The sequence below is a fragment of the Pteronotus mesoamericanus genome, unplaced genomic scaffold (genome assembly GCF_021234165.1).
Source record: "Pteronotus mesoamericanus isolate MK-2021 breed Mesoamerican mustached bat unplaced genomic scaffold, CSHL_Meso_final contig_68, whole genome shotgun sequence".
Taxonomy (NCBI): domain Eukaryota; kingdom Metazoa; phylum Chordata; class Mammalia; order Chiroptera; family Mormoopidae; genus Pteronotus; species Pteronotus mesoamericanus.
Genome location: NW_026555234.1, coordinates 26,243,728 through 26,532,085, shown reverse-complemented (window position 1 = coordinate 26,532,085; position 288,358 = coordinate 26,243,728). Strand labels below are relative to the sequence as shown.

The following is a 288,358-nucleotide window of genomic DNA, read 5'->3' as shown; positions in this document are numbered from 1 at the left end:
AGCCTAAAAGAAAAATAATAAATAGAGCCATGTAAAACAAAAGAGAGAATTCGCAAAAGAAATGCATTGTCAAAAATTCCAAATGTCACAGAGAAGTAAAGGTAAATGGAGGTTAAATATGCATAAAATCTCCATTTATACAAATCCACGCAAAGAAAAAGAGTACATTGCATCTACTTCTAAATAAAATCTACCAGTAATACTCATCAGCTCTAATGACCCTTCCACGTGCTCAACAGTCAGTCAGTTACCAGGATCGTGAGGTTCTCTAGAGCCCAGGCGTCAACCCCTTTTTCGAGCCTGGAGCCAGAGGAGATCTTCTTTTGATTACTTGCCCATTGTAAGGGGATTAAACCCAGATGGCCTGCTCAGTTAGATTAGGTAGCATTTGAACTCCTGACCCTGATACCTAATTAAATCTTTTAGGATCAAATCAAACCACATTTAAATTCATACAATAATATCTATGCAGCAGGCTAAGTGCCTCTAACTATCAAGTTTTTTTTTATGTAATTTGTAATTTAGAAACCTTCGATATAGAGTACTCTGTTTGCTACAATCTTATAGCCCATGTTATAAAATTTCAATTATAAAAGTTGTTTCTAACAGGCTCAAAGATTTGAAATGCAATTTCAATGTACTGTTACTAGGAGGTGCTGATATATTGATACCATGCTTTGAATCAGTAAATCACTGCTTTGTGTAAGATTAAGACAATCAATCTGGGTTTTTTTATTGTTATTTAGTAACAGTTTTCCCCATTTTCCCCCCTTACTCTCCCCTGCCCTACCCACCCCCCACCCCTCCCCATTGTCTTTGTCCATGTGTCCTTTATACTTGTTTCTTGACTTGACCCTTCCCCTTCTTTCCCCCCATTATCATCCTCCCCACTCCCTTCTGGTCACTGTCAGTTTGCTCTTTATTTCCATGTCTCTGGTTCTCTTTTGCTCCCTTGTTTGTTTTGATGATTAGGTTCCACCTATAGGTGAGATCATATGGTATTTTTCTTTCACTGCCTGCCTTCTGTCACTTAGCATAATGCTCTCCCGTTCCATCCATGCTGTTTCAAAAGGCAGGAGTGCCTTCTTCCTTTCTGTTGCATAGTATTCCACTGCGTAAACGTACCACAGTTTTTGATCCACTCGTTTACTGATGGACACTTAGGCTGTTTCCAATACTTGGCTATTGTCAATTGTGCTTCTATAAACACTGGGGTGCATAGGTTCTTTTGAATTGGTGTTTCAGGATTCTTAGGATTTAATCCCAGCAGTGGAATTGCTTGGTCAAAAGGCAATTCCATTTTTAGATTTTTAGGGAACTCCAAACTGTTTTCCACAGTGGCTGCACCAGTCTGCATTCCCACCAGCAGTGGACTAGTGTTCCCTCTCTTCACAACCTCGCCAGCACTTGTTTGTTGATTTGTTTATTATGGCCATTCTGACTGGTGTGAAGTGGTATCTCATTGCAGTTTTAATTTGCATCTCTCTGATGGCTAGTGATGCTGAGCATCCTTTCATGTCTCTGGGCCTTTTGTATGTCCTCCTTGAAGAAGTGTCTGTTCAGGTTCTTTGCCCATTTTTTAATTGGGTTGTTTGTCTTCCTGGTGTGGATTCTTGTGAGTTCTTTATATATTTTGGAGATCAAACCCTGGTCTGAGATATCATTGGCAAATATATTTTCCCATATGGTTGGTTCTTTTTATATTTTGCTGATGGTTTCTTTAGCCATGCCAAAGATTTTTAATTTGATGTAGTCCCATTTGTTTATTCTTTCCTTTATGTCTTTTGCTCCAGGGAATATATCAGTAAAAATATTGCTACATGGTATACCTAAGATTTTCATGCCTGTGTTCTCCTCTAGGACTTTTATGGTGTCATGACTTACATTTAAGTCTTTTATCCATCTTCAGTTTATTTTTGTGTGTGGTATAAGTTGGTGGTCAAGCTTCATTTTTTTACATGTAACTGTCCAGATCTTCCAACACCATTTGTTGAACAGGCTATTTTACTCCATGTAATGCTCCTGTCCTTTTTGTCGAATATTAGTTAACCATAGAGACACGGGTTTATTTCTGGGCTCTCTATTCTGTTCCATTGATCTATCTGCCTGTTCTTATGCCAATACCATAGAGACCAAAAGAACAATTCAAAGGATCAATAAATCCAGGAGCTTGTTCTTTGAAAAGATTAAGACAATCACTCTTATCGAGTGCTAACATAGATTTCCAGTCATGAATTCTCAACCTTTTATGTCAGTCATAAATTATTTGCCTCTCAACTCCAAATTCTTCCTTTTTACCTGCTCTGTGAAAATGGATCAGGGCCCTTTAAATATTTTCTCCTGTCAAGTGTACAATATCAAACTCCATCAGTAGAGGTTGCTACAGAGACACTGCAAGAAGAGAGGGCTTTTCTTCCTTGTCCTGATGTGCTCATGTGTCGGACTCCTATAGTGCATGCCCAGTGTCCCCTTTCTACAGGGTCAATAAAGAATAAACTAAACAAATAATAGTAACTCTATATACTTCAAAGATGGTGACATCCCAACTTGTAAAGAAATAAATGATTCAAATTATACCTTTCTCACTAAATCTTAACCTTGTCAGTTCACCGTATTTCCCAAGATGGAGACCTTTCTGGTGGATTTTCTTTAACCTTTAAATTGCCTCAACAGGAAAGGGAGAAAGAAAGACAACTGAAACACAATTGAAAGATGACTGAGAACCTACCACATGCTAGAGGTCTATGTGTCTCACCTTGTGACTCTCACAGTGACTCAAAGAGATAAATAGTAGTATTCCCATTTTACCTGTGGGGGAACAGAGACTGAGAGAGGTTAAATAATGCACCCAGTTGATGGCAGAGACAGTATTCAAGGCCAGATATGCCTGACTCCAAACCCCTTCCACTTCACCACAAGTGGCTTCCCAAGATGGCTTTTGTTTTAGTATAACAATCGAGAAGTTATAACGTTTAGTAGTTTCTCTTGTTCTGTTGGTAACAGCTATAAATGATCATTTCCTAGATCAACTATATCACTAAGCCTTCACAAAATGTTGATGCTACTCACACCTACTAGTCTGTCTTTGTTTATTGACCATAATAATTTTATTGAGAGAAACTGACCTTCATTCAGTATGTTATTACCCTGAAGTACAGTTCATATAAGAAAAGGAGATTAAATATTGATTCTTTCAACAAGAAGAGAATTTTTTAAAATAATTTCTCAGGTAAGAGCTCTGATAACAAACTGCCACTAACAGAGAGGTTTGCTGTACCCACTCTCCCTTGAAAACGAGTTAGAGTAGCTTCAGTGGAACTACTTGGAGAGTTCAACATGTGAACTCTCAGTATGGGAAACCCAGTAGACTGGACCTGACTCCCACCTAACAATTATAAAGAGCTACAGGCAAGGTGATTAGCTGTTGGCGAATGAACCCAAGGACTATGCTGTCTACCTCCACTTCAGAGCTGATTGGGTCAAAGGCCACATGAAGGACTGCAGCACAATAGACATAGGTCATGCTCAAAAGAGAGAATGTAAGTTTGTGGTATATTATGTCCCACCCAATAGGACCTACTGAGAAGGCCCATGAGACTTACACATATGACCTGTTAAAGTCCTAGTAACTGAGGAGAGAGTAAGTGATGAGCTAGAGGAGAATGCATCCCTACAAGTGAGAAGCTTCAAAATATGTAATGGTGTCTCTGAAAACCCCGTGAGAGAAAAATTCATCCTTAAACACCTGCTGGACCCAGAGAGTGTAAAGCCGTATTAAGTCACTTCAGGTCTAATAACAACTTCCTACGTCTAATGCTTAAGTACAAAGCGAGTTTGTTGGAAGAATTTACCTCAGTATAATCCAAGGAAGAGTTGGGCAATTAAACTGTGGGAAGGATAAGAATGCAACTGGCCCTTAAGTGTGATTGCACATAAAAACTGGAATGCCACAGAATTTCCCACTCCATCTCTTGTTTCTGCTTAGTGTTAAGGGTGTGTCTCCTCCCTTATTTGTCTTGGAACTGCTTTTTCTATTCTCCAATCCATAGCCTGCCTTATTTGACAGCATGCCAAGAATTATAAAGGTTTACCTATCACAGCGTTTTCCTCTGGAGAGTGTCTATCATCACTCTCTTTGTCTCAAGAGATGAATGGACTGCATAGCCATGAGTTGAGAACAATTTGTAATATGGCACCTTCAGAGTCACCTTACAGAATGATGAAAGGGACACTGTGACTAAAAGATGCCCACCACAGCATCTCAGCACAATGACTGTGAGTGCCAGCTCTGCCACCTAATACCTATGAGCCTAAGGGTAAATCACCAAGCACTCTAATACTGAACTTCCACGCATGTCGAATATGGAGAACAGTGTTCCTGTTTTTCATCCAAGGATTCTGTGAGAAACAATGGAATGTAAATTCTAATAATGTTTGTAAATAAAAAAGCAAGTCGTATTTGCAAAGGAAGATCATGGTGATGATGATATAACACCCCAGCATCATAAGAGATTTATCTTTCTCTGTATACTTATGGCCATAGAAATAGTACCATATAATCTACCAGGACATTGTTTCTTGCCAAATATTCCTTCTCATATGCAAATGTCTTGTCTGCTTCCCCAACCATACAGTACATGCTCTAAGGATACAAGCTGTAATCTAAGCAGGGATTGCAAACAGGGGGCCATGGACATCTTTGTCTTTTATGCCCCAGACCATCATGCTTTCCCTTGATCACACAATCAAACTGCTCCATGTTAATTTGGCTGTATCTTCAAACCTGCCTAACCACAGTCATTTGAATTTGTGACCCTTCCAAACAAGAAAGTGCATAGACAAGAGAGAAGGGAAAACTGTTAGTTTAAATGCTGGGGGCAACAATTTTTAGAAAATGATTTTTGGTTAACAAATCAGATGCCCATTATGATTATGCATTTTTTCCTCCTCTATGGTATAGAGGGTGGGGCAAAAGTAGGGTTACAGTTGTGAATATGCAAAACACGCTTATTCTTATATTGTTGTTTATTCATTATTGTAGTAGTTTCCCTATGAACAATTGTAAACCTACTGTGGTCCCACCCTGTATAATCATCTGTATACACCAAAATGTTAACTGTGATCGCAGCTGGCTAGTAGGATCTTTTTTCTACTGAAATAGTAGAACACTTTTCTCCCAAAAGTTCTTCTATTTTTATAAGAGCAAAAATTAAAAGTTTTAGAGATTCATTGCTTCAGAAATGAATAGCATGTCCAGGCAACTAATGGTCTCTGGCTTGGTTTACAGTCATCTCTGTATTGACTTCCCTTGTCCTCAATCCACTCTACCCTCGTCTATTTGAAAAGCTGGCGCGAAAACCCATCCTCTGCGTTACCCGTTTCCTGCCCAGTAGTTTTATTCTGCAGGAAAATTCTTGCTGCCTTCCTTAATGAGCTTCTGGGAATGATAGAGCAACTGCAATACAAGTACAGTGACAGGACCAAGCCATTAGCCAGCTCTAAGCTTGTCCTAGATTCCTAGACATATTATGTTAGCATAGCCTCTCTTGTCTATAATATATTCTTATGTATAAGACTTTCATTTATCAAATGTTTTTTCTGCATCATTTAAATAGTCATATTTTTTTCTCTCCCTTTTTTTGTATGTCTGTTAATATGGTCAATTTTCTAAGCATTCCCCAGATAAACTTGATCTGAATAATGAATTAATGTTTAATAACCAAGTGTTTGATTAGCAGTATTTAATTTAGAATATTGAAACATACATTCACAAGTGACATTGTCTTATAATTTTTATCACTTTTATCTGATATTGGAATCAAGATTGCAGTAAGCTCAATAAATAAGCTAATAGTGCTTTTTTTCTGGAAAAAAAATTTAAGGTCAATTTTTTTCTTGAAAATTTAGTAGAAACTTCCTATCAAATGGACTTTGGGTTACAAAGTTCTGGTAGCAGAGAGGGCTCTTGTGACCATTTTAAAGTCTCTACTTCTTATTGACCTGTTTAATTTTTCTTATTTGGGCACTTTGTATTTTTTCTTAGTTTATAATTCCTAATAGGTTATGCATTCTAAAGCAGGGCTATAGTATTATCATCTGTGTGTGTGATAACCAGACACTACTCCCCCTTGAAAGCCAAGCCCAAAAAAGCAAAGAATGTCCTTCCCCAACAGGACTACAGCCGAAAGGAAGGCAGTCAGGGACTCCACGGTGGACCTGCCTCCATTTCTGTGGGCCCTTGCAAGTACACGCTACGTCTTCTCATGTGCGACATAATGAACAATGTGGAGCATGCTCTGCACACCCAGCATTTTATAAGCCAGGAACCCTTCTTTCCTTTCCAAATGGAAGGTCACAATCTCTGTGCCTTAGTAGTGAGGCAGCGAAGAAAGAGCAGGGATTAGGAGCCAAGGAATCTGGGTCCCAAAATTCCAGCTCTGCCATGAAATTTTAGACAAGCAATTTAACTTCTCTGTAAAATGGAGATAGTAATACTTTACCCCAAATACTTCTTAGGATTACTTTAAAGGCTGGTAAAAGATCACATAAACTCTCAAAGAACAGAAGGTCTATCAAGGAATATTGTATAGTTCTATAAATATACTATGGTATAAAGTGGAATGTGTAATATTCCCTTATTAAATGATGAAGAAATATTAAAGCATCATTTTTTTCAAATGCCTGGTTGAAAGAAGGTAAAGGGATTAGTCAAAGAACGTCTATGAATAACCCATGGACATGGACATCTGTATGGGGATTGATTATGGGAATGAGGGGGCTGGGTGGAGGGGAGCAAATGGGAAAATTTGGGAAAACTGAAATAGCATAAACAATAACATATTTTTTTAAAAATAAAACAAACAAAAAATAATAACAATGAGCATTGCTCATCAATGTTTATTAACATCACATCAAAAAAGAAAAATACAGAGACAAACAGACATTATCTTTGATGTATTCCTAAATGGGGGGGGAAGCCCTTAATCAAATCAACCATCAAGCCAGGGCTCTATCAGGGGTGTCCAATGTGGCCCAGGATGGCTGTGAATGTGGCCCAAGGCATACTCGTAAATTTACTTAAAACATTATGAGATTTTTTTTGTGATTATGTGTTGCAATGTATTTAATGTGTGACCCAAGACAACTCTTCTTCTTCCAGTGTGGCTCAGAGACGCCAAAAGATTGGACACCCCTCCTGGATCTAATTGCCAATTTTCAGGAAGTACAAGAGGCAAAAGTACATGTTAAATCACACTACGAGGAAGCAGTTAGCAAAACCCAGAATTCAAGAAACTCAACAAGATAAATTGCTTGCTTTCTTCAACAAATTGCTAAGGGAAAAAAAGAGATGAGGGAATCTATAGATCAAAAGAGACTTAAGAGACCAGTGAGAGCCAAATGTATGTGAGAACGTTGTTTAGAAACTGATTCAAACAAACCAAGATTAAAAAACATTTTGGAAACCATCAAGGAAATGAACATTGACTGGATAGTTGTTAATTTTAAGGGGTTATAGTCAATATTTTAGGTGTGACAGTATATTGTGGCTATGTTTTTAAGCAATTTGTTATATTTTATATATCACAAACTAAAATATTCATACGTGAAATGCTATAATGTCTGGGATTCTTCTCAAAGTAACCAGAGGGTATAGGGGAGAGGGATGTAGATAGAAATGGGTGGGGACAGATATGAGCCTCCTAGTAAACATACCTAGATAATAAATTAAAATTTTAAAAAGTACAAGTGTAGTACTTAAAGTGTACAGTGAAATGCATCATGTAGAAAATCCTGAACATGCCAGGCACCTTGCAGGGTGAATTAATACCCAGCAAGCATAATTTACACTATCAAAAGTTCTAATGAAAGCTCCAGAGTCAAAAATCACAATGCATGAACACATTATTTTTTAATACTAAACACTGAGGTTTTGAACACACATCAAGAAGAGGAGCATCTGTTTATTTCCACTACAAACTAGACATTTCCTGGGATACCAAAGTGTCTTCATTTACGTATTCTTCTCTTATTTTCAAAATATAATTAGAAAGGTAGGTTTTATTTTTTCAATCTCGGAAGAAACCTTAGGAACTCCTGTGAGATCTATGCTGACTATTCATAACCCTCAAAAGTACCAGATGTTCCCAGGGTACTTTTAAAAACTGGTTTGTGGTGTACTATTTGTTCTTTGGGCTCCCCAGACCTTTGATCATGCATGCTAAAAATACATTTCAGATGCAAATTATTGGCACTGTTAAACATTACAGTCCATAAAATTATTCATGCTGGTAAACAATTTGAAATACTATATTTCCAGGAAGAAATATTAAGGAAAATTACCAGCCAACATTCTTACTTTTAGCAGATTACTCAGAACTTATATTACCAAGATTTCAAAGTATCTAGGCTTTATACACACTTCCTAAAAAACATATAATGCTAGAACATTTTGGAATAACTGTACATAGAAAATAAAAATGTATTGTTAAATACTCAACCTCAAAACTTCACTCAATAGCACCCAGTCCACCTAAGTATATACACCACGTTTTGCTTCAATTTTTAAAACCCACGGCTCTTTGAGAGTAGTGCTATAATCATATGATGTCCCAGACAAAATAAAGAGAAAATCTCAGAGGCACCATCTCAACTGCATGAATCTATCCTCTTTTCATTGAATTATGGAAATTATATTCAGTGTTAGGGCTGCAGAAAGAAAGTACCACAAACTTCTTGGCCTGGACTACAGAAATGTGCTATTTCACATTTCTGGAGGCAAGAAGTACAATGTCAAGGTGTCATCAGGGTGGGTTCTTTCTTTTGGCTGTAAAAAAGAATCTGTTCCTTTCCTCTCCCTTAGCTTCTGGTGGTTTACTAACAATCGGTGGCTTTCATTGGCTTGTAGAAGCAGTACCCTGATCTCTGTTTTGTCTTCCCATGGAGGTCACATGTGTGCATGACTGTATCCAAATTCTCCCTTTTTATAAGGACACCAGTCACACAGGATTGGGACCCTCCCTATTCCAAAAGACCCTCATCTTAGTTAATTACAATATATCTACAAGAGCCCTGATCCAAACATGCTCGCATTTTGTGGTACAGGAGGTTAGGATTTCAGTATATGAATTTGGGGAATAAGTAACCCATAACAGGAATTAAGATCATTTTCTTAGGTGACATACACAATCAATTACCCAGGGAAAACATAGGCAGGAAAAAAATCAAATTAGAGAAACGTTTCATATCAAATTTGTATAGATTTATTTCATTTCAATGATTCCTGTATGTACACATTCAAGAAAACTTACTGAATAATACCAACGATGGGTTCACATGCCATTAAGGACACCTGACATGTGCTTTGTACCCTGCACAGACTACGTATTTTTAAAATGCTGTTCAACATTTATTTAATGGCAGTGTAGAGAAACGTATCCTATAAAAAAAATATTCTTTATTTCAAAATCATGCATGAAGCCTATAGTTAACATTTATTTGGGAGATTCTTCTTGTTCATAGTTTTCTGTCATTCATAATTAAATAATGTTAATAATTCATATTCATTAAGGATCAAGGTGGATTACATGACTAGAGTTACAGCTAATTGTTCAACAAATATTTGAAAAGTTTGGGGTTTTGGGGTTTGTTTTTTGTTTGTTTCTCACTGTCATGTTGGCAAAATAGTTTCTACTTTTCTGTACTTCTTAATCTCTGTTCAGTCTTCTTGTGCAATTTTCAAACTAGGTGAATTCTTGGGAGGCCTACTTAAGGGTTCACTACTTAGATAATAAGATGAATCCCTCGCTGTCATCAAAGAGCACTGCACCATTCTGAGCTTCAGCTGTTACTGCAGACTTCAGGGAACCACATCCTGGAGGGAGCAGAAAAGGGAGAGGAATGGGATCACAGTTTAGGAAGACTCTCCAGAAGAAGCATGTAAAGTGGACCTTGAAGACTGTGTAACAATAATGTGCCCTAAGAGAGGTAGGAGTAGACCCATCACTTACATTAAAAATAGCTCACAGTAGCAGTGACAATAAGGGAATTGGGCATAATAGGGAGAGAGGGGCATTGATGGCTTGAAAACAAATTCATCCCCTTGTCACTCACTGATCCCTGCACACTCATCTTCTACAGAATGGCTAATGAAAGAGAAAGAGACCGTGGAAAGGACACACACATATTCTTTATGTCATTGGACATGAGCACAGAATTAGAGACTGCATGGTCAGGACTTAAAGATGAAAATTTATATCATGAAAATTTTCAAACATACAATGGCCTATCTTTCACAGCTTTACATTGCATACCTTTAATTTGCCACTTATTTCCATTGTGATCTTGCACCATCTACTGTAATTAAGTTCCTCTTTTGTATCCCTTCACCAGTTAATGTGATCTGTAGTGCCCAGAGGTATAGTAGCACAGCTATGAAGAAGGAAACGGTTACTCCCAACTTTCGACATCAGCAGATAGTTAAGAGTGGAGTTATTGCCCGTTTCCACATGGGTTGTGCATGTGGTTAGGGAGGAGTACAATTAATTCTCAATTACTCATGCATTTTGTTATGTGTGCAGCAATGGGATAGAAGCTGCTGAAGATACAAGAGAAAGGTAACGTGTGCTGCCTACTCCCATGCCTCTTGCTTGGAAGATTAAAATCTAATTGAGATGATAAGACATGTCCTTATGAAAGAATAAGTTAGTCTCTGTGCAGGCTGGTCAACAAGCCAATGTCAAATTGAATGTTAGAAGCCATAGAACCACAGAGGGAAACCTCGTGGGCATGGACAGAGTAGACTTTGCCACAGGAGGAGGAGCTTGGACTAGAACTTAAAGAATGGATGCTATTTAGCTTTAAAAATTAATATGCAGACAGAGAATACAATTGAGAAAAGCCAAGTCAGGAGACTTGACTCTATAAATTAAGAGATAAAGAGAGCAAGGGAGAAGTCAAAGATAAGGGACTGATCAAATTACTGGATGGGTTTAAAAGCCAAGATCAGGAATTTGTAAGTTTTCTATAGTCAAGAAAGAGTTGCTGACACCTTCTAAGGCAAAGTAGAGTAGGGAGAATTTGGTTTGGATTGGTATGGTTTGTTTTGGTTTAATTTGATTTAGTTTGAGACAGACTTTCCTGTTGTAATGGAATATAGATAATACCAAACATCAAATAAACCAAAAGTCATGTAAATTTGCCTCTGGATGGCATTACACATGTTAGATTCTTTCTTGAGAGAGAATTTTCACAATGTCGGCTGTAAGGAATTTGAAAATTAGAAGAAAAAGCTTCCCTCCCACTTTGCGTCCTTACCCTTTGTAAGACCCACTTACCTCAGGAATTTGATAGGATTAACCATCTTTTGCACTAGGAAAAAAAAGCAACAAGCCTTTGCTTTGAAAACTTAGGTACAAAGGTCTGATTATCTGAGAAGGAAGGGCTTCCATAGTCCTGTAGAAAGAAAGGGTCCATTCTAGAGAGGGCTGATTACCTCAAGAGTGAAGGGTTTGAGAGGAAGTTTCACTCTGTGAACAGCATAGGCTTCGACCCCCTTCCCCAGTTTCACCAATGCTCCAGGGTGTGGCAGGACCTCCTAGAGTCACGTGCACAGATACTTCAGACCCTGACCAAGAGGACACTGGCTAAGACTGGAGCAGAGCAAGAATAGACTTTGGAACTATGGGTAATGAATCTTCTGACCCTCAAGGGGATAAAGAACAGCTCAGCAGGGACTATGAAGAACGCTGAGGATGGCTTGTGCTTCAAATATATTCTGAAAGAGAACTGGTCAGCCTTGAAGTTGGATGAAGAGACAGAACTGTCCATGAATCAGAAGGATGCAAGATGGGTGAGGGGCCAGAACTCCATTACTGAAAATGTTATCAGACGGCAAAGTTAGTACAAAAGTATCAGGCCCATGCAAACATATAACAAGTCATCTGTGTTGAGTATCACTCATTCATCAAGGAAAAATTAGTTCCATCATCATTATGCCAAATGACAAACTCTCTGGCATAAATATTTTTCCAGCTTCATTGAGGAATAATTGACAAATAAAATTGTATATATGTAAAGTATACAGCACGATGATTTGATATACAAGGTGAAATGATTACCACAATCAAGTTAATGAATACATCTACGACTTCACATAGTTAACTCTTTAGTGTGCGTGTGTGAGTGATGAGAACGCTTAGGATCTAGTCTCGAGAAATTTCAAGTATGTAATACAGTATTGTTAACTACAGTTGCCATGCTGTGCATTGATGCCCAGAACTTACTTATCTTACAGCTGAAAGATTGTGCACTTTGACCTACATCTCTCTATTTCCCCTACTCTCTCAGCCCCTGGCAACCACCATTCTCCTTTCTGTTTCTATAACATTGGAACTTTTTTCTTTTCTTCCTCTTCTTTTCTTTTTTAGGTTCCACATAGAAGTAGACCATCATACAGTGTTTGTCTTTCTCTGGCATATTTCACCTAGTATAATATCCTCCAGGTTCATCTATGCCTTCACACATGACAAGATTTTAAAGTAAAGTAATTTTAAAGTAAATTGCAGACTACAAAACAGTCGGTGTTATTTTCTGTGCGTTCTTTGCCAGTAATCATGAATGGGTGCAAAATTGCTAAGTTTTGAGTAGGATAAATACCTATTTTTAAAGATGAGAAAACTGAAGCACAGAAAACTATTTACTACTGTACTTTTGTGGCCAGTCTAAGCCTCAGGTTTTTCCCTTGTATAATATGGTCATTGTGATAAATACATATGATAATGGATGTAAAGTTTTTTTCTCAGTGCCAGGCATTCATGACGGAGTTAATCGATTGTTATTTCAGCATTCCAAATGAAATATAAATTAATCCAAGAATGTTTTAGCCCTCATGTTAATATCTGAAAGTATTGCCTCTAAACAGCAATGGAATTTTACCCTTAGATAAAAGTTTAGAGATAATTTTAGACCAATTTCTCCAAGAAACTGAAGCTTAAAAAAGTTTTTGACTTGCCTGATTTAGCAGAAAAAATCTCATTATAGCTAAAGCCTGACAAGGGTCTAATAACAGCCAATAAAACAGAACTGGCACATTTATGAATTAAATGCTCTTCATGTTTTTAGTTAGTGTAACTATACTCCATGTACCACATTCCAGAATGTTCCATCCCAGACACCTGTGTTTCTTAGAAGCCATCTCAAGTGTCTCATTATGTCAGCTTGTCCATATGTCCCAGGCTTTTTTCATTATCCTCCTTTTGGGCTTATGTCAAAAGATAAATGACATCATTCTAATGGCTAGCCTGGTGGCTCTATGGCTTATTTGGCCACTTTCAGTCCTGGCCCAATCCCAAGATAGTATACACTGAATCACCAGTTGGCAAGAAACTAAAGTCTTTCTAGCGCTGGAAGCTACAAAAGACAAAATGAAATTGTGATGGCAGTGTAGGAGCCCAAAGTCAAAGGCTCCCTTCCAACCCTCAGCCAAAGACTCAATTTAGGAAGAGTATGTGCGATAAGAGATTGGGAATTTTACAGAGTGTGCTGAGTAATTTTTGGCCTTCCCACAATTTCTGCCATGAACAATGCATTAAAAGAATATCAAATCATCAATAAGTTTTTCCAATTTCTAAAATTCTAACATTTAAAATTCTTCTCTGTGAAGTCTTAGACTTCAAATGGGAACTAAAGGTTTTAATTCAGTCTCCCACACAACACCAGCCTTCATAAGGCTCACCTCATGTGGCAATGAGATACATTTATTTGACAAATCCAGTTATTTGAGAGTTCTTAGTTACATTTAACTGAAATCCAGCTGTAACTTCCAGGTGCTGCTCAAAAAATCAATCCCAAACCACAGCATTTCAAAGTTGGCAAGAATCTCAAGACCATTCTGCTCTCTGAAACTGCCACACAAAAATTAAATCTTCTTTCCATCTTATAGCTCATATTAGTTACTGTTTGCTGGAGAACAATTCATCCCAAACATCCTAAATAGCAAGCATTTATTATTTCTAATAAGTTTGTGGGTCAGCTGGGTAATTCTTCCAATATGGTTAGCTTGTGTGTGGCTGGATGATCTAGAATGGTCTAACCGACATGTCTGGCAGTTGTCAGGCTAGGGATCAGCTGGGACAGTTTGTCTTTGATCTATATGGTCTTTCTTCCTCCAGTAAGCCAGCCTGGCCTTCTTTACATGGTGGTCTCAAGGTGCCGGAGAGTAGTACTTTTTCCATCCTCTAATGTTTGCTAATATCCTTTTGGCCACAGCAAGTCACATGGGTGTGCTGGGTTAGACAGTGCCTCCCCCTCTTCCAAGTCCAAGTCCATCCCAGAACCCAAAATGTGATCTTATTTGGAAATAAGGTTATTGCAGATATAATTATGTAAGTTAAAGTGAGACCATAATGAAGAAAGGTGGCCTTAAATTCAATATGATTTTTATCCTTCTAAGAAGAAAAAGAGACACAAAAACACAGAGGGAGTGTGATGACTGAAGACCAAGGAGTCCCAGCAACATCAGAAGCTAGGAAAAAGGCACAGAACAGCTTTTCTCTTGGAGACTTGAGAAAGAGCATGCGCCTGACAACATTTTTTTTTTTTTTATCCTGACTCGAGGACATTCTTCTTATTGCTTTCAGAGAGAGAAGAAGGGAGAGATTAAGAGAAAGAAACATCAATGTGAGAAAGAAACATCGATTAGTTGCCTTCTCATACACACCGCAACTGTGGGTTGAACCTGCAACCAGGGTATGTGCCCTGACCAGGGATCAAACCACTTGACCCTTTGATCTATGGGATGACATGCCAACCAACTGAGCCACACTGGCTAGAGCAGGCCTTTCCAACATCTTGATTTTAAACTTCTAGTGCCCAGAACTATGAGAGAATAACTTTCTTTTGTTTTAAGCCACCCATTTTTTGGTAGTCTCTTATGGCAGCCCTAGGAAACTACCACAGATGGTCAAGCAGAGATTTAAGGGATGGAGAAAAAAACTTCACCACTAAACAGGAGGAAGTGAAAGACCGCCCACATTACGAAGTGATGTGCACACAGGAGGGGAAGAATTTGTGGCCAAGTTTTTAACTTACCAGAAAGCTCTTCAAGTATATGACACTTGTTATAATAACGCCCCTTCATCATCCTTTCCAGAATAATTCCTCCTGGTTTCTGTAACAAGATCTTAAAACCCCTTGCAATGAAGCTGTTGTCTCATTGTATTACAATTTACCCACATCCTGCTGAAAAAGCAGGGTAGGGATTTTATTACACACTCCAGATGTTTTCTCTGGAGTAGTACTATTGAGTCCTGTGTTTGGTGATGCTGTATCTGGCTACAAGCAATAGAAAACATGACTAACAAGGGCTTTAAATATAATACAGTTTATTGTTTTGCTTAACAAGAAGTCTGGAGATGGTCAAGGTTTGGCAACTCCACAATGCCAGGTGTGGTGTCAAAATCTCTAAAATTCCCTTAGCTTCTCCTTTGTGGTTACAAGAGGTCTTCCCTAGCTCAGAATATCCTATTTTTATGCTGCCATGTCCCAAGTAGGAAAAGGAGTAGACAGAGAAGCAAGAGAAGTGTTTCTTACCTTGCCTTTCCCATGTCATCAAGAAAAAACATTTCCCCGGAAATGCCTCAGAAAATTTTCCCACAGTCTCTTTGGCCAGAACTGAGCCATATAGGTACTCCTAGCTCCACAGTGCTATAAAAGCACATCTGTGTGCTGTCCACTCTATTGTGCGCACCGGGAAGGAAAATAGGAGGTGGGAATTGTTGTTGGGTATAATTCTTGGGCACTCAACCAAGAGTGTCAGACACGTCTTCTCAGAAACACATAACTTTTTGAGGGAGACCTATTGATGTGATCACTTTTATATAAGGGATTTTAGAGATGACTGAGGAATTTTAACCCGTTCTTTAAATTAGCAAGTAATGTGATCATCACATAGGATAGAGAATAGTAATTAAGACTACAGGGATCTAAAGACACACAGGCTGGGTTCATATCTCAGCTTATAATTTAGCAGGTGGGTGACCACAGGTAAATTACCTACTCATAGGGCAGTGAATATTAAACGCATCACACTTATTACAAAGTCAGCACATAATAAATATTCAATAAATATTACTAAATATGTGTCTGCTCCCACTATAGAACAGGTAAAGGGCAGAGATGAGAACAGTGATGTTATTGCCCATATATTTACGTAAAAGGCCACGAAGAACACATAAGAAACTACCAAAAGTGACTACCTAGGGTAGGGAGACAAAGTCATTTAAAGTCCCTATTATGTATTTAAGTCAACTAGATTTATGATTTGATAAAATAATAAGGCAAACCATTTTCCAAATGTTAATAGTAGTTACCTTTGGGTAGCTGGGTTAAGGATGTTTATTTACATATTTTTACTCTTTTGGAACTCTTCTGCGGTAGGCAGCATAACGTTCCCCCAAAGAGGTCTGTATCCTCATCTCTAGAATTCATATGTTAGTTACATGCAAAGAATAACTACAATTGCAGATGAAATTAAGTGGCTACTAGTAGACTTTGATAGGGAGACTCTCCTGAACGGAATGTAATCAATCACAAGAGTCCTTAAATGTGCAAAAGGGAGGCAGAAGAGTCAGAGTGATGGCATGCGAGGAAGACTCGGCTGGCCCTTGCTGGCTGGGGACGGTGGAAAAGGGGACGGGCCCAGGAAGGCAGCCTACAGAAGCTGGACAAGGCACAAAAACCGATTCCACCCCAGAATCTCCAGAAAGGAACATAGCTCCGCCAGCTCGTTGAGTTTAGCCCAGTAGGCCCCATCTGGGACCTTCAATATCCAGAATTTAAGGTAAGTTTGTGTTCAGTCACTAAGTTTATGGTAATGTGTTATAGCAGCACTAGAAAACTAATATATCCCCTATGTTTTCAACAGTGAGATTGCATTATTTAAAAATCAGAAAACAATGAGATTTAAAAAATTATATATATACACATATATATATATACACACACGCACACACGCACATTTTATACACACACACACACACACACACACACACACAAACTGGAGATGTAACCAGAGTACTAAATTGTATTTGCTTAATGTTTATATGAAATGATATACACCATTAGCTTGGAATTACTCCAAGATATGACCCCAAGACACCTGAACAACCTTCAAAATGCACAGAGACCAGGTGTGCCCCCATCCTTCTGGTCTTGATGGTTTTCATCCTGCCCACTCTCTAGCCCTTCATCTGCTGCTCCACAGGCGACAGGCATCCTAGAGTGATCTCCCCCTTACCTGCAGGGCATATGTCCCAAGCCCCTCGTGGCTGCCTAAAACTACCAGTAGTACTAAACCCTATATGTACTATGTTTTTCCTCTACAGACACACCGATGATAAAGTTTATTTATGCACAGTAAGAGGTTAACAATAATAACTAATAGTAAAAATACAATTATAATAAAATAATATAACAAAAGTAATAGGAATTATATCTCCCTTTCTCTAACTCTAGCTCTATCTTTATCTCCTTCTCTATTTCCATCCCTCTTCCTCTCTCTCTGATAAACAATATGACCGTCAGTAAGGCTTAGACTAAGTGACCGATGGGCTGGGCGAGTGGTGTAGACTGTGTGGAGACACCACTGGACAAAGGGGTGATTCACACCCTGGGCAGGTCGGAACTGGGCAGCGTGCGATTCATCACACTCTTCAAAACAGCACACATTTAAAATAAAACTTAGGGATTGTTTAATTCTGGAATTTCCCAACTAATATTTTCAGGCTACAGTTGACCACAGGTCACTGAAATGGCGTATGGAAGACAAAACCACACATACGGGGAGACTACGATATCCAGCCTTCAGCAGAAATGCAGATTTTATGAGAAATAAGAAAATCAAACTGTAGAAAAAAAGGAAAGACACATTTCGAGAAGATATGTGCCAAAACAACACCGCCACCATCATCTGAACAGCAGGAAATGTTCTGAGACACTAGGCAGGACTTTCTAATGTGATGTACCTACTTTTCCAGAGAACAGAATATTGCCATTAAAAATGCATTGTCATAATGACAACTGGAAAAGGAACTGAAGTTGCATCAAATTCCTTTATATTCATTATACCCTTGAAACCTAGAGGTCTAAAAAAGCTTTACATTGTAGTGGCTTCAGGTTTTCTAAAGATGAAAAATAAAAGCAGTTGGAAAAATCATCTTCAAAAAATAGAAGCTAAGTAGTTCTTATAAGAGAAGTGTCTAATTTTTACTTAAATTGTTGATTTCCTTACTGACTATGAAAGTAACACATATTCATCATAGACAATTTACAAAATACAGAAAAGTACATAGAAAAAAACAGTAATCATTTATATTCAAAGGAAACCATTACTAAAATCTTTGCTATATTTTCTCCAATTTTCTAAGCTTTTTTCATGGTAAAGATAATATATAGTATATACAATTTTAATTAATTTTTTCTGTTAACATTAAAATAATAGCCTTTAATTTGGAATTTAAAATTATATAACCATAATTTCTATATTGCATAATTTTCATATTTGCCTCCACTGCATGAATATTACTAAAACATATTTACACTTTCCTTAGTGTTGAATAATCAGGTTGCTCGTAACTATTTACTATTTATAAATAATGCTGCAACAAACAGTATTATACGTAAGTATTTTTCTATTTAAGGATCAATAGAAGTGAAATAGATAGCTTAGAAGTGGAACACCTCAGCTAAAATGCTAAGAATATTTTTAAGAATTTAATACATATTGCTACAATTTTTCCTAAATATGTATGTATTTAGGAAATTTAATACATATTGCTGCAATTTTTCCTAAATATGTATGTATCTTCAAGCAATACTTGAGGTAGTCTTATTACCAAGTCTCTAGAGCACTGAGTGTTATTACTTTTAAATATTTGTCAGTTTGATAAACAGAAAATGTTTCCTTATATTTATTTCTATTTATTTTTAGTTTGGTTAAACTATTTACTTTCTATTTATATGTCCTCTGTTATAGATTTTTATAAATCTAGTCACATCATTTGTCAATTTGTTTTTTTAGGGTTTGTTTATTTAAGTTTATAGCAGCAGGATGGACATACTGAGCAAATAAACCAAAACAACTAGTTCATTATACAGTTTGTTTCAGATCAGATCAAAGAGCATCTTCTATGATGAGCAAGACCACATGCTGTCAAGACACTGCGCTCTGCCTCCAGAAAAATCCCATCCAAACGTCATCTCTACCCAAGCATTTGTGCTCCTAAAAAATGCCCAGTGAATAGCAAGAAATAAGTCACTTGCTGGTGCTTTCCTAAAAATTCTTACTTTCAGGAGCAAGTTGGTCACTCTCAGGAAGTCCAGACACACTTTATCTAACAGAAGAGAATGAAGGTAGGCAGAGGAGAACCATTAACACCCCACAAAAATGAGAGGTTTCCCCAGCGGTTGGATGTCTGTGGAGATGATTCTCTTTAAAAGAGAGAGGGCCCCTAAGAGCTACCATCCTGGGAAGAAGAGCTGATCACTAAGTTTCACCACTTGTCAAGAATGCAAATCACAATGGATTTGCACTGGTGATATTTTTAGAATAGCTTTGTATAATTTTCATTAAATACTTTGTAAAATTGATTCTTTACCCTGTTAACAGCTTGCTTTGACTTTAGAATAATGTAACAAGCACACTGGGTTTGGGGGACATGGGTTTTTTGTTTTTGTTTTTGTTTCACTTAGAAGTAGTTAAATAAATAAAGGTAAATGATGGCTTCATAGAAATAAAACTTAACATGGAATTACAGCTTTGGCAGGGAGGGGAGGCATGTTGAAAGTTCCAGGTGGCTTTCCCAGGTCAAAAATCTCACCTATTTTGGAGTTAAAAGAAAAAAACATGTATGTCATGAAAAAAATTTTGTATGTCACATATGGCCCTACTGAGCAAGATACCTTGCTAGTAGTTCTACATATCTACTCCCTGAGAGTCTACTTGCCTGATTAAAACGATATTGTGCCACAAAATACTACTCCTTTTTAGAACACTTTCAAAAAATAAATATTTGTGTAAGATAGAGACCATATATATTATTTTGGATTACTGTGGTTTCATCTAAAAATGACTTAAGCAATAAGGATATTGCTATCTCAAAAAAAAAAAAAAAGCCACACCAGATCAAATTAGGCTGGTCCAGAGTGACAAATTCAATGGGCCAATGATGACTGGACTCCAGTTGGCATTTCTATGATCTTTGGAGCTGTTCTCCTAGGTTTTCAAGTAGCTGCCATAACTCCAAATATAGCGCCCTCAAACAACAATGTCCAACAGAACATGTTGTCAAAGAAGAATATTTCCCAGAAGCCCACAGCAGAATCCACCGCACAATGAATTGGTCAGAATTGGTCACAAACCCCACTCTAAACCAATAGCAATGGGAAACAGTACTACTATCATTTATCTGAGGCCAATTACGATCTGCTCCTGGGTTGGATTTATTGCTCCCCAACACCTGGGCAAAATCCTGGTTCTGCTGGCAAGGAAAGTGTGCAGGAATAGCTAAGATGGTAGCAACCAAGCGTCTACCACATCACATCTTACTCAATTTACATTTTCCCAGAATCGAGTGAAGTACAAAGCAAATATTTGCAGATGAATAAATGAAAGCAAATATTGAAATACCTTTGTAAAATATCACTGGCACATTACTTGCACCAAGATGATTCAAGAAGTATGGAATGTCCTATTTTGTCGAACACTAAAAGATAATATTCAATAAAGTAAATTTATAATTATTTCCTTGAGTGAATATGCTAAATTTGATAGCATCAGAATTCTTTGAAATCAAACATACATAAATAAACACGAAGACTCTGTGCTGGTTTGACAAATTTGGAGAGATGAAGTTGGCGAGAATATTTACATATAAGGAAAATATACAGAACTATACCATGCAACTTTCACCCATCACCTCTACACTGGCATAAACATTGGTGCTGTTTTTCTATTTTCATATAATTAAGCTACCCAAATAGCACTTAATTAATGAGGGAAAGAGTATTAGGTTCACTACCTATTTGGTTCACTCCTCTCTCTATGTGCCCATGGTACTATGATCATAATTGTGTTGGGACACCTATCACATGATACTGTAATTCATCCTATTAATTAGCCTCCTTCCCTCCTCCTTGAGGACAGAGACAAGTCCTATTCACAAGTCCTATACTTAAGAGATAGGGACTGAGCAAAAAGGACAAAGGACTCATGGACATGGACAACAGTGTGGTGATTGCCAGGGGAAGGGGGAGGTATAAGGGGACTAAATGGTAATGGAAAAAATACAATAAAATTAAATTTAAAAAATAGAATAAGAAAGAGGATCTGGGGATAGGCCCATTGCTCCTTATACATATGCTCAAACAATCCTATGTTCATATTTTCAGTTCTATCTCATTCCTGCAGATACAGTGGCCTGAAGCATCTAATTCCTGAGTCTTTCAGAAATTAAATACAAGGAATTTCTTTTTAAATGAGAGAGAGAGAGAGAGAGAGAAAGAGAGAGAGAGAGAGAGAGAAACTCTGCAAAATATTTGCCCAAGGCTCAGTCACCAATATCTACTAAGGAGCTTGTCCTGTGTTTCACAATATTTATGTCCATGTTATTAAGTAACTCTGTCTCATTAAGTGACCCACTCTTCGTATATTCTGCTTTGCCATCTGGGGCTTGTCAGCTTGCTCCTGTTGGCCTCTGCCAAGTCCAACACTAGAGATGAGCTGCACGGCCGCAGGAGGACAGAGGCTTCCTACCCCAGTGAGCGTCATCCAGCCACGTTTCTTCACCCCAGGCCAGCAGTTCCTTCTTGTAGCAGCGGCTGAACCCAGCTGGCAGTTTTTCCAACACTTGAACCAGCTTCAAGTCGCACCCCACTTTCAGACTCCAGGGACAGCCCCGCCAGCGCCCCTTGGCCAGGCCCCTCCTTGGAGCTCAGAGACACCAGTACGAGCGTGGCAGCCGCGTCCCCGCTCGGACGTCTGGGTTTCAGCTCCACAACCCCTTGATCCCCGGGCCCTCGCTACTCCCTGCAATTGCTGCCTCCAGGACACCCTGGGGCTCTCTTTTGGCCCTTTCAGACACCTAGTTAACTGTATACCTAGTTAACAATTTCTTTACATTGAATTTCTTTGTTCACATCATGTGGTTCCTGACTGATAAAATATACAAGTTCCCCCAAGTTACTAATCCATGGCATTAAATTGCAAGCATGTACACCTGAAACTAATACAAACTAATAAGAAATGTAAAAATATATATACTTTTGATTACTTTTTTTTAAATTCCAGGGATGTTTTCCCATCCCTTAAGAGTTTAACACCCAAAACTCAGCTTCTCTGTTCCCCTGATGCAGCTCTGGAAATAGGCATATGAGATATATGGCTGTATAGATAGTAGAAACTTAACTTTTTATATTTCTGAAGACTTTTTCCAAAAATGAACTTGTAAAAAACAGGAATACTGAATCATAATAAACAACACTGAGTGTTAGGCACTGATGCAAGCAATAAAATACGGTAATGAGGCCCTGTTTTTATGCCCGCTTTTCATGTCAGAAAACTGAGGCACATAGAGCTTGCATAAAATCTGCTTATTTTCTTTACACCAGGATCTAACGCTAGGCGGTCTGGCTGTTAATCTCTCTACTACCAGATTTTGACAGCGAGCAGCTCCAATGTAGTGTCCTCAGAATTCTCTGGAGAGCAAATGCAATCTGGGCCTTTTATTTCTGTAATTATTTTGGTTTAGAACACTAAATAGGTGTGAACGTGAAATGTTTTCATGGCATGTGAACACCAAATAAGTGTGAACATGAAATGCTTTCAAGAAAACCTTGTTCAGCAACAACGTAAGAGTGGACTTTTAAGCTAGACCCACACAGTACGGCTTTAGCTAGCAAGCTTCTTAGGGAATTTACAACAGACAATTCTTAGGGAGACTGACATTCAGAGTTAGACAAATAAAACAGTTGCACAAGGCAGTAACAGAAAATAAGTGCAATAGATTCAATGATGGAGGCCTCCTCGAGCACAACAAAAAATTGAGAATTTGGGGAAAAATCTAATGCTGCCAGGAAGAAGTCTGGAAATCTATTATCTAGGAATATTGCCGATGGTGTTTGCCAGAATTTTTAGGGTATCGAGTAGTATATTGATTTTTAACTTTCTTCAATTTACTTCCTTAGATAGTATCTCTACACAGCATTAAAATCACGCTATCTCAAAGAATATTTTGATCTACATAGTTCGAAGAGTTCAGAAGCAGAGTAGTATAGAACAGAAGAGATGCGTAAACGTGCACGTCTCCAAGTGCAGGCGTACGCAGGCTCGCATATCTACTCCCCGCCCTTTCCTCTCCGCTCTGCAGAGCAATAGGGCTGTTTCCCAGGCTCCCCTGTCGAGGGGCTCGCTGCTTGCTGAGGTCAGCCAATGAAAGGCACTAGAAAGAGATCTGAGATCAGAGGGCAGGAGAACGGAGCGAGCATCTCATTCTGCAGGGCGCGCAGAGGCCAGCCTCTTCCCTTGAGTCGGAGTCGGCCGCCCCCTGCCAGTGTGTGCTTTGCGCTGCCCTGCACTCAGCTGCAAACTAAGAGGGCCCAGCCCTGAAGAAGATGCGTGCAGGTTTCCAGGGCTGCCTGTAGCTGGGTAAATCTGCCTCATTTTAAGTTTATGGATTAGGAAGCCCACTTACTACAGATGCAAGCACATTTTGCTATATCAGCATTACCAGTAGTAAAAGTAATACTTTGACTCCCTCATGTCTATCCCTCTTATTTCTTATATCTCAATTGGTTCAGAACTTGAACGGGGAAGAGGATCTTTACAGAGACCCTCTCAGAAACCCAGTGTACATAATATTTATATGTATTATGTTCTAACTATTTCTATTCTTAAGGCACTGGATCACTTAGAGATTATAGCTAACCTTATAGCTTATAGTGTGCCAAGAATTATTTTAAGTGTTTTACCTGTAATTCATTTATTCCTCACACCAATGTGATATATATTATTAAAATTTGCAGCCAAGAATACTGAAACTCAAAGATATTGTATAACTTGCCCAGAGACACAGAAAATAGGTGGTAGAATCTATAATCAAATTTCAAAAGTTGGCCTATAGAATTTATACTCTGAAGCACCACACCATGCTGCCTATATTTAGATTTTACCAAATGATTCTGTACTTCATTTAATGTGATTTCATTTTCAGTTTTAGATATATTATTTTCAAATACCTTGTGTAACCCAACAGTGTCAATTTTTGCCTTGCTCCAACTTTGATATATGAACTCCATATTATTTCCCTCACCAAAAAGAATCCCTTCCCACAAAAGACAGTACTAAGCAATGTAGATGTTACTAAAGTTTTCCTAAAAGAAATGGAAAGAAGGATTTGATACAAATACCCCGCCAAACCAAAGTATTCATGCAATACACGCATTCCTGAATATTCAATCATTCCACTCTGGCAACTTGAAAGATAGCTACCCATAGAAACAGGTGTAAAGTCAGGTAATAATATTTAAAATTTTTTATTACATAAAGGGTTATATTTCTCTGTAACATTTTCAAATTTAAGTAGTCCAAATTTGTATGTATACACAGTGCATTTACCTTCCGTATGGCTTTCTCATGCAGGATAGAGAAGTAGGTATTCTCCATTTGTCTACAGAGCAAGCTAACTGTCCTCCACACTTCCGTCATCTTAGCACCCACCCACTCCACACACAAAAACCTTTATCCTTCGTTACACTCTGCAATTTACGTCTGCTTCTGCCTCCAGACCTGCTTACTTAAAACTCCACCACAAAGTTCGACAAACAAACATCTCCCCAGCCACAGGGGCCCATTCTTTCCAGAAAAGGGGAAGAAGTGGGAGGAAGTAAATAGCAATAGGTTAATACAGCGTTGTGTTGGAGCCAGTATATACCAGCTTACAAGAGCCAACTGCTAAATCTTTAGAAATTTGCAAGCAGTTCTCAAACATGGCCATTATTAAAAACTAAATTACATAAACTTACAGTAAAATAGATTTCATTAAAACAAAGATAATACATACTCAAAACTCATCACTTTGTAGTTATTTTGCTATATTTTACTATAATTTATACTCTTGAAATGATTGCATCTATTGTTTCTGCAATAATGAAAATACTATATAAAAATGGCATTATATTAGCAGCTTGAAATGAGCCATGGTAAGAGTATTTACACCATGGAAATTAGCCAAAGTTCCAAACTAGAAGTGTTTTTTCCCCTGGACAGCCTATTGTTAAACATTTACTGGCACACCACTCACTAGTTAGTAGATGACAGAGAGATACATAGATAGATGCATGCCTGTATTCATGCCTATCTACCTACATATATATCAATATATAGACAGAGCCACAGTATTTTCCTTATAGAAATCTATACTTTTAACAAAAATTTTTGTCAATTTCAGCTAAACTACTGCATATTATGTGTATTTCTCATTGGAATACAGAGCACATGGCTTCATACAGGGCATGAAAATTTAAACTCAGATAATCCATTGAACCTCCTTTCACATAAACAGATGACAAAATGGAAGGGAACTAACAATACAAACCATGTAGAACTGGCACAAAAGTCTTTCTGAAGAGTTGAGGGGAAAATGCTGAGTCAGCCCAACTCCCAGGGAGCACATTTATATATTCCAAATTATAGGTGGTCAGCATAAACAGTCTCCAGTGGTAAGATGTACTTAGAAACATCCTCTCTAAACAAGAAAAATGATATTTTAAATCACAATGGAGGGTAACCAACTTTTACACAAGAGAGCAAGACCAAGTAAATTTGCAAAACTTGGCAACCAGAGAACTGGAGGCCGATTTTGTGGGGCAGTCTTCTCCTGTGCCAATCTAAGCAGACAAATTAGTTTTTTAAAAATGTAATGACACTGCATATCTCTGGGTTTTCTTGTAACGCTAACGACAATAAACAGTAGTAACGGCAGTTTTAGGCCCCAAAGAGCAGAAGTAACACTGCATGATATTCCACAGGAGTATTGGCAAATGCAAAATACCTCTTTATACAAAACTTTAAAATGTTGCATGCTCTACCATTGTAGTTATAAACATTAAAATAAACAAAGGGTAAAAGTAATTCAATTCAAGTATTTACAATGTTCAAATCACTGTTCTCATCACCAAGGAGATAAGATCATTCCACAAGAGCCCCACTTTGCAGATAGTTACAATGTCATTGTGGGGACAAAACTAAGTGTAACCCGGATAACCTGCCTAGCCAGCCTGCAGTACAAATACGGTCACACATTGAATAACCCTGTTGTCGGTGACTGAACTCTCTAAACTCTTTCTCCGGCAGACATCTGACAGGGAGAGGCGCTTACTCCATTCAAGAAGGACCATTTATTTGTAGCTGATAAGATAAAGCTGAAAAGTTTGATCAGGGCACTGTGAGCCTCAGTTTATAATTGTCATTACTTCTGTTGCTACCACCTGGTGACACTGCTGGAAATGGGTCCTCACCTTTGACTGTTAAGTCATCCTTGCTGGGTCAGCTCCTTACAGAGGCTACCGTATACCTCATGCTTAGGCTCCCAAAGTTTGACCCTTGTTTGCTTGCACCCACAAGCCCACCGTGCCAGGCTACCAGGTTACGTCACTAGTCAGATTCACCTGCCTTCGCAGTGAGCTCCCCTTCAGGTCCTTCATGAGCTTTAGTGATGGAGACACGTCAGAACCCTCTCAGACCATCAGAAAAGTTACACGATTGAACTTCAGAAGGAAAGAGGATGGCACCTCAATATGTCTTTTAATATTCTTTGGTCTCTCTGAAAACATTCCTGAATCTTCCCCAGGGATTAGTCCTGCATATTGAGGGATCCTAGATGCGGGAAGAGGGGAAGGGGGACTGGTAGATACAGGATGGTACGCACAACTTCACATTTCAGTTATACCACTAGGAGAGAATGTTTAAGTTATTCTCCCAGAACTAAGAAAATCTGCTATGAGGTCATATTCTGTGCCTACAAAGACGGATGGCCACTTGGGTCCCCTTAAAATGTAATCTTACCAAATATACTTCATCTTAAATAATTTAGAAAGGAATCTGGACTGTGATGAATGTGGGCGCAAATTCAGTAAGAGCACAGAGGGTAGGGCAATTAAGTTTTACCGAATAGATAAGGAGAGCATTCCAGAGCCAATGATACTTGATCTGGGACTTAAAGTGTGGAGTACAAAAACAGAGAGAAAGATGTTCATTGGCAAAATAGAGAAGAGGATTTTTAAAATATGAAAGTAAAGAGGAGCCATCTACCTGGTTGTCAGGGGCACAGGATTCATGGGGGACCCGGTATGAAGGGAGTGGAAAAAGAGAAAATTAGATGGAGACCCATCTTTTGTTCAGCTGTGAGTATCATGTTAATGAGCTTAAACTCTATTCCGAAGACAATGGGAAGCCACCTAAGCATTGCGAGGAGTAACAAGTTTGATCTGTAATTTATAGAAGTAATTGAACCTAAACAGAGAGTGGACAGGTAGAAGGATGGAGGGAGGAACCTAAGCTGTTCTCAATGTCCAGGTGAGAGATGGCACAGCTGAGCCTAGAGCAATGTTTTCTCAACTAACAGGGGAGAACTGATTCTAGTAATATTTCAGGACAGAGTGAGAAAACACTAGGGGATAGCTTATACAGAAGGAGAAATGTTGAGGAAAAGTCAGAAATGCTGCTGAGGTTTGCAGCAAGGAGACTGGACGCAGGCTAAGCCATTAACGACGAGAGGAAACACTAGAAGAGGAGAGTTGTAATGAAGCTGCAGATAATGAGTTTCTTCTGGACAGCCTGAGTTTGAAATGCCCGCAGGACATTCATGGAGAAAAGCCCTTTCTAAATTCACATTCTGAAAAAAAAAAGGAATGCTTTATTTTTTTCTAGGCTCAAAATGGTAATGACTGTGCTGTAAGAACATCCACTTCCTAAAACAAAATTTCTCACCACATACAAATATTCTCTTACAAAAGCATGTCTTGCACCAATAAGACAGAATAGGCAGGCTGAAAATATATATTATTTTTTGTGTGTTTATTTATATAATAAATAAGACATTACAGATTAATGTAAAAGAAAAAGACTACTTAAGGAATAGAAGGTATTCACAATTGGCTATTTGGGAAAAAATATACAGATTTACAGGCTTACTTCATATCATACACCAAGTTAAATTAAGGAAAAAATAAGATAGAAGAAAATGAAGGTGGACATTTATACAATTTCTAGATCTCAGGATGGGAAATATCTTGTATACTTAAAAACAACATAAAAATACACAATGTTTTTAATTAATAAATTTGACTATGTAAGCATTTTATATCTTTCTCCTTCCATAAGAAACACTAACTGAATTTCAAAGACAGAACATATTAAAATTTATAAGTAACCAGTGTGACAGAAAAATAGTGTTATTTATATATAAATATCTAATATGATTTATTTAAAAAATCAGTAAAAAAACAAAATGGAAAAAGCTAGGGATAGACAATAAAAATTTATCTTCACTTAGAATGAAAAAAATATATATAGTTAAAACTTAATGAGAAAAACCTAATTCTAGTAAATTTGTAATAAACAGACACTCAATTAGCTGGTAAGAGTGTAAATTTTTAATGTTTTTGAAACAGACATTCAAGCAAATTGGTAATATTTATCAAATCTATCCCAATCCTGATAACGCAATCTAAAGAAACAATTGAAAATGCAGACAATAGTTTATACTGTTAAACACTTAAATATTTATCTTTAAATACATTGAAATATTTATATATTTCAAAATGTATATGCTGCTGTTTATCATCACGAAAACAACAAACATGAAAGTTGGAGAGACTGATTTAGATGTAATTATCTTAGATGTAATCAAGTAAAATCTGAGTGTAAGAGATGATTCTATTCAAAAAAAAAGACGATGGAAAAAAGGTCGACGTGTGTAGTGTGTGTGAACCCAGCTCTTCTCCCCTTCTTGCTGACTATAATTGGGGAGTGATGGTGGAAGATGGAAATCCCATGTTGATAATGGCAAGTCCAGAAGATAGCAACTGGCTCCCCAACACAGAAATCTCCTCTTTACTTCATCTCATGCAGGGTGGACCTGCCGTATGCAGTCTCTAGGGACCTGCTCAGTTCAGTGCTTTTGAATAACACTGCATAACTATATGCATAATGAGTTACAAAAATTAATACGTTTTGTTCACAAATCAAAATTTGGAAACACACCTGTGAAGATTTGGGTACCTCCGTGTACCAGAACAAATGAATGAGAAACAGCATACAGTTTTATGCCCCGTTCTTCTCATATCAGTTGAGGAAGATCAGAGTCTCCCTTTCTTATAATTTAAAATAGTGTCATTAACAAAAGGCATTGGACTATTCCAGAAAACAGATTAAGTTCTTAAGGAGAATTTGTCAACTGTTAAAAGAGTGTACAAGTTGACAATGGCCCCCTGGAAAATATTGATAAATAAAGCCCCTCGAGCAATCTATGGGCTTTAAAAGTTATGGCAGAGATTGTTAACAGTGCCCAATACTCATCTTCCACCAACTGCTTCAGTAAAACAATCACTAATTTTTAGCTGAGAGGCGGGTTTCTCGGAATAAAACTTATAATCTCCCTTTTAGCTAGACATGGCCGTTTGACTAAATTCTCACCAAAAATATATAAGCAGAAGTGGTCTGTGCAAACTCCAGGGAGTGTCCTTTCTTAGAGAGTGGGGTATACCCTCCTCCTGCCTGCTGGCTGACAGCAGATGTGAGAGTTGCACCTGCAGCAGCCACCTTGGACCTTGACTGGGAAGCTACGCATCAAGACGACGGTGAGACCTGAAAGAAGGAAACTCAGTCCCTCACAGTTATGGAGTCTCCTTATTAGTTATGGATCATCTGCTTATGAGAAAGGGAAATAAATCTCTGCCTTCTTTAGGTCACTCTTTGCAGTTCCTGTCAACCCTAAATGTTATAACGATCAAAAGCATATCATTGTTCTATAGTCTCAAAAGTATCAGGACTGCAGGCAATATGAAACCTACTATGATGGAAAAAGTAAATGCATCATTAGAGGACGTTAGCATGAAAGTCAGTGTCACGGATCAGCAACATTCACAGCGCCTCAAAAATATGTCAGTTGTTTCTCTCCATTTTGAGGCCTCCAAATTGTAAATCCTGTGATCCGTGTAAGTTTGCCAGTCATGAGCTCTCTGCTGACTCATTACAAAAGCAGTGAAATCACTGCTTTGCTATTTTATATTGTACTTTGGAGAATTAACTTAGAAAAAATTTAAAATATACCATTTTCAAAAATCAATTGTAAAGCGTTACAGCGCTATAATGAACCTGGCAATTGGCCCAGATTGAAATGTATTGAATATTTCGCTCTAACCTGAAAAACATGACCCAGCTGGGCAGGGTGAGATGAGGAGCTTTGTAGACATTTCTCCGCCTCTCTATACTTGAGAACTAGAGAGAAATCGCCTGATGAAAAATGAGTTTCAAAAGGTTACTATTAATTACTCTAACACTTGCCTCAGATAGATGATCCACTGAAAAATATAGCCCATGGTAGAAGTTAGGCATAGCTTCGGAACAGCATGTTAGGGCTGGAAGAGAACAAGCCATCGGGCCCACCTGGAATGGTCATGAGGCATTAGGTGGAGGTGAGTGTGGAAATAAAACATGCACAGCTACTTGAGAGTGCAAATTCTTCAGGTGGTTGAAGTTAGCTATGCATGAGCTATACCTAAAAATATTGGCACTCAGGTATACATAAGCAAAAAAAAAAAAATTAGTTCAACAGGCATATCTCAAAAAAAGAAGAATAGTTACCAAACAAAAAATGGGGTTCGGCTGTCCACCACCTCCAAAAGGCAAACTCTAGGGGCAGAGGCTGTGCAAAAGGAAAGACGTCTTTATTTGAATGCCAAACAATCTGGGAAAGTGCTGAACTCCTCATCTCAAAGCCCATTGCCCTGCAAAGCCCAGAAAAAAAACCCAGCAGTCCTCAGCAGCATCAAAACAAAAGGCGGTGCCCAAAGTTGCTGCTTCATTTTAAAAGACCATCCTCTGGAGCCTGAGGCAGCTGCTATGTGGTCATCCAGGTAGCTTAGCTGGTTCCCAACAGCTGTCTCCAGGCTTCCTCCTGGAGGCTGCTTGTGTAGCCTTCACTACCATTGGCCATGAGGGTTCTAGGGCCATGAGATCCCATGGTCCTGGGCTGGAGAGCACCTGAAACACCCGCCTGGTTGACAAGAAAGAGAGAGACTCCATCCCAGAAGCCATGGGCTCCATGACTGTGAAGGTCACGTGGCCCATGGAAAGGACAGGCCAGTATACCATCCAAATACAGGTCCCAAGCAGTGAATGGCAAGCAAGAGAGAGTTTCTTGGTTCTCCTGGGTTTATATGAGTTTCAGATGTGGGATAGACCAGCCACTTTCTCAGAATGACTAATTTTCTAAACTTTTATGTACTTTAGATGGGTCCACCTCCCAACCAATCCCTTCTTTCCTCAGGCTACAGACAGGTCTTTTTGGTCCAGCATCTCCCTCTGCTGTCATTTTAACGTCTAGTGAGCATGCGCCTGCCTTCCCCTAGTCCTACCCCCAATCTGGTACCAGAAGGGACTAGGAGGGCTTTTTCCCTCTTATCCAATTTTCTTGCTAGCCTTACTCATACTCAGTGTAAGAACTTCCTCTTGCCACCATCTTGCTCAGGGGCAGGGGAGACTCCCAGGCATCCCATCCACTCCCTGCCTCCAGATACCCCCAAGCCCCCCATGTCCCCCATGCCCCCCACGCCCTAGTCCCTATAGGAAGTAAGTTGTCCTCATTCAGGGCTCACCGGCAGAAAACAGCCCGAACCAAAAGCTGAAGTAAAGGGACCCCAAAAACCCCGCCCAGCCTCTCAGGCCGCTCTGAGGATGGTCTCAGTGGGAGGGGTGAGGAATATGCAATTAGAAGCAGGACCTCTGTGCTGGGGGGTAGAGTGTCCAGAGGGCACAGCAGGTTCAACGGGGCCTTACAGTCCTGCCGAAGTGCTGCAAAACTCAATGTCCTTGCCACGGGCCAAGGTGGCTTGCAAAGGTGTTGTCTGGCTGCATGCCAAGCCCTCAGTGCCCCAAGGAGCATGGCTCCTGGGTTCTAGTCCCATGGCCTAGCTCCATCTTCCCAGGTAGCCTCTCCTATTCCCCACCCGCAGGTCACTCCCCAGGCATCCAGACAGACCGTCTATCGGTATCAGAATGACTGTTCGGTATCAGAATGACTATTTTCAATGAATCACCATCATTTCCAATATTTTTCCTTAAGGGACAATTAACTTCAGTACAATAATAAAAATTAATGAACATATCAGCAATCACACTAAGCAGAACAATAATGGCAATATAAAGTTACATAAAAATTGCTTGATTGTTAAAATATTCAAGTCTGATAAAGAAATAAGCTACTTAACTGTTGCTCTGCCAAAGGGCATAGTTCTCAAAAGCTCTCAGCAAAAAATTAAAAAGTAACAATGAGAATTAGCCACATTATTAACAGCATTTGAATGAGAAAAAACAGAAATAAATGTCGCTATTAAGGTCTTTTTATTTGATCCTGTAAACATTTTTGATTAAGTTTTTATGGTCCCACAAAACCATTACTACAAGAGATCCTAACATGATTTCAGAGAGCAAATATAAAGAATAAGAAATATTAAGGTAATTAAGATATTTTAATAATTTTCTTTTATAATTCTAATGTTTAAGAACTAAAAATCAAAGTAGAAATTCCCCAAACTAAGATTCCACTGATAATGTGTTCCTCACTTTGAACATTAGAAATATTTCTTTAAACATAAGTGCTATTTTTCATCACGAAGGAATTTGAAAGATTACTTTCCTCTTCTGGAAGAATCAGAGAAGATTTAAAAATTATAATCAGTAGCTATCACCTGAATCAAGAAACGTAGCCTTTAGACTTTCACCTGGCCCTTCCCACCTCCCCTCCTGACTCAGACATGTGGGAACAGCGCTCGAAGGAGGATATTTCCAAATTTCAGCAACACCGCGGTCAGGGTTGACCTGGCCCGCGTGTGTCCTTTGTGCAAGTTACAGAAAGGCGTTCTTTCTTCCGGAGTAAAGCCTTCTGATCCTGGTCACGGTGCACGGCTCAGCAATCAGAGCCTGGCCCCCGCTTTCCTCTGGGCCGGGAGCCCCAAGGCGGGGCTCAACGTGCCCAACAGTCCATGGTGGCCCTGCCTGTACCTAAAAGAACAAGACGGTTTGCCTCAAATTCTTCTGAAGGAAAAGTGCTGAGAAATACCTTCTCCTCGGTAAACTGCACAGAACAGGTTATCCTGTACAGGCAGGCCCTTTAATGGGAGAATTGGAAGGGCAGTTGAAGAAATAAACTCTTGGAAGCTTTATTTAAAGGAACGGGTTTGTTTTAAACTTTTGCAGCCACACTTCTAATACCCAAACCACTTATCCAACACTGATTTTGTATTTTTTCTGCGATTTCTCGGCAGTAAGCATGAGCTAGGTTAGATTTTAAAAATTACGATGATGATGAAGAGGATAATAACTGATAGGGGAGGGCAAAGAAGAAAACCATCCCTATTGGCAACCGTTTTTGGTGATTACCTGCCCGCTTCTGCCCTCCATGTATCCCTCTTACTTAAACTTCCACCATGCCTCACAGCCCAGCAATAGGACTTTTTGAAAACTAAATTTTAAAATCTTTCTAGTGGGTTAACATCTTAAATCCTAGGTCTGTGAAGGCGCATTCTGTTCTTCCAGTGGTAAAAAAAAAAGTCTTTTAAAGAGTAGCAGGGACAATTATTACACTTCATGGAATTTCTTCCTGGTGGAGAGGATCCCAAGGACCCTCTCTTTACCTACAGCCATGAATCTGGAGGTTAGCAACATTGCCCCTGAGAAAGCCAGACCACATGGGGTTTTATTTGCAATTTCATGACATGGGATCCTTAGTGAGAGACAAATGCAGTATATGAAAGAACAACAGACTAGAAGTTGGGAATGCTGGGTTTCAATCATGATCTCTCGCTATAAGTCGATTAATAAGTAGTTGTATGGCCTTGGGCATTATTTTGGAGACCTCACCATCCTCACATATAAGAAGATATAGACTGACTCTGAAGACACTCTTCTACCTTTCATAAATTATTAATTTGGTCCTGGATTATTGTTCCGATTTGGAAGAAGAACCGTATGATTGACATATAGGTTTGTCAACTTCACAGTTGAATTCATGAAATTCCTGACATTTACCCACTAGCTGGTATCAAGAACTATATCATCATAATGAACCACCGTGAATAAAAAACAGAAGAAATTAATGTGGTAGGTAGTCAAAAATCTCACGAATATACAGTATTGTACTGAAACAATATACAGAAATTGGCATTTCTATAGCTCTGTTTACACCCTAAAGGACAAAAATAAATGCTTTTAACTTTTAAAAAAGCCTTAATCAGGCAACAAAACAGGTGTTACAACATGATTTGATTTTGAAAAAAAATATATAGAGTGGTGCACACCAAGGTAATGATGGTATTTATTCTCAGTGACAGTTATATATTTACATTTTTTTCTTTATCAGTATCTTCTCATTTTCTACCTTATGAATATATTGCTTTGTAATAATAAATAAAACACAGTATTCTGAATTCTGAATTATGCTTCACTGTCTTACAGCCTTTTACAGTTTCTCAGCCTGAAAAATAACTCAGGACACTACATGTCTACCCTTTTTATGGATAAAAAGGAGGAAACCCTATCTAGTTCCCTAGCATGTCTTCCAAGCAGAACATTTTTTTCCATCAAACTATCCCAGTCTTTAAAAACTCCCTTACTGAGATGTTCTTAGATAACTGTCCTTAATTGTGACTATTTCTAAAAAGCAAGATAGGGTCAGCCTGGCATTAAAAAAAAAAAAAAAAAGGTTGAGCTTTGGCTGGTATGGCTCAATGGATTGAGTGCCAGCCTGAAAACCAAAGGGTCACTAGTTTGATTCCCAGTCAGAGTACATGCCTGGGTTGCAGGCTAGGTCCCCAGTAGGGGACACACGAGAGGCAACCACATATTGATATTTCTCTCCCTCTTTCTCCTACCCTTCCCCGCTCTCTAAAATTAAAATCAAACAAATAAAATCTTTAAAAAAAAATAGGTTAAGACGTCAGAGCTCAGATTTACCGACTCTTCCCAAGACCAGTTTTGGAAGCTTTCACAGAGTCCCCCTAAGAACAGAAAAACAGAATTAATTCCAATGGATTCGAATCCTTCTCTATTTTAAACCATACACTCTGCTTTCCTCAAGTTGTTCAACCTTGAGCCCTTCACTCAACCTCTCGTTGTACCTGTTTTCTCATCTGCAAAATGAATGTACAATGTTGTTAGGACTCAATGGAGATCCTACTTGTAAAGAGGCACAGTTCAGTGCATTGGGAAATAGTAATTGCTTATTGGAGCATCTGATGGCTCAATGGATTTAACTGTAATTAGTTCTAAAATAAAATTTAAGCCTATTCCCAAACAATTTTAGAAACTTAGCTTTGTCAGTCCAGCACAAAATCCCATCCCATCCTTATCAGCCTTCTCCTATTGTGAGAGAAGCAGATCTACTTGAAGAATATTTTAGGTACTTGCACTGCTTTGATTTTATTATATCAAAACTCTACCTACACAATTTCTCAATTTGAACATATTTTAAATGCTCAAATGAGCAATTTCTATTTCTTAATAAAAAAGATTATTATTTCTTAAAGTAGAATTATCTTCTAATCAATCTATACAAACACAGAAATGTTTGAGTCGGAAGGAAATTTAGAAGTAGCAATGTCTTTTCTATTCAGACAGATGCCTTTTAATGTAAACTCATATTTACAAATTCAAAAAATTCATTTGTAAGTTCCTAACACTGAAACAAAAAGAAACATTGTTAAATGTTATATTCAAAGGGGATGGTACAGGGTCTTTTAGCACATAAGATTGATCATTCTTAACTAAATTATCTAACTATTTGATAGCAACTCAGTAGAGCAGTCCACTCTAAGATGAGAGTAGAAGGATGTTGAAAGGATCTTCCACATTACCTTAAATGTTTTATTGATTTATTTAATAATTTGTTGTTCTCAGAAAGTAAATGATTCTAATGGTCAATCTTACTAGCAATGGACTAGGTCTGCTATGTGAGTAGGGAAAGTACTTGGCTTGCCTTTGAATATGGTTTATAATATTACCTATTTCATATAGATGTTACGAGAATTAGATGAGAAAATGCATAAGTCATTTGGCAGAATCTGAATATAATATCTGCTTATTATATTTTATGCAATGTTATCATTATATTTTTATTTCTGAGAAAACATGAGCATTGGAGAAGTAAGCCTTCTCTTTAAAGAATATATCAGAATAGATTATGTTCCCGAGAGCAATTGATCCTGGTCTAAATTCATTCCTTGACAAATTAATTCCTTTGGCTACACCCTAGACTTGCTTGGGAGAAAAACCTCTTCAACTCCCTGCTTAGGAAAAAAACTTTTTGATTCCTTACTTCAATTTTACCCTCATGGGGAACTCAGCTCTTCACAGTGGGTGATTTGAAATTTTTTTCTTTTTAACTATGAAACCATTTAAACACAAAAGAGTACAAAAGAACATGTGAAAGACACGTTGTAAATGAGACAATGCAAAAATACAAAGATTAAGCATATGTTAACATGTTGCTTTCTTGACTTCAGTGTTCCCAGTCTATTTTCTAAAAAATCAAATGTTACAGGTACATGCTCAGCCTGCTATCTTTTTTCCCAGGACTGCCCATTATCTTAATGCTGGCATGTGTTATATTTGTGATGTTTTTCAACTATATTATGTATGGAGCATCCATAAATAGTAATATTTTAAATTTTACATGACTGCATTATACTTTAAGTATCCTTTGCAACTTCCTTTTTCACTCAGCAATACATTTTTAAAAGTAATATTTATTCTTGTAGACCTGGACCATTCATTAGAAATCTTACATAGAAATTGTTTGAATAAACCATAGTTTATATATTCATTTACTGTTAAATGAATTATTTCCCTTGCTACAGACTTGCTCAAGAAACCCCGTGTGAAGAGCCTGAGTTTTTCTAAGGTAGAGAAGTGAAATAGCGGGATGGTGAGGTAGGAGCATCTTCAACTTCACGTATTTCCAAATTGCTCTCCAAGGTCATCAAATCAATTCGCACCCCAACCAATGTATACGTGATTTGATGTTTCCGTACATCCTCGCTAACGCATGGTATCATTATATATTGAATTTTCCCAATGTGTTACTGATATGGTGGATGAAAAGGGAGCCACACACTAAACCTGACAAGCTCAGGAGAGGCCTGCATGGCGGGCCTCACAGACTCAGAGGTCCAAGGGGTGGGACCCCTCTCCCACCTCGGTTCTTGTCTCACTCACACGACACCAATTCAAGCGAGAGACAAACAGGTAGAGTGGAAATGAGACAGCAAATTTATTTATGACAAACCTAAGCACAAAGCTGGAAGCAGGCACCCAGCTAGTCTAAATGGCCTGTGTATAGAGGAAATAAAGTTGTTAGTAAGTCTGTTAGGAAGTTAGTGAGTTTGTCCCATACGTTTAAGCAGGGGCTACAAGTGGGTACCTAGCTAACCTAAGCTCGCCAGCTATTGGGGTTCAGGGGTTATACACCTAAGTCAGCTTCTAGGTTCCCCCTCCTTCTTCCCATTGGGAATAATGTACAGCTACAAAGGCTTTCTTTCTCAGTTAGAAAAGGCTCTTTGCCTTAGTTAGTGAGATTGTTACAGAGGTCCCCCTTTTCTCAGCACAGTCTCAAGGACTCCCCTTCTCCTGCACTATTTTGCTTGTGATGCTCAGGACACCCGGCAACCTTACCAAACCGAGGTCAGCCTGCTGAGTTAATCGGTGAGAAATGTCCCCCACGCTGACGCCAGCCTCCTGTATTCAGTTCTTTGTTAGATTGAAAAGGCAGGGGCTCCGCCCTCGTCTCCCCCTCCCCCGCCCCCACCTCTCGTTCCTAGCTGCTACCTGACAAAACTGCCATTTTCTGGAGCACTTTTTCAATTCACTGAGATTTTGCTTCCCAGCAATTGTCATCAGTTAGACTCAAATAAACTCATTAAAATTCTCTACATGTTTGGACATTTCTTACACTGATAATATACATTGTCACATCTGCCTGGATTATTTGCCAATTCAATCATTTCCCAGTTATCTTGTAATATCATTTGCTGGAAAAAGTGTAATACTGGGAGAAAGAGTAAATGAGTTACTCTTAACAATTCAACCCTTCATGAAGAATACTTTCTTAAATAAAAAGACAAAATCAATGAATGAAGGGGATGAGTCAACATCTGAAAGTATAAACGCAAACAAAAAAAATCATGTTCTTATGAAGTAACCAGAAGTAGACCAACACAAAACAAATCTTAGTTCAACTCCTGCTTTGAAGTTTAGGGTCAACTGGATTATATTCATTCCTTAATGAATGACAAAAGCTGCAATTTCCTCTTTTTATCTTTCAGCAGTAGGGTAAAAATATATGAAGCCCTCACAGAAATTAATAAATATTGCCTGCTGAGATATCATATTCTATTTGGCTGGCAAATCAAGATTAGTTCAATAATTTATACATCAATTGAGGATAAATTAATGAGCTCTGTGTATGAGAGCTTTTATGTCAAGAAAATCAAACCCAAGTCTGTCATGTTACAAATGTGTTTGCAATTGGGTTTTCATAAAAATAAAAACCACAGGGCTCTTCCGAATATGAATGTCAATATTGTTTTACAAAAAGGAGTATTAAACATAACAATAAACCATTTCTCATTTTTGTTTACCAATATTGTGCTCCTCTTCAGATAAAACTATAAGAATAAGGCTTGCCATGATAAATATAATTTTTAAGATGTAAAATTTGTGTTTTCTGTTGTTTCTGTTATTTTGTTTTTTTATTCTTATTTATACTTTCTACCATTGAAAAATAAGAATATTCACCTGAGTAAACTATGCCTTTATAATATAGGTCTGATCATTGGGATATAGCCTAGGTAATCTTACACAAAGAACATGAACCCTTCTAGAAATAATATCTATACAGATACACAGTAAAACAAAACTGGTGCCTGATATTAGCACATTATATTCTATGGCAGCCCTAAAACTGTTTTGATCTTGATCTCAGTAAGACTCTGTAGAATATTAAAAATAATTTTCTAGAGATTTATTTCATATGTAATAAAAACATTGCATGTCCTTTCATTTTCAGAACTTGTTTCTAAAGAGAGTAAGAGAAAACTGTTTTGATTTAAGTGACTTTAAAAATTGACAATGCTTGATCACTTGGTGTTCAATAGAGTCAATGATGTGACCAACATTATATTTGTAAGTAATAGTTTACTAAGAAATAATTTTTTAATAAGCCAAATGTGTGTATCATTAATAAAGCAATGCAGTAACTTCAAGTATTCATATTTTAAATGTGCTAATTACATTTTTTTATAAATGCTGTTTATGAAAATATTTACACAAAATAGCCATAAGTTTGTTTTAGATGAAATCATATAACTAGTGAAATAAAATGGAATTAACACCATAGATTATATTCCTGGGTGCATACAGCTCATGTAATAACTAAACAGCATGGTGTCCTTTATGTTGCTATTGAACACATTATGCGTTTAAATAAAGAAAATCAGTAAGTACTAAAATTTTTCATTGTTTTGTATTTTATTCTGAAATTATTCTATGTTTGAATCTTTTTAAAAATTAAATCATTCATTGGAATTCTAAATTCCTTTTGGCATCCCTGGAATAAACCGCACTTCGTCATGGAGTGTAATTCTTTTTATATATTGATTAATTTGATTTTTTAACATTTGTTAAGGCTTTTTGCGTATATATTAATGAGAAACACTACACTTTTTTGATACTATCTTTGTCTGGTTTTGGTATCAGGGTAATACTAGCTTCATAAAATGAATTGAGAAGTATTTCTTCTCTTCTTTATTATAAAAGAGATGGTAAAGAATTAGTATTAATTCTTTTGTAAATGGTTAGTAGAATTCTTCAGTGAAACCATCTGGGCTTGGAGATTTCTTTTGGGGGACTTTTTTCATTACAAATTCAACATATTTAATAGTCATAGGGTTATTCAAATTATTTCATATTGGACGATCTGTAATTTGTGTTTTTTGAGGAACTGGTTTATTTCAACTAAGTTGTCAAATCTCTGTGTGTAGAATTATTTGTAGTATTCCCTTATTATCATTTTGTGTCTGCGTTGGTTTTAGTGATATCCCCTATTTTTTCCGGATATTGGTTATTTGTGTCCTCTCTCTTTTTTCCTTTGATAGCCCTCCTAGAAGATGGTCAATTTTATTGATTTTTTCAAAGATCTAGTTCTTTATTTCATTGATTTTCTTTTTTGTCTTTTTATTGTCAATTTCATTGCCTTCTACTTTTTATTATTTATCTCCTTCTGTTTGTTTTGGGTTGATTTTACTCTTCTTTTTCATAGGTTCTTGAGGTGGGAGCTTAGATTATTGACTTGAGACTTTTCCTCTTTTACAATGTATGTATTTAGTACTACAAATTTTCTTCTAAGTGCTCTGTGTCCCACAAATTTTGATATCTTGCACTTTTATTTTCACTCAGTTTAATGCATTTTTTATTTCCTTTGAGGCTTTCCTCTGTGATTATTTAGAATGTGTTGTTTGTTTATAGTGTTGTTTAGTGTCCAAGTGTTTTGAGATTTTCCTGTGTAAATTTCTTCCTTTTTATAATGATACCAGTCATGTTGTATTACACTATACTATACTATAATCTAGTATAAACTATACTATAATCTATTATAAACGTCTCTTAATTTAATTAGATTTGCAAAGACCATATTTCCAAATAAGGTTACATTCTCAGGAATCAAGGATTAGGCCGTTTCTCAATCTACTACGTGGACTCTGTTTTAACTCTAGAGAAAAGTATTGGGAAAAGAATAAACCTTTTTTTTTTAATGAATCACAAAGAAAACATGCAGTACCTTTTATTCACAATTGTATACAGGATTATGAGTGAAGTTGGAGATTAGAGGCAATAAATTGATAACAGGCAAAGAACTGTTTTTAACACTAAGGCGTTCAGTAAATTTGATGATAAGTATAGAAAATTCCAGATACACATAATTATAACTAGTTTTCTTCTGTAGCAAGATAAAATTTTGTAATAATATATATGTCTGACTAAGTATTATTTTAAATTATCTCTTTTTCACTAGAGATAAATCTTGAGAGCAGGGATCTTGTCCTGCACTGCTGAATTGTCAGTGCTTACCCTGGGGCTTAGTGAAGATTAGATACTCAGTAAATAAGTGTGTAATAGATTGAATAAATGAAAGCATACAGTGTGATGATAGTATTTGCATGAATTCTTTTTATAAGGCCAGTGGTGAAATCCTCAGCCAGGAATGACGATGGCGATGCTTTAGAGATCATTGGACGATGCTTGGACGTCTCGGTCCAAGCCCAGACCCTCTGCTCTAATTCTCTAGCTGTCCACTTTTATGGCGGCCACTCCGAAGCTGGACTAGCCTTTTCTGTTCTAAATGCTGATGTGATATGGGCAGAGCATTCCAAATCTTTTTATGTAAAAGTCCCCCAAAATACAGTCCTAAAAATAAGAAAAATTTGTTCTTCAATTAGTTTTCTTATTTGCCATTTATTACATTCTTTATTTTGAGAAATTATGAAAACACAAAAATGTAATGCCTGATATAGCAACATCCATATTCCAGCTACTCATAGTTGTTTCCAGTCTTTTTAAAAAGGAAATCAACATAGATATAACTACAGTCCAGCTTAACTTCTCCAGCTCCATTTTTCTCTCTCACCCACCACAATCTCCTCATTATCATGACTTTGGGCTGTACAATTGCAGTTCTTAAAATGTTTACATGTACACCTGGTATCTTTATTCTTTCTTATACAGTTTGAGGAGAGAAATACTTTAATTTTTAAATGTGGATATCCAATTATCCCTACAGTATTTATTTATCCTTCATCCACTGCTTTGTAATGTTACATTTTTTTAAAATAAAATTTTCTACTTATATTGTGTCTCCTGAATCATCTTTACAATTCCATGGACTCTTTTTGTTTGTTTGTTTGTTCCCTTATTTCTGGCCAATAGCACACTGTTTTAATTAATACAGTTTTATAATGGGCACTGGATCCCAGTGAGGCCCTTCCTCCCATCTTGTCCTTTGTTTTACTTATTCCTGGATCTTTAATCTTCCATATGAATTTTGCATCAGCTCATCAAATTTTATGGCAAATAAAAAAAACTCTAATTGGTGTTTTGTCTGGAAATTCATTTAATTATAATTTAATTTAGGGAATTGGATATCCTTATGATGTATCATTCTTTGAATCTATGAACATAACATCTCTCCACTTTCAAGTTTTATGTTTAACATTTTATGTTTCACACATATAAAATATCTGACATAAAATATTTGAAGGCTTCATAATTTTCTCCACAAAGATCTTTTTATAATTTTTAAAAATATTATTTATTGATTTGAGATAGAGAGAGAGAAACATCAATTTGTTATTCCACTTATTTATACATTCATTGGTTGATTCTTGTATGCACCCTGACCAGGGATCGAAGCTACGACCTTGGTATATTGGAACGATGACCTAACCAACCGAGCTACCCAGCCAGGGCCTCCATTAAGATCTTTAACAGTCTCCAACCATCTTTTAGCTTTTGCCAGTATTAAGAATCATATTATTTTTTATGTTTTCTATATAATGTTTGGAATAATATAGGCTAATGCTTATTGAGTTCTTATTTGGCCAGACATTGTTCTAAGGACTTTACCTATGTTAACTAATTTAATCTTCATAACAACTCTAAGAGATAAGTAATATTATTGGCTCCCATTGTATAGATGAGGAAACTGCAACACAGGGACTAAATATCTTAACACAGGTCACACATCTACTAAGTGGCAGAGCTTGAAATTGAGCCTGGGATTCAGGTATAGTTACATGTAGAAATTAGATTAGATTCGAAAAAAGGCTGGTGCCCATGGCATTAGTTGCTACAGCACAGATTATGCTGTCCTGGCATTAGATCAGATTCGGAGGGACTGGCAGTGTCCTGGCATTAGGGTGCGAGGCAGCTGGATGCCTGGTAAGCACGTCTTCAGTGGAACTGGATACTTAAAGTAGCTGTGGCCGTCACGGGACCAAACGAGAGCTCCTTTTCTTGCCCAAATATTCCATGATGACATCCAGTTTGATTTGCTTTTTCTGTGCTATTGGTTAAAATTATAAAGTCATACTAAAATTTTAAAAATAAAAGTATTCAATGTGAAGTGATAATAAGGTAAATACTGCTTTAAGAGTTGTGTGGTTCTAGAAGATTAAAGATTTTGCAGCTGCTTGGCTATTTAGCAAGAACTGAAGTATTGAAAAATAATGTTTGAAAAGGGCAAAACATCCCTAAATGTTTTTCCATACCTATAAATTCCATCAGTATATACTAAGGGAAGGTATAAATTTCATAGGTATATATTAAGGGAAAGGGCACATCTCATATTAAACATGCCAGTGCAGATCTTTAACGATGTTTTACAGACTGCTACTATGAACAACTACCAATGGGGGAGGGGGAGGGTCATCTTTATGAGGCAAAAGTTAATTATTGTTAAATCTGCCTTGAGGGAGAGCAGTATTCAGTCTGCCCATCTTTTAAGGTTGATGTCTCCAAAATAAACATACATAGGTCACTGTTGTCTCTTTCATAATTTTGCTCAGAGAGGACGATCTGATTTTTTCCTGTTATAGTCACATAGTTCTACTCACTTGCAAATATAAAAAATTATCTTCTAATAATAGCCCTCACGGTTCTGAGGACACCAGACTCCTCAGGCGTCATCGGGAGCCACCCAAGCTCAGAAGCTCCTGCCGGAACACATCTAAAGACTAGAGTCAGATTTCCCAGCAAGGCTCTGCCCAGCTTAATTAAGAACCACCTCAAGCCTCCACCTCAAAAATGAACTATTGATGGGAAGTCACACCATCTCACTTTCTTCTCATTCCTTGCAGCCTCTCATTTTTCAGGTATTTGTATGAATGTACCTGCCCTATCATTGAATTATTCTCCAAAATCCTAAGCTGATTACAAAGGTAAAGTAAAAGTAAGTCTTCAGAATAGGCTGTTTTGTAGGATATATTTACTTTTAATTGTTATTTTTATGATTAATTAAGTTTGAGAAACACGGGTGTAGGGAAAAAGAGTTCTAGCCACCGAGCAGCGTGGTGAAGTGACCAAGAGCACCAGCTCTGAAGTCACATAACCCTAAGTTTGCATCTCAAATCTTCTGCTGCCAGCTGCGTGAAGTTGGGCAGTACTTAAATCCTCTAAACCTGTTTAGAAGTATACCTATCTCAGAAATTCATTGTAAGGATTACCAACAACATTCATGACACTTGCTCAATATACAATATTCACACTGCGTATTCTCCTATTACAGTAGAACCTCAGTTCTCAAACTTAATTCATTCTGGAAAGCAGTTTGAGAAGCAGTTTTTTAAAAAACCAAATCATTTTTTTTCCATTTAAAATATTGTATCAGCATAAAAGAACTTGTCAGGTCAAGAACTGAAATGTTGTTCAACAACCAAGACGTTTTTCCCATGAATAACTTGGCGGAGAACTGAATTGTTCCAGAACCGAGGTTTAACTATTTCATCACAAACATCTTCACAGCACCTCCTGAAGTCACGACTTTGTTATTTCTCTGTATGTGAAGGTGCCAAACACTCAATGTTCAATGTGGCCCATAAAATAAGAAAAAGGTAGGTAACATTTTATAGCAAAATTTGTACATAAATGGCTGATTAGTAAGAAAAATAACTCTCCTATGACTCAATATATCTAGCATTGTTCTAAATGCTTTACATATATTAACTCATTTAATCCTATTTAATCCTCACAAAAACTGTATAAGGCAGAGTGTGTCATTACCTTTACTTTACAAATGAGAAAACTGAGGCAAGAGAGGTTACGCGCAGTGCCCAAAGTTTCAAAGCTGGGAAGCAGTAGAGTCAGAATTAAAATACAGACAATCCACCTCAGGGTGTGTATACTTAACCACTAGGCTATACAAAGTTTGATGTTTAAGGCAGAAGTGTCAGCTGTCTAGAAAAGTACCGTTACATAAAATATTTCATTCTCCAAGGGATGAGAAAAATGTAACTTCCTATCCTTATTTCTGCTACCTGCTCTGTAATTACCTCTTCTGCATACATTCAATGCACCCAAGTGATTCTGTTGATAAGCTGGAATCCTGAAAAGTGGGACGGCCATTCCCTGTAAAAGAGGAGAAAGAAATATATGCAAGAAGAGCTAGTGAGAAATGTACACAGTGGGAAAATTCATTGAGTTCCCCAGCTTCCCGTTTTCTGAGTCCAAGGGCGTTCCAGGATAACAGAACAAACCATTATTCTCCAGCAGCAACAGTATCGCTGCTATGTCTGAGGCAGATGCTCAGACAGTGGAACGTATTATGAGTAGGTCAGAGAATGGAACTCAAGGGGAACAGGCTGCATTGCTCCCAGTTGCACTCCAAGCGCCTGAGCAAGCCGCCTGGATGCTTACATCCCACTCGGAGGGAGCGGGTCCCTCGACCTTGCTTGATAGGTTTTATTGGTGCCAGTCAGGGCTTTCAAAATACCTCAGCGTTCAAAACATGAGAGTTCAGACTCCAAAGCTTCTACAAAAGGAGGCTGTCTTTTGGACAGAAAGCCGCAAAACAGATCAGTTTTACCCTTACCTTGTTCAATCTCTGTGTTTGAAGGGCTGCCAAATTTTTTCAGTTTCTTCAAGGTGACCAAAGCAAGTAACTCACTCACCGTTTCGGCACTGCCAGTCATCAGTTTCCCTTCCAGGCCATACTATGTTGTAACGAGAAAAATACAAGAACCAATCTCGTTATTTACTCTCAATCTAAAATGAAATTGAGAAAATGTAACATTAGCTTTTCCTCCTATTATAGAGGATGAAATATTCATCGGACCAGGTTTATGGCAGAATGAAAACTTCAATAAGCATGCTGCTCTTTTCATTACCTCTCAGTGAAAATGGCATCTTATTTCTCAGGTACCTATTCCTAAACATTCTATAATACATTATGGGAATAGACACTGAAAATGACACACCTATGTTCTACTCTATAAATATTTCTACTCTATAAAGAGAAAAACTAGGAGCAACAAGATTTCTTATAGGTCAGAGTAAAATGTTTCCTTTCACTATTACTCTTCATTTATGCCAATATAAAGAAATTTTCTACACTGAGAAAGTTTCCCAGCTTTACAACCAGCTTATCTGCAAAGAATTGCTAAAAGTGAACACACCTTGAGCTTTTACCAGACATACAATAATATTAAATAATTAATATTAACTTTAGGTGTAATAATAATGTTTTTGTTAGGCTTAGTGACATAATAGGCTTAGTGATAATGTTTCTTCTCACACAGGAGCTAAGCTCCCTGCATAACAAAAATATGTAAGGTCTACAGTACAAATTGGCCTCAGTGCCTTTTCGAACAAAGGTATTAGGTAAATTATTCAGCAGGAAAAACTTCCTTAAGTGTCATAAATTGAAAAAAGAAACATCCTCTTATTCTCCATTTTATATAATTCCTTTATATTCAGTAACCCCAAAACACTCAATGGAGCGCATTTCAGGTAGTCTGTACAGCCGCGTTCTGGGAATTGGAGAGACGGGGAAGTGAGTAATAGGAATTGCGGGTCCTTTCCTCACTGCTAAGGTCGGTGTGGACAGGTCTAGACCAGAGAGATGAGGCGTGGGTTCCAGTGGCAGAGCTGAGAGTAGGCAAGTGGAAGAGTAAGGAGTAAATCTGGGAGAAATCAGAAAAAAGAAAAAGAAACGACAAAACTTTTCCAAACGTACAGAGTAGAATTACACCGAATGACAATTGAAAATGTACAATAAAACTAGTGTCCCCATACTACTACTGATTAATTACAAAAGGGAAACCTGGCAATCACCGCCTTAACCAAGTGATCCAAGTTAACACCAACAGTAGTGGGATGTCCACATCTTGTCGCTCCTGGTAGGATGCCCTGGGAAGATGACAAAGTCACTTCTGTAGTGTGCCTGTCCCAACCCCAAGGAGACATCAGTGACACTAGACTAACGGATAGTCTACAAAACAACTGGCCTGAGCTCTTCATGTCAATGTTGTGAAATACGAAGAAAGACAGAAGAACTGGACCAGATTAAAGGAGATTAAAGGGATCTGACAACTGACTGCCACGCGTGACATGGAGCACATTATTGGGATAAATGATAGAATCTGAATAAGGTCTGCAGATTAGATACTAGCATCATTTTAATATTAAGTTCTTGATCTTAATTATTGTGTTGTGCTTGTCATAATGAAATACGCAGGGAAGTATTTAAGAGCAAGGGGCGTCATGGCAGCAGCTCACTCCAATGGCTTAGGAAAACCACATCGAAGAGGAAAAGAGAGAATGATAAAGCAAAGAAAGTAAAATGCTCTAACTTTTCGGTATGTCTGAAATATGTCAAAGATTTTTTTTTTAATTTAGTGTAAAACTTTAAGATAAATGTACAGTTCCCATAGTAAGAGGAAAGGGGAAAAATAGCTGTCCGCCCTCACAGGGAGTCTGTCTCCTCAAGGGCAAACCCCGCTCCCTGGGCTTGATTCCATGCTGCTGTCCATTCCCCTTTTCTTCCCCCTCCCCCACCCCCAATGCTTAAACCTGCAACGCCAACTTCCATTTCTCCTTAAGGAAATATTCTTCCTCTTCAAATCAATGTCATGTATTGGACTGAGTAACCTATTTCCTGAAGACTGAATCACTTGGTATTGAGTGAAATAAACAGGGAGGGTTGTGGAACGGATAAATAGCGGTCCTTGAAGGCCCGCCTAGTATGCCATCCTTCCACTGGTGGGAGGCAATACATGCCTCCTCGTTCTTCCTGCTCAGTTAAAGAATACCAACCGTATTAAATTTGGCACGTCTCTCTTTTTTTAACAAACAAAGAAAAAGCGTGATTTTCAAAGACAACACACAATAGATTCGAACTAACAAGTAATTCTCACAGTCCCCCCTTCAGCAACAAGACAGTACTTTTCATTATTAATGCACATTCCCACTCTACTGTCAAATTCATCCTCCAGTTTCAAAACACAGGGAGTGGCCTGTTGGTGAGTAAAGAAAAATCCACCATTTCAAACAGCAGATCTGTCTGTCCTTGCTTGCCAAATTCTGGCCACCCAAAGACCTAAGGGAAGCTCTAAAATTACAGCTTTTCTATACCTTAGTCTAGATAAATCTTGTAGGTTGCATGCTCCCATAAGGGTCAATAAGAGAGCATAACATCCTCCACCTAGAAGATAGACTGGCGAGTTGTGGAAGGAAAGGGACAGGGAGTGAGGATTTGGTACCTCCCCAGCCTTAGGATCCCCTCTCTATTCTCAATGTATTTAAGAGAATTTGATCTACTACAAAAATATTTCATCCTTGTGATTCCAAATTAAATTGGCAGGACTGAAAAAATGGTTTTATATTAAAGATTTTATGTTGAAATCTATCAGTATTAGAGAATTTAAGAAAGCCTAGTACTTGTTTTTATAAGTTAAATTTATCCTATTATAATGGTTAAAGTACTTGGAAGGCACTTTCAAATGATTAAAGGACTTTAAAATTTTTATCAGCTTCCTAAGTGTAGTTTAAAATGTTTAAGGGCATTTCAGTTTACGAGTGGACTCAAACATTAATCAACTATCTCCTTAAAAGGAAGTCTTAAAATTTGCTAGATTTTTAAGTACAATAAGATGAATTTCTATGCTTAGGGGAGAAATAAATTTTTAACATATAATAAATTTAATGTTAATTTTTAAAAATAAAGTTTGCTTTGGATAATCTTTTCAGGCACCAAGAGCCATCCGTCCTCAAGAACAGAAAACTTCCTTCTACTAGACAGCCACAGTAGCTTCCGAATGTGGTACACACTTTTCCCCTCACAGGACAGTCTGCGCGTAGCTGAGAGAATGATGTTCCCAAAATGCTATTATTCAAAAATCTCTAATTCTTTTTCCCCCTTTTCTGATTTAAGCAGAGAAAACATGCAATAGAAAATCTTCCTGTTTTTTAGTTCATCCATTGTTTTGTGAGTCTTATTCACCCTACAATTCTGTTTGTTGTAACAAGGAGTCACCTTAATAACTAAGTTACTACCTAATTACATTAGTTTCCCCCCTCTATTTTCTACTGTGCTCAATTCAATAAGCATTTAATAAGTTCTTTGATAAACCCCAGCAGACTAAAACCTGTTTCATCAAGCCTATTTCTTAGATGAAAAAAAGTCTTTTCCTCTTTTTCTTATAAATATTTAAAAACACAATTTGAACAAAGAGTACTTTCATTGAGTATGTCCATGAAGAACTCCAGCATTTTAATAATGCAACCTTGAGAACAATTTCTGAGAGTACGGGGAAGTGTCACTGAGAGTGCTGGCTGCCTGCCTACCCTCAGATCCATTCTCTCCTTCCTCGTGGGTATCAGAATCCCAAATTTTATCTAGGAACATTGCCAGCTGAATCAAAAAGTAAACTTATCAGCTTTCCATTCAGCCAATAAGATATGAGCATAACTTTTACATGAGACTTCAGGAAAAGAAGCTTAAAGAGATCTGACTCAGCATGGTGGGGTCCCATTCTATTCTTACTTCTTTCCCCACCTTCCAGTGTGGATCCTTTGGCCTGTTTACCAGAAGCCAGCGAGGGCTTTGAGCTGACCTTGAGGAGGGAAGCCATACATTAGCATGGGAGAGCAGAAAGGGAAGACCCTGGATCTCTCATGATAGTTTGAAAGCTATTTTCAGCCTTCTTCTATGTGGCAGAAAAGAAACGTGCACCTTGTTAAAACCTCTGTTATTTTGGGGTGATCCGCTAGATGCAGTTGAACCTTATTCTAAATAATATAAAGAGGCATATTTGTTTTACCACTTAAATAAATATTACCAATGAGCATTCTGCAACAAGTCTCTTGAAACCAATAAAAAGAATTCTCTATTAAAATTGCATATCCAAGATTTATGCCATTTGTCATATAAATGATAAATTGGTGTTATTTGTTTATACAAAGAATTATTGAGGAAAATGCCTCTGATACCTAAAATCATTTAACTTTATGTTACAGAGTATAAAAACACATTGGGTGCAATAAATAATAATAGCTGAAATTTATATATTACTTTGTGGTAAATTCTCAAATACTTCTCATGACATTCCTATAAAATGAGCATTATAAATATTCCCCATTTTAGAGATGAGGCACAGAGAAGCGAAGTCACTTGGCCAAAGTGATACCACTAGTAAGTGGTAGAACCTGGGTCTGAATCTAGTTGTTTGATTGCAAAGCCTACAGGTTAATCTGTTATGCTAATGGTAGTTTCAGAAACGTTTTTAAGACATTCTCAAGATCAAGCCACTAGAAAGGGCCAGAGACTATTCTGATTCCAGTTTTTTTCATTCAATCAGGATTGATACCAATGAGGTTTTTAAATTAATCATGCATATTTTCAGACTATTGAAAGTTCAACTACCATGAAAAGATAAAACCCTTTCAATAATTAATTATATGCCCAAATATAACATAAATTTAGCATCTTCCAAAGGAAGCAACAAAGGTAATGTCCCCTCTCAGAATGTCAGAATTTCTAATTCAATAAGAAATTGATCCAACATCTAAAAAATTCAAATATAACTCTATCGATATCTAACCTTATATGTATAATTACACAAAGATTAAATGTTTTTTTTTCCAGGTAAACAGACTATTGCCCTTTATTCTCCAGAGCTTCATAAGTATTACTAAAATTGTCTCATGTTATAAATCACCATTTCCTCTGTTCATTAAACAGAACTTTGCCATCTCCAACTTGGTCTCTTTTATTCTAATGCATGCTCCTTATTCTGTTACCACCAGAGAATCTTTTTAAAACTCAATTTATCCTGTGACTCCCTTTCACTTTGTGAATTCACTCTACCACCGCTGCTGCTTTGCATGGTCCTCCTGAATTTGGTTCCCGTGTCCTTAATTCAAATTCATTTCTCAGATTTTCCCCAGCCTCCACAACTCCCTCTGCCTCCTGTACCATCATTTTAGATCCGTAACAAGTCAGAAGCCAACAGGGGCCAAAACTAGGCACAAGATTAAACCGAGGGGCACTGGAAACTTTGAGCAGCTATGCAGGCAACAGATTCTAGTTGCTCCAATAACAGGGTAGACGGCCTCTGAAAGCAGGGGAGGTGAGCTGCAGTCAGCAAAGTATGGATGCAGGACGAGGAGGAGGACAGGGGTCCCATGCTTGACAGACTGAGGTCAGCTTTGAAGAATTCAGACCAAATTAAAAGCCAGACCAAAACAAACAAACAAACAAATGAACGAACGAACCAAAAACAAAATAGGCAGGGCAGAGGAGCCGGCCCTTGAAGTTTGGGATAGGCAAGCAGACCTACACAAAATGTCCAAAGCCTCCATTCTCATATTTGGCCTTACGTCACTGCTCTTATCAATGTCTCCAGCTCCATAAACCATGAATCTGTCGTCAGTGCCCTTCCTTTATGTTTTCTCTTTACAGTGTTTTCCCCTTGGCTTCTTTTATTTGGGGCAAATACTAAAATGTGAATTGTGAGTAAGTATGTATACTCTCTCCATTTCATAGATTTCCTCAGAGTTCAAAGTTGGAATCTACAGTGATAAATAATTCCTCTTTGCAGCATATGTTGTTTCTGAGTATTTTGGGAAAAACTGTTTCCAATAAATCTGCTAAACACTGCAGTAAATTATGAACCTGAGCAGAGGATACATCATCCAAGAGGCCCAAACACAGTTGGCAAGTATTTCATATTTGAAATCTATAGCTTATTTCAATCAATCAGAAAACCATCTTATTTAAGTCTGGTTTTTATCTAAATTAAAAGTTATGGGATTACAAAACTGTATTTGATAATATTTATTTATCTCATTGCTGACATACTTCATTTTTAATAAAAATTCTGGGGGTTTTGGTCTCTTTTAATGCTTTTAACCTCATTATTGTCACCTTTCTTCCCTGAAATAGCCCTTAATATGACATGGCAAGGAATAAAAAGTGAGATTTACTTGGAAGTTTCTTTTCATTTACAGTATTGGCTTTCTGGTCAACGTCATGGAAATAAGTTATAATAAAATTTCTTGTCTTCACTGGTTATCTTTTCTACATAACAAACATTATACTCTTTCCAAGATAAAAGCCATAACATCCACAAGAAACAAAATGTACTGTACATTTCCAGATACATTACAAAGGCACATATAAGCAACTTTGAAGAGTTCCCAATTAAAGTATGAAAGCCCAGATATACTTTGAAGTGCGATCATTATCTATACAGATTATCTTTCCTTTAGAGTATAACATACAGTTGTGATTTTTATGTTTATTTACATAATTATTTGACTAATAATGTAAGTGCTATATGGGACCAGAGCCTATTTGTTTTAGCTAACCACTCAGTCTCCATTACTAAGCTCAATATCTTGAATGCAGTGGGCACTCAATGAATTGTGATAAATATATGTCAAAAAAGCAACCATAGTTACACATAACAACCCTCCGAAGGGAAAGAGGAAACATTTGGAAGTGATGGGTATATTTATTATCTTCAATATGGTCATGGCATCAGAGGTATATACATGAATATCCAAACTTATCAAATTCTACACTTTAAACATAGGAAGTTTATTGTATGTCAATTATACCTCAATAAACCTGCTTTTTAAAATGTCAAAATTCATGGCAATACTACACTAACATGTATCCATGAATTTCATTAAGTATTTTGCAATATTTTATACAAGATCAGCATTACTGGAATGTTGTTTGTTCACTTGAAAAACAGCACTTCTTATTAAGTGTTAATTTTCACTTAATAAGAAAAATTTTAAAGTAAAAACCATACCTTCTCATTAGTTTTAAATAATAAATTTGAATTCAATAAGTCAACCCTAGGATTGTTTTTCCTTGAATGTTCATTTACTTTTTTAATAAAATATTCAGTAAATGTTTTCCTCAAATATTTTGTATGAATTGAACGCTACTTTAAATATGCTGGAGGGTATTTAAACATTTTAAGAGTTCTTTTAAATAATACAAATCCATATTTCAAAACTGTAGTTTCACTCAAACAGTAACAATTTTCAGTTATAGTGAAGGAAAATTCATTGTACCTTTTTGTTGGAGATTTCCAGTGTATGACAAAAATAATGTTTAAAGACATTATAACTTTGAATTAAAACCTTGTTAAGGTATTTAAAAAGAGAACAATTATACAGTCATGGGCAATAAATCACAGGCATGAGAAAAATAATGTTGATTTTTATCATTATGAGTAAGAATATGTACCTGGATTATTTACACAAAAATAGGTTTAGAAGTTTTGGTTGAAATCAGTTTGTTTTTAAAATGTAATCACTTTGTTTTGGCCAAAGCCAACAGGGTAATCACAAGATAATTTTCTGACCTCAAGTACTTCACAGGATATAGACTCTAAATTATTTTATGTAAATAATTCTGGCAAAGTAATATATTCCTGTATACATGCTTATGAAGGCTGCAAACTTATTACCTCTTCAAATAGAATGCTACCTATTTTTCTACTCATTTCCAGTCTTCAGCCTTAAGGAACAAGATCATTCATAGTACACCCATTTTTCAGTTCATTCATTTGACAAATATTTATTGATCCTGTGCTAAATAACAGACACTGTTCTTCAAGTAGACAAATTGTAGTAAGGCAAGTAGAGCAAGACCTATTTATCATAAACAGGCCAATAAACAAATAAGGAAACCAGATAGAGATAAGGACTGTGAGAAAAACAGAATAAGGCCCTCAGGCGGTAGCTGGCATTGGGGGAGGTGGGGCATGATTAGCTGGGGTGGGCTGGATTCACCTGAGCCCAGTGACCGAATGAGCTGGTAGAAGATGAGTCTGCGAGTCAGTCAAGGACAAGACCATAAAGGGTTTGGGTTTCATTCCAAGTGCAATGGGAAGCCACCGAAGAGTCTTAAGAAATGACATAAACTGTTTTTTGTTTGAAAATAATAACTGTGGCTCCTGTAAGATGAGTGACTGACAAAAATAAAAACATGGAGATGAGTTAGGAGGCTATTATCGAAGGTGAGCAGTGACAGTGGCTTGGACAAGGGGAGCAGAGGTGGCCCTAATGTGTGCGGCTCAGTTGGTCAGACGTCATCTCAGAAAGCAAAGCTGAAAGGCTGCCAGTTCGAGTTCTGGTTAGGACACATGGCTGGGTTGCAGGTTCGGTCCCTTGCTGAGGGGCCTGCGAGAGGCAACCAATCGATGTTTCTCTCCTTGTCTTTCTCCCTCACTTCCTCTCTCTCTAAAAAATAAATAAATAAAATCTTTTTTTAAAAAAAAAAAAGAGGGGTAGAAGTGGAGATGAAGAAACTTAAGACATATTTGGAAACAGTCTAGAGAACTTGCTGGTGTCGTCAGAGGGGAACACGTGTAAGGCATGGCAACAGAAAGGGAGTGATCCGAGGGGGAAATCTTGGCCAAAGAGCCTTACAAGTCTAATAGTCTATCTTCTGTACACTAATCCAGCAAATCAATATAACACTAACTATGCGCCAAAGGTCAAAAGTGCCTTTTCTTACTGTCACCAGGTAGCACTGTGATTTGATAGAACTTTATGTTATAACTTCATCTCAATTTTAAACTAAAAATGTAATTATCTAAAAGTTGAGATTCATGTATCTAATTAGTTTGTGCTTCTGCAGAAGAATGAAACTACAGCGGCCAGCGCCATTCGGCATCTGTGTTTTATAGTAGTGCGGTAATCAGCTCTCCAGGCCTCAGTCTCAGCCAGAAGCCAGGTTCTCAGGCACATCTCCACACCTTCAGCCACAAGTTCCCGAAGGACTTCTGTCTGTACTGTAAGTTAATAAATGAGTGAGCTTGCCTCTCTCACTTACTTGGCTATGAGTTCCTACCACAGGAGACCCATTTTTAATTCTTGGTGGCCCCAAACAACCACCAACTCAGGCAATTAGTAAGTGAAAATCCAGCAGGATAAAAATATCCCTAACATCTCCTTTGTACTTTCTAGACTTGATAATTTTGTACCTGACACCTCTGCAGATAATTTTTTTAACAGCCTTAACATACAATTCACACAACATACAATTCACCCATATAAAATGTACAGATAACCAATGAAAATCTATGTTGCAGTCCAATCGGTCTCTTTCCCCCCACAACATATATGATTTTTTAGCACTGCATTTACATTAAATATTTGTCAAACAGTTATTGAGTACCTCCTATACGCCAAGCATTCCTATCTGGAACATTGGTTTGTTTCTACTGTCTAATCCCCTAGTTCAAGACCTAGCTCACCTATGTTGATCACCCCAGTTCTTGAACTCTCCCCTTCTCTCGATGTCTACAGTCGTTGCTGCTTGTCCATTTGGCGTTTTGCATCAGCCATCTAGTTGCATTGCTGGTTGACTTTCACATGTGCTCTAAGGGTCTTTGTAACCTAGCACTCTGGCTCAGCACCTCACACATATTATGCAGTCAGTGTAAACTTTGTAGAGGATGATAAAACCTGGTCCTTGGACAAGCTGCCTTTGACTAACCCTCTTCCTTCTAAGTCCATCAGCATGGAGTCATAGGACCTGAAAGTTTTCAAATGATCTTGCTGACATCTGAATTGTACTACAGATTCTGTGACAAGGTCATGTTGCTAGGACTGGCGTTCCCTGCCAGGGGCTGGTACACGGTGCTTCTCACAACAATGGAAGATGAGACCTGAGAGGACATGGAAATCAGATAGATACAGATCAGTGCCACACGTCAACCTCATTAGGCTTCTGAACCAATAAAAATGTGCGTGATTTCTGGCAATCAGGACGGAGTGGTTTTCAGAAATGAGTCAGTTGGGAGACTCTTACCAGTATGGACACGGTAATAGGATAATTTGGGGAAAGACAGACAGACAGCTATAGACTGTATCACGCAATGTTCTCTGTATGAAAGACTGCTGTCATTTCCTGTATGAGTGACATGTGTTGTCACCTTTGCTGATGGACTTTGCTGGGGACACACACACACACACACACACAATGACGTATATAAAAGGAGCTGCTCGGTAGCAAACAGGGACAATCTCTGGAACTCCCTTCCAATGATTATTCTTTGTAAAGAAGCAGTCCTGAACTCCATCTGAGGGCTCATGAGGAATTACAAAGGCGATGGCTCGTAAATCAAATGCCGTCATGCTGCTGTGCACTGACTTGGAACAAAAACTGGCTCTGGCTTTCTGTAAATTACACCTAAAATATTAATCATGAAAGCACTGCATTTCCTCTGGTTTCCATTCACTGAATTTTAAAGCTGATTTTTTACTATTTCTCGTTGTACTTACCCTTTTCATTTTGTTTCAGGCTCATGTTCATCAAACCAGAGGAAGCCAGCTTTATGCAGGGAGGCCCTGGATCTGGACGGAATGAAAATGGCCCGTGATGACAGTCCTTACAAAGCAGTGTACTCATTTCTTACTTTCAGAGGAACATACTTGTAAATCATGACCATCAATCACTGAAACAAACACATTTATCTTGAGTCCTGCTCTACCCTGTCATGTTTCCTCAACACTGGAAATGCTTGCTTTTTTTTTTTTTTTTTTTTTTTTTTTTTGGTCCTAATCCCAGCCTCTGAATCAGAGCCAAGTAGAGAAGTAGAATGGGTTTTTCATAAATATGCATTGACTGCCTGACTCAGTACTAACGTAGGGCAGGGCTCTGATTAGCAAATGTTACCTGCAGGAGGCAGAGGAAACACCACAGATGGAGATAAGATGCTATTAGCAGATTTTTTTTCTTGAGGTTTGGGAATAATTGCTTAGCTCTCTGGTCAAACCTCTCCAGATCTCTCCCCTAAGGATATGAAGGCAGTTCACATTAAAGGCCTCCATATAAAGCCCCCTTCCATGCAGTGCTGGAGAAAGAGAACAAGATGAGGAAGATTGCGTCTAATTTAATTTATTCCTTTCTCGCCATTTAAGCAGTTCACCAGAATCTATGTAGTAGCACACATTCTAACTCAAAAGATGAAATCAGCAATAAAATAAAAATACCGTACTTCTTATGATAACTTGTATACAAAATAAAAGGTAACAAGGTTACAATGATCTTTGGGATATGGGGCAGATTAAAATTTAAAATATTGATTTTATACAAGGACCCCTCTCCTCTTTTCAGTTAAAACTACTGCACCCAACTTCCTGAAGGTTTCACTAAATGCAAAAACCCACAGCAAAAAAACTCCTTTTGAACCACCTGCCCAGTAGTTGACTTTATTACAGTTCCAGAACTTTGTCAGGCTGCAGAGCACGCACTAGGTGGGATGCGCCAGGCCCACTCGCAGGCCAGCCCCAGACGCATGCAAGTACCAAAGGCAGGAGACCCGGCAGCCGGGCATTTGGCCTCGGAGCCTGTTGCTTGGGGGCCAGGCCAAAAAGCAAGTACGGCTCAGGCCGAGAGGGCTGCTGGCGGTGCAGGGAAGCTAGAACTGCACCCCAGATGGGGAACTCGCCGTCCCTTTCCACTGTAGGGTCCGGAACTTAAGCTTGGCGTTCCAGTCCCTTTCGCCTCCTGCTTGCCCACTTAGACCCAACCCCACTGTGTAGACCAGGACCGATTTTATTGTTTTTAAAAGCCAGAGGGTACGGGACGGGCTATTCAAGGAAGCGGGAGCCAGAGCACCCATTCTCCTCTAGTCAAGTCTTGAGAGAGTTAGAAAAGCGTTCAGAAAAGACGGGACGAGCTGAAGCCAGGGGATGAGCGACGACCGGATAAGGAGGCGGCTGAGTGCGGATAACCCTCCCCCCGCAGGGATGGTATGGCCCGAATAGAGGCTGGGCGAAGGAGGTGCTCTAGGGTGTTTCCCCGCCCCTTTCCAGCGCTGTTCGCCAGGCGGCTGCGAGAGCGAATGAACGCGCTCCCCGGCGACCCCTCCCTGGCGCCGGCGCCCTAGCTCCGCCCCTCGCCGGGCCGCCCCCTCCGTGTCTGCAGGGAGAGCTCGCCTAGCTCTGCGGACGCCGCCACCCTCGTCGCCTCTTCCTCGTGTCGCTCGCGCGCGGGGGCTGCGCCCCGCGGCTACGCTACCCTGGGTGGGTGGCGGGGCCCGCGCGCCAACTGAGCGCTCGGTGCGGCGCAGCCCGCTCTCCCGCTTGTGCAGCGCAGTGACAGGTGCAGAGTCTGGACTGAAGACACACCTGCAGCCATCGCCGCGATGTCCACCATGCGGAGGACCGTGTCGGAGATCCGCTCCCGCGCGGAGGGTGAGTGGCCGCCGCAGCGGGGAATTGCATACGGAGAGCATGGGGAGCCGCTCGGGGCCAGCGCGGGGTCTTGTGTTTGTGAGTGTGTGTGCGCGCGCGCGCGGGCGCGCGCTCCCCTATCGGGGAAAGAGATGTCTGTCCCACCTCTTGCCCCAGGCCGTCGCCCCTAGCGGACCCTTCTTCCTGCAGCACCTCCAGTACACTTGCAGACCCTTTCCCAGCTCCAGAACCCCAAAGCCTGCTTTACACTGCAGCGTGATTGTTTGGTCGCTGTCACCCAGCGCTCTTGCCCAACCCACCTCCCTCCCACTAGCACACAAACCTCCGCGTCTCCATTCGGCTTCCCCACCCTAGTGAACAGATTCCCAACCCGCCGCCCACCTTTTTGCACCCCGCACATCACGGCTCCCCGAAAAGCAGGTTTGTTTTCCCAGGCTGCAGGATCTTTTGGTCTACAGCCCCTTGCCTCCCAGAGCGCGAGGAGCCTTAATTGGGGTTGGGTGCTCAGCGGGCACTGTGCGTTACGGTGTCTGCAATTCTGCCTCTTGCAGCGCAGTCTCACCAGCTCCCTAAGAGGTTTCGTTTTTGTTTTTTCCTTTTTGCCGAAGCCGCCCTTGAGCTAGCTTCAGCTGACTTTTAGCAAGGTGGAAGCTATTTCCTTTGCTCCACCCAGGGCCAGCTGTTGAATGAATACACTTGTCAGCCAGGAGCAACAGATGCCCAAGGGCAAGTGAGTTCTGGAGGTCCAAGACACTCTCCATCTTGTCTGAAGAGCCCTCAGCATCCTGCCTACCGTGAGGCAGTTACTCTGTAAACATTTTCCTTGGTTTTCCTCATGGCAAACCCAAGATTATAGATATCTCAGTTTTGTTTTCTTTTGTTTTTCTCTCCCATAAACCTAGCGTCTGCAAAGGATGGAATAACATGTTTTTGAGAACTAGTCTATATTGCCATCATCCCAGATTCCCACCCTTGCCCACACCCCACCCTTTAATGTGAGGCAGGTGGTAAAGTAGTTTTAAGGGGGGAAAATAAATAAATAAATAAATAGAAGTTAGGAGGATAAGACTCCAAGGGTTTGAGATGGCCATTGTATTTTTTTTTCTCCCAAGAGTCCCCATGTTAAAAATTGGGGCACTGTGCTCTAATACCTACATTGCTTGGGAAATACCAATAGAAACTGCTCTGGGGAGACGCCCACACAAAAGTCAGGATTGACCTATGTCCTACATAAGAATTTAGTACCTGTTTATTGTTATTTGTAATGTAATGAAAAACGTATATAGGGCATTATAGTTTTAGATGCTCAGTGGGATGGGCGATAGTGTCATAAAAATGTACAAAGTAAAAATATATTCATTCTTTTTTCTTATACTTCTGAGTGAAATGAGTGACTTTTCCTAATCACCATTTGAGTGAGCCATACAGGTAATGAAAATACAGCAGTAACAGTTGGGATTGTTCTTTGAAATGGTAACTATTGATGAATCATATATTGTGGGAAATAAGGGAGAGAGAAAAGACTGGAAAACAATGGAAAACCTGTGGATTTTATTACTAGTGCAAGGCTACAGTATTATTTTTAATTCATGTATGTATTTCACAAAGCATTTCCATAAAGATTACCTTATAGGACCTTACAACAATCCTGGAGGTTGGTGACGGTGATCTTATCTGATAGTTGAGGAAGCTGTGGCCCGGGTGGTTTAGGTACCTGCCCAAGGTTGGGTAGTTCGTGCTGTGACACATTTGGATTAAGAGCCCTGGGAAAACAAGGAACCCTTCTTATTTAATCTTGATATTCCCTGTGCGTGCAGCACAGCATTGGGGGTATAGTGGTACTTAGTGAATGACCCTCCCCTGCCATATTGGTTGGTTTCTGTTTATTCTGTGCTCAGCATTTTGCTCCAGACTGTGGTGAGGACAACATAAATAATGACTCTGTGGGCTGGCGATGTGGCTCATTGCCTGCTCTGCCCACACTTTTGTTTCCTAAGAAATAGTCTCCTTTGATGGCTCCCACTGCCTAAAGGGCCTTGTTCTGTACCGCAGCCCCTTGGCCTCAGCTGATTGAACCAGGGTAGGCTGCTGACCGAAGGTACACAATCCATAGGCGGTCCAGACACTTGTACCCTTGTGCTTTGTCTCAAAAAGATTCTTTGTGGTGATTTTCTGTCTTATGAGATGGGTTAAACTGAGAGACTTAGAATGAAAATTGGAGCAGAAAAGGACAGAGATGCACGGGCTGGGACAGGAGAGGGTGGCCGGCTATAATGGGTCATGCAAGTGCTGCTGAGGTGGAAGCAGAAACTATGAGTGAACAGAAAGATGGGAGAGAGGACACCTGGGATGAAGAGAATGGGGCAGAGAGACACAGACGCCAAGAGGGTGGCCAGGCCCTGGAGCACCCCCCGCCCCAGGTTTTCTAGTCTCAGTTCCCAAATGGAACTAGGACTGTCTCTTTTTTCCTTTAAGTAACTTGAATGGGCTTCTCTTCTCTGCATCCAGATCGGCCAGATGCATGACTGTCCTGTGCCACTTATTTACAGCCCAAGTGAGGAGAAAAAACTTACATGAAATAAGGAATAAACAGTCCATGTGGGGATGCTATTAATTGAACATTGTGCTTGCTATGGGTGCCTCAGGGCCTGTGGAAGGCCAGGACCTAAGAGCATGAGGCCTGCTGAGAGAACCCTTCGCTGAGGAGTGACTTGACAGGAGTGCTCACGCGATCCTTCTCAAACTTTAAGGTGCTGACGACTCACCGACTCACCGGAGATCTGGTTAGATTAGGGGGTCTGCCACGAGGCTGGAGTGGCTGCATTTCTGAGAGGCTCACAGGGGGTGCTAACGCTGGCCTACAGGTCACAGTTTGAGTAGCAAGGTTCTGAAGGATATTGCCATCTTTTTTAATAGTCACGAGGGTGTTGGAGATAGAATAACCCATTGAAAAAAATGGTGAAAGGGAATATGGCTTATCTGAGCATTCTTAAGGAAGCTGGCCAAGAGCAGAGGGAAACTTGGAAGGAGCAGGATGTAAATTTGGATAGGTGAGGTACTGCTAGATTACAGGGCAGTTTGAATGCCAAAATGAGTCATTTAGATATAGCATTGACTGTTTGAAGAGGATCTTAGAACTTGTCTGATCCAATTTCTCATTCAAGCATGATGGCAGTGTATAATATCTCTAACAGGGCCAGTTAGGAGCGAAATCATTATAAGGAAGTGACATACCAAAGAATTGTTTTTAGAAAGATTAAATCTGGAAGTGTGTTAGATGGTTAGGAGAAAATGACAATGTAAATAGATTCTATTGTTTAAAAAAAAAAGTCTACAAATGATGAAGTCCACAGTTAGTATTGGAGTAGAGCAGTGAGAATGGGGAGGGAGGGCATCAGAGATATTTCTGAGAAAATCATCAGCTCATTCAATAGACATCTGTTGAGCCCTTACTAGTACAGTTCCAGTGAGCAGAGTACAAAAAGCCTGGCCCTGGAGGTGCTTTCATTCTAGAGAGGTGAGAGACAAAGGAAACACAAAAAATTAGCAAATTATAGAACTTGTTATGTGGTAAGAGCCAGGGAAAAAATAAAGAGCAGGTGAGATGCTTAAGGTTGGTGGGTGGGTTGCAGTTTTCAGTAGGTTGGTTAGGCTAGCCTTCACTGACAAGTTGGAGGAGGGGAAGAAGGTAACCTGGAGGGGTTGGGAGGGAAGGGTGTTTCAGGAAGAAGGAACAGACAGAGTGAAGGCCTCAAGGCAACAGAGGGCCAGGAGTGTTAAAGGAACTGTGAGGGGAAGAATAGTAGGAAATGAGGTTAAATGAGGTTACAAAGGCCACATGATGGGACACAGAGATATAGTGAATATAGGGCAGGAGACAAATGAATGAAAATAATAGGAGGTTCTCAAACAAGCTCCCAGCTCTGTCATTGGAACTTCAGTTTCCGGGACTGGCTCATGAAGATTCTGTTCAATAGATTTTTTTTTTTTTTTTTGAGGTCCTCTGTAGACTTAAACCTAATTGAGAAAATCTATTTAAAGATAAGGAAATTGAGGAGGGTTAAAACAATAAAAGAAATACATTCAAATTTTAAAGTAATTGTAGGAACATCCAAATTGGACATATTTGAAGCTACTTAGAAATTTGGAGGTTAGATATGGGGAAAAAAATCAAACAGGAATCTTGAGTGCAGAGATAATAGTTGAAAACCTTATAGTAGATAAATTGGCCTTCGAGCAAGACTAGACAAAGCAGAGGGCTAAGAATTTTAGATCTCTTCGCTTCCACCCCAGCTAACTCACATGGGTTCCTGAAGACGACATTAGGAATGCTGGAAACAAGAACCGAAATGATAGTGGTTTACACAGAATAGTTGTTCTCACTCTTGTAAGACTAGCCTGGAGGTGAGCAGTCTGGGTCAGATGTACCCACAACATAAAGTTGTAAAAGACATGGCCTCCTTGTGGCTTTCTGCTTTGCCATCCTGAGTGTATAACTGTCTAAAGTCTGGTGACTGGGTTTCCAGCATTGTGTAGCATTTCCAGGTATAAAAAAATGGAAGGCTGAGAGACCACATAGACTAAGTGCTTATTTTGCATTGGCTGCCATTTGTAAGGGAAGCTGGAAAATGAAGTTTTCTCGCTGGACACATTACTTAGTGTTTTGTTACTAAAGGCAAAAGGAAGAATAGTTATTGGATGGGCAACTACCGGGCACAGTTGCTGTCAGATATTCAGGTTGCCAGAGGCCGTGGCTGGCATCAAAGAAGCGTTCAAGAGCTCATAATTTACAAAATAATAAAGATTAAACTGTTCAAAATGAAGGAAATACACCAAAAACACAGTCCTGTTCAATATTTGCATTTTCTTCTGATGAATATTATAATGCTCAAATGTTATGACATTCATTTGATTATGTAAAACGTGCTAAGTAATAAGTAGGAGTTGTTTTGGGGATTGTTCTCCTAAACTGGTCTGCATAAATGGCAACTTTAAAATGTTTGTCATTACATAGAATACTGTGTTTCATTTACTTAAAAGATAAAAAAGTAACATTAAAGTAGTTTCTGCAAGAATTGTTGCAGGGAAGATTTTAAGAGGCTATTTCATTTATGTAGGCAAAAAAATGACTAAGATTCTTTGTTTCTTTGACAATCATGTATTATGCACCTGTTGTGTTCCAGCTAGTTGGGTGGTAGGACAAAAAGGTGCGGATGAAAGAGATCCCTTTAACGTGGACATGAGTTAAAAGTTTATGACAGGCATGGCACTATGAGCAGGAAAGGCAGTGCAAGTGTGGTGATGCTTCGTGTAATCAACATTTGAGAATCTCCAATACATGTCATTTTGTTTAGTGTAATTCTCAAGGTATTAAATGTGGGAGAACTAAATTATTTTAGGTTTTCTAATCTGTAGTCCATCATTCATCTGTTCATATCTCATTTCAAAAACAGAACTGAATCAGGCACCTACCTGACAGCGATAAGAAAGTTTGCGTAGATCTACTTTTGAAATTAGTGAAATGTTTGCTACTTGAGTTTCTATTCACATAGTTTCATTATTATCATTCAGGCAACAGTTTCACTCTTCACTCCTCAGTGGAGCTTCCATCTTTTGGTGCTCTTATCCTCTGGATAGCAAGCTCCCTTACAACAGGGATTTTTATTTTCTTCAGTGATATGTTGCTCTCATGGAGGACATTGCCTGGCACATAGTAGGAGCTCAGATACTGGTTAAATGAGTGACTCTTTTGACCTAGAGAGGAGATGACCTAGAGGCCTGCGATGATCAGACCTACTTGATATCCTTCTGTGGGAACCTAAGCACTACAAAGGGAGCAGTTTTTCTGTGGCCTGATGCTCTGCTCTTACAGCTTTGCCGGCCACACAGTCACCTTCAGTGTTTGTCAGATGGGCAGATAACTCTGAACTTTGTGTTTATTGGGAGAACTTAACTTTGTCCTCTTGATCATAGAAGTAACACCTGTTCATTGAAGGGAATCACACTACGCAAACATGTCAAGAGAGTAAAAATCTCCCCAAAGTATGCCCTCCAAATATAATCAGTGATGGCATTTTAATAAATACGCTTTCCAACTGTTTTCCAGGAGAGGAGAAATATATTTATTTGTTTAAAAAATGAGATAATTTTCTATATTGCTTTTAGTATTTTTTCCCTCTTAGTATTTCCTGTGATAGGACGTTTTGCCTATCACATAGATTTGTATATACTCCATGATAATGATGTGATTTTTATATTTATTTTTCTAGTTTTATTGAGATATAATTGATACATAATAATGTAGTTTCAGGTGTACAACGTAATGATTTCTTATATGTAAGTTTTGCAAAATGGTTACCACAAAAAGTTTAGTTACTATCCATGACTTTACACAGTTTCAAAATATTTTTACTTGTGATGAACACTTTTAAGATCTGTTCTCTTGGCAACTTTCAAATATAATCTGTATAATATTACATTCCCAGAACTTATTTATAACTAGAAGTTTATCTTTTGACCCCCATCACCTGTGGGAAGGGATTTTTGTCTACTGTTGTGGCTTATATCCTCAGTGCCTAGAGCAGTGTCCAGCATTTGATAGGACCTCAGTAATTGTTTTTTGAATGCATAGATCATTAATGTTGTGGCAGCTAAGTATTTTTGTTTATGTATTCAATATAATAATTTACTAAAAAAAATCTTCAAAGGTAGGCATGTAAGTCATTACAGTTTTTATTTTTAAACAAACCGCTCTTGAATAAGCAACTTTAAACATCTCTGTACTTTTCTGATTATTTCTTTGTAAAAAGCCTTGAGGGATTACTGGTTCAAAAGTATGTACCTTTTTAATGACTGTTGATTCCTATTTCAAAGTCACTAGAAAGATAATACCAATTCCTGTTTCTCTATCCCTTTTCTAGTACTGGATGGTCTTTTTTATCCTTATGATTATACAATGTTAAAAAATGAATGTTTAAGTTTACATCGCTTTCCTTATTAGGTTGAATACATTTTTGTAGTTTAATGATTTTTTTCTGACTTGTTTATTCAGGATCCTTTATGAAGTTTTTTATGTTGAATTTTAAGAGTTTACATGTTGAAGATATTAATTTTTCTCTATAGTGTATCTTTTTAGTGTTTCCTCATGTATGTGAATTAATTTTTATAAAGTATAATCTGTTTTTTCTTACAGTTTTGCTTTGTCATTTCTCATTTCAAGATAATGATTACTTATTACTTATATTTTTCTTCTAGTGCTTTCAGGGTTTGTTTTAAACAGTTAATGTGTAATTTCTGTGGGTTGTATTTTGTTGTGAGATCTGAGGTAGGAATCTAACTTTATTGTTTCTCAAGTTATTATTCACTTGACATGATAACCATATATCTAATAATCCATTCTTTCAATACTGATTTGGGCACTTCTTTTATACACTAAGTTTACATACATAATTCATCATTTCTGGATTTAATCTCTCATTTTCCCTCTTTTTCCACCCCTTCTCCCCCCACATCCCCAGTTTCGGCCTGTCTCTTTTGGCCTCTAGTATCAAATTCCTTTATTGCAGATAATAAAATATATCCTCATAGTGGCCCTACTCTAACAGCCCTTCCCTCTAACTTTTTTCCAGCCATTTTTCTGTTTATTATTCTCATTTGAACCCGTGTAAGTTAAATTAAAAAATGTGTTGGGCTATTTATTGAGATTACATGAAGTTTATACATTTATATTAAGAGAATTGACGTCTTTCATATATTGAGTCATTAAGCTTAATTATTCTACCTATTTATTGTTATGTCTTTCATATGCTGAGAAGTGTCTTAAAAATAAATCCCCACCATTTTATGATTTGTTCCTAGATGATTTATATTTTATGAAGATCCTGTGAATGTGATTCTGTCTAAAAGTATCTGTTCTTGTTTGTGACTGTTAGCATATGTAAGGTGGAAACTATTGATTCAGTCTGAATTCTTTCATTTTATTTATTTTTATTTTTTTTATTCTTTATTGTTGTTCAAGTACATTTGTCTCCATTTTCCCGCCACCACTTTCCCCCACCCCACCCGCCCCCGCCTCCCTCCCTCAATCCTTCCCCACTTTGGCCGTGTCCATGGTCCCTTTATACATGCTCCTTGGTGACCGTTCTCCTTCTTTCCCCAGGAATTCTTTCATTTTAAATAGTTTTTCAGTTAATTTTCATTACCATAGATTTAAAAATTATGTCATATATCATAAGGCAAAATGTTTTTAAACAGGATTTTCAGTTAATCAGACTTGACCGGTTAAGTCTGAAATAATAGTGTTTTGGTTATACAATTATTTCAGCAAGATTGGTTCATTTTTAATCTGCTGAAATATTATAAACTCTGGTTCTACTTACTACTTGTAGGGTATCACATAGTAGCTTTTACATAATAATGAAGATACTGCTGTTTTTTTATGCTTTCTGCTAGGTGCAGAAGTCAGAATTTAGACCAGCTAGGAATGAACTAATGGCTTTGCGGAATCTACTTAGATCAAACTGGCACTGATATCTTTGATTAGCACTCAGGGAAATAAAATGTGAGCCACAAATGACAGGCACATATGTAGCTCTAAGTGTCCTGATAGACACATATAAAAGCATAAAAACAAGCAGGTGAAGTTAATTTTAGTAATATTAACCTAATGTATTCAAAATACTATTTCATCGTGTAATTTATGTAAAACTTAATAATAAGATAGTTTGCATTTTCTGTCTTTGCTAATTTTTCTAAATATACTGTGCATTATATTTACAGCACATCTCGATTTGGACTAGTCCCATTTCACGTGCTCAGGTGACACCTGTGGCTGTCATACATGTCAGAGTTTACTAGAGTTTCCAGAATCTAAAATTGTATAAAGCACATTATTCCTATTAAAAATGCATCTGTGGATATGCTCACTTAAATACAAATATAAGCCTTTAACTTACTTCCTTACAACACAAGCAGCCACAAATGACCTTGTCATACCGCACATATTATGTTAGTGCTTAGATAATAGTGCTTTGACATGGCCCTTGTGGCATTTTAGAAGTCTTGTGTAAGTATATCATGTGATCTTTTGAAGCCTATTGTTTTGTACCCATTTAATAACAACAACAAAAATCTCATTCTAAGTCGATTTGATAAGCAAAAATCATCCAGCTTTACCTTCACTTTAGTTTTCATTAAATGTTAATGTGAAATGTGTGTCTGTAGGTAGTAACTTTGAGTAGCATGCCTTTCTATACAATGTTGCTATCACTTTGTTCATCTAAGGGGACTATAGAACTTGGCTCATGGGCCATTTACACAGTTAATTAGGCAAAGGAAAGTGTCTGTTTTAAACTGAGCCTCTGTTCATTATTTTGTGTGAGCCATCTTTGAAGATGACCGATCTTGAACCATCCGGGGTTGAGCTTTATGGGATTGGATTCGTCAGGTGACAGTTTAAGTAGAGACGGTTACTAAGAAGACCAAAGCCACCCTCGGCTCCAGACCAACACTTTAGTGGGCCAGACCTATTTAGCATACAAGATTTGCTTTCATGAGTGAAGCAAACAAGTAGTGGTATGCAAGGCTTAATCAGACAGATGGATTGTTCTGACACCAATCTAGAATAGTCGAGCTTTTGTAATTGGCTTAGATCCCTGTGGCTAACTCTGGTCCTGAAGTGAAGCCAACTCGGTGTCGTTCCAAAGTCTGCAGCCCATCTCTTCCCCTTGTCCCTCCCTCACCCCGTGTAGATTTAGCCCTGCCCCAATCCTGAGAACCTTAGCGGTAGGAGGCATGTAAGGGGCTCTGATTTAGCACCACAAGGGTGTGTAATGAATCACCCTGTCATCATTTCTTTGGCCCTGAGTTCCCGTCACAGCAACTCATATAGAACCAGGACGGGGGGCTCTGCCTTGCAGACCCTGGTCCCTGATCCTCGCTTGGATGCACATGTTCTCTGCACTTGTGAGTAATTCTGATGCCACGCCAGGCCTGCCAAGGGTCCTGAATGTTGTTTGCTGTGCTCTCCCCACGGTTGGTCTTGGCCAGTTCATCTGGACAAACTTGTTACCCCATGTTGGAGATCTTTGGTTCTGAGTGTACCTGTTGTCAGTGACCATTTCTTGGGGACCTCTTGCTCTGCTACTGTATTGTTATCCTAATGGCTGTGACTAGCTGACCCTTTCCAGTCTCCTACCAGTCTTTCTCACTGTATTTTTTTTCTTTTTACACTCATGTTCTATCTCTGACCAAAAAAATGAAACCGGTCTCTCTCTCTCTCTCTCTCTCTCTCTCTCACCCAGATTTGATGTGCTGCTCTATAACCTTAAGTTTAAGTTGGGTTCAGTCCACCATCGATAGCAGAATAGTTGTAATAAATGTCCTTAGGTGGATTCACTCAACTTTTGTAACTTTATTTTCATAGTTAGAGAAGTGACATGAGGAAAAATTATTCTGTCCGCCATCTTTAATGCAATGTGTGTTTGATGCAGACAGGGCAGTGGGAAGCTTGTGTGATGTGGGTTGTTTTATAGCCATGTTTATACCTCAGTGGTGCTCAACCCTAGCTGCACAGTGAACCAAATAGGGAGCTTCGGTCAATACCCATCCCAGACCCGTCCCAGTGTAATCAGTCAGGCATATGGTCACTGGGCATATGGGCCAAGCATTGATATTTTATCTCACAGGTAATTGTAATGTGTAGCAGCGTTAAAAAAAAAATACTTATGCATATCCTTGCATTTACTTGCGTGCAGAGAGGAGGGATGGATTGTATACAAAGCCTTGTAGGTTGCCAGCCAAAAAGCCAAGAACATATGGATATTTATGGTAAAGTTTTTTGTCTATTGCCAAATTACTTTGATGAGTCTTGTTATGCTTTTATTTTTCTTAGTTTCCCTTCTCAGAAATTGTAAAATTCATATGCAAATACTTGATTATTAGGTTTTGAAGACATTCTTGAGAATTCTGAATCAAACATTCAATTCAGTACAATCAAAAGAAGAGTAAACACATTTAGTTTATTTTTAGCTGATACTATATCTACTCTGGGACCTTGATGAATATGAGTGTTTCTACAGTGTCATTACTAGTTTTTTGCTAACTTGCTCATTTTAGTATGTTGTAGTAATTAATCTCTTATTCATTCCATATTTGTAGCCCATGTCTGTAGTCATTTGCACCTGGAAGAAAGATTTCAGCAACTTCAAAAAAATCTCTGAAATGTCTATAGCAACTGTATTTTCAAGAGCTTTATTTTCTTTAGTTTACAATTATTGATTTATTCCACCATGATGTTAAATAGCCTTTCATAGGTTAATGTATAGAAACTGAAAATTTACCACGGTCCCAATTTACCTGGCTTACCTAACTACTGAGATGAAGTAATTCTTTTAAATTGTTTGCTTATTGATTTTTTTAGAGACTGATTGATTTATTTTATTTATGCATTCATTGGTTGATTATTGTATGTGCCCTGACTAGAGATCAAACTCACAACCTTGGCATATCAGAACAACGCCCTAACCAACTGAGTCACCCAGCCAGGGCTTTGAGATGAAGTCATTTTTGAGACTCTTAACCAGTGTGGTTCTCTGTGGCTCCATGGATGGGTTCTGGGTATCTGGCTTCAGGATGCAATAAAGATTAGAAAGGAAGCTCCACAGTGCCTTAGATGGAGTGCATTGTGTTCAACCATTTTTTTTTTATTTTAAAGTTCTCTTCTATCCTTATTGCTTCTGCATTTATATATATTGTTTTTTTAGGTGATAATGTGACTCATACTCTGCATATTGAAATCTTTTTCAAAAAGCTAAAATTTGACAGAGGATGGGATGGTAAGTTCTGATTCAGCTCAGTGCACCCCCTACCCATAGCTACTTATTCTTATCTATTTGTTTCAAGTTCAGTGGAAGAAGCAGTAATACGTGTTGGCCTTTTGTTGACTTCCAAGTAATTATAATTAGCAAAGAAGAGAAAAAGCTCTTAATTTCCCCAGGTGCCAAGTTGAATGTCCCTTGATCTTAAGTGACTTTCCCTGTGGAGTTTTTCCTTATGGTTGGTGAACCATGCAGTGTGTGTTAATTTTATCTAAGTCTGAATACCAGTCTTCAGTCTGAGTTGATAGTTTCTTTATGTCAGACATTGTCCATATGTTCAGCTGGAATTGTCCTTTTTTTTTTTTTAATTTTGAAATGTTTGTTCTATATCTGTGAAATTTGTCATTGGTATTTTTTTTTTTAAGATTTCATTTATTTATTTTTAGGGAAAGGGGAAGGGAGGGAGAAAGAGAGGGAGAGAAACATCAGTGTGTGGTTGCCTCTCACATGCCCCCGACCGGGGACCTGACCTGCAACCCAGGCCTGTCCCCTGACTGGGAATCAAACCAGCAACCCTTTGGTTTACAGGCTGGCGCTCAATCCACTGAGCCACACCAGCCAGGGCCTTTTTCTTTTTTTAAATTCCTTTCATGCAAACTAGAATCACCATCTTTACTGTTTATACTTGATGAGTTTTTAGTCTATTGGGTACTAGTCTATTTGACATAGTAGCCACATGAAAAGTAAAGTGTTTTTGTTCTGTGAGACCGCAACAGAACCTGAGACTGTGACTCACTTAAGTGCTACTCCGACTCTCCTCAATATCTTAAGCTCATGCACCAAATAATTGACTTGAGAGAAAATGAAACAAGGTACTTGGGGCTCCCGGTACACCTGGAATGATATCTGACTTCTTGCTCTTCCCAGCTGTGTGGCCTTGGGCAAGTCACATAACCTTCCTGAGACTCCTTCCTGCCTTCCTTTGGCAAAATAGTAGTAATATACACCAGCAAATCACATGCGTGTTGGGTAGAAAGTAGACAAAGCCTAGTTGTACATTGGAATCTCCTGAGGAGCTTTAAACACGCTGATGCCTGGGTCCTACTCCCAGAGATTCTGATTTCATCTTGGGGACAGGGGTTGAAACAAGGAGATACGATAGTGACTGGGAATGCTAAGTATCAGCGGCAATGGTGAAACATGGTCAGATTCAGGATATAGTTTGAATACATGTCTGTCTCACAGATTTGTTGATGAGTAGGATGTGGAGCACTAAAGAGAAAGCAGAGTTGAACATGACTAAAGTTTGGGGCCCTGATCCCAAGAATGTTGGCACCTTAGAAAAGACTGCGAAGATCCACAGGTACCAAAATATGTATGTTTGTGCACATTTCTTCTGGTTTTTTTTTTTTTAGAAAGACTATTTCATTTATCCTAAAATCAGGATTTCCATCCTCTATTTCCTCAATCTTCTTTTCTCCAAATATTCTGCAGAACTTTGTAGGCATAACCATTAGTGTCTTACCTGTTCTGCATTGCTATGGATTTTAGACATCTAGGAACCATATAATTCTAGGGACAAAACTTTTCGCTCCATAATCAGAGATGAGAGTTGTATTTCATGTCATCTTCATGTTCTTTTGGTTCTTGAGGTGCTCCACAGTGCAGGCATGTTCTTCAGAGTGGAAAGTGAAAGCTATAAAGTCGGTTCTAAGCACATGTTACTGCAGTGTGTGTCTGGGGAGTGCCTGGAATGAGATCGAGTGGTTGAAATTGTGGAAGTTACGCTTGTAGCAGGCTGGTTTTGAAGTCTCGCGGCATTCTCCTCTTATCGCGCGTAGGCCCATTGCGCTTGGCTCAACAATGGTCACAGGTTCCAGCACATCTAAGTGGCTGATTTCATGATTCTGATTAGTGGTGGTATCACATGGAGGCAAAAGTGTTGTACCAAGAGGCTCTTGCTGCACTAAGTCATTTTTACGTATGACGTTAGAAGGTTCTTGAGATATCTGTCCAGCCTCCCCTCTCGTTGTTCTTGTTGCACCTGTGAATGGGGTAGAGCTAGTGGCAGTGGCACACACATATAGGTGCCACCGCTTCCATGTCACCGAGCACTGTGCTGCATCTTTTTAACTTTTTCAAGCCACCAGCTGCCATTCACACATCCTAGCTTAATCTGTTTAGTGGAGGTTTGTCTTCTCTTTTAGCCACATCCTGACAAACTGAAGGATGCCAGCCATGTCTTGCTTTTGTACAGGTGGTTCCTAAGTCTTGGATCCTGCCCTGTCCAACAAGCCTCGGTGGCTTCTTAAGCACTGGCCACAGTGCTTGTGGCAGACAGGCCTCCCCGGCCACACCCCGTCACGGGTTGCGGTGGGAGGTAGGGGAGTTCGCCAGTGCACCCTGATGGATTTCCTGCTGTTCTAGCCTTGTTTGGTGGACTTATTGGATATTTACATGCCAGATTGTGACACTGATTGTCATCATTGGGCAGATGAGAGTGTCGCCCTTTTTCTTATCTGGGGAAGTGCCTGGTTCTATAGAGTGAAAGCTGCTCTTGTTTGTGAGGAGTTTATGTTGCTGTGTGTGCTGCTCCCACTTGTCCACCAAAGCCAGAAGCAGCAGGTCGGCTTTAGTTTCTTCACTGTCTGTTGTTGATTGTTGAGACGTTGTTAAAAAGGAAAGGGGAATAATATGTTTTTGTCTCTTGCAAAAGCACAATAGCAATAAAAAGCAGGTGCCCGCCAAACTCCATGACTCATTCTGAGAAAAATGCAGCAGCAAAGTGTTAATTATTTGGTATTTCTGGTTCTTCTAATAAAATGAGGATGAGTGTCTTGAACCAGCCTCGTATCTACCTTTTTTTTATGTTGTAAAATGTATAAAATGCGTAAATAGCTCTAAAGATAACCTTCATGGTTGTATTAGTATCTTTTAAGGGCTGGCTTATTCAGAACTATAATTCAGTTATATCTTCCTATGAATGTATTGCTACTGAAGTCAGCAGGGTTAACTACCCTAAAAGCATTTTTATCTACTAATTCAATAATGCTTTTTTCCATCCATTCTGCAAAGGGATTGAAACTCACTCGTGCATTGCCACTGTATTAGTTATTCTCTGATTACCCCATAATTGTCTTTTTAAAAATGTCTTTTCAAGAAGACAGCATCATGGGACTCGAGGGTTGGGGGGAACCTAGAGACGAGGCGGCGCGCTCAGCCCCCAGTACAGCCGGCCAGAAGGGCTTAGCCAGCCCGGCTGAATCCCTCTCAGTGCTGAGCATCACACCCGCTTGTAAAACAGCCCCTCTCATTCTCAGACGGTTCAAATTCTTAGCAAGTTCTTTCTTGCTAAGAAAGCAGTGAAAGCAGTACAACTATTTATATTCTACACGTCTTGCTGGGTCATATTGTATTTGCACAGTTGGTTGCTTGTTGTTGTTTTTTGTTTTTTTGAGGCCTTAGAATTGGAATTTCAGTTTATTCAACCTTTTAAAACCTTCCTCAGTTCTGATTGTTTTCATGTCATCTGTGCATTTATTAATCCTGCCACGCCTGTCCTTATCCTGTCATTGGAACCCAGGCTGTCTGGCTCCAGAGCCCTCACAAAGTTATGTGTGGAACCATCCAGGAGAGCGTCCTGGGTCACAGCAGAGCCTCATGGGACCCAGACTCTGGGGCGTCTCCCTCGGCCCAGCATTGCCTTGTTTGCTCCTCTGCACACCCACTCCATTCTCCACTTCACACCGTCAGCATACGCCGGCTTCAGGGTGCCCTGAGCCCCCCTGGCAGACTCTCCATGACAGTCCTTGCTCTGTGCCAAGTGTGCCTGCCTGTGTCTCCCGATCTCAGGCCACGTTCCCAGAGGGAAATCTGATTAGCCTTGCTGGTCAGGTGCCCCCTGTTACCCCGACAGCCAGGACCAGGGAGGCAGGCCAGGAGGGGGCAGGGGCATCCGTAGGCAGGCTTCTTCAGAAGGGCTCTCAAGAAGAGGACGGCGCCAGTTTGAGTCCCTCTGTGGATGTTTGTCATGCAGTTGTAAATCCACATTGCTACATAATCATGGAATGGTGTCTCAGTTTTATGAGAACAGGGCCTACCTGAAAGCCTTGTTGAAATCCAGAATGCTAAGGATTTGGCCAATAACATTATTGTTTCAACTTAGTTGGTATAAAGAACGTTGTAAGGGGAAAAATTTCCTTCCCATCTCTGACTATACATCTCTGAAAAACACTGCTTGCAAAACATCGAAGTCCTACTCGGTGTTAACTGAATTCTCAATATAAAAGGGAATTGTTTCTTTAAGCTTATGAGTTGATTATTTTCAGAATTTTCACATAAATCCTTTAGAAGCTGTAGATCCCATTATATAAATCTGTGAACTGTGGAAGCACACGTGTGGACCACCATGTTCATAAACAGTAATTTAAAATCTGGGGGCTCTAGCATCTTCCCTGGTTACAACACAGGGGCCTTGCTTTCTTATCTTCAGCCTCTGGAACCACTCTGGTGGTTCTTCCATTAGTGACAGTTAGTGTAACTGTTCTGCAGGCTCGGACGGTGTTGTAGATTTACAAATTTTATCTAATGCTGTGAGACATGCATTCATTCCGAGCACCTGGTGCTGCCTTTTCTGTTTTCTTTTTTAAAAAATCCCTCTACCTTCTCTTTTGCTTCATTCCTCCAACTAATATTGGTTCTCACCTTTTCAGTTTTAAGATGACTATCCTTGATAGAGAATGAGGTGAAGTAGAAGAAGGAGGCGTGGAGAAGTTCTGCTTTTGATTTCATGATCTGTTAACATTGCAGCCTCTGAGGCAGGCAGCAGACCCCTGCCCTCGGAGCCTGGGATTCCCAGTGGAAGGGAGGAAACATTTTGGTAGTCTAACATTTTTAAAAACATCTTTCCTCCCTTCTCAGATCTTGGTGCCTCTGTTATTATTCGCTGTTGAACGTGTGAGCCACTTCCCAACCTTTCCCACGGTCGCTTTTTATCATTTACTTGTTCAGGGACTTCTGTGCAGCAGCCGCAGCAGCAGCGGTCTCTTTGACTACACCCTGCTCTGCCCCTTCGTCAGGACCTTCCATAACGATTCGGCATGTTGTTGTAGGTGGCCTTCCAAGCTCCTGCCCTTCTAGGGTCCTAAGAACTTGGAATGTGCCCTCCGGAAGTCTCGAAGGCATGGGCAGCTTAGCCTGGTCTTTCCCTCTTTGACTGTCAAAGGCTCTTGGATACAGTTATGTCTTCTAGGAGAATCATTACTGCTTTTTTCACTTTCGCATCGATCAGAACCCAGTGCATAGTAGCAATTCCTCATCTTGTTTCCTGAATGAATGTGATGCCAAGACAAGTTAACGATGCTTTTAGCGCGCGGAGCCTTCTAGGAGAGGCCTGGTAGTTGAAACCCCTCATTGCCAGTGCTGTTGCTGTGCCAGTTTTTAATTCTGTGTGGGGAACAAACCATTTATTTCTTCACTCTGACCAAGCCATCTATGGGATATTCCCAAGGCAATAACATAAATTTCCTTTCATCTTTCATTGTTCTTCTTCCTTTTCCTGTTAAGCATGATTGGGCGTTAATAAATGTTTTTCTCACTATTTTCAGCAACTCGGCATGCCCAAGATGATTACTTCTCTGGGTTCTTTTTCTGGCTGGCAGCCAAGGAAACTTGAGCGCTCACCGTGTGTGAGGCGCAACACTAGACATGCCATAGAATTCCATGTACTACTGTTGAAGGTAACCTTTCCTATGAATGTCAGGAATACTTTTTGCAGTGTCTGCCACTTAGAATTCATAGTACTACTTTAGGACCTTGCTGCAGTTCAGCGTGAGTTCAGGAAGTGCTAAGCCATTATCTTTTCCTGTTTGAGGCAGAAATGCGGGTGCTGTTCTTTCACACAGTTTATTTTTACACCAGTTCCCACAAAGACACTTAAAGAAAAATATTATTTACCATGTATCGTAACGACAGCTCCTGATAGGAAAATATGTTAGTGGTATCAGGAGGATAGGACAAGACTATAAAGTTCTGAGAAATTTTTGGACATCTGATATTAAAATAGAGTTTAATAAACATTTATGGCATGCAAGGGGCTTCCCTGAAGTGTTAAGTTTCTTGTCCATGTTAGAGTAACATACATGATGGATACTTACATGTACCCTTATGTCTGCCTTGCCCTCAGTATATAAGTGAGGTACCTCTGTAAATCTGTTATTATTCTCAGTTGCTATATGCCTAGGCAGATCAAAAGACTAATGGTGGAGTGGTAAAAGGCCACTATATATATTCAAAACTTTTGCACATGACGCTTCAAGGAAGAATGGTTAGGGAGATTGGTATGACATCTAAGCAGCATGACCTAACAAGACCAAGAGGGTGGGAGAGGGGTGTGGTTGGAAAACTGTAATGAGGTGGAATAGGGCCAACAGAGGAGAAATAGTTACAGGGAAAGGTCAGGTCAAGCGTAACTGCTGAACAAATGAATGCATCCATCCCTCAGTGTTAAAGCTGGGCTGGACTTGATCGATTTCCAAATATTGTCCTGACTCTGGTACTCACTGGCTGTCTGACCATGACCAATTCTCCATTTGAGAAGCAAAGCTTCCTCTTCTTCACCATTTTGAGAATAATTCTTTATTTTTAAAAAAGTGAACCCTTTTATAAGATGAAAAACAACCAGTTTTGAAGGAGATAACCATTGTTTTACATCATCAAGGTAAGTGGATATCCTTTATTACAGCATGGTTATAACTTAGATGTTGCAACTGAGATTTCTCACAGTTGCATGAGCAAGAGGGTAGAGAGGCAGCTGGAGATGTGGAAAGCTTTTTGGCTGTCATGCAACCCGTAGTCATCTCAGAACATGCTGCACTCAGGACTGGGTTAGGGCAGCTGTTCGCATCAAAGGAGATCTGATCCAGCAAGTAGGGCCTGTTAGGGAAAATTCCAGGCAGCCTGGTGATTTGAGGGGGGCAGAGTAGTTGCATTGTGGTTCTCATCATCATTCCATGCAGAATAGAAAAGCCAGCTAGTGACTGGGCTACAGGGAACAGGCTTCAGCTCCTGGAAGAAGACCGGCCAGGTCCAGGTACAGTGTCAGCGCCCAACTACATTAAATGGGCTTTGGGATGAGACCTGGCTTCCAGCCGAGGACTGAAATGCCTCCGCTAAAATTCCATAATAATAGAAGCTGAGCAATCTTCAAGCAGATGGAGAATTTCCTAGAATCAAATGAAAAGCTTTACAGGAAGGTCAAGGATGAACCAAGGCAGCTTGACTAATGGGCAGGTACTTTAGGACGCCACAGAATCAGTCTTCACCTGTGCTCAGGCTTTTGGTATGTCCAGACTGAACATGGTGATTAGCCCAGCATGGACGTTGTGTGCCCCTTTACGTCAAAAAGGGGAATGGCATCCGATGGACTGGCCCCTCAAGACTGCTTCCAGCTGGGAAAGGGGAGTTTTCCAAAACAAGGCTCAAAGGACCGTCTTCAGGAAAAGCAGCCTGAGCTGGAATGAGCAGCAAATGTCTCCTGCATAGAGCCTGAATCAGTGTATTCTGAGCAGGGAAGATACATTGATGCAATCGAAAATTTCATTTCCCCCTGACTGTTCCAGTTGAGGTCTAGACATCTGAAACAGGTTGCTGAACAGTTCCTATTTCATTTCCATGATTGAGAAGTGTTTGACTCCTTCAGTGCCACATTCCAGCAAGTTCAGCCTTTTCCCCTCACTGCACACATAAAGTAATTACTCAAATTCTGCAGCAAAAAAAAATACTTTTTGTGGACCTGGTCAAAAAAAAAAAAGGTATAATTTTGATTCAGTCACACTGAACGGCTATTGTATTGATTATCTAAGTGAGAAGAGGTCAGTGCCACTGACTGAGTAAAGAGTCAGGTACCGAATGTTTTAAAAATTCTTGCAGCACACCAGTTGAAAATCGCTGCCCTATTTGAAAATGTAGCTGTAAATCTTAATGTTTAAAGCACCTAGTTCACTATTTGCAGGGCAGTGGTTCCTTTTTGTACCCTCTGTCTGAACAGCTGCTGTCGGGCTCACAGTCGAACATTGGCAATGAGCACCCTGCTTCAGCAATGCATAGCCTGGGATTTCGGATCTCGTCTGTAGCTCTAGTAACTGCTTCTGTATTTCTGATTAAATATACTGTGTGTGTGTGTGTGTGTGTGTGTGTGCTATTTTATAAAGATATCACTAAAAATAAAATAAAACACAAACATCTAAATTATGTAGCCAAAGATTGTTCTGTTCCAGAAACTTGGACCAAAAAAAAAAAAATTAGATGAGGGCTTTTAATTTATTTTTGTTTTTCCAAGAGAGCACAATAAAAAACATGTTTCAGTCTCTAGAATGGACCATGGGTAATGCTCGTAATTTCCTAAGATAAGTAACACTGACCTTTAATCACACCAAAGTTCTGCATTTATGTGCCTCTAAGCCTCTGTTTAGTTTTCCAGTTTGTATTCTTTTATTAGATTCTGTGACTGTTGCCGGCATGGCTCTTTGTCTGACGACCTCATTTGAGGTCAAGAAACGTGACCAATTAATATGGTTTCTTTAATGTCTAATATTGGAAACCATTGAGTAAATAGGATATATAATTGAATTCTTCTGAATATGTTTGGGAGTTAATAGAATAGATATCTTGATTCTAATTACAGCCTTCCTTATAATTTCAATAACGTTGAGTCTACAAAAATGTATTGGCTCTATAACCATATTACCAGGCAACAAAATGATTTTTGTATCTTATTCTCTTCTCCCTCCTACCTCTCCACCCCTGCTTTTCTGTTGCATAACCTCTACACAGATAACAATTTTGGAGAAAATGTGTACTTATTTAATATTAATTTATATAAGTATAGAATCAAATCCATTATTTTACTCTAGATTCAGTCACTGGTCACAGCTTTAAGTGAGTAGTATCCAATTAAAAAATATTAATACCTACATTACTGCTTCTAAGACTTTTTCCCATCTCAAGGATTTTGAAGGGAAGATTACCTTTATAATCTCTGGGGAGAATAAGGTGACTGGAACTGTTTGAGTGACAAGCGTTGTGCTACATTGCTAACATAATGTCATGTAACCTTCCTATTAATGCTGTTTTATGCCCAAGGAAGCTGAGGCACAGAACACAAAATAACTTGCCCAGTGTTGCGGAGAAGTGCCAGAATCCAAATTTGGACACTGACCTGATGACAAAGCCTATTCCATTTCCCCGTAGGCTGCCTTTCCAATTGCAGCAATACAAATAACAGCTGGAACGTTTGAATGTGCATGGGGAGTTAGGTGGGCACTGTCCCAGGTGCATGACACACGCATCATCTCATTTAATCCCCGCAACAACCTGTGACAGAAGGTAGGCAGCTAGAAGTAAGTCATTTGTCTAAGGTTTCCGTACCTCGTAACTGATGGGCCCAAATCGTCTCTCTGGTGCCCTGGTCTGTGCGCCCAGTCCTGGCTCTATAATGCCTTCATTGATTGTACCCTGTGCTTTCAACAGTATCGATTCCCATTTTATAATGAGAAAAAGATGCATGATACCTAAGGATAGGGTTTTTTTATTTCTTATTTATTTATTTTTATTGTTTGGCTGTAAAGGCTATTCCATAAGTGGTTAATCATTTGTTGTATTTATTTCATTATTTAATCTTTATTGTATTTTTTTTTTACATTACCTTTTAGTCCCCTTATATCCCCCTCCCCAAGTTGTTAAACACAACAATTTGTTGTATTTAAAGTCCTAAATTTCTTTGAAGCCTTGAGCTTTTGTTTCGAGCAGCCCCAGGCAGTGGGTACGTGTGTCGTACGGGGTCAGTGGTAGGGTGCCGAGGGTCAGGGAGAGGCTATAACGGTCACACCAGCTCCGCGTGCAAAAAACATCACGTGCACATTGACTTCTTTTCATCCCTCTCACCCAGCCTCACCCAGGCCCCACCAGCTTTGATCTGGATTATTACAGCAGCCTCAAAATGACCTTCCAGCCTGAAACTGTTCAGTGGATTCCTATCACGTAAACACTATGAATTCGAGTTTCTTGTCTCCCAATCTGGCCCTGCCTGCTCGTGTTTGATGCTCATGTTCCTGGAAATGGCAGGCTCATCCTTGCTTCCCAGGCTTTGCTCCTGGTCTTACCTGGTTAGTTTAGGCTGCCCTTTATCTTTCCTTATTGAAGTCCTCATCGAGGTCTCAGCTGGAGTCTCCTCAGAGACGCCTTCCTTTACCGCTCAGTATAAAGCAGCAACAACAGCAACGATAGCAGTACACAGCGAGTACAGCTAACACGTATGGTGCGCTTACTATGTGCTAGGCATTGTTCTCCACATTTGTTAACTCACTAGGTCCGCACAGCCCCCATTGAGGCAGGTACTATTATCATTTCCGTATGTTAATGATGAAATGGAAGCACAGAGAGTTCCATCAATCATTCTATCAATGACTTGTTTTATTTTCTTCACCACACTTACTGTGACCTCTAATTATCTTGTTCTCCAGAAAATAAGTCCCAAAGAAGAAGGGACCTTCTCTTAGTTTCTGCTGTTTCTGCAGCTTTTTAAAAAATGACTGGCACATAGCAAATATTTATGTTGAACATACATGTTGAATGAATGAATGAACTTATGAACAATGAGTTTTACTGATTGGGTCATGATATTTGTGATGAGAAATAGAAAGTTTCAGAGGTGATAATTCTGTTATAAATGTATGAAAAAACAAAAAGCTTTTCACTAAAATAGCTGTTGAGCATTTTCTTCCCTGTTAGTTACCTTATTCTGTGTGAATATAAGCATGTGATCATGAATCTAGGCAGAGGAAGAAAGGAAGACTATATGTCAACATACTCAGTAACCCATTAGTCACTGGTATAGGCAAGTACCAGATAGAGTAGTTGATGGCAACAGATTATAGTCACTACTTCAAATATGGAGATAGCGCCATGATCACAAAGCACCGTTTGACTTTGTGGCTGGGTTCTGGCTGCAGATTCTGTCAGGCAGCCATTGCTGTGAAATGGGCTCAAGGAAGGAACTTTTTAATTTTGTTTTTAAATTTTCTGTTTTTCTGAACAAATGAGACCTCAGCGTTTTTGTTTCTGGTGCCCAGCAGATACTAATTTCACAGGACTTTGGAGTTGAAAAAGAGCGTAAGATTATTAGCCCACCTTCTTCACTTTATAAGGCGAGAGAATAACCCCCCCACAGGGAGTAAGTAAGTGGTTTGCGTGGGAGTCATGTAAGCAATCACCGGAAGAACCACACAACCACTGAGAAGGTTTAGTGATGAAACGGTCTTAGGGGAAGATGGACACGTGTTCACTTCAGGGCCATGAGTAGGATGCTGACCCATCATCATCCTATGTTTTCTCATCAAGAAAACTATTGCTGGAAGCTGAAATGGTCCCCAGGAGGATGTTGCTTGTATATCCTTATTTAGTAATACAAAGTCCTATCTTCTTCTGGCACGTTCAGTAGCTAAAACCTTTCGCATGACTTATGGGCAAAGAAGGCTCTGAAGAGGCCCCACCTTTCATGAAGACTCCGTGAGAACTGCTGATAGATCTGTGGTCTCACTCTCCTCCTCCCTGCTTTCTGTGAGGGGAAGACACAAAAGCTGGCTCCGTTCTTAGTAAGTCATTAGAAGGCAAGACAGGTAGATGAGGAGCTCCTGAGGAACTTGAATGATTTATGTGAACAAGCCCTCTACATTATTAAACAAGTCCAACAGGCATTGCTTCCTTCCTTAGAACAGGACAGACTGTGTATACTCACAAGGGTGTCCAGCCTGTGGCCCACCAGCTATATGTGGCTCAGGATGTCTATGAATGTGGCCCAACACAATCATAAATTTACTTAAAACACTATAAGATATTTTTGCGTGTGATTATATGTCGCAGTATATTTACTGTGTGGCCCAAGACGACAACTCTTCTTCCAGTGTGGTGCAGAGATGCCAAAAGGTTGGATACCCCTGGATAAGAAGGAATGGCAATGGTGCCATCTTAGTTTTAATTTCTTTGGGGCAGTGTTAGACTGCTCCCCCAATTACTTTTGTCTCTGCTATACATCAATATCTCGGTGAAGGCATCGCCCAGGTATGAACCCAGAGCTCTTTATGTGTTTGGTCATCAGAGCTGCCAAAGGTGGCTATTTGCAAAGGAAATTTAAGAAGGAAAAAAAGCATAAAAGTAGAGCTATCTGGCGCACGTTGAATGGCTGTCACATTGAATGTGGGGAATGTGTTTTCACTTCAAATCCAGAAGAAATATGAGATCCAAATAGCTCCGTAGCTGCGACAACCATAGGAAACTAACACAGAGGCCAAGGGCAGCAGCACCAAAATAACAGCAGTGAGGGGAGAAGAAAATGTCAGAGGGGAAGCCATTGTTACTTGTGGAAAGATAACCACTGGCAACTTTTATTTGAATTACTCAAGAAAGTTTTCCTCATTTGTAGACCCCATCCCCAGGTGACAGATTCTGGAACTGATGGCGTGGATAGTCTTTTCTCCGGAATATACCAGTCCCTTATCAGATGTATCACTGGCGAATATCATCTCCTGTTCTGTAGATTGTCTTTTCGTTTTGTCAGTGGTTTCCTTTGCTGTGCAAAAAGTCTTTAGTTTGATGCAGTCTCATGTGTTTATTTTTTTTCTTTTGTTTCCTCTGCCTAAGGAAATATATCAGAAAAAATATTGCTAAGAGTAGTGTCAGACTTTACTGCCAGTTTTCTTCTGAGGAGTTGTATGGTCTCAAATCTCACATGTAAGTCTTTGTGCTGTCATTAAGGAAAATCTAATAAAAGATTTTAAAGAATTTTTAAGATTGGTATGCTTCTATTTGATAAGCCGTGTCTTATTAGTCTGTTTGGGCTGCTATAACAAAAAGCCATAGACGGAGTGTCTTATGAACAATAGATGCTTATTTTGCAAAGTTTTGGGGGATGGGAAGTCCAAGACCAAAGCACCAGTAGATTCAGCATCTAGTGAGGACCCACTTCCTGGTTCAGAGCCAGCTGTTTTCTTGCTGTGTCCTCACATAATGGAAAGGCTGAGGGGTCACTTTGGGGTCTCTTTTACAAGGCCACTAATCCCATTCACGAAGGCTCAACTCTCATGTCCTAATTACCTTCTAAAGGCCTCACCTCCAAACACTACCCCTTTGAGGGATAGGATTTCAACATAATGAAGTTTGGAGGAAACATAAAATCATTTGGTCTATAATAAGTGAAATTTTGATTCTATAAAACGAGGGGGGAAAGCTTGTGTTGTATGTAAAACATACCGTAGTGAAAGACCATTATTGACCATGTGACCACAGACGAAGCTGCTGGTGTGTCTAAAACTGTAAAATGATGATCGCGGTCCTTCCTGTGGAGCCCTGTGACCTCCAGAGCAATGAGTATAAAATGTGACTCTGCTGCGTGCCTGTCTGCCTGGAAAGCTTTCAGGGGCTCGCTGCCAACCAGAGGATGCGATCCAGACTTCTCTGGAAGCATGAGAGGTCCTCTGAGACCCAGCCTGTGTGCCTCTTTAGTGCCGCATCTCTCCTGCCTCTACCTTGCCTCTGGTCTGTGCCTCAGCTTTATTGCCCTGCTCGCGCCCCGCTGCCTTGCACTACCCTGGCCCCTGCCCCTCCACCCCCTGCACCCAGCCCCGTCCCTGTGCTCCCGTTCCTCACTTTCGTAGAAAGCCTAAATGATTGTCTGGTTTCATATAGCAATAAAACCCTCGGCAAGCTTTTCTTACACAGTGTGTTTCCAGCTCGTGGCTGCTTTAGCGTCCTTATCAGTGGGTGGAGAAGCATTTGCTTGCCCTTAAAAAACAAAACAAAACAAAAAAAACCAAACGGCCAAATAACGCCTCCTTAGTCATTTGGCATTTATTTATCTGGCAAACATTTGCTGTGTACCTGCTGTACTGGTGTTAGAGAGATGAGTAACTCGCGACCTGTGGCCGCAGAGGGTCCCCATTCAGGCGGGGGTAGACGGACTCAGAAGCTGGCTGTATCAAAACCTTCATGTAAGTGTTTTTGCTGGGAAGGGGAGGGAGGCACAGCGCCTGTAGGTAGGATCACAGGGAAGGTTCACTGAATTTAGCATCATAAAAACTTCAGGAAGGACCCCATGTTGCTGATCTTAAGGAAGGAGTTGGCATTGGCCTGGCAGAAAAAGAGAAGAAAAACAGGTGTTGGAGATAAAGTACTGGTAGTGAGCCTTTTTTAGGAGAGGGATACGGGAATGATTTAATCCGGTCTTGTTGATTTCTTGCTAGGGTAAAATAAGCAGTTAAAATTTTTTTATTCTTCTAGAACATATATGTATTTTTTTTAATATTACCAACTTTGCCATCATGTGTTACCCAGTAGAAATTGCCTGAATCTATTGTCTTGTTACAGCAATTGTGAGATGACTTGAAATGTTTCATCTTAAAACATTTTCAATTTGTTTGTGAACATAAATTCTAATTAGTGGAAAGAGCGAGATTAGCATAGTGAGTTAAATAATTGTGGTGGTTACCTTTTTAAACCTCAGTGTTCATCTTTTCTCTGTCTTCATACAAAAAGTAAAGAACAAACAAACAAAAGCATTAAATATGTATGCTTAATTTTTAAAATATATTTGAAATTACCTCTGTCTTATTAATGTTGTCTAAAACTGTAATGTAAACCAGTGCAAAATGTTTTGTTATTTTTGGACCTATGCTCATGTAATGGAAGGAAATAAAGTAAGTTGAGCATGTATGGGGGAAGGATGAACAAAAACTGAAAATTGATGTTACTATTTTTGAAATAGGTCTGTCTTTACATTATTAAATGCTGCCTTTTAAATTTAGTACAGATGTTAAATGTGGGGATTTTTCTTTTTATTATGAAAGAAACAAGAATACCAGTAAGGGAGACATGTGTCATGTACTACAGATTTTAGATTCTGGAATAGTTACAAAATGTGGTTTTGGTCTAGAATCAGTCAGGGCTATCCAACCTTTTGGTGTCTCTGGGCCACACTGGAAGAAGAGTTGTCTTGAGCCACAGATTAGATGTACAAACACTAATGAAAACGGATGAGAACAAAAAAAAGGTCTTAGGTAAATTTACAATTTTGTACTGGGCCACATTCACAGCCATCCTGGGCTACACGTGGCCCACAAGCCATCCGTTAGACACCCCAGCTAGATAATAAAATGTAATATTTCTTATCACATAAGAAGACTCTCTCTCTCTCTCTTTAAGGTTATGAGAAGACCGATGATGTTTCAGAGAAGACTTCACTGGCAGACCAGGAGGAAATACGGACTATATTTATCAACCAGCCCCAGCTGACTAAATTCTGCAATAACCAAGTCAGGTAGGAACTGCTGAGGAACGGTGTGGGGCCAGCTATTGCTGCAGAGCCCTGCAGGCCCTATCCCAGCCAGAACGAAAATGCTTACACGGAGCTTTCAGTGAAATCAGTTAACATTGGAGAGCTTGCTGGAGGCGGTGTCAGTTGGCTATTTCTCCAGCTAGCCAATCAGGAGATGTTAGTTAGAATCTGGAAGCAGGAAGGGACAGAAAGGATAAGCAGCTGCTCCTGGGTAAATACCCTTGTCTTAAACCTGTTATAGAACAGATAGGGTATTGTTTTGAGTTAACACGCTTTAACATTTTAGTAGAAGTCTTTGCAGTTCTTCACCGAGAACTCCTTTTGATTGAATAATCTTTGAATATTGGCTTTTGATAGTTGCAGAATTTAGTATGGTGATGAGGCATGGAGGGCTGTGAGAATTACTTCGTTGTTCTATTTTCATTCCAACAATAATATAAAAAGTGTCTCTGTTATAGGCCGTATTCAGTAAGTGGCCTCTGGAACCCAGTGAGCACCCCCATCACCAGTCCAGTGTTTCTCCAGGGGCTGAATTCTTAGATCTGAGACACGCCCACTTAAAATACATATTTATAACTTCAAATTCAAGAGCAACTTTTCACAGCCTGAGGCGTGGCACGTGTCCCTTTAATTTCCTCCCTGTGTAGCTGACAAGAGGAAGATTCGATGTCCCAGGACCTGAAGGATGGTATCTGACTGTGGCTCTATCTGACATCATTAGTGGGGAGTCCTAACCAAGTTCATAGGGGGGCCATAAAGAAAATTCAGACAGAAACCCAGAAAACTCCCCATTTCTCTGAAGTTATCCAAAGAAGGCGTCTCTATTTAAAGTTTCTGGTCCTGCTAAAATGGCTGATTTTTTTGCCAAGATTTCATTTTCCATTAACATATTATAAATGACCCTAACTAAAGTTGCTCTTCTTTGTAAGCTACTCCTACTTATGTGAAACAGGATGATTGACCAATGAGAACAGAAGACTTTAGGCAGAAAATTAAAGTCTTACTATTATTTATAGTTCCTTTCACTCCTTTTCATTTAGGTTAATGACTATTTGTAGTATTCTCCCAATTTGAAACAGAAGGCAGATGTCCATTATCTGATTTTTTTTACACGGTGAGAATAGAATTTTGTAAATGTTGGGGCTAATTGTGGAGTCATTTTTGCGCAACTTTTCATTTTGTTTTCTAGCACTGCAAAATACAACATAATCACGTTCCTTCCACGATTTCTCTACTCTCAGTTCAGAAGAGCTGCCAATTCGTTTTTTCTCTTTATTGCACTGCTCCAGGTAAGGCCGTGTCATAAAGTCTGAGTTCAACATCAGATGTTCAGATATTTAAAAATGCCCATGACCAATATTCTGAAGCTTATCCAAGCACAGAGAAATCAGCCGGTTTGGGCAGACATTTCCAGCCCCTGCTACAAGCAGTGTTAGAATTCCACTGCCTCTTTAGGCCTTCTGATTCATTTTTATCAGCTTATTTTAAACATTTTGTAAACTATTCATTTGGGTGCTAAAGGATATGGGACTTCTTCTAGTATTAATTTATTTTAGTAACAGTGAAGCTATCATTTTGGAACCTTAGAATACAAGAATTACCACTTTAAACTTGTTTCTCTTTGTATTTGAGTTAGTTGTAGTCAGAAAAAAAAGTTTTTCTTTTATTTTCTGACTACAACTTTTATTATTTATTTTGTATTATTAAAAAATAGCATACACTCATTGTAAAAAAGAATTAGACAACACAACAAAATATAAAGAAAAAATTTATGATTCATTCAGCCACCCAGAAGCAACTACTCTCTTAAAATCTGGGTGTACATTCTTCTGCTCTATTTATTTTCTGAAGCATTGTTTATTAATTTAATTTACAAAAAGGGGATCATAGAATACATATGTTTAACAACCTTCTTTACCCATATAGTAGCATGTGGATATTTTCCCATGTGATTCATGGTGTATCTAAAATATCATTTTTAATGGTTGTACAATATTTTATTATGTGGATCTGCTGTAATTTATTTCACCAATCCCCCTTTGTTGGTGTTAGTTCCGCTCACAACTGCTTGTGATGAAGCTAATTAACAAGCTGTTCCAGCTACTTATTAGATATGAGCAAATTACCTTACCCAGTGTTAGTCTGTCAAGGTAGTAAAATCAAGGAAGCATATTTTAAGAGGCCCTAAGATTTCGTTGTTTTTAAATGTATTGTCAACTTGATAGTTCTCACTGCATTTCTCTCTTTTTCCCCCTCCAAATAGCAAATACCTGATGTATCGCCAACAGGTCGCTACACAACACTGGTTCCTCTCTTATTTATTTTAGCTGTGGCAGCTATCAAAGAGATAATAGAAGATATTGTAAGTACTTAATTTTTTCATAAATTAATATGACTTATTCTTATATACATATTTTAAAATATTTCTTCTTTAAATATTTTAATTCTTGGCATAGGCTACTTGAAGTGCCCATTTCAACTTGAAAGTATATAGAATATGGCTCCCACCTCTAGAGTCAATTTCTCTTCATTTCTATAGCATTAATGTTGCAAGTGCTTGTTACAGTGTTTTCTTATGTTTGTAGTTTATTAATTAAAGAAGTTAATTTGAAAGTAGTAATTGGCTTAGAGAGAAAAATATATTTGAATATTATTTTTAATTATGCTCAAGTTTCAGTGTGAACATTAATTTCAAGTTAAACAGAACATCCAAATTCTCTGAATGTAAAAGGCTTTATTTTTTTTATTTTTTAATTTATATACCCTAGTTTTCACCTCATTAAATACCTATGATGCTTTTTAATCTTAGTTTAGTAGTTCTAAGTCCCTTTTTTAAATCTCATTTTATTAAAAGAAAGTAACAGCAAATTTTCTATTTTTATTTTTCCATAGTAGCAGAGAAAAGGGGAAGTCAATTTCCCCTTTTTAAAATACATTCCCCAAAATAAACTCAGGCTTTTCTATTTCTTCTATTTTAACTGTTATTTTAACTACCTTAGTTGAGGAAACCAGTATTTTTTTCCTCTGCCCTTTAAATAATTTGCTTGTCGGAAATGACCTTTTGTGAAGCCTCAGGCGAGTCAGATGGTACCGGGAGGAAAGGCTGAGCCATTCTTTAGAAAGCTCCAATTTAAAGTTATGCAGACATTACTGTTATGACTTTGTGGGATCAAGTTGGGATCTCACTAAGAACACATGAGCCATAACATCACTGGACCCATTAGGCATGGCTCAGCTGACCCTTTAGGTCATCAGTCTCAAAAACACCCAAGTGTCTAAGAGTACAAACAGAGGTTGTATGTATGTGTGCACATGCATGTGTGTAAAACATCCTAGTGTTCTTGACTGAAAATGGCATACTGATGGGACCACTAGCTGAAAATTTCAGGGACTCTCTTCTCACTGTACAGTTCACAACGACTTACTATCTTTTAAATTATGCTTGGATTTGGCACTCCATAAGCACTGGCCTCTACTACAATTTTGTCTTTCTTTGCCTTTTCTACTTCCTTTTGTTTCTTTGTTTAACCTAGTTTTCATTGAGCATCTGTTACTTACTTGGCATTATGGTATTGTTTTTACAAATGCTTTTCCCATTTAATTGCTTCATTAACTTTGAAAATTGGACATTAACCCCATTTTACAGGTAAGGAAGCTGAAGCTTGGAGAGGTCGTGTAACCTGCCCAAGAAACTGATAGAATTTCTATCCCATCCAGTGCTCTTCCCCTTTATTTTTGTGGCAAGTCACCAGCAATAATATTAATAATAGTTAGTGAACCTCAGGTTTCATGTACTTGCTTTGTATCCTTTGCTAAATCTTCCTACAACTCTTTAAAGAATAAATACTATCCCCATTTTACAGGTGAAGGTGAGGAGGCACAGAGTAGTAAGGTAACTTGTCCAAGGTCACACAGCTATTTAAGTGGGGCTGTTGGGGTTCAGACAAGGCTCCAAACCCCTTTCTTATAATCATTGCTCTATACTGCCTCTCCTATCTTTTTATTTTTTATTTAAAAACATTATTTATATTTATTTTTGAGAGAAGGGAAAGGCGGGAGAAAGAGAGGGAAAGAAACACCAATGTGAGAGAGAAACATCATTGGTTGCCTTCTGAACATGCCCAGACCAGGGACTGAACCTGCAACCAAGGCATGTGTCCTGACTGGGAATTGCACTGGCAACCTTTTAGTTTGCAGGACAATGCCCAACCAGTTGAGCCATACCAGCCAGGGCCTGTTTCTTTTTTCTTTTGCTTAGCAAAACTATAAGCTCTCTAGCTATGATTTCAGTACCCCTCACTATGAAAATGCATGTTAACTAGAATGGTAGCCAAGGATGGTTTTCTTGTTTTGTTTTTGCTTTTTATTTTTTAAACAAAAACTCCTATTGGCATGGTGTCATAATTGGGTACTATTAGAACACAGCTAATCAGACAGTTTCTGAGAGATGTAATATTAGTATTATAGGGAAATAATAATATCATTTGAAGTAGTTTTCTAATAAAATAAGTATGAAGAAATGAACTAAAAATGGTCTGTAAGATTGGTTTAACAAGGAGTTTATGTCAAGGTATAGCTGATGTAAAGTTTGAAATATTACCTCCTAGAAAAGAAAAAAATCAAATAATAGATTAGATAGTTGGACAAAGAGTACCTTTATCAGTAGCTATAATGAATACATATATTCCTTTATTCATTCAACAAAAATATATGAAGCAGTACCTAGGTGGCAGGCATTCGTTAGCATATGCAGTAAGATATGTTAAACTTTTGCTGCAGTAATAACCATGGCTTGCATGTCAGTGGCTTAAACACGAGTTTGTTTTTTATGTCTCAAACACACTTCAGGCCGTTGTCGGCCAGGGTAGAGCAGGAGACACCCTTGTTCACATAGTCACTTGGGGACGTGGCTGAATCAAGGCTTTGCCGTGTGAAACGCTGGTCGTCACTGGATTAGGGAAAGAGAAGGAATGGAGATCACATTTCCTCTCTCTTTTGGCCCAGAAATGGCGCACGTCACATCTGCGGTCAGCCTCATATTAGAGCTAGTGACGTGCAGAAGGGAGGTATAATCTCCGTGTCCATAGAAGCAGAGGAGAACTGGATATTGATGAAGACTCATAATGTCTACCATTCTTATGTCAGTGAATAAAACAAAGCCTACATTCTAGTGAAACTTACTTTACATTCTGTTAAACAACATTTTTTAAAATTTTAGATTAAAGCATAGTACTAATTGCCTTTAGGTCGGATACCTAAAATTTACCCATCCCAGTGCCTTTTAACTCTTGATGCTTTGGGCCACTTAACATATATGATTTCCTGTTTCTTTGTGTAAGTAACAAATGAGATATCTTTACTTGAAAATGCTGTAAAATTGATGGAGAGATCTTAGTTTAACAAAAGAAGTGCATATGTCAAATACCAGTTCTCATCGTAAGGGTCAAGGCTGTTTGTTAATAATATCCACCACTAAAAACATGCCTTCTTTGCTATGAACTTGTTAACTTAAACACTGATAAGTTTTATTCATCATGAAACAAATACTTTTAAAAGTCTACAAGGTTCAGAGTTCAAATACGGAGTATATGCTAGTGAGTAAAAGTCACCCTGAGGGAGCCTGCAGGCCAGTGAAGGAGACAGACATTAATCGAGCAGCCATGCCAGCTCACATGAGAATTAAATGAGGTACGTGAGGTCCTTAGTGCCGAGTGTATGGTAAGTGCTGAATATATGTTAACTGTACTGTCATCACCCAAAGATCCTTTGGACTAAATTGTAGGAAATGGATTGAAAAGAAAGCAGAGAGGATGTAGGTAGACTTATTAGAGGAGTATTCTAGTAGCAAGTATGAAAACATGAAAATATCCTAAACTAAGTGGTATGGTAGAGAGGAAGAAATATGGAAAAGTTAATTCAGTATATATTTAGGAGTAAAATGGGCAAGACTTATCATCATTTGACATGCTACATGTCCTAGTTATTTTGTTCATATTCTGTCTCTAACCATGAGCATGTAAGCTCCATGAGAGCAAGAGGTTTTGTCTCTTGTTCATTGCTGTATCCTTAGCTATAGTAACAGGGACTGACACTTATTAAGTGTTTAGTAAACATTTATTGAATGAAGAAATGAATTGTATGGGAGGGAGAGGGAGAAGGAAGTACAAGGATGACTGTCAGGTTCGTGGTTTGTATGAGTACATGGTATATGGTTCATTGTCTGAGACAAGGACAGAGCCTTGGGGGTTAAAGTCATAGATTGTTTCTAGGCATAGCTTGAGATGCCCAAGGAGGCAACTAGATATAACTGTCTGTGGCTCAGATGAAAAGTCTTGGCTGGTATATATTTATTTATTGGTTATCATTGGAATTGCAAGTATGAATGAACTGAGAGAGTTTAGAGTGAGAAGCAAAGAGGGCAAGAGAGTAAGCCTTCCAAAATTGTACACTGCATCACCGGCAAGAAGGCAAGAAGGGGCCCAGGTGCAGGAAGACCTGGATAATGATGCTACGAGAATTGCCTAGGAGGGAAGAGTTCCCAGAAGGAGGGTTGGTCAGGATTGCACACCTCAGTACCCTAAAGTTCATGGAGCTATTTACACAGAACAGTTTATTGGTATTCTGCCAACCTGGTATTGAAAATATTAAACAGTTCACTAGTTCTCAGGGGTATTAATGAATTCTGATTACAGGACAGTGGAAATATCTGAACTCAGAGAATAACTATATTAATTTTTCTGAACTATTACATTTAGAAGAAGTAATAATCATCTTAGTAAGATACAGCGATGCTCTTTTTTTTTTTTTTTTTTTTTTTATAGTCATAAGATTAGAATCTGTCTGTCCAGGTGAATCCTCGTGTGTATTCAGCACAATTGTCTTGACAAGTAACCTAGTTTACTGTGGTGGAAAGGTTGAGGAAAGAGATGCTCTTGTACAAGAATTCTCTGTAGATGGAAAGTAATGTTCAGGAACTCCTTAGGTTTCACTAAGATTAAATTTCCTGTAGAAGTGGCATGTTTCATTAGTTAGCTTTTATTTGTCTCCTCCAATTAAAAGTCTTAACTATTGTATATTGTTGATATGCATTGTTTTAGAAACATTTGCACCTGCTCTGAATATCTAATTTCTACCCCAAATCATTATTGGGGTTTAAAATTTATTTGGGGTTACTTTTAATTTTAAGATCTTTATTAACAAACAAGAATGAGTAAGCATTTTAGAGTTTTATGAATTATAAAATATGCTCTACAGAAGCCACAAATTTAACAGAACTTTAAATTCAGTTAAGAATATTTGCTGGCAAATCATATGCTTACTTTTGGAAGCAATAACTTGCCTGTTAAAAGTCTACATTATTATGCTTTTGTTAGTGAGAGTTTTATTCTGAGAAAGAATTGTAGTGTGTTCCCACATGTGGATGTGGCAAGAATTATTTTCAACAAGCCTTCCACAGAAGTATCTGAAAGCTTATTTGCATTTTGCACAGCTCAGTGGCTGATTGTTGGGATGAAGTGAGTTCACTCTGCCAGCTGTTAGGCCACTCCTCCTGCGTGTTGCCGTGTCTTGGAGGGTGCTAATCCACAACTCCAGGCTTTTCCCTTAGAAAGTGTTTTAATATGTACATTGTGGTCCTAAAAACCACGTTTCTTCTCAGTGGAAAACGTGGGAACCCATTTATTTTGCGTTTGTTCCGTCCTACTTTACAGTCAGGTGTGTGCAGCTACATGTGACCACGGGTTTTATGTGACGGAATCTTTGAGCAATCAGTGAGTTACACTCAACACTTTTCGTCAACATCAGCAGAGGCTGAAGTGTGTGTTACACACGCTGCTGTAAGTTTAGACGGACGCCATGGAAAACCTCTAGCTTCCCCCGGTCAATCACATTCAGTCCTTTCCTCTGGCCTCCTGCTTCTTTTTTCTTACTGCTATAAACCTTGACTTACGTAGCTCTTCAAACTCACCCACCTAGACATAGACTAGCTCACCTGTTTACTACTTACTGACTTTTTTTCTCACTGGTTTTGGGAAGAAGGAGAATAGGATCATGTGATCAATGGCTTGTGATTTGGGGGGATGGTGGCTCTTGGGGAGCAGTGGATGGAAGAGGCTGTATGCAAGTGGTAGATGTACTTGTTTCTACACAACAGCACATCATTAAATTATAGATGATATACTCAGTTTAATGAGGTAATCAATTTCATAATTTGAAAATATCTCAGTACCATTATTAAATGACAATCATAATAATTATCTTGGGTAATCTTTTTTAAGTGAGTTCTTTAAGCAAAAGATTAGGTCAACCTTTCATCTTTAACTCTTCTCATACGTTAAAATTTTAATTTTACCTACATGATAATGTAAGATCTTCCAAGGACCATATATCTATACTCCCAGAAAAGGACTATTGTATAGAGATGCTGTGTATTGTGTTCATTTTGAAAATTCCTGAGTATGAAAGGATAAAAGCCTTGAGAAACATAAGTTAGAGAAATCTCTTTTTTTGTAGGTGCTATGTTGTTCTAGTCCTCTTATTCACTTTTTCACCTTTTTATTTTTGCTTTTAAACTTTAGAAACGACATAAAGCTGATAACGCAGTGAACAAGAAACAGACACAAGGTAAGAATTTTACAGTTTATTTCTTGTACCTGTCAAATACACTCATTAATATAAATAATCACTTCAGTTAAATGTAATTCAGTTGAAAATACTGTATATCTCTTAAGTTTTTGTTCCAGTGCACATTCTTGCTTTGTAGCATTTATTAGCGTGACACTTAAATTTGCATTAGAGGGATTTACAGTGGCAATACTTCTGAAAAGTAACATTTGTAGTATATTTAAGTACCTCATAGCAATGTGCTCTGAAGTACGATCTGTAACACCTGCAGTGGTTTTGACACTATTAATGCTGCTTAATGTCTTTATTTTGTTTGTGATCTATAGATGTTACTTTAGAAAAGATTTATAGAAAATAATCAGATGGGATATTGCTTGGGTAAAATGTATATTGGGAGCACTTCGATTACACTGTACATGCAGATGATATATGCTCCAGAAATAAAATTCTTAAAACCAGGCCAGTTTCTGGGGGATGCATGGCATTTTGACGTGGCTCTTTTGTCGTGGGTCTAATTTTGGTGCAGCCCAAAACCTTCAACACAAGCAAATCATTACGCTCTCAGCTTTTTAATGAATTCCCAGGAAGATGCGAAACAGTGTATTCCATCCCTGGGCCTACCCCACCTAAAATATCACCCCTCTTTGAAGGTCCCTGATGTGTTGAGGCCCAGACAGACATGTCTGCCAAAATTAGCTGGTAATTAAAAACGGTATTTTTATGCTGATGTGAATTTTTAGGGGACTATGTCACGATGCCCTGTTTCTCTTCTCACCACCTTCTACCAAAGGAATTACGGGCTGATTTTTTGATACATTTGAAGAAGTGAAATTTATCACAGTGTCACCTAATAAATTAACAACATACTTGCATTATGTTATTTCCTATGGGACATATGAAAAAATATAAGATGGGAACTATATGAAAGCACAAAGTAAAAGATGATTTTATGTGGAAAATGAAGGATTGGGTTTACATGATCTCAGCGTCTCTCTAGATCCTGTGGCAAATGACGGCTCTTCAGTCAAATGCTTTATCAATTCAAGAAGGAGAGAAAGCTGTGGGGTAACTTGAGCTACATCTTGAATTTTGGGAAAACACTGGATGAGCAGAGGCACATGGAAAAGACGTTACATGGGGGTTGAGTGAGACATTGCATAAGGGGAGGTTATCCTGAACAGAGGTGAAGAAGGCTGTTGGATTGCTTTGTTGAACCATCATTAGAGGCTCAGAGGAAAAAAGAGGTGCCTATCGAAGGGAGGCTAACACATGGTGAAAAGGTAGGCCGGGGTCAAATTTTGCAGGGCCTTGAATGCCAAGCCAAGGGATTCCAACTTTTCTTTTGTATACTGACCAGCTGTCGAAGGTTTACAAGCCAAAAAGAAACAGGATGAATGTGCAGATTGAAGCCGGGGACCAGGACACATTGGAGAAGGAGGCTATTAGAAGCCTGCGGAAAAAGTTACTCCAGGAAGGTGGGGAGGGAAAACCATAGGAATTGAAAGAGAAAACCCAGATGTTTCACATACCGGTACAAGATTTTTGGCAATACGCAGTTTTTACATTTGTTTCCATGTTGGTCAGAATATTGAGTAACAGCTTTTGAAACGGTAAAATGTAATTCTTTTTTTAACTACATAGTGGATCTTGCAGCCGAGAGCTCTGTTATTCAGAGGTGGGCAGTTATATTTTTCCACGCCTTGGCCCAAGAAGCCGTTGTACTGTTCAAGAATAGCTGTCATGGGTATGACTGTTTGAGGTACCGCACTTTGAAGTGATATGATCTGTGTTTTTCTAGATACTTACCTCCTTCCAAAAAAACCTGTCTTTTGTCTACTATTCTGAGAAAATATTCTTTCTTAGTTACCATTCTTGGCTCATCACTTCACCCTGGATTAACACGATTAGCTCTGTAGCTAAGAGAGAAGAAAAGGCAAGTGAGAGAGAAGGCTTATATAATAAGTGTGTATAAAACTCATGTCAAAAATAAAATATCAGGGCTTAACAGCTATAAAAACCATTTTAGCAGAATGCTTGGTAATCCCATAGGTAAGAAACGATGGCTTTCAGTTTGATACTTGAAACTGTATTCTAAGAAAAGGTCTTTTTTTTTCTTTGTCTAGTTTAAGTATCACTCATCTTTTTGATTTTGTAGTTGATAGGAGATAACAGAAATGTTTGTGGAGGATACTGTCTGCTGCCACATAACTCAAATTGCTTAATATGAAAGCCATCTGTTGTCATTAGGCCAGAATGAAATTGAATTTGCTTTGCCGAATTGAGGCAGGAGTGGGTGTAGCGGTGGGAAGGGAATATTTTTGACAGAAAATTAATTTTTGACAAATAGTTGAAGTATTAAGCTTAAAATTTCATTTTCCTCAATGTTTCCCAAGATGATGTAATGTGTAAGAGGACACCTTTCCCTCAGATTCAAGTAATAACCCCTCTATATTCTTAGAGAAATGAATATTTTCTCTCCTTATTTGGTACTGAGACACTTGAGTGACTTTTTTCTGTTATCCCCTAACAACTTCAGATGTATACATTTATAATTTCGTTTCTAACATTTCTCATCAACTGTAGACCGGTACCTGCCTGATGCCTCATTTGCACCAATCAGTGCCCTCAGCCAGGTATCATATTATGGATTTTTTACCCAACTCAGGTCTTTATAAACTTTACATTTTGCATCTATCATCAATACTTCCGAAAACAAGCCATTTCTCCCCCTGGAGGTATATAATTAGGTTAGGTAGATGGTTCAGTGAGCAGGCAAGTTCAACATTTATGTTGTTCCCTGAGCATGTAGCTGGTGAGGAAGGGCAGAGTAGATTGATGCTCAAAAGTCCAGGGACTGTGAGTGAATCTTGATGAGTTATGTGGTCCACTCCTCCCAATGAATTGTGGCCACCTTTCTCTGCTCCCATCCTTCCGTGGTGTACTGGTGTGTCTGTACTAGGTAGCAACACCACAGAGGGCGGGTCAGCCCGTTTACTCCCCTTTGTGTTCCCCGGAGCCCCTAGACCAGAGGCCTGTCCTTCACAGGTGTTCTCTGTGTGCACGGGGAATGAACCACCCTCTGTACAGATACTTGAGTACAGACAACAAAGGAGGAATAAATTAGACATAAAAGGAGCCTTCTTGCAAATGCATCACCTGGGGTGTGAGCAAGATGAAAAGCAGTATTTTCATAACGCTATGTCCCAGACTGCTTCTCAAGCGCCGATAAAATCCTCCTGTGGCAGACGTTCTCGTCACCTCCTTACCCTTTCTGTTGAAGGCATCGCATCATTTTACCCTGCCCAGCCTCCCCTGAACGCCATGCTATGTCCGCTTAGCAATTCCACTGCCCAGGGCCCCAGAGCACTGCCATTGTTCAGGGTGCCCCAGCTTTCCTTGTATCTAAACTTACCTTCGCTTTCTCTGATTTCATCCCTCGATATGTAACGTACTGTTTTCCACGTGTCCAACACACACCGGAGGCAGCCTCTCATTGTTTTCCCTGAACTGGGTTGTTCTGCCAAATTTCACTCTGCTGGAATTTGGAATTGTAAATTCATAATGATTATTGTAATATATAGATTGAAGGCAATCCCCACAGGAATGTATTGTGGTTGAGCTGGTTCTCTTTGTACATTGTAAAAATGTACTTCTATTTCTTAAGAAGTTCTGCTGTGGCTAGCATGCCAGGATTTCAAGGGGAATGACGGTTTCACATAGAATCACAATTTGGGAAGGGTAGTGTTCTGGTATAGGCTAGGAAAGATATTTGGGAGAATTAAAAATGCCCCCTAATGGACTACATTTGCTTTTATAAAATCCCAGGTTTGAACATAGTCCGTGAAGGAAGGTATGTATACATTCTGCAGGTGACAATGTCTGAGAGATCCAGCTGTGACATCTGACAGCTCATGGATCACCTGCTTTGATGCTGTAGTTAAATGAGGGCCACTCTCTCTGCAATTAGATTGTTTAACACCTTGTCATATTTTGATAGCAAGCATTAGAATAGAATAAGTCTTTATTTAAGAAAGCAACTTTTCCCTGTTTTAATTTAATCAGGGAAAAGACAGCATGAAATTCTTTTCAACACGGCACAGAGCTAAAAATAATGGATCTTCTTTCCACCTACATCTTCCTTTCCCCACCTTTTCAAAAGGGGAATTAAATTGATGGTGGCTGAGAACCACTAACAAGGCTACTTCCCTGCAGGGCACAAAGTTGCTTATCTCCCAATGGGCACTATTTTACCTTTAAAGTCATTGGTGACAAAGGCGTTGAGTTGGTGTGGTTTGAATATGGTTTAGGTCAGAAACCTGAAGTGACCTAGTAACAGGGCCCGTCTGGTTCCTGTTCATTCCAGTGCTGTACAAAGGAGCCAGGGTATTATGCTAAGGCCCTGAAAACAGCAGCACTTCCCTGGCTCAGTGAAAAAGCAAGTGTCCTGCCTTTTTGTCTCCCTGGTGGTATTTCCTTCTCTCATGCATTCAGTGATCCTGAACATAAGCTCTGCCTCATGTGCATCAACTTAGCTGTGAAGAGCTCTTTAAAAAGTATTTGGTTCCATGATCTTAAAAACTGGGCTTAAAAACTAAACACCTATATAACCTAAATAATTTTGGACACCTATATAAGACTAATATTTTCAAATTATTACAAAGATTTTAAGATTATATAAAGTTGAACTGGTTAGATATTTTCAGCCGTTGCTATGAATAAAGACAAGGTACTTACTTGTGGGAAAATATAACCCTAGATTGTTTTTAATTTGTCCTATAAATAAAAGTTGCACACTGAAGAGCAAAACGTATTGAGGGAATTTAAAGACATAGTTAAAGTGAGAGAATAAAAAGAGGTGTGATTCAAAGTTACAACATTTGTTATTTCACTTCAGTAAGTCTTTACTGAACATCTACCTTGTGTAAGATCCAGTGCAGGGGGGGAGAAAAAAGCAAAACACAAAAAACACTCTTCATTCTTCCTAGAGTCATTATAATCTGGTAGGGAAGGTAAGATGCTCATCATACCTAATGCAAGATAAGGAAACTAACAAGGGCCAGATGAGAGAAGTGGGGATTCAGAAAATCATGTGCAAGGTTCTTGAAGGGCAAGTGGAATTTCAATAAGCAAAGCTGTCAGGGTGGTAGCAGTGGGCGATCCAGAAGGAAGTGGGAAGGCATGAGATATATTCTTGTAAGATCCGGTATTCTGTTTGGACCAGAGCATAGGATATATGTCAAGGAGCAGTGGGCAAGGATGGGAAGCCAAGTTATGGTCATATTTTACAGGCTTTTGAAAGCCAGGATGAAGGACTTGGAGAGAATTCCTCAAGTGTGTGCCTAGGTTTTGAAAGAATGTGAAAGGTAGTAATTAGGGAGTGGGGGGGCGTGTGCCCTAGGGCGGTGATGATGAGAAACCAAAGGGAAATACACAACGGATAGATCCAGCTGGGTGTGGCAGAGGCAGAGAAACCCTGCCAAGCACCAAATGCTGCTGAAGTAAATGAGGACCAGGACTGCACCTCTCACCAAACCCAGCATTTAAGAAGGAACATCTCGCCCCCGTAGTTCCAGTTCTGAACAGCGGAAAACCTTTGTGAAGCTGGGAAAACTGAAGCCCAGCGCAAGGAATGGTGGAATAAAGGTTGACTGGTTGAGGCAATGGAGGGAGATTTTTCTTTCAAGAAATTGCTCAATGAAATAAAGGAAGAGGTGATGATTCATGACTCTGTGAGCAGGATTGAGAGAGAACATTTTCAGAAAAAGGACGGCTCGCCCTCGTGCTCTGCTCACATCAGCTCACCATTCCTCAAACAACTTTCTAGGACCCACCCCTAGAGTGTGTGTAGGCCTCACGTGGTGAGGACCATGGGTAAGAGGTCTATAAGCGAACTGGTAGAAGTGGCATCCACTAACTGAATACCTTTGTGTAGAATACGGCCAAGAAGAGAATTCAGGAAGTTCCCTTTGTCTTCTGTATCAGTAGACGCCAAGCAGGTTGTTGTTTATTTGACCTTTATAGGCCAGTTTATGCAGGAGAATTTTGTGCAGCGTCAGATTGTGCCCCAGAAAGGTCATTGCCTTAAAATCATCTTTGGAAGTAAGGGTCTGCACAGTGACCGAATTGATGCTTTAATATGGGTATGCCAGTTTTCCTCCTTTTCCAAAAGGGTAGCCTCAGCTGCTCTCTGCTTGACACACTGAAGTTTCCCTTCAACGCTTATACTCCCACATAGGAATCAGGCCATACTGCCCTTTCTGTGGTTCCTCTGTCCTCTGTAACGTGGGCAGTGCCCATTGTCCTTTAGGATATCTTGTCTCTTGTAGCCCACTTCAAGAAGTGGCTTGATTGCCCAGTGACTCGCAGTAATGGCCCCAGTGATAGACCATTGTGATTGCGGTGAAGCCAGTGTCGGACTTTAGGTGAGCACCGCTACCTCTGCACAGTTGATTGAGTCCTGAGAGACTGCTCATTTCTGCAGAGCCTTTGATTCGGGAATTCCCAGCCAGCTCCAACAGAATGTTGTCATTTCAAAAAAGAAACCCATTACAACAAAGCTGTTAAGTAGTATCCTGCTAAAAAGTAAAAACAGGTTATATGTGAGGTATTTGTTTAGAGTCTGAGCTCTCCTTTGCATACTGTCAGACTTAAAATTAGATGTGTAGAAACTACAGCAGGTGCATTTGACTCGGACTGGGGAGAGGTGGAGGAGTTTTGCATTTAAAAGAATGGGCTTTTAAAACACCAAGGACAGGGCATTCAGATAATTTTTTCACAGCTTGCTCTCTGTTCACCAGGCATTGCTAATCATCTCCTCCGGGGTCACCTTCTCGAACTCTGATACTCTGGAGATATAAAGTCAGTATACTTTTGGCCCAGGAAAGCTAAAATCTTAGCAAAGGACCTGACATCATTACTTGCCTCCTCTAAACCAGGTTGAGCTGGGTCAGAGGAGGTCAGTGATTAAAAATAACCAAGCTGCTATTTCAGCTCGCCAGCATGATACATGTGATACAGTTCATTTTAATTGTCTTACAGTTGGGTGTTTAAGAACTAGTTCCGAAGTAAAGACAGCAATTATGTGATGGACTTTTATCTTTGGCCAGTATTTAAGACGTGATTTGTACAGAAAGCTGTTATACGTGGTGAGCTGATTGTTAACTTCGCCAGAATTCTGTACTGTGTTCTGTACCTTAAGACGGTTTGAGCCTCAAGTTTGAACAAGCTCGGTACTTCGTTCTTTACTTCTGTGTTCCAGTTCTGTATTTCCAGAACAAACGAAATGGATGGTGGGGTGGGTGATGGGTAGACGCATACCCTTGGCCTAACAAGAAGCTTCTGGGTGATGTGGATGCGGCAGGGAGCAGGCGTCTGTAGTACATTCAAAGAAATCTTCCTCTGCTTAGGCAGGAGTGTGAGCAGTAGGGGAATAAAGGTGATTTACACTTAGGTTAATCCACTGTTACCATCAGAATAAAAACCAAATGCGCATCAGATGGACAAAATGCAAATGATTAAAACAGTTTGTGCTTCTCTAGGTTTATAGTCAGTGGACCTTCACACATGGCTAGTGAGAGTGTGGATTGCTGTAGATTCTTAGGGAAACACCCTGATAAAAGAACAGACACACATACCCTGGAGCCAGCAGCGTTCCCTTTAGAATCCTCTCCCAGAGAATCGAATCATGTCAGCATATTTCAGTGTTGTTGGAGGGGGTAGAAAAAAAGTTGATGTCTGAATTTCCAATGAGAAATGGGTAGTTGAATACATTATGATACAGTTGTGTGGAAAACAGCTGCTTTACAGCTGGACGGGAACAGCTCTTTGCTTGTCTCTGGGCCACCAGGAAGTGGGATGCTGAACCTTGGCCAACACAAGGACAAGGTGGCCTAGGTTAGGAGGGGATTGATAGCCTGCTGTATAGGGTTTGAAACTGCCCCTGGAGGTACCCAAGACCGACTTCTGTGCTTAATTTATGGATATATAGATTGATGGCTTACCTGGTTTAATGTTTGGACTAGCTCATTGACTAAGGGGTATAAAATATCCATGGAAATTTTTTCCCAGAATTCCCAAAAGTAAGATTTATTGTACATATAGTAGAGACTCCAAATCCATGTTATAGCTTAGTGAGAAGGGACCCCCTGGGAACCGTGCCTAGAAGTTTCTCTGGCCCCTGATGCTTGGCTAGGTTTTCTATTTCTAGCTGTACTGTGCCCTCTACTTTGATTGCAGTTCTGTGTGAATACATTCTGGAGTGTAATCTAGTGGCTCCATTCGGTTACTGTTTTTGACCCATTGTAATGGATGTACCATGTAATGGGCTATTTTTCAAGAATTAGTTAAGCCTCTATGCTTTGTCCTGAAAGCATGTATGGCAAGTGGAAAACCAAGTTGCAGACAAATAAATTTTTCAAAGGAAAGGAAAAAAGAGCGTACATACACATTTGTCTAGAGAAAGGTGTTGTGTGAGGATGCATCAGTTTATATTCCTCACCTTAAGCAAGTGGCATGAGATCAGGTGAGAATGTCAGCTTTTTTCTTTCCTTGGCTTGTTACAAACATAACATTGATTTTAGTAGCTTGGCAGAAAATGTTGTTGACTGAATATATATTTCAAGTGTTTTAGACATAAATTTTTGCACTTAGCCATATTTCCAGTCATCTCTCCAGTGATGAATTGAGAGGAAGAGTCTGGGGGGAGAGCGGGGAAGAGGCGAGCAGGAGAATGTGCCGTGGGGGTAAAGGAAGAGATCCCCCGGGAGACAGTACTAGGGCCGGTCGGGAGGGAGGGAGGTGCAGGAGTGTGGCTGGGGAAGGCAGTAGAGCTCGAATGTGCAGAAAGAAGTGATAGACGGTTAAGGGGAAATGAGCATTTATGGAAGACGGAGAAGTAAAGCAGGTTTGTGGATTGTTTTCCCTGGTTTTGTGGAAGTGCCACTAGTTTTCACCCTTCTTAATGAAGTGTCATCTGATGAATTAGGAGAGGCTGTGTGACCTTTCTGTCCTGTGAAGTGGAACCCAATGGAGTGGTTGAGGGCTATTTTTAGATGTGAACTAACAAACATCTTGGAAGTGGCAAGGAGGGCTAGTTTAGGTTACAGAGCTGGAAGGGGTGGCCCTGAGCTGACATCAGGGGACACGCATGTGAGCGCGTCCAGTGGTTACATAGCCATTTCCAACTGTTCACGCAGTGGAATTGTTTCAGCAACTTGTAATACAGACATATCAATTTTAAGCAAATGTCTAAATAGTTCATTAGCACCTTTTTATGTAGCTATTATTTATTGTAATCACATATCATAAGATACATTATTGTTAAGTATATATTTGGTTTTTTGTGTGTATTCACAAGCCTATGTACCCATTACCACTAATTCCAGCATATTTCCATCAACCCCAAAAGAAACCACATACATGGAAGCAGTCAATCCCCGTTCCCCCTTCCATGAGTCCCTGACATCCACAAATTTATGTTCTATCTCTGTGGATTTGTCTGTTCTGGACATTTCATATAATTGGAATCATACAATGTGTGGCCTTTTATATCTGGCTTCTTTCACTTAGTGTAACATTAAGTGTAACATCCATCAGCACTTCGTTCCTTTTTATGGCTGAATTGTATAGATATGCCACATTTTGTTTATTCACTCATTAGCTAGGTTGTTTCCACTCTTTGGCTTATGACCAATGCTATAATGAACATTTCTATACAACGTTCTGTGTAAACATATGTTTTCAGTTCTCTCAGGTAAATACTTAAGAATGGAATTTCTGGATTGTATGGTAACTCTGTGGTTAATTTTTTTTTAGGAACTGCCAAAGTATTTTCCTATTAGACTGGGTTGTTGTTTTTTTTTTAAGTATCATGCAAGTGTCATTTTTAATGTGAGATTTACTAGGGAGCAGGGTTGTGTCTTTAGTAAATCCATGTGACCGCTACTATGGTTTCATGTGGTCCTGAACACCTAACACCAGTGGATCACCTTTGTCAGCCTGGGGGACAGCAGGGAGCAGGATAGAGAAGGTTCCCATGGTCACAGAGCTCACAGTCTGGGGGAGGAGACAGCCCTCAGATTAAACCTCTCCACTAAATGTGCAGTGAAACGGCGATGAGTGCTCTGAAGGGGAAGTGCGGGACTTCATTGGCACTTGGGGTTAATGGCGAAGAAGTGGGTGTCAAAAAAGTGCCCCCTGCTAAAGTAAGGTTAAAGCTGAGATCTGGAGAATACGTAGAAGTTATCTAGGTGAGGATGAGGATGGAAAGAAAGCGTGTTTCAGACACCGAAACACATGCAATGGATTTTAGGAAGAAAGAGCATGGGTGCGGGGAGAGGGCAGAGAGAGGGTAGGGGGAGGGCATGGCGAGCAGGCCAGAGCTGCTTCCCCAAAGGCCTTGTCGGCCTTTGGACTTATTTTATGAGCCACCAGAAGCCAGTTGACCAAGAGTTTTAAGCAGGGGATGAACTAATCTTTTGTATGTATATGTGCATGTAAGAATGTATGTATGCACATACACGGATGCATAGGGATCCATAAGAATACATAATTATTATCCGTATGGAAAATCATTACATAGAGTCATTATAGTAGAAGCTGAATTTGAAAGAGACAAGGAATGAAGGCAGGCACCTCATGGTGTGGCTAATGCAGGCCCCCAGGGAGCAGATGATGGCTGATTAAAATAGGGGTGCTGGGGTGGGTGACGGTGGAGACCAAAAAAATTGGCAGAGCTTGAGATGCTTAAGTCACAAAATTAACAGGACATTGTTTAGTTAGTAAAAATTATTCTCAGTTTTCAAAGGGTTTTTTTTTTGAACAATAGCAAAAGTTTAAAAATTTAAAAATAAAGAGATGAGCAATGAATAGGCATAAGAGCATAGTAAAACTGCCAAAAATCATAATACAGCATTGTTAATAAATAGCAATTAAGTCGCTTAGAAGTATTGATATAAAAAGAGCAACAAAAGAGCAAGAAAGAAATACCTACCACCTGAACCAGTAAGTGAATTTAACAAAATGTGGGATCACAAGGCCGTCGTACAAAAGTTTAATACACTCCTATACGCTACCAGTGACCAACTGAAAGATGGAACAAAAAGTACCATTTACAACGTAAGATAAAAATATCCAATATCAAGAAATAAATCCAATGAAAGATCATACACTGAAAACTATAAAAACATATCCAAGAGAAACTAATGAAGGCTCAAATGAAATCAGAGATGCAGCTTATCCATGAGTTAAAAGACTTCATACCCAAATCAAAATCCTGGGAGGGTTCTCTTTTTTTAGGAACTGACAATATGATTCTAAAATTTATATGGAATATAAAGAACTTAAATAGTCAGACAATATTAAAAAAGAACAAAGTGGGAAGAATTACACTCCCTCAATTCAAGACTTACCCTAAAGCTTCAGTAATCAGGATGGTATGTAATGGTATGAAGATACGCAAATTGATCAATGGGATAAATAGAGTCCAGAAATTGATCACCTTTCTACCAGATCAGTTTAATGGGGGAAGGAAACATATATTTTTAAAAAATCTCAGGTATGTTGGTTGAAAGCTCAATACAAAATGCGTACATATGGTGTGATTTCATGTGTATGAAATACAAGCCTAATCTACAGTGACTATATTTGCCTCTGGGGATGGAGGTACAGAGTTAAAGGAGCATGAGGACTCTTTCGGGAGTTCTGTGTGTTGTTCTGACTGGTGGATTCACAGGTGCTTCCAGTTTTCAAAACTCATTGAACAGAACTCTAAAGATCTGTACATTTCATCATAAGTTATACCTCCATTAACAGAAGAAAACCTCACAAACTTGAGCCAGGCAGACAGATACATAAGGGAAGCAGCAGGAAACCATGAACACGGTGGTAGGGCGGTGACCCCGCCCCCCCAGAAGCAGTGGCCATTGCTCTGTCCCAGACACACATTGCAGTGTGGGAATTGACTGGCTGACCTTCTGAGCTTTCCCGATAAGCCTGAAGTCTCCAGCTTCGGGCCACATCTCTTGATTTTAGAAATATTAGACACTTAGAAAAAACACTAAGTATTGCAGTTGAGGGAGTATTTAAGCTCTAGATACTGTTGAAAGGGATTTTTTTTCTAAGTTAAAGTAATGGCAAATTTTAGCAAATCTTTTACTGTCACTTAATCTCGGTGAGGGTTGATTCGAATGGCACTTTGCCAGCTCTCTTTGTGTAGGATTTATTGTAGTGTAGCTCCTGGGTTAAGTGGTTAAAAGGGCCAGTGCTCATTTATTCTTTATTCTTTGAAACAACTAATTTTGAGGAAGACGCTGCTAGGCAATGACAGATGGTATCTCACCCAGGGTTTTTTGTTTGTTTACTGTAAATCTTATGCTTTGAACCCGACTACTTTGGGGGCAACGTCAAGGAGCAGGCTTACCCCTGGGGTCAGTTTGGGTAAACTGCAGACATTAGAGTTTTGTATGTTAGGGTACAGTGATCAGTTTTAGACGCTTATGGTTCAGATCCTTGTCCCTTAATTGTATGAATACCACAAAAATTGGAACTTGACCTTGTTTAATAGTTAGAATTATTATACTGGACATAGTTTTATTTTAGCTCTTCAACTTGGAATTACTATTTTTAATTAATGAAGTTGACTCACCAAAATGCACTATAAGATACCCATTGTTGCATTTATTTGTTTAACAAGCATTTTAGTGTCTTATATGCCAGGAGTGCCATGAGGTACTAGAGATAAAGAAATGATAAGAGAGCCCCTGTGTTCGGGGAGTTTTAGGACATGAAAAGATTATATTTAGATTAAAATAATTTATATTGCAATATTGGTTTCAAGACAGTTCGTAATTAATGTTAGATTTGCTATTTAAAGTTGAAGAGATGATTATTGTGATTTAGTTCAGTTTCTTCAAAAGAAACTAAATCTAATGTTTTTGTACCTATAAATTATTCATTCTGCAAATATTTGCTGAGTAACTGCTGTGTGTCTGGTACATGTCATTTCCAGGAAAGATAGTGTTAAAGCAAATACCAGTTTTCCCTCATGGTATTTGCTATCAGGACAATTTGTTGACTCATCTTGACATTCCTTTTTTTAAGTACCCAGTGCTGAGCTATCTATCTCACATATTCTCTCTCCTTTCTTTTTGTTTTATCTTTTAGTGTCTTTTGGTGTATTCATTGTTATGCCACAAACACATAGTAGGGAGAAAAATGGTGTACTGAGTAACATTACTTTTGCAGAACAGTAATGAAACACCAAGAAATATCAACCTTCCTCTCATAATTTAATAGTCATCTCTTCTTTCACGTCTTCTCAGTAAACCAAATACGGAAACGTTTGCTCTTTTGCATTATTATAAACCTAAAGATGCAGGTTCTTTATCTGTTGGTTTGTGTTAAATGTTTACTAACCAATTAGAACTTTATTCCTTCTGTGCCTATGATTTTTAAAAAATATTTATAGTTACTGTTATGGCTTCTGGCATGTTTTTAAGTGTGTCACGCCCTTTTCCACGTCATTTTTCGGCTTTGTCCTCCGGGTGAGGGCTGTCATTCCTCCAGATGCTGAAAAAAGCCCTCAGCAACCTCAGCAGGATTCTGCTCTGTTAGTGATGTGTTATTGTGGGATCTAAAATGTACATTGGGTGTTTCCAGTTCTTTATGCACTTTTACATTTCCCTGCTGTCATCATTTGAAACCTGTAAAAATTGCTACTGGTTAATTTATTTGAAACTGTTACTATTTTTTAAATAATCATTTCATCAGAAGTAGGTTTTTTGATAAATAATACAAATGTGCTTTAAAATGTGACATTTCTTTCTTTCCAGTGTTGAGAAATGGTGCTTGGGAAATTGTGCACTGGGAAAAGGTATGCATCGATTTTTATTTTGTTGCAGGAGAAAAAAAATGCGTAGGGATTTACTCAAGTAGATGTAACTTTTATATATAATATGAACAAATGTCAAGAATTCCACTGCTATGAAGGCCATTAATTAATGTTGCAAACATATATGGAGTCTTCAGTTAGTCACTTCCATTTAATATTTCTGCCATGTACTAGAAAAACTGTTTTCTTGAAAAGTAATTATTTAGAACATTTTGTTTCTTTTATGGTATATTTTGCGTACTGTTTTCACAGATTTCATTTAACCATGAACTGTTTTGTGTTGTAATTTTTGCTTTAATCATCTACTGTCCAAGTAAAAATAAAAATTAGAATTCAGATATTTCACATTTGTATATTTTACTTCAAATTCATAAATTGTGACTAATCATATTTATGTATTGCTAATTCCTTGAGAAAAAAAATAAAGGTCTTACTAAATAAAATCATTTAACGATCTGGAAATCAGTTCTATAATATCAAGAGGTTAATTTGCTCACAAGACCTCTAAGATGGTCATTAGTGAGTTAAGACGTCATTTAGCAAGTGTTGTTGAAGTGTTCATGTGCTTTTCGGACTTCAGTTTTGACAGGTAAGCAATTGTTGTTAGTTCTCCTTTAGTTCTGTAAGAACATTGAACCTCTAGTCTCCACAAATGAATGATAGCCTTTGTAACTTGGTAAAAGACTTTGGGAGGTGAGGCCGCCCTCCCCAGGGGACTTGTTTCCTGAGATTAGCCAAGACATAACCCACAGTTAGTTGATTGGTACTTCAGTTATTTCCCAGCAGATTAAAGGTCATGCCCTTGATTCCACCTTGTATCTCTGCCCAGAATAGGATTCCATCTGAATTAATTGCATTTTTTGTTATTTTAAATTAGTGGTTAGAATAGGGATTGACATCTCCCTTACTAGATATAGTCATACCTCGATACTCATTGGCCTCAGAACTTGTCAAACCCTGTGCTTGTCACATTTTGATGAAAAAAAAAAAAGTTTCAGCACTCTGTGCTTGCTTGGGACTCATCATATTTGCTAGAACTTCTATGGGTCACGACACAGCCCTGCAAGAGAAAATGCTGCAGCGTTTGGTACTCGGTTTCGGCACTTGTCACAAGTTCAAGAACGAATTAACGAGTACCAAGGTACTACTGTATCTGAAAAGTCATCACTCTCTCGCTTTGGTCTAACATAAAAGTAACAAAGAGGAAAATACCTTGCCTGTGCTTTTCTTACTTCTTTTATGCTGTTTTCTGGCATTTGTGGATATGCACATTTTAAAGAGTGGACCGGTAGGAAATAATCAAGTATGATCAGTTGAATTTTCTTATGTCTGTTCTTCACTAGGGTTGTCAGTGTAGTTAACATAAATGCATGTCCGAACAATTTGAGGTCCGTTCCTTACCTTCTTACCTAGAGTGCTTATTCAGAAGAGTAGTTATAAAGTAGGAGAGAACCATCTACTACTTCAACCTTAACATTAATCTCTTAAAAAGTCTTATTTTCCTAATAAGCAATTATTTCAAGATTCTGCTGATATACCTGGATTATTGTAACTCTTTTTCAATTTTTTAACAGACAAAAAATTAAATTACCAGCCCCGAATTAGCCATAACGATAGCATGTTCAGTCCTCTTGGAGAGCTGTACCGTACTGCCGCGCATCCCGCTTTGAGACACAGGGGAGATTGACCTTTGAGTGTTGCCAAAGGTCATCCAGCCAACATGAGCTGATATTTCTTAGTAATTAGAATTAGGTACTTAATTAACTAGAATTAATAAAAGTTGGTTCAATGATGAATTCGAGGTAAGAATTCAAAAACTAACAGCATTGTTTTGTTGACAATATCAAATTCGAAAAATATGGTGAAAAAAATATTGCATTCCCAATGGCATATGAGATACCTACAGATAAATTTTAAATATGTATATATAACCTTGGTAAAGAAAAATCAAAATTTTAGGTATTAAAGATTCACATAAATGTACAAATATGGCATATTCCTAAAAAACTAAAAATAGCAATTGTTTCAAAGTATTGATGTAATATAATCCCAGAGAAATTGGTTAGTTCCTTAAGAGCTGACAACATTTTTCATCTTCATTTCAAAAATAAACAGTTGAGAAAATAGAAGAGTATTTTGGAAAAATGAAGAGCAGTATGGAAGGATTAACTATAAAATGGAAGGCAAAAGTTATTAAAATAATGTAGATCTGTTGCAAAAATAGACATTGATGAGCAAAATAAAATAGAGTAGAACAGAATGTGATAGAAGAAAATAGTATATGGTAAAGGAGACAAAAATCACCAATTAAAGAATTATGTAATAAACTATTTGGGATCACTGATTAGCAGTTTCAAGAAATAAAACAATTTATATCTGAATCACAGCCTATGCTAAAATAAATTCCAACTGGCTAAAAGAGTTAAGTTTTAAAACATTGCTTTTGAAAAACACACAGTAAAGACTTTAATAAATATTTGGAGAAGAGCAAGATCTCAAGATCTGTGGAGTTTGATTATACAAAATTTAAAACCAACATACACCAAGACTACCACAAATAAAGGAAATATGGAAAATATTTGCACCAAATATGACAAAGATTAAAATCATTGTTATATAAATAGAAAATAAAAGTTGGCAGTTATGCAAGAAGTACTATAATAAACAACCATACTCAGTATAATATTCAACCTACTAAGAAAAGTTGTAAATTTAAAGATGTTCAAGTCCCAATTACTATCTATTCAATAAATAAAAACAAATTCCTTTGTACTTCATGATTTTTAATTTTATGAAGTATTTTATTCACATGTCATTGTGGATTAGCAGTTTAGCTCTTCATATTGAGAATCATAAAAAGAAGATTCTGGGAATTTATCCCAAGAAAATAACCATAAAGTAGGGACAAACCTCTATGTGCAAAAAATATTTATTGTAGTTTTGTTTATAATAGTGAAAAATCAAAATATGTGGATACACAACAGTAGGGAGTTTTATAAACATTATGACATCCTATACTCTGGTATCTTTTGTGACAAGTAAAAGCTAATATTTCAGATACTGTGCCAACACAGAAAAATTTTATACCGTTCATGCAACAAATATTTATCAAGTATCTGTGCCAAGCAGTGATCTAACAGCAGCAGGCAAGACATATGAGGGTTCCTCTGTCATAAAGTATAATCATGGGTGAAAAGAACAGAGCTCTGTACCCTAAGATGCTGACTGTGTGAAAATGGTTTATTGAACACTAAGTGAACGATCATGAAAGCCAGCCTGCTTGCTGGGGTAGCCAGATTGTGGGGCAAGTCTTTTCTTTAGCTTCTGTAATATTTTGTGCAATTAAAAAATAAAATCAATAAACCAAAAACCAAGAGTGAGATTCACATGCCAAGGCAATATAATAAATCTTAGTGCAAACGGGCTTTAGTTCAGACTTCTTTCTTTCTCTGGCTTTCTAAATATGTGGCTACTGTGGTTGCCTTTTAATGCATCTCAGAGGACCCACAAATTTGTATAGCGTACATCCAGTCATTCAGAGACGAGCAGACTTCAGGTCTCAAACATTAGCAGTCACCTCTGCAGTTACTGGCCTGAAACCTTTTTTTCTCAAAGTTAAGTAGCCAATATCTGGGTTTTTAAAAAAAAAATATTGCAATTACAAAGTCCTATGCAAGGCATTGTACTTCTTACTCTTGAAATAGAAAGAGCTATCCTTGCCCTACCACAAAGACCAATTCTTCAAAGACCAGTCTGCAGCTGAGACTGTTCACAGGTTTTTGAGAGAGTTGCAGGTCGAGAGTTTAGGTGAAGGATCTTAGGGTCAACATATATTCTTCTGGTTCTGTAGAGAAGCATGGAATGGTCAGCTGTATACAAGTGTTATAGTCACTCTATAAAGCTGCTTCAATGCATGAAGTTTCCACCTTGAAATGCATTTCTTTGGATTAAGAATTTATATCTCAAAAAATTCCCTAGTAAAAAAAAAATGCTGAAGCCTACAATGGGACAAAGACAAATTTTAAATCAATCTATTATAGTTTGATAAGGTTACCCTTTTATATAATCCTCAATTGTAATACTAATATCAGTGACTTGAAAAGGCTCAAGAGTGTGGCCTAAAGTCCTAAATATTTTCATTAATTGCAGTATTTGGGGGACCAAAACTACTTTGTCATGATAGTCCTCCAGTTAGAACATTTGGTCAAAGAATTTTTGCCAGCTTGACCTTCTCCTCTGTCCATTCCTGTTATGCGCACACCAGGCTGGAAGTGGGAATGGTACCTTAGGAGCTCAGAACTCGAAAAGAAAAAGAAGTGCTTGCATGTGTTTGAGAAAATGATCTAAAGTATAGGCATCACAAGGAGGAAGTGAGTTCCCTGCTTTCCTGTGAGAACAACCTTGACACTTAGCACCAAGTTTTCCCAGGCCACTGAGATAACTGCATTATACCTTATAAGGTGCTAGTATTTTATTTCAGTCTTCAGTTTAAGAACCACAAGCCTTTCTTTGTCTTACAATGAAAAAAGGTGTTGGAAAGCAGTGCAGTCGATGAGAGATTTTCTTAAGTCTGTTAGACCCTAACACTGCACTATAGATAACCATGATCCTGATTTTATGAAGCATATAGTCCAGCTGGAGAGTAAACATTAACACACAGAGAGTGGTTAAAGAACAATGAAATTGTCACCTGGGTAGCATCCTCTCTAACTGCCATGGCATGGAGACTTAACATTTCTTCATCTTGCTTTCAGTCGGTTTCTTCACCACAGATTACTTTAGGCATCTGTACTTGCTGTTTTTTATCTTCCCAATTTGCCCTTTGCGTAGGGGGCGGGGGTGTCGGGACTCCGAGGTCCCTGGCAATTTGTCAATTTCAGATCATCCACATTTCAGCTGTAATACATCTCTTTGGAATCAAGGCATCCAGAGCTTCCAACCTGGATAACCAGCATACATACTATAGGTCAGAAGGCCCCCTCCAACCTTCCTAACCTGTTCCTCCCCCAGTGGATAAAATAGGCATAGTGGGCTGGCCCAGCAATAATTTCTTATTGTGATTCCCACTGAGGACACCATTCTTTCCTTCCCCCTAGTGAAGTGTTACTTTAAGGTTCAAGGAAAAGTAGGGAGGGGAAATGAAAAAGACTTTTCTTCTCTTGATTAAGAATTGAAACTTATTTTGAGGTTCATTTGGCTCCTAAGAGAGGGCAGCTTTCATGCTACAATGGAAGCGCCCATCAGTGTACCTGAACTGAAGTTGAATTGTTTACGAAAAGCTCGGTGACCAACCTATCACTTAAATTACTTCTAACAGTTTCTGACACAGTATGTCTTTAATTTGCCTTCAGTCCATGTTCACAAAAATCCTGACAGTAAAATGAGAAAGAGGTTAAGCTAGTTGGGGTTTTTTTCAATTTAAAATACAGTAATCGGTTCATTCTATTTATGTACGCAAAATCAAGCTTTGTAGGCAGAGAGATGTGGGTTTGCGTCTCAGCTCTTCAACTCCTACTACTCTTGGGCAAATTGCTTGGACCCTAAGACCCATTTTCTTCCTCTCTAAATCATTAATTATAACTAATACCCATTTCATAAAGTCATCTTAAAGAACAATGATTATATATATGATGAGTTTTCCAGTTTTATTGATGTTTCCTTCAACAGGGTAAACATTTCATTTGGTAAATTCCTCTTTTTTATTTTTCTGTCAAAGCGAGAGAACATGAGAAGTTGACCTGTCAAATGGATAAATGGATAGATTTTATTCTACTCAGGTGATATATAGCTGATAAACATACAGTGTTCAGATTTTAAATGAAAACCCCATCCTTGCCTCACTGTGAGATAACATGCCATTTTGAAGACAAGTGGTTCTTGTTTGCCAATAACCATTTTCACTGTACTCTCTGTTTAAATACAATGGGTTGTATATTTGTACATATCTTTCAATACAGTTAATTAACCAATTCCCAGTTTTCTTTCAGGTAAATGTTGGAGATATAGTTATAATAAAAGGCAAAGAGTATATACCTGCTGACACTGTACTTCTCTCATCAAGGTAGAGATACCTACTGATGCTCAAACAGTGTAGAGGATGGTTTCTCTGCCCTGCGTTGACCTTGTGATTTCTCCAAGGAAATAAGGAATAAACGAAGACTTTCAAGCCTCTCTATTGATTTTGAATTAAGCATTAAAAACTGATTGGATTAAAGGACTTTTTCATGCTTGCCATATAAAATAAATGATAGGTACTATATAATTCAAAAGTTATAATTACAGATAAGAGTCTCCTCTCTCTCTCTGGACATGTCCAGATCCTTTTGTATGGACCACTAATTCTTGAATAATTTCCTGTCATTTATTTTATATAATACATGGATTGGGTTCTACTGATCATATCTTGCAATCCTTGTTCATGATAAATTCCTTTATGATGCATACGTACATCCCCTCAAAGTTTTTTGATCTTTGTGATGCATTGGTATGAGAAAATGAATGATTTCTTTTTGGTCATTATATCTTTTGAAATGTCATACTCTTCCAACAAAAAAATTAAAGTATTTTGCTCTTTTTTAAAGTTCTTTCCATTTCTGAATTTAGATAATTTTTAACTTATATTTAAGATAGTCTTGAATTAGTATTGAACATATGGCACTGTTACCGTTTAAAGAATGTGACTTTCAAATGGTTTCAGGTTTAAAAACTATAAACCTAGTCTTAAGATAAAATAAGGAAACTGTTTTTAATAATTTAGAGGTTGTTTATCATCATTTCCTTGGACAGTTTTATTTGTAAAATCACATATAAATATGGACATTGTCCTTTTTTCAAAATCTATTTAATCAGGTCATTATTAACAGTGATTGGAAATATGACAAATAAGTGAAATTTAAATGAGCAAGTAAGAGTTATCCAGATATTTATAGAAGTAAGTCTATAAGTAGTTGAAGGCAACAAGTTATATTTACATATTTTTTAGTTGAGAGTTCTTTGTGCCATTTATTTATAAGTTTTGTTTTCAGAAAAATTGAAAATATGAGGTTTTTAAATTTAACCTTTCTGTTTACAGTTCCCTTTCCTTATAGTTTTATCAGTAGGTTTCTAAAACTGAAGTAAAGGCAATGGTCTACACATGGCATGAGAGAATGAGTTAACAGTGAGTTTATTGTCCTTGAATCAGGTAAAATGTAGTCTCAGTATTAAAGACAGCTCTGCTTAAGAAGCAGGAAACCAGGTTTCTTATCTTGGCTTGGTGATTTTGAACAAAATACTTAATCTCTCTGGACTTGATTTCATATCTTTCAAAATGAATAAAATGGATCATTTGATCAAACTTCCATATTCCTTGATTCTCCTTTTTGTTCAAATTAATAATATTTCATTAAGTTTTAACCATGTCTAACTAACAGAACAATGTGCTAAGTAAAAGTTTGAGGAATGTAATGGATGATTGACCATTGGAATGTGATGTTTATATAATTAAGTTCAAAATGATAGTAAAACATTCCAGCAATTTAAAAAAATTTTGGTATTTTCCTGATTAAACATATCATAGAACCATTATCTTAGAGAGAAGCATATATGCTGAACCATTAAATACAATATTTAAATTTTGTATATTCAAAAATAAGAAGATAACTGACTATACTACCCTAAATTTATACTTAGATCCAAGGTAAAAGTTGTCAAAATATTTTTCATCTGCCTCTGCCCAACCCCAGCAAACTCTGTGCTTATATTTCTTAAACTTTAGAACATTTTTACAGGATATATTTTCTAAATACTAAAAACATTCACTGATGTCTATGAATATTGGTAAATCAAAATAGTTTCTATATCTTAATATAATATCCACAGTGATTAACTTCCTACAAAGATTTTTACTTTTAAAAAGACTACCAGATTCCTTTCTTTTTGTAATTTAGTAGAATTTAAAATAAAGTGTAAAAACTTGTGCTATTAGAAAGATATTTCTGTCCAAGTGGCAAAATACCACCTTTCAATTTTTTTTTTCCCCTGAAAAGGGTTTTTGCATTACTTGGCTCTTTTGAACCTACATTAGACTTAAGAAGTAGGTGAAGTTGTGTCATAATTTAACAGAAAGAGGAATTTTGACTTTAAGTCTTATTTTTATCCACTTAACTTTAATGACTAGGTCAAGATTGGAATACTTAATTCCTAATCTAATATCTTCATTATACCGTACTGTCTGCTATCAAAATAAGTACATGCTGATTTTCACCTGCAGTGATCAAAATTTAGCAGTAGCTATAAATAGCTTATAGTATTTTAATTCCTAAATGTTTTTAAATTATTGGTTACTAGTAATATATTTTTGAGACAGTTTGAAATTAAAACATGAACATAGTTAAAAGTTACTGTGTTTTGTTGATTTTCATTTTAAAATGAAACTGAAATCTTATAACAGATAGATGCATGAGTTGTAAAAAGTATAAAAGAGAGTAAAATAACTATTAAATCAAATCGAAGCAGGTTCTTGGCATGTCTACTTTATACCTTGAAAGATTTCTCCCAGATTCAAAGGATTACCCTCCCAAAATAATGTGTTACATAGACTTTATTAATTATTAAATAACTCAAAAGACTGCAGTTATGCCTTTTATCTTTCCAAAATCCATGTCTTTGCAGCTTTGCATTAAAGTTCATTTTATGCAATTAAAGTGTTAGAGTCAGAAAATTTTAAATAAAGTTTTTTTTAGTGTGTATGTAGAGGAAGAGCTAGTGTAGTATACTTGGTTTTCTAAAAGCAGTTTCCTAAAAAGTAGTTCCACAATTATTTCTTTTCTTCTATGCTAGGAGTGCACTTAAAGTAGATGTCATTACAGTGAGGAATTAGAGGGAAATCTTTCAGATAAAGTAGCTCTATATAAAAATATCTTTTTATTCAATATGATAAGATATTCTGTGATTAAACTTTTAAAAAATCAAAAACTTTTACATTTAAAATTGAAAATTGAGTGAGCTTAAAAGCAAATAAGTAATCCTTAAGTAGTCCATGTTTTCTTGTGCCTTTAGACCTGATCAAAATAAATTTTGAAAAAATTGGCATTAGACATTTTTATTAACATGTATTATTTTCTATAATAATTTCAAACTTTGTCTCCTTTGTCCATTTGTTTGTTTTTTCCCTCTGTTATTCATTTTTTCCTCCCCATTTTAATTATTTTAAACTGGGACCTGTAGGTGGCAGTAGGGGAAATAGTGAAAGTGACCAATGGGGAACATCTCCCAGCAGATCTCATCAGCCTGTCCTCAAGGTTAGACTCTGAGTCGTACAGGATGTGTGTATGTGGATCCTCACCCTACACCAGAGAACAGTTACACCAAAACGTGGTTGAGTCCTATGCCTCTTCCTTTAAAACGGAAACTTTTTTATACTTCTTGGTAATGGACATTTCGCAGGTGTTTTAAAAGCCTCTTAAATGAACACAGTGTCAGATGATGTTCATCCCTCAAGGAGGCAGATTCAGCTCCTCTTGTTATTAATGGAGTCCATGAGGCATGCCGGTGAAGGTAGATTTTAATTTCCTGGGCATCATTAATATATATTCATATTTAACAATATGCCTAAATACCAAGGCTTAACTTAATACTTCTCCATAATATTATTTTGAACAATGTTAAGCTTCACGTGAAACAAAGTTATTGAGAAATGTTTAAGATTTTAAACATTTGCCTTATTCTTACATTTGAAATTTTCTCTAAGTTCTGGAGAATCCCTTCAGCAATCATGACTGTAATTTGGGCTTGTATAGGGTTTGTGGAGGACCCCCTGCACAAAGCTCGATGTTGTACATTTTGTACCGCATGCTTTGGGATCAATTTTTATCCCGCTTGTAACTAGTGACAAAGTGCACGTTACTGTGGTAAATCGCAGCTGTCTGCTAGTGTCTGGATTGTGATATGCATCTTGTTTCATTTTTCCACTTACTAATCAAAAAGCCTGCTTTGCTTCTCTGGCTATAATTTGTGTGTTGGATGTCATCATAATTTGCTGAAATATTTATTATCTAGCATGATTCCTTATCTGAGACATCTTGCTGCCTTTTCATAGCGCTGTTAAGAACTGCTTCAGTAACTGCTGTCTTAAGGGATTAAGTATGTTCTGAATTTGGATGCATACTTTGTTTGCCTGATTTCAAGTAGAAATCAGCCATTTAACTGTCTAATTCCCTAGCCATTTAAAGTTCTAAAAAAGTTGCTTTATGAAAAAAAAGTATAAACAGAATTAGAATGTTATTTTCATTTTAATATGAGAATGGCTTTGGATATGTAAAGTAGAACTTTAATGGACTTTGCTGCCAAAATATGGAATCGGCATTGTTCATTCAGCATTTGGTTTTCATCATACTTCTATGTTATCAGAATATGTGCCATATTAATTCATAAACCATTTATGTTTCAAATATATACATAAGTAAATTACAAATTGGGAGCAATTGCCAGAGCCACATTACTGTTGTGACAGTAATAAAAAATAAAACTTTGAATAATTGATAGAGTGAAAATATTGAAAACCTCCAGCTGGGAAAAAGTTTCAGCTTTTATGGGATTAAAAGAAAAAAAAAGCCCATAAAGTAAATTGAAGAACATACAAAGTTACTTTAAAATGAATCTGTAAAATATTTTATAACCATGTGGTTTAATAATTTTCACAAATCTTCAGGGCACAAAACTAAGCTACAGGCCCATTTCTGAAACTCAGAATAATCTGTTTTGCTCATATACAAATTGGAAGTTGATTAGAAAATTCCAGGTGTTTGTAACTTACAAATTTCTTTCTTTCCAACTTTGAATACACATGCAGATCAGAGATTACATTCGTAGTCACTTACATGATGCTAGCTAATTACACTTATATAACTGAGTGCTAACAAGATTTAACTTCAGAATACCTCTCCTTGTATTTGAGGATCAGTTTATACAGATGGACTGCAAACCCACCTATCATTGTTACACAAGTCAAGTTAGCACGTGAAGGGGCAGGTTATAAATGGTCCAGGGTGTGGTGCCTGTGAAAAAAACTGGAGAACGTTTTTTTTCTCCATGGAGAACCCTCCCACCAGCCAATGCATGTGAAACTTCACTGAAACAGTTCCTCTGGGGATCCATAAAGTGGATCTTCTAGGTCCAGGTTAAAGAGCAATGTGGCCAAGTTGGCTGGCTTTAGTTTTAGCTTTTGCTGTCACAAAAGTCTCTAAAACAACTTTAAGAAATAGAATAGGAGCAGAAAAGCTAGGGGGGAGAAAAGTATGTATCTACCTTCACTGCAAAATGTGTGCATACAGTTTTTAAAAGTAGCCTTAAATTTTAAAGATTTTGCTTCCTGTGATCCTATTCATCCTTTCTAAAAGGGGAGTAAATACGAGTTTCTAGAAGTAGCAATCTGGAATTTTCTAATCAGCCACTTTCCTTAACTAATTTACATGTGGCTCTGAGCATGAAATCGTGATATTTTTGAGCTGAAAATAAATCTGGACACAAAACGGCTTTGTATTTCAGATACAGTCTACGTTGTGTCTGTATGGATGAACAGTTTAAGTACAAATTGAATCATTTACTTTATCTTGAAGATCTATACTGGTTGTTGCCAGGAACTTGCTTTTAGGTCCTTCTGGCTGAAAGGCTGATCCATTAATTGCCACGCATGGGCTCTGCCTCACAGCATTTTGCAGTTAGAATGAAAACCATCAAGAAACTAGGCAACTAAAGCTTTGTTCAGAACAAAAGCCTTCAGTGAGTCTGAGCATTAAGTAAGTTGTTATTCTGCTTTTCTTCTGCCAATAAATCATTTTTCTTTTCAACTTTAAACAACAGTGAGCCCCAGGCCATGTGCTACATTGAAACATCCAACTTAGATGGTGAAACAAACCTGAAAATTAGACAGGTAAGAGCTATTACAGGTTTATATAATTGTTGCTGTCTTATTCCATGGAATCAATAGCTTCATTTCTTTCTAGCATGAGTTGAGGCAATTCTGTTCAAGTGAAGATATTGTCTCATTTAACTACTATAAAGAGGTTTTATAAATTGGTATCATTATGTATCATGGAACACTTAGATTTATTTGCCTGATTAAATATGGTCCTATTTGTATACATACTATTTGTCATATTTTTAATATTTTATGAATAGGCAACACTCTGATTATGATAATAATAATAGTAGTAATTCTAAGTGCTTTGACATGTGTTAGCTTATGTATTTTTCCTATTCAGCTGGCCCAAATTATTTGGCTTTGCCATCGTTTCCGTTGCCATTCTAAATGTCTCATTGATCTCTGGGAATAGTTTAGATTTCTATACTTATTGCTCATACCATCCCTACCAGAAAGCAACTGTGAGGTTTTTGTTTTTAAAGAGGCCTTTAAGAAATAGACAGGCATGCACTGCTTAAAGACGGGGATAGCTCTGAGAAGCAAGTCCTCGGCGATTCCGTTGTTGTGGGAACGTCATAGAGTGCACTTACACCAACCGAGATGGTGCCCCCGCCCGCCTAGCCTGTATGATATAGCCTCTTACTCCCAAGTCGCAGGCCCGTGCAGCATGCTGCTGTACAAAAGAACACACGATTAAATCAAGCGCAAGAGGAAATGATGCAAGCAGGAGAGTTAAACAATGAGCGTATGAGGCTGCTGCCAGCATCACATGGCATACAGTTCCAGAGAAAACTTTTAGGTCAGTAGAAAGAGTACACTCTAAATAATAATAAAAAGTATAGTATAGTAAACACATAAGCCAGTAACATAATCGTTACCCTGTATCCTGTACTGTTATAATTGTATGTGTATACTTTACACAACTGGCAGCACAGTAGGGTTGTTTGCACCAGGTTCGCCTCAGACATGTCAGTTGTGCATTGCGCTGTGACATTAAGACAGCTATGATGTCACTAGGCAAGAGGAATTTTTCAGCTCTACGATAATCTTGTGGAGCCACGGTCACAGACACCGTCAGTCATCGACTGAAACATTGTTAAGCGGCACACTGCTGTATTCTCTTGGGCTCCAGGCGAATGGTGAGAATGACGTGGGAGGATGGGAGGGGTGGGAAGGGGAAGAGGCCAGCACAGAGCGCCGAATTCGGAGCGGCGCGGGAGCAGGGGCCTGTTCAGTGCCAGGCGGTTCTCGTGGGCAAGGCGGGTCTCGTGGGCCAGGCGAAACAAGTGTTTTTGAGTTTTCCTTCGCAGTGAACTAAAAGAACAGACTCTTCTCTTTGGAGATAGATTGTATTCATTTTTTAGCCACTTGCTGAGATTCAGAAGACAGATTCACACTATATTTACTTTTGGAAGCAAACCGTTTTTTAAGAACTTATGTAAAACTACCTTTTTAGACTAGCGTATAGTCTCTTGAATATATTTTAGAATTGTCCAGTTGTTGTGCCATTCGCGTGCTAAAAACCTGTGTTCAAGTGGAGGGGAAGAAATCATATCCCTTAATTATGATTTGATGAAAAGGGTATTTGTTGTGTAAGGGAGAGAATTGCTTATAAAATAGTAGGATCTGGATGGATTCAGAATTCCCCCTTCCCTCCTATGTGCGCTGTATTTAATATAGTCTTTACTTATTTACAATTTTCTAAACAGGGCTTACCAATAACATCGGATATAAAAGACATTGACAGTTTGATGAGAATTTCTGGCCGAGTCGAGTGTGAAAGCCCAAACAGACATCTCTACGATTTTGTTGGGAACATAAGGCTTGATGGACATGGGTATGTAAAATCGGTCTTCATAAAAACACATATTTTCTTGTGCTCTAAGTCGCAGCACCCAAAACCTTTTTCTTGAGCGCTTCTGTATTGCTTGTACCCAGGATCCTTTTGTGAAGATACTAGATCCTAACCGTGTAGGTATAACTGAAGACTTCCCCAGAGTTCCTGCCCACCTGGCAGTTGGATGTTTTCAGGGGTATGCCACCTCTGGCACACCGTTTAGCAGCTTATTTTGGGCCAGAATAGTTATATGCCTAGCTGTGCAGTCCAGAGCCTGGCTCCTGTCCTGCAGTCTCTTGACACCAGAAGGAGCTCAGACTCTACCCCTAAGTGGTCTATTGTACTGGGTAATTTCTCATTGTCTTCTCTGTGTAATTGCATGTCCTCTTTTCTAGGCCATGTTGTCACCCATATGCATCTTTAGCTGTTAGCTGCTTCCTGCCCTTCTCCCCCGGCCGCCCCCTCCTCCCTTCCCCCTCCTGTTCTTTTTCCTGCTTCTCCCCTCCCCTCATCGATTCAGCCAGTACTGATTAACCATCCCATAGGCTAGGCCAGTTACGGATGTTCAGGAGACAGCAAAGAACAAAATAAATAAATATACCTGTTCTTGCAGTAAGAGAAGAGCAAACAGAGCAATAAAGTGATAAATAGGAAAATGTTATACTATGGTAGAATGTGTTAAATGCTTTAGAAAAAATAGCTCAGGATAAGGGAGATTGGGAATCTTGGAGAGAGAATCACTTTTAAGTAGGGTGGTCACAGTAAGCCTCATTCAGAAGGTGGCATTTGAGCAAAGGTAATTAGGAGGTGCTGAGGTTAGCCACTGATTATCTGGAGGGAGAGAATTGCAGACAGAAGGAATAGTGAGTGCTAATTATTGATTATATCATTACATCTTCTAAAAGGGGGAAGTGCCTAGAGTAATTATGGAATGCCAGGGAGGCCAATGTGGTTGGAGTGGAGTGAGCAAGGAAGAGAGTAATGGGCCAGAGGCAGCAGTGGGCCCGACCAGGCAAGGCTTTGCAGGCCATCGTAAGGGTGTTATTCCAAATAAAGTGGGAATCCTCTGGAGAGTTTTCAGGAAATAATATCAGCAGTTCCATTTTGGAATTAATAAGTTTTTGATGTCCAGAGATGTTAAGGAGGCAGTTGAATATAGAAGCCTGGAGTTTGGGGTAGATGTCTGGGCTCAGAAGATAAATTTGGGAGTAGTTGGCAGAGATATTTAAAGTTATGGGAGTGAAAGAAGTCACCGAGGGGGCATGATACAGACAGAAAGGGTAAGAGCCCACAGGGATTTCCTAAGACTCCAACATTAAGGCTGGAAAAAGAGCAAAAGAGACTGAGACCCAGTTGGTAGGATGGAAATCAAGAACGAAGAACTGGACCAAACCCCATGGAGTGACTGAAGTGTGTCAGATGTTGCTGATGGCTAAATAGAGTAGAGAATTAACAGTTGAAATGAGCAATTAGAGATCCTTGAGCTGTGTTAGGACAGGAAGAGCAGGATGAGAGTGAGCTTGAGATAATGGAAGGAGTTGAAAATAATAAGTACAGTAAGTCCTCACTTAATGTCTTTGACACGTTCTGCGACAGTAAGCAAAATGACATTTAACAAAACCAATTTTACTCTAGGCTGATCGATGTAAACCAGAATTAGGTTCCTACAGCATCTCATTACCGTTGTATCAAAACCACCTTGAACAAAGTGACATTATTCGAAGACTCGCTGTAGAAACAAGGGTTTCAAGGAGTCGTGTTGCAAAGGGGAGCAAAGATAGAGGGCAGAACCTGGCAGGGAAGGAGAGTCTTTCCTGCTTCCCTTCTTCCTCTTGTCTTCCCTTCCCTTCTTTCCCTGCCTCATCTCCTTTGCAGTACATCTTATCTACCAGGCATTTGTAAGTGGCCAATTAAATGCGCTAAATGCACTAGCTCAGCCCACCAGCCTGAGAGTCCATCGGTGCTCTCATTAGTTTTTAATTGCATTGTTACAGTGTTTGAATTCTAAAGGACATCTGAAATATACCCTAAACTGTCATCCTCATTCAGATCCACCTAAAACTTTTCTGTGATTTTTGAAGTAATTATACATTGTTCTAGAACTTGCACAGAGTGATCCTTCCATGCACACATAGTTACAGACTAATGATAGATTTGGCCATGTGTGCAAGTAATGTTCTGCAGTCTGACATTCCTAACTGGCCTGCTTCCATTCTTACCAGTTCTCCATCAAATTGTTGCCAAGCAAATCCATGCAGGGAAGGAAAAAACTTGGTATAGCGGTGCTACTATTTAGAGTACAGATAGATTGTATATAATATTCTTTAATTTATAAGAAAGGTGGAAATAGATTTTCAGTCCCTTTGTATTTGAAAGTGGGTTGTTTTTTTTTTTTAGTTTTTTTTTTTTAAGGGGGTTTTTCCCTTTTAAATGTTCTTTTTATTAATTTTTTTTTTTTTTTCTATTTTTATTAAATTTTTTCTTTTTTTGGGTGGGGGGGGGTTTTTTTCCTGGGGGGTTGGGGGGGGGGGGGTGTCTCACAGCGGGAGGTGAGCAGCAGCAAGTGAGTGAACCTTCATCTATATTTACAACCACTTCCTATCACACGCCTGAGCTCCGCCTCCTTTTGAGTCAGTGACAGCATTAGATTCTCATAGGAGCACAAACCCTACCGTGAACAGCGCATGTGAGGGATCTGGGTTGTGTGCTCCTTATGAGAATGTAACGCCTGATGATCTGAGGTGGAGGTGATGTGGTGATGCCAGCGCTGGGGAGTGGCTGCAGATACAGATTATCGTTGGCAGAGAGGCTTGACTGCACAGAGGCCATAATAAATCAGTTGTTTGCAGACCCATATCAAAACCCTATCAGTGAGTGGCAAGTGACAATTAAGCTGCATCTGATAGCAGGCTTTATAGAGCAAGTGGGTTGATGTACTTCACTTGTACAGCTGCATCTGGTGGCAGGCTTTAAGTCAGAATCTGACACTTATTTCAGTCCACACATGGCCCTCCCATTATTTTATTTACCGCTTCCATCTCTGCCTCTTTCCAGCACTGCGCACTTGTCTCAGTCAGTTTTGGTATACTAATAATAGAAATAAAGTGTACAATAAATGTAATGTACTTGAATCATCCTGAAACCATCCTTCCCACCCTGGTTCATGGAAAAATTATGTTCCATGAAACCGGTCGCTGGTGCCAAAAAGTCGGGGACCACTGCCTTAGACCATAGTCTAGCAGTTTCCCAAGAACTCCCAGCCCCCTTCCAGCTCTGAAGTGCACCCCAAATCTTGAGGCAAACACCGGAGGGGTTCCCTTCCAGGTGGCTCTGAAAGGCTTGACTCTGGACATAAAGGATGAGAGTTAGAGGTGCTGCGTTCTTTTTTGAAATTGCAAAACACTGTTTTCTCATTTTACTCATTTAAATGGAAGGCTTCAGGTGATGTCATTATCCACCTATCTGGATTGATTTCACTGGAACCAGTGACATTTGTGTAGTTCTTGAAAGAAGGGCCAGGACCCAAGCAGCTACTAGCCTTGGGTGCCTCCTGTACCATAGAAGCCCATCAGCAATGGAAGCTTCAGTCTCACTTGTCTCCACAGGCAAAGAAGCTGTGTTGTCTGGCGACTTTTCTTGGGGTATTGCATCCTTCTTTTTCCAAAAGTTTTTTTTTGTTTTTAATGTGTTTTTTAATATTTGACATTTCTTCTTTGCTTTTTTCTTATCAAACACAAAGTGATAAGAATCCTTGAGCCATTAAATTTTGGGTAGTACATTTCCATCGAGAATCCCACTATGTCTGTTATAGCTACCCTTCTGGTATACCTGAGTTAGTCCACGTCAATCAACAACCTACCATAGTGGATTGCCGTGCAAAAAAAAACCCACAGAAGACCCAGTGTTCATGAAAAACATGGTTTAGATTATATGGAATGGATAGCCTCAATTTGCTGTCGTTTCAGTGAAGTGTTTAAGACTGGTTAGCTACTTACCATTTATGGAGAATTTAATCGCAGTTCTTTGAGAACCCATCTTCAAATATAATAAAATTAATGTCCTAGAGATTTTAAATACAGTGATTTATCTTTAGAGCAGAGATATGGCAATGCAAGTGGGTGATGAGATCTATGTATTTACCTTGTGTATTTTTTGAAATTTGATTATGCACAAAGCTATTTCTAATTTAAAGGAAGGTGGGGAGAGGGACAGATTTCCTTACCTCACCACTTCCAAACATCTCAGAATCCTGAATGGACTTAACTAAATCAAGAAAAGTCTTAAATAAGATTTGAAAATTAGCCTCTGAAGTCCAAAACATTGCCTACTATTTTGGATTGTGAAATTGTAGGAAATGGCTGGTTTGATGTTTAAAGAGAAGCAACTGAAATGCTTTGCTCCAGCTGTTCTTGTGGAAGAAAATTATTGCTATTGGTAGAAAAATCACTTCTTTTCTAAAAATACAGTAAACGCGAGAAGGGTTGTTCTAGTAACGGCCTTTTTTGGAATTCTGAAGCAGTTTAGAAAATTCCGCTTCTCATGTCCCCATCATCTGTCGTAGCACTGTTCCCCTGGGGGCAGACCAGATTCTCCTTCGAGGCGCTCAGTTGAGGAATACACAGTGGGTCATTGGAATCGTTGTCTACACTGGACATGACACCAAGCTGATGCAGGTGAGATTTTTATCTATCTCTTGGACTTAAATCCTTTGAAAATGGGCTATTTGCTGGCTTTCAGTTCAGCGGTCCCAAACAAAGCAGACCATCTGTTCCAGACGCCGGAGCCCCACTCTGTACTTCAGAATCTCGTTCTTGGGTGAGTGCGCTGCGCAGTAGGTCACCACACACGGAACATGGGAGTGTTTCGCCCGAGATCACCCAGTGCGTGGACTCTCAGAGATCTTGCATTATCGGTCCATTGACAGCATTTACTAACCATTGCAGCGCTAGACATAAGTCATCTGTGTAATTAAGACTGCTTTGCATTAACGTTTTTGTCTTAGAATTTTATTTTAATACAGAGATCGAATTTTAGAACTTTTCATTTTTTCATAAAATTAAAAGAAAAACTTGTAACTCAAATGTTGACCGTTGTTTCATAGCATATTTATGTTAAGCCATTTTTAATCAACTTTAATCCTAGCCACTTGCAGTGTTTCCCCATGCCTGTGGATGCACCTTCTTTATAGTACAATATCATCAGTGTCAAGTGTTTACGTGGGTATGGGGAAGTCAGTTTTAAGAAACTACATGAAAATCTCCTCTAAGGACTGATTGATAACTTTGTACATTGTAAAGGCGTGAAGATGTGATCACCAGGCAAGCAGGACTACAATTAATGATTCTACCCCTACTGAGTCTGGAGATTCTGTATTGACTCCATATTTTATATTGATTATGACAGATTTATTTTGTGTCCTGTGGATGCCTTGGTTAGCAACAATTCAGCATAATCATTTTTTATTATTAAATACATCTGAAGAAACTTGTCTCTGTTATTCTTTATAGCTGGGATTGCTTATGGCTGCTGTGTTCAGTAATAACAATTACCAGATGCCACCAAGAGTTCAGAACACAGTTATCCTATAACTTTGCCTTCATACTTTGGAATTTCCAGGTCTCTGGCTGTGGATTCACAGGCCCTTCTCTGCCTCTCTTCCAAAGCAGAGATGCAAGATGGGTGCCTCTGGTCCACCCTGTTTGCTTAAGTAGTCTGGTAGTACATTGTTCACCTTACATTCCACAATGCAAAAGCTGTGTTTACAAAAGGAATGTTATTTCTTTCTCTTATTATTGTTTTATATCCTAGAAAAAGGCTTAGGTGACATAGTGGTCCTTAGGAAAAGAGGCAGTTAACCTTTGACAGCTTGTTACATCTGTGATTGTTACCTGCACAATTTTTTGATGTCTACTCACATCTAGATTTTGAGTTTGATGAGGACTTTGTCATGCTCATCAATATGCTAGATACCTGTTACTAAATCATTGTACGCAGTTCTTATTACTAATCTTGTTGTGTTGTTTTTTTTATAGAATTCGACAAGTCCACCACTTAAACTCTCAAATGTGGAACGAATTACAAATGTGCAAATTTTGATTTTATTTTGTATCTTAATTGCCATGTCCCTTGTCTGTTCCGTGGGCTCAGCTATTTGGAATCGAAGGCACTCTGGAAAGGACTGGTACCTCAATCTAAACTGTGAGCATTCAAATGCTTATTGACCTTTTTTCTTTCATTAAAACATGTATTTGTTTCATAGCCGCTCTTGGAATTTCCTATTATTTCTAAAAGAAAACATCTTTGCCAAGATAACTGGACATTTAGTCTATACTTTTCAATGCAGTTTCCAGTAAAATTAAGTACAGTGGAGAATCTCTAAACTTTCACAGTCCACCCAGCTGTTGTAACTCAGTTTGTTGGATCGTCACCCTGGGCACCAAAAGGCCATGGGTTCTATTTCCAGTCAAGGCACATGCCTGGATTGCAGGACCAGTGCCCAGTCGGGGCATCTGTGTGAGACAACCAATCAATAATTCTCTCACATTGATGTTTCTCTCTTCCTCTCTCTCTCTCTTTTTCTCTCTCTTCCTTTCCCTCCCCCCTTCCCCAGAATCTGAATAATTAAATAATTTCAGAATCCTTAAAAATATAATAAGCACTCATAGTACTATAAAATGTTATTTTATTAATCTTAGTTTCACTAATGCTATTAATTTGTTTAAAACAACATTTTAATACAGGAAGTTAGATAGATGTCTGGTAAAGAAAGCAGGCTGAGTATATATTTAAACCACCAAAAATAGTTTACATGTTTTTAAAATGTTTAAATTGAATGGACTTTCATTTGAACTCATGACTGCAGTGAATTCTGTGTTGATGATCACCTTGTCTTAGGGCATGTGCTATTAGACAGTTTCCTTTTGGAGCATGTATCCTTTTACTACTGTGAGAATAATGTGCCACCCCTGAATGTTTCTGGGAAGTAAGTTTGCACTGCCGTTTGATGAGTCCTCAACCAATAAAATACTTAATTTTCAGAAGTGTGAAGACAAATTATAGTAAAATCTTATGGCAAAATTTATTGTTTTAGTTGTTCTTTTATTACACTGATTTGGCTTTGCAGCTATTCTAAGTTTTGAGGGTTTTTTAACAGTCACTGATTTACTATTTCAACTTTAAAACTGTTAAAACCACCATCAATTTGTTTCTTCATATACTTTACAGTGCATCTGGAATAACTGTTTTATTTTCATTATTGAAGAGGAAGACTTTAATTTACCTAGGGTGGAATTTACCTGGGCTCTAGCCCTACATTGTTTTTGCTATTTGGGTTAGTTTTGCTGGTACTCTTTTGTATATTTGCTTTTAAGGCATGCTTTAAATGGGAAATGCTTTTTCACAATTTATATAAAACTACTTCTACCCAGTTAAGATTTTTCATTTATAAACTTTTAGTCATGTCTCTCCTATCTCTAAACTTTGTGTTTGGAACAGAATTTGAAATACTTGACAGTACTTTCACTTTTTAGTACCCTTATGCAGTTCTTAGTAGGATTAACAACGTATTGAACACAAAAAATGCTGTTCCCTCTTGAAGAATGTATTTGAGAATAAGGGTATGTTATCAACACAGTATTCCTCCCAAACTATGTATGTTATGCTGTACTATATGGAAAAATTTTGTTATGCTTAAAGTTCTGGTCAATGCAAAATAAAATATAAAACTATAAATGTTTTTCCTCCCACCTTCCCCAATAGATGGTGGCGCTAATAATTTTGGGCTGAATTTCTTGACCTTCATCATCCTTTTCAACAATCTCATTCCTATCAGCTTGTTGGTAACATTAGAAGTGGTGAAATTTACTCAGGCATACTTCATAAATTGGGTAAATATGAATTATTACTGTTTTTATCACCCTAAACATGTTGTTTTTTTTCTGATAGGATCTTTTGATCTCTCAAAAGGAAAAAAAAAAAACCCTTAATTGTACTTTACCTTTTATTGACTGTAAGATAATATTTCAAAATATTTTTGAGCCTAATATAATTATAATAAATTCATTTGACATGAAAATCAGTAACAAAGTCTCTCATCACAATATCACACAAGTGTATAGACCAGACTCTGGAGAAAATAGGTCTCTAGTTCAGGAAACCTATTTTAAGTTACATTGTATCTTGGGGAAAAGGAGAACCATGGGGTTTGGCATTAAAATATCTGGATTGTAGTTGTAGTTCTGTAATTTACTAGCTGTGTGAACTTTGGCAAGCCACTTGACTTCTTTGAGACATATTTTCTTGGACTCTCACATAGGAATGATATATATGGTTTACCTGCATCTCCCAGTGGTTATATAGATCAAAGGAATTCCACAACAAAACAGACAGCTTCATAAACAATTGAGCACCATAAAAATAATACTGTGTTCACTACTTGTAACAACCAGGGTGTCTGTCATGCTTTATACATCTAGGTAGTTTATTTTACCACTCTATAAACAATTTCAGCTGTGCCTGAATTTTTCCTCTTTTTCTTTTTTTTCCTTAAATTTTTTTTTTAAATCTTGGGAAAATGTGCTGGACATCTGTTTCCTAAATGTTTTGTTTATAAAATACGTTGCTCATGCTCAGTTTTATTTTTACTAAAATTAAAATTAATAAGTTTATGTAAATTAAGTAAATCTCTAGGCCTGATCTGCCTGAAAGTTTACTTTTTCTTTTCTTTCGAGAAATTTCGGTATTATCTTTTGATGTTTCTTTTTAAATCACCTAAGAGCTTTTTACTATGAACAATATTAGAATTTTAAAAACTGTAACTGATGATACTGTAGTAACTGATTATTATCTTCCCATGGTAAATGCTCCGCCTCAGCTGTCAGTCTCAATGCAGTGGTGAAAGAGCAGCGTGATTTAGAAATCTCAAATGGGCTGCAAGCATAGCTCACTTCGTGCAGGAAATATGTTATTGAAACATTGTAATAAAATTTGTATAAATACAGTGAAAACTTATTGACGGTTTCCCACTTACCATAAGAAATAAGGTGACTCATTGTGAAAATCCAATGGTCAATCGCTTTATTATTTTATTTGGACTTTCAAAAATAATATTTGCTTGAAATGATTATGTAATTTTAGTGTTGGGTGAACCCAGCAGGCCTTTCAACCACCTTTCTATATGCAGGGATTATGTAACTTTCCTGGCCGAAGCGCTCTTCCCTCACCACGCGGCCTATTCTTTGTGTGGAAGTAAAATTGGTCACTGCCTCTTTCTGATTCTGGTTCTGCCCAGTAGATCTTTTATGAAAATTGTCTAATCTTGTTTCCAAATGCTGGCCTTGTAAAACATTTGAACTTGACTATCATGCCAGCTCGTCTATCATATCCCCTTCTCAGCTAAATATCCTCTGTCTCCTTCTGTTCTTCATTTGACGTGATTGCCAACCTGATCTCCAATCTAGTTACTCCTCTCTGAACATTGCCCAGTTGTCTGATTTCCCTCTTAAAACATGGCACCTAAAGCTCAACAGCCTAGTTCAGAAATGAGATTGAGCGATCTAAAATACAGATACAGAAGAGGCCAGATTTGGCCATATTTTCATTTGACATGTGAAAATCAGTCAACTCTGACTTGTCAGTAAAATGTTCTATTATAGAAAGTATTAATTTTTATAGGATTAATAGTCATAATTCCGGGTGCAAAGCAAGTACAAATTGGTACAAAAACTATACATTTTTCTTTGGGTTTTGAGAATGCACTCATTTTACTTCCAAGTAGATACAGTGTAAGAAACTTGGCCAAGAAAGTTCAACCAGATAAAATCCATTAGATTATTTTCCCAGGGATGTGAAGTTGTAATTACTTTATCAATATTTAGTTGCTGGTATTTTAGTTCAAATTAAGCACTTACATTGTGTCAGACACCATAGGAAGCACTTTAATACATTATCGTATTTAATCTCTACAATTGGTTCGCTATCTAGGAAATGGTAGAATGATAGCAGATCAAGATCACTTGATTCCAGAGACACGTTCTAACTGCCACACTGTTCTGCCTTTGCTGTGGAGTATAATATTCTCCATTGAGTTCTGTTTGGGAAAATCGACTGAAATGGAATAGGGATGGCAAGAAATGAGAATGATTATGTACACAGCTTGCCAGTTAAAATAAAACTTCACTGTCTTTTATTACCAATTGTATACAATAACTTATCTTATTTTATTTTTAAAAAAGGATCTCGACATGCACTATGAACCCACAGACACTGCTGCTATGGCTCGAACATCTAATCTGAATGAGGAGCTTGGCCAGGTAATTGAAAGTTCTCGTTGAAGTGTTGACATGGAAGTCAGGCTCATTGTAATTTCTGCCGTAGATGACAGCTTCACAGGAATTGACAGCTTCTAATTTTCCATGAGTGGAATAATCAGCATAAATACATGTTAGTACATAACTATGAATGTTGATTTTTAGTAAGTGTTTAAAAATATTTAAAGCCTATTTTGCTCTCAAATAAGGTATTGCACTGAGAGATGTCCTTCAGTATCTAATCTAACAAGTAGAAACGTATTGGCAGTTTTGAGTTACACACTGTCAGTTTAAAAATTGTTCATAGCTTTTAACCAGAAAGGAAGAAAAAGCTAAATTGATCAATGAAGTTATGTAAGTTGAAGTGTAATAGTGGTCAAACAGGAAATTTAGATTTATAATCCATACAGTATTCATACATATGTGTATATTTGTAATCCGTTTATATTCAGAGGGTGAGGCAAAAAGGTAGGTTTACAGTTGTGAATATTCGTAACAGTTTATTCATATATTATTATTTATTAATTGTTATATTATTTTCCACATGAACAACTGCAAACCTACTATTGCCCCACCCTGTACTGGCTAATAAAAGACCCTTCTTTTTTTGTACCATTGCTATTTGCTAACTCTTATTTTTCAAATAGCATGTAGACCAGAATTATCCTCTGCCTTACCACTTCAGATGTTCTGTGAAATTAATTTCAGAAGCTGTTGCCAGTCTTCAGTTGTTATTGGATTGGCCAAAAAATTTATTTGGTTTCTTCCATAAGGTAGCCCAAATAGTGCTTAGTTGTCTTTAAATTCATTCAAAACAATTTTGTTAGATAGTATTGTGACAGCTGTCATATCAGTGTGCATTTTAAAAAGCATCAAAATTGGTGAATTTTTGTGTATCCATTTTAATATGAAGATGGAAGAAAATACACATTTTTGGCATATTATGCTTTATTATTTTAAGAAAGGTAAAAATGCAACTGAAACACAAAAAAATGGTTTGTGCAGTGTACAAAGAAGGTGCTGTGACTAATTGAACATGTCAAAAGTGGTTTGCAAAGTTTTGTGCTGGGTATTTCTCCCTGGACAATGCCCCCACAGCCAGGTTAACCAATTGACATTGATAGCAATCAAATTGAAACATTAATTTTGAGAACAATCAGTGTTATACAATGCAGGAGGTAGTGACATACTCAAAATATCCAAATCAATAAAGTTGTTTGTGAAAATGAAAAATGTGCCTTTTATTTTACGGAGAAAACTAAATGGACCCTTTGGGCACCTCAGCCTGTGGAGAAGTGTTGATGGGTGTTCTGGTGCTGCATAAACAACACAGAGCTGCAAAGGCGCTTTCTAGTGGAAGTTCAGAGCTATTAAGACAGATTCCTATATGATCATAGTTTTTCTAATATCTTGATAGTTTTCAATGTTCATTTGTGAAATGGATCACTGCTGATATGCTAAGAAATTAGTTGGATGTATTCCTTAATAAGCAGACAGAAGTCAATTAATAGCATTCTATTGTGCCCCTACAATGTAACAAATTTGATAAAAAGAATAACGGTTTTCCCCTGCCCCCCTGTAAGAGAGTGGCTTAAAAAGACTTCTGAAATTTTAGTGAGAAATTTTAAACTCTTTTTTTTAGGTAAAATACATATTTTCTGACAAAACTGGTACTCTGACCTGCAATGTAATGCAGTTTAAGAAGTGCACCATAGCTGGAGTTGCTTATGGGTAAGTTTTTTCCCTTTAAATAAAATGTGAAGTACACATTTAATTGGTGCTAATAACATCTTGGTACATTTTGAGAGTTCTTTTAGTGGAGGTTGTTTTTTAATCTCCAAAGCAGTTGTTTCAGCATAAATGTGTGGTATTGTATTTTTATATTTAGGCGTTGTTTTTCATTTGGAATTCCCTGTGAGGTGCGGGCTGCCCAGTAATATTTCAGCGTCTGGAACTGCCCAGGGTCTCCCACGTGGTACACATGCACTTCCCTCTGTGTTGCCATTAAGCCAGAGTACAGCTGGCATGTGGTAGGAACATAGAGTCTGTTCTTGGACTGTTTGCAAGTGCCCACGTTATAAAATGTTGTTGTTTCTCTGATACTTAGCCCTTTGATTTGTTTGGTTTTTTTTCTTTTATCATATCTCTTCTTTGCAGTCACAGAACAATTTAAATTTCTGATGATGCGAAGGAAGTAGAGACATGAAACTCTTAAATCCAGAGGATAGTGAGTATCATCAACAACTTTTATCAGGACATTAATGTCCCTAAGATTGTGCTGTTGAGCACTCATTTATTTCTTATGTCCAGGTACGCCTGCCTGAAACGTTCAAAAACGTTCTTTTTGAAATACTTTATAGGGTAAAGTGAGAAAATTAGTTTCTACATTTCCGAAAAGGACAGGATCAAAAAATGAAACAGCCTCCTTGTGGTCTGAATGGTCCTATTACCAAATTTTCCTACCACCTTTATCCACAAGTGAGACTGGTAAATATCAACCCCTTAACCACAGCAGCGAGGAGGCTTGCTTTGGGGTTGTCTGTCGTGTAGCCACTCTTCCCACGCACGCTCTGTCTCCAGACACTAAGCCAGTATAAAAATAGTGTATTGAATTTTGAAAATGCCTTAGTTAAAATCATAAGTAAATAACCATGTGGTATAAAATTATAAAAATGTATAGTTACTCCCATACACAGGGTCTACAAAGAGAAATAGATAGAGGCAGATGTCCTTGTTCTTTGAGTTAATGTGACTAAAAATGGCTTCAAACTGTTAAGCTAAAAAGACATTTGGTTGAATGGCTTTTTCACATGATAAAGCCAGGATGTTAACTTGAGAAACATACTTACTGTTTCTAGGATTGGGTGCCATTGTGCATTTTTCCCTCTTTATCTGAAGATCTCCTAATAATCTTAGACAAAGAGCCCATCCTTGCTCCAACCTGGACATAGCTACCCGCCTCACTCTCTGGTCAGCGCTGGAGGGGGACAGGTGCGGGCCCAGTTTGGACATTGTATATATTAGACCCACAGTAATCTCTGACCAGAGAAGGAAAGATCTGTTGAGATTCTAGAGCGTTGTCTGATACTTGCTGGTAGATTTATGGTGATGTTTGTTTTCACACAAAATCTGCATTCATTCACAAATATGATTATTAGAGTGATCTGTTTGATAATCACCATCCCTTTTAACTTTGTCCAATTTCCAATGGAATAATCAAGTTTTCAAGTTAGTAATTATTGGTGGTGAACTGCTCAGAACAGAGAGCTGGAATGATATCTAGGTACTCTTTTCTTCTGCATTTTATCAGGGTTGTTTGTTTTTGTTTTGTTTTGTTTTTAAGTTCTTGGAACAAGTCCTCAGACACTTGGAAGCAGTAGTTCTAAAGAATAATGTCCTTCCTGTATCTATTGGTGATACTGCCCTTGACTGCATTACGATAGAGTGGGTTTGAGACTGGTGAATATTAAAGTAGTATTAGAGTTAAGAATTGTCATCATTTTAGATTAAGGTTTCAGTGAAACAAATTTCTTCTCAGGAAACTAACCTGTCTGAATATCAAGGTGTAGTCATAAAACATGAGTTATAGTTGTAGCTTTGTCAGTAATTCACAATGTGACTCTGAATAATTCTTTGCTAATATTCCAAACCCTTTAAAATGAACATGGTAAGAGCAAATGATTTTTTTCCCCCAGGGTTTGGAGCAAGGAAGGGTTTATTGATCGAGAAGGCCTAACTAGAGGAGGTGGGAGAACTAATTCTCAAATCAATCCTAATAGAGCTCAAAATTCAGGCCTTCTTATTATATATTCTTCTTATTTTATCTTCTTATTATATAACAAGCGAAGGGAGAAGGGTGAAGTGAAGAGGTGGGTGGGGACTGTAGTCAGCAAAGGGGTCCCAGGAAAAGTACAAATTTTCTAAATCCCTTTGTTCCTGGTTGACCCCCACTGATCTGAGTTCGGTTCTGGAGTTATCACAAAAGCATATGATCTTTAAGATTTTTTCCCAGATATAAAATTCTAACATCTTTACAAATTAAAAAAAAAACCAAACAGGTGTTCCTTTGTTTTTAAATTTTAACTATATAACCAGAAATGTGTTTCTTCTTTGGGTGTTGTAGTGCTGTATTATGCTTTCACAAATTCCAGAAGTTAAGTGAGGCTGGTTGTTAAACTGCTTCCAATAGTCATGTATTGGTTGTGTATGTGATTTTAGGATCCTTAACCCTGACTGAGTTTTTATTAACACCCTCCAAACATTCTGATGGACAATAGGAATGTCAGCATTGTAGAGAGTTGTTCATAATCAAAGCTTTAGAGAAACCGTTACTTAATTCTCCCTAACTCCACAGGAAAAAGTAATTACTGTCAGCCAGCTCTCTGTGGGAATTTCCTCTGGGCGCTCTTGGGTTATTGGAGTCCAGACAAGGAAATAACATGCTTTAAGTACCCATTTGCCCCATAGCAATGTTTAACGCTTGTTTAATATGGGAAACTATTAGGTAGGTGGACTTCCAGCTCCAGCAGAAGAAAACATGGTGTTCATTCCCCCGGGATATGGCAAAACAAAGGAGAATAACACAAACTTTCACATACTAACAAATGCCTTTGGGGCTACAATTTCAGAGCTGATGCTTTTTCAACATGTTTCACAAATGAGATAAAGCCTTGGTTTTCCCTAGAGAGTCAAAGGTCAGTTCTCTTGTTTTTATCCGTTTGAAGGACAAGGGGAAGTCCCTTGATAGTATAACCTTTGCCTAGTGTTGGAAGATGGTATTTTGCTCTTAAAACAATGCTTCAAAATTTACTCTTTAAGTTTCTCTCATTTCAGGTAACCTTTGCTCCAAATTGGATTTGTGATAGACAATGAAATAAAAAGATTTGTACACACAGACCATGATTATTTTGTAGAGATCAAGTTTATATCAGAGACACCAACATGCTTAAATTTATTAGATCTTTTTAAATGTAAATGAATTATGATGTCATTTAAAAATGTAACCCTTTACAAACTAGATATGCTACTGTTAATCAATTAAAGTATAGCAAATTCCTTCCTGTAGAGAATAAGTCATATTTATCAGTTACTTGAATGCCAGGAATAGGTAAGAAACTTTTATGTTCAATGACTAGGATTCTCAATATAGTGAATATTCTAGGCTATAATCTCAGTACCATCTTTGTCAATAATTTGCCCTTCTATTCAAATGAGCTGACAAGCTAGACTAGGCTGAATAGTATATAATCTCTAAAGTTAAAAAAAAAAAATCCATTAAGCAAACTTAAACAGGGATTTTTGTGTCAGAAAGTCATTTAATCAGTGTTAAAACCATTTCGTAGACATTTTCCCTTTAAGTGAAAAATGAATGTTCTTAAAAGCAGTCTTTATGTATGAATATAGTATATGAATGGCTTTACTTGACAATATTTTCTTTAGCAATAAGTTTGCTGAAAGGACCAACTGCTTTAACACCAAGAAGAGATTCATTGTGGGAAACCTCACAATAAACCTTAATGCTTAGCCCCCAATCTAGACTAAAACCAACAAATTTATTTTATTGCTCACCTCGACTGGTGGTGAAAGCTGGGTGAACATTCGGAATCTGCTTATTCACCTACCTCAGTGAATGTTAATCTCCCTCTGTGTATGTAGCACTTTGTTAGATGGTGGGGCTGTCATGATCAGCAAAAGTTCCCGTGATTCCCACCCCCCATGGCTGATCATCTAACTGGGGGTTAATGGGTGTTAATTAAGGAATCACACAGACCAATATAAGATCCTAACACAAGACAAAGGTCTATGGGAGTCTGTGATTGGGGTTGACGTAATCGGAAGGTCAGGGACTGCACCCTGAGACAGTGATACTGGAGCTGACACCTAAGAATGGGTCTAAGTGAAGAACTTACCAGGCAGACATAACAGCACTGACATGCAAGCAAAGGCAGACAGCCAGGCAGCACAGGCACACGATCGCTGGGAAGCCCCTGCAGACAGGATCAGTGGCAGGTGTGTGGTGGGCAGCCTGCTGCTCATCACCCTGCACAGCACTCAGCATATGCCAGGGCTGGACCAGACTCGGGGAGAGGGACCCTGAGCCTTGAGCTCTGCAGTTTTTAAGCCGCCTGGCTTAAGGAGCAAGTCAGGTGTGTGAGATCGGGGGCTGCTCGTTCACTACCAGTGCAGCTTGGCAGAACCTTGGCTCAGTGTTTTTGCTCGTGCAGCAAACCCCCGCACCCCTGCCTCGTCTAGCCTGGAGTCCAAGCCGTGACGTTGGTTGGAATTGATTGCCTGAAACACTGCAGTAGGCCAGTACCTCTTCTGGGAGTCTATCCCACAAGGGGAAAGTTAGCCCTGCCTCTCAAGCTTCTACAAAAGTCCTTTGGTAGGAGAGAGAGTAGCGAGGGGGGTTAAAGGGACCACCTCCATCATAATTGGCGTGAGGAGGGCAGGTCCTACGCTGGAGCCAGACTGGTGCCTTGGAATGTTGAGGCTACGCCGCGGCCCGTTGGGAAGGGTAGAGACAGTGGGGTGGCCACTCTGGAGTGAAAGGAGGGATCCCAACGGGGTCAATTGTACATTTGTCAAAAATAACGATTTTACATTTGTACTAAACTGGGCATATTTTTTAAAAATCTACCTATATCGAATAATATTTAATTTAAAGGAAGGAGATTGAATGGACATATATAACAAAAGAAATGGGAGATAAGAAAATCTTCTCTAGTTGCTAAGACAGTAAATCTTAAATGTTTTCACCACAAGATAAGAAATAATAATTACATGAGGTGATGGAGGCATTAGTTAATGCTATGGTGGTAATCATTTTGCAATATATAAAATGTATCAAATCAACACTTTGTGCGTATACCTTAAGCACAATGTCATGTGTCAATTTTATCTCAATAAAACTGGGGAATGTGAACAATAAAAATAAATTTAATAAATACATACATACATAAAAGAAAATCTGCTATAATATATAAAAGGCCACTTCTGACTGAATATGAATGGCTGGTTAAAATAAAAGCTGAACGTCAATCAAACTTTCCTAGTGCTCACATAAGCTGATGGATGAAATGAAGTATTGATGAATGTGCTTTCTGTTTGAGATAATAAATGATTTCATAATTGAATTATGGTTTAAGTGAAATTTTTTGAAAATAAGTTAGTCTTAAAATGCGGTTCCATTTAATTTATATCAATGTAATTAATTTTACTTTAATATGCCCGCTTAAGGAACCTCATGATAGCCAAATTTATTTCTAAAGTAAATTTTACCAGTGTGTTAGTTTGTTCCTAGGCATTTAGCATCTTTGTTTTGTCAAAACACTTTATTCTGATTATATAGCATGTGGTTGATTTTCCATTGATTTATATAGAGTTAAACTGCTAAGTTTAAATGTTTCCTACTGAATACTGAATTCTGTGCATAAAATCAGTAAATTTCATGTTGAAGAGGCAAGTTGGCTCTCCAGTTATAGAATGCCTTTGTAACCTGCTCATTGATGTAGAATCATCATTCTACTTACTCTACTAACTGCCATTCTTTCCAAATCAGCTAAAAATTCATGTTAACTGTTTTTAAGATCCATCTTTTTGTTGTTCCCTTATGCACACTTTCATGTTGCCAGCCTTGCTGTGATTCTTTTTCCTCTTTCTGTCCCTCTTTCTGCTTCCCGAAGCCATGTCCCCGAGCCCGAGGATTATGGCTGCTCCCCTGACGAATGGTAAGCTGCACGGACCTTTCTCTCTCACTGAGCCCTTTAAAAAGGCTTTGCATTTTCTTGTTTTGTTAGACACATTTCACTACTTTTGAAAAAAGCATTACTGATCAGATATGGTAACGTGCTGTAAAGTAGGTGGTTGTTGAAATTCATCTAATAACCTTTGGTCATTTTATTAGCATTCAGTTTAAAGGTTAGGCTTGTCAGAGTTTTCCATTATGTACCTCTGATAAAGTCTGTAATGATCAACGTGGGGTCCCTGGGCTGTGGACCACCTAAGATTTCTGTTACAGCTCTGGAAACTTGATGTTTTTTAGCTCAGCATTGCCACCTTCTGCCACTCTGTACGTACTCTGCAAATCTGCAAAAGATGAAAACATACCCAAGCTGTGGAAATTTCCTTTACATTTCTTTTCATTAATTTACCAAATCTGTTTGGAGGCTAGAAAATGAACTTTTAAAAAATCGACTGTCTGGAAAAAATGGTGAAAGACTATGCTACCAAAGATTGGAGTTAACTGGAATGTAATTAATTTTAGAATTATTAAAGATGGCATTTTACAGGCTTAATGTCAATACTTCGGGCTTTTTTACTTAAAAATCCTGCCTACAAAAATTTTTTTTTTAATTAAAAATAAAATAAAATGCCTCCTCCATGGATTTAAATTTTCATTTACGATAGTATAAATTTATTTCGATATTTTTATAGTTCATCATGATTTTGCGGCAAATGAAATTTTGGCAAACAGGTTCTTTTAATGCTGGTAACTATAGAAAAATTGTGGCTATAAAAGTCATTACATTTTTATTTTCAGGTTATACATAATTGTTATGATGAAACCAATTCTGATGTGTATGGAAGTCGAATAACATCGTTTAATTTTTTTCAACTTGGATTTTATTTCAATAAAATGGAGACTGTAACAATTTGCAGTAAACCTCATTGTACCTAAGGGCTAATGACACGGCCAGCTGTTTGGTTCACGTGACAACTGTTGAATCCTTCCATTTAAACTCATTGCTTGAAGTATCATGTATTTGAACACCTAGAGACAACTGAATAATTTTTAATATTTTTAAAAATGTGCCAAAGCTTCTTTCTGCTGATGGATAATTCCAGTTTAATGGTGTAGATATTCACTTTTATTTAATCCTTTAAAAATATAGTTAAAATTTTTGATGGTATCTTTTTATTTGTTGCTTTTCTGTAACATCAAGGTAATTCTATTAATTTTAATCACTTCATTAATGTAGAATTAATATACATTTTCTAAGATAACTCATTTATTCTTAAGAGAAGGAAATTACCTTTACCATATTGTTATTAGGATTGAATGGAAATGGTAAAGGTTATTGTTTATTTATGTCATTGAAAATATCATACTTTTGATAGAGGTTGTTTCATAGCTTTTATCATTGTTGGAAAGAGAGGATGTTATTTTATCTAGTTTAATAAGTTCCTTTTGTAGAGCATCCTTTGGGAAATTTGATATTCTAAACTAGGTAACTCCAAATTAAAAAATGTCAGCTTTTTCATAAATTTTGCATCTCCACTTGCAGTTACATATAAATTTAGATGTTAATGATATTTTTTGAAGTAAAAACTAGGGGAGGCTTTTGCCACTTTTATAATAAAGTAAGCTTTAAGTGTAAATGTAAAATATGCTTGGATTCACCATCTCTCAAGTATAGGCCTGCAAAGATGAAGGAACAGGTACTTTTTGAGCTTCTGTTGTGTCTCGGGTCCTACACAGGGTCAAGGATGCAGACTTTGAATTCTAACCACCCAAGTTCACATCCTGATCCTACTGGTACACTTGAACAAGCTGTTTGATACTTCTCCTGCATGTCCTCATCTACTAAAATGTGGACATCATAGGGAAGTTGTGAAGATTGAGTGAGTTCTTTTTCTAAAGGGCTTAGAATCACGTTGGGACATAGTAAGCTCACAGGGAATGTTTGCTCTGATGTCTCTTACTTCATCCTCCTGACATACTTGAGGAGTTGTGATGGACCTGACTATTCTAAAGTTGGTAGAATTTAGGCAAAATAACTAGTAAGTAACATGCCCCAAACTATACAACCAGTAAACAGGGGAGCCAGAGTTAAAGCCTCACTCCGTCTGGTTATAAAGCAGGTACTGCTCACATTGCATCTTAGAGACTTGCAACAACTTTGGAAAGTAACTGCTTTTGGAGCTCCAGATATCTTTGCTGCTTGTCATTTTCTTTATTCCTTTCTTGTTTTGTTAAGGTAGGAAGAGCAGGTGAGATGAAACTGACTTGAGGAAAGTTAGCACAGGGGGAACAATTTGCACGTGCATAAAGCTGGCCTGTCCCCAACCTCATCTGACTGGTTTCGTGTTAACAGTGAAACCAGAAGCAAAAGTGTGATCCTGGGGGAATCCCTGCATCTCACCACATCTTCGTGCCGCTGGCCTTTGGGGGTAAACTACGGAGTGTGATGACTGTATAAATCAAAACCTTAAAGTTCATTCCTGTCTGTCAGCAGGTTCACTTTTCAACGTGAAGTTCATTGAATTTTGTATACAAGGTCTGTCCAGAAAGTGTCCAGCCGTGTACTATTAAAAAATAGATACATTTATTGAAGAAGATACAAGAAACATTGTGTATGGGACAATGACGCCTTAATCCCTTTCAAAGCAGGCACCTTGGGACCTCACACAGTTCTCCCAGGTGCCATCAGCTGCCCTGTTGTATTTTTCTGATTCTCATCCACAGTCTGAAATCTCTTCCTTTTAAAGGGTGATTATAGTTTTGGCAAAAGCTAGAAGCCACAGGGTGCCAAATTTGGGCTGTAGGGGGGCTGAGTCACCTGGGTGATTTGATGTTTCACCAAAAAACTGCACCAGACGTGATGCATGAGCGGGCATGTTATCAAGATGAAGCTGCCAATATCCAGTTGCCATAGCTGCAGTTTCTGAATCATCTAACTAGTTTCTGCAGAGGAATGTTCAAGCTTAATGCAAAATTTGATGCAGGTTCTTTGCCCTACTCACTCATTTTTAATGTGACGGCCACATAGTACACATGCTCACTCAAGGGCGTCTACGCCCCCACTGACAAGTAGAATGAAGCCTCCATTGTTCACGCATGTGCACTCCAGTCCACTCTCCTTGGCTGCCAGGTTACATCGATTTCATGCAAATCATTCTTGTTATATTAACAATAGCTGGACTTTTTCTGGACAGACCTCGTATACAACCAGTGATCTGTATGTATTTATTTTACTGCACTACCGTTATTTACCACGGAAATGTCAAGTTAAAAAAACACATAGTATTTAACACTTAAATGTATGTAGGTTATTTTACATTCAGTTGAACTTGAAGGCAAACCTATAATGTAGTAACCCTTTCAAATAAGCTTTCTTGACATTAAAGATAATTGGATAATGGTGGTAGCTCTACTTGCTTAAATATACTAATACAAATAGTTTACAGAAATAAAATCATTTCCCAGCCAGTAGCCACTTACTCAAAATTATTAGGGCTTTCTTGTTATTATGAAGTACCATAAGCTAACATATAACCATACGGATTAATTCTTTCTATTAAAAATCTACCACTGTAGGGAAAAAAAATATGCTTATTCTCAGCATCCATGTAGCCCTAAGATATGGCTATTTTCAAAAACTATGTATTTCCATGTCCATTTTTTCTAAAGTTTCTTGCAGAAAATTTTAAGATCAACAAAAGTAGAAAAATGTACTCATCTGCTTCAATAACATACATGTACGTATGACTTCAATAATGTGCACTCAATACAGATTGCAATTAATCTATACCTTTCCCTCACTATTATTTTAAAGCAAATTCCAGATAACATTTTTGTTTTTCTTAACTATTGAATATAGTTCCACATTACTCATTCTGATAGCCTTTTTTTAAGTTAATGCTAGTAAGGGTAACTCTCCCCAAAGATTACCTTCAAGTGTTCTCTGTGCTTAGTCATTTATTTCATGATTTTTATAATTTTATGAAAATCATTTATTTTCATGATTTTTAGCATTATCATATAAAGGAGACTATATTTTCTAGTCTCCTTTATTTTCTCATTTCATTCTGGTATATAATTACATACGTAAAATGAGTGGTATTTCTTTATTTTGCTGTAACAGCTAGGCTCACTAAAACATTTTTCCAGGTGTGACTGCGTAATAATGAGATCTAATGCATCCAAATTAGTGTTAAGTCTTCAGAGTTGTCAATTTGACGGGTAATTTCTGTGTTCCGGTGAGGGAGCTGTTTCAGACAGTGTCTTGGAGCTCCTCCTTTGTAATTGCCTTTGGAGACACTGCAGGCCACATGGAAAAGCAGATCTCATTACTTTGGATAAAACCATTGTCCAACAAAAATATTATTGGATCCAATCACTTGTTCATATCCTTGAACTTTAGGAGACCTGTCTCTGAATAACAAATTTATTTGTAAAAATTAAGTCTTCCTTTAAGGAATTTTGACTTGGAACCAGTAGAACCATTCAAAAGCAGGAGGTGCAGATCCTTTCAAAAAATAAAGTGTTTTACAATCACACTGCCTTTTGGCTTCCTGTGTATGCATGTGTGTACTGTGTGTAGGTGTGTAATATATACATTTAATTTATATGTGGGGTGTGTATATGTTTCAGGTGGCTGACACAGATTTTGTCCCTGTCTTTAATTTAAATTTGATTTATTTTCTAAGTTCGCAATGTATTAACACGTCACAAACTCAAAGGGTGTGCAGAGGGAGAAGTTTGCCTGCCTTCGCTGTCTGAGACCCCTCCGTTTCCCCTTCTGAAGGCAGCCAATGTAACCAATTCCTGGTGTATTCTTCCAGATTTATACGTGCATGTACTATTTCTCTCATACTTTTATAGAAAGGGAGGCATATTGTGCTGTTTTGTACCAGCTTTTCTTTTGACAGTACATCCTTGAGATTTGTCCATATTCCATGAATGACTACCCATTTTTCTATAGTGTTCTGTTATGTGGATGTTCTAACAATTTTTTAAAGCAACATCCCTGATAGAACTTGGGTTATTTCTAATCTTTTGCTATTAAAAATGTGAGGCAAATAATGAATGCATACAGCATTTTGCACCAGGTAGATAATTAGTATAAATTCCCAGAACTGAAATTACTAGATCAAAAGATACATGCATTTTAAATGTTGGTAGTAATTGCCCAATTGTCCTTTGAAGAAGTTGAACACATTTTCATCTTCACCAATAAGATATGATTTAACTTTTTCCAAAATCATGACAGCACAGAGTTGTCAAACCTTTATTTCTGTCATATTTAAATGTAATTTCTCTCATTTTGGGGTAAAGTTGAGCTTATATTCAAAGCCAGTTGCATTCCCTTCTGTATGAACTGTATGTTTATATCCTTTGCTCATTATTCTGCTCATTGTTGATCTTTTTCTTGTTGACTCCTGAGTTCTTTTTACTTTATCAGTATTAGCCTTCCATATATGAGTTGAAAATAACTTTTACCAATTTGTCATTTAGCTTTTGACTTTGCAGTAGTTTTTGCTCTGAAAAAATGTTGTACCTTTATGCAGTCAGATTTGTTTGGTTTTCTGAATTATATGTGACACCTTAGGCATTTTCTACACCTAATTTATTTTTTTAAATTCTCCCATGCTTTTAGTACTTTTACTAGTGTATTCATCCATCTCAAGTTTATTTTGGTTTAAGATGAAAGGGTCAGTCCAACTTTTGTTTCTTTATTTCTGGTGACTCTCATTGACATAAATTTTGGATTTTAAAAAACGTCATAGTCCATCCAGTCATGTATGAAAATAGCTAATACCAATTAAGCCCTCTGCATTCTGAACTTCCTGTCAACTTCTATTGCTATTGGGACTCTTCATTTTTGTATGATCAGGAAATAGTTATTGACAGTGTATCATAGTTTTTAAATCAAGCTGCAAGAATCAGCAAATTGTAATAAGTTGTGGGGTACCTGCTCATTGTTACCTTCCTTGATGTTCCGTTCCCTACCTTATTGCTTCTTGCAAAACACCATAATTTCTTTTTCTCCTGGTGAGCAAAGTGCCACTTGAAAATTTCCCTGGAAAAATTTAACAAAACATTGCTGTTGGCTTGCATTTTGATTTGTGAGCAGTTTGCAAATTCATATAGTTTTGTCAACTCATTGTTTAAAGCCGTATTACTTGTACTTTTAATGCAATTGGTTCTTACTTTGAAGTGACATGCATTTCCTAGTTTTATCTGTGTCTACATTTACTAAAAGTGAATGTTGTATGAGATTTTGGAGAGGGGTGGGGACAGCTCAATGCCTGAGTTGTCCAACCCAGTCCATGTGATTAGCAGATGAGTTGTTTATGGTTTTATGATTTTGGAAAGGAAGCCACTTTCCAGAAGAAGAGTTCTTACGTAGCATTATCCATGGTGGAAGCCCTCCTTGGTGAATGGAGGTGGCAATGTGTCCATGTAAATATTTCAGTTGCACATTTAGTATTATTCGTTGTAAATACATTTGAAAGTTTTGTCAATTATGGTAGCTATAATATAGAAAATGAAAGAATTACTGGTGAGATTAATAAGACATATCTTCAGATTTATAAAGGCTTTCAATCTGGAATCGTATGGAAAGAAAATAGACCATAGACAAGATGTTATGTGAATGTTCTTTGACATTTCAATTTATCTAACAAATAAGTAGGAAAGTATGACTAAGAACAATTAATTAATACATTTCAACAATAGGAAGTTTTTATGGAACACCAAGTACTAAACTGTTTTTAAGAAATGATAGTATTTTGAGGAGACACATATGCTAAATTGTTTGGCTTGCCTGTTAATGTCATTTAAAAATTATTGGATTTTTCTTTCTATCTTTAAAACTAGAAGAAGAGGAGGAATACTAATTATTATTATAATATAATTATTATTAACTAATGTGTTCATTCTGCTTCCCGGGGATGTTCTGAGAATTCTAAACTACTACATGTTAATGAAGATGTATTTTATTATAAACATTCTAACTTCCTCCTTTGTTTTATGGGGAAAATATATGTCATTGAGGATATAGGGTATGTTCAGTTATTTCAAATGTTTTTTTCTTCAGTGATTCTTCCTTTTAAACTGCTGGCTTTCAAATATGAAACTCCTGATATTTAGCACATTAACATTGATAATGCTCTTTGTAACCTGTAAAAATTATTAAAATCTTTCTGGATTACCATCATGTAATATCAGACCTATATTTTCCTTCAGTGAAGTAATTCTGAAATTTTCTCCAGTGTACAAAAGCTTAAAGCTTTATATTTTCTCTGAATATTGCAAAGTATAGCCTTTGGGTTTAATATTTCCACTTAAATGGTCTGTGTTCTTCCTTTGAATCTCAACATTTTTATATTAAATTGCATTACTATGAGACTAATAATAGCTAGATCACAGAGACCGTTCTGACTCCAGTTGTTTCTTATGAAGTACATAATGTTTGCTGATCCGAAGATAGCTACCACACAAAAGAATCCCATACTTTTATGATTTGTGCTCCACAATATATAGAACAAATGTGATATGTTTGTAAGTATATCAGATAATTATTAGTGGTGATAAAAGATATAAACAGTTCATTCATATTTTTATATTTCATATGATAATCACGTAGTATTAGGCACTACAAATAAAGATATCTTATAGGCTATGGTAAAAATGTTACTCAATATTGTTTTTAATAATAACTTTATTCTCAGAATTCCTAAAACAAAAAAAATAATGGAATTAGAAGAAATTAAATTCCAGGCATTTAAGCAGTTCTGTTACATTTTTTTAAATTAATTTTTTAAAACTTCGTGTGACTATAATATAATTTCATGCCAGGAAAATGAACTATGAAATACTATTTTTTATTATACTACATAAGTCTGTCACATTTTACAATGCATAAAAACATATTATGATTTAATCATTAACTCTGTGATGACTTATTCAGTAATGTAATCTAAATTATGTTTAATCTATTAGGTGTGTTTGCAGGCCTAATGACATATTTTAAAAGTTGCAAATATATCAGTGAGTTGCTATAAATAAATCAGGTTCATTCCATTTTTTTCCTCTTTAGGCAGAGCTCACAGTTAGGAGATGAAAAAACATTTAGTGATTCATCACTGCTGGAAAATCTCCAAAATAATCATGTAAGTGACATAAAGTCATTATATTCTAATTAATGAGTAAAAACTAATGAGCATTTCTCTGAATTATCTTCCATGTTTGTTTTTTTATTTTTATAACTATTTTTAATAGATTCCAAAATCTATTGCTGTTTTTTTCTTGGTCAACATTGATTCATAATTATTAGATGTTTAGTTTTAATATTATCATTATCAATATTCTATCTTTTCAAAATGTTTCATGTTAAATAATATTAGAACCCTATTTGAAATGATTCACTATTAATAATTTCAGAATATCTATAGAAATGAATTACTGCCTCAAAATGAGAGGCCAGTGAAAGTCTATACAGTGAGAACTGTGGACATCTTTATGAAGTTATTGACACATTAAAATTTCATCAGATCACATGATAGGGTTTCTTGGAGTTTAAACCCCAGAACTTTTACACACAGTTGCTTCGAGCTCAATATGTGAAAACTGGAACTCACACTCATTTGCCACAACATACCACCTGTGCCCCCAGGTGGAGCTCTGACAGTATATTCATATGGGTATTTTTGTTATCCTTTTTTCTTAAGAGAGCCTTCAATAAAATATTAGCGTCAGCACCCACAGAACCTAGATCCAGACCTCCTCTTCCCTGTGTTCTCTGGGTTAGTTAGTAAGCTACACCATCACCTATCTTACTGCTCTTTCTAGGGACTTCAGGGTTGCTTTTGGTACCTCCTTGTCCCTCTGTCTCCAGATCAATAGAGTCACCAAGTCCTTGTCCATACTGACTTCTAGAATATATCCTGGATGTCATCTTCACTTCGTTATCACTTTCACCACCCGAGTCCAGACAACCAGCATGCCATGTGTGGTTTACCGTAATGCCTCCTAACCATTCTCCTTGTTCCCCTTTTTACTCCCAATTCTGACTGCACAAGACAACTGCAGTGATGCAAATAGAAATCAAGCGCCATCACTGCCCTGCTTGAAACCACTCTCTGGCTTCCCGCTTAGCTTACAAAGCTACACAATCTGGCCCCAGCCTAAGTCACGAATATCGGTTGAAGCCACTCCTCCCTCCTCGCTCTCACGTTAGCTTTCCTTTATGCTCTCAAACATGGTTCATTATTTCCTTCTTTAAGATCTTTCAGTCATCTTTGGTGTCTGCATGGTGGAAGACTAGCTGCTCAGTTTCTTATGAGGCAAAAACCTCATCAGCCTCAATATAACATTATCTTGAAAACAACCACAAACTCACCCAAATCACATTACATGTATTTGCATATGCTCTTCTCTGTAGCCCTTTTTCACTCTATAAATAAGTAGTATTTGTATGTTTTTTATCTGTGTTCTGTTTTCCCCGTAAGTCAAAATTTCGCCAAGGCAGGAACCATGTCTCCTTTCTCTACAGCCATAGCCTTAACAGTTCTCTCAAATAATGTTTGATTCAGTTTTTCAATCACTTCACTTCTTTTTTGTTTTGTTTTGTATTGTTTTGTTTTTTTGTCCAACTACAGAGAGAAATATTTTTCTTTATTACTATGAATAACATTTTTCTTCATCAGAAGCCAGCCAGGCAGACATTTAATTTAAGAGATCTGGCTTCTTTTCTTCTAAAAACACCAAGCTCTGCCCATACAAGCCCATTATAGATAGGAATTGCTCGATCGTTTCTTTATTTGGTAAAACAAGTCAGGTTAAGGTTGACATTTTTGGAGAGAGGGAGGACAAGGCATTACAGAAGAGTCGCCTGCCATCGTCCATCACCCAACCCAAAACAGTGACGGAGCCACAGATGAGACACCTAAAACTTATATCTGATTGGGAATTAGAGCAGGTAAATGAACAGTGTAGAATTTCTCTTCTGTCTTATGAGCATAGTGTTTGACCATATCCCCCTTTTTTCTGTACTATTTCTACTTGACATCACGGAGTTGTCTTGTATAAATGTTTAGAAATCAATGAGAGAGTGTGAGACTGAAAATTTTAGTTAAAAATATTTTTTCTTTGTAATAGATGTTGTCTTCTTAGCTATAACCTCACACCCACAACATTTAACAGCTACACTGTTGATAGACGTGAAGTAATATTGCTATTGTTACTGTCAGAATGTTTAAATGAAGAGGCCTAACATGTTTATTTCTTACAGCCAACGGCACCTATAATATGTGAATTTCTTACAATGATGGCAGTTTGTCACACAGCAGTACCAGAGCGAGAAGGCGATAAGATTATTTATCAAGCAGCATCTCCAGGTGCAAATGAAGCAATTGTGATGTATTTTTTCAGTAGAAAATTGTTCTGAAATTTGAGATTGTCAAGAAAAAATCAATTTACTTTAAAAAGTAAAATAACCTACTTATGTTTTTTAGACAAAAAATGTATTTACTAATTAGAAAGGCCTTGGTTTTCATGTTTAGATATATTTATATGTTAAAATATAAAACTTTGAATATGTAGTTTTTGGTAGATGGCATAATTATATGGAAATTTGAATAACAAAATTCACAGAAGTGAAAAGTACTTTTTATATGCACATAGTGAGTTCTCCCTTCTTTACAAAAAAAAATTAGTTGAAAACTTTTTGCACATTAACAGACAAGAAAAAGATCTGTTTTCCTGAAGAATGTACACTTTAGGACACCAACCTTGCTTTCCTTCTTTGGGAATGATAATCACGGAGCTTGTTGGGATTTATTTGGATGAAGATAGTTTACATATTTGAAGGGATTCCATAAAATAATGCATTTGTACAGTTTGCAGTATTTAATCTTAGGCTTAATTTTAGACCTTTTCTCAACATAAAATTGGATGTATAGTCAAGTCAATTATTGTAAGATTTTAGGAAAGAAGGAACACCCTTTCGAGAACTTTGTTATAAAGTATTTTGAACTGTATTCTAAACCAGTATCAAACCTTATAGACTGTACCAAGTTCCTTGTAAGTATGAGAAATGTTACATCTCATATTGTTGGGATAGAAACTCAGAGAATGCACCCTTATCTCGCGTCCTGCCCAGAGCAACAGGAAGGTTTGATGTAACATGGTGATGACGCTAATACATGAGAGAATAAATAATTGATTATTTTATATCCGTTTAAATTGGAGTCTCAGTTAGTAGTACAGTTTTTCTACAATGAATGTTTTAGGAGGAAAAACATAAAATATAAGGAGGCAGTTTTGTATCATTCATTTTGAGAAAGGTTTTCTAGAAAATAGGCTGGGCCAAGGAGTGCCTGTAAATGTTCCTTCTTGTGTATGAATAAGAGTGAGACTTAACCTTCAGAACTATGATTCTGGGGTCTCTGGGTATCTCAGCTTGTTCAGACTATTCTACCCATTCCTTTGTCGTTGTCATATAATTTTAAAAGAAATGGATTGCAATAACAGGAGCCAGAATAAAAATAATTTTAATTCTTTAAAAATTGAACAGCAAGTTGTATTACAGTAATTATTTCTTTTGTATTGGGGGTAATTTTTATTTCACCACATATTTGCTTTCTTCTGCTTTCCCAAAACAGATGAGGGAGCCTTGGTCAGAGCAGCCAAGCAACTGAATTTTGTTTTCACTGGACGAACACCTGACTCAGTGATTATAGATTCAGTAAGTTATTTATTTCCAAGTCTTTTGTTTATCAAAGTAAACATAAGTGTAGCTTCAAAGATAAAATTATACCAAAAGGCTCATGATAAAATAGAACTTCTCTCCTCCAGTTCCCCTCTCCAGAAGCAACTACTTTCTGTTCTTTAACTCTTTCATCAGGCATTTATATGTCTCATGTTTTCAAAAATATATGTGATTGATTATATATGTTTTGATTCTTAAATTGCAGACATGTCTACTGACTCTCTTATGTTAAATGAGGATTTTTCTCTCCTGGTTCAACATCCCTTCCCAATATGATTATAATTATATTACAATTTTTGTTTAAACAAGTATTCAGATTCAGTTTAGAAAATAGGAAAAGAGTTAAACAGACATTTCTCCAAAGAAGATATATGAATGGCCCATGAACACATGAAAAAACACTGTTAGTCATCAAGGAAATGCAAATTAAAATCACAAAGAGACATCACTACATTCCACCAAAAAAGCTAAAATTAAAAATTAAAAACATTGCACCAAACGTTAATGAAAATATAGACCAAGCAGAGCACCTAGGTATTGCTAGTGTGCATGTAACCTGATGCAATCCCTTTGGAAAAACTCAGAGTTTTCTAATACAGATAACCTTGGACCTGGCCCAGCAATTTTAGTCATTGTTAACCAGGAAAAATTAAAGCTTATGTCCACAAAACAAATGTCTAATGGAATGTTCATAGCAGGTTTATTCACAGTAACCAGAAACTGGACACAAACCAAATGGCCACGAATAGAACAATGGATAAACAGATTGTGATACACTCAAAACCATAGAATATCTGAATGATAAAAAAGGAGTGAATTATTGATTCATCAGTATTATGGATACATCTCAAAAACATGTTGAGCAAACAAACAAACAAAAAAAAAAACAGGCACACAAGAGTGCCTACTCTTTAAGTTCATTTACATGCCGCTCGAGATCATGCAAAAGTGATTTGTGGTGATAAAATTCAGAAGAGCCGCTGCCTCAGGGTCAGGGAGGAGAGTGCACAGGGACTTAGGGGCGATGAGAATATTCTGTATCTTGACGGGGGCGGTGGTTTCACCACGTATGCCTTTGTCAAACTGTACAGTTTTCATTGAACTATACATTTAAGGAATATATATTTTATTATATACAAATTGTGTCTTGTTAAAGAATCACTATTTAGTATTTACATGATTAATGCCTATAGCGATATTCATAGCTGAACATTGCTGTATTTCGTGATTATTTCCTTGTTTTAATTTTGTTTTCCTGACATACACTTACTTCCTGAAAATAATTTATTTTTACTTTTTAAAGATGAATCCCTGTATTTTTTCAGTTGCTTAATTTTCTTCTACCTATTAGTAATTGTCTCCGTACCTTCTCCGTATGCCTTTACCAGATAATCTGTACTTAGCGATTCCCTCCTTGAGACACCCTACTTGAAGCCCTCTGTTCTCCCCGGCCTGGGCCAGTTTCATTCTCAGGCCTGCTTCCATGGCATCTGAAATTCCTGTCGATTTTCTCGCATTTAGGACTATTTCCTATGCCCCAAATCTTCTTTCTCAGTGAACTCCCTTGTTCTGATGGAACACCTATTCTGTGATTTTCACCCACTTAAAAGCCGTCACAGAAGCAGAGGATGCAGTAGTGACAACCCTTGGCAAACCCAGCTCCTGCCTCTCAGGCTCTACCGTGTCCCAGTTGACAGTCCACGGTCTTACCGTTGTCACCCTGGAATCACTGTCCTATCTTCCTGGGGGCTTCCTTTACCTTTATTCTGTGTTAGGTCTTCTGTTTCCTAAATCCCATGTCTTCCTTGTTCTTGGTTTACTCTTCTGTTTTTGTGGAACACATTCTTCAGTGGCTTCCTGAGAAGTGGTACGTGGGAAATTATTTATTAGTTCATTTATTAGTCCTTTCAAGTCTAAACCTTTTTTACTCTACCATTATGCTTAATAATTGAGAATCTGGCTGAAAATACAGTTCGAGGGTGGAAGTCATTCTCCTTAGGAATTATGATTGCTGCACAATCTTCTAGCTTCCAGTACATCTAGTGGAGAAATCGGAACCCTTTGTGATTCCACATCTTCTGTGACTTGCCCCCCACCCCCTTCTGTCTCCAGAAGGTTGTAGGATCTTCTTTGTTCTAAAAGTTTGAAATTTTATTATCGTGTGCCTTCATGGGAATATTTTGATACATTGTACTAAGCACTGGGTGAACCTTTTCCATTTGGGAATTGATGTGCTGCCCTTCAGTTGGGGAATATTTTCTTGAATGATTCCACTTGCTGTCCTTCTTTTTTCTCTGTTCTCTCTTTAGAATCCTTGAACTGATCTTTTAACTTTCCTCTCCTGCTTTTCAGGTCTTTGCCTTTTTGTTCTACTTTTTGGAAGTTTTCCTCAGCTTTGTCTTCTTACCTTTCTATTGATATTTTTTTTATTTCTGCTATCATGTTTTTGATTTCTAGAGTTTCTTTTGTCCTTTTGATTTTTTTAAATAGTATCCTATTTTTGTTTCATGCATGTCATATTATATTCTCTGAGAGGAATGATGATAGGTTTTTTTGAAGTTTTTATTTAAAGAGAAATTTACAAAAAGTAATAAGAAATTTGCAAACATAACAATTTAATTCAACAGTAGTTTTTACCAGAGTATGAAATGATTAAACTATCCCTGTGGTTGGGTTTTTGTTTGTTTCTTGTGGTGCTTATCATTTGGGGAAAAGTATATTCTTCACCAAAAATTAAAATTGACTTTTAAATGTTTTTTCTCAAAGTTTCTCATTTTCTACTTAGGAGAAATGAGCCTTGTATTTGGTAAATGATAGACTATACCAGGTCTTTGACAAGAACTGCAATGTGTTGAATAGTAAGGCCAGTCTCCTCCTATGCCGCCTAAGGGCAGCACACGAGGTATAAATATTAATCACAAAAACATTAAGAATAGATACAAGCAAGCTTATTGTTTAAAGCAGGTTCTTCATGGATCCCATTAAAAAGCATATGCTCACTAATGCAGCAATATTTTCAAGGGCATAAAGTGCCACAAACAGTTTTAGGCCATCAGGAAGCCACAGCAGTGCAACTCCAATGACAGAACAGAAAATGCCACCTATGGAGCATATGGCTGACCACTCGGCCTCCTGTTGAAACCAAATGAAGGGGCTTCCAGGGCCTGCTCACCAGCCCATGCCCATCAGGAAATCCGGAACCTAAACTCCATGGGCCGACACCAAGTTGTGCTTTTGAATTCTCTTTCCTCCAAACTGCTTTGCTCCATCTGTTTTGAGTATCTGTGTTTTGTCAGCAGCTTTCCCTAGATGTCTATTCATCTTGGGATTCTCTTGGTTAAAAATGAGGAAGTTGCGCCGATCGGTGTGGCTCGGTTGGTTCGATTCCCAGTCAGAGTACGTGCCCAGATGGCAGGTTCAGTCCTTGGTTAGGCCACACACGAGATGCAACCAAGCAATGTTTCCCTTTAACATCAATGTTTCTCTCCCTCCCTCCCTTCCGCTCTCTCTATAAATAAATCAATGGAATCTTAAAAAAAGAAAAAAGAAAAATAGACAGGGGCTTGGAAGTCGAGGTAGCAGTCTGAACATGCAAGGGTGTCAACAGTGAGCTTCCTGGGAGGGTGGTTTGGTAGCATTACTGTGGGGAGTTGTGATATCTGTACCTCTGGGGCTTTTCTTGGGCACGTTGGACTCCCCAGAAAGTAACCTTGCAATTTCTGCCTGGGGGGATCTGGTTGCCACATCATTGGGAGCTAAGTGGGTTGGGCCTTGGGGCAGCAGTTAGCGTCAGTAGAACCCTGCGTACCTTCAGCTGGGCCAGTCAGCTTCTAGACAGAAGAGCTTCCGTTTTAGCTCTGGTCTTCCACCAACGTGCAGGAAGGACCAGTGCTGAGGGCTGCTTTTCTGCTAGCTGGTACCCAGCCTTCCCCAGTTTAGGTCCCCCTTCCACCTCCCAATTCTAGAGCTATCAGGCATTTCACTTCCTTACGCCTTTTAAGGGTGGTGTGGTGCAGTCCGGTTGGTTCCCAGCTTTTCCACGGCTATGGCAGCATTTGACCTTCCTGTGTCTTGCTAAGTAAGATACCACTCATTGATCTCTTTTCAAATGTTTGGTGCTGTTTTCTCTTTTCTTATTTTCCTGCCATTACAAAGCTCTTTCTTTCAAGGTTTGCTGTCATTGTAGGGGGGCATTAGGAAGGATGAAAATTTAATGTAAATGCCCAATCTTCCTCCTTAACCTGAAAGTAAGTTCAATAAAAGATGATGTATTTGAAAAGGAACGATTTGTTGGTATTGACATTTTTTTACATTAAAATTTCATGACTACCCTGATGGGAAGGTCGCTGGTTGGATTCCTGGTCAGGGCACATGTCTGAGGTGCAGATTTGGTCCCTGGTCCAGGCGCATACGAGAGGCAGCCGACTGATGTTTCTCACGTGGATGTTTCTCTCCCTCTCTCCCTCCCTTTCTAAAAATAAACAAATAAAATCTTTTAAAAATTTTTTCATGACTAAGGTTTATTTTCAAGAAGCCAAAGCTATTTCCACCTTGATGTACCCTTGTTTTCCTTTTCTTCATAGCTGGGCCAAGAGGAGAGGTACGAATTGCTCAATGTCCTGGAGTTCACCAGGTAAAATGGCTGCTCTGTGATTTGTGTGTATGCAATAAATTTCTATCTATTGTTATTTTTTTCCCTTTAAATAAGTAAGAAAGTAAGCTTTCTTTTATTTAACTAAATTTACTTGGACAAAATATTAAATTAAAATCTTCAGTACAGGTTTTAATTTTCATAGTAGATAAATCAGAAACAGCTTCTTTCAGAATGTTGCAAGATAGGACTACTGAAGATACTGTAAAACTATTTTTCAACATGACTGTCTGCATCACAGCCTTAGTGTATAGGACCAGGGGTCTGCAGCTAATGATCTGGAAACATCGTTACACTTGAAGGGGCCAAGATTTATGTGGAGTGAAGATGAATCAGAGTTAGGAACCCACCATTCTAATTATATGCTCATTATATCTAATTGTCTTTGGGATTCTGGAAACCATATCTATCTCTCTGTTAGGTATAAAACCACTTATTATCTGGTAGGAAAAAGCAGAAAGCAAAGAGATTATTCTACTTAATGCATTTCTTAAAGTCAAATAATAAAGGCCATCTGTTATAATCAGTGATATCTCTGTGAGTGCTAGACATTTTATTCCCACAGGACTGTGTACTTTCCCAACTGACCTGCATTTTTTGGGCAAGTAGTCTTCAGCTGCAGATAGGAGGACCTTTAAAGTTTGCATCACCATTCACAGGACACTTAAAAGCTCCTTTAAGGCCCCAAGCAGGGAGTAATGCTGCTCTTCAAATGAAATAAGTATCTGCCTTTTTCCTGGACATACTCTTACCTCGGGCAAGCATGGTCACGGGCTTGAAAAGGCATTTCCTTCTCTCTGCCAACTTCAGTTGCTGTGTTGGTTGGGAGTGACCCCATGCCCGGGGTTAACATCCAAAGTAATGGGGTCTGTCTAATTTATTATTTAAACAGTGTTTTCTTTACTTGCATATACTAAGAGGCTCAAGGGGAAATGCATTAGAACTTGGATGCGTAACTGTAACAGAGTATTCCCAGAGTGTATCCTCCCTGTCTTGTCTTTTGCATGTCAAAGCAGCTGTTTTTCCTAAGCCTCCTTGTATTATATCTATAAAATATTATAAATAGTATATCAATTAGCATGTGGTTGTGTTTGCTTATTAACGTGTACATTGAAGCCTTATGCTAAGCGATAAATCCCCAGAAGAAAAACAGAGCAAGGTTGGGAGTTTAAGCTTTTTCAAAATGCTGTGGCAGGGGTAGGCTTCAGGGGGAAAGTGAAAATAGTGAGTAAGGTGATATTAAAAACAGACCGTGAAAGACGGTAATGGTTTAGACTAAGGTGATGGTTGTGAAAATAAAATGGAGTTGATCGAGTCCATGCACCTTGAGAGCAGTCAGGGGACTTGGGATGGATTGGGTGTGGAAGGAGAAAGGAGGGAGGGGTAAGGGTCTCTGGCACAAGTAGCTGGGTTCATAGAGGTACTGTTTGTACAGATGGAAGATACAGGAATAGGTACAGATGTGGAGGATGAGACATTTGAATGGCGTTCTAGATGCCTCTGAGATACACACATGGAGGGGTCAGGGGTAGGCCGTTGGGTACAGCGGCCTGGATGAAATACAAGATCTGTAGTCAGGGGCCTGTAAATGGTATACCTAAGCCACGAAGATGAGTTGGGTCTCCTGGGTATAAAATCAGAGTGCGGGAGACAAGTAAGACTGAGGGCTGAGCCATGAGTAACTCTAATTTTTAGGGGTTGATTAGCAAAATGGGCAAAGAGAGTGCTTTGTGATAAGAGAAGTAGAGAAAAATGGCACAGCGCCCAGAGAAGAGGATGATTTGGGGGAGATAATGGTCCTCAGAGTGAGAGGCTGCTGCAAAGTCAGGTAAAAGGAAGGGAGGTTGAAAAGCATGTGTTGGATTTAGCCGTTCTATGCAGGGGTGAGGAGAGAGGGTGAAGGGAAGGGGAGGAGGGGAGATAAGTGGAGACAGTGGGTATAGCAATTGTTTTTAAAAAGTTGAGCTACTGAAAGGGTGTGTGTGGTTCAATGGAGGAGGGCTTTTGGGAGGAGGTTTGTAGGGGAGAGACCAGACCATGTTTAAATACTGATGAGAAGACTCTATTCTAGAAGGAGAGGATGCAGATTCAGGAGGCAGCACCTTTACGTCAGGAGTGAGGGTACTGAGAAAGGGGGGTGAGAGAAGGTGCCCAGCACAAGTGAAGGGAAGGTCCCTGATAGGAAACGAAGCATTTCCTCCTTTGTTTCAAGAAAAGAGACAGAGAGAAGGATGCACAGTAGATAAACATGTAGGTTTTAATGGCAGAAAGAATAGGGATTTCTTGTTGGAGGCTTTCTTCAAGGTGAAATGTAAAAATTCAAGGGGTCCGAAGAGGACGGGGGTGCGTTGGAGACTTAGAGAATGAATGGAGAAGGTGTCCAGAGTGCTGCAGAGGGGAGAAAACAGGCTTGTTAGAAAAATCTAGTGGGCTACTGGGCAGTATGGAGCTACCGACTTTGGTGTTATGCAATTACTAATCACTGTGCCGGGTGACTTTTCTCCAGCGATGTCCGCATATTCTGCTGTGCCCCAGGAAGGGTTCCCATTCACTCAGGATTTGGGAGTTTTGCCAGGAGGAGAGAAGAGGAGTTGATGAGTTTGGGACCATGTCAACAAAGCTCGATTAAGAAAGGCATGAATCAAGAAGGGCTGAAATAAAAGGAAACATTCCCTCTTGGGACAGCGCGGGACCTAGAGAGTATTTTGCTGAGTAAAGTTAGCCAGTCAGATAAAGGCAATACCGTATGATCTCACTTACATGTGGTATCTGATGAACAAAATAAACTTAACAAACGAAACAGACTCATAGATGCATAGAACAGACTGACATCAGTCAGAGCAAGGAGGGGAGGGAGGCTGGGTAAAAAGGTTGAGGGAATTAAGAAAAAAAAGAGAGAAAAAACCTCATAGATAGACAACGGTATGGTGATCACCAGAGGGAAAGGGGATTGGGAGCAGGTCAGAGAGTGTCAAGGGGAGATAAATGGCGGTGGAAGAAAACTTGACTTGGGGTGGTAAACACACAATACATATAGAGGTGATGTATTGTCGAATTATACCCCTGAAACATATCATTTTAATAACCAGTGTCACCTCAGTAAACTCAGTAAATAAAAAAAGAAGGGCTGAGATAGAATATACAGCTGTCATGACAAAGGGGGACCAGTCAGATATTTTCCTGAAGAACAGGGATGGAGATCAGAGGTAGTGATGCAGCCATTTGTCTTTTAGCAATTGGGATATGTAGGCGATTTCATCTTCATGCCAATGCTTAGGGGTCATGATGAGCAAAACAACACGCGATTAAATCAAGCACAAGAGAAAATGAATGATCAGGGACGCAGTAAACACAAGATGGATGATACTGTTGCTGGTGTAACAGCTCCCATGTTTTACAACAAACCTTTTTAACAAGTAGAAAGAGTACACTCTGAAATAACTATGAAAAGTATAGCATGGAAAACACATAATCTAGCAGCATAGTCTTCTATTGTCATTTTCGAGTATTATGCACCGTGTATAATTGTACACACTGCACTTTATACAACTGGCAGGGCAGTAGGTGTGTTCACGCCTGCATCACCACAAACACGTGGGCGGTGTGTTGCGCTGTGGCATTAGGATGGATTCAACAGGTGATGGGCGTTTTCAGCCCCATTATAATCTTACGGGGCCACCATCATTTATGCGGTCCGTTGCTGACCAAAATGTCACAGGGTGGTACATGACCGTACAATGGGAATATAGATCGGGTAAGAGGAGACTAAATATTTCTAGATACTTCTGAAAGAAAGTTCTGGCTGTGTGCTATGACACTACCTTTCCCTGCTACTTTATGTTGGACTTGTCTCCGTTTTTTCACAGCAGAACATTATAAGATGTAACAAATAGATAGAGACATTTGAGAAGTCCTTTCTCCCCCTCATTTCTGGAGAGAAGGCTTTCACACGCTGGGTTCCAGACGAGGCCCACTCTATGCGAGGCTGTACCAGTTCATTCTACTCAGTGTTATTTGCTGTCTCTTTGCTAATATTTTGAAAGATGTGTATTTGACTAACAGTTTTTATTAAACTGCTTATATCACCAAAACAGTGTTAAAATGTCTGTGCTCATTAGCTTAGCTTTGTGATGTAAATTAGATTTTTCACCCAATGCCAGTGCCTTGCTGGTAATCACTGAAAATCAGTAGTTGTGAATGTTTAAGTTCGTTTTAAAGTGTTAGTGTTTGCCTTTATGTGTGATTGGGTTTGTACTTAAAATTGATCACCATTTCTGTGTTTAATAACAGCTGTAACTTACGATTCATCCTAAAACATTCTGGCTTCACTGTATTTTTTTAAATAAACACATGGAACCAGAGCTCTCCTCCACCCCGGTGGGTACTAACTCCTGCAGGTCTCCAGAGAGCTGTTTTATAAATCCTTCCTCCAGGGCAGCACATGGTACCCTGGGGCCTTAAAATACATAAAGCAACTTTCCAAGGTACCCAACGGTACACCCAGGGGAGGGTTTGTGTATGTGGAAGGCCAGGGCTCATAATCTGGTCAAATTTATTTCTTCAGCATGAGTATTAAAATATGTGAGGCATGGCAAACACATAGATGAGTATTCTTAGTATGATGACACCTTATGGAAAACCTTTTCCTCTTCAGCGCTCGGAAAAGAATGTCGGTGATTGTTCGCACTCCATCCGGGAAGTTACGACTTTACTGCAAAGGAGCTGTAAGTTTTTATTTTTGTCTTTTGCAGTTTTGATTTATGATGGTTTATAATGTATATGTTAAGCATTCTGCTATGGAAATGTAACACAGATGTTTAGCATGAAGTTGCTGACATCCACTTTTGTTGGTGTTTTATTGTAATAGTGTTTGGCCTCTTCTGGTGAAACGTGGAATTCCTTCTGGATAAATTTGGTATTTGAAAAAGTTTGGCCTAGGTTATTTGTATAATTTAATTTTTAATACATAATATTGGAAGCTTATATAATATAAATTAACTTAGAAGATACTTAAATACAGAAAATTTTTTTTTAATTATATTAGAAATGTGGTGATCCACACAGTTTCAATTTAATTTTTTAAATACCACTGAAACGAAGGCAAATTGGATCACAATTACTGCTCTAATTTCTTCATGGGGTGATCAGTATTTGTCTTGCATTGTTTTAAATAATAACAGAAATTTTAACTATTGGTCGGCCTTAGTATATTGGCAGGGTTGATTGGCAGAAACAGTAAGATGTCATTCCAGCTTAATTTTTCCTAGTTAAAATATGTTTCCACTCATTGAAAAATAAGAAATCTACGGACCAGAGTCTTTTTTTATTATTATTATTCTTAAAATTAGTATTTTACCTCTGAATTCTCCTTTCCAGGTACCTAGTCTACTTAGACTAGTCAGGTAATTTACCAACTTAGAACTTTGCAAATTTCAATATAATCAACCACATTGCTTTAAAATTACATGTAACTTGGAAATTGAACTTATTAAGAAGACCAAGCTTTTTAAGTACTTTCTGTTGGTGTTTTTCAGTGCCTTGGTTTTAAAGCATTAAAATGCAATTCTGGAATCTTTTGTTGTGAAGTATTTGGTAGAACTATTTTGTGATTTCTCATGAATATAGTTTTGAATTCCTTTGGTTGTGAATTCAAACAATTATCGTTTATTTGTTGTGTGCATTTTATCTACCAGACTTTGAATTGGATTTTGGAGATAGGAAGGAAAGTAAGACCCAAACATTGTCAGGAGCTCAAGACTAGTGAGGCAAATATGTAAAGAGAAGATAAGGCTAAGATATTAAGGTACATTGTAAAGACCTGTATCTCAATGGGAATATTCAGTGATAAGGGAATACAGAGTGCCGTTAAGACCTCCCACTTTAAATGGTTGGTATATGTATGTCCAGTTTACTATACCCAACTCACATTTTATCTTTCTTAGTTTTGAAGAATCTTTTACCTAGGAACTTTAGGTAGTTAAAGCATTGACTATGAAATAAAAACATTGGATTCCATTTTTAAATAATCACAGAGGTGGTCTGCATATATTAACTTACTTATTGCACTGTTTTCCCCCATTTTCAAATTGACTATGAAATATGTTTAAATACTAAAAAGGCATAGACATATAAAACAGCAGGGTACGTTCAAGAACTACATGTAGCTTGGCAGAGAATGGCAAAATGCAAGACTGGAAAGATGGGCCTGAATTAGCTCATAGGTGTTTTTCATGCCCAAGAACTTTTACTTTTTTCTGGATTGTTCTGATGCCATGTAGGAAGTGAGTTAAGACAGAAAAGAGATGCATACGGAGTTACCCATTGAGGCTATTGATGATAGTCGAGGCCAGAGTCAGTAAGGACCTAAACCAAGACCGCTGCAGAGAGGAATGAGAGGACAGAGTTAGGATGTAGTAATTGATTACATGTGGGCGATGAGGGAGAGAGGATCCAGGACTGTTACCAGATTTCTGCTTGGCTAAGAGTTTACTAAGGGACACCATATCCAAGATAGAGTGTTGGGAGCCACCTCTGGGCCATAAGGCAGAGATAATCTGAAATTGATAGGGGAAGAAGCCTGGGGTGCTGACACAGATTTAGGAGTTAACAAGTATACGTGGAAACTAAAAGCAAAGGATTGATGAGATCTCGCATGAAGAAAATATTACATGAAAAGAAAGGAGGACTAAGAGTGAAAAGTAGAGGAATGGGGGGAGGGTGGCGGGAAGAGACTGAAATGTGGAGGAAAGTCTAAGGAATCTGATGGCTTGTCGGTAGAGTCAATAATCAAAAGTGACAAGTGCAACACAATACTTTAGTAATAAAAGTCAGTTAAGAAGTCAAAGTATTAGTAGCATAGTTTGTTCCTATTTTGATATATCTCCTCTATTCCAAAATCACAGAACACTGTAAGGAGAAAACTGGGCTCAAAAGCAAAATAAGAACAGAAAATCAAAGCAGTGCATTGAAATGCAGTCTTGAGCTGAGCAGGGTATGAGTTCCAGGCCCTGGGTTCAGAATCAGGGAGGAGTGGCTGGAATTTGGTTTCTGTGGGGCAATGGAGGCAAATAGTGCTTCCTGGGAAATGCAGGCGGGAGCCAGCCTGCCCACCTCTGCTGGGGGCACAGAGACCCACTAGGCTGGGAGGCGGGCAGAGAGGGGGAGAGCAAGGGCCAAGCTGAGGCAGCAAGAACAGAGACAATGGGGCCGTAGGTTCACTGCAGTTGAGGTCATCTGTGTGGACCAGTCTGACAAAGGATGTTTAGAGCTGAGCATGATAAAGAAATGATCATTTTTTATATTTCAATGATTTATAATAAAAAATAGGGGAAAGGGGAGAATGGGGCTACCTATAGAATAAATTAGAAATGGTAAATAAATTTTAAAAAGAACATCAGTAAATGGAATAAACTCTACACAGAGTTGAAGGGGTAGGGGTGGAATTAGTGAACTGGAAGATAGTACTGAAGAGTTCGTCTAGAATATAGCACAAAGGGGGGGCGGGGTGGGTGTGTGTGTGTGTGTGTGTGTGTGTGTGTGTGTGTGTGTGTTGGATGACTTACAGTTCTTACTTCTTCCCAGGTTTTCTGCAGTGAGGTTGTCTTGCTTTGTTAATTTTTAGATGGAAAAAAAAAAGGAAAAGTGTACAATATACAATTTATATCAGTAATTGAAGCCAATTTAAGAAAAGTTACATTGGCCCAAATAAAAATTTAATTTATTCAAGAAAATAAAAGTCCTACTCCAATACTTACATTCCAGAGCAGAAATTAGAAACTTGGCTAAGTATGCAGAATGCTTTAAGGACCTTAAAGTGACTGAAAAGTTCAATTTAAGTGCCCCCTTAAATAAAATTTTGTGCCATATGCAAAAAGACCGTATCTGGAATTAGTTATCACTAATTAGTAATTCTGAATGGCACACATAAACCCAGAACCTGTTGGTCTGTATTTAAACACAGACATGTCTACTGTCTTTAGAAAACACTCCAGTTCACGGGGGCACAAATGTACTGCAGCAGGTCCGTCTCACCTTGTTGTTTAACCTGACGACAAGAGCAGATTCCTTGATGATGATGGGCTGACTTGTAGCACAATCATCTAGGTAACTTCAGTATAAATTGCAGTGGTCATATAAGTAATTATGTGAGACCTCTTTTTCTTTTTTTTTTTCCTTTTTTTCTTGCTGCCCCCTTATCGTTGGCTCTTGCATTTCCCCACATAGTCCCTTCTTTATCTGGCAATATTGTGTAATGTAGTATTCCATACAAGTGAAATTGCAGGATGATTGAGGATTACTTCAGATATTCATTTCACACATGCTTTGAACACCTGCCACATGCAGCACCCTGTAGGAAGGACAGCAGCGTGGAACGTCAGTCTAAATGATGAACTCTTTGAATGAAAATTCACCTAAGATTTTTCATCCTGCAGCTCTAGGCTCTTTACACAAATAAGTGACTGTGATCTGTGCCACGCCACTCTGGCAGCACCCGCTCCCCGTGATTCCCCACTTTGACCTTGCCAAGGACCGACACAGATCAGCAAACGCAGTTAGGATTTCCTGTCAATGCAGACTCAGTGGGTTCTAAGCCTGGTCCTAGGGCGGATCTGCTTCAGTGCCCGGGAAGATGCCTTTTTTGTTCCTAACAATGTGCCAAGTGCTTGACTATGTGATACAGCCCTCTGAGTGAATGAGTGTTGCTCTGGGTGTAAAGGAACCGGTATGTATGTATTTTTCACATGGAAGGGTGGACAGTTGTGATTGTCATTTAAAAACATGCTCTGCAACTCATGCAGAAAGTCACATTCTGTCCCTTTCTTTCTCAACACTGTAAAGACGGTAAAAAAATCCTCCTAGCCTGAGCATCAGTTTGTTCCGCCAGAATGCCGGGCAGCATGGCAGAGCCTCATCTCCCTAGCCTTCTTACCACTTGTGTTTACATGATTTTACTTTTAAAAAAGATTTTCTTAGTTTTAAATGCCCTCTTTTAATTTCATTGAAAATTTCATGAACGTCTGGGAAAAAAAATTGTTCATAAGTTATACCTTTCAGTCTCAGGAAGGAGCCATGAGGGGAAATTATTATTTCCTTTGCTTTGCCCCCCTTCCCGTTCCGCCACTGAAAAATGAAAAGAAATTCATAATTGGGGCCTGGAATATTCCATCTGTTCTGAGGTCACTAAGTTTTCTGTTTCTCTCAAGGGTTCTAAATCATAATCCATTAGTCTGCTTCCACATCTCAGCCCTGAGACTGGAGACCCCAAAGTGGGTAATACCACTGAGAAAGTAATTGCAGGTAAATGATTTATTTTTTCCTGGTCAAATAAAACCATGAAGGCCAAGTAGTAAAATTCTTAAAATGTTAAACCCAAGCCTAAGAGAATAACTGAAGGAACAATAGGCAGTTTATAAAGGGCCAAAAGTTAGAGAAACATAAGTGGTGCATACAATTAAAGCTGACAGGAACTTTAAAGATAATCCAGTAATTGGATTTTTGCAGGCCAAGTACATTAAGTCTTAAAGCTGAAATGACACAATCTGAAATACTCAGCTCTAGGGCAATGCTAGGTGTATCCAAGATTCTCCCTACTTTACACACCAGCCCTCTCAGCGAGCTTAGACCTGTGCCTCTCAAAGTTTGCTCTTTTGTCAGCACAGTCCCATCCAGACCCCCTCAGCCCTGAAAGGTCCAGGAGTGAATGAGTTTGGGCAGGTGCACGTGGCCGCCGTAGACATGCCCCGTGCACATCCGTATTTGAAAGGCTCTGAAGAAGTGCTGCAGCGGGCAAGCTCTCCAGCTCTGTTCAGTCGAGCCTGTCCCAGGCTTTCTGAGGGCTGGGCATTCTCCCTTGTAGCACCTATGAACACGGCAGTGTCCTTTCTGCACAGCTTTCAGGGCTGGGGACAGATCCCACAGCATGCGGGAGGCAAAATGTTGCCTGAATATGAGATTTGGAACATTGGAGTAACTACACATTTATTCAGAAGAGAAAAATGAAGAATATCAGACTAAAACCTTACTTGGCTAGTGTCATTAGGGAAGTGGTGTTGTGAAGGGAAAATATTTTATGCCTTAAAACCAGTGCTAAAAGTGGTTGTTGTCATTGCCAATTTGCTGCTAATAATGTTGCCAGGATCAATTTTATTTAACTGAGAATGCTCAGTTTAAATGTATATCTTCTGTTTGTTTTCCAGGACACCGTAATTTATGATCGACTGGCAGAGACCTCAAAATACAAAGAAATTACCCTAAAACATTTAGAGCAGTTTGCTACAGAAGGTGAGTGTACTATTGTGATAAAGCATCATTAAAAATTTTAAAACAATCATGCACTATTGATAACCTGCAGGATCATTGTTATTATCTTCCTTAGAGATTCCTAAAGCAAGGTAACAATTCCTGTTGATTAATTATATTATGCTGTTCCCGCCTATTATTTGTATTTTGCTTTCCTGTACTTACTAACATTTTTTTCCCCACTATTTTAGAGGGTATAGGGCCTATAAATCTGTCCATTTTTTAGAATGAATACTACTTGCAGTTTAAATGCTTTACTTTATATCTCAGGCTGTGCAGAAGGAAAAGAAACCAGAGGCAAAGAACTGGGTATTCTAACCTGAATTAAAAGAAAAGAAAGAAAGATACCGATATAACTATGTACATAGTTATTCAGACTCTGTGTGAGGCTTAAGAGTCCACGGTAAATAAGCTTAGTCCTTTTTCTCTGTCCTGCTGAAATACATGATCCATATGACGAGACAGTGCACAGTCTAGGGAGGAGACCTAGAATAGATGAGAGGAAGTGAGAGTCGTTAAACATTAGGGTCCATTATACAAGAATTGGTAGAATCTCAAGTCTAAGCTTAACCAGAGTGGCCAGAGCTGTATCTAAATCTCTCATCTGACTTTTCACTCTTGTCTTCTTAGGCAGAATTGGTGCCAGTGACACCAAGCCTGACCTCGAATCAGGTTCTTTCTCCTCTTAATCCAAACTGTGAAAAGAGAGGAATGTTTAAAACACTAGGCTTTAAAAAGCAAGGACATGAACAACCTTCTCCCAATTTTCCTCCAGAAATGCAAGAGCATAGAGAGACCTGTCCATAGAGCTCAGGTTCCTTATGGTGCAACCTGAAAGGGGCATGGCAGGCAGAGCCTACCCAGCGTGCAGCGCAGGTTCCTGATTAGTGGAGCATCTTCCTCCTGCCTGGTTGTGACGTTACAGACATGCCAGCTCTTAGACAGATTCACATTGGCATGGCCTCCACCTCCACCCTGATCTTTCTGGCCCTGGTCTGACCAGCACTTGTACTCCATGGTTACCCCAGAGTAAGTTTCCAGCCAAGTTTCCAAAAGAGAAAAACATGCTCTAATATGGCCCTAAAGATTTAAGTTCTTCTCTCAGTGATCTGGCAATAGGCAAAGCTACTGCTTTCTTAGAAGCTGTGAGCACTTTATGTCCTCTGTTATTTGCTTCTTGCTCCTGACCGGTTCCCCAGCCATATTTCATTGGACCTGAGATCACTAGGGCCTAGTTATTTGAGAGTCAAATGAGCGAGGGCCTTGTCTTTTTGGGAACCTCGTTAACTGTGTTTGTCACGGCTGACAGAGGATCTTCGCCTCTTCCTTGTCCCAACCCCTCGACTCTCTTCTAGCTGAAGGTGGCCTCCAAGTGAGTTATGAAATCAATGGACACCGAGCACCGAGAACGGGTCACCTCAAACATCAACTTTGAATATTTTCCACAGGGTGTTTCCGATGGGGGGTTTTTGTCACAATTCCTCAGTTTTTATAAGATGTTTTTATGACTACAAAATTCTAGTGTTAAAGAACAATAATAAATACAACCCCATGTCCCAGGAAGAGGAAGGTGGCTCTCCCAGCAGACCTCACTGGGCTCTCTCTTCCTCCCTTTGTACTCATCTATGAAGCCAGTATGAGCAGCCACCCATTGCTCTCGGCACCGGAGTTGCAGTATGGCTGGGTCCTTGCCTTCCCTGAGCACTAAGCTAATGTAGGAGAGCCACAAGAAAAACAATGAAACATTGTCATTCACATCCTATCAGTGTTGGGGATATTCTGCCCAGGGGACCAAGGTGAGAAGAGGGTGCTTTGAAGAAGTGATTTTAAGAGCTGAGTCTTAAAGGAAGGTGCAAGGCAGACTGTGGAGGGGAGCTGACGTGGGTGGAATGCAGAAAAAGTGACCAGCATGTGCAAAGACCCGGGTGGAATGCAGAAAAAGTGACCAGCATGTGCAAAGACCCGGGTATAGAGGAAGTAAATGGCAGGACACAAAGTTGAAAACAACTGATACACGGTGAATGAGCCAGACTTCAGGGTTTGGACTCTGTTCTGGGGGAAACAGATGAAGGATTTCAGGCAGAGGCATAACCTGATAAAATTAGGTTTTAAAAAAAAGTCACTCTAGGCCTGGAGGATGGATGGAAGGAGCTGGGAATTAGAAGCAGGGTGCCCATTTTAAAGGCTAGGGAAACATTAACATACATTTTACGCTAAGGTTTTGTCCTATTTGAATCAGACTTCAACATATTGTTGCAATTAAAGGAATGTTTTCTGAACGAGACTTTGTTAAATAAAAATGGAAGTGTCAGACTTCTGAATAAAATTTTATTTGGTGTTGGCATTGTATGCTACCTTTTCAGGATTAAGAACTTTATGTTTTGCTGTGGCTGAGATTTCAGAGAGCGACTTCCAGGAGTGGCGAGCGGTCTATCAGCGTGCATCAACATCTGTGCAGAACAGGCAGCTCAAACTCGAGGAGAGTTATGAGTTAATTGAAAAGGTACGTGGAAGACTGTTTTGCTCATATAGAAAGTTTGGTTTCCAGACAACTCCAGTTCTTTACTCACAGGGCCAATAAAATAAAAATCACAATATCTTGACATACCACTTACTGTTGAATCTCCTCTGGTCTAAGCATTGACAAATCTTAATACCAGTTCAAGTTTTTGCTGAAAAGTCTCTGGAATGACTTTGGATAGGTCTTTACTCATGTCACTATTTTGAAGCTAAAACTAAAAGTTTAGCGATCTCCTCACCGATGTACTTATTCCATTGCCTCTGCGTCACTGACATACACATGCCCCCTTTATACACACATATGTGCACATGTGCACACAAGTCACAATGCATGTGTACATATAGTTAAGGAAGGTATATAATGTGTAATTCAAAATAATAGAATAAATATATTGCTTATGTGACTCTGTAGCTAACAATAAAGAATATGTCAATCAGAAATTATACACCCATCATTTCTGTCACAACTAAAAATATTCTCATTTTGCTCTCAAAGAGACCCAGGCTAGTCAACCCCAAAATTATGGACACAGTATGATTGATGCTGTATAAATACCAAGAAATCTTGCTTCCTTAACTAAGAATAGCAAGCATTTTTACATAGTTCTTACTGTGCCAGGTGCTATTCGTAGCACTTGAATCTATTAATGTATTAAATCTTCACAACATCCCATTGAGGTAGGTAGCATTAATTACCCCAGTTTTACAGATAAAGAAATCAAGGCAACAGCGAAGCGAAGTAATTTGGCTGAGATTGCACAGCTCATAAGAGAACAAGCCAGAATTCTCACTCTGGCGCAGAAGTTCATGCTCTTAGCCACTCAAATTATCATCATTCTAACCTTTAATTTTCCATTAAATAACTTCCTCCAACTATACTCACATTTGTACTGCATGGAATCAAGCTTCCTGGTAGCTGCAGTTTATTTGATCTTGCTCTCAGGTGAGTAAAAGCCAATGTTTTTTTTCTGCCTTCCACTGCCCGTGTGCCCGCTCCCCTGGGAAATGTCATGCTCCAACTCCAGGCCGTTCTCCCTGTTGTATGTGGCTCTAGACACTGTCCTCCTGTGTCCTCAATAGATAATGATCATGTTAGGGGCTGGTTTGTTTCTCCTTTCTCCCTTATATTTGAATTTATTTTTGCATCCTGCTTATTTCTCAGAAGACTTGTGATAGCCTGTATGGCACCTTTCAACCCGATAACCTTCCCACCCCGAATTTTACATGCGCACATATGGCAGGAGGCTTGTTTTATTAATCAACTTACTGAATTCCTCTCTCTCTTTTTTCCTAACATACTTGTATATGATTGTGTCTTGGAGGTGATGTGGAGGAATAAGATATTTTATTTATGAGGCCATGACCATAATCTCTTTCGATCTTTCCAACCAAAGTCACATGTCTTGAAGCATTAATGGTGTTGATTTTTAATCTTTTGCTTTTCTTACCCTTTGAGAAGTGAAAAAATAAAAATTTACCCTGTTTGGAAATGCTTCTGCCTCCTTTCTACATAGCCTGAATATAATGTAGCCAGTTTTTCCTCCATGCTAATGAGATGGAATTAATATATGATAAGTGACAATAAAATATTTGAAAATGGATTTTAGATATTATATTTTGTTTCTTTGTGAAGTGTACTGTAGAAAACTCTGGAGTTGAATGTTTAATGTGCCTAACATTTTTAACCTGAATATCCTAGAATTTATAGATTAGATTTTATAGGTTAAACAGTGGTGGAGGGTGGGGTGGGGGGTGTGTGTGTGTGTGTGTGTGTGTGTGTGTGTGTGTGTAATAACTTATTAAAAGCCCTGTGATTTCCATCTTTAAATGAAATAGATATTTAACCTTTTACCAGCAGATGGCGATTGTGAGTCATGGTGAAATTGAAGTTGCCTAGGGAAGTCCAGAACATGTGTGTGTATGTTTTAAGTTTGGAAATACAGAAGTCTTCCTTACAACTACCTCCTACCTAAAATAAATGGAAAAGTTAATTTATAGATAATTCCTCTTTAGTTTGTGATAAGCCATGGTCCCTAAGTTTTATTGAAAAGTCTAAGACCCAGAAAGATTACGGTTCTCTTACTCAGCCAACTTGTTTCAAATGAGGACTGGTTTCCTAGTCCATCCCTACCCTGAAACCGTAGTTTCATTCAGTTATTCACAGTAGGTGCTTAATAGATGTTAGTTAGTACACACAGGCCAATAAGGAGCGCTTGGCTGTGGCCCTTTTGAGTGTCCTGGCCTGAACAGATCCCTGGGGGTAACTTTTGAAATGAGCCTCAGAAGATTGTTTTACCAGTTAAAGGAGAGCAGAGGTCTTTTTAGGGGAGAAAGAATAGGCACAGTGACAAAGCGGGGCGGGTCTTTGCAGCTGGGAGCTGTTTCTCTGAAAAATTCGTTTTCCAACCCTGATCATTCAGTATCTCCAGAGCCAGGAAGATGCCATGTCTTCGCTGGTCTGAGCTGCCATGCCTTGTTAAAACCAGCTGGGCTTAGCGCTCGGTAGCACGGTGGCAACTGCCATCGAAGTCACCCTAGTGAGGCAGTGTCAGCACGGCCGACCACAGACCCTGCTCGTGTGCCACCTGGCTTTCCCTTCAGCTGTCACAGTCCACAGGTCATCCATTTTGGCTCTTTCCTTGGCTCTTTTAATTGAGACATGTTAATTATGTAATCTTTTTTAATGTGATTGGGATCTATTTGTTATGTAGAATGTAATGGTGGACTGAACGCGTAAGAGAGCAAATTTTAAACTGAGAGAGTGGTTCTCAAGTATCTGTCTCTATCCCTCTCTCTTTCTCTCTTTCTCCCTCTCCCCCATTTTCCCAACAAAATATTGTCTGAATCATAACTTTTATATAGCCTATAGATATTGATTGACTGATAAATAAAAGAATGGCTGCTCCGGCTAGGGAGTGGTGGGGCACAGAGAAGCCGCTGCTCCTGTCTCCCCTCCGCCTTGGCCTTGTCCTCTCTGGTTCGTGAGCACAGCCCCGGGGCTCCACTGAGCACAGTTTAAAAACCAAGTCATATTTCATCTGTGGGAGTTTTTAGAAAATGTGCTCTCAAAATTGCTATGGACATTTGCCCTCGCTTTCCAGGAAAACATCAGAACATCCTTGTGGTCCTAGACAGGGCGTTTCTGAACCTATTTCAGTTAATAATGCAGAGTGCTCTTGGCGTGTCCGTGGTTGGTGCTACAATAAAGACATTCAAAATTTGAAAGATGTGTAGAGCTTTTCCAGAAAACAGGAATATTTTTCATCTGTAACAAAATAAGTGAAAATTTTGTAATAAGATTAAGGTTGTACTTGTAAACCCTGCTCTCTGCCTTATCCCGCCAATGTTTGTTCAAACAAGCAATTCAGTTTTTGAAATGTAGTTAAAGCCATATTCCTTTGGGGGCTGTAACTTTTAGCATAGCTGGAAACAATATGCAAATAGGCCAAGAACTTCCAAGGAGACCAAGACATTCGTCCCTTGGTTCAGAGCTTTGTCACTTCCAAGCACTAGAATGCACTCCCTTCGCCCCAGGGACACGCTAAAGGAAGGGGTGGGGGGTGCTGAAAAAGTCTTCCCAGACATTTTTATCCCTAATCACGGCCACTGTGAGATGAGAAGATTCAGGATTTTTACATCCAACTATAAAATATCATCTCTGCTACAGGGCTGTACAGTTTGGGCTCGTTCCAGTGGTAAACTTTTCAGAATTTAATAAATAATTCTAACGCTATATTACTTCAAGATGTTACTGAAGCATCTTCTTTCTGTTACTAAACAGAGGCCAAGAGGTGACCTTTATTACTAGGAAGGCAAAATTGTTCAGAAACAGGATCATTAAAATGCAAAAAAAAAAAAAAAAGGATTGCTAGAGTCCTATCAGATCCTTGAGGTGACCTGACCCAGTTGGAGGAGAACTATCGCGTCACTTTGGGTATGTGGACAGTAACACCTCTTTGTCTCTCTTAGTCACAGCTTGAGAGAATTTACAGTTGTCTCATGCTTTCAGACCTCACACTTGACCTGTTTTCCTTCTTCAACCTCATTCTTTTGAAAGATAATTAATGTATTTGGACTTGTAATTTTAGATTATGAAACCACTATCATGTGCATCTATGTTTTTAGTTGAGTTTATTGGGGTGACATTGTTTTGCCAGACCGTACAGGTTTCAGTTGCACAACCCAACAAAGCATCGTGCGGCCACTGCCCCAAGCAAAGCCTCTTTCCGTCCCCGCTCCCCTCTTTGCCTTTCACCTCCCCTACTTCCTCCTTGGTCTGCATTTTTAAAATTCAGATATTTTCAAACTAAATCAAGCATTAATTTATTTGTATTATATCAGGGGAAATATCAAGTAAATAACAATAATCATGAAGCGTTATGCTTCAATACCAATGATTTCTCCGCGATTGCTCACCACCTTTGATCCGCCACTTTACATTCATTCCAATGTATTTCTAAGGCATGAACTTTTTTTTTTTTTCTTTTTTTTTTTTTTTTTTTTTTTCCTCAGAGTTGTGCTGCTGGGTTCCTTTGAAAATTAATGGCACAGAGGGCTGTGATCTTAGTTATCAGGGAAGCTATAATTAATTCAGTATTTGAAATTTGAAGGTATGCTTTCATATTTCATATTATTGAAGGTAAATAGAGTTTTTTGAAAGTTTTGTTGTATTTGTCTGCTTCAATAGGTGGATTCAGTTATATCTTTAGCATTGCATAAATTACAAATTAATCATTTCTCATGTTTATGAAAGCAAATTATTTATCTTGAGTATTACAGAACACAGAGTGAGATATTTGTCTAGGTTAGGCAATGATTGAAGAAGTATTTCCTAGTGATAAAATTATTCTTTCCTTTTTCCCTTGTTATGAGGAATGAATTGTGAAATGTTTTTAAAAAATGAAAGCTTATCCAATACTTTTATCTGTTTAAGTTTTTTTAAGAGACATGAGTCAAAGAGGATCATTTCTTAGCTTAAGAGTACAGGCGTGCCTCATTTTATCGCACTTCCCTTTATGGTGCTTCGCAGATAGTGCGGGATTTTTACAAATTGAACGTTTACACAACCCTGCATCAAGTGAGCCTATTGGCGCCATTTTCCCAACAGCCTTTGTTCACTTCGTGTCTGTGTCACCTTTTGGTAATTCTCACAATATTTTAGACTTTTTCATTATTATTACGTCTGTTCTATTGATCTGTGATCAGTGGTCTTCGATGTTACTGTTGTAATTTTTGGGGGCACCATGAACCGCGCCTGTGTAAGGTGGTGGTGAACTGAATGGATAAATATAAGTGTTCGGACTATTCCACCAGCACCGGTTCCCCATCTCCCTCACTCCTCCGACCTCTTTATTTCCTGAGACACAACAATACTGAAATTAGGCCAATTAATAACCCTACAGGGGCCCTGAAGTGTTCAAGTGAAAGGAAAGGTTAACCAATTCAGCAAACTTCATAGCTGTCTTATTTTAAGAAATTGCCACAGCCACCTTAACGTTCAGCGACCACCACCTGATGGGTCAGCAGCCATCAGCACTGAGGCAAGACCCGCCACCAGCAAAAAGGTTACGACTCACTACGAGTTCAGATGATGTTTAGCATTTTTTAACAAAGTATTTTTTAAGGCATGTACACGATCCTTTGGACATAATTCTATCGCACACTTAATAGACTATAGTGTAAACATAACTTTTATATGCAGTGGGAAACCGAAAAATTCATGTGCCTCACCTGATTAGAATACCCACTTTGTGGGGGTCTGCGTCCCAACCCACAGTAACTCCCTGCCATGCCTGGCGTCATAAAGCTGGATTTCGGCACCATCTGGCTGTCCTTGGAATCGGATAGCAACATCCTGTTGTACACCAGTTTTGAAACTTGTGATGCATGTATATCCTCCACTCGATTGAAGCTTCATGAGGGCAGGAACTGTACCTCCAGGGAGTGACTCCATTAAATGATTGACTCAGAAGCCAAATTTCTTTAGTAGGTGTTTGCTTAATGGAAGCCTGATTCCTGGTACTAATGGAGTTCATGCTTTCTGCACATTGGGGATGTTGGTATCAGTGTGTTGTCACTAAGGATTCACTTAGGGATATGTTAGAAAAGGAGCTAATAACTTTAAAGAATACATTCTTTAGTAATTTCAACTCGATCATTTTTTTAAAAGAAACCTGTCCTTCAAGTTATGTCATGTACGAATGTGAGAAGCATACGGTTAGAAAGATTCAACAACAAATGCCCAAACACATGGCAGGCTCTGTTCTGGGCTCTGAGGTACAGCAAGGGAAAGGGAAAGAAAAATTATTATCTTTATTTTAGTGGTGGGAGATAAGCAGTAAACTTATAACCTGAAAATACCATTTCAGACGGGGTTTAGTCCCCTGGGCACTGAGATAAGCACTAAGACTGGCAGTGAGGTAGGGGTCTTTTACATTTTTTCCTTTAGTCCTCCCCAAAATATTGTTGACATTTCTGGGGGTGTTTTTTAAAGACTGCCTTGATGTGGCATACTATAGGTCGACCATTACACTCAGTGCGACTAAGTACAACAGTTTAGCGCCCTTTGCAACACGTGGCAACCAGCGGTTTAGAGGATTCCTAAAGAAATATAAAACTTAATGGAAAACAGGGCTTTGCTTGAACATTTATGACTGCCAAGTCCACAGTAACTTCTGTATTAGAATGGGATGCTTTTTCAGATAAAACTACCACTTCTATTCTTAGTAGCTGAAAATATCACTTTCATTTGTACTAAAAAGTGAAATGCACCAGATGAAAATTTGCATGATGTTCTGGTGATTTGGTGGTTTAAAATTCCAGTAGTTTCCTATTATACTGTTTGCTTAAGAACATTTGCAATCTGTGGGCTCATCGACTAACTTTTTGAGCATTTACTAGGCTCCAAGTCTCTGCTCTTTACCCTGATTGCTTAGTCCAGGGGCCGGTGAAGTGAGGCACACAGGGTGATCCTTTGGGATGAGCAAGAAAACGTTATAGCTTCTGTTTCTGCTTATGTTTGACTTCATCTCTTTTATACTTTGTGTTTGAATTTTGCAGTATATATAATTTATTAATATTAACAAAACAAATACATTATACAGAAACATAGCAATGTCATAAATAAGTACTCGGCATTTTTTCCAAATATACTACACACACACACACACACACACACACACACACACACACAGACAAAGACTTTGAATGACTGATCTAATTTCATCCTCAGGACAACCCTCTTCAATCTGTAATATTGGTCTTACTTTGCTGATAGAGAAATTGTTAGGTAAGTTAACTTACTTGCTGAAGGACATATACCAGTGGCTGGCAGGGTAGGGATTCAAATCCCAGTTCTGTCTTGATTCCATGTTATTTGCCAGCTGGGTTTAGAAGAAAGCAAGAATGTATGTAAAGCATAGTAGGCATGACAAGCAAAACGTAACCAAATGCGCAGTTGTGTAATCGCTAGATGGACACAGGGTTAGGAGGCACTGGCATGTTCGGGACACATCCACACAGTAAATGGGGCGGCCTCTGTGTACTCTATGTCATGTCATGTCATGTCATGTACGATTTTCCTTTCAAACAGAGGTGGGAATGTGTTTTTCAGAATTTTCTCTCCACTCGTCTCTAAAATCTTCTTGTTTAAAATACTTAAGATTTCCTTAGAGCTCTCATCACATGCTCCTCCCCTCTGACCTGATACATTTCTTGGTAGGAATGCTTCGTGGTAGACTTTCCACACTGGGTATTACTGTCCTCTCACTCAGATAAGATGGATGTGTTGTTTTTGCAGGCTACACCCAATCGCCTCTCAAATCCTGATTCTTTTCAGCTGGGTGTGAGAATTCTGGCCTTATTCAGAAAACCCTTGGCTGTATGAGAGTTCAGATATGATTTTCTGTGGCTCAGAAGGCACCAAGCTAAAACCTACTTCTTGGCTTGAAACAATTAACCAATTGCATTCTCCGGGAGGGGGCCGGTGAGCCATTCCCACGATTTAACACCATTAGTCTTCGTTTACTCACTTTCAGGATAAGCAGAAAGGAAAGAGATCTGAGGTTCCCTTCTTTTAAATAAAACCGCATTGTTGTGACCTGAAAGATGTTGAGAAGGAAAAGCGTAAGAATGAATAGTGCCCAGTGGACTGCAGAGCAGAGGGGAGCCTGCCAGCCTTTGAGAGGCAGCCTTTATAATGACAGAAACCCACAGCCATTGGCACGTCCCTGTCCTAGGGTTGCCGTATCTTCAAGCTAAAGAGGTTGATGGTCCCAGGAGCTTCTGACCTTGTCTTGTGGCCTCCATTCTTCCTAGTCCATCCCTAGTCGGCCACCAGTGTACCTACATCTGATTCTGTCACTCCCTTGTAAAATTCTTCCCTTCTTGCCCTTTGCTTGGGGATCCTCAACATAACACACAGACCCTTCCATTTCTATTCCCTGCTAGCTTCTCCAGACTCATCTTTCCCTAACATACCACTCAAAAAAAAGTTTGAAATGACTGATCCGATTCCATCCTCCAAACACCCCTACTAAAGCAACATTATTTAAATCACCGCCACACCTCACTTTCATTTATTGTTTCCATATTGACTAAATGGCAACTTCTCAAACACAATAGGCTTTTGCATACCTCTGTGCACAAGTGATTTCTTCTTTTTGGAATCCTTACCCTCTCCCCCCCGCCCCCCACCTCTCCTGATTCCTTGGTGGACTCAACTCTTCATTTACGACTTAAGGTCAATTGTTAACTTATGTTGGATGGGCTTTTGAGCCACCCAGACTAAGAAGATACCTCTTTCCTACATCTACCCTTCCTATGCACAGAAAATATTGTGTTTACTTTGAAGACCAAGTGTAACATGCAGTGATGTGGTTATGTGGGGAGGAGCAGCTCTTCTCTCTGGGGGTTGAAGGCTTTGCCTGTAGTCTAAGATTGCCAGGAGAGGAAAGAGAGTCGGGGCCGGGGAATCGGGCCAGGGCGGAAGGCCAGGGCCTGCCTGGGCAAGGAAGTGTGCACAGCCGTCTGTCCGGGGGCAGCCCGGGGCAGAGCTGGGCCTCTCACAAGCAGCCTGCACCACGGAGCCTGCAGACCCCACAAGGGCCAGATCCATCCACAGCCTCTCTTTGTATTGAATAAATAAAGTTTTACTGGAACACAGCCCTACCCGTTGGTTTACAAATTGTCTGTGGCTATTTCATTCTAAATGATAGAATTGAGTATCAGTTGATAGAATTGAGTAGTTGCAGCCCTCAAACCCTAAAATATTTACCATCTGTCCCTTTATCAATAAATAAATAAATAAAGTCACTCTGGCTCTAAAGAGCAGTTCCCAGAGTTTGGTCCTCAAGCCAGTAGCATCGCCACCACTGGACACCTCCAGGCCTCCTCCAGGCCTCCCCCGGGACCCACTCCGTGAGACATTCTGGGCGTAGGTCCCAGCAGTCTGCCTGTAGTAAGCCCTTCAGGTGACTCAGAAAGCCCCCAGTCTGGATTCCTGGCCCGGTGGCTAATGACGTGGGCTTGATGACAGCCAGGCAGAGTCTAGGAAAAACAGATCGCTAAGAGGCAAGGGAATACTATCAGAAAACAAGACTGGGGTGGGGGAGGGGATCCAATGACTCTCTAATGGTGCATCTGAGCTATGAATTCCATGGAGGAAGGAACTCCCTGTTGTGTCCCACTGCCTCGCCCGGCACCGCCCGCGTGTGTGTGTGTGTGAGTGAGTGTGTGAGTGAATGAGTGCAGGCGTGCATGCGGGCTTGGACTGGGGCCAGTCCCAAAATGGGACTCCGGGGCCAGCGCATGGAATCAGGAAAATAGGTTCACCTGGCAGGTGTGGCTCAGGACTGAGGCTGAAACCCATTTATAGCAAGAAAATATTACTGAACACCAAAGAGCAGAGGCATGTTTAAGAACCTGATGATTTGAATGAAATTCTTTCATTTAATCTCCATTTTACTCCCCATTCCCTGCCTTTGGCTGCGTATTGGTTCTGGGGATTTTGTTTTTACAGTCATTGCTCAGCTGTACCTCCATTTGACCTTAGATAATTTACTCAAACTTCCCAAAGCTATTAACTGAATTAATAAATGTGAAGCTCTTAGTGTCTGGTACATTTCCTCTATTAAGGAAATATTTTGTCATATTCCTAGTCACGATCTTACTTCTTGTTGGGAAAAAAACATGGTTACCAAATATCACTAGCATTTTATCCATATTGACTCTGGTAAAACTTTGCTTATCAATATTATTTCTTTATTTGTTTTTTAAGAGATTTCTGCCAAAGAGTTCATATTGCAATCTGAAGTCTAAGTTGATCTGAGTTTAATTATTCTACCTTTTGCCACTTAGGAACATATCACAAACTTTTTTAAAAAAACAAAAAATACTTAAAAAAAATTGCTAATATGGTAATAGGTCATTTTGAGGTTCTGTTATTTAGCAAAATATGCATGTGTTGATTAAAAATAGAATATATAAATCTATCATAATTCATTTCACCCTATAGTTTTTAAGAACTCTGTGTGTAGCTTTTTATATTCACTAGGGTTGAAATTTTACATTTATATGCCTTTTGAAGAATTCTGCATATATTATGAACATGTGAAAAAGAAAATAAGATTATTGAGGGCTTTACTAGGTGAATAAATATTATTTCATGATTTTTCAGTGATAACTAAATATATATTATGTCAAGGAGTCATCAACTTGAAACCTTTATAACTGTTGGCAGAGTGACATTTTGAAAGTAAAATTAGTGTTTGGGTTTTATTTTTTAATTCCATAAATGCCATGGGAATTTTATCATGTTTCAACACTTGCTGAATATGTAATTCCCATAGTGCCCATTAGTGGCCATCTGTGTAAGGTAATACATGTTTGGGATGAAATTGATTATGGTCTAAACACTCTTGTGTTATGATCAGGAAAAGCACGCAGAGGTCACATCTTTTTTTCTAATGATCTTTATGGAGCTAACGATGTTAATTTCCAGAGGCAGAACAGCCTATCACTCAAGATCCTAATCTCACAATAAGGGACACCAGGGCCAAGGAGGCCGGGGAGACTGCCGCTAAAATGAATCAGTGCTGGACTCAAAGAGCTCTCAGGATAAAAGGAAAATTAGCAGGCTTTGCAACACATTATTTCCTTTGTAAGCATCAACGTGAACCCATTGCAGTTTTGCTGAATATTCAGAAATAGTTGACGACCCTTTAGAAATTCCTGTTATAGCCACCAACACACTTCAAGTTCCCCTTCCCTATAATAGTAATCAGCATATACATTGCTGGTCCTGTATATTATTTTTGCCTGGTTTGAAATTATTTTTTCTTTTTATCTGTGCGAAACCAGGTGCTTTCAGTCTTTCAGATACATCTGCAATGTTGTCTCCTCAGTGCGTTTTATTTTTATTAGACTTGTGCATGGTAGTGTAGACCTGTGTACTTCCTGAGCTCATGTATTCCCTCAGAGGAGAGCTGGAAAGCATATGAATATACTTGTTTCTATACTCCAATGAATATATTCACATCTTGCCTCTCACATTATCTACCTTGTCTACTTGTGAAACGTATTATAAAAAGATAATGTTTTGGTTTAGAAAATTTCGACTACTTGTATTACTGAACTATCCCCATGATCATCTTAAAATCTTACCAGGTCTCTGTAGACTCTGTAGCATATGAACACGGCTGTCTCCTGATCTTCCCTGGGCTATGGGCCAGAATGATTTAGGTTCAAATTCCCTAACAGTAGACAAAAGAATTGATAGAATCATTGTCTAAACACTGAAATACAGCAATTGCAGTGTTGGCATAGTTGATGCTGAACTGTTCTTCCTCTTCATTCTTGAGCTTCTTGATGATAATTATTCATCAGGTTATGATAGATTTCAAATCTGCTTTCCATTAAAGATAACAAAATAATACTGTCTCCTCAAAGAAGGAAATTTGCTTTCCTGTCTTATATTTTATATACTAAGAAGTCATGCATCAAGTGCTTCTAATAGCTTTATAAGTTATTTGGAATATATTGAAAAGAAAATAGTCTAGAGTACAGCAATACTTAATAACATGTGGATTTTAGATTTTTTTTTCCAGTCATTCACTCACTCAGTACACATACTGCTACAAAGATGAACAAGACATGGTCCCAAATCTTGAACAAAACTACCTGAGTCATACACTTAAATAGCTAATCTTAATATGATAAATTAAGATGCGTAAAGAAGAGCAAACTTCTGTCAGAGCACAGCAGAGGGGACAACTTGTTTTAGGAGATGAAGGAACGCCTCAAAGAAGCAGTAGCTTTTGAGTTGGGCCTTACAGAACAAGCCAAGTGTTTGCAGGCAAGGAGACAGGAGCTGTGGGTGTGCATATCCATGCACAAACACGCCCATACACACATGGACATACAAACAGTAGTGCACAGGCATTCCCCGCTATATTGAAGCATGTGGCAGAGACTGATGGCTGGCTAATTTATCAACATGCCCTTCCCCCTTCTGCCTGTCACCTCTACTATGGAGTCTTGAAAAGCTAAATACAAATAATGAGAGTTTAACATATTTAGAAATACTCTGAGGACTTTTAGGAACATTTTTGCTTTTCAAGTAAGAGATAAATACAGTTGGTATTACCCTCTTCTTGTCTTCTTTGTGGCTGGCACAATTCTAGCTGTGACAGCCACCTGGAGACATTGACAGAGACCTAGAGAATGAGTTGATATATGACTGAGCCACCGAACTAATACCCACAACTTCCTACTTAGATGCTACTTACATGAGGAAAACTCAATTTTTATTAAAGCCCTTGTTAATCAGATTTTTCTATTTATAGCAAAAAGTACTCCTAATTAATATACTCATAAAGTAAACACACACTGATTCTTACTTGTTTGTATATATATTTGATTTTATTTCATGCCTCCTAAGACTTGGAACTAATTTTAGACTCCCGTTTTGGTGATAAGTAAATAGACCCTAACGTTAGAGGAAAATGGGAAATGGAATGCTTTCTTTGTTATTACCAACCTGGGCACTATTGTTAGTGCTTCCTTCCCCTTGATTCTGTTCTGTCCTTGTCTTTTATTTTAAATAAAAAATGAAGGCAAGAATGGAGAAAAAGTTTGAAAAGAAAGATGTGAAAAATCAGTCATGCTGGAGGTTAGATTTCAGGGAAAATAGCGTATGACTGAGGCAGTGGCACTAGCTAGCTGGGCACATGATGAAAAGAAAGTTTTAAGTCTTAGTCTATCACTGTGCATTCCTATGTATTTTCCCTAACAGCTAAGAGATTAAACAAAGAGCATCAAACAAGAACATCATTACCTGTATCTATCTGGCAAGCCAGGTTTCCCTAACAGCTAAGAGATTGTTCTCTTTTTCCCTCCATTTAGGAAGATGGGAGTTGAAATTATTCTTTGTGAGACTAGAACAACTTTCCATAGAGCATATTGGTTATGTTTAGTCTTGTATGAACGGTACCACCTAATGAGCAAGAGATCTTTAATGGACTCTGGCCTTCTACTATGCAAATGTGAAACAATTAGAAAAACACTCAAGCTGTCCTTTTCACAGAGACTAATGCTATCACTTTGTTTATTGTTCTTCATCATTTCTAATTGTAACATGTGTATATATTTCCAGACACTGCATCAAATTATAATTTAATAATACCAGTGTATTTCCTTATTCTTTTTCGAATGGGCTTGGAAGATTGTTTCTTGACTGTGGTGATCTTCCATAGTTTTTGGTTTGGGCCAAGGCAGGGTTTCATGCCTGCTTCTTTCAAACTGACTTGATTTGCCCCTTTATGTTGTTTTTGTTGCGTTGCTGTTGATTTTAGAATCAGTTTCTCACCTCAGAGAGAAGTCAGGTAGGACATGTGGCCTCATTCCCATGCCAGAAACACTAGATGAAAGTCAGGGATCCTCAGGAGAGGCAACTCAGTAGACTCATGGAAATTTACACCAGTGTCCATGAATTACTATTCACCTTTGCCTTCAAAGCATCTACACACTCGTTTTTTTGTTCTTAGAGAAGCTAAACTGGTCTAATCTTCTTAAAATGTTTACCACTTGTTTTCCCCAGAATCTTCAGCTACTTGGAGCTACAGCCATTGAGGATAAATTACAAGATCAAGTGCCTGAAACCATAGAAACTCTCATGAAAGCAGACATCAAAATCTGGATCCTCACAGGGGACAAGCAAGAAACTGCCATTAACATTGGTAATTCACCTAATTCACACTTTAAATTGTGATGCTTTTAAACAGCTTGATACCTTATAGAAGATAAATAGGGGATCTTTTAAGATTTGAAAGATTTGGTACTTTAAGATTTCCATATTTATGTTATTGGGCAAATCTATCTATGTTATGTCCCCAGTGCCTCTTTGAAATTGCAGTCCAGCCTAGCCGTAGCTCGCTCCCGCGGCCACAGCCACTTAGTACCTGCTCTCCCCTTTGCATCGCTGCCTGCCTCCCCCTTCCATCCACAGTTGACACATGTGATAACATTTCTGCCGTCATCTGTGAAAGTCTAGAAATGGGGATCATAGCAGGTTGTGTACTGATGCTTGTTTATTTGACCAAAGGTTATTTCCAAGAAAGGAAGTAAGAAGGTTGCCAGTTTCCATTCATTTGCAGTTAATTCCATTCTTTGGAAAGAGGTTATGAGCTCAGGCTGCCATAACAGAATGCCACAAGTCGGGTGGCATAAACAACAGAAACAAGTTTTCTCCCAGCTCTGGAGGCTGGAAGTCCAAGATCAAAGTGTCAGCAGGTTTGGTTTCTCCTGAGGTCCATTTTCCTGGCTTGCAGATGGCCGCCTTCTCACTGTGTCCTCACATGGCCTTTCCACTGTGTGCGGGTATTCTTGCTGTCCCTTCCTGTAGGGACACCAGTCCTATTGGATCAGGCCACATCCTTATGATCTTTAATTAACTTTTTAAAGTCCCTCTCTCCAAATGCAATCACATTGTGGGTTAGGAATTAAGTGTGTAAATTTGTGGGGAGCATAATTCAGTCTATAACAGAGATCTTGCTGAGAAGAAAGTCAATTTTTGGTGTCAGAGGCCTGTGGTACCAATAATATCCAAGAAAATGACACTCCCTTTTCCCAAATTCAGTAATGGTAGGTTTCTTGAGCACTGTAAACCTTGACATTGACTCAGCCTCTGGATATTAATGATGCGAATTACATACAAAACTCTCCCAAAGTCAAACAAACCATTTTAGAGATGTTCACAGCATGGAACCACAGTTTCAGAAAGTCATGCTAAAGCATCATCTGTCCAAAAACATTTAGCTAATAATCCTTTTAGAAGTGTTAGTGATCGTAGTATTCAGTATGCATAAAAGTACCACAAATTTATAGTAAAGGGATGTTAATAGAGTGAAATTAAATTTTAAAAAACACTATCTACAAGTTGAAATCTATGAGCCACACAGGTCATTAATTTTGATGATAAATACAATCACTGGTGTTAGAGACAAAATGGAAAGGAATGTACAAGAATACAGAATGCATCAGAGTTTACCTGAGAAACACAAATAGGATAAAACCTGATTACAGATAGAGGAAGAATATATGATAGTTAAGAGTATTATTTGGGGGAAGAAAGAAATTGTGAAAAGAGCTCAGAATATGTAGCCAAATGAAAGGTCCTATGAAAAGAGTATGGTGGGAGTTTCTGGTCACATGTTACACTTGGACTCTTGTTCCTAGGAAAGGCCAGGTGAGATTCATTCGTTTAGCAAATGGTAACAGCACCCGCAGTGCCAGGCACCTGCTAAGAGCAAGGAACAAAGCAAACCAAAACCTCTGCCCACCTGGAGCTCACACCCTAGTCAGGGAAACACGATAAAGGAAGTGAGGAAGACAGATAGTATATTAGATGCAATAATTGCTATAAAGAAAAATAAAGCAGGAAAGGGAGATAAGGCCTTGCACAGAGGGATTGAGTTTTAAACCTTGAGGTCAGGAAGACCGCATTGAAAAGGTGAAATTGACAAATGACGGAAGAGGAGAGAAGGAGCCTGTCACTTGAGTGATTAGGGGAGGCTGTCTTTTGTTCTAGGCAGAAATACAAAAGCAGAAATACAAAAGGCAGGAGTAGGAGAAGAGGCCAGCAGCATAACTGAACCCAGGTTGGATGGGGCCTCCTGGCCTGTTGTCCAGACTTAGTGTTTATGCTGAGTGAACAGGAAACTGTTGGACAGTTCTGAGCAGAGGAAAGACATGATCTGACTTTCCTATGAAAACAATCAGTTTGGCTGCTAGATGAGAATTAACTCAAAGGAAAGCAAATGTGGAAGCAGGGAGACCAATGAAGAAGCCGATGGATAAATCCAGGTGAGACATGCGTGTGGGTTGGACCCAGGTGTTTACAGTGGAGGTGCTGAGAAATGGTTGGATTCTGGATATACAAGGTCCAACACAAATAATGTCCCTTTTTTATTACAAAACCTTTTAATTCAAAATCATAAACATGTAATTCTGTAACATACCGGTATCACACTCAAGCATACCATGTGACATTTTACGTGAAATGTTCAAATTAAAACTATAAATTACTACACCCATTTTATTACCCTGCCAACCACAGAAGAAGAGGTGTTACTTCTGCTGGGCCCTCTATTTTAAACGTAGAGCCTACAGTATTGACTGGCAGATTAACTGTAGAGTGCAAGAGAAAGAGAGGAATCAAGGGTAACTCCAAAGATTTTAGCTGTAGCAGCTGAAGGATGGCATTGCCATTAACCAAAATGAGAAAGACGGGAGGAGGAGCAGGTTTTCTGGGAGAAGCCAGGATATAGATATGTTAAGTTCCCAATGCCTGTTTTATACCTAAGTGTCTGCTGTTAAGTAGGCACTGGGGTGTGGGAGTCTGAAGTTCAGGAAAGAGATCTTAGCAGGAGATAGGAGTTCCAGAATGGTCATCATTTAGATGGCATCTAAAACCATGGGAAGGAATGAGATCATGGAGGATAGACGGTATTGTTTCAAACGTGATGGTGATATTTGACATGCGAGGCCAGTCGTCAGTGTTGCCTGTTTTTCTCCAGCCACATTCCACTGTAGGCAGACAGATTCAGGGTAAGCGGGGCGGTTGAGCCGGCCAGCACTTCTGCCCCGCAGCAGGTACAGCACAGCAGGAGAGGGCGGGAAGCTAGGGGAGGATGTGGTGGAATCATTTGTCCAAGACACACCCGGACAACCCCCCTGCGCCCTTCTCCGGGCAACCCTCGGCCCATCTTCTGCTCTTCACGTTGGTCGTAATGAACGACGTTGCATATACAGGTGTCAGTTTTCAGGACACTGAGAATCACTACCACAGTCTCTCTCCACACTTGTTTATAAGACAGCCGTAACACGCCGGGTGCTGTCCTTGTGGCATCTCCCTCCTACAGCAAGCAAGGCACTTCTTTATGAACTTCCTGCAAACCTGCAAACGACCTGACTGGCATCTTCCTAATAAAACGGATACAATTTTAATTTTATATAAGAAAATGGATGAAAAATTACTTTTACAGTATTGCTTTTATAGTATTATTTTAACATCTCTCCAAATAATTAATGACATCAATTAATTCACTTTCTGTTTGGACACAGGACACTCCTGCAAACTTCTGAGGAAGAACATGGGAATGATTGTTATAAATGAAGGCTCTCTTGATGTAAGTAAAATCATCTCTAAAAAAAGGTCTTTAACAACTTAATCATCTTGTAGTATTTTACTTTATATTCAGATAGCTGCGAAAACATTTTGTCGTCCTGAGGTTAAAAGATACCTTATGACTACCATTCTGCTGTAATACAATGTGTGCCGTTTTGAACCATGAGGATGTGAATAGATCCCCGCTTCCTGTCTGTGGCAGGCAAAGGAGGGTGCTTACTGCCATGAGACAGCACCACTGCTTTACAGCAGCTCCATGGCTCCTGAGCGATGGCAGCTTCTTCATATCTCTCTGGGTGTTTTGTGTGTGATGCATTTATTGCTAATATTCCGCTTTCACTTCCAGTGATAACATATAGTTGGCTTCTTTTTAAAAAAAAAAAGCTGTGAACACTATTGAACAACACAAAGTAACCATTGCTTACAGGAGAGCTTGTGTTGTTGTTGTTGATGTTGTTATTTATTAACATTCCAAACCCTGGGCTGAAATACAAATTTCTAGGAAGTCATTTTTCATGTTTGTGGCCACCTGAATTTATATTTGGGAAAGGGAGGAGGATTGGTTAGGTGCACATGGAGAAATAGACGTTAACAAAGACATATGTAGGTTGAATGACCGGAAAATATTCTGAGGTAAAGGTTACTATTTGTAACGTAAGGTGGAGGACAGAGTGAGAGAGGTGGCCGTACAAGTGCTTGAAATAGTCGCTGTGAGCCAGAGAGCAGAGCAGAGGAAACCTGATAATTCAGGCTGTCGGGGAATTATCCTATGTCGGGGCAAAGAGGCCGATGTTTAGAAGTCGGGTGTAGAACGGGAATTATGTGTAAGAAGTGGTTGTCTTTCTGTTTTTCAATTGGAATGATGATCTCTCATTATCTGTCCTCAAAACAATCCTTGTGAGGATATCTCGCCCTTCCTTGTGACATCTTTGAGCCAACTTGTCGCCTGAGGAAAAAATACGTGATTCTGCAAGCATGAAAGTTGCTTCCGCCTTTAACTGCTGGAAGAGTACCTTTTGTGAACCAAGCTCTATTCCTAAAAGCACAAACCGAAAGAAAGTCAGCCTGCTGTTTGAAGACTTTCCGTTCTGTTTATTCCTTCAGGAGGGCCCCTGCTAGGCCCTGGGAACCGCAGGCTCTGCCCCCTTAGGGCTTCCAGTTGTCTCCACGCTCCACCCCTCCCATGTGTTAATTTGGGTTTATTTACCGAAGTTACTATGCTGTGAAAAATTATGACCAAGACAGCCCAGTCTTCCAAAAGCTTATAAATAATAAAGGAAATAAAAGGCAGACAAGTAACTGTACAAAACAGCTATGTAAATAGAGCAGCTTTTCTGCTACGAAAATATTGTGAAGTTTAGGGAAGTATTATAAAGTAAGTGGCATTTAGATAGAGGTGAATAATTGAGTAAGGGAGGAGTACTTGGAGCAGAAAATCATTGCAAGTCAGTTCATATTTGAGGCACGAAGGAGGTACATTGAACTTGAACACAAGAGTATAATTTTTGAAGTATTTTTGTGTAAATAAATATAGGCACAGAATGTAAACTTCAAGTTAGAAAAAGGGAAAAGTACAGATGGTAAAAAGTGTATCTCCCAGCCTTATACCCAGCTTTATCTTCCTAGGCACGGCCACTAGTTCCAGTTTCTTGTGTTCATCCAGAGATATTCTGCCTTATCTAAGGGACATATGTGTATGTCTCTGCACACATCCTCTGTTGTTAAACACAAATGACAGCAGACTGTTCATACTGCTTTATACTTTGGTCTTCTCACTTAATGTATCTTAACGGTTGTTCCGTAATAATATGTATGAAGCTATCTAATTCTATTTCATGGCGGCTCAGTATTTATAAGGTGTCAGGAAAGAAATGACACCGGGAGTTAAAACTGGAAGGCAGCCGGAGGGCAGGTGTGGGAAACTGGGCCAGGACTGAGAATTTGCCTGCGCAGGTAAGAGGACAACTTCATCAGCCTCTAGAAAGAGGTAAGATGTGTATGAGCAAGTGTACATAGGCAAGTTTGGAAGGGTGGGGAGGCACAGGGTGCCGGCGGAGGACCAGGACGAGCGTTCAGTAAAAAGAAATGGGGGCTTCAGTACCAAGATATGGGGCAAGAGACATCCGGGGGGACCTGTCCCCCATGGTCCCTAGAGAAGGAGCCATCCAGGTGGTTCCAGAACTGGGTTGTTGCAGGAGGTCACAGCTTTGCAAAAACCTCAGCGGAAGCATTCCCTTAGCCCCTGTAGACAGTTAGTTAGGTCTTTGTCCACAACATGGGTTGGCACAGGACACGGTTTTTCTGACACTTCAAGGAAATCAGAGGTAGGACCTGTGACGTTGAGACAAAAGCATGAGAAGCCATGCTTGATCTGACCTGTGATCCCTTGGGTCTGGAGCCAGGCCTTCACCTGACGCAGAATGTGGTGGCAGTGTTTCTTTTGTTGTCATCTGTTTCATCGTTTTCTGCAACTCATAGCTAAACATGTTCTTCAGGTGTTTTAAGTGTCATGTAAATAGGAATCTCGAGAAAAAAGTAAAATGCCAAAAATATTCAATGTACTGCATCGTTCATTGTTAAGACAGTGGCATTTATTTGACATTTAATTTTATTTTGAAGTTTCCAAGAGGGTAAACTGCAGTATCATAAACACCTCAGAGGTCTCTGTGCTGGAAGAAACGGAGATGGGGGTCCCCAGGCAACGCACCGTGTCGGGGAAAGCAGGGACCGCGTCTCGTCTCTTTGGATTTACCCTTCCCTCTCAGTGCTCAGAAAATCGCCTAGCATGCAGGAAGTACTCCATCAATATTGGAGAAGTCAGTCACTGAGTAATTTTAATTAGGGGCTTTCTTTAAAAAAAAACAAAAAAGTTGTATATCAGTTTTAAATTTAGTAATAATCAACCATATCTGATATTTACAAAGTAAAGCGATTAACGATGTCCTTTGCAATTCCAGTGTCAGTCTGGTGTGGAAGCTCACAGGCGAACGCCATGGCTGAGTGCATAGCACTAATTTGCCCAGCTCCCAGACTGCCAGGCGTTCTGGCCCCGCTGCCTCAGGGAGGGCGTGCTCCCAGGGAGCTGAGTGCTGACTTTTTCTCCCAGGGAGTGAAGTTAATCTGGCTGTTTAGGGTCAGACCTGCTCTGGTGCACTCATTTGCTTCTCAGCAGGAAAGGAAACATCACTTTGCATAGCTCCCTCAGATCTTATGTCATTAACTCCATGGCTGAGATTTCAGGCAAATCATTAGATGTGCTAGAATGCCCGTGGGTAAATCATTACTTATTTTTTCACTGCCATGGAAAAGAGAGCATCAGATTGTACTGATGATAATAAAGCATGGGCTTGCCATTCCATCAACAAAAGGAATAATTAACATTTAAGTAATAAATTTAGGAACCTAATGTCTTAGGACATAATATAAGGAGAAATAAATTGTGGATGTGTGTTTTGTCAAGTGACAATTTTAATGAATGTACTCAAATTATTCCATGACATAACATAGTGTTTAAGAGCACTATTCTGCTCTACCCAGAATGGGGACCCCAGGCAAGTTGAAATTAGATAACTTCTCTGAAGCAGTTTTGCTGCCTATAAAGTGTGGATAATGTTACCCTTGGTATACAATTAGTACAGCACATGGTACATATAAAAATGAGATGTTATGAAACTTTGTAGAAGAAGAATATTTCAATAGCTTGCAAGTTGTTTTGAACAATGCTCTTTTTATTTTAAAAAATATATTATTTTCCCATCTTTTAATTATTTTCCTAAGGTAACAAGTTATAAATGTAGATCCTCTTTTATATAAGTGATGTGTATTGCTATGAAATGGTCACATTCTCTACCACGATATCATCTCTAATACTGTTAAAATATTAAAGCAGAGCTTGTTGTCTTACGTTGAACCTGTACAACTAACGTGTCATATTTAAGGCTCCTAGATTTCCAAATAGAAAAACCTTTCTCCTGGTAGTAAAAAAAAAATCTGTGTCTTCCCAGAACCCAGCTCATCTCAAAAAAGAAATTCCATTTGGCTTTCTAATTTCCTCATTTTGAGTTTCAAGATGATTATCCTTCTCAAAAAATTAATGGCTGTTCAGCATTTTTGAAAACCTTTAAATAAACATTATAAAACCAAACTACAGCTGGAAATGCAAGCAAAGCAAAGGGAAGCCTTGATCTGCAGACGGAATGAGGCAACTGGCCCGTCCTGTCTCCTCTGCCCAGGCAGCTCCCTCTGTGACAAGAGCAGCCACCGGGGCCAGCACGGCGCCCAGGAGCACAGCTGGCCTTCCCACCTGGCACCTGCAAGCTAGTGTCAAATGTTGCAGAGTCAACTAAAGTGTTTCTTAGAAAGCTGATCTTTTTTTTTAATTTAGAAAATAAGAATTTCATGGATGAGCATCACTAAGAATCATCTAAATTTGGTCAAAATCTAGCAGATACTTATAATAAATAGATAAGGTGTAATTTGTGTAATTGTTTATCACACTACTTTGAACCACTTTATTGGGGGATTCTGATTATGTCCTTGGTATAAGACATTTTCTTAAGGGTCTAAATGACAGAAATGTCAAATTAGTGGCTTGAAAGGGGTTCATTGTACTTCTTCCCTAACTGGACCCAGAACTTCTCAGAAACCCCTTCCACTTAATGACCTGGATCCAGGAGATTATTCTAGTATCTATTTCATAGCTTTAGACTGTCATAAAGTAGTTCGTTCAAACAGATTTGTTTAAAGTCTGTTAAAACTGGAAACATGTAGAAATGTAAACTAGGAACTAGAGACTCCCATATGTCATCTATTTTTACCTCCCAATGTCTACCTAAGATCTTTAGAAAGGTTCTAAAACAATTCTGTCAGGATTGGGATTTTGCTACATTAAAGACTATGATTGTTATTTTATTCAAATCCCCTTAGGATACCAACTCTGTGAATCTCTGGAAACACTTTCAGGTGACTCAAAATATTATTTTTGAAGACCTGTTTCATTGAGAAAGCTCAGGATTTTACTACCCTCATCTTGTCAAGTCTGTGGCGAGTGGGAAGGACCATCATTTCTTAAGCCACTAACTTTGTAGGTGCCAAAATGACCTTTCGTGAGTCTTAGACACTTCATCTCTCCTTCTAGCATATTTTTTTTCATATGGGGAGTTGTAGGATCTGTCCTGGCGGTAGGACTGGATCTTCGATCTGTTCTTGCTGTTTTCCTCCTCCTGTTTACTGCCTGGCTTTCCTGGGAACCAAGAACAGAACAGAGAGGACAGTTATTTACTATATATTTATTGAGTCCACAGGAATGGTGATTAAATATGTATTTAGAGGGCTTGGAGAAGTAAGTTCCCTCCCCTTGAAGTCAAAGGCTTCCCATGTTCCCAAGTTGAACTCCTGCAAAAAGGCCTTGCCCGCCTCTCCTTCTGACAGCTGGGCACAGTTTCTGTAGCCTGTCTGTGCTGCTGCCGTGATATGTGCATGCAGCCTGCTTGGGGTTCAGCCCATCATGTGGAAAGTGGTGTGTGGATCCCAAAGGACAATGCAGGTTTCTGACTTTCTGTGAAAAGGGAACTCCCCGTCCCTGCAGGTGTCTATGCATTCCTATTACAGTCATAAAATAAAACCCACTAGCTTCCATGTATGAAGTGCTTAATTTTTTTATGCTAGGTATTGAACTAAAGACTTGACAGGGAGAATCACATTTACACCTGAAAACATGAGTAAGCAGCTACTATTATGACCAACGTAGAAAGGTTAACTTTAGTGCTCAGTGTCACTGGAGGGTGTATGTAAGTCTTTGGACTCCAGAGACTAAGCAAATAGGTATGTCTGGGCCCCAGCCACCAGCTACTCCTATAAAAGAAATAATAACATTCATCTTTAGGATGTTGTGGAGATTAAACAAAGCAATACATTATAAATACTTAACAAACAATGCCAGGCATTTAGTAAGCACTTAACAAACATGGATTATTATCATTTGTGTTATTTCTTACAGCATTATTATTCCAAGAGAGAGAGGATGAGAGTTCGTTGATATCATCCTTTACACTACTCATGTTTTCTCCTTCATTCGAGACTATAACCCCAAGCCAGTTTAGTTTTGGTTACGGATATCGTGCCCCCTCCCACCCCGCACTGATACGTTTTACAGAAAGTGAATTGTTGGCATCATTTGCTATTAACAAGCATGAGAATATATATATTTCAACACTGTGGTAAAAGAAAGCCTTTACGGGATTGTTCCTTTTTTTTCTAGCTGAGTTTGATTTTCTAACACCATGTAAGCTTCACATATAACTTACAGACCATTCTGACATAACTGGTGACGTTGTCGTTTGTACCCTTTTAAGTTTGACTTATATGTATTATGCAGACAAAGCTCACTGTTTGGGGAACCAGCCACTGTTGAGTGGCCTCTGAAACAAATCCAGAATAAGCAAGCTATTGACTTGGCTCCAGAAAAGGAGGGGGAAAAAGAGAATTGGGGCTACTTCAGGTTTTGTCTTGATCCGTCCCAGGAGTCTAATATGATACATTTTGTACTGCTTTGAAACATAGTTTAGGCAGGTTTTAAAAAACCACACTGAGTTTTCCTCCACTGCCAGCACCAGGGCTTTAATATTGTGGACTTTCTTTTACTGCTGTTAGTAAAGCTGTTTCAGCTTTTTAGCCTGAGAATTTTAAGATCTTATTTTAACTTTAAGTTGTTAATGCATCCCTATCAGAAGCAAAGATATGTCCTGTTGCAAGATGATTGTTCAAGTATCCTCTGGCATAGGGCTACTCCAAGTATCTGGCATTGAAGAAAGCCAACCTTGTTACATTTGAAAGAAATGGGTTAGTAAAAAATGTAAACATTACAGAAACTGAAAATAACATGGACAAATAATCTCCTCTCTTTTCCTCTGATTTAGGACGGTGTCTGCCACAAGCCAAAATTATGTGGTTGTAAAAACTTCCTTCAAACCCATTGTTTGGTCTCCTAAAAACTGACTCTGTCCCCCTTTCTTAAACAAAGCCCAGTAATTTTGGCTTGTGTGCAAAACCTTAAGTGAGGTTGTTCACAAATTCGTAGTGTTTCTGTTTTGAGAAATTCTTCCTTTCCCAAGCCTGAATATTCTTTATCTCTCTCTTTTGGCTAAACATCTGAACTCTTCCAAGAGCTCCCTGTGACCTAGAACTACAGATAAATAGTTTTCAACCAGTCTGCCCCCTTGCCACTCACCCCAGAGTTTGTTGACATTTCTGAGGCGAGTGAGCCAAGCCTTGTGACTTTTTTGCATCTCTGCCTCCCATATCTTTTGATGAGTCAGCACAGGTTGTAGGAAACCTACTATGTGCCAGGTGTATCTGCATACATTAGTCTCTGCCCTTCGGGGCTGGTGGGGTTTGCTTAAGTAGAGACAGAGACTTCAAGTTCACGTAGCCAGCCAGTGCATGAGCCTGAATTTCAACCTAGACTGCGCTAAGTCCAAAACTGTGTTCTTTTTGCTTTTCAATCGCCATACTTTCTCCGGTAGCTGAGACTCAGTGACAGAAGGGAACATTCTGGGAGGTGTCCCCCACATTTTCTAACCTGTCCCTGCTTCCTTTCCCACTCATCACCAGGACTACAAAGCAGCCAAAAGATGGATGTCCTTCTGGAAAATAGTGGGTTTGGAGCATCTTGCATTTAAGGAATTCGGGAGAGACCTTCTATTTTGTTTTACAAATACAACAATTGAACATAAGATTTTATTGAATGCACAAAGATGACAGAAATAATGCACATTTGGGATTTGCACTGAGAAAATACAACACATTCTTCTGTATTCCTACATTAATTAATTCAAACCATTAAGAAAATGAGCCCAACATTAGCTTTCTTTGTGGTTCTGGGTAACAGTTTCTCACAGGCCCTGGTTGTTACTGTCTCCAAACCGTTGATTTGGTAATTTGCTTATTTTCAAAAAATCGGTTGTGTGTTCTGAACAGCCTCTTCCTGGCTGAATTGGAGGCAAGAGGAGAGACTGGATGTCTGCCGCCCCCGCTCCTGCAGCGTGTGCCTCCTCCTGCGTTTGAGGCACTGCCGCCACTGGAGAATAGTTAATACCAAGCTCCGAGTAAGTGTTTAGGGGCCTTTCAGTGGTGGTTTAAAATAATTACCGTGAGGGCTTTAGTAAAAGCCTTTATCCACAAAACTATTTAAATTATATAATTATATCCCCTACCTCACTCTTCCTTCTCTCCCCTGGATTTGTCCCTGTTAGCTGCCTGCTCCCCCCCCCCACCCCTCCCCAACACCGAAACATAAACTTGGACCCAGATTCGACACGTCCCTGCCTCTGTCTCTCTCCACTATACCCGAAGTGAGACTGGATCCCTCACGAGGAGCTATTTGCCTGATGGAACCTATCATAATCCCAAATCCCAAACCTCTGCCCAGGAGCTGGGGCAATTTACCCAGCACTGCAACTTCCTCTTCTTACCTTCTTCCATTTGGTCACCCTTGACCTTTTTTGGATGGCATGACCCCACTGGGATATTGGACCATTTCCTCAATTGCAGCGCTTTCTATCTACTCCCATCCCAGAAATCCCGTATCTGTGTATCAGCAAAGCGTGCTGATTTTTGTCTGTTTCCCTCTCCATTATACTTCGGAGTAGGTATTGATTCAATGCGTTTGCTTGGCTGCCTTCCACTAGCTGATTTGGAGGACTTCTTTGACCATATGTTTTTAATGATTTCACCTCTATCTTTTCGTACCCATTTTGGAAAGATTATGTTGGTTTGGTTCTATGAGGATGTGTTTTTAAAGGCTACTTTCTAGTCTGGGAGTTCAGAAACACCAAAGTTTTTTGATCAAAAACAATGTCCGAGAGAGCTAGTAATCCCGATGGGGGCGAGCACTGAATGGACTGGCTCTGTACAAAGGCAGTTTCTCTCTGCTCTCAGGCAACTCTGCACAACTTACTACAACCTGCAGTAGCTATAGCAGCAGGAGACAGATGTGTTACATAGGGGTATATGGAATGTCCAGTGTTCCACTGAATCAATAACACATTGTTGAAAAATGGTAAAAACCCAACGGTTTATTCATGTTGCTGTTATGGGAGTCAAAAATCACTGTTTAAGAATGTGCTAACATTGTCCATACTTGATATGGTCATAATGTATTATGAAGAAAGCCCTTGGAATGTTCTGTTAATTTGTAATTTTAGGGTGTGAACATTTGGAGAGTGTAAAATTAGAAAAAGAATGAAACATTCTTTGGACAAAAATTTGTAAATGCTTCATGTCTTAAATGATGAAGAGATGGGGCCACAGACCACCAAAACAGTTAATAAAATATGTGTTTGTTTAAGATGCTTATATATCCCTGTAGTGACATTTGAAATGAACTGATAGTAGGTTTTTTATGGTAGACCCTTAGCAAACTAAAGTAAGATTTTTTTCAACCCCATACCCCAGTAAATATATTTATTTCTCTGCTTTTAAAAACAATCAGTACTTAAAGAAGGTAAGTTGATGGTGTTATATCTGAAGAATGTGCCAGTAAATAAGTCTTCTGTGTTTTGTTTAGCATTAGTTATTTTAAACCTAGTATTTATGAAGCACTCACTTGTATGTAATACTGTTTTATATAATTTCTCATATATAAAATCATATTTTTATGGGCACTTAAAGTCTAACATACATATCAGTATGGTCACTGTTGCCAAAAACATACAGATAATAAAAAAGGAAACTCTAAATCAGTTTGTAACTTGGAAGTTATTTTCAGCTTAAGAGTTGTTATCAGGTTGGAAACAGCAGAAATTAAGAGATAAATAAAACAGTCTAGGTAAGTAATTAATTATTTGGCCTCCTCTCATGTGCTAAGTGGTATGTGCCATTTGAGACTGCCACCTCCTTCAGCCCTGAAATCAGAGGTAGGAAAAGACTGATCTTCTGGGACGTCAGCTCTGAGCTAAGCACTGCGTAGGGCAGTTGACTCACAAGCAGAGGAGTTAGCGCAGTTTGTCTCCACAATAACCCTACAAAAGAGATGTGAACCCAGTTTTATAAGTGAGAAAAACTTGATTTAGAGAAGTTAAGTAACCTGCCTGAAGAAAGATAGCCATAAGTGATAGAGCAATGATTCACACCACGTCATTCTGACTGTCAAATAGAGATTGTCAAATAGAAAAAATAATGAGGCAGGAGATGGGAATGCATATAGACCCCTGATGAAAAAGTGTATTGATGGACCATGAAATGAACTCAACTGGGACACCTTTTCATATAATGTGCAATATAAGTCTTTCTAGAACACTGACCCTATGAAGCTACCTCATCCGAAAGAGTTCTGGAGGTCTTGGTGTCTTAAGTTAGTGGTTGAAGCTATTTCTCATCTCTCATTTCTCATTTAGTTGTTTTTTGTTTTTTTTCCTTTTACATCACTGAGGACTTTTTGTCAAAAATAAAACATTTAATATTTCCTCTTCAAGGAAAGTGGAAAATGTTTAGTTAGTTTAATTTTACCCCAAATCTACATCCACTTGAAGTCGTGGACAACCTTGAGTGCCCAGCCATAGGGTACGTTCTGGCTTCTGGAATTTGAGTGCTTTACAACATGGCTTCATCCTTCAGGGAGCCCCATGATCGGCCTTGACTTTTTAACATCCCACTTGTTTATGGCCGCACATTGGAACGTTCTTTGTAGAGAGTGGTTTTGTCTACACTGATGGTGACTTGTGCACATCAGCTGACAAGTTCTGAGGAGTTATTAATATATTACAGTGGCCCAGCCACCAGCAGGCTCCTTGTTTGAGCAGAGTCGCCATCTTTGTTCAGCAAGATTCTTGCAAGTGTTTTCCTATAACATTGTGTTGCATTTTGCCATTTTTATGGAAAGTAAGTGAAAACAGAAACCTGTGATGCTGATGCTGAAGTACAGGCTTCATAAACTTAAGTCCCTTCAGTCAAGGGTGACATCTGTGCATCTTCTAAAAGTGATTCAACATTAGCCCCAATTGTGGGTTTATTTCACTTAACTAGTGATGAACTCATGAAGGAAAAGATCAAATCCAAGAACAATGAAATGCATTGTTAAATATTGTGTCTAAAAGTCAAAGTGTAGTTCAGAATTTTGATATATTATTTTTTTCTTCCTGGGAATGGAATCCTCCTGATAATAAAAGTTTATCATTTGACCTGCACACATAAAACTGATTCCCAGGAATAAATATAAAAGCCAAGTACTTAGTTGCACTAAGACCCAAACACCAACATGTACTTTGCACTAAATATGTATAAATATACTTTTTTTTTCCCTTATATCTCCTGTTGCTTGAGCTTAGCCTTGCAGGTGACACCCTCTGGGATATAGATTACTGCCTGCACATTAGTTACTGTCACCTTAGGTAGCTGTGGCCCCAGAGCAAGGTGTGGAAGCCACTACCATTAGGTGTTGCTTGTTAGACTGTTTCTCTATAATCTTCACCCCTTCTCTGCTGGTCGACTTGGCTAACCAGTCTTCTAGTTAGGGGTTAGAAGCTTTTATTTTCCTTTCCTCAGGGATATTTCCACATTCTCTGCTAGGGTGTTCCTTGGATATCTTCCTAAGTAAGCTTGTCTGTCCTGTAAACTTCTGAAGAGAATCAGGAAAAAAGCCAGAAGGCTAGAAGCTGCAAAGGGCCATTTTTTTATGCAGGTGCTTTATACCGTCTTATACTTATACTTTGGGCCATCGAAAACATAGCTCTTAGGTGGCCTAACATGGTCTTTGCACATCTGGCCTCTGGGTTCTTTAGACTCTTCCAAGCAGAATTTTTGCCAAAATGAAAATGACATCTTACGTGCTGTGATACTTTCCTAAGAAGTCAGGGCTTTCAGTTCATCTCACTATAAAACTGTCAGATTTCCTTGTCTCGGGTGCCCCCTGTGATTTTTATCAAGGGTTTTCTTGGTAAAGATCATGTAAAAATAATGAAAAAGATTACCATAAAGCTGCCAGTCTCTGATTTCTTTAAGATTATTATTGTCTTATGAACATGCTATCTATTTTTCCAGGCTATACCCTCAAGATTCTAATGGAACTTCTTTAAGGGTTTCTGGTCAGAGTTATCTTTGTGAGGAATTCTACTTGGCCTAAATAAAAGCCAAATGTCTTTCTTTTCTTTTCTGAGCATACGTCTTATAAACCAAATGTATATTGTTTGCTTTTCATTAGCCTGCCGTTACACAACCTGGCTTGATCACTAAGTAGCTAATCAAGGTGTTCGCCCTGTCATATTGTTTAGGCAATTTATATAATTTAAGGCAGAAGTAGACTTTGGAGCATAGCTTCCACTCTTCCACTTTGTTCTCCATTTTTTTCTATAATAAGATAAACATATTAGCATTTTACTTGTTCTAATTAAGAGTATCTGAGATTATACATGAGTTTTATAGGCAGCAAACAACAGTCCTCAAAGTGGCCACACAAGAAAACCTTTGTGACTTACCACAAGGTATTCTACATTCATTAATAATGTCATTATTCTCACATTACCAAGCTTTTATTCATTTAATTTCATCTCTTCATCAAGGGCCTCAGTCCTGAAGGGAAAATAGAGATACAAACATATAAGCTACTCTACATCATGACACATTGCGTAAGTATAAACAAAGGATTTGAAGAACCCAAAAGATGGAAATATTGATGTCACCTGGAGGACTCAGCAAAGTTGGATAAGGGACCATTTCTTGGGTTATTTGTTTCTTGTTTTTAGTTTGTAGTCTTGAAGAAAAGAGTAATGGCATTGGGAAGATGAAGATGCAAGACAGTTCTTCCCCCCAGCTCTAGAATTAGGGAGGATTAATTAGGTAAAAGGAGTCTTTAGGTTAAGAGAAGATAGTTGAGGGACTTCTTTCTGGTATAAGTGTTCTCAGTAAAGCAGGTAGACGTTTGCTGAAGCAGCAGGGGCCAAATATGGAATCTTGAAAAGATCTGGGGTAACCTCCGGGAAATATGGACTCCAGTAGCCATGGAGCAAAGTCGAGATCAGTAGTGATGGGCACCCATAAAAGAGAATAAAGTGGAGTAGAGCCTGCCCTCATGAGGAGGTGGTTTTTTTCCCCTCCTTCACTGTCAAGATGGAGAACCGAGGACAAGGCTGGCTGTGGCCTGAACTGTGCATCGGCAAGGCAGGAAAGCATGGGAGGAGGGCCAGCGGCTGAGGGCTTCTCATGAGCATTTGCCTGTGGGAAGAGAGGAGGGAGTTGAACGATTGGCTGAAGTGTGAACATGAGAGGCACAAGGAAGTCCCCCTCTCCCTGTGGCTCCCTTCCTTGCCTAGAGCACTGAACCCCAGCCTTGCCCACTCGCCCATCCATCTCCCCAAATTGCCTTTACAACTGACTCTCCCTATTCTGGCATCAGCTGCTCCCTTTCTTTCAGCCCATAAAGAAGACCGTGTGGTGTGAGGAAATACAGAGCTTTTATTTTATGGTATTATGTGGTATTTTATTCTTTTTCTGATGTAGCTTCTCATTTCTATATTTTCACTTTCACATGTCACTAAGTTTAAATGTTTAAACATTTCCCCCCTTCAGTAGCCAAAAAGAAAACAAAGCAACAGCTAATATTGTAATAAATTTATTTCTAGCTACAGGAGATAAGCTTCAATGCAATATGGCCATAAAGCACAGCTCCCAGGCTTAGGGGAGAAGCAATAAACTTTTATAAATAAAAGAATTTTAAAATACTTCTGGCAGTATAAATAAGGGTAAAATATAATGTAACTGGCAACACACAGTCAACACCAGTGCTACTTAAGAAAGAAAACTATGAACTAAAATAAGATGTTTGCAGTTTTTTCGTTGTTGTTACCTTGCACCCCAGGTAGGCTGGCTGGAGAATTCACTGTGAGAAGTTTTTGACTCACCTTCTGAAATGTTATCTCAATTACATCTCCAGACACCTTTTGATTTGCTGAAGATCTGTGATAATCACCAAGGAGAGCCAGGGCTACTGATGCCACAAATAAGAGAATTCTCAACAAATATTAAGGTGTTAGAGAACACCTTTCAAAACAGGGAGGGGGGTGCGTGCAAGACTGTCCCGCAGGCTGGCTTATGAGGGAGCCAGCACAGCTCCGGGGTTCACTTGACTCTCAGTCCTGCTCTGCAGCGGACCTTTAAAGAAATTTGAAGTCCTCCTGAGGTCCATCTCAGGTTTCATTTGGATTTTCAACTCAGGAGACACTTGGACAAAAGCTTTAAAAAAAAAAAAAAACACTGGCATTTTAGTGAGCAATGCTTTGGTTTGAAAGACTGTCGAAGTAGTGAACTACTCCTCTAGAAAATTAAGGAGCAAGCAAGAGAATGAATAGCTCTGATCTCTCTCTCTCTCCCTCTCTCAAATCAGAAGTGATAATAAAGGGGAAATGGAATGCTGTTAATAGGATGAAGTCAGAATTTCTTGGTGCTCTCACTCAATAAAGTTGTATTTCCTCAGCATCCATAATTGTAGACCAACTGCATTTGTCACAGGAAGCAGGTTAAACATGGTCTCTCGCCGCACCCACCCCACCCCCGCCCCGGGACCTGCCGGCCTTGGTAGCACAGGGTGAGTTATACCCGGCAGCATGGAGTGAGTGTGGGAGGGCCTGGCAGGGTAAGCCTCGTTTAGAAGGTGGTAGACCACCCTCTGGAGGGAAGGGCAGTCCAGAGAGAGGGAATAAAGGAGCTGGGAGGGTGAAGAGAAGTAGAACGAATGTTAGTAGGGCTTCGATTGTGGAAAGCCTTAAGTGTCATTTTAAGGAGTTTGGAATATATCACGTAAACAGGAGGAAGCCGCAGGAAACAGAACTAGCAGAGACGTGATCTGTGTTTTAAATCTGTTTTATAAAGAGAAATCTCTGTTGGCGGTAAAGAGATGACAGGTGATGAGGGCACTGGGGAAAGAGCAGAGGGAGTGTGGGGGCCTTCCATGTATAATTTACTGTCTGAAGAGGGATCTGTGTTTGCTGGACTGTGCAGAGAAAGACAGGCTCGTACTGAAATGTAATTCGCAGTTTCCTTTCACTACGTAGTAGCCATGTGATCATGGGCAAGGATCTTGAACTCTTGTCTCAGGTTTCCCATCTGCAGAATGGGAATAACAGTAGAGCCTTCTGCCTAGGGTGGTAATAAATTAACTGAAATGTCATATCTGTATGCGTAGCCCTTAGCACCATGCCTAGTGTGTGGTACATGCTGAATATTGTCTCATTTTTACACTTTGTCAGTTCATTGATTTTCTTGTTTGTTCATTTAACCTATGTGAGGACAGCCAGTTTTAAGACAATCCAGGCTAATCTGCTGCAGATTGTCATTGATATAAGTTTTGCTTGCAGCATTTCACTGCCATTTTTTTACCTCCTTTTCTTAATTCCTCTTGGGCCAAAAATGTCCAGCAGAAAATAAGAGGGTGAAGCCTATAAATGAAAACAGCTACTTCCCCTCAGTGTAAAGTGTGAAGAGGAAATTTTGCGAAGAATGTGCCTTATGGTGGTCCTTGGTGTCAGAGTGTAACAGGGGACAGGGGAAGTGTTAAGTCAAGTCCCAGTGCTGGGAAAAGTGAGCGGCCTTGCTTTACAGCGCAATCCGGTTCTATTATTTTGATCAACAGATTCTGAAATTCCAGAACATAGTGTGAACCACATTTGAATATGATTGCAGAAACACCTTCAACAATCCCCAGTATAAAAGTTTAATCACCTATGCCTTTGCTTCCCTCATTGTGAAAATAACTTTGAAATGACTGTACCATATCCTTAAATTGGAACAATACTTCTATCTCCCATGAATATAATAAAAAATTATTATGAGTATTTTCATTGTAGCTATAGTTTATTATATAAATATATATATATTTGTGTTTATTATACAAGTAACTGCAGGCTCAGATATTAGCACTCAGAACAAAACTCTGGTAGGAGGGAATTGTGCCTTATTTTTGCCTTGTGCAAAGCCAGCACTCGGTTCCTTCACAACGTTGGGGCTTTTGTGAAACAGGAAACAGGTCCCGTTAGGTTAGAGGAAGAATTTATAGGATTTGGAGAGAAAAACTAAATATCCTGAAACTTTTTGCCTTTGAAGAGCTGGGAAAGCCGTTCATGACAGAGAGGCTAACACAGCTGCTCTGTGTAGTTGAGATGAACAAAGCGTTTCTTGACACTAAAGGTTTGTATTGTGCCCGAACGTGAACTCTTCATTGATGGAAGGGGTTTTATTTGATCTGTCAAGATTACCAAGCCATATGTCACCATCCCCAGCAAAAATACAGCATTATGAAATAATGATTAAAGTTGCAGAAGCCAATTCATGAAGTGGCAAGAGATTATAGATGCTGCATTTTCTCCTGTTGGTTACTGGGAATTAAGTTTCAGCATTGAGGACTTCTGAAAGAATACCCATAAATTATTTAAATTATATTCCCCAACTTTCTCCTTGATTTTTGGCTGAGCAGTCTTGACGAGTTCATAAATTAGGGCAGTGTTCTATTTTAATAAGGTAATTTACTGAAAATGCTTTTGCAGGATCGAACTTGTGTGGTTAGAGGGATGAGCAAAGATCGTAATGGAATAGGTCATCTGTATCTAGTCCCGAGCCTGTAGGAGCACATGTGTGACTTCAGGCAAGCAACTTGCTTACTTGATGGGATACTGTTTGTCCTATCACCTCCGAGGGGCTTTTGTGAGATTTAAGTAAGTGGAGGTACATGGAAACCTCTTGAAGCAGAAAAGGCACTAAAAATAACTAAATGTAGTTGCTGAATATCCTTAACATAGAACAAGTGGGCATTTTGTTTGTGTGTTTAATTTTACAGGGAACGAGGGAAACTCTCAGTCGTCACTGCGTTACCCTGGGTGATGCTCTACGGAAAGAGAACGATTTCGCTCTTATCATTGATGGGAAAACCCTCAAGTATGCCTTAACTTTCGGGGTCCGGCATTATTTCCTAGACCTAGCTTTGTCCTGCAAAGCTGTTATTTGCTGCAGGTAAGTTCTCCTAAACATTGTCCAGTTTCAATAGAGAGTGACTTTATCCTAAATTCCCTGATTTTGAAAGTTTCTTAAAGTGATTCTACCCAGAATTTGTAAATGTCAGGCTATATTTATTAGTAATTCAAACTCAAGATTCACAAACTGAGGTCGAATTTATCAGCAGAGTTTTTGAAAGTGAGTCCTAACAATCCCTAGTAGTTACTGCTCACAGTTAGAATTGGCAGGTTTCTTGCCATTTTCTGTGTTTAAAATCAATTATTTACCTGCATTCCTAACTAGTGTTATTTCTGTAAAGTTTCTGTTTTCTACACTTAAATCTCTGACCCTGCCACTAGGATTTATTTTGGGGAATGGCATGATGGGAGGACTAACTAAATCATTTTCCAAATAGCTTAATATTTTCCTGAAGGCTCCGCTATTTGGAAAATAATTACAACTGTACAGTCTTTTAATTTATAATATTGCCCTCTAATTTATAATATTGCCTGTATCCTAAAATAAAATCTGTTTTGCGTTATCAAGTCTTCATCCATAGAATTATATTTTATTTGTAAACCATCCAGTCCTTCCTGAACTTCTTGTTAAGGACTCTTCCCCTTCTCTTTGTCTAAATTGTTTAAACTATGTCTTCCTAAAATTTAAGGTGTATTTGTGACTGTGCCCAGCCTCATCCCTTCTGGTCACCATGGCACCTAAGGATTTTCCTCTTCACCATCCATGTACCAAATCTTACCAGCTGGTCAGACAAAGTTCAGGGCAGCAGTTTCTCAAATTCTCCTTTTTTCTGGGAGAGGAACTGTTAGCAGGGCTTCTGAAGAATTTCATAGAATCTATGCTTTTAATTTTATCATTAAAACTGTACTGTTTGCTTTTATTATTTTATTTAAAATACATTTATTTTAAAAAGAATGCTATGCTTTTTAAACCTTTTCTGTTTTTTTGGTCCAGGCTTAGTCACTAAAATGTCCTGTATATAATACTGTCTCCAAACTTAGAAGCCGTGCCATGTAGATATTTCCTAAATTTTAATTGCGATATACTTTGTGAAATATAATTTAAATCATACTTAATAAGTACCCTTTATAAACATCACTTCAACCTATAAAATTATATCATAATCAGAGAATTGAGTTGCTTTTTATTCTTCTCAGTAACATGTATTAATTAAAAAAAATTACTATAAAGCTGTTGGAAAAATGTTTCACAGATAATTAATATTAGTAAGAATTAGTCTCTCTTGCTTAATCATGAAGAAAGAATTAGAAATTATTTTACCTTCACTGTGTCATTTGCACTGTGGTACCCTTATGCGTTTTATTTTATTTTATTTTTTATTTTATTTTACTTTATTTTATCTTAATCCGAGGACATGCTTATTGATTTTAGTGAAAGGGGAAGGGAGGGAGAAAGAGAGGGAGAGAAATTCTAGTGAGAGAGGAAAACACCGATGGATTGTCTCTGGAACGTGCCCCACCTAGGATTGAATCCGGGACCACTTGGTGTATCGGACGATGCTCCCATCGACTGAGCCACACCAGCCAGGACCTCGTGCTTTTTAAAACCTGTTCTCCCGGTAACCTTTCTTGGTCCCTTGCTAATCCCTAGAAGTCTTAGTAATGTGCACCCCTGACAGAGTCTTCATCAGAATAGTATTGTGGCCAGATTTGGTTGTTTAATCATTGCCACTAATGGGATCACAAGGATCAAGAAAAGTTTTCTTGAAAACATATTAAGTGATATGACTGTTGGCATCTATGTGGACACAAAACAGAATCCAGAGCTATTGAGATAAAATGACAAGTTCCCTTGAGTCCGCGGCATCCGCCCTGTGCCTACTGTGCGCCAGACGATGGTGCATGTACGAGAATGAATAAGACTTCCCGCCAGCTCTCCTTCCTGTATCTTTCTTTCTTTGCATTTTAAGTAGAAAGAATTTCAATTGGTTTGAAAGATGTGGGGGGCCAGTTTTCAAAATGCAGTCCCGGCAGCTGAGCCTCATTCTTACAGCGTTGCTTAACACGGTTCCTCCCACCATTCTTCAGAAAGTTGAGCCACAAATTAAACAATAGCAGAGCGAGAGAAAAACTAGCAAGCAGCATCAAGGGAGGAAAAATATGTTCTGTGCTTGTGAAATTCCCTCCCGAGATCCTTGTTCTGGACGCTCACTAGTCACATGGACCTCGGGGCTCCTCCAGGTCCCCAGGAGGGACTCACACCCTGCCGTGCACGTGCAGCTCTGCAGCCCAGCTTATAAAGATGTGTGTGGCCCCTCTCTCCCCCCCGTCCTGCTTTATGCACGTTGGAGGACCATGAAGGTCCCTGTGCAGACACTGAGGTTTATTTAGACTTTTAGCCTTGCTTTTTGGTTTTGCTTCTTTTTCTTTTTTTTTGAAGTAAAATATCTTTCCTCGGCTTTTTTTCTTCTAATTACCTTCATACTCTCTCTTTTTCCCATAAGGACTGTGGTTCAGCTTCCGGTCTGGCTTTGAGAATTCATCTAAGCCCATAATTACATCAGTGCCCCTGCCCAATTTATGCCTCTGCACCTTCTCAGCCTGGTGCCTCTTGGCATTTAGCTGTTGGCACAAACCATCATCGTATCATTGAGCTTACTGACCTCCAAGTGTAGTCTCCACGCTAAGCTCCTCTCCCGGGGGAGGCATAGGTGAGAAATTCTGTAGATCATTCTTTCCTGTGAAATGCCAGTGTCACTCCTGGGTTTTTAGATGATTACCATCTCCCAGCCTCAGGAAATTCTCTATTTTACTTCACTGCAAGAGATGCTCCCGATAAATGCTGAACATTATTCCAAAGTACAGTACAGTACTGTTTCCCGAATTCATTTATGTTTATTCTAGCTGTATGGGGCTTTCCCCTCAAACTTCTTTCCAATCTATTTCTCGTCAGTCCATGCAGGAAGATAATTCAGAGTCTGCCCTTCCCCCAGTCCTCTCCTCAGTCCTAGTGGGACTAAAAGTGGAGGGAAGGCCTTCCCGGAATGGATGGGGAGGCCCTCCATACTAGTTACATCTGTCAGCATTACGTCAGCCTCATCCTTCCCTGACATTATCAGCCTAAAGGGCAGAAGGCAGTTTTTAGTGTTTGCCTAATTGACACAGTTATAAAAGATGAGCGTTTTCCCTGAAGAGTCTGAAGTGGAATTGAAAGAAACAGTTGTTCTTCATCGGTAGTCACGAAGTCTCTTACTCACCACTCTTTTCTGAAGGGAATATTCCGAGACAGAAATAATACCCTCGCCCCCTAATTATTCAGGGCTTTGGAGTCCTGGTTTTGGTTTACAAAGAGAAGCTTGCATGTTATTCCTCAAATATTTTTTTGAGTATGTAAAATCCAAGAAGTAAAATGAAATCTGTTTTTATCAGTCTATCAGGTACTGTATTTTCATGACGACCACGCAACGTTCTTTTTTACCTCTGTGCACATTTACCTGTGTAACCTGAGTAGTTTAATGGGAAGCAGGCCTCTCGTGTTAGGGTGGTTTCTGATCAGTTTTCCTGGTAATAAACATGAACTGTGCCTTGTGGGCCACCTCCCTTCTGTTCTTACTCAAGTACACCGATTCTCATCGTTGGGTGTGATCACAGATACTTTTGAAGAATGAATGAAAGCTGTGGGTCATCTCCTCTAAAATATACATGTGCACACAAATATATAAAACTAAATGCACCATTTTAGGGGTTTGACAGACTCCCTGAAACTCCTCAGACAGGTAGAGGAGGCAAAAGGCTCGCTCCAAGAGTCCTGAAGATTTGTGTACACAGCTAATATCAAGAGCCAGTCTGCAAAGGAACTGTAGCAGGAAATAACTTTTCATGTCAGTTACCAATATTTTGTGCCCTGAAGTCATACAGCTTATATTATGTAATGACATTTTAGCTGGGGATTCACAAAATTCTTCTTCTAATGCTCCCTCTCTGGTACTGCAGATACCAAATGGTATCTCTCTGGTCTTGGTTTTGTGACCTATGAAATGTGGGGCTTGGCGTATAGCCATCATTCACGTCCTCCAGGGAGCCTGATGTCTAAAGCAGCTCACAGTGGAACTTGCCCGGCTTGGAAAGATGGGAAACCCTGCACACATGCACACTTTCTGGGTTATCCCCTTCCAGCGTGAGAGCTTCTGGTCCAGGAGATTTCTCTGAACCCTTTCTTTCTTTCCTCCTTTTTCCCTTTTTTCTTTCTTTCTTTTGTTTGTTTGTTTGTTTGTTTGTTTGGATGAACCATACTTCTATTGGCCACTCTATTCTGGGAAGACTCTGTCTACTGCTTGGATTAACTTAATTCGGGGAAGCATCTGTTCCCCCTCTTTTAATATTCTCTCCAGAAGAGAGTGGGGACGTTGCAGTGAACTATCGCCGTGTGTTAAATAGCATGTGGTTTCTGAGATCCTCGTCAGTTCACATAACCTAGCCTTTCAAAGGATTTTACATTTTTTTCTGTAGTTGTCAGTTTAGTTTAAACATATATTGAAACTTATGTTCTGTGACAGTTGGTTGAAAATTGGCATAGAGCCTCCAGCTTTTAGACCGTCTAGTAATCACCGTTCTTCTACATAATTTATGTACTCATGTCTTCTGAAAAGCAGAAGTTAAATTGAAGTGAGCGTTCTTCCCTACTTGCAACATCTCTAATCAAAGTTTAACCCCCTTGTAGGCGATTTCCCCACAGTGCATAAAAAAACACTTGACCTCAGTGAGTGTCATCGCTCGGGAGTAGCATTCCAGGCAGCACCTTTCACCTTAGTCCCATCAAGGGACCCTCCAAGAAGAGGTCTGGAGGGACACTTTGCATACTTTCTGTCATAGCTTGAGTGCATTAAATACAGGATTTATTTACTTCTGGAATCTACTTCTTGAATTTTTTTGAGATTGCTTTCAACTTTAAGGATTTCTCTGAATAAATGCTCTAGTTAAAGAAAGAGTAGTCATAATAAAGCACAAATGACGCTAATAAATGCTCAACAGACATTCCTTTAAGAAAAAAAAAAAAGTTTGAGAACATCGTTGGATGCCAAAGCAGATGTTTGGCTGTGAGAAAACCTACAAACTATTAATGAATGTCAACCCTATATTTGCTTCCAAGATAATATGAATAAATGTTGGAAATGTTGAAAGCATATTTCTTTCATACATGTATGGTTGAAAGAGGACACAGTGCATAAATTTTATGATTTCATAAAATGCCCATATTTTGCTTTAACATAACAATAGGTTACTCAGCCCTGTCGATCTTATTTGCTATTATACCCCTACTGAGTGATGTTAAAAGAACTGCATGGCCCTATTACAGCCTGGTGTACCAGTTATGATGTACACCACCAGGGAAGTTCGTATGTGACAGTAAAATATCTAAAATAGATGAGAAATCTCAATGCAGTAGAATCTCACTGAAATTCAGTGATCCACCATGACCAACACAGTCACGTACACAGGCACATTAGAACTGCAGATTATATAAATATTCTGATACAGCAGAGCTCACCTGTACTGGAAAGTACAGAAAGTGTAAGTGAACAGATCAGTGAATTTCCACAGAGTGAACACGCTCCTGTATCAAGCAGCCAAGCGTGACAACAGCCCAGAAACCCCCTCACGCTCCTTTCAGTTCTGACTCTCCCCAAGGTAACGGCCCTCTGTTTCCATCACCTTCCCCCTTAAATGATATCTTATTCATTTTAGTCTTTTTCTGTTTTGTGTCTTCCTAACTCGGAATAAGTGCGTATGTCTTCTATAACTGCATTCCAATTTCTGATGATTCTCTTCTGTTCAACAATTTTAAACACAGAACGCTGCAGCTTTCCAGGAAAAGCCTCCCAAAAGCCTTACATAAATCAATACATCAGTACTCTAATGCTCCAGCCAAATGCAAATCCACCTAATAGATCGCTTACAGTTCTCCTTCAGCTCTTTGGTGATAGAATGAAAGGACTTCATTTTCTTGTTTGCGAAGGACGTGATATATGGAACCTGCCACAGTTCTCTGATCCATCAGTCTACTGACTCGACTGTGAGGGAAAGGGAAGCATTGAGTTAGTTTGGTGTTTTGGGTTCTCCTTAAACCCATGATGGCTCCTAGTGATTACTGTCCTTTTAATAAAGCTATCCGAGCCAACCCTGCTTAGGGCAAGTTAAAGGCTCACTGTGTGGGGCCAGGCTGGAGTTCCAGGAGTCAAGACCAGGTGGGATGTGGGCCATGACTGCCTAACAGCTGTAGGCCATGGAGTAAAAGGAGAAGAGAGGCTGTCTCCCAGGGGGGAAGATGGTCTTGGAGAATAACAAGCATATCACCAAGGGACCAGAGAGAGAGAGAAGAAATGGACATAAAATGGCAAGCGTCAAGTTCGGGCATGAAAGAGGAGGTGATTCTGGGTAGCATTCTCTAAGAACAAGGCAGGATTTTGTAGAGCAGAGGTGGGCAAGCTTTTTCTGTAAAGGGAGAGAGAAGTAATATTTTAGGCTTTGTCGGCTACTCAGTGTCTATCACAGCTACTCAACTGCGCCGTTGCAGCCTGAACTGACGTAGAGAACAGGCTGCTGCCTGGACTTGGCCCTGCAGCCAGCCAGCCCCTGCTGTGGAGTGTCTGTGGCTGCTGATGGGAGGTAGAGGGGATTGGTTCTGACAGACCCGCCTAGAATATTGATGGAGTTTATTCCAAGCACCCTGGCCTGTATTGTCCAGACTCTACCTGTCTTGAAAATGGGGACGTTTTCCCATCTTGCCTGGCATGTTGCCCTTTCTCCATGCTTCCTCAAAAATGACTGATAATCTTTCTGTGGTGACAGCCACACAGTCCAGAGATGCCATCAAATTTCACTGTGCTCTTGGATTCAAGATAACCCCTTACAGCGGTGTCTAACCCACAGCTTGCAGGCCGCATGTGGCCCAGGTTGGCTATGAATGCGGCCCAACACAAAATCATAACTTTACTTAAAACTTTTTTTTTCCACTCACCAGTTTTCCTTAATGTTTGTGTATTCAATGTGTGGCCTAAGACAACTCTTCTTCTTCTAGTGTGACCCAGAGACACCAAAAGGTTGGACACCCCTGCATGAGGAGAGTTCCAGCAGTCAGTCTGTTTTTAAATGAGGTGTCAATAAATATTTATATATCTCAGCAAGAGAAATAAGAGGAACCGAGGCCACAAACATCAGATCTTGCTTTGTCACCAAAATGACCTCCCTCTGCCTTAAAAGTACCCGCAAGGTGCTACTGGGTAATGATGGTATAGGATTGGGTGGGAAGATGAACAAGCTAGCCCTGTGTGGAAGCTGCAAGCATCCTAGAGTCTTAAACTAAAACCAGTTCTTCTTGTATTTTCATATATTATTTAATTTTTTCCCTTCATTCCCAGCCACTTTCTCTTCACTCCGCCTGAGGAAAACAATCTCAGGTGTTTACTATGTTCCCACCTTCCATGCTTTATTTGTACATACATGTAGCTATCAAAAATATATAATATTGTTACATATGTGTTGAATTAACGGATAGATACATATTTATAATAATATTTCAACATAAATTTTTGCTCTTTTGATTTTTCTACAATTTTAAGACCTATCCATGTTACTAGATGTATAACAAGTTTATGTATTTTCACCACTGCTTATGGATAGCATTGTATCTATCCAGTACTATATGATGGCCACAGAGGTTGCCTCTAAATCTTTGCTACCACAGAAAGAGGTAGCTGAAGTGAGTATCCTCTGGATGCACACAAGCAAGTGTTTTTCTAGCTTATATGCTCAGGAATGGAAGTGCTTGGCTGTGAGCTACATGCATATTTCATTTCGATCAAAATTGCCACTTTGCTCCCAAACAGCTGCACTAGTGTGTACTCCCAGATCCATGTAGGAGGGTTGCTTTTCCCTACCTCACCCTCACGCTTGGCATACCTGAATTTATAACCTTGCCGACTTAACTGTTGAGAAGTGGCCCCTTGTTGTTTTGATTTTCATTTCTCTGATGGCTAGGGAGATTGAGCATCTCTTCATAGAACTCTAGGTTTCTACTTGGGAAGTTCATTCATTCTTTCCTTCCTTCCTTCTTTCAACAGATGTTCTTCAAACACTCACTATGTGCCAAGCACCTTTAAAGGTGCTATAAAAAGAGAAGTGAACAAGAGGAAAAAATAGTTCTTACCTTCACATTGTAACTTTTGTTCAATAAAATAAATACATGCACATTCAAAAGACAGTCATTGCTGTGTGAGTTAATGATTTATTATATATCGGACTGACTTACATGCAGTCAGTCAATGGTAATAGTAGCTATGAAAAAAGGTAGCACACTGAAGAGGGATAGGGATACTGAACTTTATGTTGACTGCATAAATTTCCTGCTTATGTACAAGAATTCCTTGTGTGTTCTGGATAGTGATTCTTCGTTGATCATAGACATGGCAAAAATCCTCTAGTCTCTCTCCGTTCTTAATTCTGCCTGTGGTGTTCTTCCTTGACTAAAAATCATTGACCTTGAGATAGTCAAATTTCATTTTCTTTTTCCTTTATGGTTTGTGCTTCTTAAATACCGAGAACATCCTACTCACAAAGATATTCTCCTACTTTTTCATCCGTTAACTTAACAGCTTTCTGTTTTCCACATAGGTCCCTCATTCATATGAAGTTTATTTTTGTATATCTTATGAAGGAGAGGGATCCACTGTTTTTCATTTCTACATGGTGAACAAACTCCCCCAGGGCCACTTACTGAATAGCCCCCCATTCCCTCTGCTGTGACACTGTATGTGCGAGCTCTCAGGCTCTGAGGCCAGACTTCCCAGAATCTAAGTGCAGGCTTCACCTCTTGCTAGATGAGTAACACGTTGCCTAGTGTCTTCGTCTTTGAAGTAGAGATACAAATAATTGTTAGCATAAGGTTGTGAGGAATATATGGGTTGATATATGTATTCAGTGCATTGGCAGCTATTCTTAAAAATTAGGTTATTCTTAGAAACACTATCAGATTTTCTTTTATGTGGCCTCCTTCAATATTTCTGGTAAGAGGAATATTACCATGCGGAAAGATTTCTCTCTGAGCCTGTGGCCTCTTCTGTGTCCTAAATTCTATTTTGTCTGGTATTCAAATTACTAACCTGGAATTCCTTTGTTTCATATGTGCCTTGTCTTTTTTTTTTCCGCACCTAAACCCTTACATTCAATCCTTCTGTATAATATAGTGACTAAGAATGCTGTCTCTAAGTACACAATGCCTAGGGTTGAATCCTGACTTTACCATTTACTTGCTGTTTTACCTTAAATAATATAATGTTTCTGTTCCTCGGTGTCTTCATTTGTAAAATGACAACATCAGTGACTTATCTCACATAGAGTTTTTCTGAGAATTGAAGAGTTTAGAACATAGTGATCAAATAAGTGTTATATATATTATCTATTATTATAAAGTATGTCTCTTTTAGACACCATTTTGCTGGACCTGTTTTTTTTTTCAACCTAAGAACCTGTCTTTCAATCAATAAATTTAACCCATGTATATTTTGTGTAATTATTGCTATATTAGGCTTTGTTCCTCCTCTCTTATTTTCTCTTTTTCATTTATTATGCTTTTTGATGTTGTTTTTTATTCCCCCTACTTTCCACACTCTCCTAAATCAGATTTTCTGCTGCTGATTTGAAAGCTTTGTGATCGGCATCTAACCTATGTCTGGTTATTTCTATAGTTCTGTGCTTATTATCTACGCTCATGTGTCTTCCTTTCCCTGCCCTCCCAAAGATATTAAAGTAATTTTGTGTGTGCATCCAGCATCAGATCTTACTTCTTTGTAAGTTATCTCTCTCAAAGCTGTAGAAACTTTTTAAAACTTTATTTAACCATAATGTGTCTACAAGTAGGTACCTTTTTCTTACACTTCTTTTTGGCCTTTCAATATAAGGACACATCTTTCTTTAATCCTTGGAAATTATCATTCATTCTTTTTCATCCTGACTCTTCTTATTTTTTTGTTGGACTCATGTTATATATATGCAGTTATCTCTATTCCTCCATATTTGTTTCACTTGTCTTACAGTCTTTTCTTTAATTTCCTGCTATCTTTTGGGACAGTTTACTTATTTGAACTTTCAAGCTCTATGATATTTACTACTCACTTTATTATTGGCTTCTTTTTTTTAGCAGTTACATTTTTGTATGACTTACTATCCATTTGGTTCTATCTTCCCAAGGTTTTTTTTATCATACTTCTTTTAAATTCTTTTTTTTATATATGTATATTTTTTAACCAGTTCCACTTCCTTAGCAGTCATTTATTGCCTTTGTACATATGATCTTCTCCTGTCTTGAAAGTTTTTCCTGTGAGACCACGTTTCCACATTTGCCCAAATAAGAGAAAGGTAAAGCTAGGTCTTAACTTGAGGTGAAGTTGAAGAGAGCTGAATCTAGCTTAGTGAATCTCTGTTTTCCCCTGCTTTCTTTACCCACCACAGCTCTGGTTAGAGGCAGCCACATTCTGAGAGAACCAAGGTAACTTTCAAGTGTCTGTCATCACACACATGTCATTGGCCACCGTCCCTGCCTGGCTCCATGCCCTGAGGTTGACCAGAAGTCTCTAATTTTCCTGTTTCAAGGCATATGATGGGAATCTTCTGGGGGTCTCTGCTTCAGGGCATTGAGAATACTCCTGGAATTGGGATGTTATTCTTCAAGCATGTTATTTTGGGGGACTTTCAGTTTCCACAGCTCAAGCCTAAGCCAGAGTTTACAGTTGTGCTGAGAGGTGCCCCTTAGCCCTTTACAGCCCAGTCTCACCACCCCTCACACTAGTCAGCCCGGGCCTGCCTGGGGCTCCATGGGGAATGAGCAATGCAGCCGAGAAGCTTCCCCAACGGTTTGTTCCTTGTGGCCCCTGCAGTGCTCCCTCTATGCCACTGACTTTCTAACTTCCACCACTAAAGTGCCACCACGTCCTGTTTCCCCTGACATCTATTGCTTAGAGTCAGCGGTGACATTCACGCTTACGGTGACATGCAGAGACCCCTGCATGAATGGCTCTCATTCATTCTGAATATGCTCCCTTCCATTTGACTTAGAAGTTTGTTTTCTTCTCCACCTATAATTTTTCACCTCTTTCCCATTCAGGTGAGAAAGCCTGGAGAACTCAAATCCTAGAGCACAGTTCCTCCATCCTCTAGACACAGATTACACGGACTGCCTCCTAACAGCCAACAGTCACAAATGAGGGGGCTGTAAAGTTAGTATCATAAGATAATGAGATGAATTTTTCTTGCAAAATTTTCATTTATTCAGTTCCACTGGCATTTTTACATCTGCTGCATGCTGCATACAATGCTAGGTTGCAGAGAAGTAGATTATCAATATATATATTTAAAAAAAAATAAGCAGCACAATGGACAAATTGTTCTATGGTATGAATACTACCATAAAAATTTCTACTAGGAGGAGTTTTCTTGTTAGCGTCTTTTACAATAGAAGGTCTATTTGCCAGTTAGTAATTGGGGTGCCTATGCACCCATACACACACACACACACACACACACACACATTCATGCATATTCAAATATATGCTGTCAATATGATCAGTCACTATTTTCAATATTATCTGAACCATTGAAATGGAAAAGAGTAGTAGTTTACCTATAACAACCTAAATTCTATAAGAGGGACATTTTGCGTCTAAAATGCATTGCAAAGGGAAATCTTTTTTAAAGCTACTCTCCTTTTCTGTCCTGTGGAACGGCCATCTGTGTTTTATTTCTGCAGCCTCAGTCCCTATGTTATTAGAACCCCTCAACGCCTCTGACTGCACAGTATCACAGACGCTGCTTCTGGAGGCGAGGAAAGCGCCCGCTCTCTGTTCCTTTGAATAACGCAGTTCTCTGACCTAGAAATGGTTGAATATTTCATTATGTACCATATGCTAAGTATTGTTTTTAGGATTTGCTATGTAAGTGGCTGTTTTCATTCCAGTAATGAGCTGATGGTGAGTTTCTAGAAGGGTTATGCCACTTATGCAATTTTGGTACATGGAAGACAACATTTTTTTTGCCATATTTTAATTCCTCCTCAATTTAAAACCTTTTAAGAGCCTCACAAATTTCAGTTCAAAAAAAGAATCAAGTAAGATCTCATAAGTTTTTCTCTTAGGTTTTTCTCTTTTTTGTAATTTCTTTATTAGTCAGCAGAATATGACTCAATGGGGGATGGCCTGATATCCCCAAAGAGAAATCTTAGGAAGTTTGTTGCAAAGGAAAGTACAGCAGATCCGCACACTAATGATCCTGATCTCTAAATAGTCCCCAGGAGCAGCCCTCAAGCTTAGTAAATACAGGGGCTCTGTCCATACTGAGTCACTATAAAAACACTTCAGGATAATAAGGGATTACTATATTCCTCCATGTTCTTTTTTTCCCCCTAGTTTCACCTTATTTTTTTTTATTTTTTAGAGAAAGAGGAAGGGAGGGAAAAAGAGAAAGAATGATCAATATGTGGCTGACTCTTATGTGCCCCCTACTGGAGACCTGTCCCGCAACCCAGGCATGTGCCCTGACTGGGAGTCGAGCCAGCAACCCTTTGATTCGCAGGCTGGCACTCAATCCACTGAGTCACACCAGCCAGGGCTTAAGATTCACTGTCTAAAGACAACTCTATAATAACTTTTAAGTTCACAGTGTGAGCTTTCAAGATAAGATTGTATCATCAGCATAATTTTCACTGTATAAGATATTTTAAGGTTATTAACCTAAAATATAATCCAATAAAATAAATTATTGTACCCCTTTGTGCTACTTATAGAAAGTCCCTTAAAATATTCCTTACTATATGTCTATGTATATACCTACATATATAATTGTTATCCATATTTCATTCAAAAAGGTGATTCATTTAGTTAATCTCATTAAAAGAGTGCAAAATGAGGCTCATATAATTTGGGCCACTCTATATATTTTCTAGTTTAAATGGTAAAAAATTTCCAGTACTACATTCTAATGTTCGCAGGGCCATGAGAGTTACTACATAGCAAATAAGGAAAGTAATGAATAACATGTGCAGAAACTACAGCCAAAATATCTGAAAAGCATATTGCGCTCAGTGCACTGCTAGGTTGTATCACAAAGGACCACCCTCTGTGGAGCCACAGGGAAGAAAACCAGACCTTTACAGCACATGCTGGATACGTGGTCTTTTGCTATAGAGGCTCTGACTTCTGAAGAATAAAGAGCAACAGTAGAAGAGAAGAGAACTGTGAATAATTTAAACCCTGATGCAGATCCATGGGTGGTAAAAAATATATATAATATATCTAGGGTAGGAAACAGTGCTTTTATGATGTTTCTGGATTTTACATGGGTCGCTACTGGTATTTGTAAAATTAAGATTTTAAATATTCTCAACCATGGATGTGTGGGTTTTGATAGACATCTGGAAGAATTAACTTGCATGGTGAGGGTGTTCTAGATCAACAATTTTCAACCGGTGTGCCACGAGAGTTTTTAAAACATGCAACACCTGACTATTTAGTCAGGAGCACTGACCTCTTTTCCCTTAGATTGTCAAGTTTTTTTAAAAAACTGACAACAACCAAGACAACAATAGCTGTCTGGTGTGGATGAATAAAAATTTCACCTATTTTTTTGTCAGATCGGCAAGAAATATCTTTCTTGGTGTGCTGCAGAATTTTAGTAATTAGTTCGTGTGTGCTATGGAATGAAAAAGGTTGAAAACTGCTTTTCCAGACTATTATGGAAATTGTAAAATGTGGAAGCAGCTGTACAAAAGAAAATAAACTTTAACGAATGAAGCAAGTGACCTTTTATGATACAGAAACAAACAGTGGGAAGGAATATATTGTGGATAATTTTTAACATGAAGTTAAAAAGCTTTAATATATGCTATTTCTTTTACCTGCCGTGAGCTTTCCTTGTCAAGGCCAAGTCAAATTCTAACTCAAGCTAATTTCTATATCCTCCAACATGATCAAGTACTGCTAATTACATGAAAAAGCTTTATGTACTACACTTCTTTTTAATGTCTTGTCATTTGTTTTGCTATCTTGTAGTCCCTTTGTAGCAAGGAACAATATTTTAAATGGATGCTTTAAAAACACAAATGATCGTTTTAACTAATTTCAGCTTGAGTACCCTGAGTCCCCTTAAACAGCATACCCTCCCCGAGGCAGGCTGGCAGGTGCCCACAGCGCATCCCACCCAGAGCGGACGGTCACGCGTTAGTGCACCCCTGCCCTTTGCTTCCATGGGTGGGCTTGGTGTTTGTTGGAAATCAGTGTGTCCTTGTTCCCTAATCTGTTTATCCCTGTGCTACTTCTTAAAGTCATCATCCCTTATTTAAATATGTCCTAAGTCTTCAAAATAATAACTAATCAAAATTGTTTGCAGGGAAACCAGGTAAACTACTCTAGGAAGAGTTTTTGAGTTGCTAAAAAAGTTGCCATTGAATTTGGGTGGGTGATCTAATCAATTTGGGTCAATCATTACATTCTAGTCTTCACTTTAATGAAAGCACCATGGATGGTACCTCATGAAGGAGACTTCTGCAACCAAAATATGCAGAACTTCAAACAGCAGATCCATATGCAAAGTAAGGTTTCTTGCCGTGCATCACAAGTTTGTACATTTATATTTTGAGTTAAATATTTAAGTAGGTATATTTTATTGTTTTATGAATTCCCACTTAAATCTGACATCTTCTTTAGAAACCAACTGCTGTGTTATACACTTCAGATACAAGGGCTTCCACTGTTTCTTGCATCTTCTTCCAGCCCAGTTGTCTACTTTTAGCTTGATAATAGAAACAGATGCTTTGGCTAGTAACAGTGGTGGTATGATTTGGGTGATGACTCTCACTTCATCATCAGATGTTTTTTAAAATAGACATTGTTCTTGCCACGGGGACTTGCAGTCTGTTTTTATCACCTGAGTTAACCACACCCACAGAGTTGGTGAAAATTGCAGCCAATTCTAATTTGGGGATATTGAAAATTGCAGTGTTGAGCAGAGAAAGCAGTGGTTGTTTATAATAGCCATGAAGAAAGAAAACAAAGTTTAATCTAGCTCTTTTCTGAAGCTTCTTTAAATCACTAATATCAGCTACGATGTGGAGATGGCACCCTTATGACACTTTCAGTTATGAAAAAAATACCCTGCTTTCTGGCTCTATTGATAGTGTGCCATCACATGTGTTTACACTGTAAGACTGTAAAATTGTAAGAAAATTCTATAAATGTTTTCAAATGTGTCTCTCTTTTCATGCCCATTTCCCATTTGGGGTTTTTTTTTAAAGATTTTATTTATTTATTTGGGAGAGAGAAAAAGAGGGAGAGAAACATCAACATGTGGTTGCCTCTCACATGCCCCCTATTATGAATCTGGCTCGCAAACCAGTCATGTGCCCTGACTGGGAGTTGAACCAGCGACCCTTTGGTTCACAGGCTAGCACTCAGTCCACTGAGCCACACCAGCTAGGACACCCACTTGTTTTCTCAGTCCATTTAAGTTTTGGCATTTACTAAATGTCAGCTCTAGTCCAGATCTAAAACATTGGCCTAGGACTAGTGGGGTTACCCGTTTAGATTAGCCTATCAAGCAAAATGAAATAAAATTTGAAAATGACATGAAAATTGCTTGAGAGAAAAATGGGGGCCAACAGTGAAAAAACCCCTTCATTGATGGCCTGATATTCATCCATTCTCTTATATTCACAGTTATGTCACTTTGCACAGATGATAGACTTTGATAAAAGGAAATTCAAAGAAACACTTACAAATAAGTCTTGCGTATGGCAACCTTTTACTGAGTTACCCATTTTGGGTCAGCCCTGGGTGTACAAAACGAGAAGACTGGTTTACTCTGCAGGCAACTCAGAACCTAAGGTGATGATTCTGCAGCCTGAAATAAAACCCAGAGCTGCTGGCGGAATGACACCTTTCTGAAGGGCAGTGCGGCCTCCTGAAAGTACGAATTTGTGCTCAGTGTCCGCTGCTCGGGGTCTTTCCTAAAGAATAATCAGGACAACGTGAGCAATGTTGACTCTTTCTGAGTAATGATCTTTGTTTTTAAACAGAATGATAAATGATTTACCAGATGTCCCAGCAGATATTATGAGACACCTACTCCACTTAACCTTGATAAAGAGTTTAGCTCTGAGTTACTTTTTCTTGTTCGTGAATATTGTGTGATAGTTGTTTCTTAGTGTTTAATTACTATCTTCATAGTTTACTGAACCAGTTCACTGTTTAGTTTTCCTTTCTTTCTCCTCAATTGCTAAGACAGTGTACATAATATATTAATTGCAGTGACGCATTCTGCCTTTGAACCCTTCCATCGTTGTTGTGGGGTTTATTTATTAGAAGTCTGTGATAAGTTGATCCAAACTTAATACCAAGAGTGATATTTGTATGGGCGCCGCTGTTCTCTGTCCCTGATCCATGTTTATGCAGAAGGTTGCTTGATTCTATTTGACCATTAGTCAGTAGCTTTGAAAGAAAATTGAGGCGCATGAACTATGTAACCAAGCCTTTGGTCTTTACTATGGTTGATTGACCATGGTGTCTGAGAATAGGTCAAGAGGTTAGCCAATTCCCTACTGTTCATTTGAGTAGAGTTTTAAGTAGTTTTAAATGTGTATTACATTGTCTAAGATCAGCGTTCAGTGGCTCAGAACTTTTCATTTCCATAAATGGTATAGGCTTTAGTTGGTATTTGGACTACTGTCCACAGCTTTTCTGACTTTTTTCTTTCAAAAGTGAAAAATTAGAAATGCTGATGATATTTGTTAGGAAGTAATGGAATTTTTTAACTCACATGTTAGGTTGCTAACAAGTTAATGCAAACTCGTTAAAGAAATAAACTATTACTGGTAAACTAGTGTTTAACAAGGTTTGTCTCCTAAAGGTTTACTTCTAAGACGCCAGTGTTATTTTTTTCCCTCGAAGTGGCATCCAGGTTAACAGAGAACCAAACAGTTGCAAACCTGAGACCTTTCCGTAATGGTTCTTCATAGAACTACATATTCATTTGGCTCTTCTGCTTCTTAGATGCTTCAAGACAATTGACATTTCAGAATTCTTCCCCCGCCCCCCCCCCGCCCCGCAGAAAACAGAGCTAACTTATCACTTGTTCTAATTTAAGGGTTTCCCCTCTTCAAAAATCTGAAGTCGTTGAAATGGTTAAGAAACAAGTCAAAGTCATAACGCTTGCAATTGGTGATGGAGCAAATGATGTCAGCATGATACAGACGGCACACGTGGGTGTCGGTATAAGTGGTAACGAAGGCCTTCAGGCAGCTAATTCTTCAGATTACTCCATAGCTCAGGTAAAGCATCATTTCTGCACAGCACACCAGTCATGTCAGTCAGCTGACACTAGGAGAAGGAAAATACTAATGTTTTCCACTCTTGTTTCAGTTCAAGTACTTGAAGAATTTATTGATGGTTCATGGTGCCTGGAACTACAACAGAGTCTCCAAGTGCATTTTGTACTGCTTCTACAAGAATATAGTCCTCTATATTATTGAGGTAATAGCAGGTTAAGCTTTAAATCCTTGTTCCTTGCTTAGAGATATAAGGAGATTTTCTTTATGAAGACATATTCTCATTTTAATGAATCCATTTGCCCACTTTTTATAACTTCTAAACATGTTACAGGGCTGTCCAACCCACGGCCCAGGATGGCTATGAATGCGACCCAACACAAAATCGTAAATTTACTTTATGAGATTTTTGTTTGTTTGTTTTCGTTAGTGTTTGTGTATTTAACGTGTGGCCCAGGACAGCTCTTCTTCTTCCAGTGTGGCCCAGACACTTCAAAAGGTTGGACACCCCTGTAACAAAAAGGTTGTCAGCCATGGAGGATAATTAATGCTTAAATTATGGCTAAGAAATGTATATTGCTTGGGTGAGAATTGTTGAATTGCTAATGACATAATGTTTTCAGCTTTAAAAAGACTATAAACTGTATAGAATTTTTTATGAAGCTCAAAAACATAGAAAATAATGTACTGTTTAGGGAGAGAAGTTGTATTTGAAAAGAAAATGAAGGGACTGATAGACATAAAACTGAGGATAGCAGTTCTGCTGGGCGGAGTGAGGGGGTAAAGAGGAGGCAAAGAGGGGGCAGAATGAGGAAGGCTAATCAGTAGTTTTGTTAGTATTGGTCATCTTGTAGCTCGTACTATGTTTCAGACGTAGGCACTTGTGTATATAAGAATCCCTTGCTACCAGATCTGTTTTGGTTTCTGAGTTTGGTTAGTAGCAAGAGTTTAGGTAATGAGGAATTAATCTAAAAATTATCAGAATATTTAGTTCTTGTGTCTGTATAGCAAGAAATCCCAAATTCTTTTTTATATATCAAATATACTTTTGAAATGAAAACTTAACCTGGGTCAGGCATATCACTTCCAAAGGGATGTGGTTTGTCCTACAAACAACATTACAGTACCTACTGCTTCATTCAGCAACTACAAAGTAAATGAAGCATGTTTCCCCTCCTCCAAGAGCTTGCAAATAGAAATACAGTGCAAACCACACATGTAATTTTAAATTTTCTAGAAGCCGCATTAGCAAAAAGTAAAAATTAAAGCCCAAATTAATTTTTAAATGAAATTTTATTTAACTCAATATATTCAGTATTATCATTTCAACATATAATCACTATAAAAATTCTTAATGTGATGTTTTACATTCTTTGTACTAAGTGTTCAAAATCAGGTGCATAGCAGTGGCTACCATACTGGACAGCAAAGCACTAACACATAAATAAGTGATCTGTACGGTCATTCAGGAAGTGACATATAAGTCACTTCCTTTTTTTTCACATCTGGCCTTTTTATCGTCAGAAGCAGTATTTGTAATATATTTAAGCTCTAGGTGTTACGAGTTTCTTGCTCCTCGTGCAGCTCCTCGGAGCATGAAGATGGGCCCATGTAGCTTGTTAAGAAAGCCCTCCGTCTGCCCCTCCTGCCAGAGGACCCGCCTTTGCCCCTGTACACGTGCCCAGGGCCTCCTTACCGATGTTTGTTTACGCCATCTTGCCTCCCAACCTGCTGGCTGTTCCTACACATCTGTCAAAAGAGCCACATTGTGAAATTGACATATCTGTCTATTTCAATCAAGCCATTGCTGTATGCAGATTGTATCCCATGCTTTACACCAGAGAAGTAACACTGTAAACAAACCAAAAAAATACATCGATTTCACCTTTACCCTATTGACAGGTTGTTAGAACTGCTGTATGTTTAGTTCAGCTATTCTTTATACCTCTGTTGGAATGCTTATCTCCTTGTTAAAATGTTGACTGAGCATAGTTCTTACAAGTCAGCTTGTAAAATTGAAACTTAGTTTTCAAGTATGCAGGCAGTTTTATTTATTGGTCACTAAAAATCTAGAATTAGGTTACAACCCATTAAGTAAAATAATCAAATACTTCGGAAATACAAACAGGATAATCTGTAAACTTACTATTGTTCATTACTGCCAATTTGGTCTATAATGGTCCGTGTTTTGAGGCAAAATGCACCTCCAAAATAGCTTATGAGATCCAAAAAATATATATTACTTTTTGTACATATAAATTTGTGCTTTTTTTCCTGAAATAATTATTTCTGATTACCAGTCTCCTCTATAGTTACTACCTTTTCTAATTATATTTTTTCTCATTCAAAATAATATCAATTTATAAACTTTATTTTCATGCAGTTTTGAAGACACTAGGAGTTTAAAGCCATGGGTAGCAATTAAGTTTGCTTACAAAATTTTAATTTTATAAAATTAAGTAAGAGTACTCAACTCACTCAATTATTTTTAAATCTAGAACATTGACAATCAGCAGTGTAGTAGGTAAAGCTTATGTACTAATGGGGAAAATAAAATATGTTAAACTCAAAAGGAAAACTGAATCTGTACTGTCTGTTTCATCCAGAGTTATATGTTTTGTGGTTGAATAGCCCTAAATTTCACCTGGCTTTGAATTTAAAGCCTCTTCATAAGATATTTAACACTAACCAAATTCTTTAAACATTGGAAAAGAAGTTAAGTCCTAAACTGTACTAGATAACTCTTTTTTAAGTTATTTTTCTTTTAGCACTTTAAGGAAATGTACTTTGAATATAATTCAGCTATCTTGGAAACAAATTGACCTTTTCCATCAATTCCCAGATACCCAACTTTTGCCAGCTAAAACAAGCTCTGCAGATGTTAATGGCTCATGTCAATACTGTGAATGAATAGACAGAAAACACATCATTGAATGTCTCTAGTGAGGACAACTGCCAGTCTCGAATCTCTCCTTTGAGTTTTTTGTGCTGATCAGGCGTGGGAGCAGAGGAGTCGTTGACTGTGTGTAAGCTGCTGTTTAATATGCAGAAATGCTCCATCAGGAAAATGTGTGCAAAGCTTTCGCTGCCACTCCTCTCTGCTGGGACTTGGAACTTAGGAAATAATACCAGGAGAGGCAGGTCCGAAGCTGCTTTGCTAATAAAGGAATAGTCTGGAACACTACGTTTTATAGATTATCTGCAAAAACTGCTTTTCCCATTGCTGTATTGCCAGAAATATCACTAACTGGCTACTTTGTTGCCATAAATTATAGCCAAACAAATAAATGCAGATTTGGCAGGTGGCTGAATAAAGTGCTTACTTAATGGTGGCCGCCCAGCAGCAGCGTCAGGTGTTCACTGAAATTACTGGCTCTTTCTAAAGTGATTTGTGTAAAATTTCTTTGAGACGTCTGACTCCTTCCTACCAAAATAAGACTTTTTTTCTTTCAAACAATTGGTTGCATCCAGGTTTTCTGGTAAGATCCCAAAACAATGTAGTGTTTCTAATTTTAGAAGCTCTGATTAAAGTTAGCGAGGTGTTATTTTTTCCCACGTGTTGTGCTGGGGTGTGGGGTTCTTGTGAATTTAAATAATATAGATACCTCTCCAGAGGAACCGATATCTTCTTTCTGCATCTGTGGTTTTGGTTGAGTCGAAGGACGGGCTTTTATGTGTTTATAGTAATGTAGGTATTGTTTTATTTAGTGTGAGATATGTTTTTAATCTATCTTTTAACTACAAATCTCAGACTAACTTGAAATCAGCCTTTTGGGAGACTTCTTCACTGTTAGAGACCTTCTGTTTTTGAATGCCAAAATATTTGCATGAAGGGATAGAGTACTGTATTAGAAGGTTCTGCTTTTATCTAGCGATTTCTTTTTTAGACAAAGGAATTAGAATACTAACATTTTAAAATGCAGGAAGAAAATTTCTAAAAATGTCTTCACTTATCTTTCAGTAGGAAAATAAAAAGGTAAAAATGTATTTATAGCTATCCGTTTTAAAATTTCTGCATTTCTGTCGTAAAGCAGTAAGTTCATGCATTTTTAAAATAAACTATGAAAGCATATATGTTGGTTTTTTTGCAAATTATTTGGAATTTGAAACTTTTTGTAAATATTCATAGATTAAGGGAGGTTCTCAAATTCCAAGCTCATAGTAGCACATTTGAATCAGCACCTTATGTTATTTATGAAGAAGCTAGGAGACTGTTCACATTTATAAATATTCACTGACGCACAATAAATTTATTAACATAAATTTCTCATATTATCCAGTAATGATGATTGCAGATGCATTTGTAACTATAACCTTTGAGCTGACCCATACCCATTAGACTAATTTGGTATGCACATAGCTTCGGCTTTCTTCAAACGAACAAAGATTAGACTGCGTCTTTATGACTAATGAGGCTATATTGAAAGTTTGGTTTTAAAAAATCCTTATATTTCCATCATACCCTAGGAAACCCCTAAGAGTTCCTTTGTATGTAATACCACAATAGATCACAGTCACCTTCAGAGAGAACATTACCATCACCCAGAGTATCACAAATATGTATTTACATAATCCACATCTCACAAAGCCCAAAAGTGAAAACCCAATAGCAAGCCCTGAAGTCTGTCTTGTCAATTTATGTATACTTAACACTTAAAAAAAAAAATACAGTCAGCAGCACCACCCTAAAGCATAACTTTAACTTCACATGAAGATGCTAAATTCTTTTCAAGTCTGCAGGCACAAATGAATGATCTGGCTCCTTGTTTAAGACAAATGTTCAAATTTTTTCCATAAACATATGGGCAAAGCAAGCAACAATTTCAGATTTGCCCCCAATTTCTGTGCTTTTGTTGTTGTTGTTCATGTGTGTTACAGCCCTAACACAGTTTGGGCTTATTTTTCATGTGCTATTGCTACTTTGATTTTGGTGGGGTGGTTTTTTTTTTCTATCTCAGGAAGTAAACATCATTTTTATCTATGCTCAACCATTCCTTTCCACTATAAAAAGGAAAAAGATCAATGTGGGTACAGAAACTGTGCATAGGGAGGCCTGCCTGGGTACATATTGATAAATGGTGAATTTGTAGCAATTCATGCCTCTATAATGAGGTTAAATGAAACGTGAAGTGTAGCGAAGTCCCTGCAACTCCAATTCAGAAATTCACTTGACGGGCATGTCAAGCCTGCTTTCCTCTAAACAGGCTTTTTTGTTGTTTTTTATGTTTTGGTTTTGTGTTTGTGTTTATGTAATCTCATTGCTGGGCCAGGCTTTTTACTCTTCCAGATCAACATGATTTTAATTACATTTTAAATAATGTAGGGATTATTGATTTACTAATATCACTAAGTTACCATTTGTCATAAACATGTTGGATAAAATCTCTCAATATCCCCCCTTAATTTTGTATCCAACATTGAAATTTCTATTTTTAAGAGAATTGCAAAATATATAACATTATGCTCTATTAAAGATCTTTTTTTATCAAAGCATAAATTTGTTATGAAATATTTTGATATATAAATTCATATTTCATATTCTGATGGCTGTAATTATCAAGAACTATTTAAGAAGGTCATATACTTTGACCCATTAATTCTACTTCAAAGAATTCATCGTAAAAAAAAGAAACAAAAGCAAAGGGGCACAGGAAATTTTTGGAGGTGGTGTTATGTCTGTTGCCTTGATTATGGTGATGGTTTCATGTGTATACGCATATGTTTAAACTCAACAATTATATGTGTTAGATGTATGCAGTTTTTTGCATATCAATTATGTTACAATAAAGCTGCCTTTTATTTTTTTTTAAAAAAGAATTCATTCCAAAGAAATAGAAATGTGTGGGACTTCTGTATAAGAATATTCAGTTCAGAATTATATATAATAGAAAAAACTGGAAGCAGGCTCAATACCTAGAAATAGTTATAGCCACCCCGTAGAGGTTATACATCCATTAACATCATTTTAAAGGATATGTAACAAGTTAAGGAAATGTATATTACATGATGTTAAGAGGGAGAGGAGCAGGACGTGACACTATCCATATACAGCAGGCTTCTTGTAGGTGAATTTATGAATTTATATAAATGAACTATATGAATACAGTTATCACAGAAGAATATAAATGATGATGGTATTATTACAGGAAATGATTTTCTAAAATGCGTTATATTAAAAAACAATAGTCTTTAAATAATTGTCAGGACATATTTTAAAAGAGAAACAAACTTCTGAAAATGTAATGGCATAAAATATAGTCCCTGAAGTGCCTTTTAGAAAACAAGATTATATTTAAATTTTTTAACCTATGATTGTCTATTGATGCAGTTTTTTTTAATTCAACAAGTGGAACCAGTTTTGACTTAAATAACAGATCCTTTATGAAAGCATCCTTCAAATTAAAAAGTAAAGCAAAGAAATACCATTTTCAAGAGAGTCATGAAAATATTATGCTATTATGCAGTAGTTGAGTACACAACAGATTCTACACAATGCACTTACTTTAGTGTATTCTAATTTGGGGGTTTTGGGTTGTTTTCTTTCTAGATCTGGTTTGCCTTTGTCAATGGCTTTTCGGGGCAGATCCTCTTTGAGCGATGGTGTATAGGTCTTTATAATGTGGTAAGTTTGGGACATTGGGTTTTTCCTGTTCTATTGAATGCTTTGAGATAAAGATCCACCTGGCCTTCAGCTGCTTGGTACAATGACCTGTGTGTGCTCTTTAGATGTTTACAGCAATGCCTCCCTTAACTCTTGGAATATTTGAGAGGTCGTGCAGAAAAGAGAATATGTTGAAGTATCCTGAATTATACAAAACATCTCAGAACGCCCTGGACTTCAACACCAAGGTAGGGTAAGATGTCCAGTCACAGAACGGGGCAGGGTTGGGTGGCGGGGCGGGGGGCGCGGTGCGCTGCTTTGCTGCTCTAATTGCTTGGAGCATCTGGTCTTCCAGAGCCAAGGAAACAACCCCAGGGTATGGACCCTGGAAGTCAGATTTGCCTAAGGTCCAGGTACGGACTGAGGTGGTTTTTGTGCGTTTTGTTATAAAACTAAACTGTAGCCACGATTCACTGGGATTTGCCAGGCAGCAGGGGCCTGGGTCTGGCAGGCAGCCTTGAGTGTCCTTGTGGCCCTGCCGAGGCTGTCTCGGCAGCGCCGTGGGGAAGGGGTCACCGTCCACAGGGGTCAGTCATCCAAGACGGGCAGGGACTGTCTTTACATGTATAAAGTGGCAAGGGGCGATAGGGCATTCTTCCTAAATTTTCTGTTGTGTGAACTAACTCTGCCCTTATTAGATTGTTTGTATAGAGCATTAAAAATTATAGTCTCTGGGAAATAACTCACTTAGTCATAATACTCTGTGTTTCCAGGCCATAAAACTTGAAATACAAAATAAAATATCCAACATTTTATCTAAAATCATATTCTGGGTTTTATCTGGCATGACATGGCATGGACTATTGTCATCTCTTGTGATCCATTGTATTGGTTCATCCCAACAACAAAAACTGCTCATTTTCCACATAGTTTACATCCCTGAAAGTATATGTTCTAAAGTGGTATTTTCTAGTAATTCTGGTTTCGGTTTAGTATGAGAAGCAAAAACTTTTAATTTTCTAACGGCCAAAATAGATGCCATTTTGAAACTATAGTAAAAGTAACAAATATAATACATCTTCACTGAATTTTTCCCATTGACTATAATATATGTTTATTAGCATGTTAGTAATAATTATATGTAACCTAGATTCAGTGTTTTGAATTTATGACAGTTAGCATGGGATACTTTAAATATTTATTAATTTTTAAAGCTCTTGAATGACATTTCTTCTCACTACACCAAGAGAATAAAATGAAGCAGGTGTTTCAGGGCCTCTAACCTCACACCATAAATGTCAGCGTTGAGTTTATAGCCAGGATGTTATTCATCTTCAGAGACTAGGTCTTCATGAATGTGCCGTGCACGCACATCCAGGTGTGCGCGTACATACAAATTGGCAGCATTATTTTAAATCACTGAATTTGGTTAATTAAAAAAAAAAAAATGAAGGGTCCTTAGACCATTGCTTCTGAAAAGTATTTTTATTAGTCTCTTAAACAGTTACTCTTTATGATATGAAATGTCTGTGCTTTTATTTTTGAATGTTTTATTTTTGGATTTTTTAAACTCGTTTGTGATGCCCAGTTTGTATTAAATTCTACCACCTTACCATAATGTTTTTCATTACCCATGGTTGGTATTTTCAAGTGGCTGAGCCAAAGTGGCGGATGAGCTGAAAAGGTGATCTGAGAGCTAGGAGTGGTCCAGACGTGTTGGCATACTAGCAGTCGTTCTCAGTGACCTAAATTATTGTGTGGACCTCAGCCACAGGTCCCCAAACTACTGTGGCTCAGGCACCACAGTGCTCTCTAGAGAGTTAACCTCTCAATCACAGACTTGGCCATGGGGCTCTCGCTTCTCACAGGATTACTCAAAGCCAGTCCTGGAAAGGCATATCCTTTCGTGCCCTTTGCATGTTGCAGCTCGGACACGGTTTTGTGGGCAGGGACACGGCGAAGCAGGTAGATGGTTTTAATGTGGATGCAACCTTCCTTGCAAAGTTTACTATTTTTTGTTGTTGTTGACAAAGTATTTCATTATCATCAGGGCCTATATGCATTACCAAAAAATCATCAGATCAATCCAAATAGATTTTACAGGGGTGGGCAAAAGTAGGTATACAGTTGTGAGTACACTAGAGTTTTTTCTTGTTTTGTTTATTTTACTATTTGTCATCTTCCAGATGAACAACTGTAAACCTACTTTTGCCCACCCCTGTACTCCTGTATCCATTGAGTCTTTACATATCCATGAGTTGCCCACCCTTTTTTATAGGGTTTATGGATCTTCCTAATGATTTCAGAGAAAATTCTTTGATTAAATCCCGTATAAGTGTTTTAAAATTCAGGGACAAATGGCTACAAAATGCATAGTTGTACACACAGCAGTTGCTGTGGGTCCCCAGTGTGGAAGCATTGTTGCCCTGAATGATGATGATTACGTTTGTTATGGTAAAAAGGGTCGGAGGTTCTGAGGTCATGACAGGGGTTAAAGGATTAGCATGTGACAATAAGTAGCGGTCAGGAAAATGGAAAAGTAGAACTAATTTTTCTTGCACCCACCTGTGCTTTCTGTCAAATAAAAACTTGCGGTAATGACACAGTGAGGAGAAGAGACAAAGGTTAATGAGTAACACAAGTTCAAATGTGTAATGTATTGGAGCGTAAATTGGATCATACAATCCGGTGTGGCTGTGCGAACTGACAAAGGAGATTGAGATCACAGTGGAAAATTTTGGGAGGCAGGCAACTTAATTTCTGTTGTTTGAACAGCTTAAAACTATTAATACATGACAGTTTTATTTAGCATAAGTTTTGTTTGCAAGAAACACTTTTAGATGACAAACTGCAGTTGTTCAAAGGGCCATAAGAATTCTAACCAGTTTTTCTTTAAATTAATCTTTCATATTCATGTTACAAAGCAAAAGAAAGTACCAGTGATGCTTGCTTTCTGGTTCTTAAAATACAATTGATGTCAAAAGGAATAATTATTAAATGATATTATAATTGTGTAAAGTTTGATGTTGACAGGCATTAAAAATGTGGAAGCCTTTTATAAATTCAGTTATATTTTTACTTAGTACAATGCTTTACTAAGGAATTATACAATTTAAATGTAATACTGGCTAGTTCTGGTATATGTGTAGAAATACACACACACACTTATGGGGAGAGAGAAAGAATATGAATGCATTATATCCTAACCATTGAAAAGTTTACACTTTTATTGCACATGAGAAAGAGAAAGTAAGGATTTCACCTCTTACGATGTTTTCAAAATTCTCTTCTTCTGGAATCATGAAAATAGTCCCGCTTAAAAGAATTTCAGGATCTGCATTATTTTAAACTTTATTTTCTTTTTCAGTACAAATTTAAATGTTTAATACTTGGTTTTAAAAGGTAGAGAAAATTTCAGTGAAGCTGAAAAAACATTTTGAGAAACATAAAAATAAATAAATGACCCATGAAGGTCTAAGAGGCAGAAAGTGTCTGTCAGTCCTATTAATTCACAGCGGTGGCCCGACAGAGACACGTTTTGTGAATCTCGCTCCCAGATAAAAAGAAAGGTCAGAGTTCACAGAGCTAGTTGATCGCCAGTGGTTCTCATGGATTTTTGTTTTCCCTCAGGTTTTCTGGGTTCATTGTTTAAATGGCCTCTTCCACTCAGTTATTCTGTTTTGGTTTCCACTAAAAGCCCTTCAGTATGGTAAGTAGAAAGGATATGAATGCTAAGAGATGACTTTTTACTTTTTTAGAAAAATAATTCATTGTCAATATATGTTAAAGTTATAGCAGTGTTTCGTTATTATATGGTATTCCTTAACCTAAAATACATGCATCCAAAAGTTGTACACACTTTAAAGATTTTTATTATTCCTCTGGGAGCAAAGTGATTTAATATATGCAAAGCCTTTCTTCTCTACTTCTCATGTTTTCCCAACTTGCAGAGAATTAAATTTTAGGGGTTTTTTTGGTCCTGTGTTGATGTATTGTTTGAAGAAAATAGTGCTAATATTTTATTATACCTATGAGGCTTGTATCACGCTCTTTATACTGAACCTAATCAGACATGCTAGTATTTTCAAGTAGACTTGAGCCGATGTCTTGAATGAGAGTTTTAATCTGTTTTTATGTTCATCTTAGAGCGTGGGCTTTTTCTCTGCCTCTTTTGAGGAAGTGATGTTATTCTGTCAGTTTTGAAAGGGAGGATCGTGGCGAATTTCCTATATTCATAAAAATGATTAAGTAGCCACTTTAGAAAAAGATGTCTGTGATGCTTAAGCTAGAGCTGCTAGCAGACCTTGCCTTAAGATGCTGAAGAAGACAGCCTACCATTCAGCCTCTGCTCCCAAGCAGTAGTAGTTAAAAACTCCACCCACGGATTTGTCAGCTCCTTGATGGTATAGGCCATGCCTCGTTGACTGGGAGTTAATGGCTGCCACAGAGGAGAGGGCTGTCCACGCATCCTTGCCCACCTCCAGTCTGTTCTCCTGGGGCAGCCGAAGTGGTCCTTGTAATACGTGCATCAGACCAGGTGCCTCTCTCCTCAGAAACCCACACACTGCCCTGGCTGGGTGGCTCCACTGGTTGGAGCATCATCCTATACACCAAAAAGTTGCGAGTTCGAATCCTAGTCAGGGCACATGCCTAGGTTGCGGGTTCCATTCCTGGTTGGGGCGTGTACGGGAGGCAAATGATCAATGTTTCTCTCTCACATCAATGTTTCTCTCTTCTCTCTCTCAAATCAATAAACATATCCTTGGGTGAGGATTTTTTTTTTTAAACCACAGACTTCTATCACATTGAGAACAGAATCCAGAGCCCCAGCCTCGGCTGGCTCCTCCATCTGATTTTTCCCCCTTCTTCCCCCTCCCAGTTCCCCCTGGTGGCCCCCATGCACTTCCTGACTGTTCACCTTGACAGTCTGCCAGCCTGCCGCCTCACTCCCCGGGCCTGTGCTCAGAGAGGCCCGCTCAGGTCACCAACACCATCCTCATTGCTCCTGCCCCTCTGTCCCCTGGTCATCTTGTATCTTCTTTACGAGTCTTGTCTGTTGAGGTCTGATCTCTCTGCTTATTTTTTATTATCTTTCTCCTCTGTTAGAATCAAAACTCCAGAAGGTCAGGAAATTGTTCGTTGAGTTCCCTGTTCTATGTACAATGTTTAAACCAGAGCCCAGCTCCATGTAGGCACTCGGTACCTTGTCAACAAGTTAATGAGAGGCTGCAGCGTGAAGCGGGTGAGGGGGAGCTGTGAGAAGGTGGTGGTTTCGTGTCCCAGTCAGGGATTTTTATTGTGTCTTTATTAACTGTTTTGCCAGTACAGGAGTAAATATTGCTCATCTTTCAGACCATGGAAATGAGTTCGGTAAGAAATCTGATTAAGGTAGAGAATATGGACCCCATAGGCTAGGAGAACCACAATGGCATTTTTTTTTTTGAGATATAATTCACATGCCATAAAATTCACCTTTTAAAATTACACGATTCAGTGGTTTTTAGTATATTCACAGAATAATGCAAACATCACCACTGTCAAATGCCAGAACCTTTCGTCACTCCGTAAAGCAAACCCCATAGCCATTAGCAGTCACTTCCCATTTCTCCCCACCTTCCGCCAAGCCTCTGGGGACCACGACTTTTTATCTCTGTGGATTTTCCTGTTCTGGGCCTTTCATATAAATGGAATTGTGTGATATGTGACCCTGGTTTTTATCCGTGTTGCAGCATGACTCAGTACTTCATTCCTCTTTTTGTCTGAAAAATATTCCATTGTGTGCCTATATCATATTTTGTTACCCATTTAGCAGTTGATGGATATTTGGATTACTTCCACTTTTTGGAGCCATGGGATATTATTGAAAACCAGGGTACAATTCAGGATTCCTTGACCTTAGACAAGTTCTCCAGTTAAAGTTTATTTTTTCAAATAAGGTTACTTATTTGCGTACTTCAGCAGTTCTCAAAGTATGATCTCTAGACACTTGGGAATACCTAAGACCTTTGGGTGGTCCATTAGGGCCAGGAGGTCAGAATTTCATAGCTTTACATTTTTTATAATATTATTGAGACATCTTTTTCACTGCTGATACAAGAGCAGGGGTGGGTAAAACTGCTGGTACTTTAGCACAACAGAGAATCCACTGTACTAGCAGTCATTGTATTCCTCCTTGCCAGGTATCCACATTAAAAAAGCCACTAGAGAAGCTAATTTCGCTTTAAGAATACCCTTGAAGACCCTGTAAAGCTAATATTTTATTAAGTCTCTGCACTTGATACCTATCTTGTTCATATTCTGTGTGATAAAATGGGAAGTACACCTGAAGCACTTCCGCTGGGTCCCAAAACGCAGCGGTTGTGTCAAGGTCAAGTGCCTTGTGGGTTGTCTGAGTTGTGAGCTGAGGTTACAGTGTCATGCATGGGTAAGAGACCCATTCCAAGTGTAAAGCAGACCAGTTCACTTTAATGCTATCGATGGCCAAAATTCCTCACTGCAAACCTTTAAGAAACCATGTCTTCCTCTTTAAGAAACTACTTGCTGAGTTTTGATTTACTACAAAAAAAGGCCTAATTATTAGAAAAAATTAATGTACTCCTCCCCTTTATATTTCTATCTCACTGTGAAGTTAGATTTCCTTCATATATTTTTAACAAATAAGAATCTGGCTGTGTTTCTATTAAACCAGGTATTAAAGAGATTTTTAAATTATAAAACAATGACTATTTTCTTTTTTTTCATTTTGGGAAATAGTTATTTTTCATAAAATCTGTTTATATTATACCATTTATTGGGTTTGTTACTGTTATTTTCAAATATATCAGTACATATTTTTAAATTTTATGTCTTAAATTCCAATTTGGTAAATATAACTAGAAATCACATAAACAAAGCTTTTGGGGATCCCCAATAATTTTTAAGACTGTTAAAGTTCCAAAGACCCAAAAAATATGAGGATGAATGATTCACCTGAATCATCCAAATGCTAACCCTGACAAACCCAACAGGAGGTTTTTATTTTTTTCCTCAATGTGATCTTGAAATGAATTTCTGTTTTCCTCATGACAAACCAACCTTGAGTAGAAGGCTGAGTTGGACCCAGCTATGATTATTTTTGATAACTTGCTTACATTGACCAAGAAAGCCAACCAATACGCCACATAGCAGAAACATGCACCTTAGGGAGTAATGAAGATATTTTCAGTTATTTTATAGACTTTTGAGTTTGTTAATTTTGTTGTATGGAAATTTGCCGATTAATTGCAAACATTTAGAAGTTTGTCTACAACATACCCAGAAGATGGAGCACACTGGGTCCTGCATGCATAATCATGGTGTCCCCCACAGAGAAAGGCGGTCTCCTGGAGCTCTGGGCTCCTGGGAGGCAGCCCTGCCCGGCCCCTTTTACCTGGATGCTTTAGAGAGGGACGGGTCACATTTTGGAACACCTGCCAAGCGCCAGGCGCCCTGCCTGGTACTTTACATATGTAACCTCATTTTAACCAAAAAGCCTCAACAGAGTAGAGAGTTTCACCCCATCTTTTGCGTAAAGAAACAGAGTTCCACAGAGATTGAATATAAATTACCCAAGATGACACCAGAAGTAACGGAACCAAACTTGGTGTCTCCGAAGCTCTCCCAGCTCTTTTCTCTCCTTACCAGCACCCCTCGCCCTGACGCATCCCACGCTGCATTCTAACATATTTTGTTCTTACATGTCAGGCTTTGAATAAATATTATTAAATGTTTGTATAAATAAAATATTGTGTTCCACATACTGTGGATTTTTTAATTTTCAATGATACCAATGAATTATTCACTTATTTTTTTTAATCAGTAATAGCATATTTAACATGTTAGCTACCACTCCCTTCATCTGAAGCCATGTTTGTTCATTATTACTGGATTAACAAAAACACCTTAAACTGCACCACTGAATTGAGCCAGACCCAAATGCCCAGAATCATTTGGCGTGCCTCGGCTGTCTGTGAGTCAGTCTTAGAATCTCTTTGGTCCGATACCAACAACTTTATCGAGAGAGAGTGCGAAGGCTCCCCTACACCCTCAGCGATGTTGTTATCAGAGCTCTCTAGTAGAGGTTCAGAAAGCCTCTCTTGACTCAGTGCTCAGAGCATTCAGCTTTGCTTGAACCATTAGTTTGATTTTTTTCCTAATCTCATGGGCCCTGGTAATTGGTTAACAAGTCAGGTTTCCTTCTCCGTATTGACTATTGGAATTTGTGTTTAATGTGTGACCCATACGTATAGTAACTTTGTGAGACCCCTTACAGTATTTTCTTAGCCTTGTTCCCAGCTCCCTTGTGTGGCCCTTCGCTCCCGTTCTCTTGTTCACCAGTTCTAAGTTGATTTATCTTTGAAAAGATTCTGAACGGAACTCTTTTCATTTTTCTTTTCTAACAAGCCTCTCTCTTCTTTGCATGCAGGTACTGTGTTTGGAAATGGGAAAACCTCCGATTATCTGCTGTTGGGAAACTTTGTTTACACTGTGAGTGCAGGACATTTCCCTAGTTTACATGTAAACTGGAATCTTTTCATATGTGCTCATTTTATTTTCAAATTTAAATGTGTGCATTTCTGGATTTAAGGGTTGGTTGCACTTCCCTTTCAGAATGAAATGAGATGTTCTGATTAGCAAGAGATTATTCTATATTAGCTTGTTAAACTGTCATTTAGATTCACTGGCTTCTTAGGCCTTTGGGTAGTACTGTTTTCATTTTTCCTTCTTTACTTTTATTACCCCCTCATTGCCCTGTTCTCGTCTCCCTTTTTCCTCAGTTTTATTTCACTGTCCTTGTTAATGCTCTTTTGCTTTTACTCTCCTTGGGTTATTCTACAGTCTCATGATAACTGCAATGGGGAGAAGTCTCCACTTTTTGGGGACATTGCACCAACACCACACTTCCATCACTGCGAGCTACGGCACGTGCCCAGCATTCCCAAGACTACTGTGTTTGAAATCTTATCAATTATAAATAGATGATAATAAAGCACAGTGCTGAACACTGTTCTTGGTGTTTTATACTCAAATCCCGGTAAGGGGGTTTATCGATCCCAGTTTACAGATGAAGGCGCGGAGACACGGAGATGTCAAGTAACTTGCCTTGTTCCTTAACCAAAACAGCTAATAAATGATGGAACCTCGAGCCCATGTGGTCTGAATTCCAGGCCAAGTCCGTTAAAGCGTTACACTATCCTGTGGAAAACAGGGCGGGTCATTAAACCTGGTTCCCTCACTTCAGAATTAGTAGCATAGTCACCGACAATGATGGGTGGGTGTTTGCATCACAGAACAAGCGCTTACATCCTGCTCCACAGAGTTTTCAAGTAAGTGAGATTACAAAGTAAGTCAAAGTAAGTGTTTAGGTTTCTAAATATCCACTTATATTACTTTAGAATTATCTTTAAAATTCAGAAAGTAGGGGCCCTAAGTGTTAAAGATGATACAAAACAAAATTAAAGCAAGCTTTAAAACCCCAGTGACTGCAGACGTAGTCTCTGCCACCATTCCTGAAGTGAACAAGAAGCAGGCAGGCACACGCCTCGTGGGCACACTGCGAGGCGGAGGAGGAGGCAGGGCTGTGGTGCCGTGAGTGGGCAGCAGTTCTGGCTGGTCACGATCATCATGTTCAGCCACCCAGCTACTTCACTTGACTCTTGGCTTGTTAGAGGTACAAAGTTCTACAAATAATATAGTCCAATCATCTAATTCAGAGATACCTATCCTTTATAAATCTTTCAATCATTCTACAAACTATCGTTATTTACTTAAAAATAACATTTTCCCTTCTGTTTTAGTTTGTGGTGATAACTGTGTGTTTGAAAGCTGGATTGGAGACATCCTATTGGACATGGGTAAGAGTATGTCTAATCACAACCAAGAAATATCATGTTTCCTTATGTGTTATTGCCACTTTTTTTATAGTTTGTCATTCTGACTTTATGTATCCCTTAACCCTGGTTCTTTCTATGGTGGTTCATTGTGGAGGGTCAGGGATGGAGGAAAGAGAACGGGGGATTCTAATTTGGAAACACTGAGTAAAGTAAGTTCATTTACCAGAAGACTTCTTAGAGCCCAGGAAGGGGAGAAGATTTTAAACTTTCTGACAAGGAATCTTAGCAGAGCATGTCACAAGACTGGTGTTCAGCAGAAAACCCATTGCAAAATGATTCTGAAGACTAATAATATTAGCAAAAGATTTGCCCTCAGAAGGTTGTAAATATCCAGTACGGAAAAAGCAAACTCCATTTTAGATACCTTAGTGTTGAAGTGTAGTTACATCCAGGTAGGAGACCTAGCCAACAAAAAAACAAAGAAAAGAGAAAGAAAGGAAGGAAGGGAAGGGAAGGGAAGGGAAGGGAAGAGAAGGGAAGGGAGAAAAGAAAGAGAGGAAGGAAGGTAGGGAAGGAGGGAGGGGGGAGAAAAAAAAGAAAAGGGGAGAGAGAGAAAGAAAAGAGAAGAAAAGAAAAGAAAACTTAAGTTTGATGCTCAGGGGAAGGATTGGCACTATAAATTTGGATTTTACTGCCATGGACATACAAATAGTACTCACACAAGTGTCTAACACCTTTCAGGGAGAACGTGCACAGGAAAAATCAAGGAGGCTTAAAGATGGTAGGAGATTAAAAAAATAAGAGTGGAAGAGAGACCCACCAAAGGAGGTAGAGAAAGAACAGCCCCGAATGCCAGCACCACGAACATCGTAACTGTTGCGGAAAGAGATTAGCACTTAATGAAAGATCCAGTTAAAACACAGGCCCCATTATTTAGAAATGCCCATAGATAATATTTTATGGAAGCAGTAAAAAATTAATAAGGGAATTTGTGAAAGCTTTATTAGTGTCTGTGTTCTCCCTGTACCTACTATTCTTTTGACTCCAATTCCCTTCCTTCACAGTTCAGCCACATAGCGATTTGGGGCAGCATCGCACTCTGGGTGGTGTTTTTTGGAATCTACTCATCCCTGTGGCCTGCTGTTCCGATGGCCCCTGACATGTCAGGAGAGGTAATGTGCCCTAATAACTCACGATTCAACAAACCTTAAAAATTGGTTTTCATTAATGAACCTGAATTGTTCAGCTTGGATTTATAGTAAAACAGAGCACTTGACCATTTAAAAGCTATTTTTAAATTCCACAGTTGTAATAAATCTTGAGGGAATATTTTAAACTTGGACATTTTCCTTAAATCTGACTTACCCTTTCATAAACATAGCGGGGACAATAAAATATGGTTGTCAGAAGCGTGAATCATGTTACGAATATCCATATAGAAAATGCCATTTTAAAATTAGAACATAAATCCACAAGTACATTTTGGTTGAGAGATTTGGGGAAATGGTAGGCTTATGTCTTGGGGACAGTCTATCATTTCCTCTCTTATCTCTCATTCTGGAGAAAAGTCTGCTGTCATTAGACTAAATGCTCTTTTAGGGTCATCTTAATGGCATCAGTTTGCTTTCCATTTTGACAGAGTTAGGACATGAGGCATTTCAGCCTTATCGTAGTCCCTTTCCAATCCCGTCTTTCAGCTTCTTGTTGCCCTGGTAGGAATTGAGTTATTAGGTGTTCATGGGGGAATGTCACGAGATCTCCTTTCCTTCACTAGAGATTCCAGCAGTAGGAAGGTTTATGATTTCAATTGCAGGAAATTTGACATAAAATGTATAAAAGAAAATGTGGAAAACATTTCAGGATTTCCTGTGACCTCACAGTAACTTGCAAATCAAGGTAACGTGAGCTCCTTTACAGTACATTGTTTTCCCAAAGTCACAGGAAACCTTCCCAGTGGTTTCATGCATTTGTTGCCCCTAAGTGCTGCCCGGGTACCTTTCACTTTTGACAGTCTGGTTTGTAGATCATGTTCGTGAAATTTTATCTGACAGCATCCTGCTTTTTATAAATTAGCAGAATGCAGACACATTTAAAAAGAACTTTTTTCGTGGTTAAATTTATTAGAGAGACATTATATACTATTACAGCAAAACCAGACATATCTTCCTTCCAAAAGAGAAGGCTTCTTCTGAAACATGTGCTATGACCTCTAGAAAATTCACAGCACGTGTGTTGAGAACAGAGAAAAAGCTGTGAATACATCTTCTTCTTACCTTGATTTCTGGGTCCATTTGTCCTGAAGAAATGAAATCAAAGACTATCTACATCTGATGATGCCACTTGAAAAATCCAGTTCTATTCTTTCTTTTTATTTGATGTGCTCTTTCTCATTGGATCTGCTGTTTCCCAAGGTCAGTTCCAACTTAATATCATTATTATTTGGCCCAATTTTATGTCATTTTTTAAAAAAATATTCAAAATGAATGACACAAAAGATTTTGAGACCCAGATAGCTCACACAACTGTAGCCAATAGCCTCAATGACAAGAATGGAGTTTTTGACCACCTACTTCTATGACAAGTGTGAAGTTTGATTGCCTTTTTGCCAACCAAATATAATTCTACCCTTGCCTGTAGAATTCCCAGTATTAACCAAGCACAAAACTTAATATCAGCTCTTGAGATTTGCGGTGATGCCGTGTTTAATACAGAGTAAAATGAATGTCCCTGCTCTGCCACATTTCTGTTCATATCATATACAGTGATACAATGGGAGGTGCTAACAGGGGTTCTTTTCCTTGGTATTTTACTACTGCTGATACTTTAAGGATAATGTTTAAATAGCTTGCTCCATTGAAAATAGATTAATCAGCATTAGGCTTGTCCAAAATGTGTCTGTTTAATTTATTCAGAGAAAAGAATAATACTTGAAATGTATGTAGTTCTTTAGTGCTTGAAAAGCATTTTGATATATATGTGTGTATGCGAATGAGCCTCACAGCAGCTCCGGAAAAAACAGGGTAACGAGAATGGCACTCATATTCTCAGGGATAGACATTCTACATGTACTATTTCCTGGGCACTCGGCTAAAAGGTCCCCAAAAATGTTTATAGCAACAATCAATTTTTCAACATTTATATTATATATAGAGAATCACTACTTCTATTACAATCCAGTTAATTTCATAAAGAAGTAACTACCTTTAGGTTTACGCTGTTCTAATCTTAAAACTATACTTTAATCAAAACTATAGTCCCATATATATGTGATAAATGTGATGCATATATATGATAAATGTATTTCTATCTGCGTGTGTGTGTATGTGTGTGTGTATATAATTGGCCAGCCATCTTGAATAAAATTTATGGATTCATCTGTTAACTTCCATAGCAAAATATTTTAATATGTTATATGGCATATATAGTGTATAGTATATATTATCTATTATATACAAGAGAGTACTATTGTCATATTATGTATATTACATATACAATAATGTAATTATATATAATATATACTATATATAGTAACATGCATTCGTGTCCATAATGCCAAGATAAAAATAAGTTTTAGCACCCCTTGACTTGACACGTTCCCCACAGAGCCTTGTGCCTTTTACTCATGGTCAAATCAAGAGCCATTGGAGGGATTTGAGAGAGAGGTGTCCTGATCTGACGGATGTTTTCATAGCAGGACCATGACTGCTATGTTCTGAACCACTTAGGACATTATTGCAGTTAACGCAGGTGAGAGATCATGGTGGCTTGGGACAAGAACAGGGCAGGGGTGGACGTGGTCAGATCCTGACCGCATTTTGAAGGTCGTAGAGCCAATAGGATTTGTTGACAGACTGGCTGTGCGGAGCGAGAGGAGAGGTCAAGCAGACTCCGTTGCATCAGCCATAAACATCATGAGGATATACTTGTCCTCAACTCACTGGATCCTCACAGCCAGCTTGTTACTATAACCATTTCACAGCTGAGAAAACCTAATGCAGAGAAGTTCGGTACCTTATTGACATCCCACTAATACTAAGCGACAGGTATTAGAGAATTTGATTTAGCTGTCTCATCCCAGTGTCAGCCGCCTGAAGCAATGCGCCCTGCAGCTCTCTGATCACAGGTACTCAGAGGAATCCATGGTAAGTCATCTGCCAATCAGAAGTCTGAAGGGCCTGGCCCTCCTTATCACTCCTTGCAGGTATTTCAAGGATTTGTGTAGGAGAGGCAGTCTCTGTTTTGTTTTCCTGATGGCACTGCCTCCTCCACGTTGGTTCTGTCTCTGGACATGTCGGTGGTCTTGCTCTTCCTCCGTCTGCCCTCCCCTTCCGAGCCCGAGCGACTGCCCCAACGCGCTTACACTCTCCTCAGGTGTCCGCTGCCCCTTCATGTCTTCATGCGTTCACTCCAGCCTAACAGCGTTGGGTTCCTGCTGTCCCATAAATAATCATTAAGTAAATGATCATTAAATAAAATTTTTTGCTTGCTTGTTTGTTTTGAACAAATGAGAAACAGTGGGGTAGAGGTGACAGAGAGCCAGATTTCAGCTCAAAGAGAACATCTTTCTAACATACGGAGATCCACATGTAGCAATTTCCAGCAGCAGAACAGGGTGCTGGTCACGCTTAACCACCCCTTTCTGTGCTAGTTGGCCTCTCGTGATTCTTAGGAAGGGCCTTGTTCCTCTACACCAGCAATTTTCAACCTTTTTCATCTAGTGGCGCACAGAAACTAATTACTAAAATTCTGCAACGCACCAAAAAATATATTTTTTGCCTGCCTGACAAAAATATGTATTGTCTTGATTAATTGTGATGAAAATCACACACATCACCCAGGGACATTGTATACAATAGTAAAGTATATCAGGCACCTATACTTATATATAAGGATTTCTGCTACAAAGAATTAACCAATTAGATGCAACCTTATTATGCGACATGACCAATAAGATGCAACTCCATTATATGACCTACACATTTATGGTTCAAGACAGGGCATTCACACCAGACAGCTCTTGTTGTGCTGGCTGTTGTCATTTTATATTTGATAATCTAAGGGAAAAGAGGCCCATGCCCCTGACTAAATAGTCAGGTATTGCACGTTTTAAAACTTCTCGCTGCACACCCGTGTGCCGCGGTACACCACTGGTTGACCGTCACTGGTCTGCACCCCCAAGGTGGTCTGCCAGTCCTGAGATTCAGGTTCTTGGTGTGCTTCTCTTCACGGGGTTCTCCGCAAAGGCACATCTTAAACATTGAAAGGACCCAGACTATCCTGCTCTGGGTAACAGGATCTCAGGGTGCGAATTATACACAAATAAGGCATCTTATGGGCACGGGTCTCATGCGCCTATAGTCAGCTGGATGCGCATTCACACACAGGTCTGGGTTTTATCATTTCCCATTTACATTCTTGGTTCATCTTTGCGGTCCCCATCCAAAGGCAGAGCCATTTCTCTCAACGTGCTGAGAAAAAAACGTAGCTCGCAAGAGGGGGAAGGAAGAACATCACCATTTCTTGTGCGGCCACCTGGTTCCTGAGGCACGTGTTCGGTCCCAGGTATCCCTTGTTTCATTTCAGTCCGTATTACAAACCTTTGTGGTAAGCAAAGCAAGGGACCCAGAGAATTCATCCCAGGTTTTGGGGGTGGTTTTGTTTTGTTTTTTCAGTTCCCATTGGTTTTCTCTAACATCCTGAGGAACTAAATACTTTGAGGAACTAAATACTTAGCTGTTCCTATTTCCCATACGGGAGCTCTTTTTTCCTGCTTGCAGCCATCCTCCTTGCATTGATTTCCCCGATTTAGCTGCCATTTCCCTGTTAGACAGATAGCAAAGTGTTCCCATCTCTTTTTGAAAGTGCCCAGATTTTTAATTCTCCCTCTTCCACACCCACCTAACTCCCTCTCCACTGTTTATAGAAATTCCATCTCATTACATTTCCTAGCCTCTTGCCTCTTTTTAAAAGCAATATTAGCGTAAATAATACCCATCTCCTTAAAAAAGGTAGACATGAACTTGAAAACCCAATCACCCCACATCCTCAGAGAATGGACAGTGGCCACACACAGAGCAGCAGGGCCTCATGACGGAGGGTCCATAGCGGTTACCACACTCCTCCTGTCGTCACTCTCTCAACAGTGTGAACATTTAGTGGGAGCACTGTGAGGGTTGTCCAGTTGTCTGTTTCACAGACACAGAGTGGCTAACTCATTTTCTCAAGGTCACACAGCTTGTATGTGTCTGAGCTGCAGCTGGAAGCCTGACAGCATCCATCCTCTCCACCACCACACGCACTGTTTGCTGTGCCTTTTCCCTTTCTTCTTCAGCCTTTCCATTCTTCTGCACCAAAGGCTTTTCTCCCGGCCTTATCAGTTTTCCAGGTGTAGAGGCCTTCTAGTGCCAGTGCCCCCGAAGTACCTTTATCGTGTTGGGAAACTAAGCAACCCATTATCTGCGCATAACATTGCCGTCTTCGGATGTACTCAGTTGTCATTTTCTCTGATCCGGTTTTATTGCCGCTGTTGTTGTTGTTGTTGATTTTCACAAGATCAAATAGTTTCTTTCCCCCTTACCCCAGCACATTCTACATGCCTGAAGTTACCAGAAATCCACCCCCAAATACCTCAGTGTCGTGCAAGCTTCAGTTTCTCCAGCCACTTAGAGCAGCCTATTCTCAGTTGGTGGGCAGGGTGTTCCCATTTGGAAAACATTCCTTCCTATAGTTTTGCACTTTGTTTCCATTACAGCAGTTCGGCATCCCATAATAATGATGCAAATGGTAATGATTAACAAGTATCCCAGTACCACAAATTATTGAAATATTTATCTATAACAAGGAATTCTGACATGGGGATGGGGGCGGGGCAGTGGGTGATCCAAAGGTAGAAACCACAATGACAAGAAATTGTCTAAGAAAGAAAAAATAAAGAGAAAATAGCGTGACAAGCTTGGCTGCGACTTTAAATATGTCGCTATCTTCCTCCCCTCTTACAAATATGGTTGTGATTTAAGAGGAGGACTTTTTTTTCAGACCTGACTTGTATTTTTTCACACCAGTACAACAATTTATGGGGCAAGGTGGGCCCTGGGGAGAAATGCTATGTTATATAAACATATGCTGGCCTGCTTTTCCGGCTTGTCTAGATAATGTTACTGGATATTTTTTGAATTTCCAGAAGAAAATATTTTAGCCACTATGATTAGCATGGCAGATTAAAAAATAAAAAGCCAGCCACATCAAGGATCATTACATACCACGATTAATACCAGAAGCTTAGTATCGGCAAAACTTTTAAATGTATCGCGGCATTTGCAGACACGCACAAGCCACGTCCTCCCAAAAGCGCCATCTGGTTCTGCTCTCCCTGGCCTAAGGGATCTATAAAACTACTGAAGGAAATTGAAGTTAAGCAACGAGCATGTGTTTTACAGAATTTCAGATCTCTTGATTGAGGTTTGTAAAGTCTTTCTGAAAAACAATAAAAATCTTTGTTGAACCCTTTGGTGTCACCCCCGTAGGAAAGGTATTAATAAACCACATTAGTGATATGATTTTCCTAAATGGTGCTGTTACCCATTTTACCGACATAATAAATTATTTTACATATGAGGAATTTCCTGGTTAAAATAGTCCTTATTCATCTCTCAACCTTTAATTACCTAGATAGCATGTGATAATTTATTGGTCACAAGGCCAGCCCTTGCACATGGGGTGGGGCCGTGTTATGATATGACGGCGTTTCGTCCAAGATTACTGTGTTTGGCCAAGTAGCCTGGAGGGAACAACTACCCTAAACTCTGTCAGATGTTCTTCAGCGAACCAACACTTGTGAGTCCATCCAGTAAAACACAGTCAGAGGCCTCCTGCCCCTGACAGTAAATGAGACGGGCAGACCGTCACGGTTCCTAAGGCAGTTGGCTGTGTAGCCACTGCCACGCCCGTTGTGTAAAGGGAAGCCTGCGTGGAAACACTGATGAGGAGAGAAAGATGGGGACATGACAAATGTAAGGGCAGATCGGGACGCTTGCACACATTGCAAAGCTAGAGCTCTCTTCGGAGTCATTAACGAGAGCTGGCATTGCATTTGTAGACACAGCATCTTTTCCTACAATGCAGAGCAAATGCACATGGAGAATCTAATGTTTGCCAAGCTCTGCATTAGGCTCTGGAGGATGCAGGGATACCAGCCTTGGCCCTCGTCCTTAAGGATCTCATTGCTAATGATGGCGTGTTGGCACCCTAACGTGAGAGATGCAGCGCTCCACCCACAGGGCGAGGGCACGGAAAGCTGGACGAAGCCTGCTTTCAGTATGGCAGAGTTTGGGTTTTTCTCTAGAGTCGATTCATTCTCGTATTCATTGAATCTGTGCTGCGTGCTTAGTCAGTGCTAGGCTCTGTGTCCAGGTAGCACGGGAATTTGGCAGGGTCCCCGTTAGCATTCAGGTTGAGGGAACTGGGGGGGGATGGGAGGAAAAATGGTCGCTATACCGGTTAATAATGACTAAGAGATGAATGACTGAAGATAATTTCAGAAAGGGAGAAAAGCAAGGTGATACAATATTACAGGGACTGTAATGGGTGCTCCAGGAAGGTCTTTCTGAAGGAGGGACAGCTAAGCTGAAACTGGAACTATGTGGGCACGGATACCTGTTGTGTGAAGGAGGGCACTTCAGAGCAGGTACCCAGGCTCTGAGGCCGAAATGAGCCTGGTGAGGTCAGAGAGCAGAAGGCCAGGGTGGCTGGAGCAGGGGTGGGGGAGAGCTCTGTGAGGTGGGCACAAGAGGATGACGCAGCCCTCCTACTTCAGCAGCTTAGCTCATAAGACCAATAGAGCTTTTTTTTTTTTTTTTTAGCTGTATGCCAGGGATCATATCAGAAATGCTCGTGAAAGAAAGTGTGAGTGTCACTGCATCTGCCTTCATAAAGCTCACAACTGGACACAGTTTTTGCAATGAGTGGTCAAAAGCTGCTCTGTTTCAAGTTACCCCTTACTCTCCCTAGTAGGTATCATCCAAAGCAAGTTTATGGCATGTGTTTAATGCTTTTTAAAAAAAACTAACAGCATTAAAGATAAGACTTTCTTTCTCTCCTGTAAAAGAAATCCAGTGAAAGCAGGCAGCCCAGGACTGGTGTGGCAGCTGAACAATCAAGGACCAGGTCTCTTCTGTCATACGGCATTGCCAAACGCAGTGAACTTCCTCACAGTGCAGAATGGCTGCTTAAGCTCTCACCATTTGACCAACATTCCAGCCAGCAAGAAAGGGAGGAACTCTTTCTCTTTGAGGCTCTTTCCCAGACATTGCCTACCACATTTCCACTTAAATATCACTGGCCAAACCTAAGTCACGTGGCCACACCTGGCTGCAGCAAGAGAGCCAGGAGAATAGAGTCTTTGAGCTAAAGGACAAGGTGTCAGCTAAAAATCAAGTGGTTGCATATAACAAGGGGAGGCAATAGACATCTCTGTTCTGAAAGTCCATTTTTCTATATAAACTGTATCAGTTTTTACATGTCTTTCTACAGCCAAGTGCTTTTTGAAGTTTCTGGGTTTTTTAATAGAATGTACTAAAAGAGAGGGTAATTATGTGACAGGGTAAAGAGGTTAGCTAATGCTATGGTCAGTCATTTTGCAATAGATAAACATATTAAATCAACACATTGTACACCTCAAACTTCCATAATGTCCTATGTCAATGATATTGTAATAAAGCTAGAAAACAAGTAAGTAAATAACTTTAAAAAATAATTCCTTACAATCTGAAATGTAGGTCATTATGTTTTACAGACTGCTTTAGAACATGGTTTTTGAGAAGATAGAAACAGAGCCATCACAAAATCATAAAAACCTGTAAGGATAATAAGATGAGTAAACATATTGAGCACTGAGGTAACCTATGTTATACAACTTATTCAGTATCACCATAACATTGTAAAGTCATATTTCTCATGATAAGAATATTTTGTTACTAATTATGTACTCATTATTCTGGTACTTTTAAGTTTTTTTAATAGCACAATTAAAAAAAAGATTAAACTAAAACAAACAGAAAATAAATTCTGTTCTTAATTATTCTTACTCTTCTGGAAACTGTATACCCAGAAAAGAAAGTCTCAGAGCCACACCTGTCCTGGTGCTCTTGGTTTCTTTTTTAGAAAGACTGTTTTCTTTTGCATGTTCAGTTCTCTGTATGCATTGATACACTGTCAGTTTTTACTTCTGACCGATCCAGGTCCCAACTAGCCCTCCCTTCGTTTCCTCCGAGCATCTCTTCTAATCCTACCTTTCCTCTTGACGCCCACACCACCCCCGGCCAGAGGGTAGAGATTCAAAGATTGTTTCTGCCATCACACAGCCAGATTGAATATCGGTTCGAAGTTCCACTGATGATCACCCCTCCTTCAGTCCCTCACCAGCAGAGACATCTAAGGGGAAAAGCACAGAAATACTGTGAACTGGTGTCTAATTTGCATATTTTCTAAGATTTTCTTTGTTTGAAACAGTTTGCATATTTTCTAAGATTTTTGTTTGTTTGTTTGCGATAATTCAAGCCAAGGGTTTTCTTTGTCTCTGAGTAATCAAGAGCTTCTGGGAATAATTGCAAACACATTGGGGTTTATCTGAAACACCCTCCTCCTTAGTTATTTTCTGGGTGTTCTGCCCTGTCTGGTTTTATGGAGAATGTAATCATTCATCTTGTATAAGCGTCCAGTTCAGCTCAAGTCAACTGAGATTTATGGAGTGCCTGTGTGTCAGGACCTGTAGTGGGTGTCGGTGGCTCAAAAGTTGAAGAAAAAATTCCTGAGGAGCTTGAGTCTCATGGAGTAAACCAACAGATAAACAGAGAATTAGAATATAAGATGCTAAGCAGTATGATCAGGATGCACAGGGGCTACGGAGGAGAGGGCCTGTGATCCCCAGGCTTTGGTTTGGGGCATCTGGAAAGGTGTCTTGACACTGCCCTTCCTGAACTGTCCAGGGAGGAAAGCGTGAGGAGGGCTTTCTGAGCAGAGAATGGCCCAAGCACAGGAAGTTTGGGATTTCCTAGGTGGACTATGTTTGGACTGGCCCTGGAAAACCATGCAAAGACCAGGTAACAGAAAGTTACCCGAGTGTCATTAACATAATTACTAGAAGCCATTGCAGATCACTTTTAATTACGGAATACACAGCTTCCCAGAAAGCACCTGAAGCTATAGAATAAAAATTTGGATCAGAGGACGTGATAAATCAGCGCTAGAGGTAAACTAGTATGAGACCTTTCCTTTCTTCCTAGCCTTGCTACAGCCCTTCTCCCCAACCCACCCCACCTTCCCACACACAAAAAAATTATGCCACTTCCGGTTATCCCACTTGCCCTGGCTCACCGAAATACTTCTTTTGATTCATATGGAAGGGAGGAGAAGATACTTCAATACACTTAAGTTTTTAACACATGTCGCTCAGCTTTTTCAACAGAAAAGACAATCTACATTCGAAAAGAATAGTTAGGGAACAGGATCAACCTCTTTTCCCCTCTCCCCAAATCACATAAATATCTAGCTGTGACTGCTCCCAGGATAACTCCACGCCAGACACAGGAAAACCCATCAAACCGTAACCGCCACATCTCGGGAACATCGTGCCGAGGCTGCCGTGTTTTGACTTCTAATCTCTCCAAACACTAGGTTGTAAGAACTTATTTATTCTATCATTATTTATTGAACACCTGCTCTGCGGTTGAGCACTTGGGTTGTGAGAATTTATTAAGATATATTTCTTCCTCTTACAGAGATTAGATTACAGGAAGACAAAAGAGCAACCAGAAAATGGGTGACAGGTGCCATCAAAAAGAAAGCCCAAAGCAGGGTCAGCTAACCCAAGTCTAAGGAAGGAAGTGACATCCGATGTGAAAATTGAGGGGCAAACAGCAGTCACAGATGCAGTGGCCCGAGGTTGAGAGCAGGGACGGGCGCAGTGCAGGACCTGAAACACATTGTGTGGGTCGAGGTGGGACTGCCTGGAGAGGCCTTGTGGGGGAAGCAATCAGAAGTCAGGTAGCAAAGGTCTTGAAGTCGTAGTAAGGACTTTGTTCTTATCCTAAGGGTAATACGAAGCCATTGAAAGGGTTTAATCCAAGAACTGCAAAAATCTAATGTGCACTTTGGAGCTGTCCCCTCTGGCTGCAGTGTGCCTGCTGGCTAGACGCAGCGCAAAATGAGTCAGGAAGTCCAGCGAGGAGACTGTTGGGAGGACAGGCAAATGTCCGGACTGGAATATTGGCAGCAGGCTTGGCAGAAAGCAGAGAGATTCCGAAGGTGCTGAAGCACAGTGGAACCTGGCGATACGCTGGATGTGGTGTAGGGAGCTGCGGTTCTAGTTGCATTTCGTGAACAGCATCATTAACAGCTTGGATAATACTCTCTTAATGCGTGTACATTTACATAACCAGCCACATAGTGTGTCCTGTTAGTTTTCACTAATGTTTTACTATTTTTTAAAACACCCACAATGAATAGTTGCATTTCCCCTAAATGAGTTCCATGGGTGGTTAGTAAGCAACGTGTGGGGGAAATGTGCCAAGGTCGATAAATACATTTGGAAATCTTGGTTTAAAAAACTACTGAGTAGGGCCCTTTGCTGTGATTTCTCAAAGCCTTAAATTTCCTACTCTGCTATGAATGACTCTCCAAGAGGGTGTTGCTGTGGTTTGTTTATACCTTTACTGAACCTTGGGCCATGGCTCGCTTTCTAGGGGAAGTGCTTTCAGGATTAGTGACCACAGAACAGTTTTACGGGATCCTAACCCAAATGTAAAAGCTGCCCTAAAGTTCCACATGCAGTTCTAGAAATTACGTTATCATCTTAACAGGAATGAACATGTGTCCTTGGTACACATTGCCAAATACCTTTCCCAAAGACAAGTACATTGCTGATATATAAATTGTTACAAAGGCCTGTTTCACCATACCCCCCTCAACTGTGAGAGTGAATTTAAATCTGATCTGATTTGGCATTGTTTCTATGACTACATGGAAACTCCGCCCCTTTCCAAGTTATTGATTAATTGCCGCTGCTTTTGTGAGTACCTTCTCACAAAAAGATAAGTGGTCTATTCTTTAATCAGATATTATTGTAGAGTTTTATAAATGTGTAACAGTCATCTTTGTTTTTCATTTGCTTTTTAGTGATGTTCTTTTTAAACCTGTGGAGCTTCTATGTTTTTATGAATCAGTTCTCTAAAGCATTTTTGTCATTTTCCTACTGTTTTTGAAGCTAAGAAAGTCCTTATGTAAAACTTTAAATACTTAATAATCACTTCTTGGGTCTTTTGTTGTTATTCACATTAACTCTTAACCACACTGGAATTTATATTAATTTATCTTGCTTGTCTCCACACACCCCCAAAAATATAACTAAGTTTTACAGCACTAGTTTCTGAATCATTTTCCCTTTCAAACTTAATATATTACGCCCATGCAGTCTTCAGTAATTTTTATGAATAAAGTTTATCTACTCTTCCTAAATTAGCAACTTGTGATAAATGAGAATTTATTAGTGGTCAGTTACTCTGGCCAGTATCAGACTTAAGACAAGCATATTTTGTGATGTTATTGTGATGAAACCATGACATTTATAAACTGACTCACACTTAATTTGATATGGTAATAAAAATTTCCTTCCTTGAAGCTCATGGGAGAGACCACTTGGAAGAAGACTGGTGTGTCTAAAAAAATTTGAAAATTAAAATGAAGAAAGGAAAAGTTTATTATTAATCAGTGTTACTAAAAGCAGCCACTTTGCAAACATTATCAGGTCTAATTCTTACAATCCGCTTTACAGCTGAGAAAAAGCAGAGACTCAGAAGTCACTTCTCCGAAGTCTGGGAGCCGGGAAGAAGGGCAGAGCCAGGACCAGGGTTCAGGGCTGTCTGTCCCAGTCATGCTCCAGCTGGGGTCCGCAGATACCATCCTAGGTTCCCCAAAGGGCCTGCTGGTTTAGACAGCATCTGTACTCTATCCAAGAATGAGTCATAGCGCAGCATTGTAAAAGGAGGGGTAGAATTAAGAACCCCTTTGCCGAAGGGCTGTAGGCAGGTATGCACGTTGAAATTCTTTCTCCTATAAGACTGAACTTGGGGACCCTGAAAGGGAAGAAGTAGGTGTTCCCCCCTGGTGTGGGAACGGAATTGCTCCTCTGATCTGGTCAGGGCCCTTGGCTTAGCTAAATGCGTATGAGTTCACATTTTCTCAAATGTTCCTTCCCTGCAAGTTCACATGGAAATTTCGGGACAATTCCCTCATTCCCCTGCTGCATCTTGCATTTTCAGGCAGCACTGCTTCACTTCTCGAAGGCTGCGTGGTCCGATGTGGACCCAGTGTCACTCCAAAGACAAGTGGTTGTTTGTCCAGCCAGGGCCTGTGCCCTCCAGTTACGGCTTTAAGTCTCCCCTGGCTGATCCTGTCTCCAGCCCCCCGGGAGCCACTTTTGTGGCCCATTCCATTTGGTCTCACGGGGCCTCAGGGAGGGGTTGTGGGGGCCGCTTGGCAGGGCCCAAAGATCTCCCACGTTAGGAGCATTTTGCAAACCGGTCTCAGAGGGAGCGTGCGCCCAGCCCCAAACAGGCTGCTCCTGTTTGCCCATTGTGTGCAGGGATGGGGCGGGCGCCTTTCCCCAGCTGACCTGCCTGCGAGTGGAGACATGTGAAAAGTTAGAGACAAAAATGGTTTCTGCAGAGGGAGGGGGAGCGTTCTTGTACAGAAAGGAAGGAAATACCTCTGTGGGATTTTTTTCCCCCCGCTCTTCATCCAAAAAATACAGAGACTCTCTGTCTTTAATGCGAATGCCAGCTTTAAATCTTTTAGGTTTGGATTAACTCTGCAAAAGAAAAAAAAATCTGACAGGCTTTCAGATATGACGCAGAAAAACTTTTTTTCCCTCAATTCATGTTCGTTTGTAAAGCCCAAGGCTGGTGGACTGAATAGTGAGCGCCAGTTAACATCACAATGGTCAGAATTAGCAGCCTCCAGCCTCCTGACCGGCACTTTTGCCTTTTCCATCAGCAGACATTTAATACAAGGTGGCAAAGGCAAGAATAAGTTTTTCTCCTCTTGCACCCTCAATTAAAATAAATTAAAAGTAAGCCAAGTAAACATGGTATTTTCGGTGACGTGACTTAGAATGTTGAATCTTACCTTCTCCCCCCAGGAGGACAAAGAAACGTGGTTTTTTACAGTCCCTACCTTACTAAAAAGCTTCCTTCACTCTAAACAAAACCCACTGACTGGATAGACATTTCCTATTACATAGTTATTGTGGTTTTCACTATTGAGGATGTCAGCAAACGTCAAAAATCACGTTTTGCTTATAAAGTAAAGTGACTTTTATGTGACTTTTAGGTGTCTAGAATATGAGTGCTATGTCACTGAGTCCACGTGGCAACATTTATTTTCTGAAATTTTTTGTGATGGCGCATTTTTATTAAAACAGTATTCAGAGCTTTTGAGCCTATACAGGGAAAAATCTTAGCATTCGTGAACCGACAGCATGTATCTATAAGCCCATGTTCATGTAAAAAGAATTTAAACAGCAGCTCCTGATTTTCAATTGAAAGTCAAAATGAGTAGGTAATTTGAAACATAATTTAAAATTTGTAATATTTTTATTTGATGAGGATTGATTGATTAGGATTGTGTGTAATTCTGAAACTGCCTATGAGAATTAAACTCTAGATCATTTTTTAATTCCTGAATCACACATAGTTAAAAACAAAATTCTGTGTGATTTTTAGTAGAGTGTAAATATACATGCATTAGTTGGCTACATTTTAATGGGGTTATAATAATAATTTACTGCAAATTTATTCTTGATAAACAAATCGACTTGAAGTGAAACAGAATATTCCTTCTGGTTTTATTGTAAGACATATTCCTTTTAAGTTCTGTGTAATCTTATTGTATTACAAAGGAATTTTATTATAATTACAAATAACCAACAGAGTTTATTAATTTTGTTATCATAGAATCATTTTTTACAACACAAAATTGACATAGCAACTTGGGATTTGATACAAAATAATGGTTAAAATTATTTTAATACACTTCTATTTGAGTTTTGCATACTAGATATTTGATTTGACTTTAGTAATAACAGAATGTACCAATGCAAGTTATGTAAATCTTTGAACAAAACTTAAGATTATCATATATAATATCAGTTGAAAATAGTAAAATCATTGTCATAGATATCTTAATTTGATTATACTGGATTCATGATTTATCTGGATGATTTTTAATATTGATATTTTTAAAAGTAGTTAATTTTTATTTGCAGAATTGTAAAGTTAGTTTCTAAGTCGGATTTATTTTACATATTGTATTATAAGAGAATTTAATCCAGAACATATTTGAATTTTCTCAAAAAGACTGATTTTATATCTTAAAGATATTAATGAAGGTCAGAGATAATTTTAAGTTATAAAAGAAAATCAGAGTTTATTTCTCCACACTAATAAAAATCTTACATAAAAATATGAAAAGACTTGGTACATAATAAAACTTTGCTGTATTAGACACTCAAAAGGGAAAAAATAGCTATAGTAAATACACGTTTTAACTTAACATTTGGCTTTTAATTTCACAAGTTTAAATTTAGTTATTGTAGTATATACCCTCTTTCAGAATGAGATTCTTAAAACTATTTTACTTAAAATGATATAAAACGAAACATGAACAATGTGTTTCCTGGTTTTTAAATAACACAGTTTCTGGTGGTTTCCTCAGGCAGCCATGCTGTTCGGTTCCGGGGTCTTTTGGACAGGCCTGCTGTTCATCCCTGTGGCGTCTCTGCTTCTTGACGTGGCGTACAAGGTGTAAGTAGGGCGCTCAGCTGTGTACATAAAAACGTGGATGTATGTTAACCCACAGATTTCGCTACTTGTAACATCAACTCAAGAATGAGGAGTTTTCAAAGTAGGAATTAGTAATATTCATGTATTCTACATACGTAAAGAAGAAAGGAGTGATTGAAGAACTGGAAAACTAAATTAGCTTAAAAGGCAGAATAAGAAGTAAAGCAGGCAGTTTCAGTTAATATTAGAGAGTGTGTTTTTAGAAATTACCCTGTAAAACCCAGCCGAGGTAGAAGAAAAATTCTCTTATCTTCCAACACAAACATATATATTTTATTAGTAAACAGTGCTTGTGAAATGAAGTTTTTTGCTTGCCTGATTCTAAACATATATAAATCATAGAACTATAAAATTTTACTAATTTACTGAAGGGTTATAAGTTTGAAAATATTATCTTTCCCCATAAAAACAGTACCATTAAAGTTAGCTACATGATACTTACTCAGTAACTATGAGAGTTTGAATGCTATAAACGTAAGCCATTTATTTTAAGACTATTGTTTCTGTAATTAATGTTCAAAATCATTGTAATTTTTATATTCTTTTGAAAAACTATTATTTCTACTCTGGTCACTCTTGTACTTAGAAGCATGATAATAAACCAGTTTTGTGAGTTCCTTAGTCTTCACACAAATATTTTCATGCAAAATTTTTTTTGCAGTATCAAGAGGACTGCTTTTAAAACATTAGTAGATGAAGTTCAGGAGCTAGAGGCAAAATCTCAAGACCCCGGAGCAGTCGTGCTTGGAAAAAGGTAAACTACACTGAATATGGTCTTTTCCAAGTGAACTTTAATTTTTTCTTTTACTAGAGATTGGAAGTAAATGGTAAAACTTATATTTTATCCGTTAACAAGGAGCTAACAGTGTCATTGACAGATCTTGGAATCAGAGAGATGTGGATTCAAATCAAGTCTATCATTTCCGTAAGCTGTGTGTGACCTTAGCCAAGCTGCTCAGTGCTACTGAGCCTCCGTTTCCTCATCTATAAAATGGGGGTGATAAGACCTCCCTCGTGGCTGGTTGTAACAATTGAATAAAAATACTACTGATAAAGCAGATAGCTCAGTGTTGGGTGCTTAATGAGCACTAACTAAACGGTAGCTACAAATAGTCGTGTTACTGAACTGAAAGGGGAAAGAAGACTTTCAGCCTCACACAGGACCCATAATACATTAGTGTGTCACGCAAATCAGAGCTTGACTTAGGGCAGAGCGCCCTATGGTTGCATGTGTGTCTCAGCGTATGATTAAGAACTGACCTAGGCCTTTGTCATATATGAAGGGACTTAAGGTCTTCCAAGTCCTTTCCTCCCCACCACCACCTCCAAAAAAGCAAGGTTAGAAAGCTAATCAAATTTGCCAAATTCACAAAGCATTATAAAAAGAAAATTAAAATTATTTGAAGCCATCTCTAATAAACCACAATTATGATGATAATGCCAGGTCTTTACTTTTTTTCTCTTTCATCACGTGCAAATAGGCTAAAGTTTTGTCTAAACCCTAAGAAATATTTTGCCCAGGCATGTATCACCTTCCTCATGATCCACTGTTGTTATTCTGTGTGAAGCAGCGGAGCAAGTGTCAGGCTGGGAACATAAGCTGAGACCATGGCTGCCAGCCCTCACTTGCTTTCCTGTGGCCTAAGGGCACCTCACACACCAGCTGGTGCCTCTCTTAAAATATTAGCACTGGCTTTTGTTGAGCACTTACTGCGAGCCAGGTGCTGCACTCAGCACTTCACAGTTACTACCTCACTGAATCCCTATAACAACTGCATACAAATCCATCACCCCCATTTATCCCAAGTGGGGAAACTGGGGCTTAGAGAGACTAAGTTCTCAAAATCAGAAGTGACAGAGCTGGGCCTTGAGCCCCTGTCCATGGCTTTTCAAGGCCCTGTTCCCAGCCATTCACCGTTCTGCCTCCTTCTGCTACCTTTTCAAGAACATGAAAGAGCAGCAAAAACAGCCTACCACTGACCCGAGAAAGTCCTTGACCTCTCTAAATCGGCATGCCGGTGTATGCGATGGGGTAGATTAGACCTATTTTCAGTGTTAGAGACATTCTTCTCCTCCCTCCACCTTCCCCTCTATCTCTGCTCTTTCATCTAAAAATTTCCAACTCTGTGCCAATGGCCTGGCACGAATAGTCTCTCAATAAATGCTTTTGCTCTCTTTCATCCCGGCTATAGAAAGGATGTGCTAAGAGTTCTAGTCCACAAAATTAAACCATTGATTAACTACCATTAGAGAAAGCCCTCTGATGATACTTGTTATTATCCTCAGGAGTAAATTTCTCATATTTGCGTGTTAATAAAACTTACCTTAAGGCCCTCCACGTGACATTTAACTTTTGTGGTTTGTGGTATATTGCTGACAACTCATAAATCAGGTTGAGAGTTTGGTGCGATGACCTCTAGATTCTAAAGATTTGATAAGTCTGTGATGTATATAGCCCCTTCCATGAAATAAAGTAAGAGAGTCTAAAAGGAAAGAAGTGAATCCCACCATACATGACCTCCAACTTCTCCAGAGAAAATGCATCAGATCGATGTCCTCTCTTGCCCAGCTCACTTGCCTAAAATAACTCTTCAGCTTTTCTCAAGCACTCAAATGAGTTGGCTATTAGCTGAATACCACAGACAAAAAACTCTGGTACAACACGTATCCCATGCTGCTGCTGCTGCCTGTGGGCGACCGAAGGGTGCTGATGCCCAGCATGGCCAGTGTCCTCCTGCTAGGTGACAGCTAGAGGAGGAGGAAGAGAAAAGATATGGGAAAAGAGAAAAGCCTAAACTAGTTGGAAAAGTTTTCATGCTGAACTCATTGCATTCAGAGGCAGTAAGGAACTGTCAGATTGATTTTACAGCCAGGATTATTTTAGGAATCTTGGACAGTGATACTAATGTCAAATTTTTTAAAGTCCACTAATTTTATCTACATTTTCTTCTTTTCTTTTTAAAGATTTTATTTATTTTTAGACAGAGAGGAAGGGAGGGAGAAGAGAGGAAGAGAAACATTAATGTGTGGTTGCCTCTCACGTGCTGGCTGCTGAGGACCTGGCCCTCAACCCAGGCATGTGCCCTGACTGGGAATTGACCCAGTGACCCTTCTGTTCGTAGGCTGGTGCTCAGTCTACTAGCCACACCAGCCAAGGCTTTATCTACATGTTCAAAGAGGGAGAAAATGGGATTTCTATGTATTTTAGCAATATCAGACTTCCTTTAGTTCCAAAACACCATGTTATTTTATGCCTCCCAGTATTTATTTGCACATGCTCTTCCCTTATCTAGAAGCTGATACTCTCGCACAGACCTGGCTCTCCAATTCCTAGCTTGCAACACCCAGCTCAGATGGAATTACCTCAACTTTTCACAAATACAGCTAATTCCTACTCTCTACATTTTGCTTACTCCTCTGTTTCTATACTTATTACCTATATTATGTATTTGTTTACCCTATGTTTGTTTGTTTCCTACTAGATTGAACTCCTAAGGAGAGGTCTTAGCCTTGGAACCCAACACCCAGCATAGCACCAGGAAGGTAGTTGCACTCAATAAATAGGTGGCAAAAGGATGAATGAATGGTCAAGGGAAAGAGGGCAGGAAGGAGGGAAGGAAGGAAGGAAGGAAAGGAAAGGAAGGAAGGGTGAGTAGAAGAAAGTATAGACTAGTGAGTGGTAAATAGATGGTTGACCTGTGGGTAGTTAATTAAAAATATGATACATAATAACATAGAATTCTTGACACATAAGTTACACTTCCCAAACTAGTTATGTCCAGAATAATAATGGTTTACATTTTTTGTCATAGAATGATGCAATTCTTAAAGTAGATCTTGTGAGTTGATCATCCCTAATTTTTTTAATCTCCACTAAGTGATGCTATTATGTCAAGCAATACAGAAAATGAAATTCTGCCAGAGAAACTGTAACTTGTAAGCAATGTATCCAGATCAATATTTGCAATGATTAATTTTTGTCTTTACTCATTGTCAAAAATTAAAACATTTTAGTTAAAATAATGAGTCTTTTTTAGAGGAAATAGTATGCCACTTACCATATTACCCAGTGAATTAGGTATATTCCAATTTTACATCAAAACTTTGGGGGGAAAGTGTATTTCATCATTTTAAGTATATTGCTTTTGAGCCATGGATATTAGTAGAAATTGATTTAAGCCTAAATCTTTGGCAGAATAAATCCAAACCTTACCCCTGAACACTATGTAGCCATGGCTAATTATTTTTTAATAAGAAAATGTCATGAGTGAGACCCTGCTCTTTGCTGTGACCCCCACGTAGACATGCTGCAACACTAGGGAGCAGAGGCATCTATGATTCCAAAATCAAAAAAAAAAATTTTTTTTTTCAAAAACCAATTTTTTCCTATAGGTTTATAGCAAACCTTTCCTGGAAAAAAATGAAACCATTTGTTCTATAAATACAAGGACATTAATAGTGTTTATTTTTTCTATAATGTAAATGTTTATACATTTTATAGCAGAAATATTAATTTGGGGGGCCTCTCAGATCCCACTTGAGGGTATTAGTTCTACAAATTGTGTGTAACATCTTATTTCCTCTTTAAAAAAATGTAAATTCAAAACCCAAAGGATTAAAATAAGAGATTATAGATACAGGGTTCATTGGAGACAGGGCAGTTATTTTGGGATATTTTTATATGCATGTGAAACAGTACATCTTACAGACAGACCAATATGATAGTAAGACTCTTAATTTTTTATATCTAACTGTAGGCATTAACCAGGATATCAGCAGCAGCCATTAGTAAGTAGAATTTTAGCCCAGGATCTTCAGGTCCGTCCTCATTGCTTTGCCCATCACCTTGGTCCATGGCCTTAGCTTTAAGGAAGAGGGTAGGAAAGCAGGGATAGCAGATAATTTGGTCATGTAGATGGCAATGGTGGTCTCTCCCAGTCTTTTCCTGTATTATTTATTTTAATAAACAGCAATTATAACATTGCCCAAGAACTAATATAAAAGAAACTATATGTCTCAATTTTTACACTGGATTTTATACCAGTATTACATACATTTCTTGGGGCTCAGGATAGGCAGACATTTCAGATAATTTTCCCAGCCTACTCATCACTGTGCCAATTGTTCTGTCCAGCATTTGTAAAGAAAAGTCACAGGACAATGCAATACTCTGTCCTCCAGAGCAGAGATCAGGCTGGTTATATTCATTGTTCATCTCCCCACCAACAGTACCACCTAGTGCAGGACAGCTGTCCCGTGCTGCACATTAAAACAGTCGATGAACAAAGGGTTATTTACTTTCCAGAGGAGATCCATTCCAATGAGTCCACCAAAATAGCCTGGCAACCCAATATAAAGACAGATGAGAGTTTACCACTCTTAAAAGATTACTGAAAATACCTGTGACAACATGTTCTGGGGCAATAAGGGAGTTTTACCTATACTTTTTAATGTTTCAAAATGAAGTACTGTTTTGAAACATGCTATCTTTCCACCTCACCTCCACCAGGTATCTCAGTTGCAAAAATTAGTGAGCTTGAAAATAAAGTAATGTTATTTAAGTGGTGGTTGTGTATGTAATCACATTAAACAAATTCATAATTTGCATAGCTTGATATGTAAATGAAAGACCATACAAGATTGAGTAAAACTACTAAATAAGAGTTGTACAGAAGATGCAGTTTTAGTGAGAAGGAATCTTTGAGACTTTTCTCACCCTGTGTTCAGCAATTCACCAAAAACTGAACTTTAAACACACCTATTAATGGTTAACATGTTACCAGTATATTTTATAATGTGACTTCATAGTAATATCAGTACCTATAAATGTCAGTGTCACACAATTGTATAATTTCAATCTGATGAGTAGTAGTTCCCTAATTAAGGTAGGATAAGACTAGAAAACTACAATTCATCATCACTTACTATTTATTAAGCAGCTGCCTATGCATGGCATTTATATTCTCTAGAGGGGGACCCGGTTCATAAGAACTAAAGTAATAGATAGCTAAGGCCAAAAACAAAAACAAACCCTCGTAGTTGGCTGCTAAGGAAGTGGAGTGGGGGCATTACAAATTAAACTCCTGTAACAATAGACATCTGGTGTTGAGCTAGTGTTGAATATAAACCAAGGCATCAGAAGTGATCCTCTCAAAAGCATCTTTTGCTTTGTGATGATCTCTGTTCTTGTTGATTTTTTATAAAAAGTTTTTGGGGACCTTGGGAGCGGTGAGGGGAAAGGTATGTGTGAGTGCTTTCTGAGTGCCCTCCCCTGTGCCAGAAGCTACGCCGTGGCCAGAGGGGTAGGGGTTGCCTTCCTGTTGGACAGGAGGTGACTGAGAAGGGTTTGTTTGCCTGAGGATGCCCAGCTAGTAAGGAACAGACTCAGAATGAAACAAAGTAAGACGGCTAGCAGTCCATGTTTTTTCCACAGTAACGTGCTTCTTTCCCAAAAAAGACTTTCTGTTTGTTTTGTTTTGTTTTGTTGTTTTGTTGGAACACAAAATATTGGCTTGATAGAAGAGATGATTGAAATTCAGTGTAGCCATGTATGAAATGTTACCAAACAAAATTGCATTATCTTATATAGGTAAGTTGCCATAATGTGAAAGACAAAATTCTCATGTGTGCCTTCTTAACACTTTGATGTTGTAATGTTTAAGTATTAGGCATTTTGAAAGGGCAGCCTGAAACCTGGAAAGTGTATTTTGGGAAGAAGCAGCTGTATAATGATACATTACAACCTTCTAGTCTAACGTAGTCATTTCCACTTTACTTCCCAGCACCCCAGCCGCCAAGGCTCTGCTAACAACATCAGGCCACCTGCTGCTAAAGCTGCCCACTTCCCTGAAGCAGTTACATATTTTAATGTCCCTCAGGGTCCCGGGGCTGTAATGTTAGTAAAAAAAAAAAAAAAAATAAGTGACTGTAAAAAGGGCCCCTTTCCCTTCTCCTTATCTGTTTATTTCACTGGCAAGAATAGGTTTTACAAATATTTGCAAAACCACTGGAGTTTTAGATGAATTAGCTTTCTTGCCTTCATGTAGCTAATTCCCGGTGACAATAAAGTATGTCTAATAATTACCAGTTAACATCCCTCGACTTTAAAAAATATGTGTGGAAGATTACTACAAATGTCAACATTTCTAAATATTTTACTTTAGAAAAAGCCTAAATATTTGTGTAATTACAAGTTCATTTTGCAAAGGATTCTTTCTTTCTTTTACATGTGATAAAAATTGTTCCATGTCAGGGTCTCAAAATCACTGGCAAAATACAGACCTAACATAACTTACAGCAATTTAACTGAAGTTTTTATAGTGGGAAAAATACAAGATGGAAAATTTTCAACTGAGTTAGTTCCAGTGATTAAAACAAAATTGTATAAACATTTGCTGCAATGCATATAGATTACTTATTAGCTCTTCATGCTTATTATGTTCTTTGATATCAAAGCAAGGCTTTAGAAATCAACCAGTAGAGAAATAGTTGATTGGGAGGATTGATGATGTTTCAAAAAGCATTTCAGGATTATCATTCAAATTCCTGAATTTAGCCAATATTTGAATTCCCTACTGTGTAAGACAGTTCTGCATGTAGTGAGAAAAAAATAGATGCATTATTTCTTGCAGTGTGCTTTTAAAAGTTACATAATTAATCAGGTGAATTTGTTCCTGTGGAAGAGATTGTTCTAAACATTTATTGAAAAGTAAATATTTTGCAGTCACATTTTACCTACTATGATTACTTTCTGAAAATAGTTCTTTTATTTTAAAATGAAACTAAGGGACACATTTCATACTATATAAGTGGTAATGGAATTTTTCTAATTAAAAAGCCTATGAAATTTCTTCTTTGTATAATTTCCAGGGTTTCTTTACATAACAAAGAAAGAATATTGTGCACCAAAATATATCCAAAGTAGGAAAAATTTTTATTTTTATAATTAATTTATAATTATTTTTTATTTTTCAATTCTAAAAATGCCATGCTTAAAATATATGTAATAAGCCAACCAGGATTTTAGAAGCTAAGAAGCTACTGGAAGATTTTTTTTATTTTTTATTAATTGTATTGTGCAAGCTCTGTAGCTCCATTTGGCTGAAACATAACTGGGGTGTGGGGATTATTGGGGACAAAATAGTCCTCTATTTAAACTCTTGAAACCCCATTATCTGAGAAAATGGGGGTGAAAAACAAATCACTGGACTACAGATTTCTCGGGCAATCTTTTGTTTAAGTCTACGTCTCTCTGGTGGTCCTGTGGGCACACGGGGGTCTCTGCTGAGCTGATCACTCATTTCACATGTTTGCAACTGCTCCGCAGCCTCACAGAGAGGGCACAACTGCTCAAGAACGTCTTTAAGAAGAACCACGTAAACTTGTACCGGTCTGAATCATTGCAGCAAAACTTGCTCCGTAAGTATCTGAGTTCTTCTTTTTGTAAAAATTCTACCATTACTTCATAGCATTCGTGGGAACAGTGTTTTCACTTTAAGGATATTGAACTATTTAAAATTATCACCTAACGCCACTTTAGCATATTTTGCTACGTGTTATGTGAATAACCAATGTTTAGTGAATCTTTTAACCTCAGTCATCTCACTTTTAGCAGAAGAGATAGAGCACTTGAACATTTTGCTGCTCTCATTTAAAGAAAAATATTTCCACATGCCCCTTGCTTCCTTAAATCTTAAAAAGAACCAGTAAAATAAATCTTAACTCTTAAAAGCTCCCTCAGTATTGTTATCTTTTCTACTTGAATAACTTTGCAATAGCCTTTTCAGCTTTCATGCACAACAATGAAACATATATTTTCCCCTTCAAAAATATTTATGAACGTTTAGAGTTGTAAGAAATTACTAGGTATCATGCCCTCGTAACATTTCAAGGATCTAAAAAAAAGTATAATATATAAAGCCCTCTAGTAAATGTATTTGTGTTAGTAATATATCTTTTGTTTCATGTTGTTTCCCCACGTAATTTATTTTCACTTATAGATACTCATGTTTAATGCTTTTGCTCTTTATACTTCAAGAGGCCTTTTCTAACGATGTGATCCCCTTGGGGGCCATTTCTTATCCATGTGCCCCCGCCAACCCTGTTGGAGCTTGAGTGAGTTTATTTGTAGTTGCCCAAAGCCAAACAGAATATTGTCTGAGGGAAGAAGACCATTTTCCACCATTCATAGTTATGGGTGCTTATCTCCTCTTCGCTTTTATTCTTACTTCCCTCTCATCCACCTGATCTATGTGGACATTCATGAGCCCACTTGACTAGACTCCCCACCCCTCTGGTAGCCCAGATGCAAAAATTAGGTGGATTGGACCTGTGGTGCTGAATGGAGAATTGAGAGGGGTTGGGAGTGCTGGCTTGTTCGTCAAGGGAGTGGAACTTAGAGAATCTAAGCCAGTCGTCCATCCCACTCTTCATTTTGCACTCGAGTCTGTGGGGGTTTTGGGGGGGATTTGGGGTTTTTTTGACATTAGAAGTGTGTGTCTTCATGCTTTGGAGGGGGGCGGGGAGTGGATTAGTTTGCCAAGTTAGTAAATGAGCACTCAGAACTCAGAGGAACAGAGATTCTCAGTGACTTCATGATGATCTTTTCTATTTTATCTTAACTTGCAGACGGGTATGCTTTCTCTCAAGATGAAAATGGAATCGTCTCACAGTCAGAAGTGATTAGGGCCTACGATACCACAAAGCAGAGACCTGATGAATGGTGACGGGGAGGGGCTGCCAGGAGGCGCTGCCGCGGCTCTGAGGAGAGCTCCCCCGTCTTCACCGGAACCTGCCGGCCCATTCCAGCCTGGTCCAAGGAGGAGAAAGGTGGATCTGATCTCATGTCGCTGATTGACATTCAGATTCATGTATATTATAGACATCAGCACTGTGCAACTCTACTGTAACACCATCTCTTTCAGATTTTTTAAAGTATTTGCTAAGTCTTTGTAAACAGAAATCGGAAATGACCTTGTATCTTGCCAGAGTGCTTTCTTAAACTGAGAATAGGTCAGTGTTCTTAAGCTGTTATTCTGGGGCTGTAACTATCAATTTATTGGAAATACCCCACGGCGGCCAACCATTATGAAACTCTAAAATGGTAATAAGTGAAAGGGACTCTTGATATCCAGACTTAGATTTCAGAATATGCTGAAAAAAAAAAAAAAAAACCAGCATTCTTAAGGAACTGACTTACCTTTACTGAGGAAAATTTCTAAACAAGACATGAATAAGTGTTTGTGTCATAAATTATCTCAGTAAACGTTTGCCAAAGAAGTTCAATAAGTGTATTTTTCATTCAGTAGTCATTTGCCCAGAAATTTGAGAGAAAGTTTACCTCCAGTTCTGCTATGAGATCTGCATGCTTGACTTTTCAAATATAAGAGTGATTTGCAAAAAAATGAGTATTTCAAGGCATTTGCTACTAAAATCTGTGATGTTGCACCTTTGGCCTTACAAACGCTTCTTTCTTGTTTGTCGTCTCTATTCGTTAACTTAGAGGACACATGTGGTAATGTGATTCTGTCATTATGAGACCAATTTTTAAAACTGTATGTCTCAGTCATTTCTAATGAGGTTTCATCATCATTTAGATTTTTCTAAAAATCTGGCTTCTGCGGTAGATTGAGTGACATCATTTCGTCTTAAAGTTTTCTCTCTTAAGAAAAATATGCTTACATGTTCATGTGGGATTTCTAATGCTTCTGTCGAGATGTTTGGAATATTCTGTCAGATAAATGCATGGGCTTTTGTACTGTGTTTTGATTCTCCCTGTTCGTCCCACTAGAGATGCCTGCTGTCTCACATAGCACACCCCTCGCTATGCCGACTGCCCTATACTTAAGACTGAGAATTAACTTCACAGTTCACTTGTCAAGCAGCTGCCAAAATTAGTCTCATACTGTTGATTGGGACAAAGAAATAGTACATTTTCCCCATTTAAAAAATACCTATTTTATTCAAGCCTATAACTTTACAGTCAAAGAACACTTTTCCTCGTGAGTTGGTTTCATCAATATACTTTAAGATGTATGTTCAGTTTAATTATTTTCCGCATTTTCAAGACACCTCCTAAAAATGCCTGTTTTGCTACCAACAATAAATGGTGAAGGGGCTGTTTTAAAATCACAACCAGTTTTCTACGCTATTTTTAAAATAATGCTTTCATTTAGGAAAAAATAAAAAAAGAATTCTAGTTTTCAGATACTCTTAAGAGATTGAAGCAAACTTTTTGCCTTTTATTCAAAAGCCTGTTTGCCTTTATGTGGACTTACCAGCAAAATGGGTAGAACTTCCTCTTTAAAAAAAAAAAAAGTCAACTAGAATTGAGAGGTGATTTTTCCAAATCACTCCTTGAGTTTAGTAATTTCACATTCTCTTCACCCTTTTTCTCAGTCTAGGTTTAAAATGAACCTATACATCATTTCCTTCTCAGTGTTTTTAGCTATTTGGTTACAAGCATGCCTCCCACATTTTCTACAAATAAAAGAGGTTATAACACATATATAATTCTAACCTAAAAAGGGCAAGGAGTTGAAATACTTCACTTCCCAGGCCCTTGCCATTTGGGGTTCAGATTAAGAGAACAGTGGATCAAAACATCTCAAGAGACCACAGGTGTAAGCTCGTCTTCAAAATTCCAAAGTCACGGACTTGAACTGTCTACCGAACGGATATTTAGAGTGGCTTTTCTGGGTCTCCCAGTGGTGATAGTTGAGGTTAAACCACAAAAACTAAAAAACAAGAATGACAAACCTCCCTCCAGAGAAACCTAATAGCAGTTACAGACGACAGTTGCTTCCCTTTGCCCTCACCTCACCAGGGGCATTTTTCTCCAGAACTTTAATAGCAAAGTAGGATGACTATAATAAAACTGAATTTTATGACTTAAGAAAACTGAAAGTTTTATTTTATCTTGAAACATGGATTGTTCCTGTGGAGCTCTTCAACGTGAGTCGAATACTCACGGTTAATAATGTGTAGGATCATGACTGGAAATATGACTAATTTATGTTTTTTTGTCCCATGGCTCTATATTTGAGTGATCAATATTAAGTCAATTTCTTCACTTCTTTGGCGGGAGTCAGGGTGGGAATCAGGGAATGATCTCCCTGGCGAAACTTAAAATGTAACGTTACAATGGCACTGACTCTATAGTGTTAAATTAGGGAAAACCCTCTGATTTTTCAACCTTCCCGAGGGAAAAAAAAGTAACACAGTTTAACCAGGATTCTAATAAACAGTTGAAGTGACTTTCCACATGTATTTTCTGAAATGAAGGACACGTACTCTTCGATTAAAAAGTCCCTTGTAGGGACCCTGGCAAATGCTAACGCCATTGCTTTACAATGTTTACAATTCAGAAAATCCTCCTTACAGCAGAAAGTCCTCATTTGTTTCACATCGAAAAGCTGGGAGTTGCTTCATTAATGTTGATCAGTACACAGTGACATTACATATGAACTTTCTAAATGTTTTATATAACATATAAAAATATATTGGTGTCTCACACCCAGAAAGATGCTATATGGTTGAAATTATTAGCAGGAAAATGGTGTTTCTCAGGAATGTAGTAAATTTAAAATGATGTATGTCCTCCCTCCCCTGCCCCACTCTGTCTGAGGTAAGCCTGCTTCAGCAGTATTGTGGAGTTAATGGAAAACTTTTTCTAGTCAAATCGGGTGACTGCATATTCAGCTCAATAATATTAACCATTTACATAAGTTGTGTGGTCATTAGATGGAATCAATGATTCCTCTAAATTTCTGGGGAGGGAATGAATTTGAGAAATCAGCATTTATTCTGATCATTACATTTTATATTTTAATTTTGCAATTCAGCATTCTAAATATCCAATGTAAAAGTCACATGAGAATATGCTGTGCATTGTGCACACTGTACCTCAACTATAAACCGTCATTTTAAAATGTTCTTTCAGGAAAGGAATGATAGTCAGAAAGTCACAGGTTGTATATTTGTATTTTTCAAGTTATTTATAACAATGTCATTATTACAAAGCTAAATAATCATTAGTGTTTATTTTTGTGCAGTTGATCTTTGACGGTTCTCAATTTTAAAAATGTATTATCAAATAAGTCTCTACTCTCATAATCATCTACAAAATTTATCAAGAAAATCCCCACCCCATTCAAAGATACGGGCCAGGCCTATGAATTCTTTTTGTCAATTATTTAACGTAACACCATGCAGTTTTACCTAAGTAATGCTTTTTGATGATGAATATTTCTATAATGCCTCTTAAAGAGACCACAGTCTGATATTTCTCATGTTAAAATAACTGAAGTCACTTGTGAAACTTAGTTATACGTTGCTGCATTTTAATTAACCTTCAACAGCTATTAAAATGGAATGTAAGTTAAATTTTGAAAGAAAGGAAATAAGTGTTTTCCATTTTCCATCTCGATTTATTTTCTGTATGAGAGCAGCTGTGTTTTTGATAGGTTTATGGTTTGCATGAATTAATATTTAAAGTGGTCTAGGCCAATGCATGGCTATTGCTGTAAATCTTGATGTTTATTTTGCCTTTTAAAATTCTATCATGGCTTACCTGGAATTTAATATTCAGTGGATAAATTAATTGGTCCTCTGCACAACTTTTTTTTAGTAAATTATTTTACAAACAAATTTGAACAAATTTAATTGAAACTTTTGTTTAGCTTACCTCTGAGGATTTTTTTTAATAAAGCTCATAAAACTTCTCAGCAAATAAATCTCCCTTAAGTAGGAAAAAAGCTAGATTTCATACTTGCTTATTTTGAATTAACAGCAACTTTCCATAGGTAAATCTGCTCTTGCAAAAATGTGAGCAGAATATTAAAAAAATATATTTTTATGTTTCATGGTTCTAGAATAGAAGCCATAAATGCAGTAAATACTGTTTGTTGTTTGTTTTACTACTTGAAGCTTCATTTTTCACATTTTCAAGTTTATTAGGTTAAAAAAAAAAGGCAGCCTTGGAAGGCAGCTATTGTACTATGGAAAACTGCAGTTTGCATTAAAGATAAAATAGTATTTTCAGCTCCATGAAAACCATTCCTGCTGAAACTGCTGTAGAAATTGTGAAGCTGCATGAGTGGAGAGTGTTGAATCTGTGATTATAGTAGTTTTCTCAGGTTTGTTTATCTCGATGTTCAATGCACTGTGTTTTATAAATAGTCATTAAAGTTGAGTAATATCCAACTCTATGCAGTGTTATGTGTCATTGGCCTTTTGTGAATGTGCATGTTTTAAACTGCAAATTTTAAACATTTTGTCATCTAATTGTTATTAAAAAATGAAATAAACTTTACCATTACATAAAGAAAATTGTTAGTTTTAATTGCCAGTTTTAGAAACTATACTGCTTTATAAAACCTTCAAATCCATGTAATCATATAAGCCAAGAAGTTATATCCATTTAATAGCATTATTAACGTGTTTTGTTTACAACCCCAGTAGTATATATAATATCCCTTCATTTTTACCCAGCTAAATGAAGCATGAAGTGGACTGTATTACCTCTAGTTTAGTAAGAAGGATAGCTTTGATAATTAGGTATTAAGAATATCTCTAATGAAATTATTATATTGATTCTTTGGTCAGAAAAGCTTCCCAGGTTTGTCCCCCTTTCATATTTAAATCAGCCTGCAGGTCAACAACTAACTCACGGCCCCATCTTTCAGGAAGAGTGAATTTCTTAAGGTACCTAAACCCACCAAATTCTTTTAAGTTCATGAGAACGTGGTCGCGTTTAGCCATTAATAGTTAAAGAAAATGACCAGGAAATAGTAAAATTTCCATGTGACACAGAAGTACAGGAAACATCAGAAATGAGGACGATAGCTTTGTCAAAAGTAAGCCCCGTTGGGTAAAAGGTAACAAAAGCCGTAGCCGGGTAGCTTGCTGGATGGGATAGGGTTGGTTCCCAGAGGGGCACTGGGGAGGCGGCCTAAGCAGCCCCTGGTTTTACCAGAGTGAGGCAGTGCATGCCCAGCTGTCTGAGGCCCCTGTCCTTTCCCACAGTCTTCCCAAGGGCAACGATTGGCGGAGGGTACCCCGACACCACCAGCAAAACAGTGTCCACACAGAAAAGTTACCTCTGAGTTAGGTCAAATGATTTTCACATTCAACTTCATTCCCCTTAAAATAAGCACTGTTTATACTGATCCTGTACTGTAAGATGCCTTCTAGTGTAAGGAAACAGCAAACTTGAAATACAGTCCCATAAATTCAATCCATCATCCCCGTTTTAAAGTTTTTGTAAGCTAATGGCACTTCTAACCTAAAACTTCATTTCAGCAACACAGAGCCACTCGTTTTCACAAAGAAAGATCTTCTAACCTGGATAATTTCACTAGTAAGCTAATAAAAGTTGTCGAAAAACACCGAGCATTTTACCATTCAGGTTTTTTTTAGAATTATTTAAATTACCGGGTGAGACTGGCTAATAAAACCATGCAGATTTCAATGTACAGCTCTGGGACATAATCTGCGTACTGCGTCATGCGCTCAGCATCCAAAGGCAAGTCCTTCTGCCACCTCTTACCCTCTCCCACCTCCCCTCACCCCCCTTCCCCTCTGGCCGTCATCCTACTGTTGTCTGTGTCTGTAAGGGTGGGGGGTTTTTTGCTTAATCACTTCATCTTTTTCCCCCAGCCCCCCAATCCCTCTCCTCTCTGACAGCTGTTCAGTCTGTCCTGTGTATCTATGATTCTGTTCCTATTTTGTTAGTTCATTTTGTTCATTAGATTCTACATATAAGTAAGGTCATATGGTACTTGTGTTTCTCTGACTGGCTTATTTTACGTAGTATAACATTCTCCAGGTCCATCCATGATGGCACAAAAGTTAAGATTTCCTTTTTTACAGCCAAGTAGCATTCCATTGTGTACATGTACCACAGCTTTTTTTATCCATTCGTCCACTGATGGGCACTTGGGCTGCTTTCAGGTTGTCTATTGTAAATAACACTGCTATAAACAGAATGTATTCTTTAAATTCATTTTGAGTTTATTCTTGTGTGTGGATTAAGGATGTGGTCTAGTTTCTTTTTTCTTTTTTTTTTTTTTTTGCATGTATCTGTCCAATTTTCCCACACCATTTATTGAATAGTTCTTGCCTCCTCTGTCAAATATTAATTAACCATAAGGGCATGAGTATCCTAATACGAATTGTGTTGAATCTATAGATTGATTTGAGTAGTAAAGGCATTTTAATGATGATAATTTTTCCTTCCCATGAACAATTATTTATATCTTCCTCAACTTCTTTCTTCAGTGTCCTATAGTTTTCCGAGTAAAGGTTACCTTCTTGGTTAAATTTATTCCTAGGTATGTACCTTAAGTGGGTTTGTGCAATGTAAATAAGATTGTTTTCTTAATGTCTCTTCCTGAAAGTTTATTATTGGTATATAAAATGCCACCAATTTCTGAATATTAATTCTGTATACTGCTTCTGTACTGACTTCATTCTTCAGTTCTGGTAGTTTTTTGGACTCTTTAGGGCGTTCTACATACAGTGTCATGTCATGTGCAAATGACAGTTTTACTTCTTTCTTTACAATTTAGATGCCTTTTATTTCTTCTCTTTGTCTGAGTGCTGTGGCTAGTACTTCCAGCACTATTTGAATAAGAGTGGTGAAAGTAAACATCTCTGTTTTGTTCCTGATTTTAAGGGAAACACTTAGTTTTTTGCCCATTGAGTATGATGTTGGCTGTGGTACATTTAGTTTTTATTTCAAGTTCAAACTATGTAACCAGCAATTGAAATAAGAATTCTCTGTCAGAATAGTTTCATTAATAACAAATATTTAATTGCAACTTTAAAATAGCCATGTACATATAAAAATATGTTAACACTTTGTTCCTTAATAGTTCAGTATGCCCATAAATTCTTACTTTTCCTGAACACATACTAAGTAAACTTTTACTTAGGTTATGCAAAGGTAAACTCTCCCAGTGAAATTTACCACATTCCTAACTTTGATTGTATATAGTTTCGGGAACCTTTTCAGTTGTCTCATTTTAGATAGGAAATACCCTATGGATTTAAGTCAATCTTGCAAATTCACCACCACAAGAAGGAACTAATAATAACATCACTAAAGAGTACAAGGGTGGGGAAAATAAGAGGGAACTGTCTACCCACTTGAAACAAATTTACTCCATTAATTGTGTTTTTCTATGCAGATGATAAAATAAATTCATAGGCCATGAGTACCCAACCGGGTGGGAAGGTGTGCTCCATCCCAGGCAATGGTGGGAAATTAGCCAGGTATTAGAGGAGGCCGTGGATTGTCATGGACTAACTCTCTCAAACTGTCTGACCATTTTCTCTGTTCCCTGCACTCCCAGTCACAGTTGCATCTGCTCTCCCACGGTACTTAACCTTTCTTTATTTTTGTTTTTGTTGGGTTTTTTTTTTTTTAGGGTATTCACCTGCTTTCTTTTTTCTTTTTTTCTTTTTCTTTTTTTTTTTTTTAGATTTTATTTATTTTTAGAGAGGGGGAAGGGAGGGAGAGAGGGAGAGAAACATCAATGTGTGGTTGCCTCTCACATGCCCCCTACTGGGGGCCTGGCCTGCAACCCAGGCATGTGCCCTGACTGGGAATCAGACTGGCAACCCTTTGGTTCACAGGCCGGCACTCAGTCCACTGAGCCACACCAGCCAGGGCTCATCTGCTTTCTAGTATTTATCATTAACTTACAACATAGCTCCCTTCCCACTACAATGCAAGTGATTTGAGACAGCAACTCTAACTCCCTATTTCTTGTAACAGTCCTAAACAATAATGCACCATTTTACAAATGAGAAACACACAGCAAAGGTAAGTATGTGGCCCAGCATCACTCAGCTCTTAAGCAACAGCCAGAAAACTAACCCGGACACTATGGCTCTAAAGTCCATGCTGAGTTGCCTTCTGGCCTCAAGTTTCTCACGTGTAAAGGGAGAGATGTTTGTCTTCTAAAGTTTCTTTTTATTGCTTTATATTATTCTAGATTCTCATAATGTAGCACAAACTCTACTGACCATTACAATCCCCTCTATAGAATATATACATTACACAGTCACTTCCACCCCTCCCCACCCCCAACTAGATTTCCTGAAAAGTAGTTAGGTATTTTTTCCTGGAAAATTGGGTCTTCTAGGTAGGTGTCATAAGAATGTAGAGTGCCAAAGCAGGTTTTCTATGTTCAAATTTTCTCTCTGCTCTTTTTTTAAATTTTTATTTATTAATTTTAGAGAGAGAGGACAGGAGAGAGAGAGAGAAACATTGATTTATTGTCCCACTTACTGATGCATTCATTGGTTGATTCTTGTATGCGCCCTGACAGGGATCAAACCCTGAACCTTGGCATATCAGGATGATGCTCTAACCAACTGGGCTATCCAGCCAGGGCCTTGGCCCTGCTATTATTGGGCCTTTCTGCTTTGATTTCTTCATCAATGAAACAGGCATGTTAATGGTCCCTACTTTAGAGTTGTAAAGATTAATTGATATAATTCATAAAGAACTTGGGACATATGTGGTGCTTGATAAATACTGCCAATTATTTGAATAACTACATTTTAAAATGTAGGACTTTTTTCAAAATAATCATGATTTTAGGCTGTTGGAACTCAAATTCTTCGTGAAGATAATAAAGTGTTGATGAGACAAGTTTCCTCTGCATTCTGGCAGAGTGGCAGGTTGTGGTGAGCGTCTCCTTGGACATTTTATGTGATTTAATGTGACCTTGGCTGTCTAATCTCTCTAAAATGAAGATGTAGTCAAATCACTCTCCCTTATAAAATTCTTCAAGGCTCCCCTTTGCATTTGATATATATCCACCTACCATGGGGTGTTCAAGATCTCTGACCTGACCCAGTCCTGCTTGTGTCTCCCTTCTTTGAATTCTTTGTCCAGTTTTCAGAATACTCCTTGTTCTTTCACATGTGTAGATGCTTCTCTGCCTTTATGTGAACTCTGTGCATCGCCTAAGCTCCTCTTTCCCTCACTTGCTGCCCTCTTCTCTCCCTCCCACCAAACAATCTTCTTCACAAAAACCCCATTCGGCTCTCGGGAATCCGGTCCAGTCTCATCCTCTCCAGATGGGTTCGGTGCCCTTTGCCTGTGCTGCCAGCACATTCTCTATGTACTTGCCCTACCATTGCAGTTACCATAATGAAGTCTAAACGTTGATTTATGAGTTCATCTTCCGCTACGTGACTGTGAGCTCCTAGAAGGTGGGAAGGATAGCATGCTTCTCTTATGAAGCATCCACACCATCACAGGTATTTGCTGTCATGCCCGAGTCCATGGAAAAAGTGGCTCCTTGAATCAGAACTGCATGTCGTTTATCTTGGTCCTCCCATCCCCTAGCGCAGTGCCTGACCCATCAACGGTTTCCAGCACAAGCTTGTTGAATGGGACGATATCTGCCAATCTGTCACAGGATGGCCTCTTTGCCCTCGAATTGTGAATGATAATATCAGCTACCTAGCTTCCAGAGAGAAGTTCAAAGGTATGATATATACATATCAACAAGTACATGAGGATATGATCTGATTCAGTGTCACTGAATGCTGTGTTTCAATGAGGTGCACAATGACTCCTTCATTTCAGTGTATAGCCAGTGAACTTGACTGATGGGAGCACGCTGCTAAGGAAGGGAAGGCCGCAGATGAGACCTTTCAGAATTCTTCACCATTATTCTGCCTAAGAGATACAAACTGCTTCCCAAAGGGATGGCAAATAAAAATACAGCTACTAGAGAAACCTGACAAACTAGATGGTTATCAGTGGGAGCAGTTCTGCCCTCTAGAGGACATTGTGAAATTGTGTGGGTGTACCTTTGGCCTCAATGGATGGAGCGGGGCAGGTGTACTAGGAACGGTCATTGGAGTGATCCTACGATACATGGGACAGTCCGCACATCGAGGACTTGATGTCCATCAGCATGACTTCGGAATGTCCCAACGTTCCTTTTGGTGGAAAAACATAATCCCATTTTCCCTATAAAGTAATGTTTCTACCGCCTTAATAGACACTGAATTTTCCACATATATAACTACTGTGCAAATCAAAAGAAGATCAAGCTTTGTTTGGAAAAATCACATCAACAGCAGCAGTGCAACTGTAGAGTTTGAGCTGCCAGCCTCGCAAATATGCGTCAGTCTGGATTTGGAACCATCACATGTCACCGATTCTGTTGAGAGGTTTGCACCTGAATCCTTTGCTTAGTTTGCCCAAGCCATTATATATTGAAATAAATTACTTTCCCTTTCCTTCTCCTTTCTATTCACCATGAGGCCACTCTATTGATTTGTTTAATTATTTGTGTAGTATGAGTAAATAGCATCTAGGAATTTCATTTTAGGACAGTCCAAGGGATATCACTAAATAATTGTTTTAAGGGGAGTTCCCTGGACCCAGCGGAGTTGACAGTCACTGCCTTTTAGGGGGACCGGGCCTCGTGCTGTCCTCTCCAGTGGATTTCATGCTCGGAGGCATCACAACCTCCAGGCAGCATGTCTCTTGATATTTGACTCTGGTTTTGCACACAATTCCCATTCTGACTCCCTGTGGGACCTTGGGCAAGTTATTTCACTTCCCTCTGCCTCTTTCCAAATCTGTAAAATAGAAATTATAATATTTCCCTGCTGAGATTTTAGGAGGATAAAATTATTTAGTTCAGGTAAATATTTACAATAGTGTAGAGTTCAGAAGAACCCAGTAAAGATTACCTTAGAAATGTGAAAGGAGACATACCTCACAAACATGAATAAAAACTAGCCTAGCCCTGGCTAGTGTGGCTCAGCTGGTTACACATCGTCCCACAAACCGAAAAGTCACAGGTTCGATTCTAGGTGAGGGCACGTGCCTGGGTTGCAGGTTCAGTCAGGGCACATACGGAAGGCAACCAATCAATGTTTCTCTCCCTCTCTTCCTCCCTCCCTCCTCCTCTCTCTAAAATCAAAACTAAAATTTTTTAAAAACCAGTCTCATAACATACGAATGTCTTCCAAGGCATGGTCTCAAATTGTGATCCTTTTCTGTTCAGCCTTGTCTCTTTTCCTCACTCCCCTCCCTCCCTTCTTCCCTTCTTCCTTCCTTTCTTTTGTTCCTTTGTTAGGTGGACTAATCTGGGATACGGGAAGCCAGGCCCCATGGAGATCCGTAGAAAGCGGGAGACTGGGAGTCAGAGCTCCATGGCCGTTAGCCCAGCACAGGCTCCATACCTTCACCCTTGTTTCAGAGAGGCGGGCCCAGGCCACTCTCTTAGGTCAGAATGTTAACTCTAACCAGTAGCTGTATTTGGAAAGAGTTGCTACGGGCAACCTATGATAGCATAAAATCATAAGAACCTGGATTCCCAAACACCTGCAGGGGCCAGGAAAGTCATGACACTGAGAGAGATGGGCCAGGTGGGGAAGACCAGGCAGGAAGCAAGGGAACGCTGTCCTGGCGGAAGGGGGCCGGCCTGACCCCGTGGCAGCACAGGCACCTCTGGCGCCACATCTTCTAAGGTCATGAGAAGCCAGAAATCCAGATTCTCTCAGCCTGATATATCTGAGGTTGCCTGCAGCCCACAGGCTGACACTCTAGAAAAATTCTCTTCCTTTACTGCGTTCAGAAGCTCCAATGCAGGAAATCACTTTTTAATGTAATTTGAAATCACTGTAAGATTTTTCTTTTTGCATTTAAAATAGGAAGTGTTAAGTAAAGATATTTCCTTTTATTGAATAGCAAAGAGTGTCTTTAAGGAGATAAAATGAAGCACTTTGATCTAAAATTTCAAATAGGTTTCATAAAAACAAAGTATTTTATTTATTCTCACCCAGCAGGATATGTGCCCAAATATGTAGTCATCAGACATGGAATTCGGTGGCATTTGCGATATGTAATATTAGACGAGTATAACCAGTAGCTGGACTTTGAACTCCACAGTTATTATTAACATAAAAAATTACAGTGTGACTACTAAATAATTAGTACCGTCAATGGGGTAAATCCATTAAATTACAAATCTTTACATTTGTACATAACTCATTTTACATACAAATGCTTTAAGACCCAACTGTCCAACTTTCATTTAAACATGAAATATTGCTGAAGTCTGCAATAAATATTCCCTCAGGTGGAGAGGGAAATGCTTTTACATACGATTTGTGTTACATTGAGTATCTGAGTAAATATTTAAAACTTTAAACTCCTCCTGTGATTATTGAGATCTTGCATTCTGAAAAAGCTCTTATATTTTAAACAAAATTTAGTTATTACTTTAAAAAGTAACAGTTTCTGATAATCCTAATATTACTCATGGTTAGGTTGCTCCCAAAATCATAAATAGTTTGTCAGTTTACTTGGCATTTAATTCTTTTAAGTGGGTCATCAATAATTACAATCAGGTATTTTTCATTTGCTTATTTAAGTATATATTTGTATTATAACTCACTGAACAACTTATAACAAAAAAAAGGACATGTAGACCTTTTCTAAACAGAACAGCTGAGTTGTCCAATAAAAATCTTCAGCCTGTTTGCATCTTTAAAGTTGAACTGCTGTATATTTTGAATAAAAGTAGCATAAATTGAAATGTAATGGTCACCATGTTTTCAAAGCAAGAAAGCAACTATCTAACCCAGTCCTCCTGTGATAGGAGCCAGGAACCTTGATTCTAGAAGGCATCATATTCTCTTAGCACTCTCTCCACGGCATTGCTGGGTTCGAGGGAAATCCCCTCAGAAATAGTTGTGGCCACGGCAGCAGCATTCCACCTGTATGCCACGGTACTACGTGGTGGATCCAGGGCCGTGGCCCGTCAACTGGCACTGAAGTCTGGACAGGTCTTCCCAGGCAGTGGGGGTTCCTGCTGGAGCGGGTAAGCAAAGTATTGGGGTGACACCAGGAAGCCTGACGGCTGGGTCAGGTGGATGGGGTGGCCTGTGGTATAAGGTGGGGGCGGGGAGGGCACCAGGCAGCCTGGCTCTGCCCTGGCAAAGGAGAACCTTCGGATGGAGCCCCCTGTGGAGCTGGAGCTGGTGGCTGTGCTGGACTGCCTGGAAGGCGCTCTGAGGTTCGTGGAGGTCAAGATCATGGGCAGGGTCTCTGTCTGATAGCTGCGGAGCGAGAAGCGGATTGGCTGCTGGGAGGGCTCCTTGGGTCTCAAGCAGGTGCAGCAATAAATAGCCACTAAAGAGCCCAGGATGATGAAGGCAATGAAGATGGAGCCGACAATCAGGAAGGGAACGTAGACAGGCTCTAAAAGGCAAAAACAGACATAGACAGATGCTGGGACAGAGGTCTCCCAAACTCGGGGCAGCTCAAGAGTGGAAGGTGGGCGGCTCAGTAGAACCACTGGTCAGCCCAGCTTCTCAGACCTTCTTTCTGGTAACTTTTAGGGTGCAAACTGGGATAACGAATATTCGAATATTCGCTCCTAGCGGGAAGGAAACTGATACTGTAGCCTCTGTTAGCAATTAGCCATCATATTGCACATCTGGAACTCAGAAGGAATGGGCTCTATCGTAGTCATACACTGAGAAAAGGAAATGTGTTTTTCTTGGTTACTGGAACTCTGGATTTAAATCCGGGTTTTAGTAGTTTTATCATGGTGGGGCACTTAGGGCTTTGACCCATATCTGAAGCTGAAAATCCATCTCCCGTCCCAGAATCTCCAATCGAAGCAACGAGAACGAGGCCTGTTAAATGAGACCCTCAGGGATTTATCAGACTATGGAAAGAACAGCATAAAGCGATCCACAGTGGGCCCCAATTAACTGTGTCTCCTGTTGCATCACAAATTGTCATCTCTGGATGTTTCCAAAAACAGTTTGGGATGCCTCCGCCAGCTGCCACACATCTGCCTCTGGAGTCTCACCCACACCCTGAGAAAGTCAGGCGGAATCTTGGGTAGATCACCACGCAGTTCTTGGCATCGCAGGCTGCGGCTTTGAGCGTGAGCATCCCTCAGACAGAGCAAACCCCAATTTCCCTGTCCTTCTACAAAGCAGGCATGAAAGTGCCCACCCCAGGGCCCCCGGGGGCAGTCTTCCAGGCGACCCCCACGCCTGACTGAGCCACACTTGCCTGTGACCTCCCGCTCAGAGAGAGAAGACAGAAAACCTGCACTGGCTGAGGCCCTCCCTATGCCTGGCTCTTTTCTTATTTGTCATCTGACTCAAGTTCATGAAGACCCTGTGAGGTGGGTGTAATAAGTCCTATTTTCCAGATACGAAACATATCAGGGAGTTTTTGACATTCTCAAAGACCGGGAATGATGGGTAACTACCAGCCCCCAAGTTCGGTGGGCTCGTAGGTGTAAGCTCTTCCGTGGACCACCCGTTCCACCAGTTCAGTAGCATCCTGTGGAAGGCAGGGCAGAAGTGACCCACGACCGCTCCCTGAGCACTGCGCTCAGCATTCCTGCGCTCTCGTGCAAACCACAGCCTACCTCTGGGAGCAATGTGCCCATTTTAGAGCTGCGCAGAGGCTCAGCGCACAGCTGCTGCCCGCGGTTACAGCGCTGCCCAGCAACGGAGCCGCGGTCCGCACGGAAGTGTCAGATCCTAGCCTCAGAGAGCGGAGACTGCGCCCTCTGAGCAGAGCTAAGGGGTCCAGGGAGGAGTCCCCGCTGTACACTGGTCACTTACACTTACTCTATAGAGAGCGACCGGGTCCCCCATGGTCAGAAGAATCTTTATTTTTCTCCTTCCCACTGATCATCTATTCTCCAGGAGCACCTTCCCAAATCCTCTAGATGAGGCATTCTGACCTCCAAAGTTACACTTGCTGGAAAGCGCTAATGGAGTTCTAAGAAAAGCCCCCCGGACTCCCTTTTCCTCTGGGTGATCCGTCTTTTCGTGCGGGTGAGAGCGGGGAGCTCCGGCACCGTTAACTCCCTCTCCAGCCTCTCTTCGCCTTGTCGGGACCTGCTCGTGCTGCCCGCAGACCCCCGCGCTCTCAGCTGCTCCTCCGGTTCGCGGCCGTAAAACCGTCACCTCGAGCTCTAAAGGGTTTCCCTGATGTTCTGACTCAGGTGGAAAGCTCCCCCCCACCCCGCCCCGAAACGTGTAAAGTTCCTCTGCTGGGGTCGTGATTTATTCCGCTCTGAAGTGAGCGGAAATTTGACCCGTGTTTTCCGATGTGAGAATAGGAGGCGGGGAAGCCCCTCGCGACCCTGGTTTCTAAATCTCCACCTCGAGCACCCGGGCATTTCTGAAAGGCGTGACAATAGGGGGTGGGTCGGAGTGGGTAATTCGATGCAGACAAATGAAAGGAAATCGGAAGAATGGAGCAGCAGGTTTAGAAGGGCTACCAAAAGTCCCCGGGGGGCGGGGGGCGGAGGGAAGTGGCTCAAGTTCGTTAGCCCTGGGGGCTCCAGGTGAGCGCGCCCCAGCAGTTGAGTTCCCTGCGCCATCGGCCCATTTTGGAGCCCCCGGAGTGGCCAGGGCACGCAATGCGGCGCTCTCACAGCCCCAAAAACCAGGTGCAGCCCCCACAGCCCTTCTCTACAAGGCCCCGAGCTCCCGGAGTTCCAGCTGTCTTCCCCAGAGTCATCCTAAGCGAGCCTCGTGGTCCTCGCTGTCCCCTGAAACTTTTCCTGGGGCCGACCCGCGGAAACAGCGAGTGGCGGGAATGGAGAGTGCAAAGGAATAGGGCTTCCTGATCTGAAACAAGACCACCCACTCCTTCCTGATAAACCGCCCCCCGCCCCGCGACCTCGCTGCGTCCACTTTTCGCAGACCCAAGAAGGCCTAGGCGCCCACTAGCGCGCACACAGCAGCCCGGGGCGGCCGGGCGGGAGGCTGGCCTGGGGGGTCCGCACTTACGCGCGGTGATGCCTGGGTGCTCCAGCTCGCCGCGGTCGTTGGTGCAGCCGCCCTGCTCCAGCCTGGCGTCGGCCGCGGCGCAACAGTAGCGCAGCGCGCAGGAGCCGCAGCAGATAGTGGCGTCCAGCGTGTCGAAGTCCTCCGGACACTGGAAGCCCTCGTGGTAGTTGCCCTGCACGTCTACCCAACCGTGGCAATACTCTCCGGACTGCTGGGCTCCCGCCGGGCCCCAGCGCAGCCAGCCCAGAAGGAGGTAGAGCGCCAACAGCGCCCCCATCGCTACGGGCGCCGTGGGCGGCCGGGATGGGGACACAGCTGGAGAGCGAAGGGCTGAGCCGGGGCTCTGGGCGCACCGCGGTTCCGCCTCCCCCGGGGCGAGGCGCGGGCGGCTGCCTCGATGGCCGAGGCCACTCCCGCGTGGGTTAGCAGGGGCCTGGGAGGCAGCAGTGACTGCGCTGCGGGGTCCGCTGGCCGGGGGTCGGCATGGTGCACGGGGGCCAGTGGGCTTGGACCCGCGGGAAGCGCCGGCAGAAGGTGCTGCTGCTGCCCTTTGCCAGGCTCATAACGCTCCCGGCGAGAGGGGCGCGCCGAACCCTTGGCCACCTCCCTCTCCACTCCTCACGGGAGCCATCGAGCCCAGGGCTGACAACTCCAGGGCCGCACAGCGCCCGGACTCGGTCGTCGCAGGGTCCGGAGCGGAGCCCAAAGGAAGGAGAATCTGAAATCCCCACGTGCTGGTCCCGGGACAAGAAGCCCCTCAGCGCCCGCCCCTGTCTGTCACGGGAACGGGAGTCAGCCTGGCCGTGGACAAGTACAAACGGCCTCTCGGTTGCTGACAGCTCTGCCTGCAAGGCGTCCTTTAAAAAGGAAGAGGGAGGGGGAGACAGCGAGGGTGAAAAAAGAGTCCGCCCTCCCGGGTCGCGCCGCTGGGGCTAATCGCCGCGGGTATGGTGTGGGCCCCCCGGTCCTTTGCGCTTCTTGGTTCGCGGGCCATCCTCCGCCTTCCCGAGGCCGCCCCCGCCCACCGCGCTCCCCCAAGACTCAACTCCAAACCTGAGGACTCCAGACCCTGCCCCCACACACCCCAACTCTCGCACTGCTTGAAAACTCCGCAGAATGAGGGAGAGGGCTACCGGGTTTCCGCGTCTATCCACGCGCTTGGGCGCAAGGGTGGAGATGCAGGTTTTGCTTTTTATGGGTGTCATAAAAAACGATCGCGGTGGCTGAGGTTTGTCGAGTCTTCTGTCGCCTGTTGCACGGATCCGGACTCATTCCTGAGACACCTGTTGTAAGGATTCTGGACTGATAGCCTGATTTTTAGGGTCCGCCAATGTGTGCACTGAGTTTTCCACCCCAGTTACCACTTTTTTCCCCCCTCTAGGCGAGTTGGCACATTTTCACAAATATACACACACGCAAGCACTCTTTCCCCATCCCCTGACCTGCGCGCCGCCGGGTGAAGAGTTGCGGGTCACACCACCCAGCCGAGGGCAGCTCCAGAAACCTCAAAGAGCACGAGCTCTCTCGGTTCATGCTCGCCAAGGAAATCAAAGAACAAAATTAATGATAATTGAGCAGATCTGAACTTCTGTTCGGGCAAAGAAACACATTTATTTAAATGATGTGTCCCTTGTGTGCTGTTTTCAGAGGCACGGCTCCTTTAGAGGCGTAAGTGCCTTATGAAACTGGTGTTACGTGAAACCTGGGCTAAACTCAAGAATTTACTTTTACTGCATCCTGAACTTCCTCTCATCGTTTGTTGGTACGTGTGAGTATGTTCCCCGTGTCTCAATCTGTTTGTCAGACACGCTGAATGCCTCTGTCCTAGATTTAGATGTTGGCAAGTTGAGTAAAACAAGAGTCAAAGTTTGCTGTGATCAAAAATAAAAATGTGCAGTCAAAAACATTTACCATGTTTGCAGCTTCCGAAGGTCCCAGTCGGTTCCCAGAAGCTTAAAAAAAAAAAAAAATTCTGAAGGAAAGGGTTTCTGATTTTTAAAATCTAAGTTAAAGTATACTCCAGGTAAAGAATTATTTCTAATTTCTGACTTTAAATATTGGGATTAGCATTTAGTTATGTGAATGTAAAAATAAGGCCCAGCTTTTCAGATGTTCAGTAGGGCTGTGTAAATACATATTTAACTTTATTGCTCTCTTAGATATTCTTGGGACAATAATAAGCTATAAAGTAAAACCAAATTAAGTTCAGGCTTTTATCCATAAACAATGGGACAGGTTTTCTTGACTAAAAATTAAGCATATGGAAATTGTTTTGCAGAAATTACTTAGATACTGTGTTTTTATTTACAAGAAAAAAGTTTTGCCAGACGTACAGGGCTTTTTTAAAGTTGCTTTTTAGGGGTGTTGTTTGGGTTATATATATCCTGAGCCATTAAGAGAGAAAGTCATTTAGAACCACAGCAAAGGTGAGACATAGTGATTATAATAAGATGATAAAACTACAAAGACATGTTTACGGCTAATAACTTTCCCAGAACCACACCTCTTAATATTATTTTTGTTAAATTGAGAGGAATTCCATTACATCACAACTGCATAAAGTTCTGTAGCAGCAGCCCGGGCTAGTCCCCCCAAGCGTCAAGTTTCTCTCATTATCCAGCTGTTCTTTGATAGCATTAATATTTTAAGGAGTGATTTGTTGGCACTCACCTCCCATTAATTACATTCTCCCTGACACAGTGGGATTCTTTTCCTTAGGACACCAGCTATAATTAATTCCCTCATTCAAAGCCTCTGTCTATTTGACTTATTTGGAGGGTACTTAACTCAAATTTAGTGGGATATTTACTAATGGAAAATAACCAAACCTTCACATTACTTGATACTCAATAGATCTGATGTGTACCATGCTTTCGTATGGAGGTTCTGATCCAAAGTGCCTGTAAGCCACTCTGACAGTTCAGAGAGGTTGCAGAGGGGAAATGTGTTTGGGTCCTTGACACAGAATATCTTTTCAAATTTTACACTGACAAATTTTAACTGCAAAAAGGATGTTCTCAGAATGCTCTTTGAGCCAGTAAGGGAATATATGCTTCTTTTTCAGGTTTATAAGTACTCAAAGCGTCTGTTATTCTGTTAACTACTTTAATAGTAAAGGAAGGTGAGAAAGTTCTCATAGACCCTCCTCCAGAGACTCCAGGGGGAGGACGTAGAGATGGAAAATAAAATCTACACCATCTGAGTGTAGCAGTTTTAGAAATCCTATATATTTTCTTATCTCAGAAATACAAATTCTGTATTTTGTGAAGAACAGAATCATAAGTGACCATTTCTTCAGCCTACATTCTCTTGTGGCCCTGCCTCCGGGAAATTGTACAGGAAATGAGTTAAATGATATGATGTCTGGGATTTGCTTTAATAAATGCCAGGGAGAGAGAGGGAGGGAGGGAGAGAAGGAGGAGAGGGAGAAGGAGAGGGAGGAGGAGGAGAGGAAGAGGAAGGGGAAGAAGAAGAAGGAGAAGGTGGAGGATGAGGAGGAAGCGGGGCCGAGGAGGAGGAGGAGGAGGAGGAGGAGGAGGAGGAGGAGGCGAAGAGTAAAAAAGAAGGGGGAGAAGAGGTGGAGGAAGGAAGGAAGGAAAAAAGAAAAAGTAGGGAGAATGGAGATGTGAAGATGAAAAGAAAAAACTGAAACACAATTGGCAATAAGGTAATAACCGTAGCTGTGTGAAAGGTACTTGTAAAAATCAAAATGCAATTCTATTTTTTGTGTATGAATGAAAATTACTTGTTAAATATGTTTTTTATTGTTAATCAATAGGAATCTGCAACAGCATGAAACTAGCACTGAACTGCTTTTAAACCTTGTCATTCACTTTTCTGTGTTTGATTTTCTTTGGAGCTAAGTGAAAGAATGAGAAAATCCAAAGCAGAGAAGTGAAGAAAATCAGGGCAAAATGGTTGCATCAGAAGGGGTTTGGAACTACGCGTAGTAAAGAAAGGAGGAGAAAAGGCCAAAGGAATACAGAAGTGAAAAAATAAATTAAAAATGACAATTAACTTTGACTATGGAAATTCCTCCAGCTGATTTGCACTGGATTCAGAAATAAAATAGAAAACAAGAAGCTTTTCAACCCTCCCTCAACTTTCTTCCTCTTAGAGATGAGTTATCACCAACCTTCCTTTAATCACTTTGCCCATGACTTCATGGAATTCTCTTCCTTGGATCATTCACTATAAATCTCTCATTCCAGGACCAAGTCAATCTGAGTTCATGGAAAGGTATTTCTTCTCAAAGTTGCTTTGGAACATACTCACCTCCAGGGAATAGCGAGGTGCCCCGAAGCACACTCCCAGACCCAAGCTGGACCCCTCCCTGGCCTGTGCCTTGGCGGGCCTCGGGCTGTGGGTTTATAAAGAGGGGATTAGACATAGAGCTGTAGAGCAGTGTTTCTCAAACCAAACGTGCATATGAATCACCTGGAGACCTTGTTAAAATGCAGAATTTGATCCCCAGGGTCTGCGGAGGGGCCTGAGGTTCTGCATTCCCAGCCAGCTCCCAGGTGATGGGGAGGGAGGTTGCTGTGCCCTGGCCCTTGCCTCCAGGGGAAGGAATAGATTGAGCCAAAGGGACATGCCCACCCAGAGCCAGCCTCCTCCCTTTCTATACCAGCTTCTGGGTCTTGCGACCCCAACACTTGCTCAGTCAAACCTGAGCTTGCCCCTAGGGTTCACAGAAGTGCCTCCCAGGCCTTAAGTGGCTCTAGGGGAAGGTGGTTAAAAACTTGTAAACTCAGGTTAGGGTGCTCAAACAAGTGCAGGGGAGGTCCCCTGCAGGGCACAATGGAGTCGGGGATGGGGATGGGAAGAAGGAGGGGACAGGGCAGACACAGGTCGGTGGTCTCCATTCTCTTCTCCCCCTGGCAAGTGGTAGAGTGGATCTGTTGCCTAGCACATCACAGGGACTCAGTAAATAGTCATAGAGGGAAACAGTGAGTGACTGATAAATGACAAAACCAGTGTTTTCCCTCAGTAATTCTATAGCATTTACCATACCTCACTGTAATTTTGTGTCTTCCCCGTTAGTTTGACCTCCTTCTTCCTTATTATATCCTGGAACCTAGTAGGGCACCTGGTACATAGGGAGTGCTCAGTAAATGTTGCATCAATAACTGGTCATGAACAATAGATGACTGGTTGAGAACTCACGGCAACTGTCATACGTCTCACTACTGTCTGGTGCTGCCTCAAGAGAGTCTCTGGGAGCTGTACCGTGGAGAGTAGGGTGACTTTCCTGGGCAGGAGGTCAAATCCTGATGATTCCATTGTACGTGCAGCTCAGCAAGAGCTGTCCGGTGAGTCAGTGCTGCTAAAACAGGACAGTCATCACCCCGTGCCCCATGGAGACAGTGGCAATACTTGTCCAAGAGAACAGAGTTATAATGCAGAGAAAATCAGCCAGCACAGTAGAAAGAATATTCTCGTGTGTGTTGAGTCAACCAAGCCTGGGTTTGAGTGAGCCTCTTTTTGATCACACGACCTTGAGCAAGGCCATTTCCGCTGACTGGACCTCATCTTCTGTGTCTCTAAAATGAGGGAATTGAAAGGGAATGGCCTCTTCCTTAAAGGAAGGATGTAGGATTTAAAACAAACATGTAGCAAGTCTGGCCCAGAGTAGGGTTTTCAGAACCAGTAGGTATTACCCACCACCAGCTGGTTTGAATCTATAGTCAAATAATCATGGTAAGTTTCCTGCTAACCAGAATAAACCTCTGCCCTGATTAATTTGGGTGGATTATTTACAGTTCTCCATCATTCATTCCCTTATTTATTCAATATGTCCATTCATCACCACTGGCAATTGAATATTGATTATTTCAGTTTTAGATTTGTCCTCCTGAGACATGCCCCAAAGCGAGGAGCAGAGGAGGACAAGGGTGGGTGTCAAATGATCAGAGAGTGGGAACAGACCCTGCTGGACAGACCTTATTTCAGCTGGATTTCTACAAGGTATAGCCCCCAAGAACAGGTGGGCATTTAATAAGTATCCAGTTAGTGTGCAATTCCATATTATGTCAGTAGAGATGTAATTTATTAACCTGACCTCTTGGCATTTTTCCAGTGCATGTATAATAGAAAGACATTTTCATGCAGAAATATAAATTACATTAATTGACATCCATATTTAATTGAAACTTCCTTGACAGTAGATGGATCCCCCCCTGCTCCAAGGCCACCCCTTACTCAGCAAGGGGCCTTTCCTTCTGAGTGCCTGCAGAATGAAGAGAGGCCAGACCCACTTTCTGGGGCTCCCCACGGAGCTGGCTTTCAGCAGGGTTTAAAACAGTGCAGAAAGTGAACTGACCCTGGAAAAGTGGTAAGTTGCTGCATTTATTTGAATTTTTTCCTCCCTTTCAAATAGCCTGTATATTTATTTGGTTAGCTCTGCTGGTAACATGAGGGGCCAATGAGGCAAAGGTCCTAACTTCCTCCCTCTGTGGGTCAACTAAGTTTCCTCTGTCTCAGGAACACAGAATGCACACTTGACCTTGGCTTGCAAACACCTGCTGTGAGCTGTCTGAGGGTGAGAGCCAGAGGACTTGGATGTACCAGACACAATGAAACTGAAGCACGGAAAATGAACCCAGCGTTATCCACTCCTTCACTCCTTCAGCAAACGGGCCGACGTTTTTAACATATAAACATATAAATGCCTCCTCCTAAATGCCAGTGTTCTGTGTCTAGCCCTCAGGTGCCCACCATCCTGTCCTCAGAACTGTGCACCCCAATTCCTTCTGTTTTCCCCGCTCTAGCATCTGATCCCATCCAGCTGTTCCTGCTGTGCAATCGCTCTACTTCATTCTTCTTTAGCATAGTTTTTGTAATCAAGGACAAGAAGAAAACTCATCCTCAGCATCTTTTTTTTTGGCTTCTTCCCTTGAAATGGGCTTGAAATAGAGATCATGTTTTGTAGTGGTCTGCAGAGCCGTCCCAATTTAGTATATTCGAATGTAGGATGTAGTAATTCTTTAGTTTATGTCCCATTCTGCTTCTTCCATCTAGAGCGTGTTTGGCAACCTCAGCTCTGCTGAAGACGGGAAATCCAGGAAATCTTCACTGCCTGACCCATCTTCCTAAGAAAGCATAAACAGTCAGAGCCTGCTACCACCTTTTGTGCACTTTGTTGATAATGGAATGACTTACCTCCTCACACAGGGTCTATTTTTCTGTATCTGTCTATTCTGTCCCTCTTCATTTTTCTCTGGGCCTGAGCAGAAGTCTGTGTGGTTGGCAAGCACATGGTTTATTCTCTATACCTGAAAAGGGCCCATGACCCTCCCCTTCGCAGCCCCAGCTCAGCACCCATGGATGCTGTGGGCATCTCTACCCTCCCACTCCCCTCCTCAGATCTCGCTGATCAGCAGCAGTCTATCCACAGTCCTTGGCTAGAGGGTAAATCATCCTCAGCGTGGCAAGCCTGCCAGCCAGCACCCTCAGCTATTGTCCTTGTCGCTCATCGAGCATGAGGGACCCTTCAGGTCCCTCTATAATACACAGGAGCCAAGAGGAGCTCCAGAATGCTTCTAGTCTCTCTCTTGCCTGTCCACCCCTCAGTGCCACTTTAGCGGGCTTCCTCCCGCGGGAGCAAGGTCACGCACCGTGGCTGTCTCCTGCCAAGAGTCTCAAAGAGAGAAAGGAGCAGATCCCACTCTGCTTTTTATTTAACCCTGAACATCCTGACTCTCCCCCACCTCCCCAGTCCCTCTGGGACTTGAGATTGGTAAGGAGTAACCAGAACACACTCATCTCACTGATTTTTTCATAAGTGTGTACCCTTCTGTTACCCACACTCCCCTGGGGCCAGAGGGCGCATGCTTTCCCTTTTTCCCAAGGGTCAGGGACTTTCCTAACTTCA

General features: G+C 39.2%; 2 protein-coding genes across 4 annotated transcripts; one reads left to right on the top strand and one right to left on the bottom strand.

Moving 5' to 3' along the window:
• Positions 1–58,327: 58,327 nt before the first annotated feature.
• On the top strand, positions 58,328–264,948 carry ATP8A1 (ATPase phospholipid transporting 8A1). 3 transcript variants are annotated; one of them, XM_054582124.1, is made up of 37 exons: positions 58,328–58,600; positions 85,669–85,783; positions 86,991–87,090; positions 88,065–88,163; positions 94,378–94,423; positions 108,253–108,293; positions 117,519–117,592; positions 120,153–120,222; positions 121,923–122,050; positions 126,612–126,723; positions 128,083–128,248; positions 129,809–129,936; positions 132,283–132,360; positions 134,000–134,088; positions 140,043–140,087; positions 148,185–148,257; positions 150,378–150,483; positions 151,750–151,832; positions 156,440–156,489; positions 161,162–161,231; positions 166,704–166,788; positions 169,170–169,309; positions 183,422–183,560; positions 186,946–187,010; positions 203,829–204,001; positions 221,146–221,329; positions 221,421–221,531; positions 227,874–227,948; positions 228,053–228,175; positions 231,558–231,636; positions 236,371–236,432; positions 237,743–237,799; positions 238,843–238,950; positions 254,543–254,631; positions 255,332–255,424; positions 262,997–263,088; positions 264,298–264,948. In XM_054582124.1, the coding sequence occupies exons 1-37, from the start codon at positions 58,552–58,554 to the stop codon at positions 264,393–264,395; spliced, it is 3,495 nt and encodes a 1,164-aa protein (XP_054438099.1). In that variant the 5' UTR covers positions 58,328–58,551; the 3' UTR covers positions 264,396–264,948. The 3 variants fall into 3 exon arrangements, with proteins under 3 accessions (XP_054438099.1, XP_054438100.1, XP_054438101.1); XM_054582125.1 differs by lacking the exon at positions 117,519–117,592 and adding an exon at positions 114,299–114,372; XM_054582126.1 differs by lacking the exons at positions 117,519–117,592; positions 140,043–140,087 and adding an exon at positions 114,299–114,372.
• Positions 264,949–277,379: 12,431 nt separating this feature from the next.
• On the bottom strand, positions 277,380–280,762 carry SHISA3 (shisa family member 3). The gene is made up of 2 exons (XM_054582127.1): positions 280,486–280,762; positions 277,380–277,915 (listed from the first exon to the last, which is right to left on the bottom strand). The coding sequence occupies exons 1-2, from the start codon at positions 280,760–280,762 to the stop codon at positions 277,476–277,478; spliced, it is 717 nt and encodes a 238-aa protein (XP_054438102.1). The 3' UTR covers positions 277,380–277,475.
• Between the last annotated feature and the right edge of the window lie 7,596 nt (positions 280,763–288,358).

What these genes read in the sequence shown, in the direction of transcription:
- ATP8A1 (XM_054582124.1), top strand. Translation starts at nt 58,552, where the DNA reads ATGTCCACCATGCGGAGGACCGTGTCGGAGATCCGCTCCCGCGCGGAG. An exon ending in GATCCGCTCCCGCGCGGAGG is followed by an intron (nt 58,601 to 85,668) that starts GTGAGTGGCCGC and finishes TCTCTCTTTAAG; the next exon opens with GTTATGAGAAGACCGATGAT. An exon ending in AATGTCCTGGAGTTCACCAG is followed by an intron (nt 156,490 to 161,161) that starts GTAAAATGGCTG and finishes TTTCCTCTTCAG; the next exon opens with CGCTCGGAAAAGAATGTCGG.
- SHISA3 (XM_054582127.1), bottom strand. Translation starts at nt 280,762, where the DNA reads ATGGGGGCGCTGTTGGCGCTCTACCTCCTTCTGGGCTGGCTGCGCTGG. An exon ending in GCACCCAGGCATCACCGCGC is followed by an intron (nt 277,916 to 280,485) that starts GTAAGTGCGGAC and finishes TTTGCCTTTTAG; the next exon opens with AGCCTGTCTACGTTCCCTTC.